Here is a 271081-nt window from a genome sequence, read left to right on the forward strand (position 1 = left end):
GCCGTGAACAGATTTGCGTCCGTCACTTCCGCCAAGTGGTTAACGTAAGTGTTCCATTTGAGACAGCACTTCATCAGCGACGCAGTGCACTGAATTGTAGTGCACTGCATTGCAGTGTACTTCGTGAAGTGTGCGGTAGTAGACACAGCCGCGGAGTGTTCTCTCCGCTCCTGTGAGACTGGCCGCCTGAGAGCTGCTTCAGGACGGCGGAGGGGCTCACGGCTGCACCCGCTGCTCGCTAGGAGACCGCAGAACGAGGCGTGCTTTCACATCACTCCACAAAACACCAGAACAGCCTAAAAAAATCGCTAGATTTGTCGCTAGTCGCTTTTGACAAAAGTCACAAAGAGGATTTGGAAAAGTAGCTAAATTGGCAACACTTCTTCTTCTTCTTCGTTTGCCTTAATGTCAGTCAGTCAATATACAAAACCCTCAAGTCCTACCCTTGCCGGAGTTGTGATGAATTACATATATTGGATTAAAAAAATGTTCACCTCAAATTTATTTGTACATACAAGCAGGCACGTGCACAGATAGAGCCCTAGTGGTGCTCAAGCACCAGCCCCTTTGCCCTGGATTAGAAAAGTGCCCTTTTTCCTGGAGACACATTTTTTTCATTCATCCGTATTTAAGAATAAAAGTTACTCTTTCTGTCATCAAGTCCCCCCAAATGTGTTTTAATATCCGACGGGGCATTTATTTGAGTTATTGTGAGAATTTCGCCCCGACCCGCTCCGCGGCTCTCACGAGTCCCCCCCCCCCCGCCGCGCTCCTCCCTCCTCCTCCTCCACTTCCTCCTCCGCTCAGGTCTCCTCGCGCTACTAAACGGCTGCACCTCCTTCTCCTCTGACCCGCAGCACCAGACAAACAGGTCATGACTGTGTTTGTCCCCTGACGTTGTTTTGTGATAAATCAACCACAACATTAGCGCTGCTGAAAACATGACGTCACAACTGGTCCGACGTTTCCTAAAAAAATAAAGAAACAAAAACTCACGAAATCCGTGATTTCAAAGCCTCGTCCAGCTGTTTACTGACGTTAGTTATGTTTAGAGAATAGAGTGAGGGAGAGAGAGAGGAGAGAGAGAAGAGAGAAGAGAGAGAGAGAGAGAGAGAGAGAGAGAGAGAGAGAGAGAGAGAGAGAGAGAGAGAGAGAGAGAGAGAAAAGAGAGAGAGAGAAGAGAGAGAGAGAGAGGGAGAGAGAGAGAGAGAGAGCGCCATTCAGAGGGGGGCGCAAAAAAATGCGGCCACCGATACTTCATTAAAAGAGCGATCAGAGGCGCTGCTCCGCTCCGTGGCGCACACAGGTGAGCACACACTCTCACCTCTCACTAGCACCCATCCCCCACCCTCGCTAGCGCCACGAATGAAGCTCGCCTAGAGCGCCAAACGTGCTAGGGCCGCCCCTGGCCGGGCCAAATGTGGAGGCGGGCCTTAGTTTGAGGACCACTGCTCTTGGCTGTTGATGTCAATCAATATCGCTCATTTTGAAAATGACCTAAGAGGGCAATACGGATCCGTATCAGACCAGCGAGGAGGGCAATACATGGCTGGCATGACGACCCATTAGCCAATCAGAACGCTTGTACTGTTGTTTCTATATAATAATTCATCTTTATTCATAAAGAAAATGTAAGCTAGTGGTCTGATGCTGCCCAGAGGAAACACAGGTCGAGGACAGCATCATCAATGTATTGCTGCTAATGCTTCAATTCTGTCAGAATTTTTTTGGCATTGGGTGCCCTTTTTTTGGTTTGAGCACCTGCCCCCCAAAATGTCTGTGCACGTGCCTGCATACAAGTGGTGGATTTAGTATTCAAGTACTATACGCAAATAATAATATTGAACAACATTGTAAAACACCTGAAAATAATTAAAATTCATGCTTCCCAAATTAATCAAAGTGTATTATTGTATTGGTTGATTATGAACATGAAAGCAATATTTCAGTGTGGAGCTAATTTAACAGCTATGCTGTTGGGTGTATTCATCTATAACAATGTATGATAGTTTGTAAACTGATATTTTGTATGAACCATCTTCATCCTCAAAGTAACTAAATAAGTACGATATCTATCTTTAAAACGTTTCGGAAAAGCTAAGTAAAAGTAGCATAAAATGGAAATAATTAAGTCAATTACCTAAAGAGACAACACCTCACAATTGTACTTATGTTGGCCGTCAGAAGTTATGTAAGCTATTGTTATCTACACTTGTAAATGCCCTATTAGTTACTCAATTATTAAAATTATATTCCAGAAATCCAAAATATTTTCCCCTATTTGAACAAAACACATATTTCCAATTACAAACGTTTTCAAAATGATTAAAACAAATAAAAAAAGTTTAGCCACATATTATTTGATTTGCATAGCCCACATCAGCCCACATCAAATCCAAAAAAATCTCCATAACCCATATTAAAGTAAAACATATAATAGAAATCGCAGGTCAACGTATGATCTGAAAAGCTACAGACACTAATGTCAGGATGTTATAGAGGAGATACCTCCAAAATAAAAGCCAACAATAAAAGCATAATATTGGATGTGGGTTTTTTTCAGACTGATGTGATTCTTGTGTTCAGTTATACATGATATATTTGAAAACTGATCTTCATTTAACGGGTAAATAATCATCCGCGTTATGTTGTGTGACTAAGCTTATCACGTGTTATACATCTGTGAAGAACAACGTGGTCGTAAATGTGATGTGAATAATTTGGGCATAATAAGTGTCATTCACCTTACATTCCACATCAAATAGTCTTAGTAGCTATTTAAGATAAAATGCCACATTCTGCATTTATTTCTAAAACCTCAGCCCGGAAGTACCTCATGTCATTGTTGTTGTTTTGACACTTGTGGTCCACGCTCGGGTCGGGAGCCAGCTGAGGGGGATATTTGTTAACAACAGCTCGACCACTGAGCAGCTCCGAGTCTCTGCCCGGAACCCTCATCATGCACGGGGGCAAGAGAGGACTGGTGGCTCCGCAGAACACTTTTCTGGAAAATATCGTCCGGCGCTCCAGCGGTGAGTTTCACTGTGAAAAAGAAGAAGAATGAATGGCTGTAGACTGGTCCCTCACGGGACCACACAACGCTGCATGTGATGCTGGAGGAACCCTTCAATGTTATTTATGCATCATGGAAAGCAGCAGCAATTAAGACTTTAGTATTTTCCACTTTTTGTTGTTGTTGCAATTACCTAATAAATATAAATAATGCTCTCGTGTCCGAATTCCCTGGTTAATAATTTAAAGTCTGTATACTAATCTGTACTTATGATACCCATTAAGACATTTATTAATATACTATTATAATCAATAGATACATTGATATAACATTATCAATAGCTATAAAAAGAATGTGTACTGGTCTGTCAAAGTCCATTGTATATGTTGTGTTGCTCATAAGATGATTTAAGACCTACTTTTTTTAATGAGCTTTATCTCTGATGAGTTCTTCTAGATTCAAACACATTTCTAATTTTTAATTTTCTCTGTCCAATTTGCTTACATTATTGTGTAATTTTGCAATTCTAATTGTTCGTATTTGTTGTTTATATTTCAGAAAGGTAATATAATCATTACAAATAATTATGTCTTTCAGGTAGGAAGCTAATAGCTTCCCCATAAGAGTGAGGCTTTGATGCTTCTCATCACAAGATGAAGTGTATACTGTCAAACTGTGGTGTAAAGACAACAAATGCAACTATAGAATTGATCAATTAATTACATTTCTCACCTTTGTAGTACGTTTTAAAAAAGACATATTTGGTTTATTAAAATAATCAGAAATTCAGTCGTCAATGCCTGAATCACTTGGACCCTGAAACACTGCAAACAGCTGCAGAGTGAATGCATTGTTACAACATTAAGAGTTAAGTTCACGATACACAGTCTTTAAGTCTAACAGTTCCAATAGTGACTGTAAACTGGAGAAAATGTCCTAAGTAATTTCTGCAGATTCAGCCGTTTGGACAAACTGCTGTGAAGCTGGAGAACTTTGCAGCTCCTCATCAATATTTAATTTACATTAAGGCTGGAACATAAACATTTTATCAACAGCTATGTCTGCTGAGTGACTCATCCAACTCTCATTGTTTACTGCTGCTTTAAATAGTAATGATATTGTTTCAATTATATATGAGATTTATCTCTAATTGATGACATCGGTCAGCAGCAGGATTTATATAGGACTTTATTTAAAAAATAACACCAAAATATTAAATCTAAAAATCTGATAAGGTTCAACCAGGTTGCAGTTGCATAACAGTTGCATTGCTCTAATGGATGCACCGGCTTTAACTATACAAAAACTAAAAAATACTGCAGGTTTGTTGTTCGTCTTGACTGGTTAGGTTTCAGACTGCTGCTTTGTTGATGTATTTTCTTGCAGAAACCAGTTTCCTGTTGGGAAACGCACAGATCGTGGAGTGGCCAGTCGTTTACAGCAACGATGGATTCTGCAAGCTCTCTGGATACCACCGAGCTGAAGTCATGCACAGAAGCAGCTCGTGCAAGTAAGATGCCTTTTGTTGTAAGATGATCTGACCAATATCTTGCATCTATAAGTGAGAACAGAACAGATTGCAATGCGCTGTGCAAAGGAGTTGTGCTCATTGATCAACAGAGGGAAAGAAAAAAACACTGTAAATAGCCAGATTTTACACACAAAAATAGGTTTTTATCTGTTGTCCCTGTCCAAATGTTCAAAGGCACCATAACATCTGATCTTTATATATATAAAACTCCATTCTATAAAATATCAACTAATTATGGATGTGGTCAAATTGGACAGAGGACCAGAAACCATGCAATGTTCTCGCTGTTGTCAAGATGAAGAATAAGAACAGATGTTCAATCCAAGTTACTGATGTCTGTCTTTAATATTCTGCCTTTCTTTCTAAAAAATACACGCTCTTTCTTGCGTTTTGGAATCGGCTTTCCTTTCTTTGCTTTCCAGTTTCATGTATGGAGACCTGACTGATAAGAAGACTATAGACGACATCAAACAGACCTTCAATAACTACGAGTCCCATTTTGTTGATGTGCTGCTCTATACAAAGAATAGTAAGTTTCACTATACATTTACTATTTTTCACACTAAAAATGATCAACTGCATGGTGCCATTTACTTCTCTTTGTCCAATTAGTTTATCTCCATTGGTGCTCTCTCACAACTCTAGCTTAAACTGTTTCCTACAGGAACAGCGATATGGCTCTACATGCAGGTAGCTCCCATCAGAAATGAGAACAACAAGGTGGTGCTGTTCCTCTGCACCTTCAGAGACATTACGCTTTTCAAACAGCCGATTGAAGATGAAACAACCAAAGGTGAGACGGTTCATATTTTTGTATCCGGTTCAAATGGTTTCAAGTTTACATCAAGTAGATATCTCATTCAGGTCCAGCCAAAGCTCAATGTAATCCAACAAGACCAAGGCGGGTGCAGTGCAGCTCGAGCACACGAGTGGCTGTGACTAAACAGACGTTTGTTTCCTGGTATGTAACATACAACTGTCCAGGTGTTGTGTGTGCGGGTCAGTGAACACGGGTCTCTGAGGGCGCCATGTCCCTGGGGATTAAGTGGGCCACTGAGACTTCGTCAAGCAGAAACAAAAGACACCCAGGCCACATGGTGAATGCCATTCTGATTATAAACACAGGGAATAAAATAATCTGTCCGCAGCCAGCTGATACAATTTGAATGGTTTTACAGGGAATATCATCAACGCCCTACTCAGCATATACTCCATAGCACAAGTGATGTTTCTTCCTTATTGATTCGAAATGCAGTAAAAAAAAAAGATGATTTCACAATGATGCATTTATGGATTGGACAAATGATGTTCTGAAGGTATCTTATCAACCTGCCAGCATGATTGTTAATGCTGAAGAGAAGAAACGTTGGGAATCACTTCATTGAAATCTTAGTTATTTAGCCTAAAAATGTTTTATTCACGAAAAGAATGACCATTGTGTCGCTGTTGGCAATAGTAAAAAAAAGTGGCATTGCAGTATTGTTTGTAAAAATTTAAATGTCTGCATAAAACGGTCTGTCTTTTGGTCTTGGAGCAGGATGGATGAAGTTTGCCAGACTGACGCGGGCACTGAGCAACCGCAACCTGGTGCAGCAGTTAGCGCCGCTGAGCACCGAGGACAGCCACAAGCCGTCCAGACTGGCTGAGGTGAGGCGCTTCGGGTCTGAAAGAAGAGTTTGGTTCCAAATGCATGTACAGTATCTCCTTAAAAAAGAAACTTCCTCAAAAGGTAGAAGATCCTGATTCTGAGAGGAGTATATTTTCCAAAATAAAAGGAAAATCCACCTTAAAACTGTTTTACAGACACATTTTAAGTTGCATAGCTAGAAGGATCTTGCAGATGATATTTTGTACTCAACATTTTAAATGTTCCCTCTCCATAAAGGCTCTACAGTTGGGATCAGACATCCTCCCTCAGTATAAACAAGAGGCCCCAAAGACCCCTCCACACATCATCCTCCACTACTGCACCTTCAAGACCACCTGGGACTGGGTGATCCTCGTCCTCACCTTCTACACGGCCATCATGGTGCCCTACAACGTCTCCTTTAAGACGAAGCAAAACAATCTGGCTTGGCTGGTGCTGGACAGCGTCGTGGACATCATCTTCCTGATTGACATTGTGCTGAACTTCCACACCACCTTCGTGGGTCCTGCTGGGGAAGTCGTTTCAGACGCGAAGGTCATACGGATGAATTACCTGAAGACGTGGTTCGTCATCGACCTGCTGTCCTGTCTGCCCTACGACATCATCAACGCCTTTGAGCACGTAAATGAGGTCAGCGAATTTGCATGAATGTATTGCTAAAAGGGCTTATGTGTTGGTGCTTAACACCGCATGAAAATATCCAAACATTTCTGATTGAATGTTTCCATGAAGGATGTCGTCACGTCTTCATCTCGTGAGCCTTCAATTTTCCACAAGAACACCACGCGGACAGAAGACTCTCTAATCCCAGTAGGAAATCATTTTTATTTTATTTGATCTTTTAAAGCTACTTAGATTTTTAAAAAAAGGTATTGTTAATGGATCAAATGCCTGGATTTATTAGCATTTGGTCAATTAAATGTAAAAAACTGTGTAAATCTTCTAATTAGAATTTCTAAAAAATTAAGTGGACTTATTACAATTGCATAGAGTCTAAAAACAACAGATGTTCAGTTCATAATCATAGAAGAATACAACACCCACACAACAATCACATTTGAACATATTGTAGATTATAAATGGATTATTGTAATTTAAATGATCCTCAAAATACTTGCCAATTAATTTACCCTTGCAGGGTCTCAGCAGTCTGTTCAGCTCCCTCAAGGTGGTCCGCCTGCTCCGATTGGGCCGGGTGGCTCGTAAATTGGACCACTACCTGGAGTATGGAGCAGCCGTCCTGGTCCTGCTGGTGTGTGTCTTCGGTCTGGTGGCCCACTGGTTGGCCTGCATCTGGTACAGTATCGGGGACTATGAGGTCATCGATGAGACCACCAACACCATTAAGACCGACAGCTGGCTCTACCAGTTGGCCCTGAGCATTGGGACTCCTTACCGCTACAACACCAGTGGTACCGGACAGTGGGAGGGGGGTCCCAACAAAGACACCTTGTACATTTCTTCTCTCTACTTCACCATGACGAGTCTCACCACCATCGGATTTGGCAACATCGCTCCGGCCACAGACGGGGAGAAGATTTTCTCTGTGGCGATGATGATGGTGGGCTGTAAGTACTCAATCGCTGTGTTTAACATCCAGTCCAAACATTTCATAAAATATCAGGGAATATTTTAAATATATCTTCTAAATACATTAAAATACTTTCCAGATCACTTATCAGAAAAAAAGCCAACCTCTAATAGATCTGCTCTTACATAACACATACGTAGTTGTATTACTATTCCATGTATGAGTGGTGGTTAATGGAGCAGTTAATGGAGTCACACAGCCTTCCAATACACATACAAGTTATTTTCCATCACATGAACACACACATTTAAACGATAACACAACGCTTCCTATAGTCACTGTGTTCTTCCAAATGGCACAAACCCGAAATGTATCAATTGCTAGTGGACAGTTTGTCAAGAGAGATTCAAGCGACGCTCCTCAGAACAGCTTAAGTCAAAGTGACGGCTGTTTTTCTACTTCAATGGACGCACAGTACAACCTTGACAGTCTAAATAAAGCTGAATAGAGGACAAAGAACAGCAGCTCCACTGTTTCACTGGGCTACAGTAGGAAGGCGACGTCTTCTGAAGCTCACAACGTGGGGAAAAAGGTTGAATCAGTTTTGATCTGCGTTCTCTCCTCACGAGAGAAGTTGTGCGTTTTACCTCAGTGTCATACCGATTTCTACTGGCACTTACAAAATGACCTGTTCCACTGACAGATGCCACTTCCTATAAACATACATCAGTTTAGACTCTGGTATTTCATCTGGAAGGGGCTGGGATGTTTGCATACGTGAGCCAAATATCAACTTTATGAAAATAATTCAAAATAAATTGAACAGAATGCATTCATTTCATGGTTTTGTCTTTGAAACTTTGTCTTAGCAAAGCAACACAGGACTAATCTTAAATTATAACTTTCCAATCTCCCCATCACTCTCCAGCATACGATGCACTCGTCCTTTGATGCCTCTGCCATCCTGTCCATGCGTTCATCCGTTGTTAATACGCCGGTGCAATCTTGCAGGAGCCGAAACAATCTGGATGCATTTACTTGCATGCTAGTCACAGAGATGTGTCATGGCTTGGCTCTCAGCCACAACAAACGCACGATGGAGACGGTGGCGCGAGTAGAAAAAAGAGAAGTTTTATTCCACCGCTACAGGAAAACACAATTCATAGGCCGGAGGTCAGCTGTTCCTGGCTGCTCCTCGTCCTACATCCTCCGGCCAGAGAGAAAGACTGCAGCCCTCCTCAGGTCCTTTATGGAGATCCTGACTGGATTGAGAGCACCTGGGGAGAGGCTGCACCTGGAGACAATCAGGGAGAGAGAAGCACACACACCCCCACCCACACCCCAGCAGAGACAGTGAGGCAGAGGTCGTCACAGATGCTGCTTCACTGTCCGGCTGCCCGTCTGCCAGTGAAGCAGCATATGGTGTCGATGTGCAGATTTCTGCACAGACGCAAAGTCAAACTCAAGTTTAGAATCATTGACTCATAAGTTGGTTCTTACCAATAAACATGTAGTGTAGCAGAAATCAGCAAATTGTGAATTTAGATGATTTTATCTCGACTTGATGTCATCAACAACTCACATCACATACAGACACATGTAGTTTTCTCTGGCACTTTAAATCTTATTCTAATAACAGATCATTTTGTGTACATAAACAATTCTTTACAGTATCCAGTGATTCACAGGCTCTCTTGACTGTGTGATTCACATTAAGCTGCAGCCTCGTTGTTTGCACCACTGAGAGTTGAGGACTCTATCGGAGAGCTTTATCGATAACCCAAATTAAATGTTCAGCGTCCATCACAGCGTGCTCTATGGAGGTCTGTCTGAAGGTTGGTCATCATTACTATTCAATCAGAAAAAACATTGATTTAGAGTTAATACACTTAATACACACAATAATTGAGGCCCATTCTCTGCTTTAAGCAGGTTTGAAACTCAAGGAATAAATGATTCATAATGAAAAATACGAGGGACAGTTTTCGTTTTCATGCAGTCAACTGATGTTAAATACATAATAACTAGAACGGGCACTCGGTAGAGCGCATACCTTCGCCGCAGCCACTTTTTTGGGACTTGGCATGAGAGTGTGGGGAACTGCAAATTCATGTAACTTGATACCGGATATTGTGGTCATTATGACATGTCGTATATCACAAGATTGGGCATTGAATTATGAACATTTTGGCATTAGTTGCATGCCAATTGGATAAAAATTGACCGCGCTATGGTAAAAAGAAGATCTTGACCTTTTCATGACCTTGACCTTTGAGCCGATCGATCCCAAAATCTAATCAAATGGTCCCCGAATAATAAACAATCATCGCAACAAATTTCATGCGATTCGGTTTAATACTTTTTGAGTTATGCGAATAACACACATACAAATAAATAAATAAATAAATACACAGCGATCAAAACATTACCTTCCGCATTCTCGAATGCGAAGGTAATAACTCTAGAGCAACCACAATACAGTATATTTTGTACATTGCATACATGGTTTTGCATCAGATGCAGTGGCGCTACAGTTTTGAATAACACCAAACTATAAATGAGATCTAGGTAAATTAGATTAAGTTCTTGAGTAACAGGGAATCGGGGAAGTGATGCAGCGCTGAAGACCTCAGCATTTCTAACAATAACGTCACCACAACAATAACGTCTATTTACCGCAAAAGGCATTTTTAATTACCGTATTTTCCGCACTATATAAGCGCTTATAAGAATAAGGCGCACTGTCAATGAATGGTCTATTTTTTTTTTTTTATATATATAAGGCGCACGAACTATAAATTAAGCGGAAAAAAAAAAAACATAAGTCAGTATTGAACACTTTATTAAACATTAACAATATTCAAACGTTAATGACAAACTACAATAACTACCAACCTTATTCAACTGTACCTTGGGATCTATTATTTTGTGTAATATTACACACACTGTAATATTATGGTGAAATGAAATGAGTTGTCGGACTGTCGGAATGTTATCCCGGATGTGGTAGCTGTGCTCACGAGCTGGTAGCTGTGAGGCGTGTCTGTGATGTGTGTGTGTGTGATTGTTGTGTGTGTGTGTGTTGTGTTCGCCCGGGCAGGGGCGGAGCTATGACCCGGAGCAGACGTGAAGCTGGTTCTGTTTGGCGTGGCGGTTTTGTGTCGTTTTGGCGCCTGCTACTTGAATATCTACGTTATGTTCCTTGTTCGTCTAAAAGCGTAGCACTGAGCCCCTACCGTCTCAGAGCGATACTCTCCGCGACGTATGCTGCAACGGCCGCCGTTTATGTTCCTGGCTGGTGCGCACGTAGTTGCAAGCGGTGCGGCAAAACGATGTTTACCAAAGTCGTTGTGAAAGCGCCGGCCTGCAAAATGAGCTAGCGTGTACCACACAAAATCGCTTAGAGGTCGGTATACGGCGCCATAAGAGGATAATAACGGGCGTTTATTTGAGAAGCAGAGCAAATTAAAAGAGCTTTTAAATGCGCCAAAAAAAATTATGTGAAGTCATTACATCGAGAACAATAAGTCAAACCAGCCTCATTTAAATCACGTTGAACCGCAATCCGTAAAAATAGAAATCTATATTTATTCTGGTGTCTGTACTATCACCATCACCCACTGCAGTTACAGTAATATCTTCACCTTCAGTGTCACTGGTTCCACTTCCAGCCTTTGCTTACAGTTCCTCCGTCACGACTCGCCTTCCTTCACTGACCTTTGACCCGCTTCTCTAAAACAGCATGCACGGCGCTGCTCTGAAAACGGAGAGGGAAACGCAATCTGACGGCCACGCTTCGAGGCCTGCACTCCCAAAACCAAACACCCATTATTCGTGTGGTGTTTCGATGTCGAAAGATCACTCAGTCACACCGAAGTGTCGGGTTCGATTACGGCCAAAATATCTCCTGCTACGGATACAGTAATTATGCGAGAGGAGAAGAAGAAAGGGGGAGTTTGCCTGCAGGCTCCAGTGTAATAAAAGGACAACGAGCCATCACGTTAGATATGAATCCTAACCTCTAGGATCCTGCTGCGGCGACCGGAGACGACTCTTTCCTCTCGAGTGGGTAAAACCTCACGATGAGAGATACTGACTGACTCTTTGAGGTCACTGCAGCAGCGAGCTCTGACTGAGGAAACGTGCATTATGAATTACATTATCAACGCTCAATCCACGACGGCGGTTATTTGCATGGGAGGAGTAAAAAACCTTTAAAGTTGTTTTCCCAAAACATGATCATTTCTTATTTACACCTTATAAAAAAGGACCTTTATTTTTAAACTAAGGAGGAAATGGTATTTCAGGGGAATAGGAATGGAGAAATTAATGGATTGTTTAATTTTAAAGTGTTATCTTAATGGTATAGTCAACTGATTGAATCTTAAGGGGAAAATAAATTGCTACCCTAATGGGATGTAAGATGTAAGTGTGGTATTTGTAATAGATCGGGTAGGTTTTAATATACATATTTTAAGGTAAACCCTCATTTACATGCATACCCGTTAAGAGACCTTAATATGCTCAATTCTTTCATTTGTGAACTGAAATGTGTAATAATCACCATTAATGTACACAAAAATGAGCAGAGATAATTGTAGGTTAAATACCCGAATACCCGTTTGGAATATAAATCCTAAAGATACATTCAGACCATGTGAACCAAACTCCCGATGCTCCCTCACGGTTTCCCAGAATAAAACGTATCGTTCCTTCTCATGTTGCATAAATCAGCCCTACACGTCCTGCTGCTTTGTGCCTGACTTTGTTTGTCTTTTGTTTAATTAGCGCTGCTCTATGCAACTATCTTTGGAAACGTCACCACCATCTTCCAGCAGATGTACACAAACACAAACCGCTACCATGAGATGCTCAACAACGTGCGTGACTTCCTGAAAGTCTATCAGGTTCCCAAAGGTCTGAGTGAGAGGGTCATGGACTTCATCGTCTCCACCTGGGCCATGTCCAAGGGCATCGACACGGATAAGGTAACAGCATCATTATCGTTGGCAGTGGGAGTTCTAAAAAATCCATAATGAATACTTACTGTAATTCAAATGTTATTAAATGGAAATTGTAGACGAGAACAAACCAAACTGTCTTTAAATGGACATTCGTATTCACGCTTCCGTCAGCTTAACTTCTGATATCTCACCATCTCCCAGGTTCTCTCAATTTGTCCCAAAGACATGCGTGCGGACATCTGCGTGCACCTCAACAGGCAGGTGTTCAACGACCACCCGGCGTTTCGGCTGGCGAGCGACGGCTGCCTGCGCTCCCTGGCCGTGGAGTTTCAGACCACACACTGTGCACCCGGGGACCTCATCTTCCACATCGGAGAGAGTGTGGACACCCTCTGCTTCGTGGTCTCCGGCTCACTAGAGGTCATCCAGGATGATGAGGTCGTCGCAATACTCGGTAATCCGAAGTCAAGTTTTATCTATTGGTGAAGATAAAACCAGTGCAAAGGTGGTCTCAGTGCACAGATGCAGTCGTTGATGTTTAGGTCCAAGTCTGATGTTGCCTTTCACATACAAGAATGATCCCAGTCACCTCCATGCAGAGAGGCATGCCGGTTGTTGATTAACCACCGGAATGGTTTCAGTCCCAAAGCCTAGTTATCACTATGGCGACTGAAAAAGTCTGATCTATTCATCCCTAACTCTCAACACAGCGTGTCTGGCTCCTTCCAGGTAAAGCGGATGTGTTTGGAGACGTGTTCTGGAAAGAGAGCACTGCGGCCCGGGCTTGTGCAAATGTCCGAGCTCTGACTTACTGCGACCTGCACGTCATCAGGAGAGAAGCTCTGATGAGGGTGCTGGAGTTCTACACGGCGTTCGCCAACACGTTCTCCCGCAACCTCATCCTCACCTGCAATCTACGAAAACGGGTAAAAGTCTGATGGACACAAACACTGTCGTTTGTCTATCCTCTGAAGGTTTCATCAGCAGCAGCTTAATTATAAACTCATGATGTGCATCCAAACTTTGCTAAAATATACAGAACTGTATAATGAGAAGCTTATAAAGGACCAGATATTGAAAAGGTTCATCCTCAAACTAATTAATATTTCATAAACTCATCCATGATGCATATATCAATACCATTAAGGCATTGCAATGTATTGCTTTCCAGCCTTGATATTAAGTTGCTTATATATATCGCATGTAATTTTATCCTATGGGATAAAAATTACATTAATTTTTCATGAATATTCTCTTCCAAGTCGATCTGGTAAACGCGAGTCATTGGGCCCTTTGTTCAGGAACAGGTTTTATGAAATACAGATACTTCTGAGGTGCGGTATATATTATCAATCAGAATATGCACTTTTATTAAGAAATTAAACAGATTTACATTAATATATAATCTCTGAGTTGAGAAAATTCAGGAATAGAGTCAAACCACAACAGAAACATGGAGGTTTATGATTATTTTATAATGTTTTAAGTAGCTATGTACTTTAAAGTTCCTCTGACTTTCCCAGTTCCTTGCCGCTCCATTTTAAGAGCTCTTATGTAATAACAGTTACTGAAATCCCACGGTCAGTGAAGCGGCTCTAAATCTGAATTTTATTTTAAGGAAAATTGTGGCTACATGTTGAAAGATTAATGTATTTTTTTTCTCTTTGTATTAATGTTTTTTCCAAATGTATTCAGTGAAAACAAAAACATCTATTATTGATTTGAGCAGCATTAGAAACAGTTTGTGCTGCAGGTTTAAAATCAGTCACTGCCTTCTTTACTCAGCTGAACATGTTATATATACAGTCAGGGCCGAAAGAAACTCCTCCAATGTGTTTTGATTTATTAGCTGTGTCTTATACAGGAACATATTGAACAGTTTCTTTTTCTTTTCAGTGGGATTTTTGCATTTTATTTTTATGTATTTTTTACTGTAAAAGTAACTTAATGTTTGAAACTTCCAGTGACTGACAAAGGGTATGTAGCAGTGCTTTGTATTCAGGGGACTTGGTGTTTTCACTCATGTAAATAATCTGAATTTGGATCTGTTCATGAACGCGATTATATTTATTTATCACCGTTTCTTCAGAACATGTTTAAAAAGTCCAAAGTGAGATTCTAAGAAGTTTCATCAATCTCCTTTCTTTGTCTTCTGAGGGAATCCAAAAATGCCCGTGGGGCTCAATATGGCTCCAATACTTCATTACTGCTCCATCAAAGGTTTCCCTCATGCAATGCTGCTATCAGTTCTTTAATATTTCTCCATGCTTCTCGTGGCTTTAAAGCTGCATTATATATGTATGTATGTGTGCGTTGTTTCATCTAACGAGAGCTCTGATAGAATCTATTAGTGACCTCGGTGTGCATATCCCACCTTGTTGTCTTCATGCACAGTTTCCCCGTCTTGCAGATCATCTTCAGAAAGATTGCTGACGTGAAGAGGGAGCAGGAGCGCCAGAGAAACGAGGTGACTCTCTCTATTCCCGAAGACCACCCGGTGCGCAAGCTGTTCCAGAGGTTCCGACAGCAGAGAGACGCTCAGCCGCCGGCGGAGTCTCACTCCTACTTTGATTTCAACTGTGTTCAGGTGGAGCGTCACTCCGACTCCAACTCGTACTCACAGTGTCAGCCTGTATCTCCTCTGCAGCAGGAGTACAGCTCCCCGGTGCAGAATAATGCACCCTGCTCAGGAGGGGGCAGTGTGGGCGGCACGGCGGCGGCACCTCCACAAGCACTAGTCCACACCGTGACCTCAGAGCAGAGCTGCACACAAGAGGCCGGGGAGTCGGCGGCGAGGCCTGACGCCGAGAGTCAGCTCTGTCAGAGGGTCAGCAGCCCTGGGAGAGGAGAGGGAGCTGTCGGGGGCGTTGCTCGAGGCTGGGCGAAGTTTAAAAACGCCGCTTCGACCGCACCGCCGCCTCCCGCCGTTGAGCCAGAAAAGAAGCCGCGGAAAGCAGAGGAGTGGCCGAAGGGATCCCAGTCCTCAGAACTCTTGGCAGTCGCCAACAAGAACCAGGATTTGGAGGAAAGTGGAGAGATGGGGAGCATGGAGGGGGGCAACGGTGACGAAATAAGCGCCCTGCACAAAACGGACTCCTGCGACAGCGGCATCACGAAGAGCGATCTACGCATGGACCGAGCCGGAGATTCGAGGAGCTCCTTCGAAAGGAGCCCTCTGGAGAGAAGCCCCCTGGAGAGAAGCCCCCTGGAGAGAAGCCCCCTGGAGAGAAGCCCCTTTGAGCACAGTCTGGGGGTCGACTCCGCCCTCAAACACTGGTTTGTTCAGCCAGTGTCTGACCAAGCGCTCCTTCAGGCCACGCTGCACGAGGCCAAGCTGGAGCTGAAGGGAGACATTCAGAAGCTGAGCGGCCGCCTGTCGGTGCTCGAGTCTCAGGTGAGCGAGATCCTCCGGCTGCTGTCGATGAAGAGAAGACTCTCGCTGCCGCCGACCTCTTCCCCGAAGGCCAGAGTGAAATACCAAGACTCAGTCGCCGCCTCCAAGCTCGTCACAGCAAAGGCAGACAATGGGCCTTTTTGAATTCACTGATTTGAACACCCATAACCTGGATCTGTTAACAACTGATTTACATCAGCACCAGTTTGCATGTCCTGCTGGACTCTGCAAAGACATTCTTCACATTAAGCACCACCACTGCATGCAGAAACCCCTTTTTAATGTTACCGTAATACTTAAAAAAAAGAAGAAACCAGGGATTGTGAAGCACTTTTATGGTCCTGTGTATACTAGATTTAAGAATGCCAAAAAAGAAACAGGAACAAATACTGAACAAACACTTACTGCTAGGAAATAAGTGCATTTTAGAGGCATGATAAAACAATTTATCGCTATGCATCTCATGAATGATGCTCTGATGAAGGCTTTCTGAGCCTGATGGGAGCTGAAGTCACATTCTTTTAAACATATCATTTTCATGATCTTCCTTGACTTCTATTTTATTGTTAATTCACAGTTTTGGGGCATCAGTGAGAAGGTTCACCTGCCATAACTGTCATGATTATTTGAACATCTTAAACAGACCGGAGGTCAGCAAACATTTCCACGTGCACCAAGTGTTAAACACACGTCTCCCTCTCGTCACGGTATTAATTGTCAGGTAATTATATGTGCCTTACAATAATAAAGCCTCATTCAGGGTTGTTGTAATGAGACATTATGAACTCTGTTTATTTTTTATTTTTTTTACATATGTTTTATAATAGAAACGTTATGTTTGAGTTTGATCCCTTTTTGGGGGGGTTTTCTCTTCTGAATATGTCACTGCACTATGCATTCATTTGATGAACTGTTTAGAAACTATTTATCTTGAGTCTCAGCTTGATTCCCATGCATGTGAAATAGGAATAGGTGCTTTCATAGAGTTTTATTGTTGAATAGCATTATCTCTATTTTTTGTGAAAGACTTCCTTAAACAAGATGGGAGTATCTCGACTTATAAAACCACTGTACATCCCTTCATGTAACTATGCCTCTTGCTCAGGTATATTTGGTCTAATGTTGAATTTCAGTATTTATTTCAGAGTGAATGATTTTATCTTTGACTACGTGTAAGATTAAATAGTTCTGCAATTTCATAATTTTAGAACATTAAGCACATACCGCGATGCAAACCAAAATGAAGGGACACTGCTCTTATCATGTAAACATTAGTTTATTCTGGTTGTATGACGATGATTACTATAATGTACATGACTGAACAGCATGGTTAGTTTTAGTTAGAGATGTTTTTTTAATTCGATGTGTGACTGAATCATCTCAGTACGAGCCGTGAGGATGAAAGCATGTGGCTGTTGGTTGATTCAGTACATCTATTTCATATTACACGTATAAATGCGGTTGCATGCATCCAGGGAACCTGTACACATTGACATGCATAATGAAAAAGGATGCCTGCTCACCATCTGTTGTTTAGCCTTCTCTGTTATGCAACAAAAGACATTATGTATATTAAAAAAAACATTAAAAACTGCAACACGAATCAAGTTCTTTTCTTATATTTAACATGTTTTATTTATTATTAGCAGTATTTGTGAACATGAACCATTGTTGCAATCAAGTTAATTAGAATTACTTATATTTTACGGGTTATTTTCATTTAATATTTGACAGTAGAAAGGAAGTTTAAGGAGAGGGCTCAGGGAACAACAAAAGGAAATAAATAATAAATAAATATTTTAAAAATAATTTTAGTTAACAAGTTTGTAAACAATGTCTTGTACTAAAATAATGTACACACAGTCATTGAAACGTGTGCGCAGCCCTTCAGAACACAAGGGGGCAGGAACATCTCACTTTCCTGATTTGAAAACTGAAACGCGCATGCGCAGAATACAACACAACGAGGTGACGCGGAAGTTTGAGACAGAAATAGAGAAAGTTCTGTGCAACACAATAATTATTTCTGGAGTTGCACTGTTTTTAAATTGGCACTGGCCCGCATCTTGTTGAGGAATTATTTTCTTCTAAGACAGAATCCATTCCGCCTGCAGAGCTGCGGTCAGAGAGCTCACGGTCATTGTGGGAAAACAACGTGTTGTGAAACGGTTCGTATGACAGTTTAGGAAAACAACTCATAGTTTACGGTTTAAACTTGATTACCATGAACAATGTCTTTAGGTTTATGGATTGTATAACTTTCCATTTGTATCCAAAGCACACAAATCTCTCAATCCGTGTGAGCCCCGTTGGCTTTTAATTCCCTTCCTCACAATAAACTAGTACTTAATGTTGTTACTATAGACCTCCCAGCTCTAATGATGTAACATGTGCCACATTAAGACAGCTAAAGATCACCACGTGCTCTGAAAGACAGAAATTACTAGTTGTAATAAATATGATATGACTCAGATGATGAATGTGTTAAGCAGGATGTGCTCCAACAGGCTTGGAGTAATATCAAACCGCATGCTTTGTGAGGCCATCAAAAAAGGAGAATTCTTGCCCCGAGGCTGGATACAAAATTAAAACCAGCAGGATGTAATAAAACGTGGGATAATATCGAGAGACTCTATTCAATGGAATCAATACACAATAGATGAATGCAATAGACTAAAATCCTGTTTTGATGAGATCTTATTTTCAAACTAAAGCCTGTGTGTGTGAAAAGCACTAAGGAACTATTTGAGAAAGACCACAAGAAAATAAACATCAGGATTGTCCACATTTGTCCAACTCAAAAACATTCTCCCTTAGTGAGAGAGAATAATCCAACACAAACAGGTCCAATGTCCTCCCCTCAAAACGCACAAACACAAACCGGGGGAAAGCAATACTGCAAAAGAAAAGGCCAAAAAGAAACTCACCAGACGTTAATAATCACGTGTGTTGCTCAATCTTTATGGTCCTCAGTACACACTGCAGTCGGTCGAGGTTCCACCATAAAGAGGAGCTGAATGTATGTTTTCTCCATTGCAGGCTGTCCAGCTTCAACCGTACTTCTTCATCGCTCCTCACAAACAAAAAACTAAAATTAATGAACAATCTAAATCAGCCATGCTTCACATTGATTTGGCGTAAACTTGCTGGTGTTCTCGGACCACGTGTCGCGAAGGAGATATGTCCCCAAATCGATCGATACAACATAAGAGCGGTTGGAAGCTGAAGGAGTGATTTTGCCATGTGTGGTAAATCTAGGGAGAATGAAAGTGAAGAAGACTGTGAGAAAGAAGCAACGGGTCTTCTCTACAAAGAGAATCATGCAACAGGGGAACCTAACTGTGCAAAGAGAGTAAAGGAAACATGAATAATCCAGATTAGATTTAAGGAGACATAAGCATGAGGAAGTAGGATAGGGTGTGTGACAAGGAGCTTCTGGAGGAAGGATCAGCTGAAGGTTATGACCTATTGAGCAAAGGTGTTTTACTACTCGGATAAAAGGGACATCTTATTTATAACACTGCTCTTTATAACATCCATGAAAGTAATAGCAGGAAACCTCAAAGAAAACATAATTCATAAATAATCGAGAAGAATAAAAACTATGTGAGAGCAAACTATCTGACCGAGCATTGTTTTTCGAATCGTTTTCATTCAGCGCCGAGATGGAAACGCAGCTCCCGCCTCACGTGGGAGACGCGCTCTCCGTGGTTGACATGCACACGGGTGGGGAGCCTCTACGGATCATCCGCGGCGGCTACCCGGAGGTCAAAGGTGACAGTGTGCTGTCCAAACGGCGTTACGTCCGGGAACATCTGGATCACCTGAGGAAGGTGCTGATGTACGAGCCGCGGGGCCACCACGACATGTACGGGGCCCTGATCGTGGACAGCGAGATACCCGAGGCGGATGTGGGGGTGCTGTTCATGCACAACGAGGGGTACAGCACCATGTGCGGCCACGCCGTGGTCGCGCTGGGGCGCTACACCGTGGACTACAAGCTGGTGAAAGAGCCACAGTCGCCAGAGACTCAAGTGAACATCCACTGTCCCTGTGGCCTGGTGAAGGCCTTTGTCGAGTACTCTGGAGGAAAGACCGGAGGAGTGAGGTTTCACAGCGTGCCGGCGTTTGCGTTCGCAACGGGTAGGAGGCTCACGCAAGAAACCCGACTATTCAGGAGGGTTTTTATGCGCCTTGTTTACCCGAATGACTTTTAACCAGATGTGACGGTGGCGGTGGAGCGGTTTGGTGACGTGACGGTGGACGTCGGCTACGGAGGAGCCTTCTACGCCTTTGTCGACGCCCAGAGGTTCGGCCTCGACGTCGCCAAGTCCAGGACTCGAGATCTGGTCGACGCAGCCACAGCGGTGACCAACGCCGTCAAATCTCAGGTACGAAGTTCACGGGACTCCGAGCATCGGACGAAAAGGAACATGAAAAATACCCCGAGACAAAAGTATCTGTCTGTAAAGAGACTGTCCCCGGAGCCTTTGTTGATTTCACATTGTTTTGGATATTTTGCTGTTATTCCCTCCAAGGTGAAGTTACATCACCCAACCAGTGATGATCTGGCCTTCCTCTATGGCACCATCCTCACTGACGGCAAAGATCAATACTCCTCGGATCCCAGCGCCAATATCTGTGTGTTTGCTGAAGCTCAGGTATGTTACAGACACTGGAGCAGAGAAGAAACACACACTTTGTCATTTGACACTGGGATAGCCTCTAAAACATGGCTCAACTGAGTCTCTTCATCTTCAACCGAAAAAGACAAAAAGTCAAAAATACAAATAAAAAATACCACTTCAGTAGCACTTAAATGACACTTAATAACAACTTTGTAGTGCGGCTATCTTGAGGAAATTGTACTTTCTTGATTCTAGTTGTTCTGGGTTAGTACTCTCATTTAAGGCACTTTCATGTCCGCTGGATGTAATGTCATGTTCTCAGGTGGACCGGAGCCCCACTGGTTCTGGTGTTACAGCCCGAGTGGCTCTTCAGTATCACAAAGGTCTCATCCAGCTGAACCAGACCAGGACGTTTCAGAGCGGAGCCACTGGATCCCAGTTCACGGGGAAAGCTGTTGAGGTACCAGAGTTTCCTTCTGAAAGGTTTACTGTCTCGGTTCAGATGTGCCGTGAGCCAAAGGTCATTATAAAAAGCACTCCAGTGATGTTATGATAGTGAATAAGACTAAAATCAGATCAAGACTTAAATGGACGGGTGCGTCGACTCTTCTACTTCATGGTGGTCTTTATGGCTTCGTACGACCAGCAGAAAAGCTCCTCAACTAGTCACCGGTTCTAAGATGCCGGGATGATTTCGGGAGTTCTTTGTTATTTATTGGGCTTCTGAAACGTTTTGCACACTTCGACAAAATACAACTTACAAACTTCTGTTTGTGTTTTTATGTTCAGGAGACCAAGTGTGGAGACTTCCGGGCCGTCGTGGTGGAAGTTGCCGGCAGAGCGTTTTACACCGGAGTCTCGAGCTTCGTGCAGGAGCCGGACGACGAGCTGACGCACGGGTTTCTACTGAAGTGAGCCTCAAATCACAGGTCGCTATAAAATAGTGTTATACATTAAAAAAAAATTGTTAAAATATTAGATAGTAAGTGCTATGTGACTTAGCAAACAATAGAACATCTCCAAAATAAAAATTGGATCTGTAACAAAGAGACTAGCACAATTTTATATTTGTTTTAAGTATTAAATCGATATGTATTACATGAGTGTTGAATTAATAAATAAGTATTTGTTTATAATTATTATTATTATGATTATGGCTGAAATGATCCGCCTTTCACAAGGACTGGTTTTAAAAAATGTAAAATAAAAATGTACTTGCATCGAGTCTGACACCATGGCGGTAGTCTGGTCAGTAACGCTCACTGACCACTAGATGGCGCCACCATCCTGGAGGCTGTCATCGTCTTATTGACCCGACGTCAACTGCATGTGCTTCGTAGCTAAATACAAAAACTCACAGCTGTTTCTCCTATTTATTTCCATCAGGTCATTGTACAATAGAAAGCAATATTTAAATTATAAAAATCCAATGGAGGCGTTCGACGCTGGATGGATTCACACGGCCGAGCGGACGCATTAAAGCCGAAGCTTTCACGTCCGCGTGCGACGTTTCCAACTTGTGAGTGTTTCTACAATAATGAAAACATCACAGTTTAAAATCAGGCGATTGTGTCCATCTGTTCGCGGTGTGAATCCAGCCAGTGTACACAAGACATATTCCATCAATTCAATGAAAACTTAGAGGAGGGCACTCCCTTCAGAGGGGGAAGCAAGTGTATTGCATCGACTGAGTCTTGTTTTAATAGCATTTAGCATAGTAATTATGAATGTATATGTGCATGTGTAACAAGCACGCAACCTTATATATATATATATATATATATATGTGTAATCTATGACATGTGTCCACACTTGTAGAGATTCGGCCCAGGCCTTGGAGAGTACCCACTCAACGAATAGAACAACAGAGTTAAGGCCAGCTCTTAACAGGAACATGTTCAGATAAAACATACAGTGATCAGATATATAAATGCTGCATGTCAATAATGATGAATAGAAAAGAAACTTCTGAGCCGCGTCCCTTGCCGTCCAAAACCACGTCTGTCAAACAACCCAGTGTCTCAGTCCTGTGACGGTTCTGACTGCAGGGGACAGCGGGGTCCACGGGAAGTTCAGCTTCAGTCTTTTCTCCAAACGGTCTCCCGGGACAACTCGGGCACGAACGCAGCCGCTCTCAATCTATGAAATCAGTCCGTACAAAATGGCCCCTTGTGTTTGTAATGGAATCATCCTCCTGGGGGGGGTGGGGGTGTCGAGCATCAAGCTCTGACGGAGTCCAATAGCTGCACATTTCGCTCTGTGCATAGATTCAGACGTACAAAAACAGCGTGGCCCGGTTCCTATCGAACTAGCGTGAGCATCTCTTACACCTGGAGGGAGACTTGGGGACGTAGAGGACGTCCGGCTCTTGTGCAACAGCTTAAAACATCTCGTTGGACCGAACCGATCATCGGATTTGGTCGTCAACAAGTTTTGGCTTCTTCTCCGTTTCAACAACACAATCCCAGAGAGATGAAAGGTCTGATGTTGGTCACGTTGTGCTGTGTGTGTGTGTGTGTGTGTGTGTGTGGCTCTGCAGCGATGATGCAAGGCCGAGTCGGCTGGGAACGGAGGAGGGTCCAGAGGAATGTGCATGTCAGTCCGACCCAGAGGGAAACTAATGACGAGCAGGGCGGGCGAGCGAGAAAAAAACGAGGAAGATGAGCTCAACCCCCCCTCCCCCCCCCCCCCCACTCCGCTTAGAAGTTGAGCTTCGTGACCGGTCGCTCTCTGCTCGCGTCCGTGCTCTGGTTGTTGATGCGCTTGCGGTTGCGCTTCATCTTGGATAAGTCCTTGTCGAAGACCTCGCCCGACCTCAGCGCCGACACCAAGTCGTCGAACTCGCCGCCGTCGTCGTCCTCCCCGTTGGCCTTCGCCTTCCGGTTCTTTCGCTCCTTCTCCCTCTGCTCCTTCAGCTGAGGACACAGAAATATGAACGATTGGATTCTAAACTAAAGTGAGCGTACGCCTCCGCATGTGGCAGTACATCCAAGATATCCTCATGACATCATATTCAACATGTGTATCAAACGGATTCACTTGTGCTCTCTAGAGGTTTTATCAACGGTTACACAGAAACGCTTTAACGCTTGAATCTGAGTCTGAGTTTCTCCAATATTTCAGATTATGCTCCATAGTTGTATGATGTGGTTGTTTTTGTTATGAATCCCGAGGAACGATCACCCACCTGAGCTTCCATTTTGGCCCTGCGCTCCTCCTCCTCTTTGCGTTTTCTCAAGTTCTCGTTCTCCTGCTGCGCCTCGGCGAACGACTGCAGGAACTGGTCAAAGATGCCAAAGAACTCATCTGGCTGCATCTTGCTGGCATCCTCGCCAAAGTGCTTTACTGCCTTCAGGAACTGTGGGAGCAAAGAGAAAAGGGGCGCCCGTGGGATTAGAGTTACAGCGGGACGCGGCAGCACCGTGTTTTACTCCTCCTCGGACTGTTTTACAGGAAACTCGTTAGCTCTCAGGTCTTTGAAATAGGAGCAGGGTCCCGGTAGTTGGGCTTTGAAGCCCATGTTAACTCAGATGTGACCGGCTACTGATTACTGCCGAGGCCAGAGACTCGGAGTCAGAGCCCAAATTAAGACAACGTGGTTGTTGAGTGTTTTTCACAGCAAGTAAAAAATAAAAAAAATAAAAAGAAGAGGACATCCAGATGTGAGGTCATGCTGAGAACATACACCTTCTAAGATGTAGCGATCTGTCCATGACACGCAAACTCTCATCAGGCGGAGTTGGTTAATGTGTGATGCGTTCATGTGTGAGTCAGATCAGGACACAACTTCTGTGACAAAGAAATGTCTTTTTCTTTGTCTACATCTTGTCATTTATGGCCAGAGACACACGAACCAGATGCCCGGAGCCGCTTAAAGGGTCAGTCGGTTCTCTCGTTCCCAATCGTGAGGACAGAAGAACGCTGTCAACATATTTCACCACGGGACACTGTAAATTATTCACAGAAACTAATAGCTGCCATATGACCAGCAGAGCATTTGGGTCAATGTAACACACACACACACACACACACACACACACACACACACACACACACACACACACACACACACACACACACACACACACACACACACACACACACACACACACACACACACACACACACACACACACACACACACACACACACACACACACACACACACACACACACACACACACACACACACACACACACAGAGAGATTTTTAAGAAGCGTGCACCAATAAATGTGGGCAGATGCATACGTTTCACTTTAGGACGTCGAGCTTTTGCAAGAAAGGTGAAGATACTCAGGTTTCTGGTCGTAAAAAAGACCATTCCTCATAAAATATCTGCAAAATATTTCAAATGAAATGTGCTTTTGAACTTCAAATACGAGGTGAATTGGCATTCTGTTGGCCTCCAGCGGCCACCGGCATCGAGATGTAACAGTTACTTTTGATAAAAACGTTCGTAAAATAACGAGAGGTCGAACATAACACGAGCAAAATAATATCTCCCGTCTCTGGAGCGGCCCACGTGGCGGAGGTGCTGCGGCGGGAAACCGAACCGCTTCACTCCCGCCGTTAGCTTTCCTGGCGAGGTGACAGGCGAGGTCAACAAGCCACGTAGAAACAGCTGCATCCGAGAGGAAAGGGGATGCGTCGCTTTTCGGTTTCTAAGTGACACCGGTGCTCAGACACACTCTGCCCTCTGACCCCCCCCTCCCCCCCCGTGACGTACCAGTTCCTTGGCCTCGCCGAGGGAGTCCTCCACGTCGGAGAAGCTGAAGCTGGCCACGGTGATGAACTGACTCACGACCGACACAAACTTGTCGCCGAGCTCCTGCGGCCGCTTCTTTTGATATTCCAGCTCCTGAGGAGGAAAGTCATCCAGAAGAGGAACAACACATTTTGAAGTCTAACTTCCCAATAATTGGACATGCGTTCTAGTTATGCGGGAGATCGCTGTGACTCACGCTCTCCACGCTTCTTAAGCCGCTGCGCATGTTGCCGATATCCTTCTCCAGCTCCGTCATGCTGCGGAGAAGAAGAGGTGATGGTTTCACACCCAAAGGGAAAGTAAAAAGTAGAAGCAGTTGGAAGTCCGGCAGCGGGTGCTTCGCCGCTCCACCTACTTGACTTTGGCCGCCTCGGAGAGACTCTGCAGGTCCTGCTGGAACATCAGGACTTTGGGGTATTTCTTCTCCAGGATGGTGATCAGATAGTGCAGCAGGGTGATGTTTCTGTAAACAGACACACGGGCGTGAGCCGGACCGACCTTCGAGGCGGCGGACGTGTCAAATGGGCAATATGTTGCTTCGATTATGTGCGTTCACAAATGATCACCCGTATGGAGTTTCATCTAAACATCACGTTCCCTGTTCCAGATGTGGCTTTTGTGTAGATCGTGCCGCCGTTTTGGTTACGGTCCTGCACGTTGGGATGTATTTATGTTCTGGACTGTCTCCGAAAACTCTTCAACGCTCGCCGTGTGTCAGCGGTGGACTGTAACCGTGTCCTTCGGTCACGCAGACGTATCTTTATCTCATTCCTGGAACCCTCTCTCTCTTTTGTGGATGTTGCACACTTACCTTGGGGGAGAGCTACATAGTCACTTTAAAATATGTATTTTAAAAGCAAGGGGTAGTATAAAAATGGAATTACGGACTATTTGAGCATTGCAACAGTTAATTCACTGTTTGATACGATCGTTTTAAGTCGGTTGTTTGTTCTCTTATCCGAACCGTGTAAGACTCAGAATCCAAATGAAAATATTCTGATATAATAAAAGTGAAATTTAATAGAAACAATGGAAAACTGTTCTTACTTGTCGATACTGGATTTGGTATCGGCGATCTTGTTGAGCGAAGACACCTTGAAGCCGTACGCGTTGCCCCTCTGACCTTTGTTCATGAAGTTTCCGAAGGCCAGCACCACCTCCAGCAGCTGCTTCAGGTTCCTGCTGTGCAGAATCTCCTTAGACGCTCTGGTGAGAGCTGAGACAGGAAAACATCAGGGTTTCAGGTAATGAAAAGGTGTGACTGAGTTCATTTTACACTTAGATAGCTTGGCAAATATGACGACAGAGATGCTTCGAAGGAGAACACATTTATTACCATGTATGAGTTAGATCCCCAAAGTTGTAGCTTACCTTCCACTTTGGGTTTGATCTCAGCTATCCTCTCGGCAAACTTCTTCTTGAAGTATAACGACTGCAGCCTCTGCTGGTAGTGGTTTATTCTGGACGGCACGGAAAATGTGTGTCAGAGGAACAGAAACAGTCGAAAATAATAAATTACAAACAGGGAAATGGGTTTCAAAAAAATCCACAAACATTGTGCCCGAGCTAAATAAAGCCAGCCGCCTGTGTGCTAATGAAGCTTATTTTTGGCTGTGTTTTTTTAATTTCAGCTTATAAACCACTGACTTGGCAGCAAATGAATACATCTGGGACTGTTGTTCTCAGAGTGAATGGCAGTAAATAATTAAAAACAAAGCAAAAATCTAACTACTTTTTTTTATACCGTCGCTATAATGCAGAAACGCCAGTTTTTGCTCTTAATGTATTTACGCAGTTAGTGGCCGAGTTGAGACTTTCTTCCTTTGTTCCTTTTATCTTAGAGGTCTTATTACATTCCTGTTGTTGGGTTACAGACTTGATTTATTCACCAACACCTCCTGATTCACACGTTGAGCTTTTGTTCTCGGCTCAGTAGAACCCCGTGTGTCGTTTCACTTATCTTCCCCGACTGGGAGGAAACAATGGCTTTTGTTTGTCAGCAGTTCTAATCTGCAGAGCGCTGCACTGAACTGATGAAGTCAGGTCTGATGATAACACCTGTGTAACACAGAATTAAAAAGGTAGAACATGAGAAAAAATAAATAAATGCACGACTCAAGTACCTGCTCATCTCATAAAAGAAGCGGTCGGGTTTGGCCATGCGGTCGAGCTCATGTTTGTGCTCCTCCAGAAGATCCACATCGCTCTTCTCTGGGACAAACTTCAGCAGCTGATGGAGCAAGAAGAAACACTCTTAGATTCATCTTTCACCTACACTACCAGTCTGTTATTGCATCTCCCCGTCTCCACTAGAGAAAAATCATCAACATATACCGTTGTTACAGTTGTAGCTTTACTGATCAAACAAAGGCTTTGAGGAGAAGTGAACACATGACTGGATACAGAAGGTGGTGCTGACGCACATGAATCCACTCTGCTGCCCTTTCTCGGAGGCAGTCAAAGTGCAACAATCGCTCAATGAAAAGCACATTGGACCCGTGCATCTGCACATGCTGGATGACGTACCTGCTCCAGCATGTCTTTGGGAAGGTCTTCCTGCTCGTCCATGGTCAGGATGGCTCTCTTCATCTCCTCATTAGACAGTTTCAGCCTGCAGAGCAAAACAGATGCATTATTTTTAGCTGACTGAGTTCTATTTAAATCACATCACTAAGACATACTTCACACCTTTGTTGTACATATACTGTGGAAAGAAAGCTGATAAATAAAAAGTGTGGAATAAGTCAGTGAGCCTTTGGTACTATTGACGTCATTTCATCTGATTGGGCAACTTCTAAGTCTTATTTTCTTTTTTAGTTTCCCGTAGAATCTTAAGTTGTACTACAATGTTTATTACAAGCGTCATCTAGTGCAGATGATGCTTGTAATAAACAATGTAGTATAACCGTTGGCTTATATGTGATGTTTTTAGGCTATAGAACTACGAGTTACTTGTTTAGATTTAGTTAATCTAGTTTTCACCTCTTTGAAAAATAAATCCTCAAATTAAAATGATTTTAAATGCATTAAGAGATTATCTATTACATCTGTGTCAGTAATGCTTCATGAGTGTTACGATGCTAACTTACCGCGAGAGGAGGATGTTGCAGTTTTGAGCTCGCCGGCCGTCGATGACGGACAGCTCCTTGACCTTTTTAGAGCTCAGCGTGTCGTCTTCTGCCTCTTTCTGTAAGCAAAGTGACGAAGAGGGTTAGAGGGCAGAAGGCGTTTTTTAAAACGTGCACAAATACATATGAGGAGCAGTCAACCACACACGAACACAAACAACACAGACGCCGCATGCCCTAAAATCACAAACAAAAGCTGAAAATACTGAACAAAGACTTCGTGAGTGGTCACACGGGGAGGTCGTCACGCTCGTTATTAGTACATGCAAACACGACACAAATAAAGACTCACGGGTCATATATTCATTACACACATTTAAGTAAGATCAACGTGAAGTGCAACATATAAACAAAGTCCGATAGAATCCAAGATGAGCGACACAACTTCCAGACGTCTACTGTACGGACACTCACCTGTTTGCTGTTATTGATCATAAAGTCCTAAAATGCAGGCAAGAGGCGGGGAAGATGTAAGCACTCATTAGAATAAGTCAAGCAGTTACGTGATCGCAGCCCATAACAACAAGCAGCTCATGAATCAAAGCTCATTCTGTGAGACAACAACGGTGCAATGAGACGCGAGTGGCTTATGAGTCACATGCCGTGTGCAAGAAATCAGAATCCGTCAGATTTCTGACACCGAGGATCAAAAAGTAGAAAAATGTGTTGCCTTTGTGAACAGAGATGCTTTCAATTCAGTCTTTTTTTTTAAAACGGTGGATCTTATTGTGTTGAAGAAATCCAGCCAGTGTGTTGGATATGCTTCTGTGAAAAGGACATGCTCATTCTCTTCCCCAGCTAACAAAGGCTCTGCTGATTGAGAACACTGAGCAACTACATGAACTGCGAACTGAAGGCACAGCTGATTCTGAGCTCACTCGTGCATTTTCAATCACACACGGCAAACGGATCCAAACCACAAACAAAAATAAATCAGAAACAGCATTCTGATGCAAAGTCGGGAGGCTTTCAAGATGATTCAAGGCTGAAAGCTAAGTAACACTTTCTATTACACCCATGTCTCTGATGCGTTATAAACACACTTATAATGCTTTATATTCTTCTTATAGCATTGTGTAATTATAACGCGTATAACACACATTATAATAACACATAACAACGAATACTTTTGCAAGCATCATAATTGTATTTTAACCCTTATGGTTGTAAAACCTTGTAATCCTTTCAAATGGCATGAAAATCACTTAGAATGCTTTAAAAAAACTGATCACGTATTATAATACTTGACCTTATAAGTCATTATAAAATGCTTTATAATCAGTTCATGTGTATGTGTGCTTATAACATATAAGATTACTCACATTATGAGTATGTTTACAGGTCATTATAGACATGTGTGTCACAGACTGGCTACCGAAAGTTTTGCATCGAATAAACTCCCAAATATATCTGTACATTTCGCCGGACTTCATTAAATTTTCTATTTTATTTTTTTGCTTCATGCCGACTTTAGTTTTGTTGTGCTTGAGAAATCAAAAGTTGCAAAACAAGAGAAATTTGAGAAATAAATAAATAAAATGCAAGCCAGCTGGCCCCGCTGGCCCCCTCCCCCGCACCCGGGCCTCTCTAACAATGGACGGCCACATTTGGAGCGCCGGAGCGAGGATGAGCTGCTCGGTCCTCAGTACCTGCTGTCTCTGATAGGCCGAGAAAGTCTTTTCAATGTCCTCCAGATCCAGGATTTTGAAAACCTTTGCATCGTCCACCTCCATCCAGACGGTGCCCTCCAGTTTATTCTGAGCAGAGGACAACAATACATGCGTATGTCATATTCTAACACAAAGCCTCAGGATATTATTATGCTATATATCACATCTCCACTGTTCTCACCTCAGCTAACTTGACCCAGTTGAAGGACTTGAGTGCGTTGGATGGCTGGGGAATGTTCTTCATCTTCAGGGACGATCCAAGGGGTGCGCCCGGCGGGGGAGGCATTCCTCCAATGGGTGGGCGTCCAGGAGGAGGAGGGGGTCCCCCCGGAGGAGGTGGTGGGGGAGGTGGAGGAGGCATCATGCCCCCAGGGGGCGGCGGGGGAGGTGGGCACATACCTCCAAAAGATGGTATGGGTGGAGGAGGCAGAGGGCCGCCGGGGGGGCCGAGGGGAGGGCCTCCAGGAACAACAGCTGCCCGTCTCTGCAGGGAGAGGATTACACAACCTTAACACTGGACAGGAAGAAACTCTCCAAACATACAGAATATTACCAGACTTATGTCAACATAACAATAATTCAATATTCCACGTTTCCTATAAATCCCTGAGGATGCTCGATGTCCTGGACTAAACCGGAGGGTCAGCAGATGATTAAAGGGATATGAACTGTGAGGGGAATTCCTCTCATCATTCACAATGTAATCACGTGAACTTGAATCCTGGTCAGTGTAACCTTTGCCTGGAGGAGTCTTGGCCTGATTGCCTGAACTGAGTGATTGTTGCCCACTTGGATGTCCTCAGAAGATGATCACCGGGCTCCTGAACCCTTTGTCTCGTGAACAAAGTGGCTGCACCTCTCAACCCAACCCTTTTCCTCTCTACCACGCTCTGAGCATCAATAGTGTGACAATATTGTGAGAGTTTTGTCTCGTCATTTACCACAAAAATGTTGTTACTTTTCTCTTTTCTGGCTTATAAAAATCCTATAAAGGCAATAACTAATGACGAGGAGTCATAAGATAAAAAAGCTGGGAACCATTGTCTTATATTTTAGGTGTCAAAATCGTGTACATTGCACAACAATGTTGATGTATTCTTCCGTTTCATTGATGGGACCGGGTAACTTGTACTCAGGTGACATAAGAAAAATAATTAGGAGCACACAGTGTTGCTATTTCAGCATAAAGTAACAAATCAATATGCAAAGAGATAGAAGTGTTAAATGCTTTCTATTTTTCCGGGATTTGTTCTGCTCCACCTGGATTGTCATTAACACAATGTTCCACCAGGTGTTATTTCCGGGTCATCATGACGTGACCCGGTGAACATAGAGGATGACGTACGGTGTTGAGTTCGTGCAGCTGGGCGCTGAGCTCGGCCACGTGCTGTTTGACGTTCTTGTGCTCGCTGCTCTCCTTCTCCAGCTTCTCTTTCATCTTGTTGAGCGTCTGCATCATGTCCTCTTTCTCCTGAGTCTTGGCGTCACATTCACGCTCCTTCTTATCGAACTTCTGCTGCAGCTCATGGTGCTCTGAAACGGGAGATACGTCATATTGAGATAACTCAGAACAGGATTTTAAAAATAACAAATTTAGGATTCTCTTCCAGGGAAGTCATTGATAGTCGTACAAACCTTTCCTCATTTTCTCTGCCTGCTCTTTCCACTGTTTGACCTCATTTTCATTGACCAGCCTGCAGAGAGGATGACACACATAACCAACTCCAGTGAACAACTGCAGTCCTTGTTATTCTGAACTCAGAAGAGAAGCTATTTTTGAACACTGTTGTGCACGAGGCCTTTTAATTACTCATCAAACACAACTGTGCTCTACATTCTTCAATCTGGCAGCAGAGTAATCTGCTCCATGTCGTCATCCAGTCCGTCTCAGAGGAAGATATGAGGACTCACATCCGGACAACATTCTTCACGTTAAAGTTCTCCAGTGGTGTGACGTCGGGGTCGTGACCTTTGTCGTTCTGCAAGACCATCTGCTGGACTATGCGATCCAACAGCAGCCAGTACTGCACCGTGTTTCCACTCCTCTTGTCTGAGGACAGAGGGAGGAAGAGTTTCCACGTGAGTAATTAGAAACAGTTTCTCTATTAGTGTCAGTAGAGGAACAGTAGTGGATCCAGCAGCGGTTCTATTACGATGAATCAAAGGACCGATTTCCAAAATTAGCTTATAAATACTCAGAAGTGACGAGATAAAGAGAAGCACCATAGTTAGGGCACAAGGTTACAGGGGTATTATTGATCGGTGAGACTGCATCTCTCATGAGGGACAACATATTTACTGTCGTTTGTTATTTAGCTTGAAACCCTTTTAACACACACACACACACACACACACACACACACACACACACACACACACACACACACACACACACACACACACACACACACACACACACACACACACACACACACACACACACACACACACACACACACACACACCTTATTCTTTAAAAAATGTCAAATGCATCACATCATATTCAGGGATATTATTCAGATTCCTCTTTCTACCACTACACGCTTGCATTTTATTAACTCTTGAATATGACCGCAGCATCGCATTTGCAGCTGAAGTGTTAATTACACGATTAAGGCCAGAGGAAAGTAACAGAGGGAGGTGGTCTCATTAAAAAAGCCACTCCGAGGAGAAGGTGAAAGAAAAACCGCAAATGTTTTGTGGCTATTTGATTTCGAGTCAAGTGACAGAAAACTGGCAAAATATTTTTTGGAGAAAAACAGAAACAAAACCTGAATATTTGCCAACAACAGCCTCCAACTTGTGAGTTAAGTATTCAGTTTGGCTAGGAATGTGCTTATCCAATATCTGGAGTGACTAATCTGCACAAAGTCAACATCCTTCTCTTTCTGGCCAGAAACCAGAAGGTACAGATGCTCTGTTTATTTTGTGGGAGTAACTCGGCTACCCTGTTCGGGGCCTCATTACATTTAAGGATTTTTAAAAAATCCCATTTCACAGCACAAAATATTTTCAACCGTATTTTTGTGTGACGGTAGTTGTCCAAACATTTAACAGTCTACAGCCGAGTAAATAATGAGAGGCAACACTCACGTGGCATGAGGAGACAGTGATGCAGGACAGACATAAAGTGCGGGTGTGCATCAGTGTGGTTTATCTTCTTGCGGATGAGATCAAAAACTTGGTTGGCACTCTTGGTGTCTATATGTACCTGGAGGAGAAGAAGTAGAAACAAAAGCCCGGTGAATATCTCCTGCTAAATATTTAACCGTCTCGATATAATGCAAGAATTATGGAAATTTAAGTTTTCCTCTACTTACCGACTCAAAACGTGTTGACAAAGCCAGCTCATCCTCGTTCCGTAGCATCTCAAAGTAGTCTAAATGCCTGAGAGTGTGAACGAAAAAACACGAGATAAGAGAGGCAGCTTGCAATTATGATGCACTTGTTTATTTTTTCTATTTATAAGAATCAGCTGTTTTTATGCACGACTGAAACATGTATTTCGAAGTTCAGAAAAAGTTCCAGAAAACGACACCTTTATTTCTTTGCTTTCACGTTAATCCGTTCCTGATCAATAACATTGATTGGCATCCCTTTTAGAGCAGGTGCATTCCTTCTGTTCCTTCTCACCTGTCTAATGTGGAGTTTTCATGAGAGCGTAGCTTATCGATCACCGGCTGGATCCCCAACATGAGAAACTCGTATCGTAGATGGATACGGAATTCCAAACTTGTCTGTATTAAAAAAAAAAAACAGAATAAATTAGCGGTAGAAAAAGTTTTGAAGAAGCTCTTTAATGATGACCTTCCAGAGTGGAAGGAGGCATAAACGCTGTCTCATGCATATAATTCACCTCTCCAGCGCCTTGACTCAGCACAGCATTTATAAAGGACATGATGGCTGTTTTCAGGTTGACCTCATCTCTGTAGCGCCCTGTACTTCGGTCCAGATCGTTTATAAGTGTCTGCGGGATGACATTACAGTTGTTAAACATCTTCCCACACCGTTGCTTTTAAATGGCTTTATCGGTCTAGGGAAAGATTTAAAGCCTCTGCTGTGTACTCGGCCAGCTCCCGCCCACCTGAAATCGTGTCCTCTCGCAGGCGAAGCGTTGGTAGTGCATCATGGCCTCCAGGATCTTTTTGTGTCCGCCGGGCACGAGACACACGGCGCCCATGATCTCCAACACCGCCACCTTGGTCTTGATGTTCTCCGTGGCCAGGCTCTGAGCGATGATGTTGATGCTCTCGGAGTGAGAGAGGACGTGGGCGCGGCCCTGCGAGTTGTTCATCAGAGCCTTGATGCAGCCGATTAGGGACGTGTGGATCTGCGATTCTGTGGTCTCGTAGTCCATGCTCTTCAGGAAGTTTAGGATACACGTGAGGCCGTCCAGGTCGATGAAACGGGTCACAAACCTGGGAGGAGAGAAGGAAATCAACTTAGTTTGGAAATACAGTTTTAATGTGAAATACTATAGTTGGAAATGTCCTCGAATAAAGCTGTCCTATCACAAGCCAAGCAGCTCAATGTGTGTATCTATCCACTTTGTTCCCTTGTGCTACATCAGCTTCACTAGATGTATGTAACTCATAACATTTTGTTTTAAAGTGCAGTGAAAAGCACATTCACTTTAATGGAAAATCGTTCACCAACACTGCAGTGACCATTATGGCCGTTCACTTCTAAAAAGGACTCACGGACACACTGGTGTGAGGAACCGAAAAGAGTAAAAGACAAGGAGAGAGCAGGCGAAATGAAAGGAGATGATATTATATGTTACGGACAAGGAGGAGATACGAAAGACAGGACGGAGTGACATGAGGGGAAGTGTGTGTCCACCTCATGGGTTGTGTCCTCAGAGCCGTCTTCAAGCTCTCGATGGTTTTGTTCCTCTCTTCCTCGTCTTCCTTCTCCAGAGCGAGCAGCGTCGTTCTCTGTCCAACAAAAGATTAAACATAGTCTGAAGTCTGAGGGACAAATAAAGCTGCACTTACTGAGACGTACAGGTCACATAGTAAATCGACTCCCAGCTGATAAAAAAAGAATATTAGTATAATATTTGAATTAAAATGTATGTTACTTGTTGGCTCACTACGAGGTTCAGTTGGTTGAAGGTGATGAGGTTTTATTCATATAGCAGAGGCACATATTTTAATCCAAAGAGAAGCATACATGAAGTTAATGTGATTACTTACAGCTGCCATTGAATTGAGTTGATCGATGTAGTATTCTGGCCAACTAGTCGCACTTTTGTTTTCTTCTTGTTCCTGAAAAACAGAGAATAATAGAGAATGTATGATGCTGTGCAGTGACCCAAGTAGGCCTCGTTTGTTTTTAGGAATGTCACACAGTTATAAAAAAAGGGAAAGAAAAGGAGATGAGTTGATGAGAAAAATCTGTTTTCGGCTCTAGAATATTAATTGGGAGCGACAAAAACGTGCTCTTGGAGGAAATATTGAAAGTCAAAAGTGGACAAGTAGTTGGTTGATGTGTTAATCAATGTCCAACTGCAAACCAGATGGAGAACTTCATTCCCTCATTTTCAGATCAATTGGCTTTGAATGACGTGAAAGATACAAACACCAACAAACACACGCAGGGAACTGACGGCTCAGGAAGTAAATAGCCAAAAGCCACATATGGAGCAGGAAGTCAAAGTAGGGCGCCACAGATATCCAGCCCATTTCTATCATCAGGAGGCGGTGAGAAGTGCAGAAAAGAGAGCACAGCTTGAGAAAATCTTGAGATTAGCAAATGAAAAACGGTGGATTAAGGACGTGGCCTGATTTAATGCCGCGATTAATCTCCCGACTGGCACGTTTGTATTAGAAGTGAGAACAAATAAATAAAAATAACGGTCAGACATTTCTGAGATTACATTTTCTAACTCGAGGGGAAACCACGGAGAAGAAAACCATGAACTTGCTCGCACATAAAAGGGCCCCCCGGCTTTCATTTGAACTCTGGCTCCATTAAACACCAGCGAGCTGTGACCATCAGAGACTAATTGGGCGTCAGTTAATAAAACGGCGTGCGGAGACTTGGCCGCTCCGACAGAAACTGCAGGCCTTGGCCGGTCTGCGGGGACGGAGCAGTGACGGGAAGGTCTGATCCTGCTGCTCCACTCACGTCCGGTGCCGGCCCGACCAGGCGGCCGCTGGACGGAGTTCAGTCCATTACTGGAGCCGACGCAGGAGGTGGGAGCGCTTCCTCTCTGCATCTTAAAAGAGTTCGTCTTTCAGCTCGGAAGTCAGCACTCTTCAAACGCTGACACGTCTCCAGTTTATTCAGGGTTATGATGAGACAGAAGAGCGGGGGGTTTATTTTTTCCACATTGGAGAAAGTAAAGATCAAAGGCACGTTAGGAAACACAAATCACTCTCAGTTATTTAGAGTCCGCTTGAAAGAGAAGTTTAGTTACAGCTCTGTCCTCTCAGAAATAACACTTTTTTTGTGTGTGCATTTGGGGGGGGGGGGGGGGGAAATGAAATTTAAAACCTAACTGCAAAATCTCTGCTAACACCCAGATCAGTAAATCTGCCTCTTTGGCAGATGACGTAGCCTCCAAGAAGAGCGCTGACGAAGGAGAAGGAGGAAGACGACACGATTTCATCGGCTCAGGTGCCCGGCCAAACCAAACAGCTAAAGCTTTGCTGCTTTGACTGACTTATCTCCTTCAGGCTGGGCCCAACTTCTGAAGCCAAGAAACCACTGGCCAAAAAAGAGCCGCCTTCTGACCCGTGGGCTCACAGCGCCCTGGTTCTGACCCCACCTTCCTCCTTATCATCACCCCACTGCCAGACACACAAAAGCTGCACCTGTGGAAGTGAAGCCTTCCTGTTTGCCTTGGACCAACCGTCCGTATCCTCTGCCTCTTTTCCACACCCACACACACACACACACATCACACACACACACACACACAGAGAGAGAGAGCTTAGATGCGCTTGTATCTGTCTCGGGGCCAGAGCCTGTTGCCGAGTCAGCATTATTGATGTCTTTCTGTAACTCCCTCCTCGCCCCTCTCTGCAGGTCGATGCCGCACATAACGATTTGTTTCCATCTTCACACCGACACTGAAACCACCGTGCGTGATCTCTGGGATGCTGAACAGAGGCAGCGCAGCATTTTGGGTTATATTTTGAAGCGGTCTACTCCTAATGAGGCCACTCATTGGGAGTGGAAATGGGAGCAGACACCAAGCTGCTTTCATTTCCACTACCTTCTCGCCTTATCGCTGCGGGCTAGCGGACGCTTCTCAGGCAAAGTTATAAGAGCATCAATACTCAAACAAAGTCTTCAGCCAAAAATGAATAATTCATGCAGGTCTTAGACCTCTTATCGGAAGCATTGACTCAATATATACCATTTCTGCGTTATGAGTTGTTGACATAAATATACATTATTGGGAAATGCATGTGGATCTTTAAAGGAGCTGCGTAACATTTTGAGAAATGTGTTTTTTGGTTTGGTTCCTGAGAGTTTAATTAATACATACATTATTAATATCACTCTCATGTCAGTGTGGTAGAAATGACGCAAAGCCACTTAGCTTGGTTTAGCATAAAGATTGCAAGCAGGGAGCCTCGAACACCTCATTTATTACTTGAAAAAACACAGAGAGGGATGAACATGCAAAATATGACCATCTCTTATTTGTAACTAGAACGGGCACTCGGTAGAGCGCATACCGTCGCATACCACAAGATTGGGCATTGAATTATCAACATGTTGGCATTAGTTGCATGCCAATTGGATAAAAATTGACCGCGCTATGGTAAAAAGATTTTGACCTTTTCATGACCTTGACCTTTGACCCGATCGATCCCAAAATCTAAGCAAACGGTCCCCGGATAATAAACAATCATCCCACCAAATTTCATGCGATTCCGTTTAATACTTTTTTTGTTACGCGAGTAACACGCATACAAATAAATAAATAAATACACGGCGATCAAAACATATGCGAAGGTAATTAGCATGATGGCGACCAGTGCAATACTTTGCATGTATGATGAGTTTCTGCAGCTGTGTTTTCTGCAGGATCTGCAAACCATCCATTTATCACACTAAATCTCAACTCCCGTCACCTCCAGTTTGTGACCGGATGTAGGAAAAGCATGCCCTGCCTGCACATCAGGCAGGACAGGATATCCTACACACTCATACACACTTATGGCCTTCGGAAACACTGCCTGAAGAATGCGAGGGCACATTCATCAGGGACTTGAAAGCTCAACTCCAGTTAATCTAAACGAGACCCGGCGTCTGCGTTTCCCTGCGTGCAGGACAATATACGGGGAATACAGTCCTTTTATTATGAAGTGAGACATAATAAAACACGAAAGTGTCACCGAGTGGTAGAGTATGTTATGGCTACACAAATGCTTTGATGGGACAGGTGTATAAGGAAATAACCGCATGAATAAAAGTCCTTCCCTTGCATCAGGGCGGACATTCGAATGACAAGACATAAGAGAAAACACAGTATTTGGAGTCACCAGAAACCTGTAATATATGTCAGTACTTTATAACTCCTGATGGAGCCTTTTCAGTTTGTGGATCATCTAATGGAAAAGGCTAGATTTAGCATTTGGGTTACTCCCTCTAGATATTACTATTTTTATATCCACCTTGTGTAACATCCACTTAGGTGAGTTATTCACGGTGGAGCTTCGAGGACGCCGTGCAGACTTATTATATCGTGATGAGGACTGTGATTGAAGAGATACATAACATACTGGGGTTGTTAGAAAGTCCTCTTGGTGGTGGAGGACTGGTGATTTTTAAATGTATTTTATGTTTAATATAGCCCGTCTTACATTACAACACATTAAAGGCAGTTTAGTTTGCCAAACAATGTGTGTATTTTCATCTTAAAAGGCAGTTGTACACGCCTTACTGTAAAGATGAAAACCTGCGTTGGACAGCAACACACTCAGAGGGAAACAGTGATACAAGGTTGTGTGGTCTGTGTTTGAGAGAACTCCACTTCAAATAACAACAAATCAATGAGGGAGGCGACTACATAAACTTGGCAGGATATTTGCAGATAATACTCAGCGAGAGCGGCCAGCCGGCAGCAAGCTGGCGGCTGAATTGCGGAGTTTGACACGGCGTACAGTGAAAGTCTTTTACCTTCTTTTTGCTGCAGTAGATTTGCCATTTCTTCTCTGCGGGCAGAGCGAACATGGCTTCCCTGTGCTTCTCCGAAAGGTCGAGCTCATCCTGCAAAAGTGGAGACAGAAATGCAGATACTGTTAAGAAAAAAATGCGAAATGTTATGTCTTCACAATCCTTTACTGATGCCTGTATGGAGAAGATAATAGTCAATGAAAGATGACATCGTTCACACGACGCAGCTCGCAGAGTACAGACAAATATCCACATTTACAGTCGTATGCAAAAGTTTAGGCACCCCTCTGAGGCTGCATGATAATTTACTCTGTCTTCACCAAAAAAAGATCACAGTTGTGTAATACTCATTTTCTAGTTAACACTGAGTGCTGGGGTGTTTTCCAGACAAAGATATTTAGTGTAGCAGTATTTAGTTGTGTGAAATTAAATCAAATGTGAAAAATAGGCTGTGCAAAAGTTTGGGCACCCTTATCATTTTGTTGATTTGAATACCTGTACCTACTAAATGCTGATTAACTGCAACACATAATTAGTCTGATTAACTCGTTAAGCCTTCAATTCCATAGAAAGGTGCATCCAATCATTAGAAAAGGTATTGAAGGTAGCCAACTGCAAGTTGTGCTTCTCTTTGATTCTCCTCTGAACAGTGGCAAAATGGGGGCATCAAAACAGCTATCGAATGATCTAAAAACAAAGATTGTCCAGCAGTATGGTTTAGGGGAAGGCTACAAAAAGTTATCCCGGAGGTTTCAGCTATCAGTTTCCACTGTGAGGAATGTTATTAAGAAATGGAAGGCAACAGGCACAGTTCTTGTTAAGGCCAGAAGTGGCAGGCCAAGAACAATATCGGAGAGGCAAAGGCGAAGAATGGTCAGAATGGTCAAGGACAACCCTCAGACCACCTCCAAAGACCTGCAAGGTCATCTTGCTGCAGATGGTGTCACTGTGCATTGCTCGACCATTCAGCGCACATTGCTCAGAGAACAGCTGTATGGGAGAGTGATGCGGAAGAAGCCTTTTCTGCACACACGCCACAAACCGGCTCGCTTGAGGTATGCAAAACTACATTTGAACAAGCCAGGCTCATTTTGGAACAAAGTGCTGTGGACTGATGAGACAAAGCTAGAGCTCTTTGGTCACAACAAGAGGCGTTACGCATGGAGGCAAAAGAACACAGCATTCCTAGAAAAACACTTGCTGCCCACAGTAACATTTGGTGGGGGGTCCATCATGCTGTGGGGCTGTGTGGCTCGTGCAGGTACTGGGAATCTAGTTAAAGTTGAGGGTAGCATGGATTCAACTCAGTACCAGCAAATTCTTGACAATAATGTTCTAGAATCTGTAACAAAGCTGAAGTTACGGCGGAGTTGGGTGTTCCAGCAGGACAACGACCCGAAACATCGCTCCAAATCCACTAAGCCATTTATGCAGAGGAACAACTACAATGTTCTGGAATGGCCATCCCAGTCGCCAGACTTGAATATAATTGAAAATCTATGGGGTGACTTGAAGCGGGCTGTCCACGCTAGGCACCCATCAAACCTTACTGAACTGGAGATGTATTGTCAGGAAGAATGGTCCAAAATACCTTCATCCAGAATTCAGACACTCATCAGAGGCTATAAGCAGCGTCTAGAGGCTGTTATTTTTGCAAAAGGAGGCTCTACTAAATATTAATGTGATTTTTCTGTTGGGGTGCCCAAATGTATGCACCTGTCTAATTCTCTTATGATGCATATGGCATATTTTCTGTTTATCAAATACACCTTATTTCACTGCTAAAATATCACTGTGTCCATGAAGTATTATATATATGACAAAGAAGTTCCTGATCCAAATGCCCAACAATTTATAGATGAAAGTAATGGAGATTATCAGGGGTGCCCAAACTTTTACATACGACTGTATCTCTCAACGATCGCTTGGATATCACTCATCGTCAAATCAGATGTCTTGCAGCCCTGTGAGACATGTGAGTAATGGGGAAAGATCAGGCGTGGTCTTCCTGCTCGACATGTGGTAACAAACATCTGGAGACAACATGCGTCACAACGCCTCGCAGCTATTTCACAGAGGCACACAAAGGGTGCTGCAGGCAAGACGAAATGCCAGAGAGCATTTTAACCCTAAACGCACACGTCTCAATGCAATGCAAACATATCAGCAAGTTTTGAGCACTAGGCATACGTTTAAGTTAGGAGTTGGATGTCAGCTGTTGCTGCATTTCATATCAAAGCGTGAGGGGAAACAATTAATGATGGATCGGTCCAGAAAGTTATCTGTTTCTATTAAATGAGTGTTGCTTTTAGTTTAGTTTGTGTCGCAATGGGTTTGTTGTTGATGTTCCGTTGGAGAGTGTAGGATGGAAAAAGAAGCTCGACCTCGACTCGAAGGTTTTCGGAAAGCTTTTATCGATGAATCTGGAGTTCAAAGGTCGGGTTTAACTGATCGTAATAGAGCAGATGGCCCCCAACTTATTCCACAACGCAAGTCTCTTTTTTCCCCCCCAGCAAACTCGTTCAGATTATCCACGCACATGGATGCTCGTACTGGGCAAAGAGAAACACACGTGGTGGCTTTCTTTTGGTAAACAGAGCAACTGAAAGCCTGCTTGTCGTCACACTCAACGTACTCAATTATGTCTTCATAAAGGGTGGCAGACAAAAAGAAGCAATTAGCAGATAGAGGAGGTCGAGACATTAAGAGCTACTGAATGAGGTCTATTGATGTGCAAAAAATGTCACGCTTAGATTACTGTGGCAACTAGTGTGGAGAAGAAAAATGGGGCAGGAGAGAGAGGAGAGCACAACAAATTAGAAATGACAATGAGACAGAGGAAGAATAGCAGCGCAACCCCGTTATTCACCAGCTAGTGTAAACTGGGAGGAAGCGACCGTTTAGTTGGGAATGTCTTCAAATGTACCGGACAGTGTAAACAATGAGGTATGTTTATATGAAACATCTTCTGATATTAATAGAATATGAAAGCGTCTGTTACGCTACATATTAAACATGCACTGGGTAAATCCAAATAATTGAATTCCTCTTGCTTTCTTGCTGGTCTCCAGCTACATCGAAATCTAAACCTTTTAAAATGACTCGCAAATAAAAACATTTTGAAGAAGGCAAACGTAATTTCCTGAAGCAGCTGGGCACTGTAGCTTTTGGCAAATGTACCCAAACAGGAGCAAATAGTGGATTTTTGGGGGACTATTTTGAGCAGCGGATTTATAAACAGTTGGTGCTGTCGTCGGTATTCACAGCAGCACAATGGTTCGTGTGGGATTGACTCAAAATAAAGTATAGTGGTCATGCTCATGGTGATAAAAAAACAAAAGTCACCCTGTGCAGTGGTGTGGCTCATTTATGCGTTTTGGAATATGCTATATCAGACTTGAGCTCCACAGGCAAAAGAGATTTGCTGACAGTAAGAAACATAGAATAACACCAGACTTCTTGAAATAAAAACGTAAAAGGAATAGACTGAAACATTCATTCAATGTTTCTTTTGAAGTCTTCTAACGAATCTGGTCAGAATTTCCTCGAGAAGAAACAGCGGAATGAAGTCTTACCACCAACTCGGAGAACATGCCGTCCAGCTCATCGTATCCGGGCATCGGCAGTGCCGGCTCCATGGTCTGCAGGGCGAAGTCCTCCCTGAGCCTGTAGGTGATCTCCGGGTGATCGTTGCTGTTAAAACAGCAGAAGATAAAAGACAGACCGCCGCCGTCGCCGCCACGTTTCCGCGGAGCCATTGCCGTCCGATGGACCGGCTGGTCAGGCAGGGAGGGTGTGGAGGCTCCTTCAGGGCCTCTTTACAGCCTCCTCCACCTCAGAGTTTGGCCTCCGTCAGAGAGTACTGTGGACAGGGAGAAAGGACACGTTTTAAAACCGGCTTTCACAAAAGTCAGAACAGAAGTCGAGTTGTCAGAGACAGAGGAACATAGAAGATAATACGGCCCATAAGTACCAACACATGGCCATTTCATTGGTACGAAACATAAAGATTAATACTTTATCCTATCTTGAATTAAATTCGAAGCCACTCAAACTGTCTTGGACGCGTTGATACGACTAGCAGCTGACGACACAAAATCTACGAAGGCCTCGAATTTTCCGCAGTTACAACCTAACCCCTGTGGCCCTGGTAGTGGTTACAGATGAGGGGTCACAAGTTGTATAAGAAAAGTACAATGTCTCGTATCAGTGAAGGCCAGCACTGAAAGATTTCATTATATGGTTTACACAAAAGAGCCCCGGGAGAGTGTGACGTTTGAAATGGAGACTATAATTTGCCTGGATTAGTTTATTCAGGCCTTTTCATCTCCCCTTCCTTCCTATTCAGCATCGGCTTTCCTCTGAAGACCTAACGAGGAATGATTAGAGGGGTGTGTTTACAATGACCACGGTCAGAGGTGTGTGAAGCCTTTTGTGGTTTTGAAGACCGGCTTGGTCATCGTGGGCGCAGAGTGAAAACAGGTCCTCTTCTAAACCCTGTGATGATACGGTGTGTGAGCCGGCCTGCGTGTTGTTTAAAGAAGTTAAAGAAGGTTAAAATGAGATTTACAACACGACGGGTCCACGTCAAACTTAAACATACACTGCCTCAATCATCCTGATAACCATCAATGCCAGACTTTCCCTTCCTGGCTCTCCTGACTTCATAGACATGATTACATGCACGGTCTCCAGCAGCTGCCTTTTCACCAGTAATGCAAGACACGTGTGCAATCATGTTGGACTATTGTCCCATCTGCCCTACCTCATCGCAGATACACATATAGAGAGATCAGCTGTCATAAATGAACAGCATTGATGAGGGTTGAGCTCAACACAAACCATGTTGGGGGTATTTTTGGGGCTGGTTTCGGCATGCTAGGCAATGTCGGCCGTTCCACCGCCTTAAGAACTGAATGGATTGACAGATCGTTCATGACCTCTTGCTCACCTGAGGATAATTTCTACTAAGTTAAGTGATCCATTAAATTTCCATTTGGTGCTAGCATCAGATTGGAGTATTAATTTGTCTAGTACTTTGGTTCATAGCCAATGAAAACCCTCTGTGCCTCTAGTGCTAATTATAGCAAATGTTAGAATGCTAAACATCTGCATGGTGGCAGAGCCTCGCGGAGCCACCGGCACGGCTGTTGGCTGGGAGTCTTGCTTAATGTTACAGCCCTCGTGTATTTTCTTAAGACGGCATTCTGACCTGGGATCAGTCGAACTGTACGTGGAGCAGTTGCTTCTCCGGTTACGGCTATTCAAACATTACAAGCGACAGTTTACTCTGTTGCTAAAAAAAAATAAAAAAATTCGGAGACAAGCCAGATGTGGAATCTCACTCCTGAAAACATGAACACGTTTGATTTGTAACAAGCTGCTAATTCAAACACATCGAGCGAGAGAGGAGGCAGCTGCGGCGAGCTCTCCGACCTGCTGGCTCAACTCCGAGCAGGAATAATGGAGTGAAGTGCACGAGGCCTCTCGGCAGCCGGGCAAATAAAGACGCGGCGTGTCCAGATTTCCACGAGGAAACCATCGTCAGCGTGTCACGAAAACAGCTCCACGGTCTCCCTCCCTGCTGGGCCGAGGCGGTGCGACGCCAAGTATCGTGACCACAGAGGCTGCGCTGACCTGCAGGAATTTCTGGATGTCTTTTCTTGGTGACCGGCAGCACCGCTGGATGTTACAGAGTGCACTAGACCTTTGTGTTTTCCTGGAAGTCAGAGGTTTCACCCAGACAGAACGCATCGTGGGTTCAGTCCAAATGTAACCAGGTCCTGTCCTGGACTTCACTGTAAATCGAAGATCGCGCATCACGCGCGCTCCCTGGGTTGGGCCGACGAGGACAGCTAAAGTCGTCTCTTCCAAAAAGGAAAAGTGAAGACATTTCCTGTGGCAACTTTGTGTAAATAGAGTCACTTAAAAGAATACATTCTGTGGTCTACCTAAATAAAGCCTGATGCCATCACTATTTCATTTTAGGCCCTTTTTTTGGTTCATCTGCTATCCAGAAGCTGCGCTTTTTAAATATGGAACAGCCGCTAAAGCCGTCTGAGACTTTCTTTTATACACCCACTGGGAAATCTTAAAATCTGTTGTATTATTTTCACATTTCACCCTGAAATGTGTTTTATACTTCGTCTTATATACGTCTCCTTTAATATGCTGATATAAAAAAAATACAACAAGCAAATCCCACAAAAGAATATGATCACTGATAAGCACAAAGATAAGATAACATTTGACGATGTAATGTTTTATTCCAGGGTAAACTGTGTTAATAATGATTTGTTGCAATGACCACCAAAGATACACAAGCCATTACTCCAACATACTTGTTTTACTTGGTGGCCAACAAACTAGTAAAAACTGGCAAACTGTCAAACAAAACAAACAATGGCCAACTTTCCATCACTAGCATATTCACTCCTTTGTGAATACTGGCAGAAATACCCATCAATAGCTTATAGTGTCCGACACAGACAAGGTGCCTGAAGACAAATGGCCACACATGAGATAAAGTACACAGCAGCTCACCTATACGAACACACTGTGTATTTATTTTGACACATCCTTGACTTTTCCAAATAGACTACCAGAGGCCTCAGCAGCAGCTGCTTGGCTTCACGCTCACCATCTCTTCTAGCATGAAGGGAAGAAGAGATCCAAAGCCCCCTTTGACCATATTAGTCCACAAAACTGCCCATCTTTTCCATTAGCTAAAGCGAGCTATAAACTTTGTATAAACTCCTGAGCCAGAGTGGGACAGCGCTGGTCTCCCTCCAGCTAAAGGATCGTGTGCCATGAGTCTGCCATGTGGGGAGGGTACAAAGTCAAACAGGCAGAGCACAAAAACATGTTTAAGATTTGGACCAGGCCTCGAGGAAGAGCACCGGGCTTTGAAACACATTTTAAATAGCGGCAAAACCGTCACGTGGTGCCATTGGGACTTTTTTCCATTGGCTTAAATTGGAAAGAAGAACATATATCAGTGTATATTGGCTTCTTTTGTAGGTAAATCACATTTCCAGTACGAACACTTGAATAGATTTTGTAAATGTATTATTAAGTCCTCAGTCAGAATAGAGCCAAACCAGAGATCCTTCTTCCGTTCATGAGCATGAGCCTGAGACGGGATGGACCGAGGACTGGGAGGCGGCGTTAGAGGAAAAGCTAATGCTGTTGCTCCGTGGATGTGGACGATTGTTGGAAGATCCAGCTATTTCCATCTGGATGCAACACTCGGAAAGTCTAGCTTATTTTGCCTTCATGCACCAATGAGCAACTTTTCTATGAATGGACGGGGCCCACCTCCAACGCTGTATCCAGTTCTCTTCATACATCCGTGGTTTGAACGTGCCATATTAACTTAAGACTTAGTGCTTGTACTGTAATTGTTAACCTGCGAGACCGGAGCGCTCCGACATTAGCCCGAGGAGGTTGTCTGTCAGGCGGTCAAGGTTCCCAACAAAGCAGAGGCCTGTTGGAACAAGAAGACATTCCATCTTGTAGCCAGGTGAGCTTCGTGACCCTGAACAACAGCCATACAACAACACCTTCCACCAAGAAACACGGATTACCTCAAATCCCAAAACAAGCATGTACAGCTCACGCAGTCAACCTGACCCGGAGGTGTCCGAGGAGTAGAAGTTAGCAGATTTAATGCTTATTTTCGGTAAGTATCCTTGTAGCAGGCGTGGTTGAAATGTGAATAAGTCTCCAAGTTGACGATAATGCCATGGAACAGCTGCCCTTTCCATATTATAGTCAAGAAGAATGATATTTATACTGACATGAATCAACTGGAGAAAACATCGTGACGTTGGTAGGCTGCTTCTTACAGTACGAGGCATTCTTGTTGCACTTCTTCATTCATACACATCCAATAACTGAACCCCGCCCACCCACAGCCACACAAACACTTCTCTCTTTGTCAGCAGGAGACGTCTATCCTCGGACAGCCTCGTTGTTTTCGTGACCATGTGGTTCGGCGGGTGACCTGGCGCCGGTCCAGACTGTAAAGAGAGTCTCAGTGTTTGCAAAGCGAGTGTGACCTCTCTGCTAAACCTGCACAAATGTCATGTCTGCTGGAGACGAGGCAGAAGCGGAGAGGAGCATCTTAAGCCAAACACAGAGAGACGCTCATGTTACGAAACATGTGCGCAAAGGGAACAGAGCAAGAATTTATAGGAGATCGGACACACTTTTCATCCAGCTGGCTTCATTACCTTCGCATTGAAAATGCCGGAAGGTTATGTTTTGATCGCCGTGTATTTATTTATTTATTTATTTGTATGCGTGTTATTCGCAAAACTCAAAAAGTATTGAACCGAATCGCATGCAATTTGGTGGGATGATTGTTTATTATCCGGGGACCAGTTGATTAGATTTTGGGATCGATCGGGTCAAAGGTCAAGGGTCATGAACAGGTCAAATCTTCTTGAATCACATGGAATTTGGTGGGATGATTGGTTATTATCCGGGGACCATTTGATTAGATTTTGGGATCAATCGGGTCAAAGGTCAAGGTCATGGAAAGGTCAAAATCTTTTTTTACCATAGCACGATACATTTTTGTCCAATTGGCATGCAACTAATGCCAAAATGTTCATAATTCAATGCCCAATCTTGTGATATGCGAAGGTATGCGCTCTACCGAGTGCCCGTTCTAGTTCTTCTTCTGTTCTCTTCTTGTTCCGTCTATTTTCTTTCCTTCAGCTTCCTCCACTGTTTAAACTTGTGAGAATGACTGCGTTTCATTTCTTCGGTCCTGCTTGGGTTCCTTTATGCAAAAGCCAATCTAATAGTGCAATAGAACATAAGGTACATAGCCATAATTACCCAAAAATGTACCGTTGTCTCAGTGACGTTTGCGTTATTGGCATGTTGAGGTACTGACTAGAGATGTGCAATCAAACTAATCATTAAAACAGAAAGTGTGTTTCTCAACCAAAACAAATCCAAGTAAAAAAATGGTCCAATAGTAATTAAGTAGTCTGTCATAAAACAGCTGCTGTTCTAAAAATGTGGCTTTGTGTCTATAATCTATAAATACTAACAGGTCCACTTAACGCTGGAGCAGGAACCCAACCTTGGAGAGACCACAGTGGACAGTAGTGTATTGAAAGCAGATGTGTGAAATACCTTCTGCTGCACCAGCTGGCATCTATCAGCAGTTGTTGGCACACTGAGATCTACTTAACATTTTTTGATATCTACAACTGTTATGACTCGATCATTAGCAGCACTAATGTTGGTTGGGACAAGACGCAGCAGGAAGAATCTCCTACATCTCTATTTGACTATGAATATTAGAGCATTAATAATCAATACCCGACGACGAGGTTGCTTCACCTCTATTTGTTTTGAGACGAGATAAAGTATTTCTCTCTTGGAGCTCTTTGAAAAGTCCTCGAGTGAGACTCCCTTCCTGCTCCGGGGACGTTGTTCTGTCCGACCCTGACCTCCGACCTTTCTGTGCAGCGCGCAAATTACTAAAAACATTTAAAATGGAATCAATTAAGGCTCACGTTACTGTTATCATCATCCTGACATTATGCCATCCTTTTAACCCAAGACAGCACAAACAAATTCATGCTTTGAAGCGAACATCAAAATATGAAATAAATCATGTCATGTGTTGTTTTGGGTTTAGCTGGAATGACGGGGAAATAAAAACATGTTATCCGACTGCTTTTGACTATATTTACTATAACACAGTTGCAGCTGTGTTATAGCGGGACCAGAAAGGCATTTGGTGCTCAGAAGTTTAATCTTATTTTCTGATTCAGGATTTAGGATGGATCAGACATGCAATTTGATTATCATCTCACTGCGGGATTTTCAATGCGAGGCAGCTCGACATTGTAGGTGGTGCCGTTTCCTACTATGCGACTACACTGCATTACAGTATGTCCCACACGGACAAAATAATAGTGTACTTATATTGAAAAGGAACTACAGGAGACACGGTTCTTGGTTTGGGGATTTGCAGCGAGCTTTACTTTAGGAAACCCCCCATGACCCTTGTGCACTGCATTTGGTCATGTATTTGGGATCAATTTGGACAGCTGCAAACAAAAGGCTCAGGAGTCACACAGGGGGAGCTGGTGGGAGCCCTTTCAGCCGAAAATCAATCAGCAACCCAGTATTTGGACACGGAGCGTTTGCTTAACCTGTGAAACTCAAAACTGTGTTGACTCAAGTCAACCACAAAATGGTCAATAGTAACAACAGTCAACCGTAATGAAACAGTCGCCATTTCTAAATGCAGCTGCAGAACATGAAAAGAGAAAAACTCAAATCCCTTTGCCTCAAAGCCAACACTGATAACTGCCAACTGAAAGTAAACCTACCTCTGTTGTTCCTACAAAACGGCAGATTATTTGGCGATTATTTTCATGTTTCCCATTGTCTTATTTTCTATGATTTAGCTGCGGTACAAAACGGCACAGTAGTGTCCAATTGTCTCGCACAGCTGGGTGGCATACATGACGCTAGTTCTGCCAATTACTCAATGGCGCCCCAAGTAGGAAAGTTGGACACACATCAGAAAACAACTGGGTCGAGACAGAAATGCTGACTGGCAGGTTGAGAGGAGATTAAAATCGACCAGTCAGACATCAGAGAGCCGTCAGGACTGTGGAAGCAGCCCCAGGAGCACAGCTGTCCATGCCCGGGTGCTCGTGTGCACTTGCGTTACAGGGTGTGTGTGTCTAGATGTGACAAAGGAAGGCATTGCCTCTGGAGCATTAATGTCACATGGCTGAGGGAGCAGTGCTGAAGTGGCTCTCAGATTACCGGATTAACATACAGAGAGAGAGAGCGCAGAGAAATGGATAACGGCACAGGGTCGGACCGCGGAGGCTTTGCTTCCCCCCGCCGACACACGTCACACTCGACGCCTCTCGTCGACGTGGTCGCCGGTGCAACATTGTCCCATCTTGGAGCGCTTTGAAGTGGCGCCAGTTGAATGGCGATACGGTTGCTGTAACCGTCAGGTGCTAGAATGCAAAGCCTTTATTTTCGTGTGGTAGACTTTCCAGTTTGTATTATGACATAACGCCTGCGTGCGCATGGATACACAGATTAAGTCAGTTTGTTTCTACTGAAGGTTTGCTAAACCAAGATTATTATTGCCTGTGGAAACAAACAATAACTAATAAGATCAAAAGCTAAACTTCTTCATTAAAAGTCAAATTAAAAAAGGGTCAAAGTTACTTTATAGTCTTTTTAAGTAGAACTATTCTAAGAGCCGATACATCATTTATCCATCTATATCTGTTTTGTATCATTCTAAATTGAATACCTTTGGGTTTTATACATGTTGGTGCGCAAAACCTCCAAACATAAGTCTATGTACTGTTCTGGGCCAGCTGTATATGACGCGTAATGGTTCCCAGTGAGGCTACACTATATCCTGTGCTCTGGTAGCGACACACAGACACTGCAGTATCTGCTGGAACAGAAAGCAGAGACCTCCATCAGCCATATCACATCAGGGTAATCTAATTATTCTCCACATCCTTCCTCATTAAAACCGACTTTCGGTCTTCACGCGTTTCATCCGGAGACTTTTCAGCACGTAGTCAGTTGGTGATGACCGGCCTCAGTTTCTCTCGCCGGGGTTGTTTTCAACAGTCGAGGTGAATTATCTGATTGGAAATAAGCACCAAACAGGAGCGGGAGATAAAGGGTGTGATCGGTGGAAGCCGACCAACTCTCTGTGTTCATGCTTCACGCTGAGGCCACAGCAGTGTCCGATGAACAGGCGGCTGTGAGAACCCTGTGACGATGAACTAATGTTTGTCAATGAAGTTGTTCTGTTGCCCGGGAGAGATTACATCGCTGCGAGTCAAATGAGTGTTGCCCTGTAGTTCATTACAAGTTAGTCCTTCAGGGGTGCCGCAAAGATGGTCCACTTACTGGTTGACCCACCAGGTGTTTGTTTTGACTCAAACACTTTGATGAGCGGTGCATTACAGGACCACGTTGTGCACAGGACTCGAGCCATGCGTCCGATTCATGGAGATACTGGATGCTTTGAACACATACAGTGTGCGTCTGTATCTCCCAAATACATTTGTCAGGATAATTCATGAGACTGAATGTTATCTAAAACTGTTCTCAGTTCCACGCCATAAAAAGTAATTCAGCAGTATTCCCCTTTAACTCCTACACGCATGAATCATAGCACAAAGCAAGAAAAAAAATGCACGTTTTGGATCAGGGGAGTGTGCGGCTGAAATGTAGGGAGGACAGAGATTAAAAAGCGGGTTAAAGGCTGCGGCTCTTTCTGCAGGCAACGTTGTCAAACTCGTTCTGCAGACAGACTCCTCAACCCCCCCACTCCTAACATGTTAGCATTCTTCCTCGGGTCAACCCTCCAAGTGGAGGTTAGACTCGGGGCAAAGAAGGAGAACTCTCTCAAAAAAAGGCGACAATATGCTTGCCAGGGTTTCGTCTTCGCCCTCTGGGTTCAGTTTGTCAGCTTTGATTCAAAACACGGAAAAAAATAATAGGTTGGTTTAAAAATAGCCCGAGCAGTCGGAATCAAGCTGCTACATTATGGTGAAAACTGATGTTGACATTCTAGAAAACGTGCCTGTTTCACAACAGCAGCTTCCATTTTACGATCTGTATTTTTTTTATAAAGGTTAAGGTTTGGGTGATAAATCACAAGGTGGTTTTTCTCAGCTATATTAATTTCCATTCATCACGTTGTAACAACGACAGCATGCTCTGGTTGTCAGTGTTACTTACACCTCAGTGGATACTTCTTTTCTTGCCAGGTGTTGCATGAAAAGATTGTAGAGCAGCTCGAGCAATTTGATGAATAGCGAACTATTTCATTGAAGATTTTTTGTGTGCATATATAGTCAGTCGTAACCTGAGATACATATACTAGCATTGAGAGTGAGTGAAAACCAGTTAGCAAGCAAGAAGAAGATGAATAGCTAAAAGTAGGACTGTGCAATATGGCCATTTTTATATCTCTATAACAATATAAAGCGAAGAAAAATAATGAATCCAGTTATACACTGACTATGTGTACATGAATCCAAACAAACACGGGGTATTCACAGAAGCAATATTCTCAAAAAAAATGGGAGTAAATTGCTAGTTATTATCAATTTAGACAATGTAATTGTCTATCAAGACATGATTTCATCATGACAAAGTCAATTATCAAAATTGAATTACAAACAATCAGAGATTTTATTTATTTATATATATATATATACATGTATACACATTAGATATGTGTGTGTATGTATATATATATATTTATGTGTGTGTGTGTGTATATATATATATATATATACAAAACAGAAAAGTATGAACCTAAGGTGAGTTCAGATATAAAATGTGGACTTTGAACAACTGAAAACATAAAGAGCAGCAGCAGCCGTCACTGTGGTCTTCCTCCGTCTGTTGTGAGATGGAACAGTAAACATCAGCAGCACACCGTCAACATTAGAGCCACAGACCTAGTTCCGTGGAGTAAAACAGATAACCTTTCAGATCGTCAATAATGGGGCGTGGAGAGGTTATAATCTCGGATACTCTGAGCTGCAGCTCAGCTTGTCCTTTTAAAAATCCCTACCTCTTTCTCAGTTGCTATGGTAACCTGCGCGGAGAGTGACAAGCTGGGTGGCGGAGCCCCTTCCACCGCACATTATCCTCCTTTTTAATCTGCTCTGGCTGTTTATAGGGGAGAAAATAGGATTGTCTCTCTAAATCAGCGGACAAAAAAACAAATAACAAAACCATTAAGGATTACAGGGTAAAACCTAGCTCGCCTTCATTCGGCAGCGCCATGAAATCCTGCAGCGCTACAAAGACTCGGCAGTCAGTCGGCCTGTCATACATCAGACCGGATAGTATTTACATGCGATGCAGAGTATTCATAGCCTCTCGAGAGAAGCTGAGGAAGAGAGAGTGGAACCTGAGGAGGATGGGCAGCGACAGGAAATGAGTGAGGGGATTGAGCAGCAGACCTCCCCCCCCCGCCCCCCTGCTCAAGGTGACTTTCCTTTACATTGACCCGATTATCTGCACTCCGCCCCACCTTCATGGAAGAAAAAAAAGTATGCCATCCTCTCTCTTTCACACACACACACTCATTTGACACTGATCATGGGCTGCATCCGGCAAACCACAGAGAGGAGCCGGTGGGAGGTAGCAGGCTGCGTAGCCTCTGTGCACGAACACATATTTCTACCACCTCCTCACCCTATCTCCAGACCAGCCTTGTCATTACGGGGCATTCCCCGCATAGACAGGACAACTCTCACCAAGAAAATCAGCCCCGAGGCTGATCGGAGCGCCCTGTCATCCTCCCCCCTCCCTCCCCCCCTCCAGTTACTAGGGCAACGCCGTTTTTCCGCACCGACACCTCCTAATAAGACAGCCATGACAATATCACCTACGTCTTGGTGAGAGGAATCCAGTCTGTGTCCTGGGGAGTGATAAAGCAAAGCAGCAGCCCCTTACTCCCCTCATCTCCACACACACACACACACAAAGAGACACTGATAGCCTCAGACTATCTCCCGGTCACATGCAGTCCACACACACACACATTCCAATCAGCAGCCGGCTTCGACTCCTGCACTCCCTTTCTCCTTATCCCTGCACTCATTTGATTACGGGCGAGAATAGGCAGATGCGTTGAGCTCGTCTTACCCGGTCCGGGAGTGAGCTCGCCTCTGTTGCATTCCCTTTTTGATCCTCAACTCACTGCGGTATCCAACGCGCCGCGCTGTCGACAGCAAAGCGCAACACGCGGCTGGGCATTTCCCAAGTCATCCACGCGGGTTCAAAGCTGTCGCTAACAAGCACCTTGAATCCCAGAGGCCGTTAAAAATCAGCCGAGAGGAAAATCCCAGTGAGGCGGAGGCAGTTTTTTTTCCACTGGGGGCTAACGAGGGATGAACGCGCCGTACGGCTTGAGCTGTTGTTTGGGGATCAGCTGGCCGGCGAGAACTTCTCCTCGGATCCACACCCTCCCTCTCCCTCTCTCTGCGAAATGCAGTGGGGGGCAGAGGGGACAGGCACAGATGTTGCTTGCACAAGGCCACACCCCTTTTCAACACTCCCAGTCCTAATAGGATGCAGCTGAGCCGTGGCCGCCGCCCAGCCCCCCCCCCAAATAGACTGGCTGTGGACTTGTTTAGGGTTTGTTTGGAGAGCGTTTGTTTGGAGAGCTGCAGGAGGGAAACAAAGCTAAGGTGTAACACGTGTGTGGCTTAAACGTGGGTGTTGAAGGAAGAGGGAGATGGCTAATGAAGAAATGCTAAAAACAAGAACAAGCAACTGAAAACGTTGCACGTATTCCATCCATACAGGAGAAAATGGACGAAGATTGTAATCCAAACAATCCCAGACACTCTCACAAGATTCACAGCACAAGCTTCACTCCTGCATATCAACTACATTCTCAACATAAAGCATCCAGAAACATCCCGACGTTGCAGTATAGTGTTTTTTTTTTTAACAGTACCAAAGTGATGGAAATGCGTCAGGAATTTTCTACAGAGGATGCTCACCAAAAAGTCGCGGTTTGCTTGGAACAAATGTACATGGCGTTAATAACGTTGATGTCTCGAAGTTAAACTTTCATCCGTGTCATATCAATAATTTGAGCTTACGAATGTTAACGTTTTGATTCAGGTTCTTCAGGATTTGGATCGGTGTTGATATTTGGTGAAATTTAAAAGGCTAGAGCTGTGTCAGACACCTATTTAATAAACATGTCGGTAGATGATGACATTGGAGCTGTTAAATACGCAATGATAAAAGACTCAGGGTCAGGGCATCCCTTCTGTTATGAAGAGCTCCATGATGTTACAGTATTATTGAGACTATGGGAGCGGTGTTGATTACACTCTTGAGGTCATTCTTGAGCTGAGAACAGCCAAACTAACAACTACTCTGTCCTTGTTAATGCAGGAGACACAGAAGTTGTGTACCTGAGTCAGGCACCTCAGGTGTCTAAGTAGGTGTTGACGGAGTAAATCTCACCTATACGTCATTTACTTCCTGTTCTCGACAAGTGAGTCAGTCGTTACTGAAGGTTGACGAGGCGTCGCAGTGCTTTTGTTGTATATTTCTGTGAGGCAACACCGCTTTGTCAAATAAGCATCATCGGGTAAATGTGGCAGAGACACACAGAGTATCACACACGTTGTAACGGAGACCACGGAGTCACACTACTCACCAGCTAAGTCTGGACTCTGCCAAAAGGAAGTCACAAAACAAGCCTGAAAGCAAATTCTGACTTTTTCCCTGAACAGCTGTGAATGAGCCCCAGTATTAGAAATGCTGCCTTGCTTTATCCTTTTATAAAACAGTGCAAACCAACCACTTTCCGTTAAGGATTACAGATCAATAAGGTCATTTTACATGGTTTTTGGGGGTTTTGAAAACTTCAAAGTTTTCAAACAGCTGCCAACGTGTAGAGTTGCCCGCAGCTTCAAGAGTTCTGGACCTATTCCCAGTCACAGGTCATGCTAGTTGATACAAAGCAACATCCGAAAGCGTCGCTTTGATTTTAAACGGCCATAACCGAGACTGCACTGTGGTTGGACCCGAGGAACCCGGGCCCGTGAGAAACAGTTTATCTCTGCGGGTCCGGTGTAGCAGGCGTAAGTGGCGAGCCGAGCCGGTGCAGTCATGAGTGGATAACAGTGGAAGCCGTACGGTTCTGGGTAGCTGCCTCCATGAAGAATGTCATGCAGCTGGAACAACAGACCGGTCCTGTTCTCATGGAGGGCTTCTGTTCTGGTGGGACGTTTCATCCCCGTCCATAGAAGCCAGGACTGATGTTTTGGTGACCTCAAGGGTACCGGGTACATGAGGAAATGTACGGGACTCTGCGGGCGATGACATTTTCACAGATGGGGGCGTCGTCGTGCCTCTCTGTGTTGTGTTGGAGGATTTAAAGTAAGACGTCTGTGCCTCTGTGGTTGAACCATTGGGAGTTTTATCTGCGCCAAGTCGTCAGTAACTAACAATTATCAAAGTCTCTCCTCCAAGTACAGAAGGGTGAGGTTACTCGTGGTGTCTTATATGTATTATCCAACCTCCCTGTTCAAACTTGTAAGATATATATTAATTTAACACAATTACTACTACTACATTTACAGCAGAATTAATCACGCTTTGATGACATAATACATGACAACCTCTTTTTTCCAGGCTTTTGCGTCTTCACTTTTGAAGCAAGAAGAAGCTTCAAAACATCCTCTTCTCCATCGACTCAAACAGAGATGTGTTTGTGTGAACCTTCTCTCTCTTTACCGCATTTTTCTGTTAATAATTAAGCTTGTACGGGCAGATAAAACTCAACTTTACCCTATTCTTTCTGATTTTCAACCGTTTCCTGTTGCTGCATTTTGGATTTTGTGTCAGGCCGGCCATGTAAACAAAAGAAAACATATATTACATACCCATATTACATTACATTACATGTCATTTAGCAGACGCTTTTATCCAAAGCGACTTACAATAAGTGCATTTCAACCTAGAGTACAAACTAAGAACAACAAGAATACAGGAAGTAACATTTCCTCAACATAGTCGAACTACAAAAGTACCATAAGTAAGTGCTATCTAAGTGCCACTGAAGTGCTAATCTGTGTTTTAATCCAGATATAGTCGGAAAAGGTGTGTTTTCAGTCTCCGACGGAAGATGTAGAGACTTTCTGCTGTCCTGATGTCAGTGGGGCTCCACCACTGAGGAGCCAGGACAGCAAACAGTCTGGATTTCAGTGATTAGCTCGAGGCAGGAGGCACAAGTCGTGATTGTTTGTTGCAGAGCGGGCGCACGCGGGGTGGGTGTAGTGTGACCATATCCCGGATGTAGGCGGGGCCCGATCCGTCTAGAGCACGCACGCCAGGACCAGTGTTTTGAAGCGGATGCGAGCAGCCACGGTAACCAGTGGAGAGAGCGGAGGAGTGGGTGGTGTGGTGAATGGGAGGCTGAAGACCAGTCGAGCTGCTGCATTCTGGATGAGCTGCAGGGGTCGGATGGCCTTAGCAGGTAGACCAGCCAGGAGGGAGTTGCAGTAGTCGAGGCGAAATGACCAGAGCCTGGATCAGAACCTGCGCCCGCCTCTGAGTAAGAAGAGAGGGATTCTCCTGATGTTGTGCAGCATGTACCTACAGGAGCGTCGTCGTGAGCGATGTTGGCCGTCAGGAGAGTTGACTGTCGAGTGTCACCCGAGGTTCCTGGCAGTCCGGGTAGGGCCAACACAGAGCTGTTGAAGGTGATAGTCAGGTCATGGGTGGGGGAGCCTTTCCCTGGAAGGAATAGTAGCTCGGTCTTGTCAGGGTTGATTTTCAGATGGTGAGCAGACATCCACTGAGAGATGTCAGTCAGACAGGCAGAGATTCGCGCCGCCACCCGTGTTTCGGACGGTGGAAACGAGAAGATCAGTTGGGTGTCATCAGCATAGCTATGGTAGGAGAAGCCATGCGAACGAATGACAGAGCCGAGAGAATTTGTGTACAGAGAGAAGAGGAGGGGACCCAGGACATAATAGGAGGGGACAAGGCATAATAAATAAACGGAATCAAAATCACTAGCCGTCAACACCAATGACAAATGCAACGACTCAAACCCAAATATTACTTCATTGACAATATTGCATAAGAATTGACCAAAATGTAATTAAGAGTTGAAAGCTGCTGAAGCCTTGAAATCAGTTTGCAACGCACCAAAACATGAAAAGAAGAGAAATTAAGTTTTGAATCTTAAAATAAGGTTTTTTTTAAACTCTCTCTCTGACTGCAGCCAAGGAATGTGTGAAGGGGTAACGCTATATTATGGCTCGTATCATGTGGTGGAGGGGAACAGGGCTCCACCGTACATGTGTTTCATTTAGGGTGGGGTTATATCCATAAATTCCACCCGTGCGGCCCTTCCCTTGCAGGAGACCCTAACGATCACAAATTAAATGCCAGGATTGAAACAGGTCCGAGTGGTCTCTACCCACCCTCCTCCGGAAAGCTTGTAATTAGCCCCTGGAATAGAAAGGTCCATCCCAGAAGGCCACTTTCTGCAAACATGAGGCGGAAGACCAAATATGCAGACAGCACTTTACGATTTCGACAACGAGATGAAAAGCAGACTTTAAAAAAAAAAGATTGACGTTAACCTCATGGTAGGGACGGGCTTTTCAATACTTCATGGCTGGAGTATTCACGTCACCGTTTTTTCTTATCTCACATAATCAGAACTATTTCCTGTAATCAGTGACTTAAATTAACTTTTTGACTCACTACCAAGAGGACTGGTCGATGAAATAAATTGGCCGTGCATATTTTTCACAGGAGCAAATAATAAAATGGCATTGTTGTGCCACATTTACATTTGTTTCAGTACATTGCATCGAGTTAGTAAGGTAGTATGTTGAATACAAACGTAAGAGAAGACGCCACTTTTACGAGCAAGTCTGTTTTGGTGCACAATTTAATCGGCAAACGGGAAATCTGCATGCACAGACCCTGCCTGTAGGACAATAAAAGCATTTACATCATAAAAATCATGAGCTTGCTCTGTTTTCTAGTAGAAAAACAAAAACTTAAGCTCGATCCTCCCTCAAACAGCCAATAATCTCACATTTAGAGTGCATATTATATATATATATATATATATACATATACATATGTACACACACACACATATATATATATGTATATATACATATATATATATATACCTTAAACAAATGTGAGAACACATGTTCTCAGCCGTGGTGGAAGGCACTGCTGCAAACGCGCTGTGGAGTGAGTGTCTGCAGCTGCAGTGAACGTGCTTGTAACGGATTGACAGAATGTGAGGGTTAAAAGGCTGCGGCTCAACGTGTTGATCCCTCCAGATGTAGGCCAAGCTCACCGCGCCGACACATCAGCGGTTAACGATTTTAGCGGTGAGATAAGAGCGAGGCGGCGGCATAATGCACCGGAAACATATAACAAACAAACAAATCAAACAGAGTTACGTTAATCCGACATAAGCAGATCGGTATCCAGTCTGCTCGGCGGCGGGGGAAGACACGGCCGTGAGCTCGTGCCACGCACGGATGCTCTGAGAGTTAGCTCACCGGTCTCAATCCACGTGAAAGGGTCTGAGGCCTTGACCGTGACCGCCCTCCACCCGGGTGTAAAGTATGAAACCAAGCTACAATACGTGCCGGCCATCTTGCATGAGTGTATGTCTGGACTAAAAAGCTGCTTATCTCAGAGTGTGTCATAATCTCAGCGCAGAGAGAGAGGGGGAAAAACAAGCCGAGACCAGACGAGCCAGAGCTCAATATTAAAGGGAAATCTGCTGGGAACCTTAAACCAAGAGCTTGGCAGTGCAATGACAAGTCAAACCAAAACACAAAAAGCAGAAAAAAAGGATGTTTGGGGACGTTAACAAGGACACCTGCTGTTTAACAGGATGGATCTGACAGCCTGTACCCTGTGGCCTCGCAGAGCCGACTACAAAAACAACCCTGCGCTCGGGGTAACGGCACGCCGCCGATGTGGCTCTCGTGCTCCTAAAAGCAGACGGATGGATAGAAAAGTAAAACAACCACCCAGATGACGCTTTACGGTAAGCTCCAACTGACGGAGGAACCAGTTGTTCTCATGGATCGCCTCCAAGTCATGACACTGGGAAAAGTAGAACAAGTTACATAACAAGAAGAAAGAAGTATGGACGTGGACAATGGTTGCCACTAAAAGCTGTAACACAATCACTCCAGAAGAACATTTAGCTGTTGACGCAGCTGGTTTTGTCCGACTGCACGGCTGTTTGGACCGCTTTTTGGACAGCAATGTTATCACACAGATATGTTATACTGTGGGAACCTCGTCGCATAGAACTCTGCCCAAAGAAGCCAGGACACTTTCTGGTCCTGGAGGGGGGAGAGGCGGCTGCCGTGGCTCTCCTTCGGATGAAAAAGAAAATGTTTCCTCCCTGTCGATGTGCCACATCAGTAAAGAATGAGGACGGCGGTGGCTGGGATGCATTACTTTCATGAAAGTTGTTCCTTAAGAAGTCACAAATGTGCCTCGCGACAAAAAAAAAGGGCAGTTTCTTAAACAATACCAACATTCTACAAATTCATTGAGAATGTGCATGACGGACTTTACTGGCAGTAGAGACGCCGTCCCAGTTAACGGGAAACATTAGCGTGGTGAGAATACCAGCAACATGTCAGCTTAGGAGGCCCAGAGACAACACAGACATAGATATACACTAATATACCAAAGGCTGCACATATTTCTATATTTCACTCTGCAAAGTCAGTTAACTCCATCCGTGACTTTTGCCACATCGTAGTCCTCTGCTCGGTGCCGTTGTGAACTCTTGACTTCATAATGTTGCACAAATTCATGACCAACTGAAGATTAAAAAAAGACACAACCTAAATATTTTTTTTTACTGCCGTTGCTCTTCTCTTGATAACTTGTCAGAACTTGAGTCTGAGTGCTTTCTGGAGGGCGGGGCGGCATTTCGAGAGCAGGAGAACGCCCGCCATGCTGCGGCACAATCTGCCGCTGAATCTCATATCTGTCTGCTGCTTCGAGGCTGTTTCAAGGCTGTTTCGAGGCGTGTTAGACATGCTTTGCTTTGCTTCGGAGAGAGAAACATCATCTTGGCATCTCGCATGCTCCAATCAAAGAAAGGAATCAAATAGGATGCACTGCATAGTCCATTTTATGTTTCTAAACTTATTACTAAGCATAAATATATGCCCCTTGAGGCTTGAATTTTTAACACTGATTTGTGAAGTCGTCAGCTTTATTATTGGTCGAGATAAAGCTCAAAATCTGATTTAAAAGAGGCTCATCTTTTCGGTACAACATTGTGACTTCTTGTAATATAGGTTGAAATGCTGTTATACAGGCCGATTACAAAACTGGATTGGTGAGCGTGATAACTTTCTCTAAAATGTGTTGAACACCTGTCAGCTTACCGTGAGTGAGCGCTTATTACAATGACTACAAATAGCAGCCTGACCTGATTTGTGCATAAAATATATTGGCATCCAACCAGCTCGAAACCACTCTCGCACAAAACAACAGCAACAAAAAGCACCAAGCTGGAGAGCTCAGAGACCCACCACCGGTGTAAACTCATAACAAATAAAAACGTCTCATTACCGGCATCTCTGCTTCGGGAATTAACATTGATAATGTGCCCGAGACAAAAGGGGATGGAGGTGAGCGAGGATTGAAATATGAATCCCACTCGGCCCATAAAACCCCCTCCCATCCTCCCAAACCAACATCTCGGTTATAGGACTCCCCCACACACACTCAGAAGACACACATGCTCCCTTTGTTTGAACCGCAGCACGGCTACACTCTTTCCACATCTTGCGGCCGAGCCACACGAGAGATTCATTTTCATGCTCATTGTCATGATAATCTGAGGTTTGCCTCGACTCTCTCAGTCTGGCAAGAGAACAGTCACGTTTCCAACTTTGGTAACTACAAGTGAACGCCACTCTCGAGCGGGAAATGCAAAGCAAGGCCATTAATTACAAAACTGCACAAGCTGAAAAACATTACGCGATTAAAAGCCATCAGTCAGGAACAAAACCAAGCAAGTAAGTAAGTATAGCCTCTGTCATGTGACATGCCGTCACAGCCTGAGGCAATTATGTCAGTCCAAATAACCGGCACTAAAGCTGGAATTAAACCGAAATGTTTATTAGAGTGAATAGTGATTTTATAACCGTGTGGGGATGGGAGAGTACAGCTCAGCATGCACAAAACCATTAAATGTGCTGTCTTCTATTAAAGTATATTTGAAACAGATCTCACGTGTTCTGTACTTCGGTCTTAAATAGAATAAACCTGGTGTAAATAAAGAAAGCTGCTATCAGGGCGAGAACGTGGTTGTATGTTGTCATTTTACAGTCGACATCCATGATTTTCCGAAATGTCATCACTTCATCCGCTGAGATATTTGTGTGAAATTGTCACAATTAGCCGGTTTTGTGAGGTCACAGTGATTGTTGGCCACCAAATTTCAAACTTGGAAGAAAATCGCTCGAGGCGTCCCTGAGATATCGTATTTTCAAAAATGGACCGGACTGCACAGACGGGAGGGAGGAACGTCACATTTAACGACTAGGAAATATGATATTATCCCTCAAAATGCTCTATTTGATGGAGTTGATCGACGAGGTGCTGCTGCATTTTAATATAGATTATTATTATTTCTTTAATAACTCCGATTAGTCTTTACACGGTCTATAAAAAGTATCTCTGCAGACTTTAGAAGTAGCACAGCTTGTCCTGTGCCGTCGAGGGCACGACTGCAACAAGTTCGGATTGTCCCAAAATATACTTTCAAAAGGTCACCCAGTTCTAGTTTTGGAACCCAAAGTGTGCAGCCCGAGGCTCTTCTTTCTGCAGGGAGCCTGCTCGCTGAAGAGGAGTCTGTGCTGCAACAACAGGGATTGGGCCGGACTCTGAAAACACATCGAACAATCACACGACTGTTCAGTGGATGGAGGCTGAGGCAACCTCCAACAAGCTCTTTAGATTCTACAAATGCACCATAACGTATTGATTAACATCTGCAGCCAGTTATTGTTATCGACCGAGTTAACATCCTCTAAAAGTTGTAATGTATTTTTTTAAATCGAGATTTTTTTTTTTTTTTAAGCGATAATTACTTGCCATGAAGGATCAATTACTTACCAAAGGGTCTGAAAGCTGTCAACCTTCAGCCCATTAATTAAAAATCTACCACCACTGGGTGGCTGAGCTAGAAGAAGGGTGGAGTGCCCTTTGACCTCTGAACAATCCCAGAGGTCAGAAGTCAGCGGTCTGGAGAGGGGACAAGCAGAGTGCAGTTGTTGGGTAGCTATCTAAACTCATCTATAACCCTCAACGTGAATGCTGAAGGGTAGGAACAAAATACTGTGCTATAAAATATATAAGAGTTTTGTGTATCCTAGAAGAGTTTTAACATTCTTTAACAAATGTAAGGTTTTAACATAAAGAGCCATGTCTGGGGGTTTCCGTCTGAAAAGCTGCCACCTGCCGAGGCGGTAACCCACCCATGAAGCTCGTCTCACGACCTGACATGTTAGTGAATGACTTCCTAAACAATAGCTACAACAAATATTATGGTGTTCCTTGCTAACGGTTTATTTCTAAAAAGGTGTATATGTATCACGATAGAGAAGAGAGGAGGTGGTCCTATGAAAGGCTGCAGGAGACCCCGCTGACTCTCTTGTGATTAATCTCTCCATTAAATAACATCCGTCCGTCCCCCATCAAGCTCAAGCGTTGGTGATCAGATGAACCGCAGGTTTTTTAATACCCCCGTCAACTTTTTAATGAATGAAAACAGTAAGGATGAGCGGTGGTCCAGCTCGGCCACAAAGCAGCAATCCTCACAATGTGAGGTGGGGTCTCTTGGGTGTGTCCAAAAACGTCTGTCGGGGGCCAGCTGTCCCAACAGAGGGGACAAGTGCAAAGCCAGGCCAGACTGGGGGGGGGGGGGGGGCAGGGTGTGGCATGGCAGGGGTGCCATGGTGACGGAGCAGGCCTCGATAGAGCAGGGATGCTAAATGAAGCTATTGTCCGGCCTAAGTGAAGCACACCGCACAAAGAATGGCACATTCAGACATTATACAGGCCTATTGTTGTGGCGGCACGGCGCTCACAGGGTCCACTCCACATCAGACAGAGAGCTGCGTCGGACAGCAGGAAGCCGACCCGGAGGAGCGGCTCCCCCGACACGACGGTCCATCCCTTCACAAGGGAAACACCACGAGACAGAAAAGGGATCTTTGTAGCTAGTGTATGATACATTAGCTAATGAAATACGTGCCTATATTTGTTAATATGTGTGCAGGCTTTTGCATGTCTACCCGTATTTATATAAATATATATACACACACTTTATTTTATTTTTTGTCTGAGTACCTTTGTATACGTACAATGTGTACATCTTTTCGTTTGCATGTGCATATCTCCAAAACCAATACAAGATTTGATCACAAAACAAAGCTAATGAAATGGACAATTATGGATATTAAGCCAAATATAAGAATTTATAATAAAACACTCCTCTCTTGCATTTCATTACTGTGCCACAGGAACATAACAATAAATAAATCCTTTTTAATTTTTGGCTGCAACAATGGCAAATATTATCTGGTTTCCGCTTGTTAATTATAAGGATTTGGATTTCTTCATTTTGAAACCAAACAATTGATCGAAAGAACAATCAGCAGATTAATTGACAGATGGAGCCCCAATGAGGCATGGTGATGAAATCCACACACACACACACACACACACACACACACACACACACACACACACACACACACACACACACACACACACACACACACACACACACACACACACACACACACACACACACACACACACACACACACACACACACACACACACACACACACACACACACACACACACACACACACACACACACACACACACAGGACTGTTTTTCGCTCGACCACTAAAAGACCTGATAAATAAGGTACATCATCTTCATTTTACACTTATGGAGGAAATCGTCTAAAATTCAAACATTTGCCATAAATTCCTTGTGCACACCTAGAGTGACATTTAAAAGGTAGAGATACCAACGTATTAAATTGTAAAGGCAAACTCACCGGCATGAGACAAATCTATATGGCCTCACAGTAATCAGTACACTATCAGAATGTCCGAGCCCTGGTGTGGAGTGAGCGCAGGAAGGTGTGACGCATGCACCATGAGTCAAGAGCTAATCTGTGTCCAGAAAAAACTATGTACAATCTGCCAACCAATCTCTTACCAGCACTGCCAAGTACACACCATGATAAACATCAACAATTATAGACATGAACAGAGTGAATGCAGGTCAAATAGTTAAACAGGTCTCCACACAGCACGGGTTACAGTTACATCATCAGGACACCAACAACAACAAAGCTGACTTCTTAAATAAGGACTACATGTTCAGGATCCTGAGGTTCCAGGCCGGCCTCTGGGCATCGTCGACATACAGAAGCCACACTGTGGGGGTCTTAAGGCTCAGCACACCTTCATGACATCCGCCATTAAAAGCAAATATTAGTCTATACCTCCCCCCCCCCCCCCCCCCCGGAGCCGTCTTTTACTCTTTTACTCTGTAGTGCTTAATGGGAGCCAACCAGGTAGGCTGGTGCCGCTGGTTTATGCCACTCCTGTGAAACGTAACACTCGGTTCATTGACCCACTTCCCTGAGAGAGCGTCTGCGGTGTTTGTGCGAGCCGACCAACAGAAGAGCAGGTACAACACACACCGTGCGCAGACTGAGACACCTTGGGTGTTGGAGCTTTGTTGTCATGGGGATAACCACGATCCATCACCACCATGTGTTCTGATGTCAGTGGATGGTGGAAGAACAGCAAAAGTAGTCGAGCCCAGATGAGTCTGATTGTATTCACTGTCTTAAACATCATTACAGCTCAGCTGACAGTTCAGAATGGTCCCCGCTGAGGAGCGGCTCATCATCAGATACAACACACCGACGTGACCTTCGTTTATCCACCAGTGCCGACTGAAATCGAGTCACAATACAGCAGTCAGTTTCACCAAGGACATCATTTGTTTTGTTTTGTTATCAAACTCTGTTTCCGTCAGCAGCACAGCGAGTGTTGGTGCCCGTGACAACAAGGTGATGACCTGAAACATCAACAAACTACCGGTGACAACCACACAAAGCTGTCGCTGTCGCCGTGGCCGAAGGCCGTGGAGGAAGCCACGCCGTGATGGGTCACTTTGTGCGCTTGTGATTCCGAGATGACCGGTTTCGCCGCCAACATCAACTAACACGCTGAACACCGGGCACGCGCTTCTCTGAATGTAAACAATGCCTATTGTGTGGGCGGATCGGTCAGGCAAGAAGAGATAATAGGGACTTTAGCTTTGCATCAGATAAACACACAGGCTGCCCAGAGGGGGGCCGGCGTGGGAAGGTTCACCAAACCAGTAAGTACAGTCAATGGTAAGACCCTTGAGGCAAAGTTGTGATTAAAGATATTGGGCTATGACGAATTAACGTATACCGGTACATGTCAGGACAGGATTTGTTACGTTGAACAGCATCGCATTGGGGTTTTACTTGATTGCAAATATGCCAATACACCAATATCTGTGCAGTGTATATCATATTAACCAATAACTCTGCCTGTGCGGCTATAAATCTGTCGGGCTCCAATAGAGAAGATTAAAGCACATACCGCTCGGGGAAAGCATGCGGTTCCAACAAAAAGACGAATCGACTGCAGTCTATTCAGAAAAACAGGACGTGCGGCGATTCAAATGTCAGGGCCCTGTCGGTGCTGATCTGTAACCAGCCACCTCCCTGTCTGAGCATTAACACTATGGACAGAATAATAGCACGGTGAACATCACGTAAGGTTTCTTCCATGTTTACAGTGAAAACACGTCTGCGGATCACACCGCAGCAGTAAGCCCTCACACAAGGCAGCGTCCCATTACAAGCACGTACAGGCCCCTCAATGATTTAGAGCATTTTAATTCTCGGGAATGCAAGACTATTCTGATGAGCGTCTGAATATAAGCCGAGCGCTAGAAGGACTGTGCTCTGGTAATCTCCGTGTTTTCTGACTGACTGACCTGCAACTTTGTGGCTTTCACAAGTGAGTCATTCCACTTCTCAGTTAAGCGATAAAAGTGAATATTAACTCAGAGCAGGTGAAGTATCATATGTCTGCAGCCCCAGAGGCCTTTTATCGCGGGTAGTGTTTCTTTATGAGGGCCAAGCAACTGTATGTGAACTCAATTTATCGATCCCGGATGACAATGTTACCGGGACACGTCAAGAGACGATCAACTCGGAATTTCTAAATGACATGAACACGATTTACAGCTCAAATCAAAACCCAATCCACACAACAAATCGTTAAAATCATATGTTGTCGGCCCTTCTTGGATTTATGAGCATCCAGATTACACACACACTGAGACATCTGCTCTGGCACATTTATCACAACTTTATCTTATTGCAGTCATGTCGATATTGCCATATATTGTATAATAACAAATTGCATAAACAGAAATACCAACAATGCATAGTTTACCCCCTCGAAACCACTATTAACTTTTTAATTGTAAAATGGCAAACATCTTCTTTTAGGACCCCCTCATCAAAATGTTTTTTTCTTTTTCCTTATGTAAATAATCGAGCATCAGTAGATTATATAGAGTTAGACATTATAGAGTTAGATACTGGGTCAAACAATGAATTCAGTTACTATTAATAGCTTTCTTTATTGCATGTCATCCCATCATTACCTCATCAACCTCATTTCTGCTCATGTAGAAGACATCAACAACACTGTCCTGCACACCTTCACTTATTGTTGAGCTAAAAAAGTAAAGGAAATAATATATGATCTGACCCCCTTAGTTACATAAATATATGAGACATTAATGATCAAAGGGATCCAGACACACCGTTCACAACGGAGCGAGTGAATGTTACGACTTCTCAATTTCTACTCTTTGATGGGAGACCCCGGGGGACCCTCTGGAGGACCCTAAAGGTCCCCGGACCACAGTCCGGACAGTCGTTACTGGATAGCTTCAGTGGGCATGTAGCCTGAGTGGGAGCCGTTGGAGGAGCGGCTTCCCCCGCAGACACAACACAAACAGTTTGCAAACGAGATGCAAATGTGCCCCGACTCCTCTCTGTTGGCGAGACCGGGTACAGGTCCCAAGAAGCTCGGGGTGAGCCACAGAAGAGCTCCGTGCACTCGCCTCGGCCCCGGCGTTAGTGATGGCTGTTGTATTGACTGGCCGCACCGGTACACCGGGGTCACCACCACCGACGCGACCATACGGCCCGGTGTGGATATTTACCCGGCTATTGTTTCCGCCGTCGTGATGTGAAGTCGTGTCTTAACGGCTTCGTCCTTACCTCGTCACGTTGAACATTTCTCTTGCTAACCGCGTCCACAAGTTCATCAGGTAGGCAGAAAAGTGAAGCGGCAGAAAAGAAAACACGAGAGGTCCAGGCGGCACGGAGATAATTCAACAGACTGGTTGGTCCGAGCTGCTCGTGATGTCATCGGAATACACGAGGAGCCAATGCGCATGCGCGTTCTTTTGGTCCCAGTGCTTCATGGATATTGTAGTGTAGGATGGAAGTAACGCCATTCACACACACGCATAAAAATACACGCGACTACAAGTCAGACAGTTTGCTACAGCAACATTTATAAAGCAATATTAAATATTAATATTTGTTTTTGTAATATTCCCAAAATGTTTGTCCTAATCATCAGAAGTGCAAACTTTCAGTTTATATTTGTGTTATATAATAAAATAGATTTATTTGGCTAAAGAGCAAATCATCATCTTTTTATATTACAATTTTATGATGCAGGTTTTATTCTTGTCGATTCATAGTGAAAATTAATCATGACTATAATCCATTTTTGTGTGAAAAGTGAAGATTGTAAAAACTAAATGGGGTATGCAATGACTAAAATATACTTTAGTTTCTAAACTACAAAATCACAACACTTATTTCAAGTAAGATTTGTAATAACTAAAATGTAAATGCTGAGTAGTATATATGTTCTGCAAAAGTCAAAGTTATATCAAACACAAACAAACATTTAAGACAAAGCTAGAACTTTTATTTTGAACATTTTCCACAAATTGACATCACAGGAATTTTATTCTGAATGGAGCCAAACTGGCATTTAACACAACAAACATACGAATGTATCCGAACAAAAAAAGAATTATCTGGCTTGTTTAACTAGTGGATGTATGTTCTTTCTAATACTCATCACCCTCTTCTTCACCCTCACCGTCAGCAGTATTACGTCCAACCTCCTCATAATCCTTCTCCAGAGCGGCCATGTCTTCTCTGGCCTCAGTGAACTCTCCCTCTTCCATCCCCTCTCCTACATACCAGTGAACAAAAGCACGCTTAGCGTACATCAGATCGAACTTGTGATCAAGCCGCGCCCAGGCCTCTGCAAGAGCAGTGGTGTTGCTCAGCATGCACACAGCCCTCTGGACCTTTGCCAGGTCTCCACCAGGGACTACAGTGGGCGGCTGGTAGTTGATGCCAACCTTGAAACCAGTGGGGCACCAGTCCACAAACTGGATGGTGCGCTTGGTCTTAATGGTGGCAATGGCAGCATTAACATCTTTAGGCACCACATCACCACGGTACAAAAGATAGCAGGCCATGTATTTACCGTGGCGAGGGTCACATTTGACCATTTGATTGGAGGGCTCAAAGCAGGCGTTGGTAATTTCTGACACCGTTAACTGCTCATGGTAAGCCTTCTCTGCAGAGATGACGGGGACATAGGTGGCCAAAGGAAAGTGGATACGGCACCAAGTTAGTCTGGAACTCTGTAAGATCAACGTTGAGGGCACCATCAAAACGAAGGGATGCAGTGATGGAGGACACAATCTGACTCACCAGCCTGTTCAGGTTGGTGTAAGAAGGACGCTCAATGTCCAGGTTCCTGCGACAAATATCGTAGATGGCCTCGTTATCCACCATGAAGGCACAGTCAGAGTGCTCCAGGGTGGTGTGGGTGGTCAGGATGGCATTGTACGGCTCAACCACAGCTGTGGACACCTGGGGAGCTGGGTAGATGGCGAACTCCAGCTTGGACTTCTTGCCGTAGTCTACAGACAGACGCTCCATCAGCAAGGAGGTAAAACCAGAGCCGGTACCGCCTCCGAAGCTGTGGAAAACCAGGAATCCCTGAAGACCGTTGCACTGGTCCGACTGAAGACAGAATGCAAATATAGTTTAGATTACGGGAATTTGTTAATGGTGGAACAATTCCTATATTAGTAGTTATATTATAGGAGTAAATTATTTGATAGTTATGCACGTTCAAATACACTGTGACTATGCACACATTAACCAGACACTGTATAAAGGAAAAGCCAAAGTACAACCTAAATTTGATATGAAGCTTAAATATATGACTAAGATAGCGTGTGGTGTCATCATGAATTTAGAGTTTCAATGTTACTTTAAAGTAAAAATGTATTTTACATTAATATGGTTTTCATTTTAATATTTGATATATAGGTGATATGCCAAGCACTGTTGGCAGATTTAATTAACTATAAATATGTAAGCAAGCCACGCTACAAAATTAAAGTCTGCTTCTTTAACCATATGTACAAAGTTAAACTGCAACATGTCTTCCTAGACGCATTATCAACATTACTCTGAACAATCCACACACTTTTCTGTAAACTTGTAAATGAGAAAAAGTTCCACTAATATCCGAGACCCTGTGAAATATGATGACTTGTTGCATGATAATAGTAACAAGGGCATCGTTTCAGGAAAGCCTGACATTTTGCACAATTTTATTTTCATTGCTGTGAAACCTAAAGTCTCATTCATCTCCAATGCACTGGGCTATAGGCAACAATCTCAGGGACAGGTCTGAAAAACTATAAAACCTAAAAAGGAAAACGATCTGCATAACAAGACTATACTTAAAAGGAGTAGCGATAGTTATTATTACTTCAAGTAATATGATGTGGTGCCCTCTGGTGGCACAAAGGTAAACTCCCTAATTTGAGTTGTAAATTGATTCACAGCTGTTGACATTTTGCATGTACATTATTTGAACTTCTTTTCAGCATATTGTATCACCGGCTCCCAGTCTTATTAGGAAGGAACCCACCAGTTTGCGCATCCTGTCCAGCACCATGTCAATGATCTCTTTCCCAATGGTGTAGTGTCCTCGGGCATAGTTGTTGGCTGCATCCTCCTTGCCAGTGATCAGTTGTTCAGGATGGAACAGCTGTCGGTAGGTCCCAGTTCGCACCTCATCTGAGGAAGTTTAATCCCAACAACTCAAGGATTTGACTCTCCAAACTCAAGTACCAACGACTGTCTTTCCTTAATTGAGCACTTATCAAGCTCCTCTTTTATGGAACCAGCTTCCAATTTCAGTCCGGGAGGCAGACACAGTCACCTCGTTTAAGAGTAGACTTAAGACGTTCCTCTTTGACAGAGCTTATAGTTAGGGCTGAATCAGGTTTGCCCTGGTCCAGCCCCTTGATATGCTGCTATAGGCTTATAGCTGCCGGGGGACGTTTAGGATGCACTGAGTACCTATCTCCTCTTTTTTCTCTCCTTAAGGATGAATTTTCATCTCTCAATCACACGTTACTCACTCTGCTTTCTCCCCGGAGTCCTTTTGACTTCACGTCTCATGGGGTCATCGGACCCTATGAGACATCCTATCTGCTGATGGATCATCGAGGTCTGGGTCGTGGAATTCCTGCTCCTGACTACGCCACTGTCCTGTTGAGACTCCGCCCACTGTTGAGACTCCGCCCACTCCTCCTCCCCACCGCCATCTGCCTGATGGATCGTGGAGGTCTCCATCGTGGAATATGCCTACTATGAACTATTCATACACTCAATCACATTCATTGAATGTATTTAAACTCTAAATCTGTCCTTCTGTACACATTACATCTATTGCATCTGTCCATCCTGGAGAGGGATCCTCCTCTGTTGCTCTCCTGAAGGTTTCTTCCCTTTTTTCCACCCCTGAAGGGTTATTTGGGAGTTTTTCCTGGTCCGATGTGAGGTTTTGGGGCAGGGATGTCTATGTGTACAGATTGTAAAGCACTCTGAGACAAATTTGTAATTTGTGAAATTGGGCTATACAAATAAACTGAATTGAATTGAATTGAAATAAGTCAAATCCGCTATAAGGCACGTGAGCTGCCACACGGAGCACTTTTCAACCTGGTTCCATATGACAACTACACTCACCTTGTTTATGGAGGTTATACGATATAAAGGTTACGTTAGACTGAGGTTGTGCTCTGCATACGTTTGTTTGTGTTCAAGCGAGGGAAAGATTCACCGAATCCGATTGGTCCAATTTCATATGAAGTCTTTTCCCATTGGTTAAAAACCAACGACAACGTCATCAACACGGTGTCAGGTGCCAGTCAAGGTTCACATTGACTGGAGATTTTACTTACCATATATCGAATTCATAAAATGTTCATTTCCAAAACCAATGCCTTTGCGTGTTATGTTAAAACAATATGTTACACAAGATTAAATAATCCTCATCTAATTTAAAAGCAACTAAAATATCGTTGAACTCGCCTATTTAATTTGGTTAACTTACTATACCTCTTGAGGTAATATAGCCTCTCTATAGCAGTTTTTTGGTCAAATTAGATCACTTGATTTACAAGGCGCACTACAGGATACTTTTTTCTTTTTTCACAAGTCAAATTTCTGAAGACACAGAACTGCTTCTCACTAAATCATTCATGGCTGTTATTATAGAAAAAGAAACATTCACAATATTTTCACAATTCATAGAATGCAACACAGCATTGTTTTGCTGATACAACACTGAAAGACATCAGTCATGCCAGAGCTTCTGTTTTATTATTCACATTTACATAATTCAATCTTTGAGTACAGTGTTTATACAGAAAGCCCACTTGTCCATACAGCAAACATTTAGCACGTCTCCTCACACTATGTACAGGTTAAGCCATGATAGAGCCTGGGCCACGAGCACCCTTGGCACAACACTCAGTCACTCAAGGTTCAGAACAAGTTGATGAACTCTAAATGTTCAATGACATGTAACAGGTGTATGAGTGTAACTGGAATGGTGAATACCTGAAAGAGGGGCAGCTGGAGGAAGAGAACTGGGCGAATTCAGGATTGTCTGAAGCAAATGTACATTTCAGACACAATAACCTTCTCTTCATTTTTGCCCATTGCAGAGATATTTGTTTGTAGAGATATAAAATAGAAAGCTGCTCACTAGTTTAGTGGTGGAACAGTGTCAGCAGCACCATGGTGGTCCTGAGATTAAGTGTTTCAAGTGGGGATTGTCACAGCCACAGAAAAATAATTGCGACAGTAGATGACCAGAGACCAAAACTAGGTTATTGATATAGAGGGTTCACTTTGTCTAATGTGTTAAATAAAGTTTGTAATATGGTTTGGGTGATGAGTTCAGTGTTTCTGAGGCACAGTGTCTGGACCTTTTACAATTTCTCCTTTTCAGGGTCTTCTCTGCCATGTTGTCAGGTTAGAAATTGTAAATCTAATCAGGTACCAGAAGTCAGAAAATCAATCTATTTTTGAAGTGAGTATTGTATACTGTAAATGACTTGAAATTAGCAGAAATGACCCAATAACACCATCAATAACTAGCATTTTTCCGTCTCTGTGGAGTTGATTCTTTTCAACCTCACCACTGGGGAATTTAAAAGTATAAAACGACTTTCTTTCCCCCCCAATTCCTAAATGTTGCAATACCTTAAGTAAGATATATTGTACATGTGTACGTTTATATACACACACTCTACAGCTGTTGTGCATTAACCGCTTCTCAATCAACTTTTGTTGGTAAAGTCAAATACTGTTCGTTGCCTATTTCCATCACAGTATCTTTCGGAAACTGCAGCATTTGTTAATTGCAGTGATCACCAGTGTAGCAAACATACAAACTGTGTTTTCACACAGTTAAATAGATTTTGAAATCAAAAATAACAGAAAAACTGGATTACCGTGCATCCAGTTTCTGAACAGAGGACGCTGAATGAAAAAACAAGTCTTCAAATGATGTTCATGACAATGTGTGAGCTGACAACCTATATTCATCTTTGCTTGAATATGTTGGATTTGATCCGACTGGCCCGTGTAGTTAATACTTAGGATTTACAATATTTCTTTTTGTTCTTTTTAAATCATGACAATATCTAGAAGGATATTAAACCAACTCCCGGGAGCTGTTAATTACTGATTGGAGGGTAGCCGTCAACTCTATATTCATCTTTGGTGGTTAGACGAACACATTTTTTCTGTGCAAGTGAATCAAATTTGCATAAAAACGTACCATAACTCAAAGTAAATTTCACCAATAAAAATCAGCATCGCCTCACCATGAGAGTCACCGTTTAGTGTCGTGCAACCAGGGCCACCACACAACTCATGGCTGAAGAAGAGTGAACACTGCAGGAAATACTGAGACACGGGTTAGTGTTTTCTTCTTCAAGTCGGTGACACTGAATCAGGGTGAATCAAGGTGGGACGATGACGGAGCGAAAGGGTGAAAGGTGGGACGGAGGGAGAGAGAGAGAGAGAGAGGGATCAGGATGGAGTGGTTGGAGAGATTTTCGACTTTGGAGTGGTCGGTGTTTGCTTTTGTAAATATGTGTGTCAGAGTTTGGTGCCCACTGCTTCAGAGAAAAAAGGATTTTGTGAGAAGCACACGGTCGGGGGAGGCTATGGCCACGGGGAGAAGACAGAGCACCAGGCCCCTTTGTTCTCGGCTCTTGGTTGTGTCACTAGTCCAGCTGATGGCCAGAGGTCAGTGGAGTGAGAGACTATGCCAGGGAACGCTGACGAGGCTTGATCCTGGGATAGAGCTGCAAAGAAAACAAACAGAAACATCAGAAATGGTCATTGTTATTCTGACCTCTCTGACTCAAATCAAAATGCTTTTGAATTAAACAGAGAATAGCAACAACCAATGACATATAAGCAGAAATGCAGCCCGTCAATCAGTCAGGCCGATAGATAAATATCTTTAACAAGTAATTTAGGATTGCTTTGATTATTTTCAACATCAGTTAGTCTGCAGATGAATTCCTCAGAGGTCACAGAGGTTAAACGGGCTTAAAAGCTTCAACCTAAGAGTGAAGCACTGCTGTTAAGCCTGCTGTTAGGTTTTGCTAAAAAACTGTTCCAAGCTAAATGTGGTCCTTGCTTGATATGAAACTCAAATCACAAATTACCAAAGATATCTAAATAGTTGGCAATTAATTGGTAATCAACCACCAATGCTTTCAGCTCTTTAGGGATAAACAAATAAACAAATAGGAGCATGACCGTTTAAACTATTCCTCCTGGTGAGCAGATGGAAACTGGCCAAATGTGACAATTAATATATTTAGTCGTTACCCCCAGCAGGTTGCGGGGCACATAGCCCTCGTTGTCCTCCAGTTGCGCCCACCACCATTCTGTTTCACTGTCGTCTTGTCGTCGCAGGATAGTGATGGCGTCCCCCTCGCCGAACGCCAGCTCGTCCTGGCTCTGTGTTTTATAATCCCACAGAGCGTACACCGTCCCCTTGTTCATTACGCCCATCTTCTCCTGAACACCTGCATCAGAGTGTCAACAATATAGACAATATCAGTATCACACCAGTATCTTTATAGACACATTCATCTTAGAATGTTAAACATTAAGATTAGTATTAAGGTCGATTTGCTACGTGTTTTTTGTTTTTTTTACAAATCTCCATGAATCTTGGGCGGACAGCGATGGAAGGACAATGACCCAAAACTAACTTTGAAGTCAACTAGTCCTTTTTAAGACTGACGGGTTGTTTCTCACCGTATAGAAACTGGGAGCACTGGATGAAACCCTCTTCCATTTCCTCGCATTTATCTGCAGCAGTCTCCACATCACTGATGGTGCTGGCAAAGATGGCAGCCCCCGACTCCACCAACACCTTGCAGAGATGAACACTGTTGCAGGAGGCGGCACAGTGAAGCGGAGTCCTGTGCAGGCAAACAGGAAAATAAACAACATAGAAATGGAAATGGATAGAACAGAAAACTCCACCTGAACTCGCTTCTTACTAACGCGTGTCATCACTCACCATCCATCACTGTCTGCGGCGTTGACATTCACACCGAAGTCCAGCAGGAACTTGACTATGTGGTGGTGTCCCGCGCACACGGCGTTGTGCAGGGGTGTGATGCCCTCGTCATTGGCAGTGCTGGCATTTTCCACCTGGAAAACAAGAAAGCCCCAGAGGTAAAGACGAGTGCTGATCCCGAAGTGTGTGCAATTGCAAATAAATCAAAAGCATACTCACACAGTCATGACATACCTCATAGATGATCCTCTGGACGAGGTCAAACTCTCCCTCCAATGAGGCATCCAGCAGGAGCGCCAGAGGGTTGAACTTCACCCTGAAGCCGTGGCCAGTGCGCTCAGAGTTTGGCTTCTTCAGGTTTGTGCGCTTATCCTGTGAAGGTGCACAAAGGAGACATGAGGTACATTATTTATTTGAAATCTCCCTCTAAATGCAATAGTATATTTGTGTTTGCGTATATCTCTCACCAGGGGCTGTGAGACCCCTATTCCGCTCTCTTCTGGAGTGGTCACCTCCGGCACGGGGCTGGGCAGCGACGCCTCAGAGCTGCCCGTGTTGTTATTGTTGTCGTCCTCCGCTTCCGCATAGTCGAGCTCCGGTGGCGAGGGCAGCGACTCGTTGTCATTAGCGCCAGTAGAGGGGGATGGAGCCTCGGAGCCCGGCTGCTCTGCCCCCGGTGGTGGCGGCACCTCAGAGGGGAGGTTACCATTGTCTGTGTCGCCTCCCAGATATGCGGGAGGATTAGCTGGCTGGTAAAATGGCATTCCATGACCCGCACCCTTGCCACTTCCTGATCCGCTGACTCCATTTCCCTCTATGCTTCCTGCTAGCGTGTTGAATCTCTGGTAGAGCAGTTTCTGGATGTTAGGTCCGCTGGGGCCCTCTGGTTCTGTGATGGAGCCGCGCTTCTTGAGCGGTCTCGGCGCGTTGGCCAGCTTTTTACGGAGCGCCTCGAGATCGGCGTCACTTTGGTAGCGCAGCGGGGAATGAACCATGGGTGTGAGCTTAGTGGGGCTGAGTGGTCGTGGGATGTTCTCCACGCTGGGAGGAGGCGCTGAGTGATCATCGAATTCTCCGTCCAAAGTGTCGTCACCACCCGGGTGGCCTTGGAGCAATGGGAAGGCCCCTCCGGCCGGGACGAAAGGCAGAGGCGAGGGGGGAGTCGAGCTGGGGGTGAAGACAGGCTTCCCGTACACTGGAGACAAACAGAGAGTGTGGCATTATTTTAATTTATCGAAAGAAAGTCTGCGGTCTGAAATGTCAAAGTTAAAATTGCCCATTACTATTTCATAAGGTAACGTAACAGTCCAAAACCTAAACGTATTCAGTTTTAAATTACATCAATCAGAGAAGAACAGGAGCTATAATTGAGGCTGAAACAAGTTAATGTATAGCATTTGTTTAAGAAACATGAATAAAAGTCAAAATTGATGGCAATTCTTTTTTTGTTAACCACAAAACTAATTTCAGTTTGTTTACATTTCAGACTACCGATCTGACTAACAGCTACGTTTAAGTAATCTTACTAGGGAGGCATTGATCCGTCTTTTTCAGTCTCAGATACAGATCATTATAATACCAGTTTGTTATTAATAAGCCATATGCCTCATTGCGTGGAAGAGAAAGAGATCCATCTTTTATGTGTAGGGCAACATGAAGCTTGACTGTTTTCTTCACTCTTTCAAACTAAATGTAACAAATACAAAAATATAAATGGTATCTGATAACAGATCAGCCTCATTGTCAGTGCATTGCTATTTGAGTCAGTAATAGACCAATGTCAGTGCATCACTATCTCACAGACTAATTCATTCATTAACCTTTGATTTAATTTCTATCTAAGAAGACAAAACTGGATCTAGCTAGTCGAAGCAATATTAAAAGAGACAACACAGAACATGCATGATCAAACGATTAAATTATGAACACATTTGATTTCTCCCCTCATACGCGAGGCCACCTAAAAGCTCTTACCTGCTTTGAGAGCCGGCTTGAGTGGCTGGCTCTTTGGCGCTGCCTGCTGGAGGTACATGTGATAGATGGAGCTGGAGTTCATGGTCGGGGGGCCCTTTCTGGGCGACTGAGGCCGCGACCCTCTGTCCGGGATAAACGGGCGTACTGCCACAGCGGGCGGGGCATCCAGTCGCTCGCTCAGCCCAGGAGGGAAAAGCGGTGCATGTGGCTGGTAGGTGGGACTTGGCGGCACCGAGATTCGCTGCTGGATCTGCTGGGAGGAGGAGCCTGTGGCGGGGAGCACGCGGGGCCAAGCAGGAGCTGGCGGGTTCGGGAGCGGGCGAGGAGGAGGTACATCCCTGCGCCGATCCAAGGAGCTGGCCGAGTTTGCGGTGATGAGGTGGGAGCCATAGGGAGGGGGCTGTGGCTTGGATATGGCCGGGGAGGACACAGCCATTTTGGAGTCGAGCACCTGGGACGAAGCATCAAATTGCAGATAACCATCAATGGGAAAAAAAGAAATGTGTCCAGTGAAATTTGAATTAATTTAATCAAGACACTTTGACAGTTCATCTCACATCAAACATGTTTCTTATAGAATACATCAGGAGGTTAATAGCTATAAAAGAAGAAAGAGGACGAACCTTTTCGGCACTTGGAGCGACGGGGGAGCCTGAGGGAGGAGTCTTGCCCTTACTATCCGCCACTGAGATTCGTCTCTCAGGAGGCTTGAGAGATGTGTTGGTCTTGCCTAAAGTAGGCCAACCTGTATCATTAGCTGGGGAACAAACAGGACACAGTAAGTGTGTTGCAAAAGACCAACAAGTGACTGAGGTGGTATGAGAAGCACAAGCCCGTTCTACAACTCGGGGTAGTGGAAGAGCATGTCCACCAGATGGAGGTCTAAATGGGAACATTATTCTTTTTTTCCCCCGATTGAAATGTGTCACTTTGTGTAATTAACCACAAGAAGTGGAATACGAGTGATAGTATTTCAAAAACATGAGTAACATTTGAATCACACAGAACACATCTCTGTACCATTTTGACCTAGGGTTGGTATTGAATGGAGGGTTCAGGATTTTGAGAAGCCTATCCTATTACCAGACACCTTTGAGAGATATTTAAACACACTGATAGTTGCCTTTTTGTTGATTTTAGTTTTGCATCATTTATATGCATTTGCAAAGACAATGGGAGAATCAAACCAGGTCTCTAAATATATTTACAAAAATTCTGCAAAAAGCTTGATTACTTATAACGCCACAACGACCATTGCCTTAAGTAAAGGGAACGGATTAATGTACCATTTACTTACGACGCTGGAAATACATACACACTTTGGAAATATGAAATCTTCCACGGACAGAACTCTTCTACTTGGTGAGTTTTCTGGCGAGCACTTTTCAAAGTGAAATTTATCAAAAACTTCACACACTAAGTGTTGCAAGAGGAGCTATTGATCAATAGGATAACAATCCTGAGCCTTCAGTTCACAGCAATGATGGAAATGAATGTACCTGCATTAGTATTTTGCTACTGCGTACTTGTATTTAATCACATTTGGTAAAGGGTAACTAAATAACTAAATTGTGAATTAGTACAAGATTCAAGGACTGCAAATACTGTTTGTCTCCAAGACAAAGGTGATTACCGTATTTTCCGCACTAAAAGGCGCACTTAAAAGCCTTTAATTTTCTCAAAAAACAACAGTTCGCTTTATAATCCGGAGCGCCTTGTATATGGATTAATTCTGTTTGTGCTTACTGACCTCGAAGCGATTTTGTGTGGTTCACGGCGCGCTGTCAACATGTTTTAGTACGACTTTGGTAAACTCCAAAGCCGCACCGCTTGCAGCATCACGGCTACCGCAGTTAGGAGCGTCGCGGAGTAATACTGCAAAAACCAGATCACTGAAAAGAAGATCCGGTCAGAGCACGGCACCAACATGGACACGGTTCCCCTCACCTCTGATACCCCCGTGAACCGCACCGTGGAGGAAACAGGGACCAGAACGATGTCACCCTTCACTGTAGTTCTCGCTTGCGGTTGTGAGTGTATTGTGTTGTATTTTACGTGTTATAACTGAACAATGTTGAGTTATTGTGAACACGTTTCATAAAATTTGACTGGCTGACTGTTTTGTTTCGCTTAATGCGCCTTATAGTCCGGTGCGCTATATACATGAAAAAAGATGGAAAATAGACCATTCATTGACAGTGCGCCTTATAATCCAGTGCGCCCTATAGTGCGGAAAATACGGTACTTGAAAAAGATATAGGGATTTTCAAGGATAAAAAGGATGCAAGAATAGGTTGAAAAGAAAGAAGAAAGATAAAGAAGACACAAAAAAACAACATCCAGAGTTGTGCCACAATTCCACAGGAACGTGATCGTATAATATCACAATAACTCTTTACAGACCCAACAAGTCTCAAAAAGGTCAATTATGGCCATTCAGATTTCAAATGTGCTTTTTAGCATCCACAGGAACTTTAAATGAACAAACAATCCAGTAGATCTACATTAATGGGGCTGATTGGGAAATCTGTTTAAAAAGCAGCTTCCAATCTTTTTAGATCAACACATTAATAATGTAGCAGTTCTACCAACACGACAAGAGTCTAAAAGGAAACAGCTTGAAGTGGGTCCTCACAGATTATCAGGAGTGATGGCTGCGAAGTGAATCCGATGACAATCTAACATGCACAAGTTAATTTCCTTGTGCATGTTAAGTGTTTGACCACTAAATTGATTCTCTCAGCTCGGTGGTCATGAGAATGTGAAGTGATGGCAGGCTGGGGAGGCGACGAAATGAGAACAAAGCCCAAATATCTTGTGTGTAAATGTACGAGGCACTTAACTCATTGAACCTTCTCAGAAGTGTACAAACACAGACGGGGATCAGCAGCGCTTCGTCTGTGACACTTTCTTCATATGAAGTATAATGTCAGCTACAATTCGGAGCGTCACATTTCTGGCAGCAATGTGTTTCAAGATGGCCCCCCCCACTACTTTGACGTCATTAGCCAATCAACGGAGGAAGCACTCCGAATGACATGTCAACATGCGCTCCTGCCAGTTTAGAAGAGAGGGCTGGCAGGAGAGCTAAATGATGACGAACAAGGATGCTTCCATCAGTCAGCCATTGTTCATGTTAACCAGGCACAGATGCTCATCTCCTCCTCAGACTCCCCAGCTGTGCATGTCAGCTTTGAGTTATCTAGTGGGGAAAATCTCTTCTGCTTTTACAGTGAATTTGTTTTGTGGAGTATTAAAACGTTATTGATAAGACTGTAGCGGGGCTCAAGGTGTGATTGGGCAGAGCTTATTTTGAACATCTTTAATTTGTCGCCAATCGAACTGACTATGATCCAAGATAACGATTTTGTTTGGAGTGAAAACCTCCAGGACACGCTGAGGATCCCGTGTTACAATCGAGCGAGAAGGTTCAGTAGGCGCCATCCCTCGTCGTTAACACAGCACTGTGCACTCACGGGACGTGCCGTCAGAGCCAGTGGAGGCTCCAGTGCCCGGGTGTGATGCTGGAAGGGCCACCGGGTCCACAACGATGTCTAAATCAGACACCTTCCAAGGGCCGGGAGGCTTGCGCACACCGTCTGCCCCAGAAAGAGTTGCCCCCCCCACCCCACCACCCAGTGAGACAGATACATGACAAAGAGAGGACGCCACCGACACATGAGAGAGGAGGACAGAAGAGGGAAGGAACCCCAGTATACACAACACGGGCAGAGAGAGGTTAGAGGAAGGAAAATGAAATCACAGAAATAAAATGCAGGCAGAGAAATAACTGAGAAGTCAGGTAGGAAAGAACAGTAACAGTTGGAGCCCGGGAGGAATATAGACATGCAAGATGTGTTAGATGTGTCTTAAGAGGGCCGCTAGAACTACATGTATCCAAGCTATTCTGTAACTGAATCCAGACACGGCTTTCTTCGTTAGGAGAAACAAAATGAAAGGAACTTAAATCTTCAATTAAAACTGCAGACAGTGTATCAGCTGGCTTCCACTACTACAGTTGTGTTTTAAAGTGAGATGCATTTATTTGGGGGGGGGGGGGGGATCTACACTGCTATTAAAATATTATGAGTTTCATCCAACCTGACTTGGTGCGGCCATGGTTAGCTTGGTTATTGACGCCCAGAGTCTGAGGCTTCAGGGGATCAGGTGGTATGGTGTAGCCTCCTTCCTGTCGACCCGGTACAGGAACCTGGATGTACGGCCCAACAGCAGCAACACGGCCCAGAGTACCAGGAGCTGGCTGTGGAGAGGGAGGCCCGTTGGTTCTGTTAAGCTATAAGAGTCAGAAAAGAGTAAAATATTAAGTTGTGCTGACAAGGGAAACATCAAAGATGGAAAGGCGAAACGTAATATATTCAAAACTATTTCACGTTTGAAAGTCACGACAAATTATTATTATTTATATTATTATTTATGTAATTAGTTCTTAAAATGTCCTTATTGCAGATGGCTTAAAGAGCTCCAAAAGGGACATGAGCAAGTTCCCACAAAGACTATAATAAAATAATCATAATTTAGTGTTTCGCTGGTATATTGAAGATCTGCATTGTCTCGACTGAGTTCTTACAGGGACAAGGGACTTCTGTCAGAAGCATTTCCACAAAAAGAGTCTGAATGAAAATAATGTGTTGAGCGCTCTTAGTCTTACAGGAAGGTTTTCTTTTTGACGTGCCTCAGCTTTTTTCTTGAAGAGGCGTTCCCGCAGCTCGCTGATGCGCTTGTCCATGAGCGTGACCTCCATGTTGCGCTTGTTGAGAAGATCCTTTTGTTGCTTCAGCTTGCCGTTTTGCTCCTGGTTCAGCTTGTTCCGGATCTGTGGGCGATACGCGGGGATGCAAACACACGTTCACACTCACGACGCCGGTAGACACGGGGAAGTCAACATGATCCAGTTCACTACATGTTGCGCTTGTTTCTCCTACGCAGTACCTGAAGCTCCTGGTAGAGTTTACGGAGCTCCAGGGCAGCAGCGCCGGTGACTTGGCCCCCCAGGACGGTCTGGATGCCGTTGAGCTTCCCCTTCCGCAGGTCCTCCAGCTGCAGGCTGAGCTGCTCGACCTTCAGCACCGCTGACTGTAACTCGGCCTGTTTCTCCTGGAACAGGCTGCTGACTTGCTCAATCTCCGTCGCTAGGATGTGAGAAATAAAGAAATCGGCTCAATCGCAACCGCCGGCTTCTTCGAAGTTTGCTCAAACGTCCTTCAGTAGCTCTAAATGTGAATATACTCAAATGTGATATCAAAAGAATAACGTCACTTCATACAGAACATGTTTTATATCTGTGGTGGCCTGATCAAACATGTATACAACTCTATGGGACATTAGTAGTTAGTACATGATGTGTATATGAAGAGTATACATACACAGGTTGACATTGATGACCTTGCTGTAGTCCACCTGGCCTCTCATCGTCCGAATCTTCTTGAGCTTGGCCTCCTGGCTCTCCACGCGCTCCTTCAGCTTCTGCAGTTTTTCGCTCTCTGAAACGGTTTGCTGCTGTCGCCGCTCCTGCTGCTTCAGGTAACGCAAACGTTGCTCCTTCAGAGGACCAGACAGAGAGTTAGGCATTTTAAATCGGCAACAGAAAAACACAATGTGCAACAATTATGTCATACTGCATCGTCCTTAATATTAAAACCAGCCAGCACCAACCCAAAGCTTAAAGATATCAAACTAGGCAAAATCCTCCTTGTGTATGCACTAAATGAAATGCTGTGCTGTGTCAAGACTGTCGGAAGTATGGGTCGGATGACTTCTTCTCTCCATCCAACTGAGAACTGCTCCAGTTTAGCTCCTAAAATAGGAAATGACAGGCCCAGGTTTCCAAATGACTGCAGGGCTTCATGTGGGCCTACTTTTCAGACGCCACAACAAAGGCAATAAATAAGTATTTCTATCTGCGGGTCTACAGTGGGCTTCATCTTGCATGACTGATCTTGACTGATCACAACACCACAAGCACGCTGGTCAGACTTAGTTGGTGCACTGAAATCCTGGTAGACTGGTTGTGTGAAGGATCATAATGTACATGCCCGAGTAAACACTGCAATGTTTGTGCACAAGTTTCAATCAGGACGGCAGTATGGATTCTGACAAACTGGACAATACTAGCACAGTGACTCATTCTGCCGCCCATCTCATTTGTTACATAACGGTTTGCCCCAGTTTCAGGTCACGATGGGCCTCTATGGATCAGAGCAGTGCAACCAGGAGGGCATTTTCTCTTTAACAGAACGTTTCGTGGATGTGTACGGAACTCCCTTCAGATAAAGATCTCTGTACGCGACGCAAAATGTGAGAGACGGCACGCTTTGATTGGTCGGGTGTCAAAGGATAGGCGGCCACGTCCCTCAGCCAAGTCACTGCACACATAACTGTCTCGTCTACGTCGTCCAACACAGAAAAGCTCTTGAAAGGCAACAATATTGTGTGGGCCCCCAAAGAACATGACATTTAGGTCCGAGGAATGCCAATTTCTTACTTAATTATGAGATAGTGCTTCAGAATTATATGTATAGTAAGAAGGATACTTTGAATGAAGGACCATTATAATATTCAGGGAAATGATTCATATTAAGATAAAATAATGAAGACAAGACTTTACCTTTGCGACGAGCATCTGCTGCTGAGCCTCGATCTGCTGCTGCTGCCGCGTGGCCATCTCCTGCAGCTCTGACAGCGTGAGCTCCACGCGCTGATTCCCCACCTACACACACATACACAAGAATTGGTCAACAACACACTGAAATCGGAGCGGTGACCGATGATGCAGAAGGGTTTTTAAACATTTTAAACAGAAAGTGCTTCATGGGTGCATCTATATTATTTAACACCGCTGAAAGTTTGTACTCGCGAGGAAAAAAGAAAATTGAAATGACAATTTTGTAAAGGAATCTTAATTTTAGCATCAGTGGTACCTACATCTAAATGGTAGTTTGGATGAGATCCCACGCGGTGTCGTGGATATTTATGGTAGAGATACTCGATTAAATAGCACTTAAGACAATAGGTGCAGAAAAATACATCCAGAAAAAGAAGTTTCAAAAACGTTACATAATATTAAAGAAACAAGTTACGCAAAAGGCCTTTTGCAGACACGGTTTGAAAAGATTTCTGGTTCCAGCAGCCAGAGGCTCCAACAGCAGGAGACTTAACAGCAGAGTCCGTCTCTCTGGCTTTGCTTCTTTTCTGTTGATCAACTAATCCTTTCAGCTGTAACTGTAGCAAGAAGGAAATAAAACGCTACGCAACTAATAAATATTAAAACATTTAGTGGTTTATATAATGTAAACCAAGCTAGTAGACGCAACATTATTATTGTCTCGAAATAAAAAAAGAGATCACCTCCAAAAACATATTTCAATGAGATCCTCTTCTGCAGTCAGAAATTCTACAGACTTCTGAATTTTCCGTCAGAAGAGCTGACTGCTCTTCAATAAAACACACAGAGAGCAGCGAGCACGGTCCAGACCTCAGACTGAAATACTGAAGTGCTCCAAGCCTTTGCCTTTAGACAGCGTGTTCAAAGAGGCCGGAGACGATGAAAGACATTTTTACTTCGAAAAAAGTGAGAATAGTGGTTCATAAAGGGAGCTTCTTGAACATGTGACATCAGTGAGAGGCAAGAAGAGGATGATGGCATGAAAAAAGCAGATAGTATAACGAAGTATACATAAAATAAACAAAAATATTGCATGCACTGTTCTTAGTGAATTAGAACAGGCAGAGCTTTTGTGACTTATCTTGTCTGAATAAAACATGCTTCTTTTTGTGAATAATTCAACTTTAGTAATCCATGTCATTCCTCATCTCATCTCCCCAAAGACACTCTGACACGGACACGTCGATAGCTTTGTCCGAGTGACTCACAGCGGTGTCCTACCTTTAGATGAGGCATTTAGCCGAGTGTGTCGAGGAAGAGGAGGGGGACGAAGTCGAGATGTAGAAAGCGAGGGATGCCACTAGCACGCACACACACACACACACACACATAGCCACGCTCAAATGCACTACGGCAACACTGCATCAGTGACAATACACCCGAGGGAGAAGCAGACACACGCGTCTCAGACAGTGATGAAGAGGGAGATGGAGAAACACCCGACTGAAGGAGAGCAGACACGGCCTCACTGATGGGAGATTACGCTACTCGTTCCGACTACTGTCTGAATTTGTGCATATCTGCCATGGAGCGCAATACACGAGCATGGCTAAAATATCCCTCGTATTAATACAAGAATTATAAGGATGACCTTTCAGAATAAAATAATTTAGGTATTCATGACTATTATTTGTGTAAAAATGTTCTGAAAAGCAAATCATCATTTGATTTGATCAACGGGAAAACATTAGTTTGACTCTTTTGTGAAGAGATTAATCTTGTCATTAATTTGTTAAGAGATTAATCTGGTCATTAATTTTTAAATTTTGAACTAGGGCATTTTGATCTGCCTTTTTAACTATTATCTGACAGTCTATAGACCAAAGGGCATATCAATTAATTAAGAGATAATGCAAATCGTTATTATCTCATTGAGATGATCATATATAGAGCTGGTCCTACAGTTATACATACAATTATACAGTTATTACTGATTAATATGTTGATTATTTTCTTGACTAATCGATTGATGTAGATTAAAATATAAAAAAAAGTCTTCCATTTGCTTGTTTTGTTCGACCAAAAGTCCGAAAGCCAAAAGATAGTCAGTTAACTGTGATAAATATTAACGAAAAGCAGCATGTCCTCACATCTGAGAGGCTGGAATCAGAGAATCTTTGGAATTACTGCTTGAAAATAAAAATCACTAAAATGATGTGATTGATAGCCGCAGATCATTTTTTTGTTGACTTATCATTTCAGCTCTCGGCAAATGAAATGATTCGTCTCAATGCTGCCAATAAGCTGTCAGCATCGAGTCTGGATGCTAAAATTGTGATTTTAAAGAATATTGAAAATGCATGTGATGCGCGTTCCCTTAAGGCCCCTCTGCTCTTCACGAGGCAGCGTGCCTCTCAGAGGATGATCAGCGCTGCGTGGTGGAGAGGAAGCCCCTGGGCTTTGGGCAGCAGCCAGCGGAAAAGCCAAAGCAGTGATCCTCTTAGGGCAGTTACATCATCCAGCAGGCCGACTGATTCAATCCTCTAAATCAGATATTAGGAAGAAACTAGGACACAACTGAGCCTCGGCACTTGGGAGGTTAAGCAGAACCGGCTGACCGAATGACAATGTTGGCGGTAAAATAGAGTTTTCATGTAAGTTTGTGTACGTTTTATAGGTTAGTAACAGGATACGGGCCGTGACTAACTAGAGCTTGTTGCGTGGAGAGTTGAAATATGGCAGATTGTTGGATCTGTAAGCATGTTTATAACCGTATGATACTCCCTCGACACAAACAGAGTCAACACCTGCGGGTTGTCAGGATAATAACAGGAATGGCTTCTGGGTGCTCTTGGACTACAATGTTTTTTTGAAAACAAAAACCTCTCTATTTCCTGCTGAGCCTGATTCTTCCCTTCACCCTTAAGGTTGAATTAGTTACGATTCCTTGACCGCAACACTTTGCTTTTGTGAAATCTGGGACAGAAAGGATGCCACAGGCGGCTCTTATCAGTCTTTCATATCTCCTAGAACACGCATCCTGAAGCGAGAGCTCAACATGCACAACAATGGGTACACCTGACGGGGAAATACTTTGTGGAAATGGACCACGTCACAGGGTCGTGATGTTAGTCTCGAACTCTGGCTTAAAATCAAAATCACAGATACTTCCTAATCACTTACAAGAAGCTGTACGATGGAAACCCAGAAACATAAACACACCGAGTAAACCTGAGTAAACCTACAACATGACAGTGTCGATGTTGATGGAGAGAAATCGGATGAACTCACTGGAAGAAGAGTGATCGTTGCCGTCTTTAACGTAGAGTGTAACAGTTCCCAGAGTCAAACTCATTTAAAAGCTTTTTGGTTGGAAGAAGAAAGCCACTAGCTGAAATATAAACTTAAAATGGGTTCTTTAAGATAACGAATGTCGTACAGAGCTTAAAACTTAGAAAAGTAGACTCTTTCCTAATCCCTCAAACCCATTTAAAAACTATTTTGGGAGAATAACATTTTAAAAAGGTTGCGTTTTGGTCTCGCTGAGGGATTTCATAATGGCCTATGGACCTGGTTCGTTTTGAAAAAGTACATTTATATTTAAACATCATTTAAATAATGAAGTCTCACCCCATTCTCACTGTGCTTCTCTCCAGTGTTTCCACCTCTGCGACTCGTCTGATCCTGAGACTGCTGACTCCCTGCAAAAAGACACAGTGTCCATCACAAACACAGGCAGGGCAGAGACACACTGGCACGCACACACACACACACACACACACACACATATATACACAAGCGTGCACGCACACATGCACCATTGTCAAAAATTGTTCAGAAATTCACTGACATGATTACTCAGAAGCATTTAAGAACTGGGCCAGGCACTGATGACTCAAGCCACCTAACTCAAACTCTTTTTTAAGAACTGATTGATGGAACGATGAGAGTAAAGTATTACGAAGAGATAAACAAAGAAAACACTTCTGCTATACTTTTAAAAATCACCAGATATCTTCATGGCGACTGTGCTGCAAACATACACACATGTTAGTCAGATTACAAATGGAAGTCAAATATGAATTCAGGATCTCATCTAAATTACTTTGTTTCTCCACCAGCTGTTCTTTGTGTGCACTCGCTTGATTTGTCTACACTTGTGCACTGATTTCAATTAAATTCAAACAAAAGTATGAATACGCATCAGTGAGTATCTGATAATGAGCACAGCAGGTCTCACTGGCTGATTTAAGGCGTGGATACATTTTACGCCTGGATTTTTATGCCGCTATACTCCACCCAAACACATGCAAAACACACTCATATCAACACTTTGTGTGTGAGTGGAAAGGTGGCAATGTTAGATTCCTTTGACATGGCCTATAAAGCATCAATTAAGTTTCAGGAAATGGAAACATTGACTGATGTACCAATATTCAAAGCTTCATTCGTAACGTTGACATTTTGTTGGCATGTCTATTGATTTTGTATAAACCTGCATATCTGGTGATAATGATCAGGCAGCCGTTTCCCCAGTCATTCTGCAGCGCTCAGGTTTTACTAAGTGCGTGTCATAGCTTGTTCACTCGCACCCACACATAGTATCTGACTATTTGGGGGCATTCCATTGCAGAGGTGGCTGCATAGGATTCTTTCAAACTCGAGTGAAACAAACGTTTCCATGAACTCCAGAGCATCAACAAATGCAAAAGTCCAAATACTTTGAACAAGTTATAGATGTAATCTTAAAAAATGTATGATGTTATCTAACAAATTATTCTGCTTTAATCCATATGTGTTGGTGTTTAGCCATTCAAAAGAAATATTTTCACTCAACTCACTGTCGTTTGTTGTTTTAGGGTGATGACATCATACATTATTATGACAGACAACTGAAGCATCAATTTAAAACCTTCAATAGAAGCTCAGTTTAAATGTAGACACTCGGTAAAGCCCTAGATACCGGTGTCCAGAGCAGCCAGCCGGAACAGGTGTCAGGTTTTTCCCCGGCAACCCTCGACTCCACCCTCCACCACCCAGGCAGATGCTACGCACAGCAGAAAATACTCCAGACAGAGGAGACGACACACACCTTGATCACTGCTCTCCGTCGGTGAATCTTCATGCCGGAGGAAGAACTTTACTTCTTGTTTCCGAGGCCCCCATTTCTGCAAATGTTCATACATCATGTGTTCGAAGGGGATCGCTCGCTCTACAGACAGAAAAGTGAAGATGAGTTCGACATATATGATGTTTTGGGTGCCATTTAACACGCTATCAAATAAAATGTATTGCGATTACTGCTGTTATCTTTTGTGTTTAAAAAAAAAATTAAATCAACTTCAAATAAAGTGATGATATCCCTACAAAAACGGAGAGCACTGAGACTGATGAATAACTACAATTGTGTGCGCTAACTTTTTTGACATGTCAAGGACAGCACTCTGTGGGCAGAGAGAGACAAAGAGACAAAGACGGAGAGCTTTTCGGAGGTTTCGGAGGCAGACAGCGGCATTGTGAGGCACCAGCCGAACACGACTGCATAACGTGGGTTAATAAAGCCCTCGGCTGGGATGTTGTTTTCAACAGGGGAGTGGCCCCTCAGCAAAAAATGCTGATAACACCGGGTGTCAGCAGGACTGTGGTGATGAGAGCAAATTCTTTGGACAGAGTGGAATCTGTTGTGGCAGTGCTGTTGACTGTACCAACACTGTACATATACTACTGTAGTGTGATAACAGCCAATGTATTTTTGTGAATACATAGCTTTAGGGTGTGAAACTTTTGCTGTATCTATGGCTTCTCCCTAATTTCCCCCCAGGTAGTCATGCATGGCCCTGCTCATCACCTGAACTTTCTTTAATGAAGTTCTTGTTTTTACATTAATGAGGAAGGCTAAAGGCTAGGCTTTTTTTATAATTAAACTCGTGTGCATATAGGTGATGTGTCAAGCTCAGTGATAATGGAGTTTCAGATTAAATGCGTTACTGGTGACAGCCACTTTAACATGGCAGAGCTCCGAGGGCTGCTTCCCACCGGAAAATAAAAAGCTCTCTGCTCTGAACTCTGTAGCAAGCAGCACGACTTCAACCACTTCTCACCGTTGCCTCTCCAGACCTCGGCCAGGTGGCAGCCGCTCTCGCCGGGCTCTTTGCAGAACTCGACGACGTCGCGGCACGTCGTTTCAGGGGTGATGGGCACCTCAGTCAAGGCCTGTTCCCCATCGCTGAGGTACACCGTCAATATCATCTGGAAGAGGGAAATAATTAGGGCTGTCAATCGATTAAAAAAAATTAACTAATTAATCGCACATTTTGAAATTCATTAATCGCAATTAAAAGTTAAAAGTTCATTCTTTTTAAAGACAAAACTTCACACAGAGCTGTGTTTTCAAAGAGGCTCCAACCTATAAAGTGCCAGCGAGGTATTTAATATTGTGGATGATAAATTGTTTCTTCAGTGAAACATCAAATTAGTAAAAAAAAGAAGTATATTTGAGACCCCATTGGTCCTGTCATCTTTAACATTGAACAACAGCAGAACCAGTGGCCTTGGTAAACTGACTGACATTCAAATATGTCACGTTAACCCTCTGGAGGCTGGGCTCATTTTACAAAAAAAATTAAATTCACCTTTTAAAGGCGTTTGCATATTACACATACCCACGTGTGTTCTACATCAAACATTCCAGAACAATCTCAGCTCTATTCAATGAGGCTCAGTTGTCCTGGTGCCTGTTCTCTGCTCTCTGACTGACAGGCTGCTATAGAGCCTCACCTGTGAGGTGGGAGGTCCTTTGTGATTTACTGAGTGTTCATTGGTTGTTTTTTCCCCAAAATGTTGACAGACAAACGGATTGACCAATCACGGTGAAGGTTTCGTGTGACGAGTTATTTCCGCGCCACGTCACCCGACACGTCGCCCCTCCGTTCCTCTGTGTATCAGAGGGGGAGACGGGAGGAAGGAGGAGCAGGAGGAAACCCGACTGATTCATCCACGAGTTTAAACTGATTTCTGCTCCTTATTTTCGCGGAGAAATAATTGTTTTAAAAACGGAAACAGTGTTAAACCGTACTGCCGCGGTTTGACACTCTGTTTGAGTGTAAAAACTTCAACGAACACCGGAAGTAAACAAAGTTGCGTTAAAATATTTTAGTGCGTTAACGCGGCCAAATTAATCGCATAGATTAACGCGTTAACGCTGACAGCCCTAGAAATAATACAAGACGTTCAAACACAGTGGCAGACGTTAACGACAGAATCAAACTTAAAGATGTGATTACATGTGAATGTGCTCTGAATAGATGAGAATATTTGAGATGTACAAGATATTTGAAAATACACCATTGTCCGATGTTGTGGTTAAAGGACAAACACTGAGAGTAAACAAATTAAAACGCCCAGCCAGCTCAATGTGACGTGTTGCTGTCCACCAGCACAAACTGTTAGTTTCAGGGTTCTTACACATTTTGACCAATGGATTTCCATGACTTTTCCATGACTTTAAACCAAATGTCCATGACCAAACTGAAATCTCGGTATAAACATGAAAACTGTAGAACATTTTGCGTATTGAGAGCTGTCGCTGGCTTATATTTTGAGCGTCTTTCTTTAAAAAATATATTAATTATTTCAAACTCGGCATGAATGAACATGTGATTTTAACAAATTTCCATGACTTTTCCAAAACTTTTATGATTTAAGTTTTTTCCATGACTTTTCCAGGCCTGGAAATGACCATTTTAAAATTCCATGACCTTTCCAGGTTTTCCATGACCGTACGAACCCTGTAGTTTGATCTGCTGGTGGACTCGTGTCTGTGCCTGCCACATCTCTGTTCAAGATGATTATGGCCTGCCATCGCGTTGAAGACTGTTTAGCCTAGGCGGCAAGACATAGCAACACAAGCCCCCACATGATTCTGTCTGTCCTCCTATAGCCATAAAAGCAGAAAACTAAAAAGGGAGAGATAACACACTCTTTTCTGAGGATGTCTGAGGAAACGGAATATATATATACAGGACTGTCTCAGAAAATTAGAATATTGTGATAAAGTTCTTTATTTTCTGTAATGCAATTAAAAAAACAAAAATGTCATGCATTCTGGATTCATTACAAATCAACTGAAATATTGCAAGCCTTTTATTCTTTTAATATTGCTGATTATGGCTTACAGCTTAAGAAAACTCAAATATCCTATTTCTAAATATTAGAATATCATGAAAAAGTATACTAGTAGGGTATTAAACAAATCACTTGAATCGTCTAATTAACTCGAAACACCTGGAAACACATTTTCAAATGATTGATTTTGTTTTGCTGTTATAAATCTTTTTTTTAACTTGGTCTGAGGAAATATTCAAATTTTATGAGATAGGCATCTACTGTGTGAACACACAGTAGATGCAGATGATTTGCTTCACTAAATGTGCTGTTCTAAAACATCATAGATTGAATAATGCAATTAATATGTCAGCATATTTGTTCCTGGTGCATCTATCTGGACTGTAGATCATTTATTTAAAAAAACCTGCTTTGATGTTTTCATGTTTTACAACATTGAAGCATATTGGATGTTGTAGGGACTTTATCTAATTCCAGCAATTAGCCCCATCGGCTGGATGCGGGAGATGACCATGTTTTTGTCCACGCTTCAATGAGGAGATTCCAGACTGATACACAGACACAAATACACAGACATAACTAATGGCTCCTACAGATGTAATTACATTTCCCCTTTAAACTAATCAGCAGACAGATGCTTAAAACACACACACACACACACGACATGAATTTAGGATGAAAATATGTCATTTTCTGGGTAAACAACTAAGTGAATCCTATGATTAGGCAACGTCTTGGTTGAATAAAGCCATACTACAAGATGAGAGAAGCAGTGGATAATATCCTCTCAAGTCCTTTTTACACAAAGAAGAGAGAAATATATGCCTGTTATGTTGAAGGATATTTGAGATACGTTTCATAGCTGCCTGGTTTAGGCCGGTCCACTTAAGCTTTGACTTCTTTACTACAATAATTAGATGAGAACCAGACAAACTGATTGATATGAAGCGTGCCAGGTGACAGGCCAATGTTGTCTCATTCACTTCGGATACACAGGACTGCGAAAAGACCACAACATAATGTGCAGAGAGCAAGAATGGAAAACATGTCGACAACAAAGCCAAGAGTTTGGAGGAATGATATAAAAGTTGGAAAAGATCGATTTTTATCTCGGCATCCATGCATGTTCGATGCAAGTTCAGCTGGAATCCCTGTATTTCAGCAGTTTGCTTTTAACTTTCATCTCTCAGTTTTTGCTCCTGCTTCACGAGTTGAAGGGCAAAAAACAAAACAAAAAACAACTGTTCAATTATGAAGCAAAGACAACAGAGTAATTAAGACTTAAAATAAAACTACTCTCCTATACCTAAATACGAGCTTTGTTGACCTACTCTTGCCATATAGACACATAAAAAGCACTTTGTTTTTAAAATGGCTCACAGTGTCAAACCATATTCTACAACGTCAAACATAATCAATGAGCCAAACCCTCCAACTAGGACGACATGTAACCCAAGAAACGGTTCACTTTGTTGAGTGAGTACAACATATTTTATGCATCAGCTGCATTTCAGGTATTTTACACATGAATCATTTAGTAAGTGCTCCAATGCAAAGTGTGTTGAGTGTCATTGGTGCAGAACTGTATTTGTGGCCTCAGGGTGCATTTGGAGTGCGACAATAATTGTCAGTTCTTATCGTATGATAACTGAGTTTAGCCACTGAGCTATGTATACATTATTACTCCGGTAGTTTCTCTGAGACAGCGTGACTCACCCTTTAATAATGCAGCTGTGTGATTCATTGACATTTTCTGCAGCAGCTTAACTGAAACAATTATAATCACTTATTGTGAGTCTAAAAGCTCATATTCTGGCAAACTCAAGCCATGAATGTTGCAAAGGTGCTGGAGCTGTGGCAACGCTGTCCATCCATCGAGGATTTCATGTCGCTTCTTATAGTATTATTAAGACCCACGGCAGACTAGTAATAGATGTGTTTTTGGTATCTAATCTGCAAGAGCATTACCAGAAAGAAATGGGGGAAGAAAGTAAGGAACTAGTTATGCCTACATTTAACTGATAATGACTTTGCTCATCCCCCTGCAGGGATATTGTGGTGCACCCAGCTGGATAATAACAAGACAATATATACTACAGGACAAAAAAATTGTGAACACAAAAGCAGCCCAGTGAGGTCAACAACATCAGTTTGAATACAGATGGGACTGATGCCCCCATTTGAACGAGTTATGGTAGAAATATTGTGCATCCTTACTCACATTTATGTGTTACGATAGTGTTCAACTTTAGAAATACAATAGCTCAGGAAATTTTATAAAAATACCATAAAATAAAAACAGTCCATCAGAATCTGCACTAATCTGTTTTTCTATAAGACAACACAGACCTACATCCTTCAGAGCCAAACAAGCAATTAATCGGGGGACCGATTAGCACAAAATACACACAGAAAGCCCACATCGAATCAATATCCTAAATGTCACGTACATAGAGACTACCAAATGAGGTGAATATGTATTCAGAGAGTGACAGTGTAGAACAGAGAAACTCCAGTGATCCAGCTGACTGACCACTGGAGGAATACCAACCGCCCTCACTAAGTTGCGTCTGCCCATGGTCTTGGCTCTGTTGACCGCCCTCCGTTTCCTCCTGATCTCCTTCATCGGTGGCCGGTGGTGCTCCTTTGCCCAAATGGGGGTTTCCTTGGAGAGGCTAACAAGGCCTCGTAAAACTATAGTCACAAACCTCTTCATCATAGAAGTGTCGCCCATGCTGGCATGCAACTTCATTGTCATGCCATCCCGAGCAAACGTCTCAAACCGACAGTGGTGCGCGCATTTCAAAACTGCTGCAGAGGAGACTTGGGAGGAAAAAAAGCCCTCGCTGTATGTGTAATTCAGGGAGGGAGGGGGGGAGAGAGGTAGAGAAACAAACAGTAAGAGGGAGAGAGAGGGAGTCACAGGGTGGTGGAGGAGGGTGCTGATAAGTCCTTCTATTGGAAAATTGTCCTCTCGATGTGCCAGTAGCTGCAACACCAACGACTCCTTGCTAATGAGAATACTTTAGCTACAGCTGTCACTGCCAAGCAGGTCAGGGCAATACCACGTAGAGGGAAGATGGGGGATCATCCTTCAACTGTATGGTGGCTGCCTGTATTTGACTAGAAACATACAGTTTCCCTCTTGCCTGATCCATAATGCTAGTTAAGACTGGATAACATAACTGATACGAGATATCGTCTTAGACTTTGGATATATGGCATAAGTGTGGTCATCTGTATGGAAATGAATATTTTTAGAAAGTACCAACAGTCAACCCTCCAATATCATTACATTATCAATATCAATGTATTTGGTCAAATATATTGTGATATACATTTGATTTTCTCCATATCACCCAGCCTTAGCTACAGTTGGCATCATCTGGAGTTTGGGGCATTCATCATTTAACTCCTGGGAGGAAGAGAGGGATGCTTTGGCTGGCCAAATCTCCAGTAAGATGATTCAAATGGTAATTTGCGATCACAAATCCTGTCATTCATGTACTCACAAAGAGGTACCCACTATGAAGAAGAAAGATCGAGCAGAATCAATGCCTCCTGAGAGTTAAAACTTTGACTGAGAAGTTCACAACGGCCACCAATTTAAGTTATTACACACACACACATCTAGTAGCTATCGAGCACAAACGTCTTTGATATTTCATATCCTTATCAGGATTTGATTGTTGAAGAATAAAAGAAAATATGAATCTGGACACAAACAACGGAACGTATCAAATTCCTATTTAGTTTGCCTTTAAAAAAAAGGATGTGTCCCTTTGTTTGAAAGTTGAATAATGTGCATGAGAGGAAAAAAGCTATATTAATATTGTAAACTTCTTCAACCAATAAGAAAAGGGATCAAGCTGTTTTAAACCGGTGGGAGTTGATAAAAATATAAATACTTCAGTATTTTCACAGAGAGTTTGAAGAATAAAAGGTCAAACAGCAATAGTAATACATTAGACTTATGGTATGTTACTCTTTTTATAACAAGTGCTAACTGTGACGGCCTGGCTGATGTCAATGTAGACCAGCGTACATCCAAAAATAAGATGCAATGTTTACTTTTCCTGTACAAGTCAAGCTTTGCCCAGCTCCACTGAGAGATTAACGCTACTTGACAATCTACTCAGCTCAAAAGTTCCCCTTAACAACAGAGCGTTAGTCGACGCAGCCACACAGACCTAGATCTGCCACGGGCTCATTGGCTGCCAGTCACGCGAGACCCGAGTGCAGGGCTCCCTCTCTGCTCCACTGGCTCTCTGACTCTGATAGCCTGTTGGGGCCACAGGGTACGAACATCTACAGAGGCTCCCGTCGCAGTCAACCCTGAGAACTTGATGGCTGTACAGAATATGGAGTTACTTCGGTGGTACATTGTACTACCAAAAACCCACAAGCCTCTCTGAAGCTGTGTTGACAATAATCAAAATGTCCCTGTGATCCTGTATTTTCAACAGACACAAAAACGTTCAGAGAAAATAAATGGCCAAGAACCCCTTCCATTTATGACGTCACTTTGCTGATCCTGGTGTAAACGTATCCTGCATCGGAGTTCATGATCCCTTCCCTTCTGGCCAGAATGGCTGCTTTCACTTTTCCCACAATTCACCACTGCGGTCTCAGCACAACCGATAACAAAAGAGGTCCCAACAAAACAGGACTCCTATTGTGTTTCCAATCAGGTATTATGTTCTTTGAAACACAGACAGAGCTTCTTGAACAAAGCACAAGAGAAAAACACTGAATGGAAATATTTCTTTACTTACTTATTATTTATTTTATGTATCTGTACCTACGGTCTTAAATACAGCAATCATTTAGTTTTAACATTATTCAACACAAATGCATTATTATAGTGGGTGTCAAATTCACCTGTCCTAATATACAGCAGGTATTGCACTTGTTCAATACTGCACTACACATATTTGCAGGATGACATACTCTCTATTATATGTGCTCAAAGCAAACATACTTTAGATACCACAATCCTATACCATCAAGTTATGACATGCCATGTTATATTTGCTTCTCCTCATGTCATTGTAACCACCAACAAGAAAAGCATATGCCCTGCAACTATGGAATGAGGCTGCAGAGAGCTATTGTTCATTCCTCCACAGATAAAGTCACACAAGATCAAATTTGGCTTTTCCCTTCTCGGAAGTGATCTCACGTATAGATTATGCAAGTGGTTCGTGGGAAAGCTTGTGGACAGATATTAATCTTGCTTGAATTAGCAATTTGTGAGCATTGATGGTCCGAGTCAAAGCGTGCTCTTCATCTTATTCTGTTGCTTACATATTTATATCCAATGGAACCACATAGATAGATAGATAGATATATACTTTATTAATCCCCAAGGGGAAATTTGTCGTCACAGTAGCAGCACCAATAAACTAAGCACACAAGAATAAAAAATAAAAAACAGGGATGAAAGATATAGGAGTATACAAAGTAAAATATAAAATAAAATATATATGTATATATATAACATATATGCATACACAACACACAATACTAATGACAAATTAAATTAAATATAAACATATTAAATATATTATGACCATCACATTGTGAATGAAGCCCCCCAGCCCCCTGCCCCATCTAAACAAATGTAACAGAGCCAGATTAAAAGATAGTTGTAACACGACTAAAACTACTCCTCTGGGGAGCACGATACCTGATGATTTCCACACGGGTTTGGCTGTTTTGAACAACTGATGTTGAGAATATAAACGCGAGACTTTTTTTTTTTTTTTGTATGACAGGGGAGCGGGGATGGTGTGCACTTACCGGCATCATCTTGGCAGCTCAAAACCGGGGAGCATCGGCAAGTTGACTGACGGCTCGCCCACTTCTTCACCAAGACCCACCTTTGGTAGTTCTGGGCTCTGGTTGCTCTGGTTGCTCCGATGTGACAACCGACTGGGCCTCAGTCCTCTCTGTCAACCGAGACATTATAATGATGTTCAGTGCTATACAACTGAGCGTTATGAAGTCAAATAGCACTATCAGCTATCATGCTATTGGCCTCAAACATGCATTTAAATGGCCCAGGCGTGGCTCCGTGCAGCTGCTGCTACAAACAAGCGACGGTTAGCCAGGTAGCTAGCTCGCGAAAGCAACGCTGGAGCAACTCATAACCAATGTCGTTCATTTATTGGATATTACTAAGTCATAAAACATTGATTACACTCACCAATGTCAGAGGCAATTCATTGTGTCACGGAGGAAATCGGAGCTAACGAGCGCTCCGCTGTTAGCTGCTAGCTGATCTCAGAGGCGGCTAAAGGACGGCGCGCGAGGCAATGTCTCCGCTTTCGTCGGTCCACCGACTGCACATCGGACGAGCTTATCGACGGAGGGCGCTTCCAGCGGACAACGGTGAATAAAACGTCTGTCCGAATTGGCTAGCCCGTTTTTAGGTTTTGCTTTAACGAAATAAATCGGTCCCAGTTAGCAGGCTAGCAGCGCTCGTTGACGAGAGATACAAACAGCTGGAATCCAGTTGTTGACGGCGGGAGGGGCGGGGCTTCACCGCAGCGGCGACGAGGCGTCAAGCCAGCGTAGAATGTCAAGAATCTAACATCACCTGTCGGGTTCGGTACCGATTGTCAACGGCTGGTGTGATCTCAGCTATCTCCAACTGACACGATGTGTCCAAAATCAAACGCACGGCTTCTTAAATTATTCACGATTTAGCATCGATCGATCGATCTATCAATTGACGTAGCGCGTCTGAACGTCACTGTGTGCCGAGGAAAATAAACAGCGACAATGCGGAGAGGCTTCTCTGTAGAACAACGAATGAGCCAATCTGAAAACGTGTGTGTGCATAATGTGGACTGACTGCTTGTGGCCCCGCTAATTTGATTCAGAGTTCCTTTTGAATATTTACACTTAAAGCACAATGTCATTGTACATGATGACTGGTCCAGACTTAAATACACGAGGGCCCTTGTGTTATGATCAAGTCCTTCATGTGTGTGTTTATTTTTTAAATTGTTTTTCTCATAGGTTGCATATTCCTTTTCCTTCTGTCAACAACAATTTAATGAACAACCTGTCAATTCAATATATATTCAAACATGTCGACATGTCCTTAGGCGATGACATGCCAACCAGTTGTGCTTTCGCTGGAGATTTAGTCAGGAAGATAGAAAAAGCATTTGGTCTGAGAGATGATGTAATGGGCTTTGAATGCTGTATGACAGTTTATTCCAGACTCTGACGTCAGACATCTCAGTATACTAATGCACATTAACAACATAACTAAATTGATACTTTACAGAACCCTTTAGGAACAATACAAGTGTATATGTTGATGTCCTACAATATGAAGATACTGAACATAAAGTGCAGTACAGCAGAATGATGCAGGCTGAAATGATAGGGATGATATATATATTTTTATTTTGTTTTAATCGCTCCTGCTTCATCAATTTTAAGAAAGATGGTGTCAGTTTGTGAAGCCCATTGGTGCATGGTTGCTCTCCTAAAACATTAACCAAGGTACACCAGGGACGTCCAATGGCTCACAAACTGATATGGTCATGAAATCCAGCAATGCATCTTGAATCACTGTTAATTTGAAATGATAACAGGAGTACACGATACTTTGAGGACACAACTAAAAATCTGCCAACAAACCCTTCAGATCTATGCAACCAGTGGCACAAATTGCCATCTAGCATGCCATCAAACGCAGGAATGGACTACTGAGCAATATCAACAGTAAATACTGAAACCCAAGGAAAACTTTGAGTCATTATTTTCTGAATTGATGCCCATTAGGACCTCCAGTGTTCTCATGGTAATCTAATATTTGTGTTTGTTTTGTGTTCTCATAATGAATTCTGTGTTTTTCTTCCAAACAATGTTGTTCAGACATTTCTGTCCGTGCCGGCAAAAGAAACAAAGACATGCATTAGGACCCTTTGAACCAACTTATTATTAAAGTAAACATTATTATTGTAACCCTTATGACTTTGACAGAGATGAACCCGGTATTTGGAGTTTCACAAGATCTTTTATTAAAATCCTATATACAATTATATTTATATTTAAGGACAGATTTTACCCCAGAGCAACATACGTAAAGATATATAATAAAAAAGGCACAAGCAGTTTCAATTTACGCACTTCATATTTTAAAAAAATGGAAATGTACAAAGTATTACAAAAATTGTGCATCGCGATAAATACTGAATATACTAAATATTATGGTTTTTAAGGTCGTCTTTAAAGTTTTTATTTCAGTAAATACTAAATATACTTAAAAGCTGTAATTATCTTTTAATTGCACAACATTATATTTAGGACGAGGATCCATTATTGGATACGTTTGACAGTTTCCATTTTTTTTTTTAAACTAGCTTTATTGCCACTTTCCCATTCAAATGAGTCATCGAGCAGCGTGGATGAGTAAACATCAGTATAACTCAATGTCGTAAAATGTCAAGTCAGGTAGTGAACTGATTAAAAATTGCCCTCGGTGAAGCGAGATGACCCGTCACCATAAAAGAAAACTCTTCAGACTCGTAGCTCATCATCTGACCTTGCCGCGAGTCTTCAACTGAGAAAGCACTTTGTCGACCTGCAACAGAGCAAAACAAGGAACGTGAGCAGGATTCTCAATATTAAAAAGTTCTGTGTAATTGTGATTAAAAAGCTTACAAATTACATATACATAAATGCATAACATTTGTAAAGTGCACAGTTATGACTCCAAGATAATGACTGGATTTGTATCGTGGGTCAATTATAACATCATTCATGGACAGTAAATGGAATCACAATAATAATAATTAATCATTTCGGTGGCTGCATGTATATAATTTGAAAAGAGGCACGTTTTTTCCTAGTCTTGCTGATACACAAGGTTCTCAGAATTGCATGCAAAGTTAAATTGTATTCTACTTTTGTTTCCAGAAATGTCACCACAGACACCTAATGTGTCATACAGTGTGTACATATGTTAGAAATTAAAATAAAATTCAAAAAGTACATTCAAAAGTTTAGATATATTCATAATTGAAAAGACAACAAAGACGTTTTAGCATGTTTTACTGAGAATATCACTCACTGTGATGAACCAGTGGCTCAGGGGCCCGTATCGTAGCTGCGACTTGAAGGTCATGTCGCTGGCTGGAGCCAGAGCGTGGAGGTGGAGGTGGGGAACAGATGAGAACGGAGGCACATGAAACCCCATCCTGCACACAGTCAACGTTGGTTTGAATAGGCCAGGAAAAACAAAAGGAAATCATTTAAACCAAAATCTTTCCTGCGACACGAAGATACACAGAACATTATTTCAAAAGTAGATCACAAGTCACAGCTGATGACGTCACCTGGAGATACTGGATGTTTACCTGACGTCATCTAGGTTGCTGACTTTAGTCTTCTTCAGTACACTCCATCCCATTTCTACCATCCGCTCCACTGTCAACACACAAATCACATCAGTATGTTCACATCATACAGCATTAAAAAAAACATTATATTATAGTAGGCTATATATACTGAGAGACGGTACCTCAGGTACACCTTTTGTTTTCCAATAAAGATTAAATGACTCAAGCAAAGTAATAGATTAATAAGTGGATAGTCCCATCCACAGTTTCAGTGTTTAAAAAGTGTACATGTGTTTAAAGAAGAGAAGAGTGAATACACTTAATGTTAATCCGGCTGCTAATGTATGTCATACAGCCTTGATGAGTGGCTTTGTGTTTCCATTATCACACCAACAAAATAAGGACACATTCAAACTTTATTTACAGCTATGAACCAGCTAATAAAGCCCAAACAAGTGATTCCACGTTATCCCCTATAAATAGAGCAGTGACTCTAAATTCTACCAACATCAGAATTGAAATGTTAAGTCTTCAGCTTCTTGCTTTGGCAGAGACCACGTGACCTCAATGTGAGCAGCATTATCAATCAACTGAAGTCTTCTGACTCATCTGAACTGTCAATCAGACCCACGTGTGAGTCACCTAGCGGGATGTCGGCCTCCTGGAGACGTGTGCAGTAGTCGATATGCCTTCTGGGAACGACGAGGTAATGATGTGTGGCGCCAGGCGTTATGTCACGAAAACAGAGCAGCTCCTCATCCTGTACAGAGGAAGAGGAAGAGAGTTTATACGGCTGTTGAACTTCTTCTACGAATGAACAGTCGGTACTTACGCTCAGCAGGATTTCCGTGTCAGTCTGGTTGTCTGCTATTTGGCAGAAGGGACATTCTTCGGCCCCGGAAGCGTCCCGAGTCGCCATTCATGTGTTTTTCAAAGATCGTGTCTGAATCTAAAAGCTCGTCGCCGTGTGGTCGAGTCTACCGGTGGAGTGTGGGCGTGTCTGCGGTCAGGACGACCAGCCGCTCACAGAGCGAATCGAGCTCATAGGAAAACCTGAATTATTTAATAATTAAAGGATTTGTGTTGGGGGTATTTTATTCCATTTCGGGTCTAGATTAGGTGATATTGATACCACGTGGACAGGACAGTTTAGCAGAATAGAAATACAGGGAAAAGGTCCATTATATATTTGCTTGTTTACCAATTAAAAGATGTGTTCTTCTTCTAAAGACTGAATTATAAAATATTAAAAAGCCCCCATTTTCCCTTTAAATTCCTCTTTAATGATAAAACTAATAACACCGTAACATTATATATAATGTCGGACATAATAATGGCCTTACATACATGATTGTTATCTCCTTTTGATGCCCCTCTATCTTACGTGACGCTGTCACGTAAGAGAGGGGCTTTGTGTCTCATCTTTATTATTTCAGGTGTTGAGTTAGCATTTTCTTAAAGAAATGTGTTTAATCAAATGATCACTAACTCAGTGATGCACAACACACATGGAGGCAGGTAATATAGATTGATCGATTGTCAGGACACCGGAGTCGGGAAGAAAACCCGGGTCGCTGGAGTGGTAACCCACGATTTACCCAGTGGGCAATTGAGGACCCAGATGCAGAGAGTAAAGTCAAAAGATTGTTTTATTTCCTCTCCGTCACAACGGAGTTTCAAAAAAATGCAAATGTGTCTTTGAAGCAGCAATAACGCAAACACGAGAGGTAGATCCAAAAAGGGTATAATCCAAACGAAATCGTTAAATCCAAAAAAGGTATTATCCAAACGAAAGTGTTAAATCCAAAAAGGGTATAATCCAAACAAAGAGTCAAATCCAAAAATGGTATAATCCAAACCACAGAAGAATAGGAAATGTTACGAGAGGGTAACGAGGAACACTAAGTTTAATCAAACGTCACGATGATGTGTCTAGCACACTGCCAGGTATTTATACCCTGGTCAAACAAAGTTAATTGAACATTACCAAATGAAAACAGGTGTGGAACAGAAAGACTGAAATAATGTCTTTCGGCCACCAGAGGTCGCCAAATGACCCCAGTGGCGAAAACAGAAGTCCCAAGTGATGACATCGATACAAAAATAAAAAAATACTTTATTCATCCCCAGGGGGACATTTGTTTGAAGCAGCATTAAACAAGATGATAGAGTAAGCTAGTAATTTTAAAGCTGAAGAAATGCACAATATATATACAGTAAATATAGTAGAACAAGACATATTCAATTTAAGAAAAGGAACTGGTGAAGAAAATGCAAAAATGCAAAATATATACTGGCTATATAAGTGTGAATAAAGTAGCTACAGTGCATATTCCAATGTGTATTTTTGTTTCTGTGGGGTTCATAGGGTCACATGCTTTTTGATTAATTTCAGAAACTGAGTGGAAAATGTGTTTGAGTACTTTCCAGGATGTTTGTTGTAGCAATAAACAGAAACTCCTTTTAACCCCAAAGGGACACACGCTGTACACAAAAGTCTGCAAAAAATAATTCCATTTGAAGAAATATCATTAAAAAAACATATACATATAACAGTGACATCTCAATGCTACGGCTCTCCTTTCCAAACGAAATAATGTATCTGCTTCATAATCTCTTTTGTTGAAACAATTTACAGAAGATTTTCTCTTCAGATGACAGAATATAATGTTGTCTCATAATGATGAACCAAAAGCCTTTTTGACAGGTGGAGCTTTACCCTTTAGATGCATCTGCATATGTTTTTCCTGTAAAGAGAAAAACATTCATTTGGATGAGGCAACAAAAGGGAATTACATGGTGCAGAACAAAGGAGAAAGTTAGGGTTGAGTTACAGCGTTTCAAAGTTTCGTAAATCGAATTTACCAAAAAATATCTGACCTGGTGAGTCGACGCAGCTACCCACCCAGAACATGTGTGCCAAGTTTGGGGTCGATCGGACCTTTCCCTGAGGAGTTACAGCGTTTCAAAGTTTCGGCGATTTTGGGCATTCCAACGCCTATAGCGGGACGATTCCTGGGGCTACCGGGACCAAAAGCACATGACTGGAACCGGGTGGTCATGGGCTATCAGGCGAAAAAGAAACCGAAACTCTGGGACCTTTAAATCGAATTTACCAAAAAAGATCTGATGACGCAGCTACCCACCCACAACATGTGTGCCAAGTTTGGGGTCGATCGGACCTTTCCCTGAGGAGTTACAGCGTTTCAAAGTTTCGTGGATTTTGGGCATTCCAACGCCTATAGCGGGACGATTCCTGGGGCTACCGGGACCAAAAGCACATGCCTGGAACCGGGTGGCCATGGGCTATCAGGCGAAAAAGAAACCGAAACTCTGGGACCTTTAAATTGAATTTACCAAAAAATATCTGACCTGGTGAGTCGACGCAGCTACCCACCCAGAACAAGAGTTTTTGTGTGTGTGTGTGTGTGTGTGTGTGTGTGTGTGTGTGTGTGTGTCAGGCACTATTTACAACTGTTATTTGAATATTTATTTGATCACAGTAGTTTATGAAAGCACACAAACAAAGTAATGAGTAAGTAATAAATAAGAATAAGTTAAAATGTCTAAATCATCGTATTAAACAGTAACTTCTAGTCCTCGATACTCACAGTCACAAACCTGTTGGAACATGGATTGAATTTATACTTCTTGTCCAGGTAGATCTGGCTGGCGGGGGCGAGCACATGGAGGTGGAGGTGATCAATTGAAGTGTAGGGAGGCTGGTGGAACCCCAGGCTGTGGAGGAAAACACATCAATGTCACGTGACAAGTCAAAGTACAGTTTTAGAACTCTCCATGGCAGAATACAATGCCTTTAACAACCTTTGATTTTTTACAGTGTGTTCCCACCTATCGCTCCATTTTAAGCTACAACGATATAGTTTTGACCTTAGAAGGTGCATCATACATTTTAAACAATTATACTTTTTCATTACTTATTGCAAACGTTCAACATTTTAGGAAATGCACTTTTTGCTTTCTGGCGGAGGTCTTGTCAATCTATTCCTTTTAACTTTTTGTAAATTAAAAATGTAAAACACACACACACACACACCGTATGTCCTTCATATCAGCCATCCCTTGATCGCATAGTACTGCTTTCCCCATTTCAACCATCCGTTCAACTATTGAATACAAGACTCAGTTATTTCTTTGCAAAGATTTGACTCCATAAAACCTAAAGAGGTATAGCTCATGTATTACTGTAATAAACTGAATCAGTTAACAAAAAAGAATAGGGGTGCTCTTCTATATGTAGATGTTTTATGAGTATATCTCAAAGTAGCAGTTGTTGAGGAAGTAGTTTCAGCAGCAGTGCTATAGATATAGTTCTAGTATCATACCAAAAGTAGTAACACAAGTAGTAGTATATACAAGTATTATCAGCAGTAGTTGTAGCAACTCAGTAGTATCGGTGGTATTTGCAGTACACTTATACTAGTTTTTAGTGGTCCTCTGTAACTGACCCAGGTCGACGTGTCCCCTGTGCAGTAAGAAGCAGCTGTGGATGTGCTGTTTGGGTATAACCAGGTAATGGTGAGGAGCAGCAGGGGAAATGTCTCTAAAACACACCAGCTCCTTGTTCTGTTGGAGGGGGCGGACATGGAGAGATAAAACACACACGTTAACCTGCAGGCCTGTGAATGCAGCATTGTTGATAAGTGTGTATTCAATCTGTAACCATTGTGTGTACACAGTAGGAACTAGTAGGTATAATGCCCATGTTGTGTGAATAAAGGCTTCTACTTTCACTGCGTGGAAACAAAGTGGCCACTGGGATTGTAGCCCACCTGGTCTCTTTCTAATAATAGTTATCATAATAGTGTAATATTTTCGGCTCGTTCGCAGTCTGCCCAAATATGCAACCACTTTTATTACCAGCAAGTATTTTATTTGTATTTAGAGCATGCCTAATCATATATTTATAGCAAGGCGTGTACATTTTCAAAAACGTATCCCCTCCCCTCTCTTTTAAGTACAGTCTCTACCCTACAATCACATAGTGTATTAAGTGTGTACTTATTGACTTGGAAATCAAGTCAATAATATGTAATATGCGTTGTTGTCAAACAGGAATGAGAGTGCTGCGATGTTCTACTTTAATATGTTGTTGTTTGATGGCATTATGACGCAGACATGACATCTTAAGTTCCATCAAATCTTATTTAACCCACAGTGTCTGATACACAAGTGTAACAGCCTTCCGCATATAGGTGCGCTCACCGTGGTGAGCTTTGAAGGCAGCTGGGCTCCTTCTTTAGTTTAAAGGATCTTACCTTTTTGATAACTTCCGTTTCTTTGTCTTTGTCGTCGGCTATCAAACAGAAAATACAAGTTTCAACAGTTTCAGGACCTGAATTGAGTTCCGCCATAGTTATAAGAGAGATTTGTTATTTCCTCCACCAGTCGCTGTATGTAACCAGTTATTTATACGCTGTATACATGCCGAAGATCGTCTATTTTTGCGAAGATCGATTATTGAATTTAGTTTAGTCGTCCAGGAGGTGTCCGCAGTGGTTATGACGTCGAGTACGGCAAGCCCAGGGGCAACATGCGGCGGGTTAATTCCTGGGTTGACCTTGATAGTGCTCTCGGTAGAAAACACTTTAGCTTAATCACTCCCGGGATGACTTTGCGACGCTGTGCTGCCGACAACACTAGCGCAGAGGCACCAATGGTGTGTAGTCTGCCATGGCGCTTTGGCTTGTACGACGCTGCCACAGTAGAGGAGCCAATCCCCTCTTTTCTGTGAGGTCGCTAGTTTAGTGCTCCACAGCTGCCCGTGCGCGAATCTTGAATCAAGTTGTTAGCTTAGTGGACTCAATGACTGAATGTTTCCTCCACCTTAACGTGGTGGAGGAGTTTGAGTGGCTCAGTGATCCAGGGAGCTATGTTGTCTGGGGAACATAGCTCCCTGGTAGGGTCTCCTATGGCAACAGGTCTCCCATGGCAACAGGCCTCGGAGGAGAGATCAGACGAAGAGCGGTTCACAGAATCTAGTCCAAGCGAGGGGGCAAACTACGTCACGTGATTTAAGCCCTTAATCTCAAATGAACTCAACTGTTTGGCATCTCTGTGTTCTTGCCTGGTTGAATTAATTATTTTATAGCTCTGCTTTTCTCGTTGCCTCTAATGCGTTATTGTCCACATTGTGTATTTTTACCTCAAGACAACATCGCAAACATCGGCCTCATTAATTTGCAGCGGTCTTAAAAGGACGTGTTGAGCTGCTTTATCTGGTGATGTGGATTCTGTAGACGGCATTGCCCTGGCATCCAACACCACTGTAAAGAATCTTGGCGTTATCTTTGATCAGGACTTGTCCTTTAACTCCCACGTAAAGCAAATCTCAAGGACTGCATTCTTTCATCTACGTAATATTTCAAAAATCAGGCACATCTTGTCTCAAAAAGATGCAGAAAAATTGGTTCACGCGTTCGTTACTTCGAGACTGGATTACTGCAACTCCTTATTAGCAGGCTGCTCTAATAAATCTCTTAGGTCCCTCCAGTTGATCCAGAATGCTGCAGCTCGTGTTCTCACTAAAACTAAGAAAAGAGATCACATCACTCCTGCACTAGCTGCTCTGCACTGGCTCCCAGTAAAATCAAGAATCACTTTTAAAATTCTTCTCTTAACCTACAAAGCCTTGATTGGTGATGCTCCATCATATCTTAAGGAGCTTGTCGTACCATATTGCCCCACTAGAGAGCTACGCTCACTAAATGCGGGACTACTTGTAGTTCCTAGAGTCTTAAAAGTAGAATGGGAGCCAGAGCCTTTAGTTATCAAGCTCCTCTTCTATGGAACCAGCTTCCAATTTCAGTCCGGGAGGCAGACACAGTCACCACGATTAAGAGTAGACTTAAGACCTTCCTCTTGACAGAGGTTATAGTTAGGGCTGAATCAGGTTTGCCCTGGTCCAGCCCCTTGATATGCTGCTATAGGCTTATAGCTGCCCGGGGACGTTTTAGGATGCACTGAGTACCTATCTCCTCTTTTTTCTCTCCTTAAGGATGAATTTTCATCTCTCAATCACACGTTACTAACTCTGCTTTCTCCCGAAGTCCTTTTGACTTTACGTCTCATGGGGTCATCGGACCCTATGAGACGGCATAGATCCTATCTGCCTGATGGATCGTCTGGGTCGTGGAATTCCTGCTCATGACTACGCCACTGTCCTGTTGAGACTCCGCCCACTCCTCCTCCCCACCGCCATCTGCCTGATGGATCGTGGAGGTCTCCATCGTGGAATATGCCTACTATGAACTATTCATACACTCTGTCATATTCATTGAATGTATTTTAACTCTAAATCTGTCCTTCTGTACACATTACATCTATTGCATCTGTCCATCCTAGGAGAGGGATCCTCCTCTGTTGCTCTCCTCCAGGTTTCTTCCCTTTTTTTTCCCCCTGAAGGGTTATTTGGGAGTTTTTCCTGGTCCGATGTGAGGTTTTGGGGCAGGGATGTTTATGTGTACAGATTGTAAAGCACTCCGAGACAAATTTGTAATTTGTGAAATTGGGCTATACAAATAAACTGAATTGAATTGAATTAATTTGCAGCGGTCTTAAAAGGACGTGTTGAGCTGCTTTATGCTTAAATCCATAACTTTCTAAGGAACTAATGGCAGGACAACTTTAAGATGTTAAGACACTGCACATGGAAGTCAAAGGTCACGGCTCAACACAACTAGACGCAGTTAAACATTTATTCTGTGGCCAAATGTGGAAAATTAAATTATTTATTTAACATGACTATCAGCAAGTCAGCCCACACACAAAGCATCAGACTCCCTATCACTCTTCAGTATTTACAGGCACATTCACTTTAGGCATCAACGCCAGTGGGACCATAAGCTTGTCTATAAGAGCACAATCTTTTATAGCCTTTTCAAAAAGAAATAAGCAATTTAAAAATATATTCTAGAGGAAAACATGTAATCCATTTACCTTTAAATGAATAACAGCTTGCCTTGCAAAGAGTTAAACATTAAAAATGAAGGCTAGCCAAATTCCTTGTATGCATACGTATACACATACTCATTGTTTAAGTTATGTAGCAATAGAGAGAAAAAACTATGATACATGTGTTTTCTTAATAACTTGAGCCTACCAAATGTACCATAGTTCAAACACGGTAGTACATGTACTGTAAAGATACATAAATGTACCTAGTCCGTGGATTACTTCTAATCAGTCAAACATACAATTAGATTTTATATGGATATACATTTAGGTCTCCAGTGCCTGAAAACAGGTGGAGTGAAACCTGCTTGTTAATCTTCACTGCAGCGTGTCAGCTTCATTATTTATTTTCCGTTACATGATGAGGGGGTCTTACTGTAACGTGATCCCAGTAAAGCATAAACCTCCTTCACTTAAACAGCAAGACAGCATCGGGTCACTGGTCACTATGAATATGTTCCAGACATGAAAATCACACTGAAGAAAAATAAATAAATAAAGAATACTAAATAAACATGTGGAGATACAAATTTGACAAACACAATCAATTATTTTATACGTTTAACATTTATTCAGGTTTAAATGCATTTGCTATAACCACACAATAAATAGATCCGTGGTGATATCACAGCAGTTTTGGATTCACAAGAAATAATACTCGGGGAGCATTCACAGTTACAAGACAGAAAAGCTCATTTTCACATGAAGCGATAACTGGTATTACTGAATAGTATGGCAGGTATCATAACAGTGGTGTCACACATGCAGTCTTGCAATATCGCATATTCATGCACTACAAGCCTGTATCAGATACACAAGATATAAATGAACATTTATTTTCCGTGTTAGTAAATCTGAATTCTTAGTTAGTGGCATACCAGAGTGTAAAGAAACCGTCCCCTTTACGCCCATGTTTTTAAGCAGAGGCATGTGGTTGGACAGGAAGCTCCTCCCTTCTGTAGTGGTGATCCAATAACAAATCAGTAACAATTTAAAATTGAATCAATGGACGATTGCGTCGGGCCACAACGCAGCATTGACTGTCGATTAATCCTGTAGTGCAAAGGGATGTCACGTTAAACTTTTCCTGGCTCTCTGAACAATATCGAACACAGATGAAAATAAAGAGATAAAAATCAGCCGACGTGAGATATGAATTCAATACTGACAAACAGTCATCAATAGTGCTTATTGGGTCCAATCAGAAACATTGAACAAAACTTCTATAAAAGTACAACCATTTAAAAAGAAAACAACAACAACTGAGTATTCTTTATAAAAAAAAAAACTAAATGTAAAAATGAAATAACCTAAAATATAATGACCTCACAACAATTGTGAGGTTCTAATACAACATATTTGGTCATTGCAAACCTGACTTTAGCACTTGTTTTAGATTATACGGGGGAAATAAAACACTAAATGTCGTTGTGAGGGAATACAATGGAACGTTCTCATTCAGTCCAATACGAACACAATAAGAGGGCAAGAACAAGACGGCCCTCGGAGGAAGTGCAGGACCTCCATTGTAAACAATTACAAGATTTCCCTCGCTGAAAGCTTCTGTAATGGTGGAGGATCCCAAAGAAAAATTCTTCCTTCAAGTTTGAAATGAATTGGATTGTAAAAATGAAATTAAAAAATATTCCAAACTTCCCTTTACATTCCCAACGATACCAATTACATCATTATTTCTGCCCAAATTAACCAAAATGCATTAATGGGATACCTTGTTCTTTCATATAAACTTAAAATCATTTTGGGACAACCTCAACTGTAACATCAGCAGCCTTCTTCTTCTCCCTTTGCATGCTGGGAAAGCTGGAGGCATCGGCGGGTATCTAAGGCAGCTAATGAACTGAGAGCAACCACATTTTATCACACTTCTTCCTCCTCTGACGGGAGGAGGACCCGGACACGACAGGGTCGGCCTACCAAACCTACCTCAAAGCAGCCAACTGGAGACCGCTCCGTTTCCAGTCAGCGTAACAACCGCACTCTCTTCTCTCACAGAACATTTAGAGTCAACGTGGGGTAGCTGGGTTCGCCTCCATGCGGTGCGTAATAGACCTGGGGTGTGTGTGTGTGTTTGAAGCGGAGGGTGAATGCAGGAGGAGCAGGTGAGGCTACTCAAAGGTCCACACCTCCACACTGTGGATGTTGAAGTCTTGCTGCACAGAGAGAGGCTGGTTGTTGAAGGTGGCACATTTGGTGGTGGTTCCTCGGTACAGCTCGGCGTCCAGCCACAGACCCAGCTGACCACTGCGGAGGAGGGAGGGAAAGGTAGAAAACAGGTGGACATTATCCAACGGCAAACCTTTTGTTGAGAGAAAACGTCTAATTCGTGCATATATACGTGTCAAGTTGTATTAGTAATGAGCCTGCTTTCCACTACACGCTTTTTAAAAACGGGGTTGCAGGCTTGATACAGCCTCTCTCAATTCATGCTCAATGTTGAGCTTTTGTTTTGAAGGGCAAGAGCGGAAAAGCCGATCTCACGGAAATTAGCTTTTGGCAAAACGCCAAGAATCAGCGAGTCTTGCCTGTCACTCAAGCGTAACTCACACAGGTTTAGGCATTTCAACATGTATTTATTAATGACTTAGTTTTATCTTTGAACTTGAGTAATATGTGAAGTTCTCAATAAAGGTCCTTCTGCATCTCCTCCTGTGCCCCACCTGAAGTACCACTCCGCCCCACAAGGCCACAGAAACAAACACGCGCACTAGTGATTTGCAGTGTAGCTGCTAGATGTACTCACCCTCCTCCTCCCATCTGGAGAGAATCCGTGTTGCCCTTCACAAAGTAAGAATTCTCCCCCGTCCAGCGGAACACCTACAAATCGAGAGCAAACATGTCGAACACTTGTGGAGCAGGGACAGGGACCCAGATTGACTAGATGCAAACCTTGATCTCAGGACAGAAGCTGTAGAGGAACGTCTCCCCCGTGCCGTAGCAGTGCTCGCTCACTCTGAAGGGATGAGTCGAGAAAGCCCCGAATATCTGTGACAAGAGTCGGATTCAGTTTCAGGATTTAAAGACACGAAAGGACCGAATTATCGCGAACAAGCTTAAACCGTTTCAACTGGTGGTTAAAAGAAGTTTCATGAATATATTAAATTAACCTGATGGCATAGTCCAAACCATTTTTTTTCTCATTCATACACCCACACACACGACTGTTAGAAAAAAAAGTCAGAATGTGTTCATCCTGTATCCAACACCACCATTTGACGTGACAGAGATGTTGGTGATAAGCAGAACTATTAAACCCGTGAAAAAAAAAACCATCTACTAATGATGAGTATCCATTTCCTCAGACTGCTTTCCCCTTCAGTATCATCAGCCAGCCACTTACTAACAGCACATTCATCTACCTGGTTATCCATATCCTTGATGACCATCAGCACGGGACTGTCCACGTCTGCCAGGCTCCTGTACAGGGTCTTCAGGCTGGTCCCGTGTCTCACCGTGCTGTAGGCCAGCCTCCAGGGGTAAATCTGCACCCGCGCTGGCAAGCGACTGGCAAGCTGGAGGGCGAACACATCATCAGAGTATCACCCTCTCAGTGCTCTTCTCAGTAACAGAAGTGTTCATGTGGTTGGCAGGCAGAGGCAGGCAACTTATTTAGATGTTTAAAGAAATGACCTTCTCGGTGTGCTCGTCCTGCAGCAGATCACTGGCGTCTCGGAGTATGGGCAGAGCGTCCAATGACAATTCTCCGTCACAGCTGCTGAAACTCTGCCGCCGCTTGGCCTCATCAATGGTGATGATCTTGGAGCAAAAACCAAGTATGAAAACAGGTATTTCTAAATGTCAGCGAACACACGGTCACAGTGTTTATTCTGAGATGTAGATAAAGGGGAGGAGAGCGGGCGTGCCGCCGCCTCCTTTTCTGCTGAGCTCCACCTCCCAGCTGCAAGATGCAGGGTCACTGAAGAAGTTGTCAATCATGTCCAGCTCATCCTTCTCCACCACAACAAAGCCCTGCTCTCGAGCCTCCCTCCCGTACACATCTGGGGACCACTGGACGAAAAACCCATACAGGTGGTCCACCCTGCAACACACACACACACACACACACTGGATTGGTAAAAAGTACACAGATAGCTTACACACTTTGTAGTTCAAGAGAATCCATCGTCCACCATCGTCTCACCTTTCTTGTGGCACAGCAAACCAGTACTCCGGCTGTTTGCCCCGCCCCCCAAATGAGTGGGCGGGACTAGAGGTCCTCCCGGTGGCGAAGGACTTCCTCATTGGCTTTCCCACTTTGAAGCACAGGAACATAGGTGGGATTTTACTCTTCTCCTCTGATGAGCAAAGCATGTCTAGAGAGAGAAGGAACATTTACAGATCGAGAAATAGAGTTTGATTCGTTGAATGCTAAACTCCTTAAATGCAATGTTCATGTCGTACACATAGGGGCTTTATGAGAGTCAGTGAAGATCTGGGGATGCTTTTACAGGACAGTTCTGATGTTTACCATGTAAAATGCCCAATAGCTACAATAATTGATTTTCAGTTTTTACATCCTACCTTCTATTGGAGCCTGCATCCTCTCCAGCAGCCATGACTTCACTTCTGCCTTGTAGCTTTTCTTCCGTCTCTCCTCCTCACTCAGTTCAGCTTCCCCTGCTGGTCGGTCTGGGCTACGTTTCTCCGGATTCGAGTCTCCAAGAATCCCAGGAGCCTCGTTGAGACTTAATTTCCTGCTTTGGTCGACTGGTGCGTCGATCATTTCATCACGTGCACCATTTAGCAGCTCGCCGGCCCCTCTAGGTTTCATATCTTTGGTTTCCTCTCGGCTTGTAGGTCCATCACACGAGTCGGACTGTTTTTCAGTCTCTGAAGAGAACCGTATCGTCTCGCCTTCCTCAACGGAGCCGTTTTGAGCGACGCCCTCATCCTCTTCCTCATCAAGTTTACCTTTAGTTTGACTCAGAACCGTCTTGTCTCGAAGGTCTGGTTCTGGTGCTCGGTCCAGTTGGTCCCTGCGGCCGATGCCGGGTGTTTTGGTGGACGTCCCCTCGGCTTCGCCAGTGCTCCCGTTGACAGTTGGCTCCAAATCTGTGAATCCTTCGTCTGACGGAGACTTCTCCGTCTGCTCGCTCTCTGTGCTCGCTGGTGTAAAGAAAAGAAAAACAGTTCTTTGTTGACCATGAAAACATTTAGTCGAGACATTTTCATCATCAAATCAAACTGAACATTTCCCTTTTGATGAATTAAATAATTGGTTTCTAAAAGAATATTCACATCTGAGAAGCGGGGAACAGTGATGGTTGGGCTCGTTGAAGAATAATCCTCAAAAACTGAAAAAAGAGGAACAATTGGATGCTCGAGAGTTCACGATACAGAAATATTTGGTCACTCGGCTGAATTTCTAAATGTACGACATACTTTCATTCATAAAAATAAAAAAACAGGAAAAAAAACAAAAAACATGGAGTGATTTGATTTATTATAGGATTAAGAAGAGGAACAACTGGACTAACGAAGCCGACTAGTCGAGAGAACACATGACGTTACCGGTTTCTGAGAGGGTGGAGTCGATGTCATCCAACACGATTGGTCGCTTTGGATTAAGAGCTTCATAGCGGCTAAAGGGGTTCAGATCGCGCTCTGATGGCAGTTGCTCCCACTCGCCGGGCCTGTACACAGGACATAAATCCTGGGGTAGGTCTCTGTGTGGTCACGGCATCACACAAACCGCGAACCAGGATGGAAATGAAAAGGAGGAAAAGAAAAAAAGTCCACAACAGAACTGATAAATGACCAGAAAATGACACAAAATAAACACATGTGATGTAGAAACAGCAAATAAGACTTGATGAAGAACAAATCCAAAATATTAAAATGAGAACATTACAAAACTAAAAAACAACAACTCGACAAGATCCAGGAGAAAACAAACATGTCATTGAAAAAAAGTAAAATGTGAATCGGAAAGGGCTTTGTACGGTTTCATTCTTGAAAAAACTGGAAAGAGGAACAAGAAAGGAGGAATCTGAGGAAGAGGAAGCGCTACAAAAGAGGGAAATGAGGGAAAGCGAGGTGTCTTCGGAGCTCTTACGATGGCAGGGCGTCTTTGAGCTTCATGCGCGACACGTCGTCGTACAGCGCCACGGAGACGACCTCCTCCATGGGGCAGATCAGGCCGTACTCTTCGCAGCCGTGCTCGATCACCAGGGGGTCGGACTTGTGGGGGTCAAACATGATGTTGTTGGGGGTCACGATCAGCACGCCGCCCACCACTCCCTGCAACCGTGCAATTTGAGATGAGATTCTTCTTACATTTGATTTATTTAACCAAAACATTAATCAGGAGTCTTTTAGGAAGTTCAATGTTTCCGCCTTCATTTTCCAGGCTTCTTACCATGCCGTCAGTGAAATATTTGCAGCTCATCTTGATGAATTTAACTGTTGCCGGGCTCTCGTCCTCCGAGTTCGGGGAGAGTTCACGCCGGAGGGACTTTGTTAACGAGCAGTTTGGCACGCCGCCCTGAAGGAAGTCAAAAGGACCCGATTGTCATGTTAGTTTTGAAGAGTTTCAGCTCTCATCAGCCTTTTAGGCCACCAGATCATGTTATGTTTATTACCGTCTTTTCAAAGTGCCCGAAAGTAGCTTTTTTTTTTTTACTTGACCATCAAATGCTGGATGATTAAATGACCTTCTGTTGCAAAATAATCACTTTACATTCTGACTGTTGGAAACTGCTCACTTATACCACGGATTCAATGTCTTATCCATGATCAGAAATTAAAATACGAGAACAATAAAACATTATATTACAACATTAAAAAAAGAAAAGGTAGCCAGTGTAGGCGGAACATTTTGGACAAATAAAGCATTATCAATCATCTAACTAACAAATGTGTAACTCCTAAGATAATAATAGCTGGAAGACCATTTATACCACTACCTGCGGTTTTGAACAGACCTTGAAGTAAAGCAGAATCAAGTGGAAGTGTTTTAAAACTTGCATTCCCTCTCCTGACCCGTAGTTGCAAAAATAAGTCAGATTGTCTGGAAGTCTATGAGAAAATGACCCAACTTCTCACTTGATTTATTACCTCAGTAAACATTCGAAACATGAGTTTATGGTCTCAATTGCTAGTTTCAAGACATCTTAAATACAGCATTTAGTACATTTTGGCCCATTTAGAGTAAAAAAAGACCACAATGCTGAGTATGCTTGAGGGCGTGTTTCCTGTGATTGACAGGTTTCCGTATATGGCGTCTCAACATCACTCCTTCATATTCCAAATTGGTAACCTCCATTCATTGGTTGCAAGAAAATTAAATAAACAGGGCAACTGCCGTAATTCAAGATGGCGACGGCAAAATCGTCAAACTCAAGGCTTCAAAAACCACAGTCCACAAAACAATAAGGGATGACACAATGACTACGTCCACTTCTTACATCCAGTCTAGTGATATCCATGATTTATTTTTTTTGCTCTGACTTAGACTGAGAGGAACTCCTCTTTCATTTGCCTTTTAACACCTATTTGTCCCTCAATAAATACTGTTAATAATAACGCTGGTTCCTCAAAGCAACACAGTGAAGTATTCTTTACTCACATGCGAGTCTTTCTCCGATACGCCGTTTGTGACTGAGGGATCAGAGGAACCCTGAGACTGGAGGTCAGCTTCTGACCGGCTCACATCGGGGACGAACAGCTTCTGTAACAAAGATGGCGGACAGCTCGGTCAGACAGCCGGAGGAACAAACACGCAGCGACCGTCGTGACCGCCGAGCCGCTCACCTGACCGGGGTAGATGCTGCGAGAGAAGAGCTTGTTCAGCTGGACCAGTTTGTTGGGGGTGACGTTGAACTTGAGCGCGATGCTGCTGAGGGAGTCGTCAGGTCCCACCTGTCACAAGAGGGGAGCGCAATTTAAAAACTACAACCGTCCTGCGAATAACTCTGTATGCTTCATCAAATGTATTCTCACTGCAGATTCACTCACAATGAACTCCGTTGTCCCCGGTGGTCTCTTCTTCTCCCTCTTTGCCTTAATGGCACTGTTACAGCCATCGTCTAGAAGGGAAACAGGAAATGAGAGAACCATTTTGCAGACTGAGGACAACAAACAGAATAATCTTATAGGGCGGAACATTTTTTGTCAGATTGGTCCAGCTCGCACTTTCTAGGTCACAAACAGATATACTTTGCTTAATTGCCTTTTGAGTCAGTACCAGTGACCGTGTTTACATGCATTCGAATAACTGGCTTAGTCGGACTGAAATCGAATGATCCGTTTCATGTAAACACCTTTGTTTGACTGTGTGCGGTCCGACTACGATCCGATTAACACCCCTGGATAACTCGATCCGATCCGGTTGATAATTCGACTCTCGCGGCATGTAACGGTGAATTGGATTAGGAACTGGACTTTACGTCTTTGCGCATGCTTGAGATCCCGCCGCCCTCCTCCCCCCTCCCTCCCATGTCGTGACCCGGAAGTCGAAAGAGACGATAATGTCACTATTAACATCATGCAAAAATAGGAGAGGGATGTAGCTTCGCCTTGCTCTCTGTTCGCCATCTTTCTCGAAATGTTGATGTTGTTGTTGTTGGTAGTGGTGAAGAGGTCAAGCGGAAATGGCTGTATCACCACGAGTTGTAATGAAAACAGCGCCACCTATCGTATCGGATATGACATGCTTTCAAAGGCCAATGATTCGAATTACTCACTGCCATGTATATTGGGATAACAGCAGATCCCCCAAAAGATAGCAGAGTCCGACTAAAGCAAGATTCGAATTATACCATCATGTAAACGCACTGACTGATTGTTGGTCCCGATCATTACCCAGCTTTAAAACACTGCCCCGCACATGCCGAAGCAGTTATCATAAACACAGACACACACTCTGACCCTTGTATTAGACAAGGTCCACAGTCAGCATTTATCTTCTTGCCAAGAACACAGAAGCTATTAGCGTACCACTCCCTGAATGCTAAATTACACCGCTGCCTCCTCCAAGGAAAGAGGGCATGACTAAGCATTAGACAGCCAGACTCTAGCTGCTCCGCGCTGGACCGAGCGTGAGAGACCGGACCGAACTCAGCTGCTTATTCATTATCACCGGGACTGGTCATATAGCAGGAGGCATCGCAGGCTATGGACTTGCAGCTGGAAGCACATAAAACCCAGAAGAGTTATGTTTGGTTTGTCTGTTGCACTGCAGGGAATCGATTGGATGGGCTGCATGTGGTCTTATTGAAACACGTACTGCAGAGTTTACACAGCTGGCGGAGCCACTGCACGCATGATTATAGTCAATAATTACAGTCAATATGGAGGAGTTGGGGATGATTTAAGTATTAAAAAACCCAGAAACACATGATGTATCATTTAGCATAGGTTTATTGTGGTGAAAGTATGAAGCTAGAAATAGCCTAGCTTACTTTTTGCTCATTGATGCATCACAAATAAGTTATTTAAGTAAGTGTATGGATATAAAATAGTTGAAAAGAAATTGTTACGATTGGTCTATTTTGGCAATATTCTCATTTGTCTGACTAAATAAAGAAAAACGAAAAAGATTTTCTTTCACATTTAGGAGTCACAATAATAGCAAAATCAAGGGCTTCATGGCATATTGATTATGATTTAACACCAGCACCAACTCTGGAGAATGCAGCGCCTTAAATGTCATCAACTGTTAAACTGTCTAGAGTAAAAAGTTTATGCAACTTCCTGTTTAAGACTGCCGAGTTTGTTCCCCACACAGGGGACCCTTGTGTAGGCGAATAAAAGAGCAGGGGAATAAATAGACAGTAACACCACCAGTTGACATTTAGACAGAGCAATGAAAATAAAATAAAAAAACACTTTTCTAAGAAACAAAAGCCAGAAATACCTCCGGAGCAGTAATAGATAGTTTGCCCTGCGTAAGATTTTCTTCTTACTAGTTATTAAACCTTGAACCTGCTTCCAATGGAGCAATTACACCAAGCTTGATTGTAATTTCCTTAATATTGTATTATGACTAGAATATTTATGACTAAATAATAATTCCCAGTAATTGTCTCAGTGTTCCTGATTATATCATACTGAGAGGAACAAGTAGTCTTCCTACTCCACGGTGTCTCATCAAATGATGTGTGGCCCGATCCTCGAGGGGTCCATGTATTTCATTTCAGGTCTTACCCGAGGCCGCCGGTGGCTTCGCTGGAATTCTCTGCAGGTCCGTCTTCTTGTCGGGGTCCTGGTCCTTTGGGACGTCTGGACAGGAAATGACAGCCGGGTTCTGCTCAGTCATATTCTTTTCCGATTGGCTCTGCTTGAGCTGTCTCCGCCTCTTCAGCCTGATGGGACGCCAGAGGAGAGACGGTCATATATATTACATGCAAGTCAAATTAAGAAACAATTATACAAAAATGGCAAAACTACAGCAAAAAAACAATTACAAAGAGACTCAAAATGATTACAAAGAAACATAAAACAATTTTAAAAAAGGACAAATTACAAAGTAAAAGGTGGCAGGGCCTTTTGCACGTTTGTCATACAATTTAACACTTTTTAAGATTTAGTTGATGACCATCTCATAATTAAATAACAACTTGTAATTTGTTCACTCTGTTGCGAGTTGAGAGCTGCCATTGTGCTCAAAGTTATTGGATTGAGCTTTAACTTTTCTTTCTTTGCTTTGCTGCGTCAGACTGAACCTTTACCCCGATTAAATCATTGATATGAGGCAATGATGTAATGGCATCTCTGGGCCCTGCTGATGTTCACTGAGGGGGAACTGCAGCGCCAATGAACCTGGAGTTAGCGGTGCACTTAAGGATAGTGCTCGCCCGATGACCCCCGAAGAAACCCGAAGTGTTGATATGTGTGTGTTAAGAAAAGACAAGACCACATTGATTTGTGATAATCTTTGAACGATAGGGACGGCGCTGCCCTGGGCGAAGGAAGAATACAAGAAAAACGTGAGGAGAAGTGTTTTTAGGTGTTCCCGTGCATTAATGGAAAGGCAACAGGAGGTCGATAAGGCTGCGGACGGACACGGTTCAGGCCTCTGCCAAGCGCCTCAGGTCGCCCACGGTAACCGAGCAGCAAAACATCTGGGAGTGATGAACTCAAGAATCTGCACGCACACGTCTCCGCAACACAGCCTGCTTTCAATTAGTGTTCGCTCTCAAGCCTTCATCTGAAGACGTTTCTCTTTCTCTGACCTTCAGTTGGCGAGCAGTGAATCCATTACCAACATAATGACAGGGAACGTGAAGAACGAGACAAACAACAACACAAAGCAACGCACACAACTAATAAATCACGTAAAGACAAAAGGCACATATTGGAGCGAGATATTCTTATTTTGTAATATGATTGTTTCCATGATTTGAGCCGATTAAAGTTGTTCTGGTTTCACCGGTCTTGTCATTGAAATGCGTTAAAAATGGACAGTTTTGTATATACAGGACTGTCTCAGAAAATTAGAATATTGTGATGAAGTTCTTTATTTTCTGTAATGCAATTAAAAAAACAAAAATGTCATGCATTCTGGATTCATTACAAATCAACTGAAATATTGCAAGCCTTTTATTCTGATTTATTGCTGATTATGGCTTACAGCTTAAGAAAACTCAAATATCCTATCTCTAAATATTAGAATATCATGAAAAAGTATACTAGGGTATTAAACAAATCACTTGAATTGTCTAATTAACTCGAAACACCTGCAAGGGTTTCCTGAGCCTTGACAAACACTCAGCTGTTATAAATCTTTTTTTTTACTTGGTCTGAGGAAATATTAAAATTTTATGAGATAGGATTTTAGAGTTTTCTTAAGCTGTAAGCCATAATCAGCAATATTAAAAGAATAAAAGGCTTGCAATATTTCAGTTGATTTGTAATGAATCCAGAATGCATGACATTTTTGTTTTTTTAATTGCATTACAGAAAATAAAGAACTTTATCACAATATTCTAATTTTCTGAGACAGTCCTGTATGTGCAGTTTTGAGACGATCTTATAATTGGATGCAATGTTGAAACTTTATGGTTGTACGAAGAGAAAAAACATTGTTGACCGTATGTATTTTATTTTCCATGGCAACGAGTGTAATGTCCAAAAAAACAATAGACAACACTGGAATATGTTGTTGTTTTTAGGTAAAGTCCTGTTATACTTTTGACAATATGCGAGCGGCTCTTATTGATGGAAAAGAGATCACAGTCTTCCAGCCGAGACTCGTAGGGTTTCCTTAAGCACAGTTCTGTCATGCAGGTCTCATTTCCCTCACAACTTTCTTGCAACGAGGCATCCCAGAACCGCGGAGCCACCGCGCTACTTCACGAGGGGGCTTGTACCGTGCAGCGCTCGGATGACTCCAAAAATAAAGTGTAGAACAACGCGACGCCCGCAGAGCATGACTGTGGTCTCCTCTCATTAGACAAGAGAACCGTTCCCCACGACATTTAAAGTGTCCCACATGCCGCTCCTGCAGAGTCAACATGCGCTCCTTGGTGGCCTCGATCACTCGTGTTTGTGCAGTGTGTCGTCTACCTGATCTGATTCTTACTTACTGTGTGTACAGTGCCTTCACATCCCAAGTCAAACATGCTGCACATTTATTTGGGATTAAATATTATATGGCACATGACAAATAAAAAAAGGTAAGATTTTAGTATACATTTGTTCCACTTTTTAACAGTATATACACCGTAGTTTATATTGTTCGGTGTCAAAAGGGGTTTGACTTTTGTGAAAACAATAATAATTAACAATGTTATGACAGGTTTGTGCTTGTTATTGGCATGCGTGTGCTCCACAGTGACCTTTCCTGCCATTGGTCAGGAAGCGAGGCAGCCGTCGGTGCACCGGGCAGGAGAGCGGCGTGTTCCAGCGGTCGCTGCGTTCACAGATAAGCGGCGGTTCCTTCCTGACGTGTTCTCTCTCTCTGTCTCTTCTGGCTACTGGTCCACTATGGGGTTTGGCTGCAGGGAAACCGCCATTGCAGGGAAACCCCACCGACCAACGGACTAAGCTCAGACCTCGTGCACACCGCTTGTCAAATGCTTAGAGAGCGACTGAGATGCGACGCCGCTCCAAAAAACACGATTAATGTCACATTTCCTCCATTAGCCAATCGAATCAATACAACACAAGACGGACTGCAGGTTCGCAGGAGGCTGTCCGCTTCGCCTGAACAAGTAACCTGAGACATAATCAGAAAGCATGAAGGCCATTAGGATACACTGCATTACCTCACACCATTCATCACAAGCCCAACTCAACTCAACTCTGATATCGACAGATGACTTCTTGCTTATCCATCAAACAACTTGTTTATTCATTTTTAGGTTAACTTTGGCCAATATTTGATTTATGAGCAACTGTGTCAATTTTAGGATTAAAGCAAGACAAACAAGTTCCGTCTATGCCTCTTACAATATTAAATAGTAGAACAGGCAGGAGGGATGAAGTATATTCTTAAGTGCATTTTAAGGATATTTAGATACATTCACGCTATGCTACCGCAAGTACACGCCATTTACATTATTCACTCAGCTGTCGAAAAATAAATATCTGGCAGCAGTTATTAATTAGTGGACCGTTTGATCGTGTGGACGTCACACTGAGATGATCTTTGTTCATAACCCAGCGGTTCCGTCTCATTCTGTGCACCTAGCTGTGACGAGCCTCTTTCACCCACTTCCTGCTATCGGGTTCCACAACGATGCCAAAACCCAATTTTACGGTCAACATCATCCCTGTCGCTCCAGAAGCTCTGACGCATGCAGCTGGGACACAGGTGACTTCACGGCGCCAATACATGATTTAAAAAAAGGGGAAGATTATCATCCATTTAAAATCGATTCACCTTTACGGCAGATTGGCAAAGTACACAAACGCTACAATGTCACTTCCAACAAGCAACGCTCTAAGAGGAGTGACACATTATAATGAAAAAATAAGACTTGCTGTGCACTTGTGCAACTAAATATGGCCATTCTGTGTCTCCACAGTCTCTCCCATTACAGTTTAATTTTCTTTAGTTTTTCTTTTAATCTAATCAAATTTAGGATAGGAATATATAAGCATGTTTTGCTTCAACCTATACCTTTCCAGTTTTTCTGTTTTGTATATTCTATAGAATATTGTATTGCAATGATTGACTGAATAAAACACACAACAACATTAAAGGGTCAACGGACAGATGTTGTATACATATGAAAATGCATCTGAGAGAACTGTGTGATTCTCAAATAAAATGGATGGCATCTTAAAGAGAGAGAAAGTAACCTATTAAGGCTCATTTATTTGCTAATGAAAAATACTTCAAACTAAATGAAAATGACACAAAGCCAAAACCAACAAACAAACATGCACGCGAACACACAGGAGACACGTACCTGGCAAAATACCCCGGCTTCCTGTCTCTCTTCTCCATCAGGCCAGGGTCCTAAATCTGCAGGCAGTCGAGCGCATCAACACATCCACCCGCACACACCCACGCAGCGCGTCCAAGCCAGCAGACTTCGGGAAGATCACCTCTCACGCTTCTTCCTTGTCCTGTGGAGGAAATAAGCGAAGGGGAATTAGCAGGCCCGCCCTCCTCCTCCTCTTACTCCTCCTCCTCCTCCTCCTCCTCATCATCATCACTCAACACAACTCAATTAAATGCAAACAGCCCAATACATGATGGTGAAGGCTAATCAACCTAAACGGGGAGGGCGATGAAAGCATCGTATAAATAAAGCGTGTCGGGCTACCCAGCAGACAATGACTGACCAACGGGATGAAACATGATCACACACGAGCACACACACACACACACACACACACACACAAACATCTGCTAGTTGATGTCACCACAGTAACCTGCGTATTATCCGACCAAGCTCCATTACAATAGTGTGTCTGTAATGAGAAGCATCGTTTTGTTTTGCTAAATCCTGTTGACGTAAACATGCAGACCGCAGCTAGCTGCAGCGAGATTAACGCAAACACAACAAGCAATGCGACGCGCATGTGGCGCACATTTAAGAGCACACATCAGGCCAGTGCAGTTAATCTAAAGGGGTATATCACTGGCCAATGGCCTGTTAACCTCAGGAGGAAAACAGCTACACTTGAAGTAGCCTACGTGTCTAGCTTCATCTTCCAGTCTGCAGCAACTTGCTCAATGAATGTCTCTTTCTGAGGCGCAGCAGTAACGGAGCACAGATAGCTAACAGCTCGTCACAGCGCGTTGTTGGAGCGCGCGAGCACAACTCAAACATCAACAACAAGGTCCAGGACGCACACTGGTTCAACAGCAGTTGCTAACTAGCGAGCCACGTTGTGTACAGGACAGTAGCAACCTGGAGGAGACGGCGGGGCTGGATTGTGCTCGGTCCAGCCGTCCTCCGCCGTTTTAAACTACGCTATGACGTCATCTTCTTCCTGTTCGTGCAGCGCTGAAGCACGATGACGCGTTCAAGGGCTACATCTGACAGAAAGTAAGGTGGCTAACGTTGTCCACTTACCTCGGGTGCATCCTCCAGCAGCTAACGTTGTATCAAAATGAAGCTCGAGCCCCTTCACGACGCCCTCTGGTGTCATGTGGACTGTAAAAACATGAGCTCACCACGAGCTCGACTTTACCTTGGACCGTATAAAAGCTGACGACCGTTAGTTAAAGCTAATATACAGTCAAAGTTAGTTAAAGATTTAGCTGTTGGTCGGTAATACACTTCCAGATGTAGACAAATCATTATAAATATGCAATAGCACACTGTGGGATGAGTAAAGACCTGATTACATGCCGGCGGTATCGGTCCCTGGTGGTCTAGTGGTTAGGATTCGGCGCTCTCACCGCCGCGGCCCGGGTTCGATTCCCGGTCAGGGAACGACTTTTTCCTGCGAAGCAAAGTCTTTTTGTTCCGACAGTAAGCGGCGATAAAGTGACTAAACTGACCCAACAACCCATCGGTTAAATATTAATCCGCTTGATCGATAGTTGTGAAATCCGTTGCCACACACAGATAGTTGTAAGACTCGTCAATCAACTAAGTCAAGAAGGTTTAATGGATACGGTCCAGTAACGCACATCACAAATCAGCGATCTGTGCATTACACAATGTCATCCATACTTACAGTGCAATAACTGACCCGAGGTACGTTAGGTTCATATTTAGTTCCCATTCGCTGCTGCGTGAACGGTCCCAACTCAAAGTAGGATATCTTGACTTTGCCATCACCTGACCGACTTCTCCTTCTACCGCTTGGTGGCGACAGTTCACCATAAATGCTCCTAGAAACAGGGGTCGCGTTATGGGAAAGAAGTCATGTTGTATTAAGTACCACAGCACGTCGTTTACATCAACTATATGGCATATTAAAACGGCCTCCAGCATAATAACCCTGTAACATACAACACGTTAAAAAGAACAAAGAGAACAACAACATTCAAAAGTGTCTGTGTTGTATAAAGATTAATGAAAGAATAAGCATTTCACACTGAAGACTGAGGTGAGGGCAAAGTTATTAAGTGTCTTGAACGTTTGTGTTGTATAATGTCTTCAGTTTGCACAGAGACCAACACACAATATAATCTAATATCTAATATATATATATATATATATATATATATATATATATATATACACTACCGTTCAAAAGTTTGGGATCACCCAGACAATTTTGTGTCTTCCATGAAAAATCACACTTTTATTTATCAAATGAATATAAAATATAGTCAAGACATTGACAAGGTTAGAAATAATGATTAATATTTGAAGTATTAATTTTGTTCTACAAACTTCAAGCTCAAAGGAAGGCCAGTTGTATAGCTTATATCACCAGCATAACTGTTTTCAGCTGTGCTAACATAATTGCACAAGGGTTTTCTAATCAGATATTAGTCTTCTAAGGCGATTAGCAAACACAATGTACCATTAGAACACTGGAGTGATAGTTGATGGAAATGGGCCTCTATACACCTATGGAGATATTTCATTAGAAACCAGACACTTCCACCTAGAATAGTCATTTACCACATTAACAATGTAGAGAGTGTATTTCTGATTAATTTAATGTTATCTTTATTGAAAAAACAGTGCTTTTCTTTGAAAAATAAAGTCATTTCTAAGTGATCCCAAACTTTTGAACGGTAGTGTATATGTATTAGATATTAGATTATATATTATATATATATATATACATACAATTTTATAATATATATGAAATATGATTCGGATATAAATATGATGTTGTGATAATTCCCACTTGCTCCTTTCATCAAAGCTTAGTGAAGTGAACCTGTTTGAGATAAAGACAATGAGATGATGTGTGTTTGTGGAGATTGGGTCCCAGAGAGCCCTCTTAGACAGAGACCCCCGCTGCAGCCCTGTGATTGGACAAGGCAGGAGTTAACCAGTTCCTGGCTGGCTATGTATCTTTGCAGTTATTTTGACAGGCGCTATCATTGTGAGAGAGGAGATAAGTTGTCTTAGGGATCGCCATGGCGCCGGTGTGTCCCTCCTCCGTCCTGCTCAGACTTCTATCGACCCCTGTCAACCCCCTCCTCTCCCCTCCCTGCGTGGACCAAAGGATTGTGGGGAACCATTTGGTAGGGACTAGGGTTTTTGTTGGCAGGGACCCGGGGCTCTGGGTATCATCGTCCCCCTTTAGGACCATCTAATTATCATTTGACTAAGCAACATGTCCACCTCCCAAATGTTAACGTCGACCTTCTTTCTCGCCTCTTTGCTCCCTTTCCTTATTTCAACATGTTTCTTCCAGTTGTCTATTGCAAGGTTGTTCTTCTCCTTCCTGGACACACAGACATGGCTTCGAAAAGCTCAAAGATACAAAAGGAAATCACGCTGAAGCAGAGTAGCAGCTCCACTGAATGTAAAGCACTACAAAAAGCTACGGATGAGCTCTAAACCGTTACCTCTTTACTGTATAATGTTTGCTATACGTGGCTCAGACGGGGCTGTACAAATATTACTCAAAGTCCACATCAAACCAAGAGTGTTCCAGGTCTCTCTGTCATATAAGATCTGAACAGTACTCATTTCAGACACTAATATTATTATTTTGACGGTACTCTCCATGTCAGGGCCCACAAACAGCGTGATAGCATTACACTGTCTGTATTTCTGTGTTAATATTACAGACACACACACACACACACATACACACACTCACGCGCAGAGGAACTGTATGTTGCAGATGATGGGAAGACTAGAAGAAATAAGCAGGGCCCAAAAGAAAATATAAAGCACATTTTCAGGACACACATCTTCATGTTTGTGTGTGTGCCACTGAGATGGCATGTGTGTTATTGTTTACTCCTAATAGTGCCGTAATCAGAGCGTATTTAAGTATTATCACATTTTATTTGTGTCTGCTGTTGCAATAGCAGACTTAAACAGAGTGGCAGCAACTTTGTTTATCGTTTTATCCAGAAAAAAAACTATCTTGCTTGTATCTTTTCGAAGGGTTGCAAGCGATCTGACCCGGCGCAGGCCTTGGAGAGATTTGAAATCATTTTACTCAGACGTCATACACTTCTAGCTTAGACTACAGCCGCTGATAACCTCAAGTACACCGTGGCAGCAGGAAGCCGCAAGACCTAAACATTGAAGAAGGATATGTCACACAAATGATAATTGATAGGAATTATGGGAGCCGTAATTCACTTCTATGACCCAAACCTGCGAAAACAAGGGCAGCTATAAGATCCTCCATCAGAGAGTTTTTATCTGTGTCTTTATGGCGAGACTATTTCTGTGCAGTTAACCAATTAGGAGAAAGAAAATATATATAGAGAGAGAGAAAGAGAGAGAGAGAGCTGTTCCCTTCAAGGGTTGAGAGCCCCACTTCAGGATCTGTGACAGATGTTACACAGCTGATGTTAGCCTGCTCATGGATTCAGGGTGGAGAGTATTAGAAGTCATGGGACACACAGCTGACGTGACACATGATGTGTTTAAAAACAATTTCGAATATGAATACAGAGTGTCAGGTATTTTCAATTACATTTCACATAAACAACACACTATACATCAATTAACAGAGTTGCTAACAGATGTTTCCTGGCAACTGATTTAAGTAGACTGAAGTCTCCGCTAGAAGACGTTCTCTTTATTTTAATTTAATTTTATCTTTAACGTGTCACGGCAGTTTTTGGAATAGTCAACATTTTAATTCATTGATTCATGGAGGCAACACTCGGTTAAACAACATTTTTGTGTCGCTCATCACAACTTCTTAAATAATATTGAAAATATCTTTTATGCTCCATTTTTATTTTCTTCTTTTTTCCCCTGATTACACAATAAAACACAGGTTATGTTTAAGTGAGAAAATCACTTAGTTAGGTTGAAGAAAACCGCCACAAACGCATCACCTAAAAACAATGAAATGAAGCAGAAAATATGTTTAAACAAATTTGAAATTACATGAAATCTGCTTTAAAGTTGATGGTATAAGAAAACTATTTTTACCATTTGTCAGAGACAGGTTAGCTGTTCCTCTGCTTCTACTCTTTATGCTATGCTAAGCTAACTGCATGTTGATTATAGCTTCATATCTAGACATGATTATTCTAGTATCATCTAACTCTTGGCAAGAAAAGGACTCAAACTAAACTGCAATTACTAAGAACTCAGATTAAAAAATGTTATATGACACATCACAAGCTGCGACCGTTTAGAAGTGATGGAGACACATTTATCACTCCTTTGGTGGTCCAGGAGAGTCCAGAGTAAGTGAAAGACCATCTTCTAGGTTACCATGGGGGTTAATGACCCCCCTGCCCAAACACACACACACGCACCCACACACACACACTGGCCATTTAACAAAGACAGAGAGGGGAATTAAAGGGATGGAGACACGGCATGAAACATACTGTACACCATCCAGTGCCACTACACCCACTGTCAATCTGCCAAGTCAGCTGAGGCACTGCAGCCATGACCTTTGACCCAGGAACTACACGGCGGGGGAAAGGTTATCAATGTCGGGGTTTTTGTTCTTGAAGTTAAACGTCCAGACGGTGCAGCAGCCACACCTCGAGGAGGGAGCGAGCGGACGCCGTAGGAAACCAAAAGGAGAGACGGACATTAAGCCCTAAAAATCACCCTCTCAAACACACACTCACACACACACACACACACGCTCATCAGTGTTTTTGATCACATGACCATGGTCGGGGAGCAAACAGTGCATGGCTGTTTACCCTCCTTATCAGTGGTGTTGTAACAAGTAGAGAAACACTCGCTGACCTCAACACACACACACAAGAAACCTCACCAAAGCTCTCAAAATCTACCACTAAAGAGACGTATGTTAATTTTCTGAATTTTATAACCTTACTTGACGTTTACCAGTTTTTCTCTGGGTCTTTATGATATTCTGACACTTGGGGAAGTCATGATGAGTACAGATCATGGCCTATTAGCTAACATTACTAATAAATCTCCCTCTGCACTCCTTAACTCTCCTCTGATCTCATCTGCAGTGAAAAAAGAGAGTCTCATTCTAACCGTCTCTTTTCTGAAGAAAGAAAACACAGCTCGAGTCGTAAATAAAACTTTGAGTCTCAGCAAACATACCTGTATGAATCACGACTGTGCCGGCTCATTTATAATTGTCACATTTTTTCATGTACAGTATAGGTAATATCCCTGTGAGAGGCAAACTATATAAGGGACTATGTTAAAGGTAACTCGAGTGTGTGCTTACTGAGTGTTTACATGTGTATGCCTTTTGATGTGTGTGTGTTCTAGCGTGTGCGCGCTCATACATCCACTCCCACTCTCACACTCAGACTCTCATTAGACCAAGCCAGCGCCACATCAGTCCATCATCACAGATATGGCTGGTGGTCAGATAGCAGGTCTGGCGGCGCACAAGACGTTTTGTCCACTCTGTCATGTTTACTTATAATGATAAGCTTTGATGGATTCCCCCGCAAGCTATAGACGCCACGGTGTGCACACGCACGCGCTCACCGATTCACACGTGCACACGATCACGCACCACCAGAAGAGACGGATCTACACATTTCAAATATCAGCAATGACAACTAATTAAAGAAATACGTTACGTGGGAAAAGAGATGAAGAAAAGGCCTCAGAAGGTTAAAGGTCACACTTAGAGGTTGCTCTGTTTTGGACTCATCTTGGGAAGAAAATGATGGAAGGGTTTATTTAAATGGTCTGCCGCTATGGAGACCAGTCAGAGTGTCAAGTGAAGGGAGTATGTGTGTTGAGAAATGTACTCATTGTGGGATATTTGAAAAAAATCTAACATAGCAGGTTCATGAGAAATGTTTCACGAGATCAAATGTTTCTATAAGTCGGTGTAACTAGTGTGAAACTCAGTAATTAAAGGTTATGCCATGAATCTAAATTGGCAGACTCCATGTTGCACTCTGTGATCTGTTAGTCGGCCTGTTCAGTGTTTCCATCAGGTCGGTTTACTTTAGCCTGGCGTGTGGCCACAGACTGGCTCACTACAACTGATCTGGACCAATTAAAGAGACTAATGAGGCCGAGCTTATCGTGTCCGAGACGGGCAGCGCTGCAGACTGCGAACAGAGCGGAGGAGAGAAAGCCCTGTTGCCTGGAAGCTGATCACATGACAACTACTGTCTCTGATTGATGACTTGATGTGATTAATTCACAGTATCTGTTCTTGAATCAATCCTCTGTACACACACTCATACAGTATACTGGAGGCTATGGGCATAAGATATATACTTTTATTAATCCCCAAGGGGAAATTAGTTATCTGCATTTAACCCATCCTTAGTTATTAAGGAGCAGTGGGCTGCAGTGATGCACCCGGGAAGCAACTGGGGGTTCAGTGCCTTGCTCAAGGACACTTCGACTTGCAACAACTAATGGGGAGAGCCGGGATCGAACCGACAACCTTAGGGTTGCAGGACGGCCCCCTTACCCCACTGAGCAACAGCCGCCCCCAACAAACAAATGTGACTATTGCATCAAGAACAAGGACATATAATTGCAACATGGTACTTTTTCCCAGAATATGCACATCTGGGACACAGAGAGGAGTCGGGGTGAATCGGACTCAACCGTTGTCTCTGAGTGCTGAATGGCGGAGACATCGGTCAGTCAAGCCCCTCATCAAGCTTTAAGATGGAAACGGCCACCGAGAACACGCCAGAAGAAGTGACGCGTGTTATCGGTGTCTGTTTCTTTTTAAATCACGCCTCGTATTTTCATTTATTCGACACACTCTCACACGTACCAGTCAGTTATAATGCAGCGGTTGCTTCTGGCGTTGCTCTCTAGAAGCGAGCACCTTCTTCCTGAAGGATTCTGTTGCCATGACGCATTTAAGTTGCCCGTCGGTCATCTATCTGGTTCTGTTGATATTCTGCAAGTTGCAACACCAAAGATACTTCAAGTGTAGGTTGATTAATGTACTGAAATGATGGTAGTTTGGGTCACTGTATTTCTGCCGAATATTTTTTTCCAAACAGTGTTTACTTGTTCATCATTTGTTGATAGTAGCTTCGGTGCAGACACAGACTCAACAGACCGGTCCCATGATGCTTTGGTCTTCTCTGTCGCTCGAGTTTAGCGACACTGGTGTCGTCGGTTATGTATTTTTATTTCTTAGATTATCGTGTTTATGGATTTTCTTGTTTTGCATATTGTGTGAGCATTGTTGAAGCAATCCTGAGAACATAGAACTTCATTCCCTGGAATTGTTTTGCACTTCTCAGAAGAGCTTTGTTTTCCATACAGTTGAATAGTTCTGCTTCCAGTGCACCGATCAGAAGAACTGCATCTTTAGGCCCTTGTGAATTGCAGCCCCATAATGGAGTTTTCCCCTTTTAGCACCCCCTTCAGTTTTGTAGGTATTTAACGTTTACTTCAGTGTCGTAAATACCCAGTTACGATAGATGCAGCCTCGCATACACTGTATTGATGACCAGACGAAGTCAGAAACCAAGAAATGATGTCAACCGATAAGGTAAGAATATTCAAAGATTTTACATAAATATGACTGCATAGTTTTATTCATTGTGATATCGGAGATGAATGCTAACATAACCAAAAGAATGACAACATTTAGTTTAGATGAAATACCGATCGCGTTTTCAGCCTATATACGTTGTTTTCTAAATGTTTGAATGTGGAGTACGTGTGATCGAATACAATATTGTTGACAACACCAAAAAGCTACATATTCATAATATACATTGGAACGTGTAATTCATTACAAGAGACTTCGCTTGCTTCGCCCTTATACTGTAGCTGCGAGCGTGGACTGGCACTATATGACGTTGCGTAATCACTGCCAGAAAGCAGGTCGAAGTACATCCGCCCCGGAGCGGGCGGCCCCAGAATCCTACATAGCGGAGTTATTTCCCCACAGACCCCCGATGACAATGGCGGAGGCGCAAATCGCCATATTAAAAGTCATTGTAGCGGCACAATTTTTTTCAAGCTCTTATTTTAAGGTACAATTGTTGCATAATGTTACTTTAACTTTAATGTCTTGAACTAACCAAAACAAGTTCAATATCTCCTGTAACATACTTTTCAGCGCATTTATTGACAAAACCATTTAATTATGAATAGATTATTCATGTTCAATTCAAAGAGTCATAAGCAGCTCTCGGATGTTGCATTGTACCAATGCTCCCATGCATAGCATTTCTTTTAGAGTGCACCTCAAGTTCACATTTTGTTTTTCCCTCGTATAGTTTATAGTTATTTATACCCAAGGACACACCAGCCACTGGTGAAAATCAGGGAGTGTGTGTCGGACAAAGAGAGTGAGAGAAGATGAGAGCGAGAGGTGGAGGAGAAGAAATAAGCAACTCAGAAACAACGGTCTGATTCTTATTTTACATCTCACCCCTCCTCTCGCTCTGTCAAGGCCATTCTTTTCTTCCTCCTACTTGTTCAGCTGAGAAGAGGTCAGAGTAAGCGAGAGAGCTATACACACACACACACACACACACACACACATACACACTCAACGTTACAAATCTTCTCCGCCTTATCGAGGAAAACACTCTGATAAGCGTGTCTCCACTCCCCATCCGACAGATCCATCTCCGAAAACATCTGAGACAAACGTAAGGAAGATGTGGAAAATATATTTCTGTGTAACTGCCAGATTGATGTTCAATTCCCTCCCGTCAGCGCAAATGAGTCCAACCAGAGTTGATCAGTGGAACACAGTTGAGTTGAGTTTCACTTGGTACACTGATGCTGAGGGATGATAATTAACAAGGTTTAGATGACGTGTGTCTGTGTGTGAGTGTGTGTGTGAGTGTGTTTGCACATGTTGGGAGTGCTGCACCTGCAGCTAATGATGTGAAAGTTGCCAAACTTATCTGCTGAAGGCCTCCACGCTCCACTCACTCCCCTCAGATCAAACTTGCACCTGTTGACCTGTACGAACTGACACGCACACACACGCACACACACACACACACACACACACACAAGCACACACACAAGCACACCCGCAGACCTTTTACAAATGATAATTTCTGTCTTGACAATAGCCATTCTAGCACTCAGGTCTAAGGGCCTCCAGAAACGACTCTGGAGCAATTCATTCCCTAGATTCCACGTTTCATGGACGATCATCAACCCTGACATCATACACAGTTTGTCAACCGCTCCGACGTATGTGGAGATACGAGCTGACTAATGTCAAAAAGAGAGTAAACTCAGTTTTATCTTCAAACTAAATGGCATAATATCCGTCATATGGAGTTTTATCAGGCTGCGAAGGTGCCTGGGGAATTGATGTGGAAGGAGTGAGGGTTGAAAACGATGCATAAAGTGATTCTATGAACTTATGCACTTTACACGTGGGTTAAGTGGAAGTGAGAGATATTGCAACAAACATGATGGAAGATAACAAAGGACAGTAATATTGCTACCTTGGGACATATTTGATTCAAAATAAGACATGCTGCTCTGCTAGAAGGGGATGAGAAGATGAGACATATTCAGGAATTTTGGGAACAAAACAGAACTATTTATATCTGCTGTGGATGAGACACTTGTGTTTATTTTAGGCTCAAAAGATTACAGAGTAGAAACATGTGAACGTATGCACACGAGCGGTTTAGATATGCGTATGTTCCCCCTTTAGATGGAACAGACACATATATAATAAGATATATGAGTCCATATATATCTCATATTCATTTGATAAACTGTTCATTTATGATTTTTGTAAATATTTTTCCCAACATGAAGGACTAGAATGTGTTTCATAGCAATAATAGCGACATTTTAATTTTGAAGGTCAATTGCCAAAGCCTTTATTTATTGAATATCTATTTCATTCTTTTTCGTCCTTAAAATGTATCAAATGCAACAATTTTGACAATTATACATGATTATATCTATGTGTATGTTTTTTAACTTTGGAAACTCTCCCCAATGTTACAAGAAATGTGTGTGTGCTTTCGTGAATTAGCCGTACATCCTCACCTCTGGGTGTGTTTCGGTGGTGGACGTGCGAGGCCACCGGGTCGAGGTGGGCCGGGCCCGTGGTTCCCACAGCCTGTGTGGAGGCGGCCTCTGCCTCGCTATCAGCCTCCGTCTCCGGCCCCCCAGCACCAGCAGGGCCCCCTGACGTCAGCCCTGGCCCTGATAACGGGGTCCGCGGCAAGCAGCACAGGGGCGGGAGGGGGAGGAAAAGGGGAGGAAGGAGAGGGGGGGATGGAGATGGAGGGATGAGGTGGAAGGAGAGCGACCGGCAGGGAGGCAGGGAGGGAGCAAATGGGGTTACACTAACAGAGCCAGTGGTGGATAAGACCCTCAGACAGATAAGACAGAGCAGAGTGTGGAGCCTCTTTTGTTTTCCACTGCTCCTCCTGTCTGGTGGCTTCTCCCTTCTCCTCCTCTCCGACAGTCTCTCTTTTTCTGTCCACTTCTTTTTCTTTCTTTCAGATGCAACCCAATGTGTTAAACTTTTCTCCTCAGCCAATCCTCTTCTCCTCCTCGCCCCAACAGAAATATCCCCCGTTGTTATCGGGCTTGTGCGCAATAAACGACCGTCCCCGGATTGAGGGACCTTTTCTCCTCTGGCTTCCTCATTGTGTTTTTGTTTTCTCTTCCAGTGTTTTCAGAGCGGGGGAAGTTGGGCCTTTGACTGACAGCAGAAGACAGTTTCTTGACATTGATAAAAATAAAAAATTCTCACACTCGCTTCCAAATCCTCCGTCCTTGTCTCGTTCTTTCTCCATCACGCTCTGCATCTTCGTACACCATTTTTTAGCCACCCCAACGTCTCTTTAGCCCTCTTCGCATGAACTCTGCACGAACCCTTCAACGACACCAGAACCCATTGTTTTGATGATGTCACCTCACCTTTACCTAACCTGAATCTTACCCCTAACTTGCCCCTCCATGTTCAAACAAAAAGCCTTCTCTAGGCCCAGTGTATCAGCATATTAAACACTTGTGTGGTTGTGTGTGTGAGGGTGTGTGTGTGTGTGTGTGAATGTGTGTGTTCCCTATTTGCTCTTTAGGCCTTCGCTAGCCTGCGGACTTTGGCCACTGCTTATCACCGGGAGAGGTCCTGGGATCTCTGAGTTTTCACTGCTAAAAATACACGTGCAATAGCTCACATACACAAAAACATGCGCACACACTTACTCTGGGTACCATGGGGCACCCCGATATAAGGATGTCAGTCAGATATTCAGCTAATATGATTGGTCAGTGGTGCATTTTTCAGATGAGGCCATCTGTGCAAAGCTCCCTTGATTATAATAAGTCACTCAGAGAACTCCCGTAAAAAAAAAAATTTCAATTTGAAAGTTAACATTTGAGGGAAACAACACCCAGGAGTGGAACTTCAAATATTATCATACAAGCATCCGAGAAATATTAAAATGTTACTTAACCAAGGTTAAAAGAAACCCATGTTGTGTTGCTTTACAAACCGGAAAGACCATCGGAACCAAAACTGGGTTTTTGATCATTGAATTCTTATCATCTGTAATTGAGTGTTGTGTGATGTGTTTGCGCCGCTCTTCAAACAGCGTGAAGCCAGACTTCAATTCAGCATTTGAGCTCGACACATATGAGAACCTGCAACGAGGAGTTAATAATTTATTCAAAAAGGAGAGGGAAAAAAAGAAACACTCTCCTGGTGTGTGTGTGTGTGTGTGTGTGTGTGTGTGAGTTGTATTGCTGAATCCAGGTGTCTTGCTGAGCAGACTTGTGTCTCCTCAGGGAATCCCTGACATTACCTGGTCAAACACACTTAATCCACAAGCATAACATACAGATACCTTAGAATAACACAAACATCCACACACTCACACGCACTTTCACACAAAGAGGCATTAAGAGGACAATTATTTGTTTTGATACAACCAGAGTTCATCTGAAAAAAACTTTACCAAATTAATTTTCAACTCTTAAAAAAAACTAGTGCTTGGACATAATTGGATAAAATATGTCACTTTGGGATATATAATACAAACGAGTGGATAGACACAGAGAATACATTTAAAGTGTTTATTTTACAGAAACATGGTGTTTGTGAGACATAAATCAGTTTTGTGACGAGAGTTGAGAGCAGTATGTTTACCGCATTCACATGAAGATTACTGTAAATACAAACAAGTACAGCAATGAATAACAATATTACTGTAAGAGAGACTGTTGTCTATGTTGAGAAGCAGCTAGAAGCCAGAGAGGACAGTCCCCGCTCGTCACTGTTAACGAGCCACATGAGTTTATTTAAAACACAATATTTACAGAATAATCTTTTTGGTGCACATCAAGCCAAGCTAGTAAATGGAATGGATGCACAACAGAAAAGGGACTTTGAGAGTCTTTATGAAGGTCTTTATGAACCCGTTTTACAGACAATGAGTTGTTATTGATTGGCACTGTTTCGTCATTGCTAATATCACATGACTGGATTCTTGGAGATCAATCTGATCAGATATAACTTGGTGATGTCAGCAGGATCAGAAGCAGACAAGAAACACTTTCTGCTTACTTTACAAAACAGTGTGTATGAGTGTCTGTGTGTGTGTGTGTGTGTGTGTGTGTGTGTGTGTGTGTGTGTGTGTGTGTGTGTGTGTGTGTTTCCATGTCCTCTGTTGGCCCACATTGACAGGGTATTCTACCTCCTGGGCTTTCCTGCTTCTCCAGTTGAGGTCTTCTTCCTGGAGCCAGGAGTCTACTCGTCTCAGTTTGTGTGTGTGTGTGTGTGTGTGTGTGTGTGTGTGTGTCCAAACCAGGCACCAGGAAAGCAGTCCCCGTCTTGGCTGGGGCAGAGATTCAATCATTTGGGGTCGGTGACTTACTTTGGCCCTTCGGCCCTTCTTCCTTGCACACACACTCACACACGCACACACATACATGCATACACATCCCCACACACACACACACACATGCGCGCACACACACAAACACACACATCTGCTGCTGTCTGCCACATACCAGCATCTCTATCTAGTCCTTCACCAACACCTCCTCATTCATGCACACTAAAAAGACACACGGTTGCACAGAGTAGTGGTTATAAACACACACACACACACACACACACACACACACACACACACACACACACACACACACACACACACACACACACACACACACACACACACACACACACACACACACACACACACACACACACACACACACAGTTGTCATGGGTTCTGGCCTCTGTCACTGTCAGTGATACAGCCTGGCATGTGCAAACACACAAATGAAAACACTCACTGTACTTTACAATAACAAAAAAAAGGAGGAACTCTGTTTGATTTCTTGGGACTTTTTGTAAACTTCTCACCCTGTACACTCTGATTAGACTGAACTGTTGGGTTTAGTTCTACTACAAGGGGAGCCTTGCTGCTCAGTGGAAATATATCTTCTTGAACAACATGTAGAACTAATGGGAGCAGACTGAAGCTCTATAGATATACATTATACCTGGAACCATAAACGCATGAATCATTTCTGACTGCGGAGCCACTTTAAGCCCTCGGTGGCCCACGCCTTGATATTATTAGCCACCAATTGGTGGTTCTGTTATCAGCCAGCAGTTACACATTGATGACAGTTCCCCATTTCCATTGAGGCAATATTGCTCTATTTGCCTTGAGTATAGAAAGAGGGGGCAGTGAATCAATACTGCTGTATATGGTTATAGGTTATTGTATAAGGTTCATGTACAGATAGATAGATAGTGGCTGTCACCTGACTTCTGTTGTCCTCATCTGTCTCTCGGTGCATTCAGTTTTTGTTTTTTTAACGGCCCGTATATGTGTTCAGTTATATATTTTTAAAAGTGCAATAAAGTGGAGTGATTTAAAAGGCCTGCAGGAACTATATCCACACAGGTGTTTTCAATCATGTCCCATGATTAGAGCTCGGCTTGATTACCAGGTTTTGCTGCACCTGCTGGGGACAATTTACTTAAGGGTCTTTTCTAAAAAGAATTATGATCTATTTGTCGGGGGAAATGTAATATATTATCATGATTTATGCCATTTAATGCATTTTTACTAAAGTAAATCCACATATAGTCCATAAATGAGCGAACTGATTCTGAGATTATTATCGATTATTTCCTCTAGTGCAACATTTTGTTGTTGTTGGTGTTTGTCTTGTCAAGAAACTTTAAGAGAGACACACACACACGCAAGCGCACGCACACACACACACACACACACACACACACACACACACACACACACACACACACACACACACACACACACACACACACACACACACACACACACACACACACACACTGTATTGGCAGCCCGTAGAGCCACATAACTCAATGAGCGCCTGTCTTGTGGGAAGTGGCTGCACAATGAAATGGCCTCGTGTGTTTACGTTCACTGGTGTTGATGACAGGTATAAATCTGTCCTCGTGAGGACAACAACCGCCGGAGACTTCCGAAGAATGACGCGTCAAGCATCCAGCACCATTTTTCATATTTGTCATGAAGAGAAAAAAAGAGTAAAGGGCTTAATATTTCATATTAGACACGAACATGTCAGTCCAGCACATCGGAGTAAAAGGAGTCATGTGATGGCAATTTGAAACAAATCAATGTGTGGTAATTATTTCTTATTATTGCGTATTTATATTATATTCTTCAATCGAATATTGTTTATTCTTTGGGGAAATTGGCTGATGAGACTGCGCACATTGAAGTAACGTGTCGTTCATAACGGACACGTGCACCAAATTTAGAATAATCAAACTGCATTATGTGTTTGTAAAGCAGCTCATATGCTGCAATATATATATATAAATATCCTGTTTTCCAGTAGCTTTACAATAGAAGAAGTGTGTTTACATTTGCACGTTTGCATTAAAAAAAGATACGCATATGATATATAGTGAAACTATAATTTTAGATAATCAGGGGGAAATTACACCACTGCAATATTACCACCACAGAAGCACACGAACATCGTGGCGCTATTCCCGGAAAAAATAAGTTGGAAATTAACAATCAACCAATCACCATTTAGTGAAAGACTGATTAACTGAACTCATTGATCTCGAAACCCTCAGCGATCATCCCACTGATTTCATTTCAGAGGAACGAAAACATATTTTACAAACATTTAAGAGAGTTGGTGTTGGAGGCTTTAAATTAAATGCAAGAAATTTAAATACTTTTACACATTCAAATAAAAGCTGCTTTAATGTTTAACATTATTTTATTCGCGTATATCTTCAAATGTTGACAGATATAGAGATGTATCTGTCTGTAACCGTGAATCCAATAAACCCACTGGAAGGGTTATTATGAAAATTAATTTATGAAAAACAAAAGTTCGTTTTTGGTTTTAAAAATGTCCAAAATCCACAAAGAAGAAAAAACAACAACAACGAATCATTTGGATCGAATTTAGCTGGTGGGTCATAATGGAATGAAAACATTATTCTTATATTTAATTTTGTCTAACATTATAACCAAGGAGCTTCAGCTATCTATAATACATTACACATTAAATTACAATGTTTTTCACATAAGTTTGACTTGAGAGAGAGAAAGAGAAAGAGAGAGAGAGAGAGAGAGAGAGAGAGAGAGAGAGAGAGAGAGAGAGAGAGAGAGAGAGATGCTGGATCTCGATCACAGTCTCTCACTCCGCCTCCTCCCTCTTCGTGTCTCTTCTCTCAGTTTATTATTAATTTCATGATAGTTGCGGTTGCTTGGTTTCACTTCTTGGCTGCAGATCTGATTTTAATAAGGACCACAGAGCCTTGCGGATTGTTCTTCATCGTATGTTTTTGCGTTAACAGTCAGCAGTCCCGTGCGTAACTGCAGCCATATCAATATTCATTCAATCAACACGGATGTCCAGCTTCAAGGAGAGGATATGTATCAGGGCATAATGACAACCAACCACGGATCCCACTCCTATGAGGCCGGATTTCTGCACAACTCCTCGGCGGGCACCTCTCCGGTGTATGTGCCCACCACCCGGGTCGTCACCCCGATGATGCCGTCGCTGCCTTACCTCCAGACGCCCGGTGCGCCGCAGCAGAGCAGCCCCGCGTCGAGCCACTCGGCCTGGGCGCAGCCGTGCAGCGACGCGGTGCCCTCGTACAACCACTCCTCTGTGTCTCCGCGCTTCGCCTTCTCCACCAGCCCGCCGCTGTCCTCCACGGCCCGGGACACGGCAGCGTCTTACAGCGGCCCGCTAAACATCTCTGGCAGCGCCCGGAGCCTCAGCGGGTCGTATCACAGCCCCTACCCGGCCTACATGAGCCCGAACGTGGGTGGAGCATGGTCGGCGTCCCCCTTTGATAGCCCGGTCCTCCACGGTCTCCAAACCGGTGCTCCTCATGGCACAACACGGCACCCAAACATAGGTGAGCATTTCAGTTTGAGCATTTCTATATTTTGTTGAGGTTGAAACGTCATGCTGAAAATTGTTCCCCCATAAATGTGTTTTGACTTTTTGAAATTCTGTCATCCGTGAAATGTAAAGAATGTCAAACTATCTTCATCTTCATCACAATAAATAAGTGCTAATCCACGAAAAAAGATAGAAGCATAACCCTTTTCATTTATTTATATATGTCAACAATGAATGACAATAGGCCCAAAACACATTGAATGAGGTGAAAGGTTGCCAAGCCTGAAGAAAATGTGAAGAAAAATAGAACACCCGTGTTATCATAAAAAGAAAAAGAAATGCAAGTGAAGTCTTTAAAAAGTCTTTAAATAGCAGTTTGTCAGCCTAGAGATAATCTCTTGATTAACACTAATCAAGATTAAGTCATGTATTCGGTGACATAACACACTAAACACACCATGATGTATTTAAATTATGATTTTAAAATTACAAATATATACATACGCTATTATAATGATAGAATACACAACATTATATTTCACACAACCACAGACTCTACAAAGAGTCAATTAGACGTCCTTGAATTATGAGGCCCGTTCAAACCTCCTCCCTTTTTAAAGACCTGACAATGGTTTTATTGTTCATCAAACTTCTGCCCAACGAACATTTCTAGCACGTTATTTTAAATGAAACATGCCGCGCGTGCACGTTGTGTTTTTATTTATTAGATTAAAACGAGACAGAAAATGATGAACGAACATATTAGAGGTTCAGGTTGCCACGTGAGATGCATCTTTACAGTGATGTGGTCATCACGGATTACAGGCTGATTATCACCTTCTGTTTCTTTAACACGGGTTTGAGTTCAGTCGTGTTATTTTAAAACTATTATGACATGGAAAGCACAGCTGTAACTCAAAATGATGTTATGTTTGGCACATTTTATTCCCATAACTTAGTTCAACCTGAGAGCATCGTTTCATTAAACATGCAGTCATTTAAAATAGTTGCTGCTGCTACTTTAATCGATGCAAAGTTGTAATTATCAAAAGTGTTGAAATTTTATTACACATTTATTGTTTCTGATTCCATGTGCCTTGAGGTGACATTTTACACCTACAAATAAGTAAATAAAGTCATTTATTTTAAATGTTGACTTTTAGAAACATATGCTTTTAATTATAATACCAACATGTATGATGTTTTTCTTCATGAATAAATTAAACCATTTTGCCAGATTGAGTATGAATAACAACTGATGATATTTAATTTAATACTCAGGCTATATTTAATAGCCACACAAACCCAAATCAAACTTAAAATAACATAATAAACAAGCTTGGTTTATCTCCATGAATCACATTTTGGAGTGATATAAATGAATAATTAACTGAACCTGAATTGATAACAGTTTATATGGATTATTGTTTATGGGTTGTGATTGTGGCTTGAGGTCACATTTGATTTGAAGTGTGAAGAATCTGATCCGGATCAGCAGCAGCATCAGATTCCTCACGCCCTCGACTGAAGAGTCAATTATTTTAGATAAAGTGACACCATTTTCATTTAAATACCTTTTTATCTCAGCCTTTAACCTTATGTCCCTTTACTGGATGATAATTTGGTTTATAGTTGCAAGTTGCAGTGAACTCTGGACCCAATTCCAACACATCGATTTTGTTTATTTGTCAGTTTTTTAAACAACTTGCACCTTGTGTCTTCACATTAATAATCAGCATTGGGTTTATTTGGCTTGTGTTGCTTCCATTATCTACATGTTCATCCTAATCAGATGGGTTTGGATAATTATTAGACTTATTATCATTTATTATTTTTAGTTATATCTTATTAACCGTTGCCTAATAGCTGATTATATCCTAAATTATATATTTCACTTTCTGCCCGACAACATGCTCTTAAAAATGGTGTGATGATTGTTTAAACGGCCTCCAAGGTCGTCTCTTTGAACTGTTTGATTCAGAAAGAGAAAAGATCAGCTGACAGCGTGACAGATAACAGCATTAGGCCACTCTGACCTCTTCATTTTATTAAAATCACAATCAAGTCACACGTTTAGCTGTTTACTCACTGCTCTTCTTCAGAGATGTTCCTGTTAAAACTCATTGTTATACAATCACATCAAATGAAATGAAATCTCAGTGTTTGATGAAGTGGCGTTGAGAAAGTCTCTATTGTTCTGAAGAGAAGGGAAACTCCCTCAACTGTGACTTTTTAATCTCGGTCAATATATGAAGAAAATAATCCCAAACTGGGTAGATTCTAAATTTAAATTCTTAAAAACATTTGTGAAAATACTTTTTCATGTTTACTTAAATTGAGTTTTTATTGATTGAGAAACATCTCAGTGACTATACACATCTATTTCATTCATTGGATAATCATGATAACTTTAGTTTATGAAATATTATATCTGTATTTCATAAAAGTCTCCCTCACATAAAACTCTTCCTTTTCACCCTGGAATGAAAAATAATATAATTCTTGCAATTATATTAAAATATTTTAAAATAGAGTAATTTCAAATTTAAAAAGCAGGGATGATGAAATGTATGACATATACAAATATTAATTAGATTACGTACAAGTAAATACCAGGATGAAAAATTACCTTTAACATATTATTTACATAAAAGCATGCATTATTCAAAAAAGTATAAAAACTGAAAGTATTCAATATTGAAAAAGGTCACCAGTGAGTGTTACACTAATACATTATTATTACAACAGTATTACTGCTACATTAATGTTTCGGCAAAATATAATCTTGAGCTACTTTAAACAATTTCATAAACTGTGTGGTAGTTCAATGTACAGCAATGAATCATTGACACTCATCTTGTGTTTTTTCTAGTGCTGTGAAAAATAACGCGTTAACTCAGTTAATCCAATTACAGGTTTAACTAGTTTTTTTGTATTTAACGCATTTAACGCATGCGCAGAATGGGCTTCCAATCCGTCTGTTGTTGGTCGTCGGGACGAAAAAAAAGTCACTTGCAAAATGAGCTTCCAATACACCACTTCAATCTGAACTCTGTCCGCTCTCATGCAGACGGTCTGTTCATCGGTAATGATCCTTCCGCAGGTTCACCTACGGAAACCTTGTTACGACTTTTACTTCCTGTAGATCAGGGGTCTCAACACGTCGATCGCGATCTGCCAGTCGATCGCAGCGTAGTGTTGGTAGATCGCATGACATTAAAAAGATTGGCCCGCCCCCTGACATGTTCTCTAGAGCACGTCTTTGTTCTTTTATTAAACTAAACGTCTGTTGTTGATCGTATCTCCACAGCAGCATGTCATCTCTGTCTCTTCGCGTTGTGTTAACACTTATCGATCTCCGTCTGGCGCGCCACAGAGCTCCGTGCGCGCGCATCGGGACCGAGCAAAAACAAAGTCACTTGTCAATCTGTCCACCTGTCCGTGTCCGGGCCGGTGAGGTTTCAGCTTTGCAGCGGTGTCCCCGCCGTCCCTTTCATCACGGCCCAGTTCATGAAGAAAACCCACACAGTCAGTTTGCCTCAGCAGCTGCTAGAGGAAGACTAGAGGCCTTTAGATTGTATCATGGTGGAGTTAATGGTTGACAAACAAGAGACAAATGTTCTGTTTAACCCTCCTGTTACCTTTACATTTACGAACATATTTTACCCTCGGGGTCAATTTGACCCCAGCAATTAAAACCTCCAGAAAATTATTAGAATTAATATTGCTTCCCAAGTTTAAGTGTGAGGTACTTTATGTTTGTTTGTTGACTACCTAAATAGCCCTTTAAATAAATAAAAAAGTTGATATTTCTGATATGTTTGACACAGTGAAAAACAGCCTGGGGTCAAATTGACCCCAAAGAACATCGACATTAAACATTGAATGGGGTCAAATTGACCCGAAAGGTAACAGGAGGGTTAAACATTCTGTTTAGGATGAAGATGTATTAATGTTCCATATGGACGAAAACTGCTAAATAACTGCTGAGTTGTAGCACCATTGTATAGAAGAATGTATAAATGTATATATCCGTCTTTTGTCATAAATCTCTATGTTCTCACAAAATATACCGAGAATATCGGTAATATGTGATTAATCATGATTAATCCACAAAAACCTGTGATTAATCCGATTAAAATTTTTTATCGTTTCACAGCCCTAGTTTTTTCTTGAAAAATATGTAACTGTATCATGCATGATATTCATAATACATCTGTAAAAGTGCAATTTAACATATAAAGTATGAAGTTGCATAAAACGGAAATACTACAAATACCTCAAACTTGAACTAAGACTACAGTTGAGTACATTTACTAAGTTACTTTCCACCCATGAGAAAGATTCCTCCTCTATTACTGTTATTGTTATTATTATATAATGTTATGAATTACAGGTTTTGCATGTAAAGTCTAATGACATTTGATCTCAGCCAAAAAAAGTGCATTGTGTGATGTCTCAGAAACGGGAATCAATATAAATAAAGCTGCTAAAATAAACTTTGTACTTTTAAATGCCAATACCAATGTAATAGCTTATTAACCGTCACCACTGGGACAAATAAAAAACACGATTCAAACCTGTGCAGGACGCGTATAGTCTTCACACAGGTCAAAGCTGTGTTCACCTTTGTGTCAGTGTCCCCTGATAAAGACACACACTGACATTTACACAGTGGAAAAATATAAACCTCCATTGAAATAGACGCACGGCCCCTGCAGTGCTTCTCTTGTGTATTGTCTTGTGTTGCTGCGTTGTGTTGGCTGCACATGTTCCAAGGTTAGCTCGCCCTAGTGTCTGCTCTGCTCTCAGCCTTGGAGGAGGCCTGCTCATGTATCAGTTACACTGCAGCAGGGGGAGGAGCAGATGGAGGCCAGATTCACACTTTTGTTGATTTATATACTACCATTTATAATAAATATGCACGGCGCAGCGTGAACTTAAAATAATCAGATTTAAATGTGAATGTTTTGCACATTTCCTCCGTCTGTTCACAGCAATAGATACACATCGTAACCACTGCTGTCACTTTCAAACTACTGATTGATGCCTCCTTCCCCTGAGAAGCTAAGTGGTTCTTCAGAGATTCAGACATGTCACACTAACTGAGAGAGAGAGAGAGAGAGAGAGCGAGAGAGAGACACAAAGTCTCTATTTGAATATGATGGAGCTCTATTCCGTCTATATTTCCAGCCGACTCTTTATCTGTCGGAGGCGAGAGATAAGGAGGGATTCCAGGCTGCTGTTGTGTGGCCTGTGAGACCGAGGCCTGCTCCTCCTGCTGGTGCTCAGAGGCCCCTGCATTTGATAATCCACGTTTAGCAGTGCAGGAAAGTGTTTATTAAGGTGCAGAGAAATCTTATGTGCATGGCATAAGCCTTGCTGAACGTTATCTTGTGTGGTCTGTAAGATGATACCGGAAGTATTATGTGGCATCGATGTAACGTCTATTTCATTTTCTTTGCAATGCAATTTTCAAGTTGTTTCACTATTTCCTGTAGCACATGTTTTATTGTGTTTTGCAAGCAAGGTCTTTATTTCCAGTGTTATTAGTGACCGTCAGATTGAGTACACAAGTGTAGCATGCAGGAAATAATAACAGAAAGTACTGCAGATGGTATCAAAGATTGTACTACAGATCGTACTTCGATCAAGCTGAGTAAATAAATGTTGTACTTTTAGATGTTGCCACTAACTGTGACAAAGGAAATAAAACTTGAACGGGGCAGTTAGTCTCCACATGTCAAAGTCTAGTTCATTTGCTTTTTACTAATGTGTATATCTATATATCTCTATCTCTCTCTCTGTCTCTGTCAAGCTAATGAGGACAATTCATTATTATATATATATATGTTTATGTATATACACATATATATATATATTTATATACATATATATACATACATATAAATATATATATATATACATATATATAAAAATATATACATATATATAAATATATATATACATATACATATATATAAATATATATACATATATATATACATATATATACATATATATACAGGACTGTCTCAGAAAATTAGAATATTGTGATAAAGTTCTTTATTTTCTGTAATGCAATTAAAAAAACAAAAATGTCATGCATTCTGGATTCATTACAAATCAACTGAAATATTGCAAGCCTTTTATTCTTTTAATATTGCTGATTATTTTTTACAGCTTAAGAAAACTCTAAAATCCTATCTCATAAAATTTTTATATTTCCTCAGACCAAGTAAAAAAAAAGATTTATAACAGCTGAGTGTTTGTCAAGGCTCAGGAAACCCTTGCAGGTGTTTCGAGTTAATTAGACAATTCAAGTGATTTGTTTAATACCCTACTAGTATACTTTTTCATGATATTCTAATATTTAGAGATAGGATATTTGAGTTTTCTTAAGCTGTAAGCCATAATCAGCAATATTAAAAGAATAAAAGGCTTGCAATATTTCAGTTGATTTGTAATGAATCCAGAATGCATGACATTTTTGTTTTTTGAATTGCATTACAGAAAATAAAGAACTTCATCACAATATTCTAATTTTCTGAGACAGTCCTGTATATATATATAAATATATATATATACATATACATATGCTGTCCTGGCTCCTCAGTGGTGGAACGAGCTCCCCACTGACATCAGGACAGCAGAAAGTCTCTACATCTTCCGCCGGAGACTGAAAACACACCTTTTCCGACTATATCTGGATTAAAACACAGATTTGCACTTCAGTGGCTCTTAAATAGCACTTACTTATGGTACTTTTGTAGTTCGACTATGTTGAGGAAATGTTACTTCCTGTATTCTTGTTGTTCTTAGTTGGTACTCTAGGTTGAAATGCACTAATTGTAAGTCGCTTTGGATAAAAGCGTCTGCTAAATGACATGTAATGTCATATATATATAATAATGAATTGTCCTCATTAGCTTTATCAACTTATTGCCAACACACTATATTCAAAAACATAAACTGTTCAGGAAAACAGTTGTGGCTTCAACTTGACCAGGATGTATTTTATTAGTTGATCCAGTGCAGTTATGAGGGTTCAAGAACTTCATCCAGCTCATATTGAAGGTTCCTGGACCTGATAAAGAACTCACAGTCTGACTTGACTTGTGCAGATTGCTGTTCGCTCCAGATCAGGCTGAAGGGAAGGCAACAACAGATGTCTCTTGATTCAACATTTCTCTCTTGTCATCCTCCATCAGACCTGTTCGATGACTTTGCTGAGGGTCGAGAGTGTGTGAACTGCGGGGCGATGTCGACCCCCCTCTGGAGGCGGGATGGGACTGGCCACTATCTGTGCAATGCCTGCGGACTGTACCACAAGATGAATGGCATCAACAGACCTCTCATCAAACCTCAACGACGGCTGGTGGGTGACCGCGGAGCCCTTCGGTGCTCTCACAGTGAAGCAACGCATGTGTGTTAATGGAGTACACCTCAGGAGGAAATGAATGCGTTCTGTTTTAGGGCTCTGACATATTTTATATGCCGCAGTCTGCCTCCAGGAGGGTTGGCCTGTCCTGCACCAACTGTCACACCACCACCACCACCCTGTGGCGACGAAACGCAGAGGGAGAGCCGGTCTGCAACGCCTGTGGCCTCTACATGAAGCTCCATGGGGTGAGCGCATATACTGCTGACATCTTCTGTTTTACCACTCTAAACACATTTATATTTTTAATTCAAACGGATCATTCACAGTTCTTTTGAAAAACTATCTTCAGAAATGAGTGGATCCTCTGAATCTTAATCTTTCGCCATCAGCCTCCATAGATGCTACACTTCTCGGACTTCTGTCTGCTAAGAGGTATTGATTTGTCCTTGTGTCTTGACAGGTTCCACGACCCCTGGCCATGAAGAAGGAGGGGATCCAGACCCGCAAACGCAAACCCAAAAACCTCAACAAGTCCCAAACTGGTGAGCTTCAAAACCACATGTGCTTAGGTTCGTGCAGATATACACTACCGTTCAAAAGTTTGGGATCACTTGGAAATGTCCTTATTTTTCAAAGAAAAGCATTGTTTTTTTCAATGAAGATAACATTAAATCAATCAGAAATACACTCTATACATTGTTAATGTGGTAAATGACTATTCTAGGTGGAAACGTCTGGTTTCTAATGAAATATCTCCATAGGTGTATAGAGGCCCATTTCCAGCAACTATCACTCCAGTGTTCTAATGGTACATTGTGTTTGCTAATCGCCTTAGAAGACTAATGGATGATTAGAAAACCCTTGAAAACCCTTGTGCAATTATGTTAGCACAGCTGAAAACTGTTTTGCTGATGAGAGAAGCTATAAAACTGGCCTTCCTTTGAGCTAGTTGATTATCTGGAGCATCACATTTGTGGGTTCGATAAGACTCTCAAAATGGCCACAAAAAAAGAACTTTAATGTTAAATTCGCCAGTCTATTCTTGTTCTTAGAAATGAAGGCTATTCCATGCGAGAAATTGCAAAGAAACTGAAAATTTCCGACAGCGGTGTGTACTACTCCCTTCAGAGAACAGCACAAACAGGCTCTAACCAAAGCAGAAATAGAAGTGGGAGGCCCCGGTGCACAACTCAGCAAGAAGACAAGTACATTAGAGTCTCTAGTTTGAGAAATAGACGCCTCACAGGTCCTCAACTGGCAGCTTCTTTAAATGGTACCCGCAAAACGCCAGTGTCAACGTCGACAGTGAAGAGGCGACTCCGGGATGCTGGCCTTCTAGGCAGAGTGGCAAAGAAAAAGCCATATCTGAGACTGGCCAATAAAAAGAAAAGATTGGTATGGGCAAAAGAACACAGGCATTGGACAGAGGAAGATTTGAAAAAGGTGTTATGGACAGATGAATCCAAGTTTGAGGTGTTTGGATCACACAGAAGAACATTTGTGAGACGCAGAACAGGTGAAAAGATGCTGGAAGAGTGCCTGACACCATCTGTCAAGCATGGTGGAGGTAATGTGATGGTCTGGGGCTGCTTTGGTGCTGGTAAAGTGGGAGATTTGTACCAGGTCAAAGGGATTTTAAATAAGGAAGGCTATCACTCCATTTTGCAACGCCATGCCATACCCTGTGGGCAGCGCTTGATTGGAGCCAATTTCCTCCTCCAACAGGACAATGACCCAAAGCACACCTCCACATTGTGCAATAACTATTGGGGGAAGAAGCAAGCAGCTGGTATGCTGTCTGTAATGGAGTGGCCAGCACAGTCACCAGATCTCAACCCCATTGAGCTGTTGTGGGAGCAGCTTGACCGTATGGTCTGCAAGAAGTGCCCATCAAGCCAATCCAACTTGTGGCAGGTGCTTCAGGAAGCGTGGGGTGACATTTCAACAGATTACCTCAACAAATTAACAGCTAGAATGCCAAAGGTCTGCAATGCTGGAATTGCTGCAAAAGGAGCATTCTTTGACGAAAGCAAAGTTTGAAGAAAAAAAGTAATACTTCAAATACAAATCATTATTTCTAACCTTGTCAATGTCTGACTATATTTTCTATACATTTTGCAACTCATTTGATAAATAAAAGTGTGAGTTTTCATGGAAAACACGAAATTGTCTGGGTGATCCCAAACTTTTGAACGGTAGTGTATATGTATATATTATATGAACTGGATCATACTGTAGCTGAGACCTACTAAAGAGGCCCATTCACATGTGCTTATACTGTCTGTGATTGTGTAATGACTTCACTTCTGGGATCCTCCACAGGGACCCCAGGAAGTGATGGGACTCCAGTCACGCCCAGCAGCACTCCCAGGGCCTCCACCACCACCGAGGAGCCTCGACAGATAAAGACCGAGCCGGACACTCACAGCTTGTACTCACACCACAGCGCACACGCACAGGTCGGACCTCTTTTCAGTCAGATGCTCAATACATTTTCACATTGGTTATTAGGAGTCTGCACATTAGAGTCTGTGATTGTGATGATGGAAGAGGTGCAGACCCCCAGTGCTCATCACATTCAGCAAGAACCTATAAGCCCAGATGTTATTACCTAAAGGCCTAATGACAAGGCCCAACATGTCCTTTATGATATCTTAGATTATGATACAACAACAGTTAAGACACAATTATGATGAACCAGAATGTACAATATTGATTATTATTTGACATGTGATATATTGATATTCATCACAAATGATATGACAATGAAAGAAAAGATCAAAGTCTATGAAGGACAGATTCCCGTTGGCCATTTTTACACATACATACATTTTCTACTCCATCCCTCTAGATTTCCGCCCTCCCAGCCTACATGTCAGCTCAAGGCGGGGCCATTCCTCTCAAGATGTCCCCCGGGGGCCACGTCATGTCTTCTGGCTCCAAAGCAGAGCCCTGGAACAACCTCATCCTGGCCTAGAAGACCTGCAGCACACAGCCTTTCAAACCATACCGATTGAACTGCCCAGAGAGACAAGCGTCTCCGGGAAGCAGACTGCCGCTCTGGATGCAGATGTCCCCGCAGCCTTCACGGCCGTTCAGTGCCTTTAACGCAACGCTTCGGCACAAATGTTTAGGCGCCACAACAGAAATGGAGATGGTTAACTGAACTGCACAGACGCAGTGCATTCAACCGCAGCAATCGATGGACTGAATGGAGTTTGTTGAAGAGCAGCAGTGGGATGAGACCACTCTCGATGTGAAGAACGTGTTGGTGCTCACTCTGCCGTGCCAGTGACGGGGCATTGAGTGGCAGAGCCTGTAACATAAACCAGTAACAAATAACTGTAATGACCAGTCTTTATCTCTATGAGTTATTTTTTGTATCTCAATATTATTTTTCATTTTGACATTATGACGGACAATTTCGCCAAAACAAATGATGAACACACAAATTGTGAAAATAACCTCAACAGCAGACCTTAATGTCAAAGGTCGCGCGATGGAGGAGTTATAGCAAGTGTACTAAAAGGGTCAGCTCACAATAAGATAAACAACAACTATATTTTAAAAACTCTTTACAGAACAAACAGTGTGCGGTTACTTACTGATCCACAAACCTCCATGTGGCCAGTTTTCTGTATTTCTTTTGTTTTTGATGATTTGAACTGTTCAAACAAGTCTTTAGATTACATCCAGTCATCTGAGCAGCAGTAGGGCGACTCAGACTCAGCAGCAATGTCTCAAAACTTAAGCAAATAAAGCTATCTACAAAACAAAACACCAGTAGGGGTACAAAAATAAAAAATATCCGTGTGATTTGTGATACGGGTGAACTGACCCTTTATACACTTTATACCAAAATTGACATGCTGGTTACAGTCATTTATATGTGATACCAATGCTTGTACAGAACAGGTGTAACTTCATCTATTTGCACAAAGAAAAGCTCATCGGGAGCATTCCTCATAAACGTACTGTAACAGAGAGACAATGGCTCAACACATCCATCACTCCTCTACACCACAGATATGCTTCAGTAAACACAAACTCCCACTCCGTCCAATAGAAAGAGTTCCCTGTCATGTGTTCCCGGAGTAGTCCTGAACTGTGTGCCTTTTTTTTATCTAAAAATGTAAACAAAATATATTAAAAACAACCGATGCAGCGAGCAAGTTGCACGTGATGAATGTGGTGGAAGTAATTGAAGCACATAGCTCCCTCTGCTGACACAAGAGCAGATGTGCATCCATAAGAAAAAAGCACATTTCATCCCGCTAGTATTTATTATTAAATGCACAACCCCAAACCAGACAGTTATCAAACTATCATCTATTGCATTGTATGAAGACTGTAGAGATTGTTTCCAATACTCAATGCATTAATTTGCTCGTGACAATCATAGGGCAACATGTCTAACTGTGGGATACTCACACATGTAATTACCAACAAATATATGAGCATATATGTAAAAAGAAACTCCACTCCAGTATAATTGTAATACACCACTTGTGTTATATTGTAAGTAAAGACACGGTGAGAGATGTACATGTGGACTTTCTCAATGTGCACTAACACGACCTGATGCTCTTCCTCTGTGTGCAACTGTAGCGCTGTCGAGGAAACTAATAAAGACATTTTGACATGAGGCCAATGACATGTATGATATAAAAGTCTGGTGTCATTCACTCCACTTCAAAGGCATACCAACCGTGTGTGATGTGTATAGTTTTGGCTTCTTCAGCATCTTTGCACAGAGGGCAGTCATTGGGCAACTTGTGGAGCGTCTTCCAAAAAATGTATCCTTCCAATTTCCAAGTATTCTTTGGTGAACTTTGCAATATCTTTGATGAAAAGCTGGACAGTACATTGATTGAAGTCTTCAGTCAGCTTCTCCCTGATGAACTCAGCATATTTGCCCCGCACCATCTCCTTCCAGCACTGTTGAAACGTGAGCCTCATTTGATCCCGGATGGTGTCAGATAATTTGGAGCTAAAAGTGTAATCAAGTGCAAACGCACATCCTCTCTCCAGGCATTCCTCCACACGTTCACTTCTCTCTTCTGAAAGCAGAACCTGTGCAGCTTCGAGCACAGCGTTGGCCTCCTGTGTGCAGATTTCTTTCTCCTCTTCTGGTAAGCTTTCGAAAACACTGTTGATTTTTTTAAACCAACTCTTCCAGGAGTGCCCCTGCACAATGTTTATCAAAGAAAAACGTGGAAATCTAAGAGGGGGTTTCACAGCAGCAAACACAATATCACATAAAGGATTTATTTCAGTCTTCTCAGCTGCTTCAGCGTATCTCTTGTGGTCCTCAGTCTGATCCACACAGTCCACTTGGATGTAGTTAATATCCTTAAACAGAGTTTCTTTAGCTCCTTTGAATCCCCAGCATTTCAAATAACCGATACAAGTCTTGACCCCATACATGCTCCACCACTCCTGAGCTTTCTGGACCAGGTTCAGCATGCATGCGTGCGTGTTTCGAGCCAAACACGGGCTGTTCGTGGTGAAAATGTACACCTTCCAGTCTTCTGAGACAGACTGGCACTCCAGAAGTTCCTGTGTTTGTTTGATGATGATGTCCTCGCTGTGTTCTCCGTTGTTGTAATTCGGATAATAAGGTCCATACATGACAATCTCTTCTCGTTTCTCAATAACGGCCCACGAATGCTGCTTATCTTCTGTGCCACATTCTTCGGTGATGTCATGGTGAAACTCCAGAAATCTCTTGTTGACGGACTCGTTGAGTGGGACGTTATCATTGGCTTGTCTGAACCTGAGATGCTGCAATACTTTCTTCACAGAGTATTGTGTGTCAGCCCAGGATGACAGCAGCTCCAAGAAGCTCCCGGTTTCGGTCTCTCCCTTCACACAAGTGTCAGGTGTGCAGCTCGTCCTGACACAAAGATATCCCATTAAAAAGCATTTATGTTTGGGCAAATTACACCAAAACACTGTGAAACTGGTGTCATTTATGAATATTCTTTGAAACATTTAAGCACAAAGTCCAATTAGACAATAGATAACAATTTGGGTTAAATTGGTTAATGTTACAGTTTGAAATTTTGGGAAATACACTTTTTTTCTTGCAGAGAGTTAGATGAGAGGATAGACACCACTCTCATGCGTGTCCATTAAATATGAATCAACAGCGAGCGGTTGGTTAGCTTAGCTTAGCATACAATTAGAAATAGGAATAGCGAGCCTGGCTCTATAAAGGTAGCACAGAGAACAACATATAGAGTATAGAGCTGACATTGCATTTCAACTAAATACCGCCTCCACTCCCCCTATACGTTAGTGTCAGAGAGCTACAGTGGCCTTCAGGTAATGTAAATACGTGAAGCGCTCTGTGAAGAGCACCCCTCCCTATGTAGATAGGAAGGACTCATTCAAAGTTTCAGGTGAGTATACACTAATATAACTTAAGTTAGGATGTATGTGCATATGGTTGAATTATACTTTAATTATAATGTGGGAAATATGGGAAAATACACTTTGGAAGTATATATTATGACATACTGTAATACTGTTACTCTGACACTTTGGCCTGCATGGTTAAGAGCAAGTGAAAACGTGTCATCTGAAATACCCTCTGACCTTAAACAAGCAGCTGCATACGTAAACCCGTTTTTTCCTGTTGGCACTTAAAGAATCCGCCTGTCTCCACCCACATATGAACTTAAAACATACACTGTAGGACTACTTACTTTAATATGGCATGTTCTGTGGCTCCGTCAGTCTCACATCTGGGCTGCAGAGCTTGAAGACCAGCCAAACGTTTCCTTGTGCACAGCGGAGGCTCCTTCTCATATCCATCAGACAGAGGACGCTTACGGCTCAACCTGAACAACAAATATCTGATTATCATGGTGGATCAGAGAACAGTGTATTTTGAAATTAACCAAATACTGTCTGATTTTGTGGGACATTTGAGGACAATGTTATATAGCTGAAAGAATAAAATAGTTTAAGAGCTCCTCTAATGCCTTCAGGAAATTCAGCAAACAAGTCAGACACTACAAGAACGCGAGGAAAATGTTAACATGTTTGCTCCTGCTTCACTAAATTTCCCCCTGGGAAGGAATAAAGTAATATCCTATCATATCCTATCCGAAAAGTCTCATCCCCTCTCTTTCAGGTCACACGGCAGACATTTTGTGTCAAAAGAAAGAACTGAGTTTACTCACATGGGAAGTTCAAACCAGACTCCTTCGCCCCGGTATTTGAAGGAATCCAATTAAATTGAAATGTATCTCGTCTTTTCTCTCGTCGGGCCAGCCATGTACCTGCAGCACAGGAACTCCTGAGGACGAGAGAAACCGCTCGGACGAACAAAGGGTGATAGGAGACAGCTGATGGGTTGCACCCCCAACATGTTTACCTGGAACTGCTTTTGAGCTATGTGACTGAGCTCCTCCTCTTGGTAATGCTCACGGCCATTACGATATTCCCAAACTCATGCACTCTGTGGATTTATTGCCTCTTTCAGCCAAGCGGAAATGATGTGTGTGTGTGTCATCAACTGCAGAAAACACACACACACAACTCACAATGCATGAGATGCACCTTGTTTATTTGTTTGGGCCGAGTGCATTTGTGTAAGCTGTAATGTGATACACTGTTTTGGAAGTTGGCTTCACGACACAACCTCGTGCCCTCAAGCAAAACAACTATTTCTTGAAATTGCACGATTCATCTTCGATTCACATAGCTGAAAGACTACGTCTATTATTCCAAATTATCTGTGTGTTCGAGTTTGTTCTGGGAATGTTCAATGCTGTGAAAGCATCTGTGTTTTTAAAAACACACTTCATTCTTTAAATTAAAATGGTTTTGTTTGTTTTACCTCTGACCTCTGCTATCAACAGGCATGCAGCAAAAGTTATGAGACAAAATGACATGTGGGGATATAGAGCTCGATATATCATACATAGATTAAAGCCTTTTTAAACTCATCAAAACAACAACTGTGGAGTTTTGATGCCTAATGATTCCTAATATATATTGTAACATCACAGCAGCAAACTGTGATCAATCTCCTGCTTCTCTTTGGTCTTATCATCCTTATTGAGGAGAACATGTCCAGACACTGTGGCTTTAAGACCAATTACGTTGCAGGATGCTGTTACAAACAGAGCAATGCGGAGGAACACGCTTGACAGCATCAGGGTGTGTTTTGGGTTTCTGACACAGTAACATAATTACAACTTCCAGGACACTCTTGTAAAGGAGATTTATAATCTCAATGAGGCATTTCCTGGTTAAATAAATAAAAAATAAAATAAAAAACTGAAGTGCTAGAATAACTTGTATTTATTTTACATTGGATCATGGCCTTCAAGGAAACCAGAGAGTGAATCCTACTGATGTGGTATCAATCTGACTTTTCTTTTGCATCACCAAGAGGTTGTTCATAGAGGGAAATTCCTCAACGTTTAATGTGAATTATCAAATGTTAGCATACTAAACTAAGATGGTGAAGTTTGCTGAACATCCTTTTCCCCCCTACCATGGCAAGGTTACGACCCAAACTAACTATTTTTAAACTAACCCTCACCGATCTTAATTATCATGCCTGAACCAACCCAACCAACAAAGGCAACCAATACGAGCAGACTGAGGAAACCTAGGGAACATGGGGCTGAGGGAAGGACCGAGGGATTATAGGGCTGAGGAATGAGTAATGACTGAGGAATGGTTTAAGGGGAGCATGATAGCTCAAAGCACTGACTGCTGTGCAGTCAGTCTCTAAGAGCTGCTGTGTTGGCTGCAGACTCTTTTTTTTGCTGCAGAAAGAAAAACATGGTCAGAAAAGACTATGCAGTTTAAATACAAATGCAAAACCAAAAGAGGAAGAGAGAGAGACAGCGAGAGAGAGAGAGAGCGAGAGAGCGACAGCTAGAGAGAGACATATATAGAGAGTTTCCTGATCCAGTTTTGGTTCTTTCATGCCAATAAACTGATTGGATTGCTGCAGGCTTTCACACACAGAGCTGCAGCTTTCTCTTCGTATCTTAGTATCCCTTTGAGGCCCACAAAAGGATGCTTACACAAATATTTATTTTCTCACTTTACAGTATATTTCTCACAGTAAGTAACTGAATGAAGTTGTGTTCAAGGTCAATTAATTTCACAGTAATTCCGTCTGTCCTCTGTCGATTGTTGTGGACAAAAGCTTTTTTTACAGCAGACTTTTAACGTGTAGAAAAAAAATCTTTGTCCCTCATATTTGTTTTATGTTGTTCTCTCTTAAGCACAGGTGCAACTCATGAACAATGGCTTGGTTCTATTCGAGTGAGTCAGTAACAATTAGCTTTAGCGCGCTGCACCAGGGCTCTAAAGTGTACATGCTGGCCCGCTGTCACACTGTCATGGCTTACTGGGACACTGAGGGCCATCGTTAATGTAATTAGTTGCACCTGCGCTTATCACGGGTCAAAAGTCTGCTCTGAAATAGATCTGTTTCTCAGGGGTCTTTTCCCTGAGCAGAATGTATTTGGCTACTTATTAGTCGTGAACGAGTGTTTGGGTATCTAGAAAAGCATCCTGGTTCTCACTTTGTGTGTCCAATTTCATCAATTGGTTTCAAGTGACCCCAATAAATATTTTGTGCCGGGGATCACATCAGTGAGTTTAATTTTGTTTTGGATGGTAAAGTATACACTGTCCTTTTTATGCGGGTGTTTGCCTGCTACATGCTGTATTATTGTACAATTCCACATCAATATTTTAACTCAATAGAATTTTATTGGTGCGTAAGTGTGTATGTGCGTGTGGAATGGCAAATAAAAGAGAGAAGTTAAAGGGATATTAGGCTGGGTATGCTTTCCATGCTCAGACGGTGGAGTCGGGACATCTTCTTCTGATTGGTTGATCGGCTACTTGACAATGAATTTAACTTGGACTCAGCAGGCTATCATGAGCTAAAACACCTACTGAGGCCTCATTTGAACTCATTAAAATACATTTTACAGGCAATTCATCAACATCAAGTTTCATTTAATCTAAATGTTTTACAAATTATTGCAACTTCTAAAACTATTTGTGAATATTTTATCCTAATATACAATTCATATTTAATATTGTAGAGTATAACCTATAAATAATACTTATGTAATATTTATTTATGTTGTGTATCGTGGATGGTTATGATATATGTAATACTCTAGAGTACATTCTTTTTTTTAAAGTTACTGATACAAACAAAGCATATTCTATTGTATTTCTGCTTCTGAGATATTTAAATATCCCTCCATGGGATGCAAAAAGTGTATCTTATCATAATAATCTTCATTTCTATAGCTTTCTTTTTTCAAACAAGTATACATTGCCTCACAGTCAGACCGAATTGAATTAAATGATAAATATAGTCAAAACTAAACATATATACAAAGAAATAATGAACGTAATAAAATAAAGTTTAGAAAGACAAACTTATTTTAATTGTGTTTGAACCCACTGGTAAATCACAACTAACTGGTCCCATCAGTGCCATTATATAATTTGAATGAGCAGGTATGGTTTCCCTCGTGGTTGAAAAACAGACCAATCAGAAGCCGCGCACACTGACTGTCTGGTTAGGCGGGGCATCACACCAGACGCTTTGGTCGCTCATTGGATACCGAGCACTATGCCCATGGTTCACCAGCCAATCAGAAGCGTGAGTCGATCTGACGACTCGTCTGACTAGAAGCGGCATTCTCTCCATGGTGCTGCCGCTGCTCCATCTCAGCGACGCATTCATCTGATGGGAAACATCTCTCCAGGTTTACACATCAGTTTGTCAAAGTAACAGCTGATAACCTGAAGCAACATGGACATCCTGAAGTCACTGGGCCACCCGGAAGAGATATTCAACCTGTTTAAATTCAAAATGGGGGGTTGCAGAACCGTCATGCCAAAGTTGGACTATGTGAGTAAACCCTCCGTTTTAAAATATGTACCGAGAGTAAACCTGTCGGATGAGTAGGAAGACAACATGCACGATGTACACGTGGTTACATTTCCAGATGAGCTTCTCGGATCACGTAGCACAAAATAAAACCATAGACCATACTCCACTATTCTGTAGCGACACGGACATTAACATATGCCTTTTAAAAGTCAATCTGCACTGTAATAGATTAACCTCCATGGTTCTAACAGAGACAGCTAGTGGACTAATTAGATGTCTCACTCCAGTGTTGGCTGAGATGTACACAATATGATCATTGACTTGGGATTTACGTTACCTAATGAGTTTGGAGGATTCAACGGGGATGGATGATGTGCGCATGTTTCTCGGATAATCCCAATGTAGCCTACCTGAGAGAAGGGCTGCAGAGAATGCATCATAGTTTGACCAGTGAGTCTTTAGTAGGCCTTTATTTTATATTGTATTCTGTATATTATTGCAAAAATAAAGCTGACTCCATAACATGTATCCTATGTGTGGATTCACACCGTTTGATGACAGTAAAGCATTCTACCTGTTGTTATTTAGCCAAAGCATCCATAGTGTTCCACCTTTAACATTAGCGTCCCATAATCTGACAGGTCACATATTTTACCTCACCAACTGTCAGATGAAAGCAGTTTAAAAATGCAGTTATCTTGAGAAACACTGTGCTCTTATTTTGAAATTAAGGCAAAATGAGCCGAGAGTTGAAACCATGATCAGCATTCATATTATTGGCTTAGTGATGATCATGTGATTGCAGTGACGGAGTTAGGAAACAGCCCAGCATGCACTGGGGCAATACGTCACACTTTATTATGTTTTCCTGCATTATTACTGGTGTCATCGTGTGCACACGTACTGTTCAACAGTTAAATATTACCAGTGGTTACATAGCACATGCGATTTTAGGTGTTGTTAATTGCGTTAACACAATTGAGTTATGCAGTTAATATGTGGATTTAGTAATGTAGTGCCCAAAAGGTCGACATATAAGTGGAGGAACATTTCCAAATAACACGAACTTTGTCTGATAGAGTTCACGTGCTGATGAATGTCCAAAGGTTAGTCACCAAGAGGTGACATTTGGTAATGACATACGCAGATACACTACAAACTATTTTAAGAGTATTTTTTAAAACATTAACACATTCTGCTCTGCTATAGTATTGTAGAATTTCTTAAATTTCGCAGCCACATTTTCGAGCTAAAAGTAGATCATGAAATACGCAGCTGGTGTTGTTATGGCTGGAAGTGGGAGGAGCCACGTAATTATAAGAGCAGATCTACAAACGCTGTGTATAGACCCCCGCTAACTACGCAGCCGTGGAGTCGACATGTTCAGGGGCGTATTGTTATTTATATTATTATAGCTGCAGGGTCGGCCGTGCCGTCGGGTTGTTCGTATGGCCGGAGCTTGCTGCAAGTGTCCAGTCTCGCTGTCCGTGTTCAAGCGCTCTCTCGCGGTTGCACCGCGGGGCGGCGGGTCGGCTCCTCGGTCCCACCTGCTGGGCTGGAGGGTAGGGGAGCGGGGCCTGCAGGAGGTCGCCCGGCCCTCCAGCGCCCTCCGACCCGCAGGCTTTTACCGGCACACGGGCTTCCTCTGTCTCTCCTACCAGGAGTCCATGAGCGAGAGTCTGCGGACATGCTATCTGTACCTGAACCAGACTAGCCGGAGTTTTGCAGCTGTGATTCAGGCGCTGGACGGAGAGTTGAGGTGGGTACAACACCGAGCTGCACGGGGGGGGGGTCTGCGTGCATGGATCCATATGTTCTTTGGTGAAGGGCAGCACACGGGACGTTGGCTCTGCTACTTCACTTTTCTGCAAATACTCCAGTCGTCTACTTTGAACAGTTCATTCTTGGATTGGCTCCATTACACTAGAAAACAGTCAACAACAAAACGATGGCATGTCCTGTGGAGAGGCAATAATGTCTGGTAGCAACACATAAAGATAAATGATCAATAGCCATTAGCATGACGGACCTATGCCATTGAAGGGACTTGAGGAATATGCAAGTAACAATTAAAATGCACATCAGTATGGACATCTTCACTATTTTACCTGAACGGTTCTATGTAGTTATTGATGGCATATTATACAGTGATATATGTCACTTAGGGCTGCAATCAATATCTATTGATATCTTTGATCAGAGTAAGAGTAGATGCATGCATATTTAGAGGCCAAGATGTTATCTTCAAATTGCTTTCACCTAATCAACAGTTAAAACAGCCCAAAGTTAATTTGACAGTGATATGAAACAGACTAAAGCAGCAGGTTGGATAATCTGGAACCAACACAAGTTTGGGATTATTGCTTCATCGATGACTTAAATGATGACTTGTAAATGTCACTCATGAAAAATACATTATTTTACTTTAGAAGGAGATTGAATGTGTCAATAGCTTAAAGTAACATTACACAAACGGACATCTTGAGATCAAAGACTCAACAGATCTTTGATGACCTGCTTGACGCGTGTGTTATTTGCGTTTTCCCTTTAATTACTTACAGGGCAGCTTTTCAGTCACAAAGTAAATATGTTTCCCGTCTTTTTGATCCAGACATGCGGTCTGTATTTTCTACCTGGTGCTGCGGGCGCTGGACACGGTGGAGGACGACATGACGATCCCTCTGGACAAGAAGGTTCCCATGCTGAATGACTTCCACACCTTCCTGTACCAGAAGGAGTGGCGCTTCACCGAGAGCCAGGAGAAAGACCGGCAGGTTCTGGCTGATTTCCCCACGGTGAGTAGCGCAGCATGGTGGCACGAAGAAAAGAAATGTAGCCTAATTTACACACTCATTCTCCTTTTTTAAATAACAGATTTACAGACCAAATTACTGCTGACTGATTAATTTTCAGAATGAAATCAATTAGTTACAGTTGCTGTGATGGCATGTGAAGAAATGTCTCAAGCGCAATCTTTGTCTCAGATTAATAGCTGTGATAAATCAGTAACTATGATCTTCATGTGCACTTGCAACCCAGATATCAGTGGAGTTCAGAAACCTCGCTCAGGAATACAGAGACGTCATCTCCGATATCTGCCACCGTATGGGAGTCGGAATGGCCGAATTCCTTGAAAAGAAAGTGGGCTCCATGAAGGAGTGGGACCTGGTAAGTGTTAACCTTGTTTTAAGATAACAGCAACACATGTTCGACACACTCCAGGAGTATAGCAGGGACATACAAGAAGAAGTACACAACTTAACAACACACAGGGTTCTCTCTGTGTTTACGTTGACCTTGAGATGACCAGGCTGGCACTATTGCATGCGATGGGATGTCTTTTTGTTTTGGGAGGACAATATTTTGTTATTGACATCAATCCCTGCAGCCTATTTGTACTTATTAATGTATTTTCAGTAATTCTGAGAACTTAATTTTGATCAAGCATTGCCACACACTATATAAAACTTCCTAAAGACAACAACAAAATCAACCATAACTCTGCCGATGTTGTATAGACGTTTAATTAGCACCTCTGGTTACTACAGTAACCGTGTGTGCGTTCTGTCACCCGTCCATGCCGTGATGGTACAAACTGGCGCCACGTGGCCCGGTCTCATTCTCTCTGTGCAGTATTGCCATTTCGTGGCGGGGCTGGTCGGCATCGGGCTGTCTCAGCTGTTCTCTGCGTCCCAGCTGGAAGACCCCGAGGTGGGGCGCGACACCGAGCTGGCCAACTCCATGGGCATCTTCCTCCAGAAGACGAACATCATCCGAGACTACTTCGAGGACACGCAAGTGGGACGCGCCTTCTGGCCAGAAGAGGTGAGACCGTGTTCCTCTGTGCCGTTAACCCCGGAAGAAAAGGCTTCCGAATATTTGTCTGTGTTTTTAATTTCCATTGTGCTTTATTATAAACCTCCGATGCACTTTAAAAAAAAATATTCTGGGCATATTGAAGCAGCGGGGGTGCACTGGAAAGTGAACTCACACACATGTGTCTCTCGTAAAGCTCAGTAGATAGTGTCTCTTAAGCAAATGAGAATATATAAAAAAACATGACTTCTTTGCTTGGAGGTTTGCTGAATATTGATTAATACGCAGAGAACCTTTATGTACTGTGTTAATCATTGTGTGTTGACCCCGTGCAGGCCTGGAGTCAGTTTGCAGGTCGTCTGGAGGACTTGGCCGAGCCGGAGAAGCTGCAGTTGGCTCTGTCCTGTCTCAACCTGCTGGTCACTGATGCTCTGCGACACGTCCCGGACGTCATCGCCTACCTGTCCCGCCTGCGCAACCAGAGCATCTTCAATTTCTGTGCCATTCCGCAGGTAAACCGATCCGTTACCGGCTTCCGACAACGCAGGGATTTTGATTTGTACGACCGAATAGTTATACGGCATATTAGCGTGCTGTTTTTATCCTCCCAATAGTTCCGTTTTCAGATACAGTGAGTATGGAAAGTATTCAGACCCCTTTACAATGTTCACTCTTTGTTTCATTGCAGCCATTTGCTAAAATCTAAAAAGTTCATTTTATTTCTCATTAATGTACACTTGGCACCCCATCTTGACACAAAAAAACAAATGTAGAATTTTGTGCACATTTATTAAAAAACAAAAACTGAAATATCACATGGTCATAAGTATAACAAGATGAAACTAAGATTAATGCAAATAATAATTGAGGGAAGAGAAGAGGGGAAGGAATACAATTCATGACATAAATATGAATTCATTACTTCAAACATTAATCGGATAAAGAAACAGTTTTGATAGATGCATGCAGTGTCTTGTGTGCTAAACTAGAGGATCTTTAGAAATGTTGTCATATATCTCACCCGTTTCCCCATCTTTCCTCAAAGATATGAATTAATGGTTATTCTTTTCTATTCTATATTTTTCTTTTTCAAAATCCTTTATTTCTGAAGTAATTACATCATCAATTCCTTGTGATTTGTTAGATTTTTTTCTATCCACATTACTAGGAATACGTGGGAATGTTTCTTTATGTCTTCTGTGACTTTCCCCAAGTAGTAAAATTAGTGTTTTTTTATTGAAAGAATTACCACAAATATTTGACAGTTCTCTCTGACAGTCAATTTAGTTACATTTCTTTCCTTCAGTTCTTCCAGTTAACTACATGTTATACCTTTCCTGACCAGGTGATGGCGATAGCTACACTGTCGTCGTGCTACAACAACCCCATGTTGTTCCAGGGGGTGGTGAAGATAAGGAAGGGACAGGCTGTCACGCTCATGATGGAAGCCACCAGCATGAGCGCCGTGCAGACCATCATCTCCCAGTACAGCCAGGAGGTGGGTGTGTTTTTGTTGCTGGTCACCGTCCCATCTCCACCACGTTGGAGCACTTTGACCCAAACGGCGTTGCTCTCCCTCTCTGCAGATCTTCCAGAAGGTCTCTCAGACGGATCCGTCGCGGGATAAGACCCTGCACATCCTGGCTCTAATCAAAGAGAAGTCCACCCTGTCGCAGTCCAGCCTCCCCTCCAGGACCCACCACCTGTCGCTCATGTACCTGTCTGCCGCCATGCTGCTCGCCGCTCTCAGCTGGCAGTACCTCAGCACCACCACAGCACAGCCACAGGGCACGGGCGACATGCAGGGGTAGTGACCCCCGTTGGCCCTCACCTTTCCTGGGGCCCACAGACTCAGAAGGCCTCGTGGCCCACTCTGGAGGTCTGGTTCGCCTCTGACTGAATTTCTTCTTCCACTTTTTCCCTCTTCATTACGGCCGTCACAGAAACATGGACGTATTTATTTGCAGGGCTGCACAATATGAGGGAAATATGTGATAACGTTGTGTATCGTAAAGAAGATATTACTTGCGATAAAACAACAGATATCAAAGTTACTCAGTTTAGCGGCTCCGCTGCTTTCCAAATAAGGGGAAATTATTAATAAATAAAAAAATGTATTTTACAAATTAACACTGAACTGTCGAGTTCTCTCTTTCAACTAGCTCAAAACAATCCAATGATGCAATATCAGTCTTTTTAGATATAATATTGTGCAGCCTTACGAAGGAGGTGTTCTGGGGGCAGCAGGTACATCCTACTAGTCCATCCTGCATCGGCGTAAATAATTTACACAGTGATCTGTGGTTATTTTCACCAGCATAAATAGCACATGGAAACAATTCAGGGCGTTTTGTTTGCTGTTTGCTGTTTATGTTGATTGTGTGTTGTTTTTTTGTTACGTTTTGCCCCTTTTGAGTAAAATTATACATGTTTGACCATTTCAAGACACGTGGGGAAATGGACAGTACATGACCGTTTTAGGATTTATTTTGGGGAACACGATCAGCAAATTTAGATTTTGTTTGAATTGTTTAATGTTTATTCTTTCTGTTTCCTCTCGATGTCCTTTTTGAAATGGGAGAAAAGAACAATGCAATTCCAAAGTAGTTTTGACATGAACTGTTTGAATGAGAGCGAATGTCATTTCGGGTACATTTGATGTCTGAAATAAATGCATATTGAGATGGCTAGTTAAAGTGACCTTAATGAACGCAGCTTTGGTGAGTGGAACGGCTCGCACACGGTAACCTTCTACTGAACCTCAGGAGAGCTACACACATTGCTATGTAATGTGTCATTTTGATTTGTACATATTTTAACAAATAAAGAGGTGAAAGTATCTAAACTGTCTGAATGTGTCATTCTTTGGTTTACAGCTTGTTAAATATTAAATTAAACAAATTCGAATTATTGTTGGGTTAAACTTGGCTAATGATTTTATAGATTCTAGAGTGTAAAATCATATTTTGTTTACATTTTACAGCACGTTTTCAAGGTTTATATATTGCACCGCTCTTCGTTAGTGTTATTTCTACACATGAGGAGCCCCTATGAGAACTCATAGGGGCATCAAAATAAACCTTATAAAAACATTCAAACTTATTTTTATCAAGTTCATGAAAATTCTCAGTTACAAATGTTCTCTTTTAATGTTTAAATTTCAGATCACCTGTCAACCTTTGGAAGGACACTTGTGAGGTCACATGAGACGTTGCCTGACGATGCATTCATTTACCTGACATGTGATTCTATAACTCGCTTCTTATAAAAAGGAAGTAAGGACGTGTATTTTGTTCAGTAAGAGAAAAGATTTGCTCAGAAGAAAGTCCATCGAATCTGCAGGTAAAAGTTAAGACTTAGATTTGGAGATTTTGTTTGTTTTTGTTTTCGGGGGTAATTAAGAATTACATTTATACATTCAATGATATTTGGTTTTAAATGTTTTATATTTGAGATGATTGTCAATAAGAAACAAGTTGATTGTGTTATTAGATGAACACATAGTCTATAGATTCAGCTGTTATTGTGCTGATAGTTTTATAAATAAAGGTATTTGGTCACTTGATTCTTGAACTGATTTTACCTCTAAACATCTGTTGTGATTTAAGTCCAAACAAACACAAATGCACATTAAGCCATCGAAAATATAACAATACCATCATTTTGAATTGGTTTAAAAGTGTAACTAATATGACTTGAAAAAGTATAAAGTTAAACCGTAACAAATAAATACATTACCTACAACTATCTTGTGTCCTCTAGTTGCGTTATACTTGAGTACGTTATACAACTCGGTCCAACTCATAATTACATCACTTCGATGACAAAAGAAATCTCAAACAATTTCCATATTTCGAGAAGAAGAAAAAGAACCCGCTCCAGTGTGACCTAAATGTTTTACGGCCACTGCCTTGTGATGCTCATGCTGCAACGCCTCATAAAACAGAAACCTCTCCCTCCTGAGCAGCAGTGGACATCCAGCTGATGTCAGGATGCGTCCGCTGGCTCTCCTCTGTGTGCTGGTGACGGTCTCCGTCTCCCTGGCTCGGCCTCAACTCACCGATCTGGTCGAGCTCATCAACAAGGCCAACACCACCTGGACGGTGAGTACGTTCGGAGCATTTCTGGTGGCTATATCTGTGCGGCACGTGGCCACCTGAGGACACCTGCTGTCACAGCCTGTGGGCATGAATGCTGTGATCTCTGAGATCTTTCATCTGAACTCCACTGCTCCACCAGGCCGGCCAGAACTTCTACAACATCGATATCAGCTATGTGAAGGGACTGTGTGGGACAATACTGAATGGACCCAAGCTGCCAGAGGTGTAAGTTGAACCATGTGTGTGTGTGTGTGTGTGTACTCTCTCACACGCCCAAACAGGTGACAGTCAGCAGGCTCCTCTTATCGTCCTCTCCTGTTCAAGGGTTCACAGTACAGAGGGCATAAAGCTTCCTGCCAGCTTCGACGCGCGTCAGCAGTGGCCCAACTGTCCCACCATCCAACAGATCCGAGACCAGGGATCATGTGGCTCCTGCTGGGTGAGATGGACCGACAAGAAGACCCAACCGTGGTCGATCAGTTGCTCCTTTGAGGGAAACCAGTAGATGTCTTAAACCGGTGTTTACCTTTGATCGACACACAGGCCTTTGGGGCGGCGGAGGCGATATCCGACAGGTTATGTATCCACACCAGGGGTAAGATCTCTTTGGAGATCTCTGCTGAAGATCTACTGTCCTGCTGTGATGAATGCGGCATGGGGTGAGTATTTGAGTCGCACACAGAGTGCATTCCAGCTCTTTTCAGAGGACGTTGCACAACATGGTGTTTTTAATTGTGGTATTTTGCAGCTGTTTAGGTGGCTATCCCTCTGCTGCTTGGGAGTTCTGGGCAAAGAGAGGGCTGGTGACAGGAGGCCTGTATGCCTCCAAAGTCGGTAGGTGTGAACTGAGATTGGTTTTACACCCATTTCCAGGAAGTATTAAAAGGAAGTAACGTCCGAGCTGAAACGATGGTCGTGTTTGACAGGCTGCCGACCCTACAGCATCGCTGCCTGTGAGCATCACGTGAATGGGACTCGTCCTCCGTGTCAGGGTGAAGGGGACACTCCTAAGTGTGAAGAGCAGTGTATTGATGGATACTCGCCGTCCTATCCGAAGGACAAACACTTTGGTACACACCTCCAAAATGATCCAGTTATTCTTATTCCTCCCCCCCCCCTAATGTAGCTTCTCTGTCACACATCATTCTGTTTCCTGTCTCTCCCTCTTCAGGTAAACGCTCATACAGCGTCCCGTCCAAGCAGGAGCAGATCATGACCGAGCTGTACAAGAACGGGCCTGTGGAGGCCGCGTTCTCTGTGTATGCAGATTTTCTGCTGTACAAGACTGGTGAGGCGGGTTTGACTTTGTCTCCCCAATAGCCACTACTCTGAAACTGTTTACTGTAAAGCACAGAAACCTCCCGTCAAAACATTGCCGCATGCCGGGAGGCAGTAAATTGTTTTACTTTACTACCATTTCAATTCAAGCTTCAAACCTTCATCAACCTGCTTTATTTGTGTATTTTATGCTTTGCATCATTATGCCGTCCATATTTGCTTGTTTATCTTCCAAATTGAATCCTATAGCGGTTCCCAACTGTTTTGGCTCACAAGCCCTTCAAATTAGTATTCTTTATACAGCAAAATAAAATAAGTAAGAAAATGTGTGTTACTGCTAAATATAAAAGTAGTGTGTTTTTGGCAGGTTGATTAGAATTGTAGTATTCCTTAAAGATGTTAAAATGAGGAAAATCACTACTGTTGTCCTTTAAGGCCTGTGTTTTTGCACTCAATGCTACTCTGCTAGGTGTGTACCAGCATCTGAAAGGTGACATGCTGGGCGGTCATGCCATCAAGATCCTCGGTTGGGGGGAGGAGGATGGGACGCCCTACTGGCTGGCTGCAAACTCCTGGAACGGTGACTGGGGAGATAAAGGTGCGATACAACAAGGGGTTGGGATGTCATGTTTCTTAGTCATTTATTCGTTATGTTACACATCACTTTTGCAATGAGGGATGTGGTTAAGACGTTTGTAGTCATGTTTTGTGTATCTTCTCATTTCAGGTTTCTTCAAGATCAAGCGTGGAAATGACGAGTGTGGTATTGAGTCAGAGGTGGTGGCAGGAATCCCACACAACTAGATTAAATCAAGAACGATACAAATGAACTCCTTATTTTGTAAGATACTTGCTTATTGCATTTTAATCAAAATAGGAAGCGATTTCATGTAATCAACAGGGAATAAATTGTGAAACAAGACCTTTGTGCTTGCTTTATTGTTGTAGATACATCACCAGTTTACCTCCAGTTTTAATAAAACCAGGTTAGACTATCTAAAAGGGTATAAATGTGACTTTTTGAATGAGCCAGTATCTGAAGTTAATATTTGCATGGACTTTCGTCATTGAGAGTTTTTTTTCTTTCCTACAAAGCTTGGACATGTAAGGAAGAGCTCTCACTCTATTCGTAAACCGGAATACCATGTTCTGTGAGATAATTAGTTTGCAATAATTGTGTTTGAATGTACATCATGTAAACAGGCATCAGCCTAAATAATACATGTATTAAAACTATACGTTGACACAAGGCCTCTACAAGACATATATTCATTATATTTCCAAACACATTTGTTATTAATGCAATTACTACAAATAAGCTGCCACTTCTGTAGGTTCCCGTAGGATCTGAGCAAAGAGATTTAACAATGAGCTTAGCCCCTCGCATTCATCTAGGACTCTTCAAATCAAACTGATGGGAATTAAATGGTGGTCTAATTTATTTGAATAGACATTGACTAACATTCATTTGGTTATTTAAAAAAAACATGTAACCTCTTTGGTATAATGAGCATGGGCTATAACAATACAACCTATGCATTTAAAATTGTTAAAAGTGAGACCAAATGTGGCCAACCGTTAAATAACGAAGGAGGAGAACTTCCATAAGTCACGTTTGTTTATACCCTAGCTCGGACAACACGAGCGGAGGCGGCCCTTGAGAACCGAGGCGTCGCTTTGAACATACGATCTTCGGTCGAGGTCCTCGAGAACCCGGAAGCGGCAGCTTTCTGGAGGAAACACTGTTGTATAAAATACGCCTGCAGGCGGACACCGGCTATTTTGACGTCACTATCAGAAGCGATGGGACGCCTCGGAGAAAAAGGAGCGACCGTTCCTCACCTTTAACGTGAACTTGTGGTGATGAAGGCAGGTTGTCAGATATTACTGGAACTGACGAGTCACGTCCTTTTGTATCTGGCCCGTTGTGTCGGCTAACGAGTCGCTTGACCGTTAAGTACCGTCAGCTAGCCGGTTAGCTTCCTTCTGGGGCTGACTGACACATAGACAGCAGCAATGTTTTTATCCCATTCGGAGCTCTGGAGAACATACTGGGACTGTGTTTCCAGGCCTTACACGATGGTCATCTGCTCCCTCACGGCCGCACTGTACTATCTGTGGGGCCGCAAGTGTCAGGTCAGTCACTGCGGTAAAGGTGAGCGGTTCCGCTGCATTGACCGCTCTTATGCACCTTATCTCTTCTACTTGCGCTCTATCTTTCCTGATTTTTTTTCTCCTCTTCTCGTTTATTTCATTGATCTTTTTTGTTTCTCTAAAGTTTTATTGTATTTTATTTGTTAAATATATCTGTTTTATATGCTATTTGACATTAGAAATGAGTTCCTGAGTCATTTGTAGGGTTTACAAATAAAGCGTCATCCCGTTAATTAATGCTTAATAACATAATTGAAGATAGTTGCCATCAGATATTAAATATATATTTAGCCTTGAGCACAACTAATTCTTTTGAAGCGTCATGGTTCATGTGCAGGTCATAAACCTCTCACAGGAGGAGGCATAACTGCTGACAGCCACTAAACACACGTCATACACACTTCCACGTGTCAATGGAGATTAAATAAAGTGTTATGTTATTTACCAATATAGATTGACCTGCTTTTAAATTAGTCAAGTGTTTCGGTTGGTCTACAAAATATATATATATATATATATATATTAAACACTTTAGAAAAAAATGATTGCATTTTCAAAAGGCGATGGTTTAAAATAATAGCTGTCTAAAAATCCAATATTGTATAGTATTTACAGTTATATAAAACTGAGAAACAGCATATCAAGTACCTGCAAATGTTTGTTATTGTAATTTTACACATGACTTTAACATGTATTCAACTTCCAGCCTTTAATTATTCCTAACTACTCAATGAGTTTAATATTATATAATACTCATGTTGTATGCTATGGTCCAAAGGTTAAGTTAACCAATACATAATAGGATGAAAGTGTGCGTGATAATTGTGTTTTTATACAATATAGGTGGTTTCATATTGAGTTGTGCTCCTCAGGTTTAGTAGACACTGTCCTGCTCACCACACCACGTGAACACACACACATGCACCGTGCTTTGAAGCCTCATTCCGCTCATACTGTCCATGTTTCACCGTCCGTCACCAGTACAAACGTCTAGAAACCTGTGTGTTTTTTTTGCCCCTTCATTTGGATTCTTGTCCTCTCAGACACCGGCCCTTGTCTCTAGCACGCCTTTCAGCGCATTCCTCCACAAGCACTGTCCTGTGGTGGCTGAGCGCTTCAGTCCCACTCCGTGGTGCTGGGGAGGCCGACTGCAAACACTGGTCTGTGCCGTCCTCAAGTCCAGACCCCCCGTCACTTATCGCAAGTAGGATGAACCTCCTCAACGAGTTCCCTTTGTTCTGTTCCTTTTGCTGATGTGTACGCAGTCATCCTGTTATCTTTCTACAGTCTCTCTATATGTGTTAGAGTAATTAGGTTGATGTGTTTTTAATTATCCTCCCTTCATCCATTAGTGAGCTGATCAGTACGGTTGATGGGGGTCAGATTTCTTTGGACTGGATGGACAATAAAGATAGTGTGACCTACCCAGAGTCCTCTACGCGGCCCACAGTGCTGATCCTCCCAGGCCTGACAGGCAACAGCAGGCAGTCCTATGTGCTCCATGCCCTGAACCAGGCCGCCCGCCGCGGCTACAGGTCTGCTGTGCTCCTCACCCCTCTATAATGATTCAGTTATTTATCTGTGTGACGGTGAAAAGTAAACAACCGAAACCGTATGGGGTCAGATCAGTCTCAATAACTGCAAATGCACACAGAGAGACTCACAAATGCAAACACACAGATTCACAAAATGCGCACGGAAGAATTCACAAATATATTTGATGCACACAGAACAATTTTACAAATATATTCCAATGCACACACACATACATTACGATTTGTTTGTTTTTCGATCGCACTGCATTTGTTTGTGGATCGCTACGCATTTGTGCACGTTTTTTTTTCTCATTTTCAACACAAAGGTTTGATTTTAAAAACAAAAAATGCACTGAATTCAATGTCCAGTTGCTGCTGTGGATGTGATCATAGACCTCCTTTTTCCCCCAGATGTGTAGTTTTCAACAACAGAGGACTTGGAGGGGAAGAGTTGTTGGTGAGTGTAATTATTACCCAATGAACTGCAGCCAAGCCACTTTTAATTCGGCTGCTATATGCAACACTTTTTTGATGAACTAGAAGAGTGCACTCCGAGTGCAGATCTATACCATGTGTGTCTGCAGTGACCACTGCTGTAATATGTGATTGGATATTTACAAACCACAATTTTTACAAAGCAGTTGCTGATCATCTGTGGCTCCACTGGCTGGTTAAGAGTTGTGAGCTGTCAGCAATGACAATAGAAAACAGTTAATAAAATATGTTCTCAATAAAATCTGTTTAAAAAAAAGGGTAAATCACTACAACCATGAGTATTAGGCTAATGAGCCCAGCAGTATGCGAGATTAGCAACAGATGGACAAACAGACAACCTCATACATAATCTCCTGGCGGAAATAATAAACCTGGATATTTCTTCTGGTTCAGAACATCCCAAAAAGACCAAAAGGTAGCTGTAGAGGGCCCGACTCTTCCCACTGTAAGTCTTAAGCCACTAGGGGGCGAACATGTTAGGACGTGTGTGTTCTGCCACAAACAAATGCACTGTCCAATGCGCTTTATCTTTTTCAAAGGTTTTAAATTAATCCTTTCTCCGTGACACCGTAGCATAACATTAGCAACGTCCAATACAATTGCTTTACATGACACGTTTGCGTACAGCACAACAGGATCCTGATGACACGACCACGGTGATGGTCAAAAACTGTTTACTTCAGCAGGCTCTCCCCATAAAGGCCGTTTAATGTTCCCGTGCCACCCTGTGGTCAAATGTAGGAACTGAATGTTCCAGTTCACCCAGTGTTTCCATCACAGATGGCAGAAAGCAACTCGTGTGGGTGTGTGTGTGTGGGTGTGTGTGTGTGTGTGTGTGTGTGTGTGTGTGTGTGTGTGTGTGTGTGTGTGTGTGTGTGTGTGTGTGTGTGTGTGTGTGTGTGTGTGTGTGTGTGTGTGTGTGTGTGTGTGTGTGTGTGTGTGTGTGTGTGTGTGTGTGTGTGTGTGTGATGTATATGGTTCTCTGAAATATTTTTTTTCGGGAAATTATAGGTTAGGGCACTTATAAGCTTGATAGCTTCAGCCTTGACCCTTTCGGTCAGCCACTTTATTCTTTTGCTGAATTTTGATTTTTGTATATTTTGCTGATCAAACTAAACTAAACAACAACAACACACTGATCCAACGCCTCATGTAGGTTCTTCTGTGCCATAGATCTCCATTGATGAAAAGTTTCGAGAGACCAACTAAGGCAATGATGGTTTTGGTAGTTTCACTTGATTCTTTGGAGCCGTTCTCACACAAAATCTGTCACTTGAACGCAGCACCGTATGACGCTCCTCTATCCCTCTGCTCGCTTCAGACGCCTGTCACCTTCTGTGCAGCCAATACCTCCGACCTGGAGCATGTGGTGCAGCACATTAAAGGACTTTACCCATCTGCCCCTGTGCTTGGTGTCGGTATGTCTTTGGGAGGGTGAGTCGCTGCACGGTGTGATTGTTTCCGACGGCTTGCATTTCTCTGATGGAAGTGATTCGATGGTGACATTTAATCTATCTTTGTTTCCTCTCTGCTTTTTGTCAAATTGCAGTCGTCTTTTCCTGTAATTCTCTCTCCTGTCACCCCGTGCAGCATGTTGTTATTAAACTATCTGGGCCGGAAGCGCACAGAGTCCGGGATGGTGGCGGGTTTCACCATCTCAGTCCCTTGGAATGCGCTGAAGTCGGCTGCCGCGATGGAAGAACCACTCAATTGGCTGCTCTTCAACAGATACCTCACCGCCGGCCTGCGTAATGCTGTCAGCAGGTCGGAGAAGTTTCATTTTCATAAATTCCTGTAGTTTACATTTTTTTGTTGTTGACTCGGTTGGCAAAAAAAACCTGGTTCTCACAGGCACAGGAAGGTTCTGGAGAAAGTGGTGGACATCAACTTTGTCTTGAAGGTATGGTCCGTCCTTTACGTTTCCTTTTCTATCGAAGTTTCCTTTTCCCTCTCGTTTAATGTCTTCCCCTCTCTTCCAGGCGCAGACGATCCGCGAGTTCGACGAACGCTTCACCTCATTGATGTTTGGCTATAAATCTTGCTCGGACTATTATTTCGATGCCAGCCCAGACAATAAACTGCATAACACGGCAGTTCCCATCTTGTGTCTCAACGCGGCCGATGACCCCTTCTCCCCCCAACACGGTGAGTGGACAACAGGAGGAGACGCTCACGGCTTCTGATGGAGCGTCTCACGTGTGGCGGTGTTTTGGTTTTATTTCTAGTGATCACTTCTGTGAAGAGAGAGAGAGAGAGAGAGAGAGAGAGAGAGAGAGAGAGAGAGAGAGAGAGAGAGAGAGAGAGAGAGAGAGAGAGAGAGAGAGAGAGAGAGAGAGAGAGAGAGAGAGAGAGAGAGAGAGAGAGAGAGAGAGAGAGAGAGAGAGAGAGAGAGAGAGAGAGACTTTTATTACATTTCTGACAAGCCCAGCTCACTGAATCTTTCCCCCTTCATCCCCTGCTCGACTCCCAGCCTTCCCGCTGACCACGATCCAGAGCCTGCCCAACGTGGCTCTGTTGTCGCCGGCCCACGGCGGACACATCGCCTTCCTGCAGGGTCTGTTTCCCCGGGGCGCGAGCTTCATGGAGAGCCTGTTCGGCCAGTTCGTCCAGGCCGCCTTCGAACACCCTCAGGACATCAGGGAAGCCTGCGGGATTAAGGAGGAGCAAAGGAGCTGATCGTCTTCCTCCCCATCACCGAGAAGAGGATGAAGTCCGTGGCATCACAGCAGTAGGAAAGCTATTCACGAGAAGATCTATCGCTCAGCATGTCAGCGTCACACCGCGGACACGTCGGGTCTCCTCGACGTGCACCGAGAGCGACCGACCGACACGGGCAATCATGTGACCTCACTGCAGCTATGCTATCTACCTCTTTTTAAAAAAGTGCACAACTCAGTCAATCAATGCATAATATTGCATCAACACACACAAAAAATTATGCATATATTCGTTAAAAGAAGGAGAAAAAAAAGTCGATTAAGACTCTAAATTGATTTTATTCCCGTTTTATTTCCCCCACGCCGTCCCAACGTGACTCGGAGCACTTGTAGTGTGTGTTGAAACCAAAACGCACAATTATTTGAAGGAAATGAGTGCTGTAAGTTTAAATACTATTTGAAAATGTGATTTTAAATAGACATGAACTGAATGTGAGAGTAACACAGTTATTCAGACGTGACGTTTGTTTTGGCTCATGAGTCACTTTGTTTTTTAGCGAGACGCGTCTTCCTTGAAGTGTGAAACATTCGTCAACAGATGACCCCCCTGCATGCTTCACATGCGCTCCGTTCCTAAAGGTCCACCGCATCTTGAGGTAATATCTAGCCCAAATCTAGCTATTTTGTAGTTAGAGGTTTTTATTTGTTTTGTAATTGAATCACCAATTTCTTCCCGGTTGGTGTGTGAACTGAATGTCTTTTCGAATTAGTCGAGAGGGTTTTTTAATACACTGATTAAACCGACTCGTCGTTTTATAATGCAAATAGCGGAGGGATTTAGGATTTATGTCATTATTATTACTAGAAGCTACAGTTGTTGTACTCTGAAAATGAAATATGAAGATTATATAGCAGCAAATGTTGCTAGTTGTCGGCATATTGAGATGTTTTGCTCATCAGCACTTTGAAGATATTAACCACTTTTACTTGCCTTTAATTGATGTGTATATTTGTTGTTTTCCCCGTTCTGAGCTGTAACCACAATCACAAAGTGTGTGTGTGTGTGTGTGTGGTATCCCTTATGATTGTCACCCTTCACCAGAAATAACTTTGGGCATTATTAACAATATATTAGTTTTTTTGTGAATTACACTTGAATTAAAGAATGATGATGATAATAGCAATTTCGATCTCAATTTTTCATTTAACACCTGGAAGTGATCGGAAGATGAAGAAGTCTTTAAAACTCGGTCTCACAAATGGCTGTCATGGCAACAGCAGCAACACCTGATCCAAATATGGCGTTCCTCACACAAATGGTCTTATCACGAACATCCACTGCAAGTCACCGAGTTCCCTCATGTTCCACGGCTGAAATCCAAGAAGCTGTTTATCTCTGATCGGTGGAGTCGTCGTTTATTAACTAGTCAGAGTATCAATAATTAACTGTGAACAATAAAGGCAACACCCTCTGTCCCAATGCTAACCCTTCCTCCTCATTTGGGTTAATTTAATGACGCCTGGAAAACATCCAGGAATGAACTGTGGGAAAACCTAATGAAGGAGAATCACTGTGATTATATTTTTAAGAAGAGATTGTCTTTGAAACACCGTGGAACTTTTTTTCTCGGTTAATAAAATATGAAGGTTGAAGAATTCCCATCGCCCCCCTTTCTGTCATCGTTTACTCATTTGCCTTCTTCGTTGGCAGGAAATGATCCAAATGTCACACAAATCAGAAATCATGAGTTCTATTTGATTGAAATCCCGCTTTAAAAAAAATCTGGTTCAATCGTGCTTCTTAGCAGCTGCACATGAGGATTTCTATCACACCCCAAATTCAGCTTTTTTCCAGTCCATCCTCCTCCTCTTCCACTTCCTCCTGCCTGTGTGCCTCTCTCTCTACCTGGTGTGATGGGAGGAGCCTCAGGTTATCGTTAATGATTCAACGCCAGAGCTGCTGAGATTGACAGATAGGCAACTAGGAGGAAAGATTGAGGGTGAGACAAAGAGAGAGAGAGAGAGAGACAAAGATAAGTAAAAATAGTAAAAGCTGAAGAGAAGACATGGCGATGCAAGCTGAGAGCATGTGCAGCGGCAGGAGATGAAGTGGTTCTAGAGCGGTGGCACACAGGTGTGTCAGGTGGTCAAGCAGCTCTCAGGTGTTGGACCAACAGCGAATACTTCTGGACTGGCTCTTGTGAGGCGTTCAGGGTCATTATTTGGCTCCTATGATATATGCGGCCTTTACAGGCTGGACAGACATTCATCTCCTCTCCTGATCCACACTCAGCCTGCAGGTGAGTGCGTCTCCATGTCACTTGGGATTTTGAGAGTCGGACGTCACGGTGCCGAGAGAGGACGTCTCTGTGTGTTTAAAGGCCAACCTTCTCCCTCCGCAGGCTTGTAAACAGCTAAATCAACCCTTCTTTTTATGGCCTTCCCCATCGAGGCGATGCAGTCGTTGCCTAATAAGTAAAAGGGTGATGATGGACACGTTAATATCCAGTGGAGGGGTTTAACTTAAACACACATGCAGATGAGTTCCTGTTCCCTTTTACGGAGCCTCCTCGGAGGACTCAGCTGTAGTTACACTTGGCCGTGCATTCCTCATGAGGCAGTGTGGAGTGTACAGTGTGTTGCTTGTGTCAGTAAAATGATGAGAAGCCAGACATCAAGTTGCTTGCAGCTGACAAGCTGACAGAAATATCCCCCTTTCATTTTTTAAAAAGTTGTCTCTGCCAATTTCCCAGTTGCTGGGCGAATCTCTGCTTCCAATGAAAGATAGTAAAAGAAATATCTCAGCATTATTGTAGCCATTGCATCAACTAAATAAAAGGATAAATGAAAGATAACAGCCAGTACACAACCAGTGGGTCACTGGGGTTCTTTTACTCTCCATCTTGACCTAGGCTCTGAAGGGTTTCATCCCAATCAGCAGTCTTTAAACTGCAGATCAAACTTTCAAATAATCTCAACCACAGAGCATAATGTGACTCGTATGTATTTACACGTTTCTTTTTGGCTGACATTGCGTTCCCTGTAACATTTCACAGCCTCACACATTGTCTGTCCTGCAACGCGGGCCTGTTGACACCCGGCGCCGCAGCGGCGTTGTGTTTCTGTCCCGGAGAACATCGTCACGTGACAGTTGATGGTGAATCATTGGTGTAATGGAAGATATTACATCCTATTTATAGACCACGGCTATAAAGAGGTTTTCTCAAGAACCCAATGTTCCTGTTCAACTCACCTTCTGCACGGACTTCAAAGAAACAATTTCATAGTGTCGATCAGGAGCCATTTTATTTTTCCACCACAGTTTGATGGGCTATGGGCTCGGAGGCTTTATGATTCGCTTTAACGCAATGTAATCTCAGCGCTGTCCAATGTTCAGGGTGAGGCCGCGGGTAATTGATGAGGGGGTCACGTGACGAGCACACTGAGGCAAACAGATCACACACCTCCTGACGCCGATGTGTGTGTTCAGGATTTTGCTGCTAAAACCTGGTTTTTCTATTTGATTGTTAACGCTCATTCATTTGTTTCTAGGTTTCTATTTCACTCTCAAACATGAACACTACGTGACATTATCGCAGAAGGCAGCAAACCGGGAGAGTAGGAAATAGCATTCAGTCTGCAAAGAGTGAGCTAATGATGAAGGTTTTTTTTATTTATTTGAACAGTTTCTGTGAACAGATCTTCGGCACAAGCCGGCCGGGTGTGACGGCGTTCAGAATGGCCCCTGTTGACTGTCCTTCATTAGCCTGCATTATTCAGCGGGGCTCTTGCTGTGTGCATGCAGCGCATTAGAGTTCAGCAAGGCATCAGTATTGTGACATATGCAGCTGAAATATAATAGAGGGGGGTTTATGTGTGTGTGTGAGTCTGCACACAGCATGTTTGGGAGGCTTACCGCGGATCGTGCTGCAGTTTATCTTCCCTCCATCAATTCCTCATCATCTTTATTTTTTTGTATTTCGTTTCCTTTTTTTTCTTCAAATTGTTCTTTTTTACATCCTGTAGTCATGGAGAAGAAACTCGAGGAGCTGAAGCAGCAGCTAGAAAAACAATGCATGATAAACCACGAGCTGCAGAGGCAAAACAAAGATCTGGGTGAGTACAATTCTGACTATATTTCATCAAGAGTAACCAAGCTGGACCACACCCACCCAGCTGTGATGTTGGGTGTGGTCCAGCTTGGCTGTGACCACGTCCAGCTGTGATATACAGTAGCAATCTTTAGTGCGATGTTGCGCCACTGTTGTAGAGTGAGGTGAGCATAAAGAGTATAAAATAACCACTTATGTGCAGGATGGAGGACTCAGTACGGACAGACCATGAACCAGTATCTCTTTAATGCATCTTTATGACTCAACGACTCAAGTCTCAATGTCTGCAACACCTATAAACACCTATAAACACCTCTGAGACCACACTCACCCACATATCTGCCGATATGAGCTCATCCTCTAGCGGTGTGTGTTGGCACCGGAGAGCACTGACAGCTGTAAAATGTACCTTTCAGTACGTATCACATTTACAGTTCTTTAATAACACATTTCTTTTGTCTTATAAATGTGCATGAATATGAATATAAATGCACATGCACAGCTTCCTTGCGATGTTTTGTACATTAAGTGTGTTTTTTATCTGCTTTTATCGCCGTAGAGCATCGGCTGCAGGAGAAAGAAAAACTTTTGCAGGAGTTGCACGGTCAATATGATGGTCTGGGTAAGAGGCCGGGGGCACCGGGGACATGAAGGAGTTGACCTTTGATACGACATTCGGCTGCAGACATTTACAGGTAACCCCTCGCTGTGCGTTTTCACTGTTTGTCTGCCTCAGATTGTCCCTCTCAGAGCGGTCATGAAACTGAACCGGAGGTCAAAAGGAGCCGTGCGGCTGTCATCGCCTCTGAACCGATCCCCAAGACCCTGGAGATCACACGCACCAGGGTCAAGAAAATGGTCAGGTTGGTAACTCGTCCTCCTGATGACAGGAGAGCCCGTTTATGTGAGACCGCACAGGAGCTTCTAATGTCCAGTGTTGGCAAATACTCATGTTCATGTTGCGTGGCGAGCTCCTTGAGATTTCATCGATGCTGAAGACGACTTCTCTCTCCTCCGGTCACCAGCGACACGAATCTGATTGTCAAAGCCATCCAGAAGAATGACTTCCTGAGCCGCCTCGACGATGAGCAGACCGCCATGATGGTGGACCTCCTATCGGAGTCCAGCTTCAAACCGGATCAGGAAGTCATCAAAGAGGGCTCAGAGGGAGACAGCATGTACATAGTGGCAGGTGGGGACACGGCCCAGTGGGACGGGATGTGATGGAGGATTTTATTTAAAGTTCTAATGAGTTGGATTTGCCAAATCCCTTATTAAACAAAAAAATTAATACAATATGACTATTATAAATAATATCAAAAACATATTCCTCCATAAAGCAACTTTCTTTTCCCTCCACCTTTTAGCCGGTGAGCTCGTTGTCACTCAGGCGGGCCGAAGCCTCCGCAGCCTGACCACCGGGGATGTGTTCGGGGAGCTGGCCATCCTGTACAACTGCAAACGGACCGCAACAGTCAAAGGTCAGTCCCCATGACGACGCCTCTGAGGAGGACGTGCAGATTGGTTTATTGTCATTCTATAGGTAGAAGTAGCGTGTGTGCTTTTCAGAACTCAGAACTCAGAATCAGAAACATTTATTTGCTACATGTGTTAGACACACAACGAATTTGACTTGGCGGCTGGTGTGTACATTAGACTGACAAACACAACAACAAGAATCAACAGCCAACATCGTGCAAGAATTTAAACATTCAATTTACAATGGTATAAGATAAAATAAAGTGCACAAACAGATAACAGTGCGATAGACAGGGTACTGTAAGTGTGTGTTAAAGTGATATGTGCAATTAGATGTTAAATATTAAGTAAAAAGAGGTGTGCAGGGGAGTGACCGGAAATACATGTCCTGAGTCAGTCAGTGGGGGAACCAGGCTCTGTTCATGAGGGTCAGTGGGGGAACCGGGCTCTGTTCATGAGGGTCAGTGGGGGAACCAGGCTCTGTTCATGACGGTCAGTGGATGAGGGTCAGTGGGGGAACCGGGCTCTGTTCATGAGGGTCAGTGGGGGAACCGGGCTCTGTTCATGAGGGTCAGTGGGGACCCGGCTCTGGTCATGAGGGTCAGTGGGGGACCCGGCTCTGGTCATGAGGGTCAGTGGGGACCCGGCTCTGTTCATGAGGGTCAGTGGGGGAACCAGGCTCTGTTCATGAGGGTCAGTGGGGGAACCGGGCTCTGTTCATGAGGGTCAGTGGGGGAACCGGGCTCTGTTCATGAGGGTCAGTGGGGGAACCAGGCTCTGTTCATGACGGTCAGTGGATGAGGGTCAGTGGGGGAACCGGGCTCTGTTCATGAGGGTCAGTGGGGGAACCGGGCTCTGTTCATGAGGGTCAGTGGATGGGGAACCGGCTCTGTTCATGAGGGTCAGTGGGGAACGTGGCTCTGTTCATGGGGCACAGTGGGGAACTGGGCTCTGTTCATGAGGGTCAGTGGTCTGTTCATGAGGGTCAGTGGGGATACCAGGCTCTGTTCATGACGGTCAGTGGATGAGGGTAAGTGGGGGAACCGGGCTCTGTTCATGAGGGTAAGTGGGGAACCGGCTCTGTTCATGAGGGTCAGTGGGGAACCGGCTCTGTTCATGACGGTCAGTGGATGAGGGTCAGTGGGGGAACCGGGCTCTGTTCATGAGGGTCAGTGGGGGAACCAGGCTCTGTTCATGAGGGTCAGTGGGGGAACCGGGCTCTGTTCATGAGGGTCAGTGGGGGAACCAGGCTCTGTTCATGACGGTCAGTGGATGAGGGTCAGTGGGGGAACCGGGCTCTGTTCATGAGGGTCAGTGGGGGCACCGGGCTCTGTTCATGAGGGTCAGTGGGGGAACCAGGCTCTGTTCATGAGGGTCAGTGGGGGAACCAGGCTCTGTTCATGAGGGTCAGTGGATGAGGGTCAGTGGGGGAACCAGGCTCTGTTCATGAGGGTCAGTGGGGGAAGCAGACTCTGTTCATGAGGGTCAGTGGGGGAACCAGGCTCTGTTCATGAGGGTCAGTGGATGAGGGTCAGTGGGGGAACCGGGCTCTGTTCATGAGGGTCAGTGGGGGAACCAGGCTCTGTTCATGAGGGTCAGTGGGGGAACCAGGCTCTGTTCATGAGGGTCAGTGGGGGAACCAGGCTCTGTTCATGAGGGTCAGTGGATGAGGGTCAGTGGGGGAACCGGGCTCTGTTCATGAGGGTCAGTGGGGGAACCAGGCTCTGTTCATGAGCCCGACTGCCAACGGGAAGAAGCTGTGTGGCGTGAGCTCTTGATCCTGATGGTTTCAATTGTCTTTCATTGAAGTCCATTACAGCCTTTTCTAATATAGGAACGACACACTGACCAGTCTTACTCATCACTTCCACTTGCTGCAGCAAAGACAGCGGTGCGTCTGTGGTCCATGGAGCGACAGACCTACAGGACCATCATCACCAACAAGTCCAAGAAGAAGCGAGAGCAGCTCATGGGCTTCCTGAAGACGTGCGTTTGTGAAATCTGCAGCGAATAGAAATGAAATATCCTCTTTGATTTCAAACTGCCATAAAGTAACTGCTTTACTGATATAAACATGTCATAACTATTTAAATCTCTGCTGCTTCATTTTCTCTACGCTATCGCAGGTCTCATACTCTGAAGGACCTGAATGATGTCCAGCTGTCCAAAATACTTGACTCCATGGAGGAGGTGTGTATGAGATGTCCCACCTTGCAGCTTGTGTTTTACAAGTGATTGTTGCTCATGTTAAAACAAAGCAGAAATACACTTATGGGGAGCTACTGACACACATTTGATAAAGTGAAATACAAGGATGTTGTTTTAGTTTTTTAGTTGCTGGCATATTTTAAATCTCAGAAGCCTGGAAAGACACTTGGTGGACTATATCTCTGGACACCCTGTTTGTCTTTCCTTCTTTAGGTGAAGTACCAGGACAAAGATGCGATAGTTCGAGAAGGAGCAGAAGGAAACACATTCTACATCATCCTCAAAGGAGAGGTACGGTGTAGTGCCGTGGATAACAACTCACATCTGAGTCTCAGTGTGGATGATACTGGATCCATATGCACTGGTTATCTCTTCCGGCCTCTCACGTGTGTCTCGCCCTCAGGTCCTGGTGACCAAGAACGTGAATGGGCATCAGAAGCAGATTCGTAGGATGGGGAAAGGGGAGCATTTCGGGGAACAGGCACTCATACGGTAACCGTGGCAACACACGCCTTGGGGCATTCATTGCAGACTTGTGCAACATCCACCGCTCTGCACACCTTCTTTTGAATGCGGTCATCTCTGACGTTACTCTCTGACAATTATCTTCTAAATGTGACATTTGTTATTCAATAATGTTAAATCGCGATATATGTATATGTGCTGTTGATATGAAAATCAGTTATAGCAAACTTGTGGCTGGTTGTTGTCAGGAAAAAAACGACATAAAAAACAAGTACATTATATGCAAACTACAGTTTAATAACAGACTCATTAGTTTGATTATACACATATTGGCTTTTTAATGTAAAAAAATGAAATATCATGCAGCGAGCAATTTTTGCCTCTAATCAAGATGTAATTGTTCTATTGGGAGGTTGTTTAGATGTGCAGCATACATATGAATGAATTAATACACGTGTCACTAGGGGATGTGCAGTGAAAAGCCTCACTTGTGCCAGAGTTTATTCACATATAAATGAGTCCTGTTGCAGCAAAAAACACAAAAAAACTAAACGTGATGTCATCAATTTCAAGAATTTCTTAAAATTGCTGACACGCACTAAATTGTATATGAACAGTCGTGACAGACGGTTTCTCTGAGTTCACTGGTGCGATGTTTCTCCTCCTGCAGGGAAGTCTTGAGGACGGCCACCTGCAGCGCCGACGGCCCGGTCACCTGCTTCTCCATCGACAAGGAGTGAGTCCTAGATGCTGCTGTTCGGGTCAGGCGGAAGGATCCGCGACACAATTCCTCCAGCGTATCTGTTCTCTGTCACTGTAGTTTTCTCCCTGCTTTGCCTTTTGTCGTGTAATTTCTGGATCGATGCAGTTTCACTAACAACACAACTTTGCTTTAGGGTGTTTGAAGAGACAATTCCCACAGAACACCTGGAGCTGTTTGACGAGTACGTACAGCAGACCTGTTCTCCTTTCATAACCATGAATCTTCTTCAATCTTGGTGACAACAGTGTGAAGTGTAAATGCCCTCATGGACTGTCCTGATTCATTTGGGTTTCAGCTCCAAAGTGCTACAGGAGGCACAAGCTCCAGAAAATCCCAGGTGAGTGGTTGTGGGAGATAAAACTGAGAAGATGTCAAACGATGATTCCATAAAAACATAAATGAGATCCCTTGAAGTTCAATGGCGTTTATATAAAGTTCTCCGTCTGTGTTGATCAGTCCCGGCTCCAGTCTGAAGTTTAAGGACCTGGTCCCGGTGCTGTACCAGGAGGGTCGCTACCAAGGAGATCCGGTCACGCTTGGAGTCGGAGGGTTTGGGCGCGTTGAGCTGGTGAGTGTGTTTGTCTTGTGTAAGCATTGTTTAATGTACTGCAATGTTTAAATGCATTAGTGCTCTCATACAAAACCACCGTGGGACTGTTGTTTTTCTAGAATAAATCCCTGTGACAGGAAGTGAGACTGGAGCTAGAAAACTGTATGACAATCACTGGGATGGAGAGAGGGGCTGAATCTCATATGTCCTGTTAATAAACAGACCTTCCTTGTGTTATTTATATTTTATATATATACTGTATATACCCACACTAATAGTTGTGATGATCATTGTTTTTTGCTCATTTTAAGATGACCACTGTGACTCATGGGACATTTTACGCGATGAAGCGAGTCAGCAAGAGGCACATTGTTGCCAAGAGACAGGAGGAGCACATGTTGTTTGAGAAAAAGATCCTTAAAGCCGTCCAGTGCGACTTCATCGTCAGGTACCTACGACCAGACACACAGCCGCCATCAGTTAATGACAACAGATCACTTGGAGGTCTGTAATCTCTCTCTCTCTCTCTCTCTGCAGGCTTAATGCTGCTTTTAAAGACACACGATACATCTACATGGTCATGGAGTTCTGTGTGGGAGGAGAGATCTGGACTAAACTCAAAGAAGTGTGAGAAAACACAAACAACTCATTTCCTCATTTAGATGTTTTTTCAAGCAGATTATTATTTGTATTATTATTACCTTCGCATTGAAAATGCGGAAGGTTATGTTTTGATCGCCGTGTATTTATTTATTTATTTGTATGCGTGTTATTCGCAAAACTCAAAAAGTATTGAACCGAATCGCATAACATTTGGTGGGATGATTGGTTATTATCCGGGGACCAGTTGATTAGATTTTGGGATCGATCGGGTCAAAGTTCAAGGTCAAAGGTCATGAACAGGTCAAAATCTTCTTTAATCGCATGACATTTGGTGGGATGATTGGTTATTATCCGGGGACCATTTGATTAGATTTTGGGATCAATCGGGTCAAAGGTCAAGGTCAAGGTCATGGAAAGGTCAACATCTTTTTTTTACCATAGCACGATACATTTTTGTCTAATTGGCATGCAACTAATGCCAAAATGTTCATAATTCAATGCCCAATCTTGTGATATGCGAAGGTATGTGCTCTACCGAGTGCCCATTCTAGTTATTATTATTATTATTACTATTATTATTATTGGGGTGCAATTCCCCTCAGTGTAAACCAGTAACATATTATGAGAGAAATAAAAAAATTCTGCAAAATGGGCAACACAATTTATTGCTATTATTACATCTTGAGATCAACACTCAGAATGAAGACACTCCAGCTGCACACATGAATACGGCTGATGCTTTTATCCACAGCAATACAGTGTATAATGACAACAATGAAACATATATATATCAACAACAGAGAGTGATGGAGGGTCATACGTTAGTTTGAAAGCACATTAAAGCGAGCAGGGGAGGAAGTTGTTGGAGAGTCTTCCGTGTCTGTGATTTTAGGGGGCGTTTTGACGAGCCCATCGCGGTGTTCTGCACGGCCTGCGTGGTGGAGGCCTACGCCTACCTCCATAAGAAGAACATCATGTATAGAGACCTGAAGCCCGAGAACCTGATGCTGGACATAAAGGGCTACGTCAAACTGGTGAGTCCTCATCTGTGTGTGTGGGTCTAGATCTGAACTCTTTAAGATCACTCCTGTTTTCACATGTCGTGTGTGTGCATGTGTGTGCGTGTGTGTGTGTCTCTGCAGGTGGACTTTGGTTTTTCGAAGGAGTTGGTGCGTGGAGAGAAAACCTATTCATTTGTGGGTACTCCCGAGTACATGGCCCCAGAGATCATCAAGAACCAGGGGCATGACTTTGCGGTGGACTTTTGGTCCCTTGGCGTCCTGATTTATGAGCTATTGGTGGGAAGGTAAGACGTATACACCTGCTCGTATTTGGAAGAAAGCATTTATTCTATCATGTAAGGTTTATAACTGACAGGCACTTATTAATAAATGGCCTAAAATTTCGAAGCAAAAGAATGATTTGATATCACCAGAGTCACACTCATGTTCACCAGTAGATGGCAGTAGAGAAATGTGACTGACTTCTGCACTATCCGGTATCTGCAGGTGTCAGTTCAGGTTTGCCAGCAGAAACTAGATGTTTTTTTATTTTATTTTACATGAGATTGTTGAAAAATTGCAAAACATCACACTTCTCTTGTTTTTCTTCTTCAACTTGTCAGCCCTCCATTTTCAAGTTCCGAGCCTCAGAAGATTTATGCCAAAATTTTGGACGGGGTGCTCAAGTACCCACCGTACATGAGTGAGTCAGCCAAGTCTATTATCAGCAAGATGTGCAGGTGAGGAGAATATCTTGATTGCAGTTTTATGTGCTGATAATGCTCGAGTATGACATATTTAAAATGAGCTTAATGTATTGCCTGAATAACATTTTCTTAAAATTGAAGTTGGATCATGTCATATTTATGGTAAAATAATCGGGGTTATAGTAGAAGATACAGTTACTCCCAGAGTAGAGCGTGAATTATAGATCATAACTACATATGAATACACTGACGAATCTCAATATGCACTTGTGTTGTTTGTGACTGTTTTGAATGCAAATGTCTTAAATAGTGGAATGAATAAAATAAGATGTGATTGTCGTCTGCCTGCATGATGTATTGCGTTTCTAATTGCAGACCTCGGCCGGGTCAGAGGTTAGGAAACACCAAGAATGGAATCAAAGATGTCCGGCATCACAGGTAACAGTGTGACGTGTGTGGCTGTTAGACAACAGCATGCATGTAATACACCTTTTGTATATCTTCTTATCTTCTTGTCTGATGATTGGCTTTCTCACTCTCTCTCTGTTCAGGTGGTTCGGCAGTATGAACTGGCACAAGCTGCGGGTGGGTCAGCTCGACGCCCCCACAGTGCGGCTCATACGCAAGGCAAGTCAAACCTAGAGGGGAGTTCGTTTTATTTTTTACTGTTACGTGAACAGTGGCTTATGCCTTTGGCTTAAAGGAAATAGAAAAAAAGAACAAAGAACAAAGAAAAATATCAAATAACAAAGAACAAAGCTGGTTCACTGTGTGGAAGACATTCTATAAGAAATTTTAAATCCCTTTCAAATCTGTTTTCAAATCATCAGTATTCCTTAATAATTTGAAATATATTATTATATTATTCAGGGGATTTGACTTCAGACCTATTTACATAAACATGCAGGGAGGGACACACGACTATTAATAGGTCACGGATCGACAGCAGGACTGTGCACGTGTCTTAAAGGTATCCACAATTTTCAATAAACTATTACTTTTTCCTCCATCAGGGCCCCTGCTACATCAACTTTGATCGTTTCCCTCTTGATCAGACGAAGGCGGAGGAGGAGTTCTCTGGCTGGGATCGTGACTTCTGAGGTTAAAGGATGAAAGGACACGAGATGCTATTTCAGAATCCCCTCAGTTCAAGCCAAAACATCACTTTAACTTCATTCTAATTTGATCATTAAATTAGAGTGGAACTGCAGGGCTTCACCTTTTTCCAAACGTTCATTAAAACGTCTCCGTTGTCATAGCGACACATCCTCTGAGTGACAACGCGCCAAAAAATATATGAACGTGTCGTGACACATTGTTTGGACATTCTGTTTCCAAATTCAGTGCAGGGAGATTTGGTGCATGGTGAAGAAGTGTTATGAACATTGTTCACATCACACCCTTCACTGATTAGAATAAAAAACATCCATGTGCTTGCTGAGTCAAATTGTGCAATCAATACAGCTCTTACCGAGCATTTACTGATGTCTTGTACTCAAATGAGTATTGTTCTTTTGGATCGTAATTGCTTTTAGCAAAGTTAGCAAATGCTTTAATGTTGTTGAAGAAGTTTTTTTTATTGTAAACTGTCACTTTCTCAATTATTTTTTTCCCCTTTGTTTTGGGATAATCTGTCCCCTTTATGAATGAAGATTGTTTTCAAGCGCCATGATTGTATCTTGAAAAGACCATATAGCATATCAACAATTTCTACTTTAGTAAATAAAAGTGCTATTTTATGCTGGAGTTTTTTTTCATATACTTTTCCACCGTTGAATTACAATCAAAGAAAATGTGTAGGACCAACGTGTGTTTCTCAGCTGCAGTGCATGTTACAGCAAATGATAGAAACACGATTAAAGGATCAAGCTGTGTTATTCTACATATTTCTTGCAGTCATCATATTACATTATGAAAAGATAGAAACGGCAAAATATTATAGAACTTCCTCAATTGAGAAAATAATGTTTTTTCTCTCGCTTGAGGTGTTCTTTGCATTTGATGCGCTAAATGGATTAAGGAAACTCCTTTGCCGAATAAATTCTGAAACTGCAAAAATTCAAGTCACATGACCTAACAACTGTTTCTACTTTCGACTTCTTTTCGGATATTCCCATAATGTGCAAAAATCATGAAACATGGCCTATACTTAGCGCATATAGAAGAAACTATTTGCACAAATTTGCACAAATTCCTGAAGATTTCTCCCCATTTTCTTCTCATAACTGGGTTATGATATAGCTGAGCTGCTCTGTTTACTGGCGGATTACGGCCATGCAACCCTTAACCGCCAACTTCTGAAGAAACTAAGCTGTAGCCGGGGTTCTCTCCAAACAGTTGATGGAGACGTGACTAATTTACATTCATTTTTTAAAAACATTTAAAAAGTCGCCTGAAGAATTAATGGAAATGCAGCTATACTGTGTTCATCCTGTTCTCAATATTTTCAGAGTTCTCTACTCTGAGACAATCACCCTAAAAGGATGTTCGTTCCTACAGCTTTAAAAAACGGGTCATAATTCATGTTTGAAAAAAAAAAGTCTAAGTAATTTCCCTAAACAACTGAGCGTTCTAATTTTAAGTGAATATTAATCATGCTGGATTAAATTGTGTATTTGTTGGGGGCTATTTTCATCCTAAGATTACTACACATTTCCTCTTTATGTGCAGCACCAGGCTGGTGTATGGTGGAGTGACACAAATTAAACTAAGGTTCCCAGGTTTGTTAAAATAAAGAAAGGTGTCATCCAGTGTGATAATTTATATTAATTTATAATAACGTCACATTTGTTTTTTTATTGTTACACGAACCTTCCTCTTTAGCCAAGTGTAAAAAGTCTATTTTGAGGTTTGTATTATTATTTATTTTCTGTGTACACTTCTACTCAGTTCTGAAACCAAACATGACATTATATCAAACAGTATCGCAGTATGTGTATGTTTCAACATTTGTTATCATATCTCACATTAGCTGTTATCATAGCTTCTTTCACATATAATCCTTGTTGGTCATTGAACCAGCCAAAAGGGACTCTGGATATACAATAAAACCTTTTCAAAGGGTTGGATGGTTTCTAATTCTGACTTTTTCAAAATCTCCATGTGTGTGTGAGTAAATTGTCTGCTGAGCCCAGTGTGAGAGGATCGACTTGCCCGAGGCTTGGTTTAGACCACCAGGTGAAGCAGAACATTTGTGCCACAGTCGAGCCTGGTCCACTTTCTTTTCCTTTATGTTTTCTCACTAGATGTTTTTTCTGGTTGTCGTCTCTCTGCTGAGCAGCCTTGAGTTAATTAGACTCAGGGTTTACACCTGTGTTGATTAATTATTGGTGGCACCTGTGTTCAGAGTCTGCTGTTTGCTCTTTGCTTTGCTCTGACTCTAATGTCTGAGGGCTCTGAGTGGGCATCTGTGTTGGCCTAATGTAGTTCATTAATGATTAGCTAGCCTGCTGAGCTGCATGGATTTAGTTTCCCACAGTTTCTGATTGGCCTCAGTTTGTAAGAGAGAGCTTAACTAACGTTTCTGTTCTGTCCTCACAACACCTCTTACTCCTACTAAAGTCATCTTTTCTAATGTGGCTTTTTGCTGTTATGCAGAATATCGTCTTTAAAAGTCAGCATCTCAATACTTAGCACCGTATTGCTTTTTTTGCATCCCCCTGTGAATCGACGTGTTCTGGGCTGAGACTGCAGGGAAAGCTGGAATGTTTGTTATGTCAGCTTATGTCAAGTGGCATGTTGCTTTTAATAATAAAGGCTTTGTGTGAGGTGCATGAATATAACTTTTATTCTGAGCCTGTCATCTCAATGTGCTTATGTAACCACATTTATATTCTATAGTACTCAGGCAACATATCTAGTTTCTCATTACATGGACGATTGTAAGTGTGGGAGCAGTGAGGAGCCACGTTAGATAACAACTACACACTTAAACAATGCTCTGCCAGTACCTCTAAGACTTGATGGAGTCGCCTTCTGTCAATATCCCAAAAGCTTATTCCAAACTCTCTGAATTCATCTTAAAAAGCAATATTTGTGATATTTATTTTCTCTGGCTAGTTTAGGGCAATAGAACATGAAATACTAACACGTCATGAATGTGAACGTTTTAGGAGACGATTACATCCAGCAAATCGAGAGCAATAGCATCTCGAGTTATGTTTCTACCCACCTGGCAGAAAACTGTATTACGCACAATTGAGTCATTAAAATCTTTCACCTATGACTTATAAGTCAGAGATATCACGCATTTCTAATATCGGCAATACCTTTAACTTGCTGAAACAACTTTTTAACCGCTCTAGATATACGACACAAAAGTAGATACTTTATTCGAAATATGGGATCAAAAGGCTAGAGCAGTTGTGGTAACCATCTTTTAATAATGTATGAAGATTTAAAAGTTGATATAAAAGGAGGTTTTTTGGTTATTCCAATTCTGTTGCTGTTGCATGAATGGAGCAGAAGTTCAATAATCACTCTACTTTTCATTCTATCTTATCAGTGTCTTTAGCAGCTAAATGTTCACCACCTTGAGTCTCTGACTTTTTCTGTCTGCTGTTTGATGATAGCCAAGTAATCTAGAGTGGGTTTATCAGGGCTTTGTCACAAAATACACCTGCCTGCTGCGGCTGAAATGAGGTTGATTAGTGTGAATTAAAACTTTGTTAAAAACAAAACTACTTGCTAAAAGTTGCTAAAATACTCCAGAGAGCTGAGGTGAACTGGAGAGTCAACTGCCTTTTCAAATTACGTCCATTTGATCATTCAGAGAAAACAGAAAACATTCCAGAGAAAGATTTACACATCATCTTATGTGGGAAACACATTAAAATAAAGAAATAGTACTTGTTGATGCCATCTCTGGATGCTCTCCCTCGCTGGTCACTTCCCTCTCTTTCCTGTTTACAGAGCTGGACTGGCATCTTGAGTCAACTCATGTGTGAGATCTCCTTCCCTCGGTTTAGTCTTCATTTATCTCATATATTTGAGTGGATGTGGCTGAAAGAATCAACAACTATTATTTATGAAACTTGTTTCTGTCTGTTGCAGTCGGCCTGATGATTATATTGTGACTTTACTGTGATGTCGGATTTTAAGTTATCTGCTTCCCATTGGTCGTACACCATTATCCCAATTGGTTATACATTGGTTAGCTATTTGTTAACATTTCACATCACTGAAAGGTTTCCTTCCAAATCAATAAGTAATAGTAATAGTACTGTAGTATATCTGTTTTGCTTCCTATCATTTACAGTCCTGCATGCAGCTGCTTGTGTATGCGCAGCACAATGTATCTGCAGCACATATTGTGTATGCAGGTCATTTACCCTTTCCTGACATAAATCAGTGTGTTGTGTAACAGTTTTCTTTTTATGAAGCATTTTAAGTTAGGATGTCTAGAGTATTTAATGAATTGCAGTTGTGAATGAAACCACAGTTTTGTCAATGGGTTGCTTGTGCATCTATTGAATTAATGGCTCATTAAAGCTCTTCAGACTCTTGTCAATAATTGTCTGGCGGTGTGATTGATCTTCTTCCCTCTTCCATCTTAGGTCTTTATCGCTCATGAGAGCCCTGCTCATTCACAAAAACAACAACAACAACAACATCAACAACACAGATGATCACTAAAAGCTGAGGACCTAAGATCTTATGATGTTGGATATGTTGAATTGAGATGTTTCTGAATAAAAAATACATCACATTCAGCTCCCATCTCCTGCAATGAAAATGCTGTGATCTTTTTGGAAACTTCACATTTAAAACATTGGGTTTGTTGTGCTTTTGTAACATGCTAGCCTTTTGCTTGTTGTTTCCCAAGAGGCCTACATCTATTTCAAATGTCCCAGCAGGCTGAACCTTTTTGCAAACCAATCAAAGTTACAGGAGTTTATTCATGCTTGAATGTTCTGCGTAGGAAGATGGATTTAAAGCCGCTTCCTCATTTGGCCTCAGTGATTGGTTTCTCTTGTGCATGGATGCTCATGAATCCCTCTGGAACAGTTGCTCTTATGAACATGTCTTATTTCTGTTCACCAGTACAAACAAGGTCTGGGGAGGTATGTCCAAGGGATACCTACAATTAACTCTACTGTGAAGTAAGGAAGTGGAAAGAACAGGATACAATAGCCTTTTCAATTATCCAAGGCTGCGTCAACATGGCGGAATGGATGAGGACACTTTTGAACCGTCTTTGTGGTTTTGGGAAAAAACAGAACCCAAACAGCTGTAAATAGACCTACTGCAGAAGCAGAGAAGAACTTGCTTATTTCATGTACTTCACTTTTGGAGGGGAATTTGGAAATATGATGTGCAGCTGCTCTCAGTATACAACATTACAGACAGAATCCCATCAGTAATGTTCAGAACATGCAGGCACTCTCATCATTTAGTATGTTACCTTCCAGACAAAGGACATCTGCTCAACTCCTAGTTGGCAGATGTGGAGGAAGAAATATGAACAGTGACAACTGCTTTGACTGTCGTGACTCAGTGACCTCCCCACCAGCTTTGACGGCTCTCTGCTGAGACTCAACAGTGTCACAGCCCAGCAGTGAGACTGGGGCAAAAGAAACAGGAGACACACGGGTATGCTAACAAATAAAGTGATTAACCAAAAAATAAAGTAATTACTTAACCAAAAAATCTTAAAAGGTCAAACAAATTGATGGTAATTATCTGTATCAACAGTAGTGTAAGGAGTAGAAGAGTGAGGCCTTTATTCGTGGTGTGAAGGCTCAGAGAAATCGACTTTTTTCCGAAAGAAAATGACTGTTTTTTAGCTAAATAATATTAATGCTCTGTAGGAAAGTACTCATAACAAAAACAACAATTTGAAAAATGAATAACATAACAAAAGTGTGTGAAGGCCTTATCTCCAGATGCTAACATGTCTCTGGTACTAGATGCTCCACTGTGTTCATCAACTCAGTGTTTTGGTCCTAAAGCAAGTCGCGGACAGAAGGACAACTTATTGCTTCAAACAGCTGCCAGCAGGGGCTACATACAACGCTGATAAAATAACTATGATGAACCAAAACAGTAACGTTGTGGGTCATGAATCCCAAACAAAGCTGAAAGCCACGACATTTAGTGCAGGGTTAGTTCAACCCTTGAACAGGACATTAATAACTCCAGTACTTTATTGCTTTAATAATACAGTTGCCTGCGACATTATAAATAGTAAGTAAATAGTAAGCTGCCTTTCAGCATCCAACGTTGTTTTTATCGTATTTCAATTGCCTAGAAAAAATAGTCCCTGTGTGTGGGGCTGTTGCTATGCAACAGAGAAACAGCATTGGGAACATCACGTTCGTTAGCCTAGCTCGTTCTCGCACCATCTTTTAATGAAAAAAACAAAAAATGACAATTGGACATTTGCAATACAATAATATTTAATTCAAACATGAACGTGTGTTCATGTTGATTTGGATATCTCCATTAATTATGCATCCGTGCAAAACATTTCTGATATCCCCTTCATCTCTGATGATATCGCTTCCGACCACTCTCGCTCTCTTTGCCGGTGGCTCGGTGTTGGTTGCCTTCTCCAGCGAGGATATTACTCCAACGCTGTCTTTCATTTAGATTCGGTGCCCAGTAGCTTTTAAGGGAGCTTTGGGTTTCATGTCCACTCACTGACAGGATTTCTCTTGCTTCCAACCATGCAGCATTAGAAAGAGTTTGCGCCAAGGGGCTACGCAGGCAGTGATTGGTGTAAATGTTTGTGCCCGCCCCCTTTGTGAAATGACTACGCAAAATATAAAAGTTCACACAAAGCATGTTTAGTAATTATCAAAGTTGAAATGACAACTAACGGCTGCGCAAAATGTACCTGTGCAAAATGTACCTGTTATTTTTGAGTGCACACTGATATGGAACACTCAGGTACTACAGAACATTACGGCTCAATAAAGTACACCCCATTACTCACTCTCATCCAATCGGAATGCTTGATTTCATCTACCTGCTATAATGAGAGATGTTTGATTCTTTATTTTCAGCTTAACTTTTTCCTTGTGACGATTATTGGTAAACTTTCCTTGAACCTATTTCAAAGAGATATTGGTATCGCACCCAAAAGCACGTTCCCAATACATTTCAAGGGCACTGAAGTACCCCGACATCTGTGCCGTGCTGTCAAATCACAAAAGTGTGTTAGGGAGTAGAAATCTATCCAGACCGTGTGTGAAGACAACTTAAATGCATCGGGCAAAGACCCCCTGCTGCGCAGCCTCTCAGAGTAGCTTCAGGTTAATATCTGCTAGATTTTGAGGTGAATATGCTATAAACTCTGATTGGAGTGTATCATAAAGGCAATACTTTATCTTGAGACCGTTTAAGTATAATTTCAGCATACCGAAAATATTCAAGGCATGTTAAGAGTAAAATTGTGTGGTTTCTTTCATGACACTTTTTCTAACTATATGTATTTATGCTCCGCAGAGAGCATTGAAGTATTGAAGGTCAGGATGTCATTCATCCTCTCAGAGTGAAAGGATATCTGCAAAACCCTGGAGCCGCCCGAAAAAGGTTGTTATACTGAGGGAAAGGTTCCAGTTTCAAACCTTCCCCTTTGGGTTGTAGAGTCGGTCCTTCCCATCAGGTTGACTTTCAGACTTGGTTTTGTTGTGTGATGGAAAAGGTCGATTATAATGAGGGGCTTGTTTAATGTATGTATATTTTGTTTTAGAAGAAGCAGAGCTGAATATCCAACTTGTGACATCAACTGATTTGAATCTTGTCTCCTTCTTTACAGTTAAATACAAAATAATATGAGTTTATCTAATCTCTGAAAACAATTTCACTGGTGCTTTTCAAAAATCTCCCACGGGCATAATTAAGGACAATTACATCCTACAATTCTCTGTGGCAGCAGCATTTAAAGCATAGCATGTCAATAATACCCGCCGCCGTAATTATCTAGCCTTGTGTAAGTGCAGTCTGATTCTCTGAGCAACGCGGATGTCTTTTAAGTTTCACCTCCACGTCGATGACCTCATGACCTCAAGAAAACAACATAGGACAACTTTGGGCCTTAGCCAAGAAATAGTTCCAACAATAAAGTGTCATAATCCAGAGTTTTTGTGTCTTATTTTGAAGTCCCTGTCTATCGTGTCATCTGTTTCCCTGCATTTCCTGTCCCTGTGATAGTTTGCCCTGTTCCTGGACCTGGACCTGGACCTGGACCTATTTTGAGCAAAATATTCAATCTTCTGTGGACCCTTGTTGGCATTTGGGTTCTGAGGATTGGAAAATACATTTGTGAACGACAAATACACATCATCCAACACATTTTTAATTTGTGGATTATGAAACTTGTCTTTGTCACCTGTATTAAGTCAGACTTCTTTCTTATCTGTCTGGTCTGTTACTTACTCTTCATGTGCAGACCTCTCTCTGACAAAGTCCTCAAAAGACCACACATTGGGTTTTCTTGTGTATAGATGAAACAAACAATATACCGCAGCTTTTGTCCACACTAAAAATTCTCAATGGGAAAAAATATTGGACAATGTCTTCACGCATTACCATACAGAAGGCTGAACAAGGCCAGTTTCACAGCCCTAAAACTGAAATGAGGATTCAGCCCAAGGAACTCGTAGTTTACAGATCCACTTGCGTGGTCTTGTAACTCTGGATGGAGCCAGGCTCCCGCTGTTTAAGCTCGGCTAAGATAATTGGCATAAGAGTGGCACCACTCTTCCAATCGCACTGTCGGTGAGAAAGTGCAAAAATGCATGTTGTACCATTACTTGTATCGCTTTACGAGACAGCTATTGGTGAGTATTGATTGCATTTCAAAGAGCCCCCCATGCCCTTCATGTTTCTCCAGTCCTATTGAGCTGAGGTCGTTAATACAGATGCTAGGTTCCACTAGCTATAAAGCTAGGAAATGGGTGTAACAATCTGACAAGGTGGACAGTATTTACAAAATCAATACCCTCTTACTAATCAGTGGAGTGTTTTGTGTACACAGCAGCTCGGTGCAGCGCTCCACAATAGGTGCAAAGTAACTATAAAAAAATCAATCTATAAAAAAAAAGAAGAGGCATGATGAGGCTAATTATAAGCTGAATAAGACTGTTGAATCGGACAATCTGCAAAGGGACCTGTCACATTCACAGACAGACACACAACCCACTCACACACAGCTTCCTCTTAAAACGACCGAAACGACACTCTCACTATGTACCATCAAGCCCCAGACGGTATTGGTTGGTGGCTGAGTCACCGTTTTTATCTGATGTCACTGCAGACAGAATTACGAATAAAACCACCAATATCCAACCGGGCTGGTTGTGAGGTCGGCTATCTGCGGGACACAAAATACAAAGCAGTCGTTTGAGTGCATTGAGTGACGACTGCGTGGCTTCACGAATACAGTTATAGATAATATAGTCGCTTTCTTTTATCAGATTGCTTGCATCCAATCAAATGAGTACCTGTATATTTACAATTTACCAAACAACATGAGTCTATAGATTCAGCATGTTTGAAGATTTAGAAATCTCCACTCCTGTCTCAACAAAGAGCTTAAACGTGTTGTTTTTGTGTGTCTATATATAAAACCAGAATCAGCAGCAGTGAATCCTGCCGGCTCCCATCTGAAGGGCGCAGAGTCGTGGGTCATACCCTCTCAGTCAGGCACGTGCACAGATAGAGCCCTAGTGGTGCTCAAGCACCAGCCCTTTTGCCCTGGATGAGTAAAGTGCCCTTTTTGCTGGAGACACGTTTTTTTTATTCATCCGTATTTAAGAATAAAAGTTACTCTTTCTGTCATCAAGTCCCCCCAAATGTGTTTTAATATCCGACGGGGCATTTATTTGAGTTATTGTGAGAATTTCGCCTAGACCCGCCCCGCGCCGCTCACGAGCCCCCCCTCCTCTCCCTCCCCCCGCCGCGCCCCTCCTCCTCCTCCTCCTCCTCCTCCTCCTCCACTTCCTCCTCCGCGCAGTGCTCCTCGCGCCACCGAACGGGTGCACCTCCTTCTCTGACCCGCAGCACCAGACCAACAGGTCATGACGGTGTTTGTCCCCTGACGTTGTTTTGTGATAAATCAACCACAACATTAGCGCTGCTGAAAACATGACGTCACAACTGGTCCGTCGTTTCCTAAAAAAATAAACAAACAAAAACTCTGTGATTTCAAAGCCTCGTCCAGCTGTTTAACTGACGTTAGTTATGTTTAGAGAATAGAGAGAGAGAGAGAGAAGAGAAGAGAGAGGGAGAGAGAGAATTCAAGAGAAAAGAGAGAGAGAGAAGAGAGAAAAGAGAAAGAGAGAGAGAATTCTTATTCCGTTCTATTCAACAGGGGCTAGTCTAGGATTTGCATGGCCAGACTGAAAAAAAAATCATAAGACCTAGGCCGGGCCGTATCCGGCCCGCGGGCCTTAGTTTGAGGACCACTGCTCTTGGCTGTTGATGTCTATCAATATCGCTCATTTTGAAAATGACGTAAGAGGGCAATACGGATCTGTATCAGACCAGCGAGGAGGGCGATACGTGGCTGGCATGACGACCCATTAGCCAATCAGAACGCTTGTACTGTTGTTGCTATATAATAATTCATCTTTATTCATAAAGAAAATGTAAGCTAGCGGTCTGATGCTGCCCAGAGGAAACGCAGGTCGAGGACAGCATCATCAGTGTATTGCTGCTTATGCTTCAACTCTGTCAGAATTTTTTTTGGGCATTGGGTGCCCTTTTTTTTGGTTTGAGCACCTGCCCCCCAAAATGTCTGTGCACGTGCCTGCTCTCAGTGTAATGCCACGTCTGAGGATGTGCTTATGGGCCCGTCTGACTGTTGAGAGGCGGAGAGGTGACGTGCATTGTCACTCTCTATCTTGAGAGTCATCAAGTCCCCCGCCAGTTTGCTTTAAGGAAAACCGTCACGGACGTCAATCAGAGGGAACTCTGTTGCAGATTGCACGTCGTATTTTTCTGTAATTTGTGCACAAGGAAATAGAGGACAATAAAATAAAAGGATCCCTCTGTACAGGAATCTTAAACATGTACGGTATGATGGAAAAGTATAAGTGAGGGTGTCAGTGAGAAGCCGTCTGGGGCCACGTGGTGCTTGTTGTTACCCATGAAGAACATTTTGTGACTCCATCCAGGTCCATTTTCAAGCAGTGACTGTCATCTTGTTCATGGTTTATTTAATAAGGGACAGTGCACATTGATAAAAACATTGCATTATTATTGAGTTGCACGTGGTTTATCTGTGCTTCCAAGTGCTGTATAATTATTTATGAAAAATAAAAGTCTTGTGTGGCAACTCGCCATGACAAATGACTAGAAACACTTTAATGTAGGAATGTAATACGCTCGTGCAAAATATTGTTGAGTTTTGTGTGTTCAGACCAGCTGTTCGGATCGTTTAAAGAAGGACAAAGAGAGCAACTTCTAGGGCTAAAACTCCACTGAAACACCAACACCTACACTGTATTGATCCTACGAACAAATATTGCAGTTGTAGCTAAAGAATTACAAATTACATTTAACTGTTAAAAACATAAACGTCGAGTTAAATGCGCTGTTATTACCAGGAACATGGGGTTTGTAGTTCTGTCAATCATTGATATACACTTTCCTCCCACCATAAATACTATAAATGTGTATTAATCTGCAGCTAAAATTAGTCTCCAAATACTCTCGTTACTACAACTTCAGTAACATTTGCAAAACACTATTGTGACCATGCAGCTGCTCGGAGCTATTAGTTAGCCATTATTACAACGGTAAAGTTCTGAACCATTTAAAAAAAGAAAATTTGGGCTCTAAATGGACTGAAACAGAAATAAGAAAATATTGAGAATAAAATATAAAAAAGTCAAATATAAATTTACGCCATACGTGTTCAAGAGCTGAAAGAAAACTGCTACCGTGGGTGCTTTTTGCATATAAAATATTTTATTTTAAACCTTCTGAAAAGTTAGTCATGATTTGAGGTGATATATAGCAACATTTACATATTAACATATGAACATACCGGGAAACAAATGGTTGCCATACTGTTCTCAAAAGCAAAGCCTGAAATTATAGAAACATCTGATCTATAACACTAGAAGTAACATTTAAAGAGACATGCAACACTTGTTGAAATCATGTTGATTTTTATAAAATATGCAACCTACATGACCGGTTTTACAGATGGGTTTATTGGGAATTTAATTTCAGGCAAAAATGTGAATAAAAAAATATTTGTCATACCAACAAAAGATGATAAATGGATATTGATGCACATCTTTATTATGACCATCTGATGATTATGACTCTGATTGCTACATAATCATATTCTTATGGCATCGTGCTTTTCTTGAACTAAGGGGGCTTCAAAAATCATACTGAGCTAATTGAACTCCTTTGCATACATGAATCACAATGTTAGTGAATGTGTTTACAAAAACAATGAGGCTCATCTCTGCAGACATGAATGAATAGGTACAGTCAACATGCTTGAACTGGGATATGAATGCAGCCACAGACTTAATTAAAATGTCGCTCTAGGCGACTCAAAGAAGAGGATGCCCTGGGAAAATGCTGTGGGTGGAAATTAAATTGGTTTTATCGAACCCCACTGCACACACACACACACACACACACACACACATACCCACACACGGATATTCCTCACACGTGTGAGGCCTGACATATTACATAACGCTGCATCGACAACACTCCTTGACTTTCTCTGCGCTGACATCTCGCCTCTCAGTTGCTGTCAATCACACGGCCGACTGGGAGAAAGCAACAGGACAACGTCTTCCCCCCCCCCCCCCCCCCCGGGAAACCCAGCACTACTTTCTTTCAGTGTGTTGCACGTCAACATACACGGTTTAAATGCTTGATAGACAGCTGATGACCTCACAGTACAGCCAGTGAGTGGACTCTCTCAGGATAACTATTTTAAGGAAACTAGTGTTTTTACAACAGAACCAGAGAGCACACTTGTCATCCTGTCCTGGACTGGGCTGCACCAGCTGTTTGTAAATGCATTGCTAACTTTGTGTATAAAATGAGTCCTGATTTCATAAAACGTGTTTCATAACAAGAGAAACCAATTTATTATCAATTTGTCAAGGCGGATGTTGTTTGCTGGAATATTATCGAAATCGGTTGCTCAAAAACAGTTTATACCTTCTATTAAACTTTACAAAAGTAAACATTGTTTTATTTATACATGCATGTATTGGTAAATGTGTTTTATAATTAGTAGTGGGTAAAGGCAGTTTAAAGTGAAATATCAGATAATGCTATATTAGTTGGCATTATTTGGTTATTTAGTCGAACTGTTTTGGCGTTAAGTTGTTTTCAACCAGATGGTTTGTTACACAGAACAGTCTGAGAAGTCATTATAAACTTTACAAAAATACTTGGCAGGTGATTGAATGAACCATCACTAAAAACCTTTCATGATTTTGTTGCTCTTCTTTCAATAAAGAAATACTCTCCATTTGTAAAATAACTGATGTTATTGTACTTTCTATACTAACCTCTTTTAGTTTTGAACAAACATCTGCCTCATTGTTTTTATTCTCACACACACCTAAACCTCGCCCGTAGCCATGGTAACGACTCACAGGATGCTGTTTGGTCCGCTGTATGTTGAATCATTTGTGAAACGTGATTCCAAACCTTCAGTCGGCAGCGTGTCGGTCAGACGCGTTGACCATGCTACATTAACTATTTAAATTCTTTCATCTAAATCGGTAATTTTGTAACACAAGTGTTAAATCAGTTCATTAGTACACGTGAGTCAATATTGAGTAAAGATGATGATCTTGTGGTGGTTGCCAGTCCGGAGCACATACATTACAGACATGCTGTAGAGCAGGTTGAATGGGGTCAAATTAATCCTAAAGGGAGGTGTATTGATTCGGTCAAAATACCCTAAAACAAACAAGGTTAAAAGCTTGTGCAACTAGTTCCTCTCACACACATTACACACATTATGTATAGCAGGTGTTAGGTTGGTTTGACACATCTCTGTCTTGCACACTGTGTTGTAAATATATGGTATGCTACAAATTATAAAATATCACTATAAATTGTATTGAAAATATTACAACATATCCTGCTGAATAACGCCATAAAACAGATAATCCGAGACATTCCAAGCTGGAAACACCAGAACCTAAATTATCATTATGTGTCCTCATCCTTATTTTTTAAACGAGCGAGGTATTAAAGTAAGATATTAACTGTGATATGACATTCCTACCAATTTAACATTTTAAATCAACACCATACAGCCAAAAAGAGGCATTTATGTCAATCAAATCTTCTATTTCTATATGATGCATACCTCTAGAGTCTCGATAGAATAAAGGATAATGGATCTCAGACAAAATAAAGCCATCTCATCATAACCAGCTATAAATATTCCTGAACTGTGTAGGTAGTGTTGAGAGCTGCAACATAAAAGGCAGATTGGTAAGGATGCAGTATGCTTCACAACCAGGGCTTTCATTGCTACAGGACATACATGCTGGAATTTATTTCCAATTTAAAAAATCATACAGTGTTGACGCATCAAGCTTAATCTTTCAATTTCATGAAGAAAAACAAAAACAGGGGGTTAGATTTCTATAAATGACAGAAAGCACTTGTGTTAACCTTGATCACACCAAAGACCTGATTCCTCTGTGAGAAAAAACAGATCTTACTTTGGTATAAGGGAGAAGGAAGTCTGATCAGTGAGCCTGGCACTGCGTGGTTAATGTAACTCTCAGCACATTAAGACGGGAAAGAAACGGCTAAATCACACTGGCAGATAACAGTGGTATTGACCCAGGTTGTAAGAAACAGTTCATCCATGCACACTGTCGACTCCTCTTAAAAAGAGCTACATGTCCCCTCCATCGATTTGCCTCTTCCTCATACTTTATTACTACTGTGCTCATATTTAACCAGTATGAGTGGACAGACAGCAAAGCTCAGTTCTTCATGCGTCACCATCCTCACATGTTCAGTGTGGTTTTCAGAAAGGCACAAGTGGGTTATTCCTTAGGGTGAAGAGCTGAGCGTCAGTCATGGAGGAACAAAAGTGTCAACATTCATCTCGTTAGCGAAGGACAGACGGACAGGCAAACGCAAGGCATATGAATTCATGCTGGAAGAAGTGTCAATTTAAAAGAAAAAGCCACATTCCGTAGTGTTGGCACAGGACTGCTGCCTCTTTAAGAAGAAGAAGTAGAAGAAGAAGAAGTGTTCATTGAGTGTTTTAGCATTATGGATCCTCTTTATCTGATGCAGATACCAGAGTAGTTCAACAAGAGATGAGCACAGATACATCTATTGCTTTCTAAGTTTGATGAATGCATTCATTAATGTGTGTTTACAGACTTGTTGTGGGTATTTGAGGAAGTTGTCCGGTGAGTGGCCACCTCAATATGGGCTTTCATTCCCTTCCTGCTCAGGAGATCATTGTATATATTTTTTAATTCATGCCTTTGATACAATCATTTGTTCCAGTTTGTAGCGCGCCTCTGACTCGGCTCGATCCCTCACGCTGCTGTGGATCACGTTGGCACACGCACATTGACAGGAAGTCGTCCTCCCATACGGAATGAATTGAACCCGTGAGCGAGCGCATCCTTAGAGTTTCAATCACGCAGCTTGAAGACTGATCTGTGTTTAAGTCACTCTCAAGGTTGTACGTCAACGATTGGAGCACAATCCGCTCAATGAGTGCACGTGGGCACCTTATCACAGAGGCTCAATCAATGAGCACGAAAGTGTGTGTGTGTGTGTGTGTGTTTTAAAGCTCGGTCCGCTACCAGATGTACTTCGCTCAATTCACAGAATTTTTAGGCCGCTCTTCATTTGAAATTTTCGATGATGGCGATCTCCTGCCGGTCAGCGTACTCCGGGCTGAGGCCGTTCAGGTAGAGGCTGCCATTCCTGGCCAGGCCCCCCGTGATGGGACTGAGGGAGAGAGTCAAGTTGGGGTAGGCCTCTCTGTCCTCGCACAGGCTGCAGGACAGCGCCCTCTTGCCAGGGGTCATCTCCTGGTTGAGGGCCGTGTTCATTCCCAGCTCGGACGACAGCTTGCGCTTGATGGATGCGGCGCGTTGGAATTTGTCATAGATGTCAACGCTGAGTCGTCGCCGGGTCTCTTTGAACTCTGCCGACACGTTCGCTGTCCACTCGGCCGCGTGAGCTCGAAACTCCCCAACCTGCAGAGGGAGAGGCTGAATGTTGATGTCTGCAGGTGATCGAGCACCACCGGTCAGTCTCATACTGTAAAATCCACTATAATATCCAAAAATGTTACAATTTGAGCACGCATGCTAAAGAAACATACTGGTGGGAGGCATTAAAAGTTGATTATTCAAGTAATGATTACAAAGCCATATCTGCCTGGAGATAAGAAACATGAGTGGTGTGTTGTAGAAAATAGAGAATGCAGTTCGGGGGCTAAAATACCTATATAGTCTTTTTACATTGTTAACCATCAAGAAACATAGACATCATTGCATTCTTTACTCAACCATAGAAACGTTCTCTCTCAATAAGAGTTCACAGCCTCCGCAGCGGCACCCCAAATTATGCCTGTGCAAGGACTCCATATCGCCCCCGTTTTCTTATGTTATGTGGAATAAAGAAATAAGATGTGCACGTTGCTGGTTTATGCAGGAGTCCTGCATGGATGTGTGGTTCTCTCTATCCTGTTTACAAATAAACAATGAACCTGCCAGAACAGCGAGGTATCTCATTACTCAACTGCAGCCACTGGAAACACAGCAAACAGTCAATCCAACAAGATGACATCTTCTACACCTGTGCCTCCTGGTTTCCTTTGTGTTTCCTCCTACACCTTTGCTTTCCATTCCCCCCGTGTTTCCTTCTACACCCGTGTATGGGGTCAGATCAGTCCCAATAATTGCAAATGCACACAGAGAGACTCTCTGAAAACATGAAGATTCACAATGCACAGAACAATTCACAAATATATTCAATTTGCAAATGCATGCAGAACGATTCACGAATACATTCCAATGCACACAAAAATAAGTTCCAATGTGGATTTCTATGTATTTATGTGTGGATCGCACTGCATTGTTTGTTGATCGCTACACACTTGCGCACAGATTTGTGAGACTCCCCTGGCGTGGCTCAATCTGTAAATACATTTTTTTCAACATGGACCTATCTGTAGCCAATCAGATGTTGTCCCGCCTTAGAGGGGCGGGGCTTATCTCGGTGGCTCGCATTTACAGATTGAGCCACGCCAGGGGAGTCTCATAGATCCGTGCGCAAGTGTGTCGTGATCCACAAGCAAATGCAGTGTGATCCACAAATAAAAACAAATAAATACACAAACAAATAGACAAATCCACATAGAAATGCATAAATATATTTGTGATTTTTCTTTTACATTTATAGAAATTGTAATTTGTAACATGTGCATTTGATGTATTTAATGTCGATTTAATATATTTGTGAATTGTTCTGTGCGCATTTGTGAATCTTCGTGTGCATTTGCAATTATTTAGACTGATCTGACCCCATACCCGCACCTCCTGTTTCCCCTATCTGTGTGAGTGAGTGAGTGTGAGAGAGTGTGTGTGTGTGTGTGGTGTAGCCGTGACTCCTCTGGTCTCCTCCTGATTACGACTCAGTCCAGTCTGCTCAGCTTCCTTCCATCTTCTCCTCCACCCTGCAGTATATCAACCCTATCTCATTTCCAGATCCTCGTTGTAACCACGGTGATCGTCAGAGGTTCTGGTCTGCTCAGTGTTGTGTATTCTGCCTCGCCAGCTCATTCCACACTCCGCCTGCCCTGCTCAGCCATCCACCATCGCCCTCTTGCAATTATCACCACCAATTATCTATGAAAAAAACCTTCTAACTTGATTTACTTCCATATTCATGTCTGCAATTTGTGTCAGAGACAATCCAGCATGTTTCAATAGAGCTTGTTGGTTTTCATATGTTTCACACTGATGTCATAAGGATTTTATACATTAACATCTAAGCACCACAACAAAAAAACATGTTATGCTCATAGGCTTATATTTGAGAAAAGCGTATTCTTATATTTTCTTTCTTGTATCTTAACATAATTGCATTTGGGGCCTTTTCAACCACAACATTAGTAAGCGGGAGACAGTGAGTCCCTTTTAAAGTCACTTTATTTATCTATGTAGTCAATTACGGTGACACATTGTTTCATGTGAAGTAGTTCAACAACTTATTTGTACAATATTTTTTGGTCTTTGGTAAAACATTTGGTTTATCTGAAGAGTTGGATTTTGATTAGTAAAAAACAAATGTAGAAGGCAACCCTCCCAACGTCCTCTCCACCTTTCTGTGAACGACCTCGAGATGAAAGTCAATGTTTCCTCCTCTACAGGAAAGAGGTTTCTTACCTCCCACTTGTGTCCTCTCAGGTGTTACATAACTCACAGCACATTGGCACGTACCTCCTCTTTAGTTTTCTTGGAGATGACCCGGAACCAGTCTCCTATCATGCTGAGCACAGCGGCAAAGTACGCCAGGCCCACCAGAATCCAGAACAAAACCACAGGCTTGTAGTAGTTAAGAAACTCTGGATTCTCCAACCCACCTGCAGAACCAAAGATACAACAAGTCTGTTACACAATCCATCGGTTACATGTGTTACTGAAACAAATCCTCCTGAGGGGAAGAACAAAAACAAGCAGGCTTGTCTGAAGAGCGATGAGGCCTGATGCCATCCGTGAAGTCAGGTGACTACAGCGAGACTTCAACTTTCCACGTGGATCATTTAATGAGCCGTTGTTTTAGAGAGCCGCCATGTTTCTCTGCTGTCGGGTTGCCTTTAATTGCCCCTGTGTTTTGCCTCAATCCTAACTGAGGCCATTATAAAGGAACATATAGACCATAATGAGGGAGGACATGATAATCAGTAAGAAGAAAATGGCATTTATTAAATTAAATATTCAGGAACTGTTGTTTCCTGTATAAATCATTGTTCCTTTAAGCAACATTGTAAAAGCTTGACAAATACATCATAATTACCTCAATGATATAGAAATGAGCTCCATTTAGTGTTTTCTTTTCCTGTATATTATTCTAAATATTTTGTTCAGTGAGACAAAAATAACGCCTCTTTAGAGAGACTGAATGTTAGAGAATGTCTTGATGAGGGAACAAAGTGTATCAGGATGAAAGTTAAAGGTTTTGACCATGAGTCGTAATAAATATATGTGTGACATGAGTCCTTATATCAGCTGCATGGTCTCATTGTGCCTTATCTTCATAATACAAGTCCTATCCACATGTACGCCTTCAGTAGATAACAACCGTTACATCACCAGTTTCACTAACGGGCTTACTCTACGCCACCTGTGCCAACTCCAGTAGCTACAGTAATCTAATCTATAATCATTAGGCCCGCTTTGGGAAGTTTAATCGAGCAGCTAATTATTTGGGATTATCCCGTCCCGTTGTGTTTATAAAGCCGGTCAAATCAAGCAAATAGCATATTTAAAAGGTTTTAGGCGGGTTTAACCTGTTTTAGTTCTTTTTTTGCATGGGATGACTGATAAAAATCACAGCAATTTATGTGTTGAATGTTAAGTATTCTATTAATTGTTACTCTATTAACTGATTTTCCCAGCTGCTCCAGAACGCATCATCTCACTCTTCCGGTAAGCTCTGGTTGCCAGCTCAGCAGCGAGAATGACTTCTTCTTCTCCCCCTCCCGCTCCCTCTTGCTCAGTGTGTCTCATGTATAGTTATCCCTCTGCCTCCCTTAATGATAACGATACATGCAACAAGTGTAGTTTATTTGCTAGGTTGGAGGCAGGTCTAAGTGGGTTAGATGCACGGCTCCGCTATCGAAGCTCAGACAGCTATGCTAGTTAGCCCGCCCTCTCCCGTAGTCGGCGTGGAGCTACAGTCAGCTGATAGCTGTTCCCCGGCGGTAACCGTGCAGCCGGGTGGTTGGGTAACTGTTCGCAGGAGTAGTAAGTCTACACAGAAGCCCGCTGTGCACCAACCACTTCACGTTTCGAACCAGTTTTCCCTGCTCAGCGACACGCTGAGGAACACACCCTGGTTATCGGGAGCTCTATAGTCAGGAACGTGAAAATAGCGAAGCCGCGGACCAGAGTCGTGTGCCTCCCGGGGGCCAGAGCGGGCGACGTGGAGTCTTGTTTGAAGCTGCTGGCTAAGGACAAGCGGAGATACAGTCAGATTGTAATACACGCCGGTGGTAATGACGCCCGAGCCCGTCGGTCGGAAGTCACTAAAATTAATGTGGAATCGGTGTGTGCTTATGCCAAGACGTTGTCGGACACCGTAATTTTCTCTGGCCCTCCCAAATTTGCTGACTGACGAATTGTATAGCCGAATGTCTTCTTTCAACCGCTGGCTGTCGAGGTGGTGCCCAGCGAATAATGTGGGCTACGTAGACAACTGGAAGACTTTCTGGGGAAAGCCTGATCTGATGAGGAGAGACGGCATCCATCCCACGTTGGACGGAGCGCGTCTCATTTCTGCGAATATGACCAAGTTGATCACTGGACTTATTCCATGACAACCCAGGGTTCAGATCAGGAACCGGGAGCAGAGTTGTAGTTTAACACCCTTCTCTGCTCTTCCATTCGAGCAGTTACCCACCCATGACTCTAGAGTAGAGACTGTGTCTGTCCCACGGCCACTTCAATTAAATAAATCAAAAGTAAGCAGAAGAGGAGTCGTACACAATAACCTTATACAAGTTAACACCATTATTTCAGCAGTGCAACAAAACAGGTCTATTAAATGTGGTCTCCTAAATATTCGATCTCTGTCATCTAAAGCTGTGTTACTAAATGATTTAATATCAGATAATCACATTGATTTATGTTGCCTAACTGAAACCTGGCTGAGCCATGAAGAATATGTCTGCCTGAATGAATCGACTCCTCCAAGTCATATTAATACTCACATTCCTCGAGGCACCAGTCGAGGAGGTGGAGTAGCAGCCATCTTTGAATCGAGCCTATTAATTAATCCTCAACCAAAATTACACTACACCTCATTTGAAAGCCTTGTTCTTTGTCTTTCACATCCAACCTGGAAAACACTACAGCCAATTCTATTTGTGATTCTGTACCGGCCACCAGGTCCATATTCAGAGTTTATATCTGAATTCTCAGAATTTATATCAAGTTTGGTTCTTAAAACTGATAAAGTTATTATTGTTGGAGATTTTAATATCCATGTGGATGTTGATAATGATTGCCTTAGTGCTGCATTCATCTCCTTGTTGGACTCGATTGGCTTCTGTCAAAGAGTGCAGAAACCCACTCACAGCTTTGGCCACACGCTTGATCTTGTTCTTACTTATGGCGTTGACATTGAGCATTTGAACGTCTTCCCACAGAATCCTCTTCTGTCAGACCACAACCTCATAACTTTTGAATTTATACTACCGGGTGTACTCCGTTAGTCAAAAGTTTCTACACCAGATGTCTAACTGACAGTGCTGTAGCTAAATTTAAAGAAGCGATTCCTTCTGTATTTGATTCGATACCACGTCTCAATATAACAGAGGACTCCTGGTCTAACTTTAGTCCGTCCCAGATTGATCATCTTGTTGATAGTGCCACAGGCTCTCTGAGAATGACACTGGACTCGATAGCCCCTCTGAAGAAGAAGACAGTGAGGAAGAGGAGGTTTGCTCCCTGGTATAACCCTCAGACCCGCAAACTGAAGCAGACGTCACGAAAGCTTGAACGCATATGGCGTTCAACTAATCTCGAAGAATCCCGCTTAGTTTGGCGAGATAGTCTTAAAACATATAAGAAGGCCCTCCGTAATGCCAGAGCAGCCTATTACTCATCAATAATAGAAAAAAATAAAAACAACCCCAGGTTTCTCTTCAGCACTGTAGCCAGGCTGACAGAGAGTCACAGCTCTGTGGAGCCGAGCATTCCTATAAACCTCAGTGGTAATGACTTTATGAACTTCTTTAATGAAAAGATTTTAACTATTAGGGACAAGATTAATATTCTCTTGCCCATAACCAGTGCCAATCTGTCCTCAAGTGGAATGGCCTCTGAAACCGCTGTATGCCCTGGTGTATATTTGAGGGCTTTTCTCCCATCAACCGTGACCAATTATCTTCAACGGTTTCTACTTCGAACACGTCTACCTGTCTCTTGGACCCCATCCCGACGAGGCTGCTTAAAGACGTTTTGCCTTTAATTGGCGGCTCTCTATTAGATATTATCAATGTGTCTCTGCTAACAGGCCACGTACCACACTCCTTCAAAGTGGCTGTTATTAAACCTCTCCTGAAGAAGCCCACTCTGGATCCAGAGGTGTTGGCTAACTACAGACCGATCTCTAACCTCCCCTTCCTCTCCAAGATCCTTGAGAAAGTGGTCGCAAATCAGTTGTGCGACTTTCTACATCATAATAGTTTATTTGAGAAATTTCAATCAGAATTTAGAAAACACCACAGCACCGAGACAGCACTGGTGAAAATTACAAATGACCTCTTAATGGCAGCAGATAAAGGACTCCTCTCTGTCCTGGTCTTGTTAGATAGACCTTAGTGCTGCATTCGACACCATTGACCATGACATCCTATTACAGAGACTGGAGCAGTCGATTGGCATTTCAGGCACGGCACTAATTTGGTTTAAATCCTATTTATCAGATCGATCTCAGTTTGTATTTGTAAACGATGACGCCTCGATAACCACCAACGTTAATCACGGAGTTCCACAAGGTTCTGTGCTTGGACCAATTTTATTTACTTTATACATGCTTCCTTTGGGCAATATTATCAGGAAACACTCCATAAACTTTCATTGTTATGCAGATGATACTCAACTATATTTATCGATAAAACCAGAGGAGAGCAACCAACTCGGTAAAATTCAAGCATGTCTTAAAGACATAAAACATGGATGACCTGCAACTTCTTGATGTTAAACTCAGACAAAACCAAGTAATTTTAATCGGCCCTGAGCACCTCAGAGATCAATTATCTGGTGATGTGGTTTCTGTAGACGGCATTGCCCTAGCATCCAACACCACTGTAAAGAATCTTGGCGTTATCTTTGATCGACTTGTCCTTTAACTCCCACGTAAAGCAAATCTCAAGGACTGCATTCTTTCATCTACGTAATATTTCAAAAATCAGGCACATCTTGTCTCAAAAAGATGCAGAAAAATTGGTTCAGCGTTCGTTACTTGAGACTGGATTACTGCAACTCCTTATTATCAGGCTGCTCTAATAAATCTCTTAGGTCCCTCCAGTTGATCCAGAATGCTGCAGCTCGTGTTCTCACTAAAACTAAGAAAAGAGATCACATCACTCCTGCACTAGCTGCTCTGCACTGGCTCCCAGTAAAATCAAGAATCACTTTTAAAATTCTTCTCTTAACGTACAAAGCCTTGATTGGTGATGCACCATCATATCTTAAGGAGCTTGTAGTACCATATTGCCCCACTAGAGAGCTACGCTCACTAAATGCGGGACTCCTTGTAGTTCCTAGAGTCTTAAAAAGTAGAATGGGAGCCAGAGCCTTCAGTTATCAAGCTCCTCTTTTATGGAACCAGCTTCCAATTTCAGTCCGGGAGGCAGACACAGTCACCTCGTTTAAGAGTAGACTGAAGACTTTCCTCTTTGACAGAGCTTATAGTTAGGGCTGAATCAGGTTTGTCCTGGTCCAGCCCCTTGATATGCTGCTATAGGCTTATAGCTGCCGGGGGACGTTTTAGGATGCACTGAGTACCTATCTCCTCTTTTTTCTCTCCTTAAGGATGAATTTTCATCTCTCAATCACACATTACTAACTCTGCTTTCTCCCCGGAGTCCTTTTGACTTCACGTCTCATGGGGTCATCGGACCCTATGAGACGGCATAGATCCTATCTGCCTGATGGATCATCGAGGTCTGGGTCGTGGAATTCCTGCTCCTGACTACGCCACTGTCCTGTTGAGACTCCGCCCACTGTTGAGACTCCGCCCACTCCTCCTCCCCACCGCCATCTGCCTGATGGATCGTGGAGGTCTCCATCGTGGAATATGCCTACTATGAACTATTCATACACTCTGTCATATTCATTGAATGTATTTAAACTCTAAATCTGTCCTTCTGTACACATTACATCTATTGCATCTGTCCATCCTGGAGAGGGATCCTCCTCTGTTGCTCTCCTGCAGGTTTCTTCCCTTTTTTTCCCCCTGAAGGGTTATTTGGGAGTTTTTCCTGGTCCGATGTGAGGTTTTGGGGCAGGGATGTCTATGTGTACAGATTGTAAAGCACTCCGAGACAAATTTGTAATTTGTGAAATTGGGCTATACAAATAAACTGAATTGAATTGAATTGAATCATTCTGATTGTTGTTATGACATGTTGATTTAAAGTGCTATTATGAGAGTGTGTAAAAACACGTTTTGATAGTAGTAAGTATGTATTTCAGGTTCAGCAGATGGGAGAAGCAGATAGCAGGTTTAAGGTACATTTAAAAAGAACTGTCACAACACATGTTACATAATGTGAAGGAGAGAATATAGCACATCAGCTGAGTCAGACTGGCGGACTATAAACTATAAAACTATAAATACACTGATTCTAAAACATAAAAGTACAAAAAAGCCCTATAAATTCGAAAGAAAATCGAGCAACCTTTTTCACCGGCGACAAAGTCTCCGAAGCCAATCGTGGTGAGCGTGATGACGACAAAGTAGATGGACTCGAGCGTGCTCCAGCCCTCTATCTGCTTGAAGATGACGACTGGCAGAGCCACGAAGATGAGGCACCCGAACAGGATGAAGATCAGCGTGGAGATGACGCGGATCTTCGTCTGGCTGACTTTCCACTTCTGGTGGGAGATAAAAGAATTGTTGATACGGTGAATGGATGATTCATCCCCACATGAAATGCTCAGCAGGGCGAGTGCAGGTTGATGGTGTTGTGTGTTCATGAATGTAATTAGTGGTGTAATACAGTAGGTATAAGCAATTTCTTGTGGACGTGCGGCCCGTTGCCCAATTCCTAACATCCCAACGGCTTTTTCTTTCTTCCTTCTTTTCTGCTCACTTCCTTCGACCTCCTTCAACGAATACATCCGCTGTATTCTAACATCGGTTTGTCAGTCTGCCAATCTCATGTGACGTCGCTTTTGCTGTCAGAAAAAAAGAGACTTGCGTGCGGAGAGGTGATGAGGGACGTGACATGCCTGCCTCACATGTGCTGTAATATGGACAAACTTAGGAAATATTTCACATGCAGCCATAGTCGCAGCTCGACTGTAATGGATTCATTGCGGCCATCGCCTGTGCTGTCGCTACGACGGCTTACATTCCACAGCCCTTCTTTTGCATCACAGCTGGAACACGAGGTTACATTCGGCATGCTGCTGTTTTCATCTGCTTCCTTTTCACTTGAGGGCCCGGCGTTCAGCTGGTATACCCAGTGCACGGTGCTCTTTTCCCTCCAAGTTATGTAAGCCCCACAGCACAAGGGCCTCGGGGAGGGGGGGGGGGGGGGCATGAAGAGCAGGCGGACCTCATTGCTCAGTCTGTGATGTCTCATGCAGTTCAGTGGCGTACAGTTTGAAGACCTACACTGAGCAAATGAGCTCAAGACAAAGTATTCATCGGAATCTCCTTTCCTGCTCAAATGAACACGCAAATAAATTGACTCCTTTTTTGTGTGCATCTCTCTCTCATTGTACGTACAGGGAAATTGAAATATCACAGACGAACAAGGACATCAAAGATGAAAAAGAATAGACAAGTTAATATATTCCAAAAAGGCTTTGTGGAGAAGAGGGGGTCATTTCAGCCAGCAGCGTAACCACCCAGCATCCTTACCGCCCGGCAACGTTACTACCCAGCTTCCTTACCGCCCAGCATCCTTACCGCCCGGCAACGTTACCGCCCAGCATCCTTACCGCCCAGCATCCTTACCGCCCGGCAACGTTACCGCCCGGCAATGTTACCGCCCAGCATCCTTACCGCCCAGCATCCTTACCGCCCAGGATCCTTACCGCCCAGCATCCTTACCGCCCGGCAACGTTACCGCCAAGCATCCTGACCGCCCAGCATCCTTACCGCCCGGCAACGTTACCGCCCGGCAATGTTACTGCCCAGCATCCTTACCGCCCGGCAACGTTACCGCCCAGCATCCTTACCGCCCGGCAACGCTACCGCCCAGCATCCTTACCGCCCGGCAACGTTACCGCCCAGCATCCTGACCGCCCAGCATCCTTACCGCCCAGCATTCTAACTGCCCGGCAACGTTACCGCCCAGCATCCTTACCGCCCAACATCCTTACCGCCCGGCATCGCTACCGCCCGGCAGCGTTACCGCCCGGCATCGCTACCGCCCGACATCGCTACCGCCCGGCAGAGTTACCGCCCGGCAGCGTTACTGCCCGGCATCCTTACCGCCCAGCATCCTTACCGCCCAGCATCCTTACCGCCCGGCAGCGTTACCGCCCAGCAGCGACTTCAGCAGCTGCTTCAGTCCCTTTGTTTCCAGCAAGCTGACGACCTGATTCCTTCTCCCCATAGGGGGAGGCCACGGTCATAATCAACCGGTTGCTTCAGAGTATCTGGTGTCTTGAAAAAAATGCTGTGGTTGTGCTTTTATACTGACTTTACTGGACAATAATTAGCATTTTATCCAACTTTCATCAGGGCAATATTGGTGTTCCAGCCCTGCACCCAGGGCTGGATAGGCCATCTGGCATACCGGGCAAATGCCCGCTGGGCCGCGGTAGTTTTGGGCCGAGCCGGCCGGTCCAAAAAAAAACAAAAAAAAAATTTTTTTTTGGACCGGCCGGCCCGAAAATATCGCGGCCCGGCCGAAAGCTACCATCGAATGGCCCATAAATCGGGGACAGCGGCCCATTGGTCCATTTTCTATACAGACACAGGGCTGGCCCAATCAACAGAGAGAGAGGTTGGGGGTTTACGACGAGACCTCTGTCTGACTTCGGTGCTGCTGAGCCTGGATACTTGAGAGATGGAGGGGAAAAAAGCACAAAAACGGAAGGGAGGCTGGGAAAAAATTATAGAGAGAAAGAAAAGGAGACTCGAGGCAGATACTGCCAAATGTGTCAACATTAGGGACATGTTTGCTGCTGCTGCTCACAAGTTTAATGTTAACGTTACCACAGCACCAACAGGGTGAAGTGGTGGCTGGCAGAGAGGAGCAGGGGCAGCAGGGTACAGACACAGAGGAAGCAGGCCGAGTCAGCCTCTAACTTTAGTTGATCCGGTAAGGAAAATATAGCTACAGACTATAGCTACAGCTGGCTGACGTTACTACACAGCTAGCTTAGGCGTGCACACTTGGCGTTTTTTTTAAATGAAAAACTCCGGCCGGAGCGCTTTTTCAGGTAGAAAAAGACGCTGGCAACATTTGTTACAAAAAGCAGCCGAGAGCGTCTTTTGTTGTCATAACAATGTTACTACAACATTTTCGCGATAGTACAAAACGTTAAACAGGTGAATAAGCTAACTACCCAAGACAACAACACTGTCAACATGTTTGAATTCATGCACATATCAATAATCAGTTGATGTGTTTGTCGTAATGCACTTGATGACAATATAATTAGCTAGCTAGCCAACCACACAAGCTAGCCAACCTACTTGCTACGCTAGCTACCATTTAGCTTTTCAGCCGGACAGGTCTTGCTTGTGATTGGTCAGCTGTCAAAAAAGTGCTTGACGTAGCGTAGGGCGTTTTTCTCTGAGAAGTTTAACTTTTTTCAACTGGAAAAGACGCTATGAGCTGCAGAAAAAAATGCTACCGATGGTGGAGAAAAAAAGGCTCAGCACGGTCTACTCCATAGGATTATAGTAAAACGGACGCTGGCAGCTTAAAAAAATACCCATAGTGTGCACACACTGTTGTTGGGTGTCACATTTTCATATATGTTGAATGTTGTTTGTTTTAATGTGCGGAACTCAGGAAGAATAGCTGTCACCAAGATGGCAAATAAGTTAATGGGGATCCAATTCAACAAATAATCATTTTAGAGGGCTTATAAAGATGTCGATGTGTGATGCATGATGACTCCAGTGATGTCATTCAGTGACCTACAGTATGGCAACAAGAACAAAAAAGCTGCATTATTATTATTATTGTTATTGCAAAACTAACAAACATACAAAGAGAATAGATAGATAGATAGATAGATATATACTTTATTAATCCCCAAGGGGAAATTTGTCGTGACAGTAGCAGCAACACACAAGAATAAAAAACAAAACACAAAATATAAGAAACAGGGATGAAAGATATAATCAGAATCAGAATCAGAATCAGAAATGATAGATAGAAGTATACAAGTAAAATACAAAACAAAATATATATGTAAATATACAACACACATGCATACACAACACACAACAACACTGACAAATCAAATACAAAAATATTAAATATAGACAGAGTGCAAAAAGCAAAGTGTGTGTATGAGTGCAGAGCAAATGAAATGAAATGTGTGTGTATGTGTGTAGTGCAAACAAATGAGATGTGTGAAGTGCAGATCAACATAGTGTAAGTATTCAGTTATTGTTGTAGTTATTGCACTTTGATCTGGCAAGAGGTGATCTGTTATAGAGCCTCATAGCCGCCGGCAGGAATGTTCTCCTGTATCTGTCCTTGTGGCAGCGGAGCGTGAGGAGACGTCTGGAGAAAGTACTCCTCTGTCCCTGTAGGAGGTGGTGGAGAGGGTGGTCCGGGTTGTCCAATATGGACACAAGTTTCTTCAACGTCCTCCTCTCCACCACCTGTTCCAGGTGCTCCAGCTGGCAGCCGATGATGGAGCCAGCCTTCCTAACCAGTTTGTTGAGACGGCTGGTGTCACCGGCTCCGATGCTGCTCCCCCAGCAGACAATGGCAAAGTGCAGCACACTGGCGACAACCGACTGGTAGAATAACTCCAGCATTCTCTCGGCTCTGTCATTCGTTCGCATGGCTTCTCCTACCATAGCTATGCTGATGACACCCAACTGATCTTCTCGTTTCCACCGTCCGAAACACGGGTGGCGGCACGAATCTCTGCCTGTCTGACTGACATCTCTCAGTGGATGTCTGCTCACCACCTGAAGATCAACCCTGACAAGACTGAGCTACTATTCCTTCCAGGGAAAGGCTCCCCCACCCACGACCTGACTATCACCTTCAACAGCTCTGTGTTGGCCCCTACCCGGACTGCCAGGAACCTCGGGTGACACTCGACAGTCAACTCTCCTGACGGCCAACATCGCTGCGACGACGCGTTCCTGTAGGTACATGCTGCACAACATCAGGAGAATACGTCCTCTTCTTACTCAGAAGGCGGCGCAGGTTCTGATCCAGGCTCTGGTCATTTCACGCCTCGACTACTGCAACTCCCTCCTGGCTGGTCTACCTGCTAAGGCCATCCGACCCCTGCAGCTCATCCAGAATGCAGCAGCTCGACTGGTCTTCAGCCTCCCGAAATTCACCCACACCACTCCTCCGCTCTCTCCACTGGTTACCGGTGGCTGCTCGCATCCGCTTCAAAACACTGGTCCTGGCGTACCGTGCTCTAGACGGATCGGGCCCCGTCTACATCCGGGATATGGTCACACCGTACACCCCGGCACGTTAGCTCCGCTCGGCAACAGCCAATCGACTTGTGCCTCCTGCACCTCGAGCTAATCACTCGAAATCCAGACTGTTTGCTGTCCTGGCTCCTCAGTGGTGGAACGAGCTCCCCACTGACATCAGGACAGCAGAAAGTCTCTACATCTTCCGTCGGAGACTGAAAACACACCTTTTCCGACTATATCTGGATTAAAACACAGATTAGGATTTCAGTGGCACTTAGATAGCACTTACTTATGGTACTTTTGTAGTTCGACTATGTTGAGGAAATGTTACTTCCTGTATTCTTGTTGTTCTTAGTTTGTACTCTAGGTTGAAATGCACTTATTGTAAGTCGCTTTGGATAAAAGCGTCTGCTAAATGACATGTAATGTAATGTAATCTTGCTGCACACGTTGAAGGATCGAAGCTTTCTCAGGAAAAAGAGTCGACTCATCCCCTTCTTGTACACAGCGTTGATGTTGGCCTTCCAGTTCAGTCGGCCGTCGATGGAGACGCCCAGGTACTTGTACTCCTCCACCATGTCCACGTCCACTCCCAGGACACTCAGAGGTGTAGGAGCTGTCGCCTTCCTCCTGAAGTCCACCACCATCTCTCTGGTCTTGGCCACGTTCAGCCGCAGGTGATTCTCATCGGCCCACTTTACAAAGTCACTCACCACTGCCCTGTACTCCTCCTCCCGTCCATCCCTAATACACCCGACCACTGCAGAGTCATCAGAGTACTTCTGCAGATGGCATGACTCCGTGTTGTAGAACATGTATAGCCTACAAAGAGCCAATGTATACAGACAGCCACTATGTCAAATACAGTAGTACAAAGTAGGAGCAGATACTTATAGTTTTAATAGCTTTCTTATTGTTTTGGACCTTGTTAAGTTAAAGTTAGGCCTACTTGTAATCATCTCTCCTTGACTCTGTATGTCCAGGCAAGTCAAGCTGCAGTTGGAGTGGAGGCTAGAGGCGGAGCAGTGGAGGATAAAAACAATGAGGAAGAACAGGGTGTAGATTACTTTGCCCGTCCTGACCCTTCATTGAGGCAGGCTTTTTTAAACTACCATCCCAAACAAGAGGCTAAAAGCCCTGTTGTGAGGAAGGTGTTCACCAGAGATGGAAGTTGCAGGAAGTGGCTGACATACAGTGAGGGACGTCACAGTTTGTTTTGTTTTGTATGTCTGGCCTTCAGCAAGCCAACTGACCATAGCATTTTCACAAGTGGAATGTCCGACTGGCGCCATGTCCACCAGAGAATCGAAGAGCACAAAAAAAGCTCTGCACACAGAAATTGTGCAGAAGCTTATTTTCTAAATTGCTCAAAAGCAGACATTGAGCAACTGCTAGGGGGGCAACAGATGACAGCACACAGGGATCAAGAAGTCAAGAAAAGGCGTCAGGTTTTGGAACGGGTAGTTGAAGTTGTCAAAGTTATAGGGAAGAGAGGCCTAAGCTACAGGCAGGTGGATAATGAGGCTGCATATACCCTGTGTGATGAGAGCATTGATCATGGCAATTTTTTAGAAATGATCATTTTACTGGGGAAATATGATGTGTTCTTGAAAGAGCATCTCAGCAATGTGGTGGAGAAGAGCAAAAAATTGCACACATCAACAGGAGGATCAAGAGGCAGAGGTTCCCTCATCACTCTGCTATCTAAAACTACCATCAACTCAGTGATTGATGCAATCCGGAACCTGATACAAGAAAACATCTCAAGATTCAAGATTCAAGATTCAAGATGCTTTATTTGTCACATACACACACAGGGTGTGCAGTGAAATGAAAGTGGCAATGCTCAGCAGGAATGTGCAAGGGCAACAAGTACACACTATTTACAATAAAAAACAACACAATATTTACAGTAAGTGTGTGTGTGTGTGTGTGTGTGTGTGTGCCTAAGAGGGGCAGTTGTGTGGGTCTATGTGGGGGTCCTGGTGAGGTCGGAGTTCACAATCCTGATGGCCTGAGGAAAGAAACTCCGTCTCAGTCTCTCTGTTCTTGCAGCGTGACTACGGAGGCGCCTGCCTGACCGCAGCAGCTGAAACAGTCTGTTGTTGGGGTGGTGAGGATCCTTCATGATCCTGCCGGCTCTGGTTCTGCACCTCCTGGTGTACAAGTCCTGCAGGGTGGAGAGTGTAGTTCCAATAGTGCGCTCAGCCGACACTACTCTCTGCAGAGCCTTCCTGTCCTGGAGCGGAGCAGTTGCCAAACCAGGCTGTGATGCTTCCTGTCAGGACGCTCTCTACAGCTCCAGAGTAGAAGGACTGAAGGATCCTCTGGGAAACTTTAAATTTCCTCAGCTGCCTGAGGTGGTAGAGGCCTTGCCTTTCTCACCAGAGTGTCTGTGTTTGTTGACCATGTCAGATCCTCGGTGATGTGGACTCCCAGGTATTTATACCCGCTCACCCTCTCCACAGTAGTCCCGTTAATCCCCAGTGGTGAGTACGTCCTCTGTTGTTGTACCTCCTAAAGTCCACAATCAGCTCCTTAGTTTTGGTGACATTCATGATGAGGCTGTTGTCCTGGCACCAGAGTGACAGATCAGCAACTTCCTCCAGGTAGGCCTTCTCGTCGTTGTCGGAGATCAGGCCCACCACCACTGTGTCATCCGCAAACTTGATGATGGTGTTGAGCTGAACCTGGCCACACAGTCATGTGTGTACAGGAGTACAGTAGGGGCTGAGGACGCAACCCTGGGGATCCTGTGTTCAGGGTGAGGGATTTGGAGGTGTGTCTGCCCACCCTGACCACCTGTGGCCTGGCGGTCAGGAAGTCCAGGATCCAAGCACACAGGGGGTTGTTCAGTCCCAGCTCAATCAGCTTGCCGGCCAGTCTGGAGGGACTATGGTGTTGAAAGCTGAACTATAATCAATGAACAGCAGTCTCACATAGCCCCCTCTGGCTGTCCAGATGAGAGAGTGTGGTGTGTACCTGGGAGACCATCCAGGATCAGGCGCAGATCTCCTTTGGGCGATCAAACTGCAGCGGGTCCATGGAGGAAGGGAAGCAGTACTCAGCCAGGGAGAGGTTGTATGTTGTGGTGAAGACTGGGGCTGCCAGGTTAGCAGACGTCTTCAGTACTCACCCAGACATCCAATCTGGACCTCCGGCTTTCCTGGTGTTCACCCTCAACAGAGCCCTCCTCACACTGTGCTCGGTCACAGAGAGTGTGTGTTCATCCCCAGGTAGAACTCACCTCGCACGCTTAATGTTGTTGTTAGCAAGGGCGCGCTAAGCTGTTGTTAGCCTCAAACCGTGCATAAAATGAGTTCAGGTCGTCCGCTAGGGATGCGTCGGCACTCACCATTGCGGGGTCTGCTCTGGTAGTTTGTGATAGTCCGTAGCCCCTGCCATAGGCGCCTGGTGTCGCGCTGCTCCATCTGTGATTCCACTCTGTCTCGGTACCTCCTCTTGGCTTACTTCACCGCCCTCCTCAGTCCATAGACCGCTGCCTTGTACTCGACCATGTTGCCGGATACAAGACCGGAGTTATAGGCAGCAGTACGGCGTTCACAGCTTCACGGATGGATCTATCAACCCACGGCTTTTGGTTAGGAAAGTCCTAACTTTTACCGTGGGGACGATGGTGTCCGTTAAGCGTTGCTATGAGGCTCATTGCTACTTCAAAACTCGCTGACGTCACTGGAACTGGATTCGATCATGTCCCAGTCGTCGATACTCAGAGCGACCTGTAGCTCAGCCTCTGATTGGTCAGACCACCGCATTTCGTTCCTCCTCACTACCGCTTCCGCGATCCTTTGTTTATACTCCGAAGCAGAAAAATGGCGGCATGGTCTGATTTCCTAACGGAGGAGAGAGACAGCCTTGTAGCCTCTCTTGAATGGCGATAGCAGTGGTCCAACGTTCTTTCCTCTGGTAGCACACGTAATGTGCTGGTGAAAGTTCGCATGACTTTTTAGGTTTGCCTTGTTAAAGTCCCCAGCCACCACCACAGCCGTCGGGATACTTGTTCTGATGCCGACATAACACATCATGTAGGTCCGATAGTGCTACGTCGGTGTCCGCTTGTGGTGGAATGTAGACGGCTGTGGTGATGACCGAGCTGAACTCCCGGGAAGGTAGAATGGACGGCATGAGATCGCCAGATGTTCCAGGTTCGGAGCAGGAACGAGAAAGAGTCTTAATGTTCTTGGGGTCGCACCACATGTTGTTCGTCATGAAGCAGACCCTCCACCCTTAGATTTACCAGACTCTTCCGTTCTGTCTGCACGGAAAACAGAGAAGGACTCGGTTGGGCATATGACTCGATCCGGCACCAGCGGGTCAGCCAAGTTTCCGCCAGACAAAAGATGTTACAATCCCGCATGTCCCGTTGGAATCTGATCCTTGCCCTAAAATCATCCATCTTATTTTCCAGAGACTGGACGTTAGCAAGAAGGATGCTGGGCAAAGGTGGACGGTGGCTTGAACTCTCAGTCTGTTCAATTCGCTCCGTTTCCTCGATGTTTTCGCTGCCTCCCGTAGTAGCGGCTCCACTGTTGTTGTTGCGGTTCGCCGCACGATCTCTGCCGCCACGCTGGATCGATGGAAAGTGGACAAAAACCCTTGTTTTGCGCAAAAGTTTATGTCCAAAAGTGTGCTGCGGTCGTATGTTGTTAGTGCCGATGTGTTTGTGGCAAAGAAAATATTAAAAATAAACACAAAAACTAAAAGAGCGCACAATCTCCGCTGACATCCAGAAAGCTGGAATGTTTTCCGTCCAGCTGGATACAACGCAGGACGTATCAACGCAAGACCAGTGCTCAGTGGTTTTGAGGTACGTGACTGATGTAGTCCACGGTCTTGTATCCGGCAACATGGACGAGTACAAGGCAGCGGTCTATGGACTGAGGAGGGCGGTGAAGGAAGCCAAGAGGAAGTACCGAGACAGAGTGGAATCACAGATGGAGCAGCGCGACACCAGGCGCCTATGGCAGGGGCTACGGACTATCACAGACTACCAGAGCAGACCCCGCTATGGTGAGTGCCGACGCATCCCTAGCGGACGACCTGAACTCATTTTATGCACGGTTTGAGGCTAGCAACAACAGCGCTAGCTCGCCGGCTAACAACAACACCGATAGGGTAGCCGAGGTGAGTTCTACCGCTGGAGATGAACACACACTCTCTGTGACCGAGCACAGTGTGAGGAGGGCTCTGTTGAGGGTGAACACCAGGAAAGCTGCAGGTCCAGATGGCATATCTGGGCGAGTACTGAAGACCTGTGCTAACCAGCTAGCTCCAGTGTTCACCACAATATTCAACCTCCCCTGGCTGAGTCCGTGGTGCCCGCCTGCTTCAAGAGATCCACTATTGTCCCTGTGCCCAAGAATGCTTCTCCAGCATGTATGAATGACTACCGACCGGTGGCCCTCACCTCGGTGGTCATGAAATGCTTTGAGAGGCTGATAAAGGACTACATCTGCGCCTTCCTCCCTTCCTCCATGGACCCGCTGCAGTTTGCTTATCGCCCAAACAGATCCACAGATGATGCTGTCTCCCAGGTACTGCACACCACACTCTCTCATCTGGACAGCCAGAGGGGGCTATGTGAGACTGCTGTTCATTGATCATAGTTCAGCTTGCAACATCACAGTCCTCTCCAGACTGGCCGGCAATCTGATTGAGCTGGGACTGAACAACCCCCTGTGTGCTTGGATCCTGGACTTCCTGACCGCCAGGCCACAGGTGGTCAGGGTGGGCAGACACCTCCAAATCCCTCACCCTGAACACAGGATCCCCAGGGATGCGTCCTCAGGCCCCTACTGTACTCCGTCAACACAGATGACTGTGTGGCCAGGTTCAGCTCCAACTCGATCATCAAGTTTGCGTATGACACAGAGGTAGTGGGCCTGAACACAGACAACGACGAAGGCCTACCTGGAGGAAGTTGCTGATCTGTCACTCTGGTGCCAGGACAACAGCCTCATCATGAATGTCACCAAAACTAAGGAGCTGATTGTGGACTTTAGGAGGGTACAACAACAGAGGACGTACTCACCACTGGGGATTAACGGACTACTGTGGAGAGGGTGAGCGGGTATAAATACCTGGGAGTCCACATCACCGAGGATCTGACATGGTCAACAAACACAGACACTCTGGTGAGAAAGGCAAGGCAGCGCCTCTACCACCTCAGGCAGCTGAGGAAATTTAAAGTTTCCCAGAGGATCCTTCAGTCCTTCTACTCTGGAGCTGTAGAGAGCGTCCTGACAGGAAGCATCACAGCCTGGTTTGGCAACTGCTCCGCCAGGACAGGAAGGCTCTGCAGAGAGTAGTGCTCGGCTGAGCGCACTATTGAACTACACTCCCACCCTGCAGGACTTGTACACCAGGAGGTGCAGAACCAGAGCCGGCAGGATCATGAAGGATCCTCACCACCCCAACAACAGACTGTTTCAGCTGCTGCGGTCAGGCAGGCGCCTCCGTAGTCACGCTGCAAGAACAGAGAGACTGAGACGGAGTTTCTTTCCTCAGGCCATCAGGACTGTGAACTCCGACCTCACCAGGACCCCCACATAGACCCACACAACTGCCCCTCTTAGGCACACACACACACACACACACACACACACACACACACTTACTGTAAATATTGTGTTTTTTATTGTAAATAGTGTGTACTTGTTGCCCTTGCACATTCCTGCTGAGCATTGCCACTTTCATTTCACTGCACACCCTGTGTGTGTATGTGACAAATAAAACATCTTGAATCATCTTGAATCTTGAATCTTGAGAGGCTCGTTGCTGTGGTCCAGTGCAGTGCATCCACTGGACAGGCCTTTGTCCAGCTACTAACAGAGGTCCTTCAGCACTTAAAACTTGATGCAAGCATGTGCATCGGAAATGCCACAGATGGAACATCCAACATGCAGGGGCAGTACAAGGGCTTCTCAGCACTGTTGGCAACACAGTCTCCCTGTCATGATTTGGGACTTCTGTTTTTTCCACTGGGGTCATTTGGCGACCTCTGGTGGTCGAAAGACATTATTTCAGTCTTTCTGGTCCACACCTGTTTTCACTTGAATTAACTTTGTTTGACCAGGGTATAAATACCTGGCAGTGTGCTAGACACGTCATCGCGACGTTTGATTATACTTTGTGATCCTCGTTACCCTCTCGTAACGTTTGCTAGTCCTCTGTGTTTTGGATTTTGACTCTTTGTTGGATTATACCATTTTTGGATTATGACTCTTGGTTTGGAGGATACCATTTTTGGATTTGACTCGTTGTTGGGATTATACCCTTTTTGGATTTAACACTTTCGTTGGGATTATACCCTTTTTGGATTTGACACTTTCATTTGGATTATACCTTTTTGTGTTCGCATTATTGCTGTGTCAAAGACACGTTTACATTCTTTGAAACTCCGTTGTGACGGAGAGGAAATAAAACAATCTTTTGACTGTACTCTGCATCTGGGTCCTCAATCGCCCACTGGGTAAATCGTGGGTTACCACTCCAGCGATCTGGGTTTTTTCCCGACTCCGGTTTCCTGACACTCCCACACATGTCCATGTATGGTGCTATGCACACGTCCTGAATCTGCTGCTGGCAGACACTACTCAAATCGTCATTGAGAGTGGATCACTCTTTGGTCTCCTCAATGACACAGCAGTGTTCCTCAGGGAGTCGTACCAGAGAATGAACCTGTGGGAGAAGGAGAGCCAGGACAAGAGGCACAGGCGCATTGCTCCAATAGGAGCGACACGCTGGTGGGCCAAGCACGAGGCCCTCAAGAAAGTGTATGGATCATTTGGAAAGCCTCAAGACAGTCTGTACGTTGATGTGCTGTTCACTCTCACAGCCATACAGGAGCAGAAGACTGCGAAAAGCAACATACGCACCAAAGCCAGAGGGTACAAGGAGGGCCTACTCAGGTATGAGACCATCCTGACGGCTCAAATATTCCTGAGGATATTTGAGCAGACATCTCCCCTGTCGAAGTACCTGCAGACGGAAGGGTTGGACATCCTCTCTGCCCACAGAATGGTCATGTCCACACAAGAGGCCCTCAAACAGATAGCGAGGGATTTCCACGCTGTCAAGGATGCTGCTGACAGCTTTGTGAAGTGGGCCACTGACAAAATTGAGGAGCAGGATGAGGAGACAGACCTGGAAGTGGAGGCTGCACTGCCACAGAAAAGAATCAAGAAAAAGAAAGCCATGCCAGGAGAAATGGCTCAGGATGAGCCAAGGGAGGATGCTGACAGAGTCTACGAGGTCACCGTCCACAACCAGATTGTTGACACAGCTATTGAGGCCATCCACAGAAGATTCCTGACCCATGGCAATCTTTATGCAGACTTGTCCTGTCTGGATCCCAAAAAATTCCATCTCATCCGAACTAGCCCTCTCCCTGAATCTACTCTTGAAGACCTCAGCAAATGCCTGGTTAGATTTGAGAGCATGGCAACGGTTGACAACCTGCAGTCGGAGCTGAAAAGCTTAGCAAGCCAGTGGGACAAGCTGAAAACATCACCACTAGAAGAATATGTGACCAGGACAGTGGAAGAGGGACCCGATGGAGGAAAGGAAGAGGACATGGAGATCATCACCAAAAGCTGTGCCTTCTGCAAAGAGTGCCGACTGTGCTGCTACCAAATTCTGCAGAGATTCAACATGCTCACAGATGCATATCCCCTGCTTGGACTTGCATACAAGTTCTTGCTGACACTGTCAGTAACCCAGGTGGCCTGTGAGCGATCATTCTCAACACTGAAGTACATAAAAAGCAGACTGAGGAGCAGCCTGTCTTCCAGCAAACTGGAAGCCTTCATGTTGATGGCCACTGAGAAAGATGTCCTTGTGGCTTTGGACACAGACACTGTCATTGACAAAGTGGCAGAGAAGAGTGAGCTAATGAGGAAACTGCTGTTGTACTAAGGTGAGAGAATATTCTAATACAAATTAGAATTATTCATAATAATTTAGCAGTTTATTAGACTGAAAATAATTTGATAATATGACTCATTGTTATCCCCAGTTCCCCACCTCTCTAAGAATGCCCTGTATGGTTCATTGTCCATTGTTGATGAGAGTATATGCAGAGGGCCTTGCAGCCTTTTCCACTAAGTGAGTATACAGTACAGTAGCTGTCCGTTTCTTTTTTCATTTTCTGGAAGATGCTCTGATCATCTGAATCTGTCACATGATAATGTACAATTTTGCATTAATCATCTGTTTCTCTCACCCTCTCTCTTTCCCTCTCCATCAGGAGACGGCATTATTGTTAGTTTGTTGAAGTGACTTGTTTTCCAGATATGCTGCTATCTCTTGTTCTACGGAAAGGAAAAGGTACTTATAATGATGCAATTATTAATAGTACTACTACTAAATGATCATGTCTCAGCCTCACCCTTGTCTCTGTCTCTGTTTCTCTCTCTCTCTCTCTCTCAAAGGCTGCCGTCATTTGTTTGAAGAGAAGAAATTTCACTGGAGTGGACTTCACACTTTCTTTTTTGTTTAGCAGTGAGTTTACAGTATGCTGTATTTATTACTAGTACTCAATTATTTGAATTTATTATTTAATATAATAAAACATTTGAAATTATTCTTTGACTTCTGGTGCTTTTTATTTGATAACATTTTACTTCTACTGTACTTGAGTCAAGTATGGAGATTGTGTACCCCATGGCCACCACCGCCAGTCAAGAGTGAGTGAGTACACTGGTCTATTTGCACTGGTACCATTGCTTACTGCATGTAGTCATCTTTGTAGTGGTTTGGGGGAATACTGTATATATATGACTGTACAGCACGGTATATAAGACGAGTATATAAGGCGAGTATTTTTGTGCTGGTGGGTGTGGTCCGACCGATTGGGGTGGGCCTGTCTGGGCCAAAAATGCCAGGGCCTAATTGTTGTCCCAGTCAGCCCTGCCTGCACCTGTGAATGTATCTGCAAACTACACGCGGATACACACCAACATCCTTTGGAAATGAGCTGTGGTAGAAAGATTAATTGATTTGGGGACTCCCTACCTTTGGTGGCTCTCCACATAACGCTGTTTCCTAGAAATTAATGTTTATATAACAGCAGAAAGGGAAACAAAATACCACCCAGGTAATGTATTCATTAACATAATTAGGAAGCAATGTTAATGAACACATCTGGCATGTCACACTATGTTGCTACTCATCAGTAAAATGATCACAAAGTATTTCATATGTTTCCTAAAATATCTGCTCTTGAAAAACATTATCAGCTCACAGCATCAACAGTATTATTTAAAGGGTTTTTAACTTGATTAACGTTCAGAACGTTATGGGTTTGATTAAATATTGAAAAAGTTAGTGCCTTGTTCACTTTATAACCATTATATAGAAAACAGTGGCTTTGTTGCCAAGACATCAGTGACATCTGATGACAGCATGGCATTGTGGGACGCCGTCATCAGGCACGCCAAGACAGCTGATGGAGATGACAACCACCCCCATGTGAAGAACATGAAGAGCATCTGTGCGGTTTCTTCTTCATCAAACAGCACATTTGGTATTTTGACTCATTTGCTTTGGCGAATCTTACTTTAGTGCAACTGCTTCTCACTTCAGGATAAAACTCGAGAACTGATGATGCAATTACATTTTACGCCCACACACGTCGCTTTATCGATGTGCAATACTATACCTTTGAAGAAAGAAGAAAGCACATATTTCCGTGGGATCTTAGTTTATCTATTTATTTTAGTTATTGGTGGATCTTATAGTTTATCTATTCATTTTAGTTATTTGTGGATCTTAGTGTGTCTATTTATTTTAGTTATTTGTTGATCTTATAGTTTAACTATTTATTTTAGTGATTTATTGCTTTTACTTTTCTGAACCACTTTGTATTACATTCATCTGTATGATTAAGTCTATTATTATTTGTTGTTTTATATTTTTTTTTTCAAAAAAACAAACCAACACACATACACATCACCTATATATGGGACATCATCAATGTGATGATTAATGTAAATAATTCGTGTGATTTGTGTGCTGCTAGTTTATTCTGCTGTGGGGAAGAAATATGATGTGAAACTTTTTAAATATTGCTCTAAAAAAATATTATTTACTGTTCTGGAGTTTTCAACACTAAAACAAACGGCCTTCATTTTATATTGGTTTCAAAGAAAGTCTGTTGACATGGCAACCCAACAAACTGTAATCACGTCTTGCACAGTGTTGAGCAGCGACCGCTGAAGTCTGAGAGAGAAACCATCACATTCTGCCCGGCTGACTGTTCTGCTGTATTGTTTCGGGGTGTTTATGTTGCACCTTTAAAACGTGACACTTCGATATTGCACATCTTTACAGTAACTGCTCGGGCAGCTTTGATAATGAGGTCGTCAAACGTTGTCCAGAATAAAATGGCTCACCGCACAACCATAAACATACAAAAGAGTGCACATGATTCAGAAACAAAGAAAAGCCCGTAAAGACGAAAGGAGCTCACCACAATCATCTTCTCTACTTTGGCGATGCCCTTCCCAAAAATGGTTCCCAACTGGTCCCCGACACCAGCCAACAAGAACCCAAACAGAGGAATTCCAAGCAGAGCGTAGATTATGCAGAAGATCCGCCCGCCTTCTGTGTGAGGAGAGATGTTCCCAAATCCTGACAGAGAGGAGACACGGATAGTTCATTAGCGTCTTTCAAAATGTCACTTTAAATTATCCCTCACTGCAAGGTGGTGTTGTGTGTTCCTCTTGGAACAGGACATTGTATATTCCTGGAAGACGTATTTTAAGGTTGGTATGACACTTCTGGGGGTGTCATATTTCCTAACCGTTAAGTGTTGATACTTTTTTATGGGAGTAAATGCATTCTAATGAAGAATTTGTGTAGTTTCTTGTAAAAATAAATATATAAACGTTGTTGTGTGTTTGTTCTATTTCAGAGCTGTATGTGTTGCACCTCTCTGCTTAGATGTTACACTCTTTTTTTCATGTGATATTATAACATTTTGAGAGTTTTCTCTCTCGCATAAATGTGTTGATTAGACTGTTCTGTTGAAATCGTGTTGGCTTGCAGATTATTTACAGGAAAACCTAGGAATGCACCACACACACACACACGCACACACTAATGCGAGTCCGTCACTTAGCTTTCATCTTCTCTCCAAACTCATCATCATGTGCATCTAGAAAAGCAGACGGGGTATTGAGTAGTCGGTATCTTGGGAAATGGAAACCTTTAAGTCTTGTGTCTTATTCAAAGCTACATAAAACAATGTGACTTTCATTATTTAAAGTTTCACAATGGGTCTGCATAATGAACTCAACCTTTTTACGTTACTAATGCAGTCATCTGTCTCGGGATACGAGCTGCAGGGCGCCCTCTAATTACTTTCTGCTCTCACAATGAAGTGGGGTGGAAGGAATCGTCACTCAATTCTCACCAATTTCCCGATTAGCACAAAGGGAGACAAGGTGCCCGATTAGTTTTTAACACCTCCGTGCCCCTGCAGAACAAATGAGACACCGCGGCTCCCTGATTTGAAGATGAACTCGCTTCTTTTTTCCTTTTAACCTGAATTAAACATATTCATTCTTGTTTATATTTTCATCTTATATTTGAATATCTCAAAAGCAGAGTTGAAAATGTGTTCATGCTTCGCAAGCTCAAAGATTAAAGTGTACTAGAAAATACACCCACCATTTATTCAAATGAGATAAAATAGCAATAAGAAGAATAAAGATTTCAGTGGTAAAGCATTGGTAAAATGTTATAATTTCGGAAGAAGGTGTATTTTAATGTCATTTGTATTCAAAAATATAGATTAAAACCAAAACTAACACTTTCTGATCACGTTTCTAATACAGGACTAATACCAATAAGTAGTTCAATTAAATCTACACTTGAATTCAACATGGCCTGCATGAATAATATATGTCACTTAAGATTCACACTTTATTAAGTGCATCCGGTTATGTCATGATCACATGCAGTTAGGCGTCACGCTCTGTCTCTTACAGGAACGAATGCAATTGCAATTAAAGCGTAATGACTTCCTTCTAAGTGATGCGAGGAGTGAAAATGGCAGCTCAACATGTCACTGAGTGACTTCATTAAAGACACACGGTGCTGCTTTGGTGGTTTTGTGGATCATTTAATGACGAAAAAAAGAACATTGCTATAAAACCCCGTCAAGGAGGGTTTTAGTTGGCATTAAAGTGAGTTAATTGGGGAAACTCTGTTGTAATGTTATCACGATAACTATACTCTCATTTCCTGAGTAACAAATAGATCAAATATGAATCACACTTAATCCGAAAGCTTAATATACTTTAGATTACTCAGAACTATGCAGAGTTTCATCCTCCTTTTGCGTTTATACAGAGCTTTCGACTTTAATGGCAATTTATTTTTAATTCCCTCTAAAAAAATTCGGAATACTTTTTAGCAAAGCTATTCATGTCAATAGCAATATCTCTATTAACCCTTGTGTTGCCTTCGGGTCAATTTGACCCGATTCAATGTTTCACCCTCCTGTCGCCTTCGGGTCAATATGACCCGATTCAATGTTTAACCCTCCTGTTACCTTTATATTTACTAACATATTTTACCCTTGAGGTCAATATGACCCCAGCTATTAAAATCTCCAGAAAATTATTAGAATTAATATTGTTTTCCAAGTTTAAGTGTGAGGTACTTTATGTTTGTTTGTTGACTCCCGAAAGAACACCGACATTAAACATTGAATCGGGTCAAATTGACCCAAAGGCGACAGGAGGGTTAAATATTGAATCGGGTCAAAATGACCCGAAGGCAACACAAGGGTTAAGTAAACTTTGCACAACTCCATGATCTAATATTGAACTCAAAGGGATCAGTTACCTCTTCCTCCTCATCACGCAGATTTTAACCAATCATATTAAAACCAGCAATTTGCAATTGCACAACAATACATTGTTATTCGCCAACTATGAGATTGCACCACTTTCTTTTTTAATTGATTCTGCTCAGACATCTTGAGCTCTAGATAAAATACATGTATCCTGTCAGGGCTTCTGCATTCAACTTTAAATGTAAATAAAATGTGAATTATCTGCAATGAAAGGAATTATTTTCAAAGATACAGTGACATGGTAAATACTTTGAAAGGAAAGTTAACCAGTGGCTTTAAAGTCATCTGTATTTGAAAGGTAGAACTTTAATTTAAAAAAGCGAAGAGCATTTGTATCGGCTTAACTATGCTGCTTTACAATGTGATAAGAGAACAATAAATGTATAAACCCAAAAAGCAATAACTGCTCCCAATGGAATGTTTTTTTTAATCACTATATATTTGTTTATTTATGTTGAACCCTGGCATTTGTTATGTTTACTTAATGTATATTTATGTTTTTACCGCCTCCTCCCTTGTGCGCTTCTCTCCTCCCTTGTGTTTCTTGTTGATTATTTGGTTAATCTCTTGCTGCTCCCCCCCCCCCCCCCCCCCCCCCACAGTCAGCCCCTCTGCAACCCCGGCTCAGTTCTTCTCCTGCTCCAACTCCCCAGGACGTCGAAATAGACTCATTGAACTGTTCCTTTGCCTCAGTACTGCCATCCGATCAAAGATCTCCGGATGAATAAATCAATACGTGGAGACGGATTCCTGCTCATCCCCCTCCAGCTGAGATCGAGCCAGAAGAATAGAACAAACTGCATTGTCACTTTTCATTTTATAGAACGTCAAAGGCTGAACACAGACATAAACTAGAATGGGCACTCGGTAGAGCGCATACCTTCGCATATCACAAGATTGGGCATTGAATTATGAACATTTTGGCATTAGTTGCATGCCAATTGGACAAAAATGTATCGTGCTATGGTAAAAAAAGAGTTTGACCTTTCCATGACCTTGACCTTGACCTTTGACCCGATTGATCCCAAAATCTAATCAAATGGTCCCCGGATAATAACCAATCATCCCACCAAATTTCATGCGATTCAAGAACATTTTGACCTGTTCATGACCTTTGACCTTGACCTTTGACCCGATCGATCCCAAAATCTAGTCAACTGGTCCCCGGATAATAAACAATCATCCCACCAAATTTCATGCGATTCGGTTCAATACTTTTTGAGTTCTGCGAAAGATTTTGACCTGTTCATGACCTTTGACCTTTGACCCGATCGATCCCAAAATCGAATCAACTGGTCCCCGGATAATAAACAATCATCCCACCAAATTTCATGCGATTCGGTTCAATACTTTTTGAGTTCTGCGAAAGATTTTGACCTGTTCATGACCTTTGACCCGATCGATCCCAAAATCTAATCAACTGGTCCCGGATAATAAACAATCATCCCACCAAATTTCATGCGATTCGGTTCAATACTTTTTGAGTTCTGCGAAAGATTTTGACCTGTTCATGACCTTTGACCTTTGACCCGATCGATCCCAAAATCTAATCAACTGGTCCCGGATAATAAACAATCATCCCACCAAATTTCATGCGATTCGGTTCAATACTTTTTGAGTTCTGCGAAAGATTTTGACCTGTTCATGACCTTTGACCTTTGACCCGATCGATCCCAAAATCTAATCAACTGGTCCCCGGATAATAAACAATCATCCCACCAAATTTCATGCGATTCGGTTCAATACTTTTTGAGATTTGCGAATAACACGCATACAAATAAATAAATAAATAAATAAATACACGGCGATCAAAACATAACCTTCCGGCATTTTCAATGCGAAGGTAATTACACAGTGGCTTTAAGAATAGCCTTTCTGTGTGGCAACAGACACATTGTGTACTAATCAGGACCAATGAGAAGGATTGCTGACAGACAGCTCAGCGTTTAGGTGTCGTTTACACTAACGCGCATCAAAGGTGAGACATGCAAAACACCACCGGGGAGGGAGGCTTCTGCAGCCAAATCAAAGCTGTGGAAACTAAAGCCCTTAACCTTAACACAACCTTTTCTATATGTTTTAGTTCTTCAAAAAAATAGAGAAAACCTCACACCACGACATCTTCAAGTCAAAGGTCAGTAGATCGGCCTTTTGCAAAGACACTGCAGCATTTAAGTGAAAAGCAGAAAGTCAACATACTCAGTCTAAGCCGAGCAAAGGGGAAACCCACAGTGCAGCTTTGACTTTTCAGATGACACAAAAGGAAACATATTGTCCAACCAGAGGGCAGAAAGCTGCTGCGAAACATTTTTCGAGTGAGGAATGAGCTCTTTGTAAAAGAGAAATAAATAAAGCTCGACAGAAGGCCGAATATGTTGAGGCATCTTTGAACAAGCTAAATAAGACTAGCTGTGTGTATGTGTGTGTGTGTGTATGTGTGTATTAGCTTAACAGATTTTTTTATATAGACCAACTTTTTGTTGTTTTGCATTGCTAGTACAAACACCTTTTTGCTTTGTTGCTGATGTATTTAGTTTTTTGACACCTGAGGTGCAAGCCAGTGTCAGATACATATTTAGCAATTTTGGTGACTAGTAAACCGAAAGGATAGGCGCAAAGATGTACAATCTGAAAGTGTAATTTTGCTATGCAAGTGCAATTTCATGCTAAAATGACATCAAAATTGCTCCGCGCCTCGAACAGCTTGGTGTCAAATACAGTGTTTACCAAGCCGGAAATCATTTTGACATAAAAAAAGTGAATGTCTTTACATATTTGTATCATTTTCAAAAGGTATTGCATGCAAGTAGAGTGAAATAGAAGTTTTCTACAAAGAGAAAATAAAAGGACTGAGTTAATGGACTTACCGATAGTGGTGATAACAGTCCCGGCAAAGAAAAAGGAGGAACTGATGTCCCAGAGGCTCGTCTGATTGGATGCATTTCCTGAAGGGTTCACACTTGCTCGGACTGCAGAAACCACTTGCTGGAGTGGAAAGTAAAAGACAAAATTAGCATATAAGGCAGAATCTCCCAGTGGGAGTGGGGTACGAGGTGAGCAGAGGGACAGAAGAAGATTAGCGGTGTGCATCAAATTTCTTGGGGATTAGATGACGGCCGGATAATTATAAACAAAAATCTAATTAAGAGTTGTGACAAACAATGAGAGGCCTCTGTCACCTTCAAAAATAAATAGTTTAAATGTGAAACAGCTGCTCTCTGAACTAAAGTGCAAAGTCTGTCACAGTTACACTAACACATGATTTACACATTCTTAAAATATTTCTACAAATACGGTTGCTAGTCAGACATCACAGTTGCATCATATTTATCTGCTTTTCATTCACTAAAATCCCTTAATTATACATTGATTGCTGAACTTAATTTCACAATCTCAAAATCTAGACCCATTAGCTATATATATATGGTTTTGAGTTTTTTTTAGATCAGCCCTGTGACTGTGGCTATGATGGGATTCCAGCTGTATTATGGATGTAAATCTGGCCCAGGTGATTGGTTGACTGTGTGTGTGTGAGAGCCTCGAGACAGCAGCCGCTTGTGCAAGAAACAGAACAGTTTTCTCACTTCCTGCTGTGCTTGCGTGACAGGAGGCAAGAGGGGAGCAGCAGCCAGCTGGAGGGAAACACACCACTGCACCACCTCTCACACACACCATCAGCAACACAGACGAGCGTGAGGAGCAGTGAAGTGCAGAGCCACACACTGAACCACGAGCATCCACACTACAGATACAGTGGGCTGGTAACCCAGACTGTACACGGGTAAACAGTGTGTTCATATGCACACACACACACACACTACGTCTGGCTGCATAGCTTACTCCATGCAGTCGTAGCATTACTGCCAAAGCCGAGATCATAAACAACTAACGCAGATTCATGTGTGGCCTTTTATACAACCAGCACATCCACTGTGTCGTATTTCCCCATTTTGAGAAAGCCACTCCTGGAAGCTGTTATCAAGGTTAAGGGGTCATGTTAGACTCCAGCAGCCGACACATTCCCCAAGAGTTACATTCATCAAACCATATTTGGTTTCACGCCTCTTCTCTTGTAATATTAAAAGTGAAAACATGTTTTTTGTCTGAGACATTCATATGTTTTAGCTTCTTCTTCTAGCTATACTGCTCCGGACTTCATCCCCATCAACCTGCTGCCGCCTGGCAAGAGATACAGAAGTATCAGCTGCTGCATCACCAGACTGCAGAGCAGCAGACAGCTGTTTTCCATCCTCCAAAATATATTCTTCTTCTTCTTATGGAGCAAAATAGGACTCGACAATGCATTTTGTTGCTCAACCCTATTGTCCAATGATTATAAATAACATTATAACCTCGTATGTAACCACCAATCCTATTCAAGACCCCTTCCTGGAGCATATCAGAGACGTTTAGCTTCATTAGCTATAGCCAGCTACAGCTGATGAAAGCAGCAGCTGTCTTCACTTATTAATTCCTGCTAATCTGCAGTGAACAGGGACCAATTATTTAAAACTTTACCCATTTTGAAAAGCCCCCCCCCCCCATTATTATTTTAAACTGTATATCTGCTGTGTTAGAATGGAAACTATAACTCGTATGACTCTATAAAAGAGGCTTACCTCCGAAGGATCAAACTCATCTCACGAGGCTTTTAAAAAACAGGATCATTTTATTGCAGTGAGACGAAAAAAAAATGTCTTGGCCCAAGCGGCTTCTCGAGATGCAGAATAATTACTAAGAAGAAAGTAAGAGAAAAGCTTTGAGACCTCCTGGGAATAAGAGACACTGCCACAGAGACGACGCCAATGAATTACAGAAGAACACGTTATGGACGAAAGCTCTTTTCCAGTGTGACTATGTGAGATTTTTGCCAATAAAGATGATTGCATAATTATTGTGTGGCACACGGCGACCGTAATACATGTAGGACTTGTTCTAGAGGGGGGTGTCGCTCTTTTTGATGATCTCCATTATTTTTTATCGAACATCAAACCCTCCTGAAATAGCAGTGATGCTACAATAATACTGAAGCAGCACAGTCAGCTGTTCCTGCACACACACACACACACACACACACTCATACACACAGTGTCGGGTCACTGCATTGTCAAGGTGTTTTGCGATTCATCTTCCTTGGTGAAACTGAGCGAGCTTTCATCAGCCGACGACCGCTGAGTGTAACAAGGCAGTAAAGACGGAGCGGGCGGGCGAGAGCTGAGATGAATGAATAATAGATCGGAGAGGGAGGGAACAACACGGCGCTAATGTAACGACACAAGAGTTAACGCGTGGAAGGAGGAGCGATGGGCTGAAGTTGACGAACACAGCTTCAAGGGTTCGTTTAAATGACAAAAGAGCAGATTCATATTGGATGAGTTGGCACTTGTTAGGTGGCAATGCAGGAAATAGTGTTCCCTTTCATCCGAGAGATGGACAGTAAGGATGTGTAGTTTCTATACAGTCAAACACCTGAATCCATCCTTCATCTTTTTATTAACTAAAACTACAATCCTTCTCAAACCTTTAACCATACGATGCACATGTATTGTAAAATGTCAGAAGTTTTGCAGGTTTGAACACGTATCGAGCAATGTGGAGTTTTATTTGCCCAAAGTCCCCCCCACAGCAATATAATAGAGATTAAAGCACATTTAGTTTGTGTTGGTGAAAACAAATCTAAAGATCTCTTTGCCAATGGTTTTATTTGGGATTCTTTTTTGGATGAATACCAAAATTATCTAATTTTAAAAACAGATCAAAGGACGACGTGTAGCCTACAGCATGAATTCTGCCTCTCTGTTGATACAGGTCAAGTATTTGTGTAACTGTAGGTCTCAACAGCGCATAGATAGACAGTATTGGTTTATTTACTCTTCCACTGCAGTGAGATGGATTTTCTTTCATTTTCTATACAGTTTGTATAAGAAACACACCAAATAACAAACCAAGCACATGTGTCTGAACCACACGCGTGTACATTTGCTTGTGTAGAGATGGGTAAAGCTTAGTTCCACCTTCATGTAAAAGGTAGCATGAGAATAATCATCTGACTCTTCAGCTCAGATTGTTTCAGCTCATTATTTGAGCTGGTAACGGAGCATTTAGCTGCTAAAGAGCCGATATTTCCCTCAGGAGTTGGTTCAACTGCATCGAGTAAGAGGCTGTAAGATATGAAAATTGGGTTCACAGTTTGTTTCTTCGCTCCTTCGTGGGAACGAAAACCCCAAATAAACAAAGAAACGACAAAAAACAATGGATGCATTTTTTTAGCGCACTTGTGTGGCAAAAAGTTAACAGTATAGCGACTAACTTTAAAGAAAAAACATGGATGCAAAAGACAAATTGTGTACAACTGTCCTCGTATTGTATTCACAAATGTATTCACAGACAGATAAACAACCCAATGCACAACGGGGAATTAATCAACAGTTCATTGTTGGGTTTTTTATCCCTTCTATCTCAATATCATTTCTAAATTGAACAAAAGAGATTGTTCAAAGATACGTCTAATGTGCTTCTAAAAACGTAATTTAACCAATCAAACAATCGGATTGGCGTGGCTCAGCCGGCCCCTTTGTTTCACAGCCAAAGCGGGAACATTAATTCACTGTCTCGGCAAACCAACAATGGCCATGGGAAATGATGAGACGGGTTAATGTGAGCTCCACACTGTCCGTCTCCCACCTGAGCCAAACAGCCAGGAGAGATGCACTCGTCCGAGCTTTTTGACATCACTCACTTTTTAAATTACTCCCTCCGAGAGCACATCTCTGGATTTGGATCGGTGGGAGCCTACAAAGGTGTCTGTGTGAGAGTTTGTGTGTGTGAGAGTTTGTGTGACACCAAAGCATGCGAGTGATAAAAATAGCTGATAATAGCAATTAATAATCAGAAGAGGAAGAGTTGTCGAACGGTGATGTATTAAAATCACACAGATAGTCAGACTGGTGTTGTGTGTATATACTGTACAAACTGGCACATAATTAGCCTTATAGCATAAGGAAAATATCAAAGTGGTCTTAAATGCGTCCTACAGGCAAATTACCCCGCCAATAATGAATTCAGTTCATTTTGTTTGTTTTTTATAGGTCCAGCACAAAGTTATCTTTATAATTTTAAATCGGCAATGAGCACAGACTGATTCAGTGGAGAGGTCAGTGACTAATGGAGTCATACTTTGCCTAAAACAAACTTAATAGGCTGAAAAGACATTTGTGTAGACAGAGGATGGTTTACCCTCAAATGAATTTTGGCTTTTCTGAGACAAAAGGCTGAGAGGGATTTTAAACTCTAGAAAGGGGTCACAGAGTAAAGGAGACACCGTTGTTAGAGCAAAGTTACACACCAAGGCTCAAACTAAAGGGCCGACATATTGTTCATCAGTTTACACTCCAGTAGGATTAGGGGGATCCAGAGGCAGACATTTAATATAATATTAAAACATATTTTTTCTTAGCGTACAGTGTAATCACCTGAAAACAAGAATCCTGATCAAAGATTGCGTCATTTATAACTACATACGCATGTTTCTACAACATCTGTAAACAGAGTCAACCACTGGCTCTGGGGAGAGGGGCGGACGGTTGTAATCTGCAGCCTCACCTCAAGATACTACCTAAACACACACTTGACCTTTAAAATTAAATCTGATGGAATATGATGGACAGATATCAATTATAACTCATCACAGCAGTGCTTTGGGCTAAATTCCAGCGTCTGAACATGCTCAACAGGGGTAATGTTTCCCTAGATCAACAGCTTAGTTTGGTTTCATGCTGACTGTGACTCTAATCATAGCTTTTAATTGTATTGTATTCCATTTTCTGTTGTCTCACTTGCATTGATATCAACTTGTCATGTTGTTACATAGTTGAGTCGTTTGTCTTTTGTGTTGTTTTCATGCTCCACACTTATTTCTAACGGCATCTGACAAGTCAAATGTTTTCACCTCCAGCCAAAAGCAACAGTAACAGTTAATGACGACTGTGTTACGCCAATGAAAGGGCAGCCAAGCGGAAAGACAAATAAAAATTAGAATGATGAGCAGCATTAATTATGACACTGTGTTAAAGATAACATAAAATAAAAAGATCATTATCTAACAGTCAAAAAGTATATGATGATCTCAGGACAGAAAGCATCATCTTTGAATATTAATTCAGCATCATAAATTCAAATTAACGCCATCTGTTAACCTTCTTAACTGAGATTAATATAATTTACAGTAGGTATTAAACATTATTCAATAATAAATCCTGTCGGCTCTCGTCAGGTTTAACACGGTAAGAATCTACAACATTAATGTCACTGAAGGCCGACTCGGTGGACAACGACGGCTGAAACAAAGCAAACCCAGAAGATGGAAATATTGATACATAATTTAGAAACAACACATTTTTTTCTCCCAGATAACGGTGACTATGCATGAACTACATCGGTCCTGCTGTCAAGGATGCCGTTCATACTGGAGCCCAGAGATGCAACAGAGTGGAAAGAATATTCACGCAGAGTATCTCGTTGTACCTGCAAGGTGTTTTTATAATTACCAGAGGGCATATGTCATTACATGTTATAGGGATGGCTTTTCTTATGCATATCACAAACTACACTGTTCTGTCATGAGACAAACGTCTTGTAAGTCAATGGGACTAAATCCCACACACAGACTCGCTTAATAAATGAAAATCCCATCCAATGTTAACAGTAATATAATGGTTATTATTTTTATATTTAGTCCTAAGAGAATGTTTTTTAGAAAAGTGGTCGTTCTGTTTTTTACGAGTTGATTCAAATGCTCCCACTCGAACAATGACAACTATGAATCTAGTCTCTAACTCAAGGTGTTCTCGTTGTTTTAAAACAGTATTTTTTCTTTCTCACCTTGAATAATAAGAGGTGTTTTGTTATGATTACGAGATTCCTCTCGTTCTATCTGAGAAACGATGGCAGCTCTGCACTGATGTTCGTATGATGAGAGGAAAAGAGATTTGGATTCTTGTTCATCCCCAAAAACAATCTGACATCCAAGCTGTTGATTTACAGGTACATTGATGTGAGAGTAAAAAGATAACTGACAATTATTAAAATACTTTCTGGTGAATTAATGAAATAGCTTTTGTAGTTTAGGAACATGGATATTTTGTATTTAAATTAACAATATAGGACACACAGAGTCGTAATAACAATATTTGTTGTTCTACCCTAGTCCAATCTGACATGTAGTCGTCTTTTATTTTCCATCTTTCATACAACTACACAGTTCACAGTTCGGCTACAGTAAGGTCCACACTAGAAATAAAAAAAATTCAAATGTGAAGCTTTAAGAGACTTCAGATTTCCTTTAATATCCCATATAAGGGACATTAAATTGAGTATTCTTTGTGAGGGAAACGTAAGTATAGATCTTTTGCAGTAAAACTTAGGAATGAACAAGTCTTCCTATAGGTTATAATTAAAATGTGTTGTTTGGAGCTGACCTTTAGAATAACATCTGATAATTTTTCTGTGCCTTCAAAAACAAAACAAATCTCTGTTGAAAACAAATCAATTTTACGACGTGACAACGCTGTGGTCATGGCTCAGTTACGTTGAAGCACACAAACAACTGCGTGCGGTTGAGGGACACATCACGGGTTGGCTTAAAATGGCTAAGAAGTTTAGCTTCAGGGCTTTCTGCCATCAAGGGTTTATTTTTTAACCTAAAACATGATATTTTCCTCCCAACTAGGTGTGTTGCCTCAGCCTAAGGAGATTTCTGTCAGAAATAAAAACGTCTCCTATGTGCCTCGTCGTCATGGTGACAAAAGTCGGAGCACATGCGCACATTAGGGAAGGATCACTATCATGCTGAACGGTTAAATCAACTGTGATCTTTAAAGAGTCCATTCCTCTTAAATATCCTCAGGTGAAAGCTCTGGCAGTGTTTATTCGAGATGATTGTGTCCACTATTCCAACATTCCCAAGCAAACAACATAAAGCTACCAAATACCAGTAATAGGTACAGCTCTTCTCCCACGATTGCTCAGTTTGGCTGGACGGCCAGGTCGAGGAACGGTTCTGGTCGTCCCAGACTTATTCCATCTGAGGATTATGGAGGCCGCCGTGCTCTGAGAAACTTTGACTGCTGCAGAAATTCTTTATTACCTTGGCCAGATCTGTGCCTTGCCACAATTCTGTCTCTGAGCTCCGTGGGCAGTTCCTTCGACCTCATGATTCTCATTTGCTCTGACATGCACTGTGAGCTGTGATGTCTTATATAGACAGGTGTGTGGCTTTCCTAATTAAGTACAATCAGCATTAAACACAGCCGGACTCCAATGAAGGAGTAGACCCATCTCCAGGAGGATCAGAAGAAATGGACAGCGTGTGAGTTAAATATGAGCGTCACAGCAAAGGGTCTGAATACTTATGACCATGTGATATTTCAGTTTCTTTTTTAATACATTTGCAAAAATGTCTACATTTCAGTTTTTTTCTGTCAAGATGGGGTGCTGAGTGTACATTAATGAGAAATAAAATGAACTTTTTTGATTTTAGCAAATGGCTGCAATGAAACAAAGAGTAAACATTGTAAAAGGGGTCTGAATACTTTACGTACCCACTGTATATATACAAATAAATAATTCTAGTACATATTTGTAAGATATTTTTTCAGTCATCACCTCGTCCTGCAGAAGAGAACATATTTTAAAGATTAATAGATTCCTTCCACCCACCTTCACCAAATCCTCCAGCTCAGAGGAGTTCACGCAGGCGTGCATGGCCAAGAATTCAAGTTTTTGTGCCAGGATTGCGAGCTTCTGGGAGCTCTCCTGAGGCTGCTCCAGTGCTCTGAACACCGCTGCCCCAATAATGAGGTAGAACACCACCAAGAAGAAGATGGCTGACACAGTTTTCCACCTCATGACCATAGTCCGGGTGTCGCACTCGTCCTCTGGAGTGTACAGCACCACTGGACTGACCGAGAATGACAGCCGAGGTTTGGAGTTGTGGGCGGCAGACTTCGGGTCAAGAAGGTCAGGTGCGGCCACTGTGAGGATGGAAGTGATGAATGTGGATCAATTTCTTTCCATTACAAGAGACTCCCTGTGGGCTACTCTGTTTTTCTTTCTATCTATCTATCTATCTATCTATCTCTTAGCTAAAGACATACACAGGTTACAATACAGTATGTGTCATCTGCTTTCTACGACGTTGTGTTTGGCTGCAACAAACAATCATTTCCATCCTTGATTATTTTGTAAGTTATTCTTGAAATGAATTGATTAACAATGTGAAAGGTGTTTGTAATGAAAAGAAAGCAGCACATCCTCACATCGAAGAAGCTGTAACCAGATGAAATTGGACATCAATAAATTATGAGGCAATAACCGTTTGGAGATAATTGAGCACAGTTATTTTAAAGTCCGTCATTGATGGTTATTGCAATATAGTTCTACTGTCAATAAGTCATAGATATTGAACTCAAAGTGTTCCAGGACTGATATATAACACGTACACTATTGTACAATATTATTTTTAATAACCGTTTCCGCCAGTCTAAAAGACTGAACTGTAGTTTTCCAGGTATTAGCTGCAGCAGGTGGAGCACTTTTCATTCAATGCACATTCTGCGCACCTGTAATTCTCCAGCAGCAACATATACAGTTAAATACATACATTTTCATATCTTTCTGTTCTGAGTCAGATCTAGTAAGAGACATCTTCAACTCATCTTCGTAATAATAGTATTCATGTCGTTTGTACATTCACTGTGATCAAATTAAATATATGATCGATAACCACAACTTATAATAGGGTGTAGGGGCCTACGATCTTACGCCAGTGGAACTGGTTTATCTCCTTATAGGAAATAAAAGGATGTTTTTCTTTGCTTTTGGGTCCCAGAATACCAATAAATATTCACCACGACTGAATGGAAGCTCATTAAAAATGAAAATCTCTTTGTCAGAATCCCGTTCCCCCAACAGCTTGCTGCAATTACATAACCAGCCCATGAAGTCTAGCCAGTATTTTACAGTGAACAACTTATGGAGATGACCATTCACTAAACTAAGCTCAAACCATAAACCCATAAATAAAGCTTTTCTTCTTCTTTTGACTATATTTGTGTTGACATAACTGCATGAGCATTTCCCACAGTTTAAGTATCATAAATAAATTAGATCAAATACATAAATGCCAATGTGAGGCAGAAAAAGATGCCACGATTCACTGAACTCACAATTAAACAACACATATTATCCCTTAGCCGTTATGCATCACTCTCAGAAGAAGCACAGCCATGAAGAATATTTGCAATCTGCACACTTACTTCTCTACCATCTCGTCTCTCGTTGTTTCATCATCGACGGATCTGTTTGCTTCAGATGTTGCTCTTCCCGTTATTCTCGCGTTTTGCCTCCGGTGCTCCCGCGAAGGGACGTGGCCGCTCTCCACATGGCTTCTCTTCCATCCACTTTACAATCTCCGCAGAAAAAAATCAGCCGGGACATCGCATACCCACGAGAAGAAGAAGAAGAAGTAGTAGAAGAAGAAGAAGAAGAAGCGCTACGACGCAGCTTCAGAGGAACCGAGGGAACAAATCCGCTTCCATGAAATCCATGCGCGCGTTTGGAGACATAGTTGCGCTGTGAGGCGCTTTAACGGGAAGGACGCAGGCGGTGGGACTACACCGGTTCGAGGAGGTATTCACCAGTCCGACACGCTGGCTGGATGCACTGTGCTGCACTGGGCAGTGTGGGAACAGAGAGACAGGAGCTCTTCAAGAGGCTTCCCATGCTGCACCATGCCTCACACCACGAGGGATGAGCACAACTCGGAGGTGCTACTATATCCCCTTCAGTTGAAATCGTGCACACACGTAGCTGTAGGAGGATGTATCACATAAGTAGGTACAGTACAGTCATGCATTATGAAAGACAACTGCGGTTCTTTCCAGCATCATCCAAGAAGATGCCTGCCCACATCCCCTCTGAGCAGCCATTAAGGTTTACTGGGTTTGGTCCATCTTCAGCCTTCACGTTCTCTCAACTGTAAATGCAGTCGTCACATCTGTTTCATGGGACGGCACAACTCTTTTGCATGTTTGCAAAAGGTAATAACTTACCCAAGACATTCAAATAACACTTTGAAACCTAGTTATGGCTCACTGGCAGATGCTGGAAGAAGAGAGAGAGTTTTCTCTTCTTTCATGAAGCTAAAAATACCTTTGAATGTCATCAATTTGGCTCAACAGAATTTTGTTATGAAGCTGGGGTTTACCTACAACTGCCCTTGTTGTTGTTGTTTTTTCTTCTCTTTCCTTCCCAAGAGCATTTTCATCCTGTTAAAGGAAGAGACGAGAAAAGCTTTTCCTTGTTTTGCCCGGTCGTTAAAACTGGTGAGATTCCAGGAACACATCCAGGCAGCAGCCGTCGTCCCAGTAAGTAGAATCAGACGACAGTCAGTGTTAGTGTGGTAATTCAATTAATCTGAACAAGTGAGGGAGTGTGTGGGCTTTATGTCCCTGATGTAAGTCATTATTCATCATGGCATGCAGTGGTGAACAACACATGGATTTACAAAACCCAGGCTGACAGGGGTTTCGGTGATTTGATTATGGGATGAGGTTCAGCCCTTTTCTGTCCCGGTGAAGGTGTGTGTGATTATAGGAAAGGGTGTGCGTGTGCAAGGATGTGTCCACACGATTGATTTGCATGAGCTCCCACTGCTAATTGAACTGAGATACTTGCACAGCTGTGCAATTTAGTGCTCTATTACATACACACACATACACAAATACACACACACACACTATACATAAACAATCTGTAAGTGCACAATGAGAGCCAACGGTTAGAACAACCCATAATGACCACTTTTGCTGACATTTCAGTTTTCAAGTGGCCAAGTTTGCTGAGGAAAGTATATCTTCTGCAAAAGAAAGTAATACATCGTAGTCTGCAGTATGACAAATCCATAAAACACACATTTTCAGATTTCAAGAAACTGCTTTTTCCATCATCAATCACCAGTGTAAGAGCCACAAGTGTGTTTTTAGTATATTTAAGTTTCAGAATTGTTTATAATTTAATATTTAGAATTATGCTCACGGTGGAGGAATTATAAGTTAAATACATTGAAAGATCTTTATGTTAATGACTGACGCTCGGGCCAGGCTATTTAATGACGTCATGACGGCAACAGGTGTAAGAACAGAGCCGCATTAGACATGAGATATAGTTTTTTTTACCGTAAGACCATGAGATCGTTTTGAACGTTTATTATTTTTTATACTTTGTCAGCGTTTTTTGCTGTTTAAAATAAAATCGAAAGAAAAGGAAATGAACGGTCTCCTGTCATGCGCGTGAGCGGAAACTCACTGTGTCTGCAGCTCTTTAGCGGATTAAGAAAACAACAATGACGGAACGCCGCTACAACCAGCAATACTTGTTTTCTACTTTTTCCTTTCCTGTTTCCTCTCACTCGTTTCCTTCTCGAGTTATATCTTCCTCTCTTCTTTTTCAAATGACTTTGAATCAGCGAAGAATCCAATCTGCACAAGCATGCTCAACGAATGGCAGATTAATTCTGATAGTGGGGCGTTACTGGTTCTCTCAGACGCCTTCATCACTCAAGAGGCGGAGCGTCCTCGGTCCTCCCTCAAATAGTATAACGTTTGGGGCTTTTTGATGCAATAGTTACATAACAATGCTTCATCCCATTAATGCTGTCGTGTTTTACCAGCAGAACGACATCACTCCTGCACTGGATGCTGTCAGTGTGTTGCTTTGGGGCTGTTGTGTCACTCTTAGCATCTAGATATAAGATAAAAGAATCCTTTATCTAGATATCAAGGGTTTTTTAAACCATCTGAACCTATACAGATGCTGCAAAGTCATTAAAAAAAGTATTTTCCTGGAACTTCTTGGCCATGGTCCTCTTCTGAACTTTATATTTCTTCATTTTCTTGCTCTTCTTCGGATTCATTTGCAGTTGGACGAAGCAATTAGAAGGAAAAAGAAAAAAAATCAATCGAACAGTCTCCGCTTCCATGAAAGAAGCTATTACTGCCTGAGTCATATACGTTATATAATCAAACTCCAGGCTTATCTCTAAATTGCCTGCCGGCTCATGTTTGTTTGCTATCTGTTATAATCCTGTGCGGTGACAATGGAGCGCCGTGTCAATTCATACATAACTTATTCGTTAGATGAGCTGCATATCCATTGGCTTTTAAAGTGTCTTATCTATGAAGATGATGTAGCCGTGCAGAATTAAATTAGAGTGAACTCCACCAGACTGCTGTAAAGGAATGAGTGAGCCTTCGTGAGGCGACAGTTAATCACTCAGAAGACACTGTTACATCGGCGTGTCTTCAACCTCACCTCACCAACCTGGATTTAAGGCCGGCCACCCAACTGAGGCTGCCCTCCTTGCTTTCTCTGAGCAACTTCCCACTGCTAGAGCAGCCTCTCTCTCATCTCATCATCCTTATCCTTCAAGACCTTTCTGCAGCAATTGACATGGTGAACCACCACATCCTTATTTCCTCCCTTGAGGACCTGGGTATCTCAGGCACTGCACTCGCTCTTTTCTCTTCCTACCTTAACGACCGCACTTACCGGGTAACTTGGAGAGGGTCTGTGTCTGATCCTTGCCCTTTCACTACTGGGGTTCCTCAAGGCTCCGTCCTAGGTCCCCTCCTTTTCTCTCTGTATACTAATACTCTCGGCTCTGTCATTAGTTCACATCGCTTTTCCTACCATAGCTATGCTGACAACACCCAACTGATCCTCTCGTTTCCGCAATCATTGGTTACCGGCGGCTGCCCAATTCACTTTAAAACATTGTTTTTTTGCGACCGTGCTGCGAACGGATCGGGCCCCGTCTACATCCAGGACATGCTCAAGTCTTACACCCCAGCACGTTCGTTCTGCTCCGCAACAATCAATCGACTAGTGACTCCGTCGTTTCGAGCTAATCACTCGACAAAATCAAGATGTTTGCTGTCCTGGCTCCTCAGTGGTGGAACGAGCTCCCCACTGACATCAGGACAGCAGGAAGTCTCTACATCTCCCACCGAAAACTAAAAACACGTCTTTGCCGACTATCTGGAATAAAAACAGATTAGCACTTCAGTGGCACTTGAATGGCACTTAGTTATGGAATTACTTATGATATTACTCATGGTATTACTTATGGTATTACTTATGGTATTACTTATGGTGTTACTTATGGTATTACTTATGGTATTACTTATGATATTACTTATGGTATTACTTATGGTATTACTTATGGTGTTACTCATGGTATTACTTATGGTATTACTTATGGTGTTACTCATGGTATTACTCATGGTATTACTTATGGTATTACTTATGGTATTACTCATGGTATTACTTATGGTGTTACTCATGGTATTACTTATGGTATTACTCATGGTATTACTTATGGTATTACTTATGGTATTACTCATGGTATTACTTATGGTGTTACTCATGGTATTACTTATGGTATTACTTATGGTGTTACTCATGGTATTACTTATGGTGTTACTCATGGTATTACTTATGGTATTACTCATGGTATTACTCATGGTATTACTTATGGTGTTACTCATGGTATTACTTATGGTATTACTTATGGTATTACTCATGGTATTACTCATGATATTACTTATCGTATTACTTATGGTGTTACTCATGGTATTACTTATGGTATTATTCATGGTATTACTCATGGTATTACTTATGATATTACTTATGGTGTTACTTATGGTATTACTCATGGGTATTATATGGTGTTACTCATGGTATTACTTATGGTGTTACTCATGGTATTACATGGTATTACTTATGGTATTACTTAATTGTTACTCATGTTATTATGGTATTACTTATGGTATTCATGGTATTACTCATGGTATTACTTATGGGTATTACTCATGGTATTATGGTATTACTTATGGTGTTACTCATGGTATTACTTACTTATGGTATTATTATGGTGTTATTACTTATGGTGTTACTTATGGTATTACTTATGGTATTACTTATGGTTACTCATGGTTACTCATGGTGTGCTTATGGTATTACTATGGTATTACTCATGGTGTTACTCATGGTATTACTTATGGTATTACTTATGGTATTACTTATGGTATTACTCATGGTATTACTTATGGTATTACTTATGGTATTACTCATGGTATTACTATGGTATTACTTATGGTGTTACTCATGGTATTACTTATGGTATTACTTATGGTGTTACTCATGGTATTACTTATGGTATTACTTATGGTGTTACTCATGGTATTACTTATGGTATTACTCATGGTATTACTCATGGTATTACTTATGATATGTTTGTAGTTTGGCTTTCTTGAAGAAAAGCTACTTACTTGATTCTTGTTGTTCTGAGTTTGTATTCATGGTTGATGCACTTATTGTAAGGCACTTTGGATAAAAGTGTCTGTTAAATAACATGTCATGTTATGTAACTGCATGTGTCTCAGGTGGAGTGTCATTTAGGTGTTCTTGGTTTTTGGACAGAAAACAGAGTAACACATTTATTTGTCTCCTTGTCATGTCATTAATGATCTCCTCCTGAGATACAACCTCATGCTTCTGCTTCTCTTGACATCATTTGCGGACCGTTTCCCTCAAACAGGACATCACCTGCAGAAGCAACATATGGCCACTGTTACATGACAGTAATCGTATTACTGGTGATATTGTTTTGTTAATGGATTCTATTAGCATAGTAATGTCCCCTAATGTCACAGCACAGTGCCAAACACATTGTGTCGTGAGCGTTTTACAGTTCCCCTGTTTGACATAAATTGCTTATAAAGGCATCTTTCTTACTGAAATCGGATGTTAATTAGGATTTTAGTTATAAGCTTTGTGGTTTTAACTTAATCTATTTCTTATTTATTGTATGTCATAATTAGATCATTGGAGAACATGTTCTAGATGCTTTTATTCTTAATCTAGCGCCTTACTTGTTCATAAATGCAAAGCCACACAAATAGTGATATATGCAACATCAGCCAACAGAAATGCTGAAAGATGAATGCGATTAATATGATTTATATTTTATACGGTTGTCTGCAAGCTTGCATTGTAAAGATTCAGATGTTGAAATGAATTGCATATTGTCAACAAATCCTGCTGAATCTACCTCCATCCTTTCTACCGAGGTTTGCAGTTTCCTCATTATGCAGAGAATCAGCAGCAGTATTTTTAGCACGCAGCAGGGGCTTTTAGACAGTGAATGTAGAATTATACCTTTTAGATTGATCTATAATCCGTAACACATACTGACATACTGTATATGACTGTGATGTACAATCCCACCCAGATTCTGACTTTGTGTTATCAAATATCATGAAATATTCTGACACTGGTGGTGTAATAACTCTATTAACTTCACTAAAAGGGAAGTTATCACCTCGGAAAAAGTGTTGAAAAGATGGTTATAAAGACAATCTAACCTATTGGATGTAAGTCTGTTGAGTGAGACCATAATGATGACAAAGCCATTTGTTTCATGGGGCCAAAGACTCCAGTTCACTCTTTTTTTTCTCACAAAGATCAGTGATTATGATCTAAAGTGAGAGCAGATGGATCATAGTTTGAGATACAGTTAGCGCTCATGTGGAAACGTTTCTATAACTGATGCTGGTCTCGAGCTTCCCTCTCATTAAGCCGTGTTCAACAATGCGTTGCACGTTCACTGTCAGCTGTGATTCTTCCACTCGCTGCTTCACAATAGACGACGGAGCTCAAAAACAATAATTGTGGTTTCACAGTAGACTTTCAAGTCTTCCATCTCCTGCATATTTGACTGAGCCATGTGGAAATCAATCATCGAGAACAACTGAGCGAAATGAACTCATGCGATATGTGAGTTCACGTGGAGCACCTGCAAACACACACACATGCATGTGAACCTGCTCTGGGTCCTGCGGGTATTTAAAGTACAAAAGCCTGGAAAGTAGCGATGGAAAATCAGCCCTTTGTGCTGCAATAATAATGACTTTACAGTTATGATTTGATATTCATCAGGCAGTCAAGGCCACCTTTTGCATGACAAACTATTAGGGAAAAGGTTTAGTATTTCACTCTAACATAAATGTGTCAGTAAATTGCTGCATCATCTCCTGACGAACACACATTAGCTAAAGGTCCAATGCTTTGTCAACTACTTCTCTTTAATAGTAGAGATGCAGTAGCAGGGAGAGTTGTAATATTTAAGGTCAGTTGAACTTGTCTGGAGCTACTGGATGTCCATCCTGATCCATGGGAGTGGAGAGTGATTCTCAGTTCAATAACAGTATACATCAGGAGTCAGTGTTCCGACGAAATAAACGCGTGACGACAATGAGGATGGGATTTAGACTTGCATTCTCTCTACTGGCCAGCAGGGGGCGACTCCTCTGGTTGTGAAAAGAAGTCTGATTGTCAATGAGAAAATGACCCGACTTCTCTCTTGATATATGATCTCAGTAAACATCGTAAACATGGGTTAATGCTCTCAATTGCTATATATGATGTTAATTTCGCAAACTATGGTCAGCTTTGAATAAAATATAAAATAAAGCAGGTTATGCTTCAGGGCGGGGAGACCTTGTGCCACGTCAAACTTGAGGATTCCAAACGATGGAAACCGGTAACACCACGATGACTACGCCCACTTTTTATACACAGTGTTACACCCAGACCTTCTGGGTAGTTCTGTGTTTACCGTCTGTTTCTGTTGGGTTGTCTGTCACTCACCTTGTCTCTCGTTTGAGACTCCTCCCCCCTCGTGTGCCGCCCTCCTGTGTGATTGCAAGCCCCGACCTAATTGTTTCCACCTGTGCCTTGTTCCCTTGTGTAATTAGTCTGTGTCAACGCGTTGTTCTGTGCTAGTTTGCCTCTAAATGTGTGACAGAAGTAAAGATGTTATTTATTTAATCCATCTACCTTGTCTTGAAGTCTGCGTTTGAGTCCTACTCCCCGTGGCTCCCAGGCATTCTTTGACACACAGTCTCTGATCTCTGCTTGAAGAAAACATTAGAAGTTTTTTTTCTTCACTTCTACGGTATAAGATAACAGAACACTCTTTTGCATGACTTGTGTTGTGGCCTTCATCATCATCATCATCCGATGAGAACTGTTGAAAGGGGCTTAATAAAACAAAGTAGATGTGGAGAACCTGCAAGGAGAAGTCATATTAAAGCATAAATAAGAGATTTTGTATGTTCCTTAAACAATGAAAAGACGGCAGTTAAGGAGAAAATAAACAAAATAAACAAACGAAACTTCAGGCATAGAATGTCCCAGTTGGCTGACTCCATCACTGGGTTTAAACATGCCCATGAAGTAAATTGAAAAAAAGAAAAAAAGAACTCTTATGCCAAAAAGGCGACCTCCCAAAGGCCAGAGACAATAACTGCCCAAATGGTGTATTTATTTCTCTACTAGGAATATATAAAGACCCTGTAGGGAGGCTTTCTATTATCTGGAACGGGTTTGAGGTCTTTCTTGGCCGTGGCGCTCAAATTTACTCTCCCCTCCTTTTGTTACATCACACTTTGATGTCCCCGTGATCTTCACCATCCACTCAGATGTCAGTGTCACCAACCCTCCGGTACAGCTCGGCAACGGGGGGTGAATTAAGATGAATGTGGGGGCTGACAACACACACACACACACACACACACATCATACACACACTTTAATATGCAAGCTGGTGAGAGGAGATAAGATGGTCTATTAGTGCATATGTGTCCATTAGAGTGTAATTCAAGCTGGAAAGCGGATGCTCACTGAGCCTCTGAAGTGTTGAAGATCAGATCTTTCATTTAATCGCTAACCACAGAAGGTCCATAAACTGCAGATTTTAACTCAGTATTGTGTCTGTGCAGCTCGTCAATACATCATCCTCATTCCTGAAAGGTCATCCTCATTCCTGAAAGGTCTCTTCAAATAACTTTTTCCATTTTCTTTGGAGGTATGATGTGTTAGCACGACTGTACAGTACCTATAACTATAAGTATAATAATACAACTGTCTGGTTTCCTATATATTTATTTATATGTTTTGTTTACCGCTTGCATTTTCATTTTCTTTCACTAGTATTACTTGGTCGTCACACACACACACATACACACACACACACACACACACACACTCAAACACACACAAATACACACAGCAAAAAACAGCAGCAGGCGCTGAAGCTGTAAGAAAACTGCTTGTTGAGAATTAGTTGTCAACAGTTAGAATTAGGTGGATAGATCGATAGATAGAAGGATATATATATATATATATATATATATATATATATATATATATATATATATATATAAATAGATAGATAGAAAGATGTATATATATAGATAGAGAGAGAGATAGAGAGACAGATAGATAGATAGCATCTCACTATTAATAATACTTACTAATTTTTTAATTTGCTGCTCTATTCATGATGATAATAGACAATGTAGGCTCTTCCGTTGGGTCCAAAAACTCTTTTCAGATCCATGAAAATGTTCTTGTCACAAAAGAAATATGTAACTTTTCCTTGGGGTTTAAATAATATCATTCTGTGTGGTGACGTTATGGGTACTATTCATAACGCTGTCAGAAGGACATCTTTCATTAATACTTCAAAGCACTTCCTTTTGTGGTTTTGATCCGTAACAAAGCAGATGCTGTTGCAGACAAATAAGATAGAGACTCGTGTTTTTAGACATGCCAGTGTGCATGTATGTTTTGCTCCATGCATAAGAACCTCTTGCCCAAAGACATTATTATGTGGTGGCCTTTGATAAGAAAGCCCCCCCTCTCCTCCTATACAGTGACTTTGTAGTTATCCATTTCCCTTTGAAGCTTTCATCCCACAGCATCCCAACGGTTCATTATCTGTTGGATAACACACTCAGTGGCACATACTATACTTGGAAGGCTGCATGTGTGTGTGCAGTTTGCACCATCCAGATCACACAAGCCTGTGATTACGTCATTTCTCCGACACCATCACTGCATCTTAATGTGAATTCAAACGAGACTCGCATGACTTTACGTTTGCAAAACTAAATTAATGAAATAGGTGAAAAGGGAAAAGTTTTAATAAATTGACTCCGGTCCATCAGCTCTCTTTTATTAAAATAAAACATGCTTTACGTCGCTGTTACGTTGCGCTGATGCCACACACACACGTGTATCTCTTCAAACACTCTTTGTGCTCCACATCAGATGAAGAGAATGGGTGTGAGATGGCGGTGCTTCCTCCCGCATACGTCACAGCAAACATGGCTTACTCTGTCGCTCACAGACACAATGAAGAGGAAAGGGGGAAAGGCTTAGCCGTGTTTGTGCTTCATCCCCAGGTGTTTTCTGCTATCTCGCCAGAAAGCAGGTGCCATCTGTGTGGAAATTACACTGACACCTAGATGTTAATCCAATGCCTTCTGTTTACCTGCAAGTGGCAACAAGAGATTAGTCTGCATTTATCTCTCTTTTGACACGTTGTTACAGTGACTTTAAAGGGTAAGTCTGGGGATATTGTACACTTCTCTTATTTGGAAAGACCAAAGCCAACATTGTATTAGTGCTACTACCAAGTACTTTAAGCAAGGCCTGATGAATCTCATATCTCAATGAGTGGTTGCCCACGTTGACATGTCTATTCAATACGATCGACATGGGCACTTTAGGTTTATTTTGAGTAAAAAACAAAGAATGTCAGAAAATAATCCCCGACAAACACACGTTATATCCGGTTGAGTAAGCCCAACTTGTCTATGACATTATCTAGCTTTTATTTAAATCAGAGGTGCATGACCTGTTGGGATTTCTGTTGATGACTGGGCACATTTAAAACAACATTACTGACTCTGCCTATCAATCTAACGCCTTTGTAGAATTCACCATAAAACACCAGAGATTGAAATAACCCTTGCCGTTACCAGACATTTATTTAATATGGAGTGTCTGTTAGCCTCCATTTTTTATATTTATTGTTATAAACAAGTAGTATCGAAATCCCAGTCTATAGTTTTCCCATTAAAACCCATCATTCTTATAAAGTGGATTCTTTTTGAGTGCAATCTGATATAGATAGATAGATAGATAGATATAGATAGATATATACTTTATTAATCCCCAAGGGGAAATTTGTCATGACAGTAGCAGCAACACACAAGAATAAAAACAAAACACAAAATATAAGAAACAGGGATGAAAGATATAGAAGTATACAAGTAAAATAAAAGTAAAATACAAAACAAAATATATATATAAATATACAACACACATGCATACACAACACACAACAACACTGACAAATCAAATACAAAAAATATTAAATATAGACAGAGTGCAAAAAGCAAAGTGTGTGTATGAGTGCAGAGCAAATGAAATTAAATGTGTGTGTATAGTGCAAACAAATGAGATGTGTGAAGTGCAGATCAACATAGTGTAAGTATTCAGTTATTGTTGTAGTTATTGCACTATGATCTGGCAAGAGGTGAACTGTTATAGAGCCTCATAGCCGTCGGCAGGAATGTTGTCCTGTATCTGTGCTTGTGGGAGCGGAGGGTGAGGGAAAGTACTCCTCTGTCCCTGTAGGAGGTGGTGGAGAGGGTGGTCCGGGTTGTCCAATATGGACACAAGTTTCTTCAACGTCCTCCTCTCCACCACCTGTTCCAGGTGCTCCAGCTGGCCGACTGGTAGAATAAACTCATCCCCTTCTTGTACACAGCGTTGATGTTGGCCTTTCAGTTCAGTCCCTCCACCATGTCCACGTCCACTCCCAGGACACTCAGAGGTGTAGGAGCTGTCGCCTTCCTCCTGAAGTCCACCACCATCTCTCTGGTCTTGGCCACGTTCAGCCGCAGGTGGTTCTCATCAAGTCGCTCACCACTGCCTGTACTCCTCCTCCCATCCATCCCTAATACACCCGACCACTGCAGAGTCATCAGAGTACTTCTGCAGATGGCATGACTCCGTGTTGTACTGGAAGTCACTGGTGTACAGGGTGAAGAGGAAGGAGACAGAACAGTTCCTGTACATCACTGACCACCGTTCCAGACAGCACATTCTGACAAACTGTGGTCTGCCTCAGTGATCCAGGAGATGGTCAGCTTCTCACTCAGCAGCAGTGGCTGGATGGTGTTAAATGCACTGGAGAAGTCGTTCCATCCAGGTGCGACTGAGCCATGAGGCTGGTAAGCAAATTGCAGAGGGTAGACCAGCCTCTCCAGCACCTTCATCACATGGGAGGTGGAGGCCAGATGGTGTTGACTTCTTTTGGACAGGGACCAGGTTCCCCAGCCTCAGGCTGAGGTTGAGGACACCAGACAGCTGGGTGACCCTGGGGCTGATGCCATCAGGACCTTCAGCTCTGCGCTGGGGACAGAGGGGAGGTGTTTGGGAGGTGTGACCACCTTGAAGCCAGTTATCTGCTTCATCCCAGACCACACCTCCTTGTGTTGTTCAGCTGGGGATGGTGGTGTGTTCACAGAACTTGATGTATTCCGTGATGCAGTCGGTCATACTGTTGATGTCCTACATCCCAGTCCGCTTCACCAGAGGAACATACCTTTTATTGTTCCTTGTTGTTATGTGTTGTTACCGCTTGCAGCATCTCACAAAAATCTTTCTCATGCTGGTGAACACGAAGTTGAAGGTCGAGACGGTTTAAAGAGACGACTGCTGAGTTCTAGTCGTCATGTCCAAGTGATTTAACCGACCAAATAACAGGTCCTGTTTGTTTGACACTGAAGCTCCGACGGATGAGAGAGCGAATCAAATGAAATAAAAAGAGCTCTTTTGTTAAGCACTGACACACACCTACACACACACACACGGACACACACAGAAGAAGAGGAACATTAAGTGGAAGTGCGATGCTTTTATACGGCGAGGACACAAAAGACTTTTCACATGTTGATAAGAACACTTAGAACTAAGTGCCTAATGATGCACAAAATGTAGAGACGGAATCTTGAGTGAATGAAATGATCTTCTCTGGGATGAAGAGCAGATTATTTAGCTCAAAAGAAAGAACTTTTCACAAATCATGAGCAATATGGCGCCGACGGACAACTCTTCTGCTTAAAGCTACAGCTTCTTTCTCATTGCTGCAGATCAAAGAGTGACGGTGTTGCATGGAGGATGTACATCTCCTCACAGGGCTGTGAAACATAAGCACTGTGGGCTGTTCAGTCGTTGTAAGTGCGTGGCTGCCAACCTGAGCAGCAGTTAGGACCAGATGGCAGCAGGAGCAGATATCTCATGGCCAGAAGAACCTAATTCTCAGAAGGGCTCCTTCGTCATGCCTCGAGTGGTGCATGATGAGGTGTTGACCAAGATATTTTCTCACAGCGAGACTCGGATCATATTTACAGCTCTGCAGCTATAATTTAGCGGGCCTAGGTCAATTTACGGGAAAGCACATGGTTTTGACTGTAATTGCAAGTGTTTCCTCCACAGACACATCGTATCTCAAGCTCCGTTAGCTGAGGAAGAGTATAATGTGAGATTGAACAAACAAACAAACAAGAGGCAGTAAAGGGAGCTGCAGTAAAGGAACTGATCGCTGGAGAATGAGCCCATTATATAAACCAAGAGCAGTCATCTGATACAAGTGAGCTTCATGCATTCTGCTTTAATTAGTTTGTTTATCAAACGACGCCATTGCAGCCAGGACGCTGCTCTTCGTTCCCCCTGTGAAACAAAAAGCTCATGGCTGATTTATTTAGTTTACACACATGACTCAGATGACGACTTGCAAGAACCGAGCCAACGGCAGTTTGTCTTTTGTTGGAGAGCTTCAAAAACTGTCAACAAGTAGATAATCAGGGCTAAAGGTGTAATCAGTGGTTATTTATTTTCTTTTTTTATTAAATTGATTGTAAAAGAGGATGTATGAATCTTGAATCTCAACATGGATACTGTACATGCACACTAAAATAGTCACAACCTTCTCCCTCACACTGTCCTTTCTCCCTACAGCCACCGCAATGTAGGAGAGAGAAAGTCTGTCACACTTATCGTAAAGACAAAGATCTTGATATTAAAAATCCTTCATTAAAATCTGATTGAGAATTTTTTTATCTGTTATCTTATCGTCTATAATGCAGACAAACACATGACAGGAGGTCTGAATCTGCAGAGACTTGCCCTGAATGGAGGCTCCTGTATTTGTGACCATGAATGAGCCTTGAATGGGGAGAAATCAAATTACCGTTCTCATTTATCCAAAATATATTACTTGATTTAATTTTAAAATGCAATTTTCGTTATCTTTGTCTCTTGCCTGTAAGCGGTGGCGCAGTTCTTTCAGACATTGATGGAGACTCCCAGTCCCAGATGAAATGAGCACACATTCAGAATAGACTGACAACACAAATTTTTTGAGTTATTTTCTCCTCAGTGACCTTTGACCTCTCCCATTCTGACCTCGGGCTAGGACTGCTGCTATTGGAAAGGTTACATTTCTCCTACTTTAACCCTTGTGTTGCCTTAGGGTCATTTTGACCCGAATCAATATTACACCCTCCCCCCGCCTTAGGATTAATTTGACCCCATTCAAGGTTTAATGTCGGTGTTCTTTCGGTAGTCAACAAACAAACATAAAGTGCCTCACACTTAAACTTGGAAAACAATATTAATTCTAATAATTTTCTGGAGGTTTTAATTGCTGGCGTCAAATTGAACCCAAAGGGTAAAATATGTTAGTAAATATAAAGGTAACAGGAGGGTGAAACATTGAATCGGGTCAAAATGACCCAAAGGCGGGGGGAGGGTGTAATATTGATTCGGGTCAAAATGACCCTAAGGCAACACAAGGGTTAATGTTCAAGGCCAACCTCAGAAGTTAACATGGCACAAGTTCCCTCAACAAATAGCCAACGGAATTTTTCCTTTGGCCTTTGGATTATTACAGAAAATAATGATAACAACGATTACTAAAAAGAAATCCTTTCACAAAGTGAACTATTCACAAACTAATTAATTTAGCATTACATTCTAGATGTGGGTGATGTTCATCATCCAAATGAATCCAAAGGTTAGAAAGGCTATTCATTGTTAGCCATTAGCGCTAACAGCGTATCTATCTAGAAGTAACGTCCCTCTGTTGTCTGTTGAGTGGAGGTTCATTCACATGTTTTTACTTAATTCATAATAAGCCTCTTATTATTTATTAAATGCATTTAGTCAAATGTGTTCCTGTTATTAAACCACACAGAGGTGTGTTTGCACATGGATCCATGATTTAGTGGATATAACGAGCATAAATGAATGGAGAAACATAACGAATGAGCTAAGTAAATAACTGTAAGAGGAAAAGTCCTTTACACATCACATCATGTATTTTTCTTTCTTGCTGGACTAAAACATTGCCATTGCTCACCTTTAAATGCTTCTATTCCAAGAGCCACATGTCCCTCGAGGTCAATAAGCCCCCATGAACAGGGCTTTAGTTTTTACCCAGCCTGGCGCTCAGCCAAAAGATAAGACATGCGACCACTCAGGCAGGACGGCACTCTCCTCACCTTCATGTTTACGACACGTTCAAAATGTTGTACTATTCGTTTTAATCCCTGATATATGTTTTGTGCATTTATTCTAACGAGATTGAGGACGATCTCAGAATCATATTTGATTTCAAAGATTGCATTTCACATTAGCTCACCAGGAGTCATTTATAGGATTCCCCGCTTTTATACCGTAATTAGTCTCTCGCTGCTCGGAATGTGGATACCCAGTTTAATACTACAAATAGCAATTACATTGCCAGGCTGCTGAATAGCCATACACATGCACACATTCATCTTGTCATTATCATTATGCAAATGAAAAAGAAAGAAGGCCACTTGGAGCACACACACAGTGGGCGGGGGGACCTATACATTCAAAGGTTAGAGTGGGCGGATGGAGCTATGTTTTGACGTAACGTCTGAGGGATTATGGACCTTCATTGCTCACTGTCAGTCCTGAAGGGCACCGACATAACCTGCTGTTTTAAATGCATCTAAACCTGATGCAAATAACCAATGTGTATTTATTCATTATTGTATTTGCTTTTTCACCTACATTTGAACATGAAGGAGACTTCCTCTCTCTCTCCACAAATGACCGCGCGTTGTTGCCATGGCTACCAGGTCACTTGCAGGACAGGCAAACTGTCATTTGTGGGTGGGTGTTCATAAGCTCACAGCATATGAGCGTACAGCTGAGTGTATTACGAATCCCTTTTTTTTGTGTTGCTTGCTCATAGTGGTCTTATTGTCTCTTTGCACTGGGTCCCATTGTGGGCCATGGCTTCGTGTGGTTCAGTAATGACTGAACAGAACTACACTGAAGTGGACTGCTCCACTGGCTCCTCATATGATGCCACAGCCTTCAGCCAAGAGAGAGAAGCACATTCAGATTGACATAAACTCAGTTGCATTAGTTGCTTGTCTGGTATTCTACATAAGTTGCACAAGTCACATGTTTTCTGAAGCTTTTATGACATTCACTGCATAAAACACCGTCATGCTGATCTTTTTTTTCTTTCTGAAAAGCTATCTGAAGACTTATGCTGCCTTATTGCCGTTTTTCATCCATCCACTGGATGTTCTCGGATTGTCCGTCTTTTCTCCATTATTTGACCCGATTGCCCACTTCCCTCCCCCGCTATGCCGTTGCTTGACCCTCCCTCCGTCCACTTGCTCATCTGTTTCCACAGCGCTGTAATATTAAACCGGACTATTTCCGCGTATTCCCGGCCAGTCTGGCAAAGCTTAAACTCTCAATGTCTTGAGTTTCTGATTTAGAGCTTCTCTCCCCTTAATATGAACTTGTATCCACCCAAATAAGCCCAAAGAGGATGTAAGCTGAAGTGTGGACGAACGTCTCTTCCATTGTGCCTGTTTGTGACCAACAAGAATAAAAGGGAAATCCATATTAGCTCCTGATTTATTTAAGAGTCTGTGTAGGCAAACCAGTTCCGTGTGAGAGATACGAGGTCTTCACCTTTCTTCAGTGTCATGCTCATTAGCAGGATGTACAATGCCGTGCTTAGAGCCTGCAGAGAATCTACTCCTGCTAATGCAGATGCTCTAATTCAGTGTGAAGAACCCTGAAGTGAGATTAAGCACATTTTGCTGTACCATGTGATGAAGTGTGTGATTCAGAATTTCCAATCACAGTGCAAATAATTGTTGGAAACTTGGTTACGTTAAATTCCTCAAGTGTGAGTCACGATGACGGCTCTGTGTGGATCGAGAACATAACAAGGAGTGGACCAAGAAGCACCGAGTGTGTTGAAGGGATTTCAGCCGAGTCACCGAACAGAAGCTCCGGTGATATCAGTGTGACACCAGAGAGAGAGAGAGAGAGAGAGAGAGAGAGAGGTCTGCATATGAAGAGTGAGTAACATAGCGGACAGATAAGCAAGAAGTCTGACTTAATACTGGTAATAAATTCATGTTTCATAATCCACAAATTAAAAATGTGTTGGACGATGTGTATTTGTTGTTCACAAATGCATTTTACAATCCTCAAATTTACACCAACAAAAAAAATGCTACAAACTGATTAGTATTCTATACATTTCCGAGTTTACGAATCTATTTGTATTTACATTTGAAAATCCTCTTGTGCATATAAATGTCTAGAAGTTATGATGATTTATTACTTTAATATCATCTGATTGGGCAAGTCTTGCCTATTAACCCCGTTCTGTGTTTGTTGTGTACCTGTGTGTGTTGTGTACTTATTGCACTCCCCTCTGTTGACCTTTGTGTATCAGCAGGTGTAGCGCTGTCCGTGGTGCTGAAATGGAGCCGAGGGGAAAGTTGAACAAACTCAGCATGCTCGTGTTCCTGGTTGTAAATATAACAGAATATATATATATATAAAAAATATAATAGCAATCCACAGACAGAAGGGAATCGAGAGAGAGAGAGAGAGAGAGAGAGAGAGAGACCTAAGCTGCACACGCTGTGTCTACAAGCCTCTTTCTGCAGAATCCTTCATAAATCAAAAGGAAAACATTGTGGTTTGACTTCAAATAACGACATAAACTACTGTAAGTAAAGCGTAAGAAACTTAACATAATTATGGAAACTCATCACATAGATCTTAAAAATGACTTATAAGTCCTGTATTTGTTAGATTTAAAATACAATACAACAGTTTGATTTCCATTTAGAACATATTCATGAATGCAAGGCGTCCAGGTTGAAGTCATGCATTCATTCAGCGAACAAGGTTTACGAGGCGGCCGTCCGTCTTCTCATGTACACCATGAGGAGAAGCAGTGAAAGCAACATATGGATCATACAATTGACAGAGAAACGCTTTATGGCATCAGCAGGCTGAGAGGAGCGAGACAAAGAGGCTCCACATTCATGCAACATTCATTCAGCACTCCATCCTGCTGGAGCGTTCCCACATGCTGTGACTACAGGAAGGATGTGTAACACAGTAAATGTGACTGGGTCATGGTTGGAACATTTCTTTCGTGTTCGGCTTCGAAAATATTCACGCTAATCATACTACTTTGAGTTCACTCGAGGTCAAGCCCATGACTCGACTGCGTTAACGTAGTTTTCCAACAACAGGTCATTTGTCGTGACTCAGTTAAACAGCTGCAGTTAAAACCTCGAGAAACCTGAGGTCAAACATAACCTTTACAATTATGGAATCAACGATATTATCTGTCTCCGTGATCGTAGATATGCATGTGTGTTGTCGTCATCGTCTTGTCGTGAGATCTTTGAGCTGGCCGGAGGGTATGTGGTATGCGGACGCAGAGGGACATTATGTGGGGACTAAAATAACTTCTCATTCAATCAGTCGGAATTCAAGAAGAAGAAAAAAAGCAGCTGTTAAAAAAGAAAACATTTCTAAGAATCCGTGTCTGCTCGGGACTGATTGGGGACAAGTCTGGTCTGTGCAGCACTTCGGTCCAGATTGAAATCTCAACGACTAATTGGATTACGATATTTTATAATTTTAAGTCCACCGAGGACGACACCTCTAGTAAACTTTGACTTGAAGTTTCCACTTATTCAGGGTAATATCCCAACATCGATAGATTGGCACAGACGTGCATGGTCCCCACACCTGACCATTCCTCTAAGCGTCACCATGAGGTTAATGTTGGTATTCTTCAGTGAAATATCTCACCAATTAAAGGTGAGATAGCCTTGAAACTCGCGGTCCAACATTCCCACAGTGAACATTTGGGTTTGCCACATGGACTCACAGAGCTGCTCGGTATGCTCGGCGCTCTTTTGTTATCTGCTGCTTTCCATCGGTGTGTTAAATTGTTTCTCTCCTTCTGTTACTTTTGATTTGCAGTTTTTGCACTTGTTCCAGAGAACTCCCAAGAAAGAACAAAACAAGTTATTGCTATTTTTTCCTCATAGATGCAAGATACTAAACTAAACTATGTGTCTACTTCTATTACTTCATATTGTTATGCTCTGGTGCATGTAGGAACACATTGTAGTTTAGTTTGTGCCGTGACATTACGGCACCACAGACTTTCTGCTGGTAATAAATCTCTGTGTGGCGCGTAGACCTCGATTTTAATATATTCTGTTATTTATATGTTTTCGAAGTTATAGGGAAATCATCTAAACATCCCTCAATCACGTTGTAACAATAATGAGTCAAAGGGAACCTTTGTCACATTTTCAGTCATTAGATATTATTTTGTTCTTGGAAATATTGATTTTATCAGAGGTAAATGAAATAGTTATGGCTTCTTTCATGATCTTTATTTATTATTCAGTATTTTTTCATTTCTTTCTTCTCTGTACTTTTCCATAGAATGTTGACTTTGACTCCTGTGGTGGTTTGACTCTCTTATAATTCTGTCTATTCACGACTCATTCACGGATGGGTTGTGTCTGCACTGATTATCAAACGTGTGTTTCTCTACTTAATCACTTTGTGGGTTGAAAAGAAGAATTCTGTAACAATGATGTTCGGGTGAGTGTTTAATCTCTGAGTGTGGTGGCGACAGGAAGCCAGCCTTTGTTTGTCTCAAGCTATTTTCACTCACTCTCATGATTCCTTTGGTGTCCCCCCCCCCCCACACACACACACACACACACACATACACACTCCCCGTGGTCAGGCGGTTCAGGGTCAGCACTACTGTATGTGTGAAGTGTTGTTTCTGTCTTGTGAAGCGGGGGTCGGGGCAGCTGTGTCCCCTGGAGAGACACACAGCACAACTCAACGAGATGAGGGATGCAGCCAGAGGAGGAAGCTCTGCTGTGTTCGTGATACATCCGTCAGCTTAAAACAAAACAGACCAGCTTTAACCCCCCGATGTCCGGCCGACACACAGTAATGAATTTAGCTCTTTAAAGGGAGTTTTTAACAGTAAAATGAAAGTTAGCTGTATTTATGTTTTTTATTTAAAGCTGCTCTAATTCATATTTTTGGTATTTTAAAGAGGTTGCTTATAGTGACAAATCCACAAAGAAGTATGACCAAACTTTGCAATTCCCTTATTAAGCATCTTTCGAATCATTGTTTTGGTTTTCCAGCCCACAGCTTTACTGTTTCCATTCATTCTCGCTGCTCTCATTAAATCAAATCATGTCTATTAGTCACACATACAATCATATAAATGCAATCAATGTGTGATGGTGAAGAGCTCCATGATATACTGTAAGTGCGGTTTCACGAACAAATACAGGCAACTGTAACACAAATAGAATTTACAGAACATTTTAATTAGCGTTATTTCCAAGGTTTCAGCTAAAAACCTGCCAAAAAATAGATGACACGTAGCAAAGATAGCTGATGAGGACAGTGTTTCAGCAGATAAAGAGACAAATACTTTGGTGGAGATCAAAAAAATGCTGCAAGTGTGAATATTGGACCACTTGGCTAAAATCAGGACTCAAAATTAACGTTGCTCTATAAACTGAATGCGTAAATAAGCAACTATTTTCTGGTCAGATCAACTGCGTGAGGTAATGTGATGTTTTCTTCACGGCTCATTTCCACAGCCTCCAACTGGCCATAAAATAATTAAATCAGGAGAGACTTGTTTAGAGTTTATTACAATTTTCATACAATTGAATGCAAAGTGTTGATTGGACTCCATCCTGAATTAGAATAAGCGAGGGGTAGTGATGCTGATATCTGCACAGGAAGAATCCCCCTGGAGTCCAGACACTGGTGGTGGTGGTGGTGAAGAAGAAGAGTTGCTGTAACCTGATGATGAATGATGAGCGGGACTGATGCTGATTGGACGCGCCTCGGGTGGAGGAGGAGTCACATCTGTTTGAGCTGAAATGACAACTGACAGCAGCAGCGAGGAGAACCTATTTAAAGGTTTGACAACAACGCTGTGATTGGCTTACAGAGACTGCGCATAATCTGATTGGTTCATGTAATGTACACGCCCCCAATCAGTTGATGGAAGAGTCGCTGTGAGACTTCGAGAATGTTCTGAATGAACCAGAGTGTGAGGAGTTCTTCCTACTGAGCTCCGCTTGAGCTTCATTTAGTGCATGTTTACATGAGCAGTCAACTTAAAAATGGAACATGAATGGTTGAAATCGTCGTGAAGCATGTGACCAACAATATAAGTTAATGAATTTGTCATGTAGTCATCCTATTTTACGATTTGCCATCATGTATTTTAAATATTCATTCAGAAGATGTTGGACATTTTTTGATCTTGATATTTTAAAGCCATTCGACGAATCATTGATGCTAACGTACGATGAGTTTGATGCATTGAGCCGCCTGCATAAATTAAAAGACATGATATATATATCTATATATATAGATATATACAGGACTGTCTCAGAAAATTAGAATATTGTGATAAAGTTCTTTATTTTCTGTAATGCAATTAAAAAAACAAAAATGTCATGCATTCTGGATTCATTACAAATCAACTGAAATATTGCAAGCCTTTTATTCTTTTAATATTGCTGATTATGGCTTACAGCTTAAGAAAACTCTAAAATCCTATCTCATAAAATTTTAATATTTCCTCAGACCAAGTAAAAAAAAGATTTATAACAGCTGAGTGTTTGTCAAGGCTCAGGAAACCCTTGCAGGTGTTTCGAGTTAATTAGACAATTCAAGTGATTTGTTTAATACCCTACTAGTATACTTTTTCATGATATTCTAATATTTAGAGATAGGATATTTGAGTTTTCTTAAGCTGTAAGCCATAATCAGCAATAAATCAGAATAAAAGGCTTGCAATATTTCAGTTGATTTGTAATGAATCCAGAATGCATGACATTTTTGTTTTTTTTATTGCATTACAGAAAATAAAGAACTTCATCACAATATTCTAATTTTCTGAGACAGTCCTGTATATGTATGTATGCTCAGTCCTCCATGCTGCAATAAATCTCCTCCCAGGCCAGGCACTGAGACAGGCAGCCACATGCTTGATGAACCTGCCAGCACGCCGCTGACATAGTGAATGAGGGCCGCTGATGTTTCTGAAGTGGGCTGTGATTAGTTCTTGCGGCAGAGGAAGGTGAAGCCTCAGGTTTTTCTTCTAAATCATTATGGGAGGCATATTGCAATGTTTAAATGACCTCTAGTATCTGTAACATTGAAGTGGCATTACATGGTAGAAGCAGATGTTGCATCAAAGGTCGATTAGAGGACACGCGTGTTGTCTTTGACTGTTCGGCTCTGCTGCCAGGAGGAAGCCGCCGCCGCCGCCGCCGCCGCAGGCTGACTCATCCCTGTGCCCTGTGTGACCCCCTTCAGTCTCACAAGATGATATCCAAAGCTGTTATCATCAAAGGCATTATCCGTCCGTGTTTGTCTGAGCCACCTCTTCTGCCTTTTAGTTTGAGTCTATTATGTCCTTGTGGAGCACTCAGGTATGAGGCTCACTTGATGATACACGATACCAAGGGGAGTGTAGTGATGAACAGAGCCGATTTAATCTGGTGTCTTCAAATGCGCTAAAGTCGGAAAGCTTTAAGATATACCTCTGCATCCATGTATGTGTGTGTGTGTGTGTCAGACCGAAAGCAACTGGAATCTGATGGAAACGGTTGCATCGTGATGGGTAACTGGCCGGTGGACTGGTTATGTGCTGCAGATAAATATCCGTCCATAGAATGAAGAAGACAGACGATGCATGCACTGATTAATATTGATTGATCGATTGAGAAAGATACCCAGAGCCTCTCGCGTCACAAATAGAAGACATGAGTAATGATCTGTGTTCAAGAGGAGCTCTAGCAAAACAATTTAGTTGGAAATAAATGCAATACGTGTGCATGTCACAGGGAACCATGACTCCATCTGTAATCATTCATCTGGTTTTCTTTATAATAAAGGAAATATAAAGCATGATCAGAAGGTAGAGATGAGTCTGTTCCATGTATGTTCTGTGCTTTTTAAATCACACACGCGTCTAATAGCCAGATGCACCTTTTCCTCTTTGTACTTATGTTTCTTTCAAGAATGCCATGTCGTGACACTTAGTTCATTTGAATGTCAGCTCTGAACTCTGACTCCATTATTCACAGATGTGAGTGTAAAGTGAACCATATCTGAAAAAACACATGAAAAATTGAAGAAGAAACCAAACATAAAGGTGTCGAGCCACCACAAAAGGCAATAACATATTAAACATAACATTATTCAAGTCTATGGAACACCAAGATGCTCCTGTCCCAGCGTAGACGAGTGAGTATGAAGGCTCGAGCTCTGCTGATTGCAGAAGGCCACAACATCGTTGTGATTCACATATTTCTCTTGCTAATCAAACCGTGAAGTGCCCCGTATGGAAGCATCTGCCCTCATTACGTGTCTCCTCTCGTTTAATTATCATTGTAATGTCTCCCATGTGACGATGTCTGACTGAGAAATTACAGCGATTCTAAACAGCATGAAAAAAGCTTATCTTTCTGTTCCCACATCATTAATATTCCAGGAGCTGTAGATACTGGAGCTGGAGATGTGCGTCGTGGTGAGAGAGACTTGTGTTACTCCTCATTCAGCTCGGAAAGTGGAGAGCAAGCTGTGTGAGATCAATGGAGGAGCATGCTGTGTGTGTGTGTGTGTGTGTGTGTGTGTGTTTAAACTGTGCCATGGCATTGTATTAAGATAAGATAAGATAAGATATATACTTTTATTAATCCGCAAGGGGAAATTAGTTCTCTGCATTTAACCCATCCTTAGTTATTAAGGAGCAGTGGGCTGCAGTGATGCGCCCGGGAAGCAACTGGGGGTTCAGTGCCTTGCTCAAGGACACTTCGACTTGCAACAACTAATGGGGAGAGCTGGGATCGAACCGACAACCTTGGGGTTGCAGGACGACCCCCTTACCCCACTGAGCAACAGCCACCCCAATTATACTTCTCTCTCAACTGCACGCACACACACACACACACACACACACACACACACACACACACACACACACACACACACACACACACACACACACATATGTCAATGTATAAATACATGTAGCTTTGAAGCTGGTTTTTCTGAGTCTCATTGATTGAAATCCAGAGTCTCCCTCCAGGTCAGCGTGGAGCTGCTTTAGTCACGGTTCTTCCAGCCTGCGATTCGGACGTTTCCCGCCTCGCTTACACACGAATGGTACGTATAGGACGCAGGTAGGTGGCCTCTGAGGAAAAGGTCCTGTATCGTTAGTCAGACGCAGAGTTGGGTGAAACGAACGTGTTTCGCCCGTCAACTCCATTCATCGGGCTCTACGTGAGCTCCATTTCCCCACCGCAGCTCCTTCTTTGAGGCATCAGCATCTCTCCTGCATCCTGTCAAGCTGTCACATCACTCAGCCTCGGCTCTCAGCTCCAACAAGCCACACGACATCATTCAATGTTTTTCTGCCTTTTTCGACGTCATGAATAATTCAGCGAGATGAATTTTTTTTTTTAATTCTGAAAAAACGTTAATGACGTGAAGTCATTTCAAAAGGCTCGAATTTCTAATCACCACAGAAAATCAGTGTATTGATGAAAAGCTTGATGATCGTTATTGTTCCCTGACACACACATTATTATAGTATTATTGAAACGTCAACTACATTTCCGCCCTTCAGTCTTTACGACGAATGCTAAGGAGTACAAACACTTCAAAATAAAATAAGAAAATAGCTTTTCATTTATGTAGGCCAACAGTGCACACACTATATGTCCGCCCTTATTTTTATACCAGGTTACCAAGACTCCGCTTCCCATCATTCATTAATCATTCTGCTCTATTCATCACGTTAAGCTTCCTGCTCTTCTGTTAGAAATCAGCAGCGGCCCTGGTTGTCTTGTAATTATGTTTACTTTTGTTGTTGTTGTTGTTTGATAAGATAAGATAAGATAAGATATTCCTTTATTAGTCCCTCAGTGGGGAAATTACAGGATCACAGTAGTATAGCTCACTGATAAACGAATAATAAAATAGAAACAAGTAATATAATAAGCATTAAAAAAGAAAACATCAGTAGAATATAATAAGCATTAAAAACAGTAGAATATATGTACAGACTGAATAAAAAGTATATATATATATATAAACAAAGTATATAAACAAAAAGTACTTCAGCATATTGCACATGTTGTTGCACCAGGTTGTATAGTCTCTCTAGTGCACCTCAACAGAGAAGCTCATTATGCTGTAATCACGGAGAGCAGGAAATAAGTTGTTAGGTGGTGCCACCCTGTGGCCTCACGCACGGCAACGCTACGACAGCAACACTTTGTTATGAGGGACGCTTTACTTTCCTGTGAGCCGCTTACATGTGAAATTAGGCTTTTTATTTCTATTCATACATTTCAATGTGCCATGCATCGGCCCGGTAAAACACTGTCTCCTGCATGAAGTGTGAGCCCTTAAAGCAGGAAGATGGCTGCTCACGCATTCATCCATTCAAGGCCTCTTTGAGTGTGAGAGCGTTCCCTCAGGCAGTGTTGTCAATTGATATGCATTCACAGTGCAGATAGATGGTTTAGTGAATATATTTAGCATTTTATAAGTCTATTACAAAGCTGTTGTATTATAATAACATAATAACAAATCATTGGGCTTTCAATAACACTGGTGTTTGTCTCTTATAACAAGGTAATGCATACTGAGCCATAGTCGAGAGTGTAGAGATGTAGAGAGCAGCTTGGCTCCTGTAATAGGATCAGCACCCCTCATGCTCCCACTCACATCAGCCTTCAGTACGACTCGCTGGGAGCAGGATTATTGAGCCTGCAGGTGATGTTTATTCACTGTAGGTGCTGATGTGTGCTGGCGTTTTGCTGATGCATGTAATTTATGTGTATTAAATTCAAATTGAATGCTCTGCTATTACCTTATTCCTTTTTTATCTGAACCGGACACTCTCTATTTCTATGACCTGTTGGTAAAAAAAACTACAATACATTAAAACCATGAAATACAGTTTATATTGCCACAGCATTTGAT

The 271081-nt window shown here is 42.6% G+C and overlaps 14 protein-coding genes, 1 non-coding gene and 1 pseudogene across 38 annotated transcripts; 8 read left to right on the forward strand and 8 right to left on the reverse strand.

Annotated features, from left to right (window-relative positions):
* Positions 1–2779: 2779 nt before the first annotated feature.
* Positions 2780–17658, forward strand: LOC130202467 (potassium voltage-gated channel subfamily H member 5-like). Of its 6 annotated transcripts, none has more exons than XM_056428027.1 (12): positions 2780–3032; positions 4400–4523; positions 4967–5073; positions 5209–5337; positions 6082–6191; positions 6430–6822; positions 7331–7760; positions 12512–12711; positions 12889–13141; positions 13417–13613; positions 15098–15940; positions 15974–17658. In XM_056428027.1, exons 1-12 carry the CDS (start codon positions 2960–2962, stop codon positions 16223–16225), a joined length of 3111 nt encoding a protein of 1036 aa, XP_056284002.1. In that variant the 5' UTR covers positions 2780–2959; the 3' UTR covers positions 16226–17658. The 6 variants fall into 6 exon arrangements, with proteins under 6 accessions (XP_056284002.1, XP_056284006.1, XP_056284003.1 ...); XM_056428031.1 differs by having other exon boundaries at positions 16001–17658; XM_056428028.1 differs by having other exon boundaries at positions 15098–15932; positions 15978–17658.
* Positions 17659–18058: 400 nt separating this feature from the next.
* Positions 18059–21934, forward strand: LOC130202472 (trans-L-3-hydroxyproline dehydratase). Its single transcript, XM_056428044.1, has 6 exons — positions 18059–18249; positions 19740–20224; positions 20303–20472; positions 20620–20742; positions 21032–21169; positions 21499–21934. Exons 2-6 carry the CDS (start codon positions 19747–19749, stop codon positions 21622–21624), a joined length of 1035 nt encoding a protein of 344 aa, XP_056284019.1. The 5' UTR covers positions 18059–18249; positions 19740–19746; the 3' UTR covers positions 21625–21934.
* A 134-nt stretch (positions 21935–22068) lies between these two features.
* On the reverse strand, positions 22069–68511 carry LOC130202465 (disheveled-associated activator of morphogenesis 1-like). 3 transcript variants are annotated; one of them, XM_056428023.1, is made up of 26 exons: positions 68391–68511; positions 42987–43273; positions 39415–39504; positions 35472–35543; positions 35116–35210; positions 34358–34691; positions 34130–34240; positions 33907–34010; positions 33594–33660; positions 33367–33484; positions 32185–32323; positions 31909–31967; positions 31619–31806; positions 30455–30757; positions 30253–30360; positions 29018–29044; positions 28565–28662; positions 28002–28086; positions 27599–27705; positions 26847–26935; positions 26523–26691; positions 25831–25938; positions 25672–25732; positions 25437–25568; positions 23897–24067; positions 22069–23624 (listed from the first exon to the last, which is right to left on the reverse strand). In XM_056428023.1, the coding sequence occupies exons 2-26, from the start codon at positions 43167–43169 to the stop codon at positions 23409–23411; spliced, it is 3234 nt and encodes a 1077-aa protein (XP_056283998.1). In that variant the 5' UTR covers positions 43170–43273; positions 68391–68511; the 3' UTR covers positions 22069–23408. The 3 variants fall into 3 exon arrangements, with proteins under 3 accessions (XP_056283998.1, XP_056283999.1, XP_056284000.1); XM_056428024.1 differs by lacking the exon at positions 68391–68511 and adding an exon at positions 54106–54395; XM_056428025.1 differs by lacking the exon at positions 29018–29044.
* Positions 68512–69259: 748 nt separating this feature from the next.
* Positions 69260–73545, reverse strand: LOC130203010 (tubulin alpha chain-like; annotated as a pseudogene).
* ppp1r13bb (protein phosphatase 1, regulatory subunit 13Bb) lies at positions 72875–99365 on the reverse strand. 6 transcript variants are annotated; one of them, XM_056428022.1, is made up of 19 exons: positions 99063–99365; positions 98657–98805; positions 90832–90979; positions 89823–89942; positions 88361–88431; positions 84734–84835; positions 83493–83667; positions 83059–83258; positions 82802–82942; positions 82210–82402; positions 81585–81707; positions 78732–78865; positions 78109–78559; positions 76602–77329; positions 76369–76506; positions 76135–76268; positions 75867–76033; positions 75432–75631; positions 72875–74896 (listed from the first exon to the last, which is right to left on the reverse strand). In XM_056428022.1, the coding sequence occupies exons 2-19, from the start codon at positions 98663–98665 to the stop codon at positions 74855–74857; spliced, it is 3276 nt and encodes a 1091-aa protein (XP_056283997.1). In that variant the 5' UTR covers positions 98666–98805; positions 99063–99365; the 3' UTR covers positions 72875–74854. The 6 variants fall into 6 exon arrangements, with proteins under 6 accessions (XP_056283997.1, XP_056283994.1, XP_056283993.1 ...); XM_056428019.1 differs by having other exon boundaries at positions 76354–76506; XM_056428018.1 differs by having other exon boundaries at positions 82778–82942.
* An 892-nt stretch (positions 99366–100257) lies between these two features.
* Positions 100258–103743, reverse strand: LOC130202474 (adenosine 5'-monophosphoramidase HINT3-like). Its single transcript, XM_056428046.1, has 5 exons — positions 103049–103743; positions 102859–102976; positions 102235–102304; positions 101949–102075; positions 100258–101459 (listed from the first exon to the last, which is right to left on the reverse strand). Exons 1-5 carry the CDS (start codon positions 103133–103135, stop codon positions 101412–101414), a joined length of 450 nt encoding a protein of 149 aa, XP_056284021.1. The 5' UTR covers positions 103136–103743; the 3' UTR covers positions 100258–101411.
* A 104-nt stretch (positions 103744–103847) lies between these two features.
* On the reverse strand, positions 103848–108059 carry LOC130202473 (adenosine 5'-monophosphoramidase HINT3-like). The gene is made up of 5 exons (XM_056428045.1): positions 107496–108059; positions 106686–106803; positions 106274–106343; positions 105828–105954; positions 103848–104963 (listed from the first exon to the last, which is right to left on the reverse strand). Exons 1-5 carry the CDS (start codon positions 107589–107591, stop codon positions 104892–104894), a joined length of 483 nt encoding a protein of 160 aa, XP_056284020.1. The 5' UTR covers positions 107592–108059; the 3' UTR covers positions 103848–104891.
* A 2679-nt stretch (positions 108060–110738) lies between these two features.
* LOC130202468 (nuclear receptor coactivator 7) lies at positions 110739–126390 on the reverse strand. Of its 5 annotated transcripts, none has more exons than XM_056428036.1 (17): positions 126292–126390; positions 124566–124725; positions 120355–120512; positions 118165–118235; positions 117961–118068; positions 117776–117877; positions 116567–116692; positions 116264–116448; positions 115720–115874; positions 114730–115314; positions 114350–114521; positions 114100–114247; positions 113839–113964; positions 113568–113720; positions 113098–113193; positions 112952–113025; positions 110739–112452 (listed from the first exon to the last, which is right to left on the reverse strand). In XM_056428036.1, the coding sequence occupies exons 2-17, from the start codon at positions 124601–124603 to the stop codon at positions 112317–112319; spliced, it is 2433 nt and encodes an 810-aa protein (XP_056284011.1). In that variant the 5' UTR covers positions 124604–124725; positions 126292–126390; the 3' UTR covers positions 110739–112316. The 5 variants fall into 5 exon arrangements, with proteins under 5 accessions (XP_056284011.1, XP_056284010.1, XP_056284012.1 ...); XM_056428035.1 differs by lacking the exon at positions 126292–126390 and adding an exon at positions 125949–126092; XM_056428037.1 differs by lacking the exon at positions 126292–126390 and adding an exon at positions 125682–126092 and having other exon boundaries at positions 115720–115841.
* trnae-cuc (transfer RNA glutamic acid (anticodon CUC)) lies at positions 125973–126044 on the forward strand. Its single transcript has one exon. It is a non-coding gene; the product is annotated as a tRNA-Glu (tRNA).
* An 11993-nt stretch (positions 126391–138383) lies between the features above and the next one.
* gata4 (GATA binding protein 4) lies at positions 138384–154057 on the forward strand. 4 transcript variants are annotated; one of them, XM_056428042.1, is made up of 7 exons: positions 138384–138477; positions 141469–142041; positions 149240–149406; positions 149505–149657; positions 149873–149954; positions 151735–151871; positions 152264–154057. In XM_056428042.1, exons 2-7 carry the CDS (start codon positions 141546–141548, stop codon positions 152387–152389), a joined length of 1161 nt encoding a protein of 386 aa, XP_056284017.1. In that variant the 5' UTR covers positions 138384–138477; positions 141469–141545; the 3' UTR covers positions 152390–154057. The 4 variants fall into 4 exon arrangements, 3 of the variants coding, with proteins under 3 accessions (XP_056284017.1, XP_056284015.1, XP_056284016.1); XR_008833369.1 differs by lacking the exons at positions 138384–138477; positions 152264–154057 and adding exons at positions 140245–140269; positions 151138–151326 and having other exon boundaries at positions 151735–151822; XM_056428040.1 differs by lacking the exon at positions 138384–138477 and adding an exon at positions 140245–140269.
* On the reverse strand, positions 153677–157008 carry LOC130202469 (uncharacterized). 2 transcript variants are annotated; one of them, XM_056428039.1, is made up of 3 exons: positions 156603–157008; positions 156123–156257; positions 153677–155308 (listed from the first exon to the last, which is right to left on the reverse strand). In XM_056428039.1, coding segments are annotated over exons 1-3 (1272 nt in total). In that variant the 5' UTR covers positions 156605–157008; the 3' UTR covers positions 153677–154173. The 2 variants fall into 2 exon arrangements, with proteins under 2 accessions (XP_056284014.1, XP_056284013.1); XM_056428038.1 differs by having other exon boundaries at positions 156123–157008.
* Positions 157009–160125: 3117 nt separating this feature from the next.
* fdft1 (farnesyl-diphosphate farnesyltransferase 1) lies at positions 160126–166964 on the forward strand. 2 transcript variants are annotated; one of them, XM_056428700.1, is made up of 8 exons: positions 160126–160327; positions 161971–162068; positions 162921–163104; positions 163349–163477; positions 163943–164134; positions 164461–164637; positions 165471–165623; positions 165712–166964. In XM_056428700.1, exons 1-8 carry the CDS (start codon positions 160229–160231, stop codon positions 165934–165936), a joined length of 1257 nt encoding a protein of 418 aa, XP_056284675.1. In that variant the 5' UTR covers positions 160126–160228; the 3' UTR covers positions 165937–166964. The 2 variants fall into 2 exon arrangements, with proteins under 2 accessions (XP_056284675.1, XP_056284674.1); XM_056428699.1 differs by lacking the exon at positions 160126–160327 and having other exon boundaries at positions 160336–162068.
* Positions 166965–168117: 1153 nt separating this feature from the next.
* On the forward strand, positions 168118–170425 carry LOC130203011 (cathepsin B-like). Its single transcript, XM_056428908.1, has 9 exons — positions 168118–168228; positions 168365–168450; positions 168550–168664; positions 168769–168884; positions 168974–169059; positions 169152–169295; positions 169397–169513; positions 169973–170101; positions 170231–170425. Exons 1-9 carry the CDS (start codon positions 168118–168120, stop codon positions 170305–170307), a joined length of 981 nt encoding a protein of 326 aa, XP_056284883.1. The 3' UTR covers positions 170308–170425.
* An 827-nt stretch (positions 170426–171252) lies between these two features.
* abhd3 (abhydrolase domain containing 3, phospholipase) lies at positions 171253–177528 on the forward strand. Of its 2 annotated transcripts, XM_056428350.1 has the most exons (9): positions 171253–171639; positions 172701–172861; positions 173010–173192; positions 173604–173649; positions 175009–175121; positions 175278–175451; positions 175539–175587; positions 175667–175832; positions 176158–177528. In XM_056428350.1, exons 1-9 carry the CDS (start codon positions 171520–171522, stop codon positions 176361–176363), a joined length of 1218 nt encoding a protein of 405 aa, XP_056284325.1. In that variant the 5' UTR covers positions 171253–171519; the 3' UTR covers positions 176364–177528. The 2 variants fall into 2 exon arrangements, with proteins under 2 accessions (XP_056284325.1, XP_056284326.1); XM_056428351.1 differs by lacking the exon at positions 171253–171639 and having other exon boundaries at positions 171666–172861.
* A 2275-nt stretch (positions 177529–179803) lies between these two features.
* prkg3 (protein kinase cGMP-dependent 3) lies at positions 179804–189959 on the forward strand. 2 transcript variants are annotated; one of them, XM_056428349.1, is made up of 22 exons: positions 179804–179990; positions 180371–180460; positions 181016–181078; positions 181193–181319; positions 181482–181648; positions 181824–181937; positions 183816–183921; positions 184062–184125; positions 184357–184434; positions 184547–184635; positions 185279–185344; positions 185505–185552; positions 185667–185708; positions 185828–185939; positions 186233–186369; positions 186459–186548; positions 187417–187558; positions 187667–187830; positions 188149–188265; positions 188608–188670; positions 188784–188859; positions 189246–189959. In XM_056428349.1, exons 2-22 carry the CDS (start codon positions 180373–180375, stop codon positions 189330–189332), a joined length of 2040 nt encoding a protein of 679 aa, XP_056284324.1. In that variant the 5' UTR covers positions 179804–179990; positions 180371–180372; the 3' UTR covers positions 189333–189959. The 2 variants fall into 2 exon arrangements, with proteins under 2 accessions (XP_056284324.1, XP_056284323.1); XM_056428348.1 differs by lacking the exon at positions 179804–179990 and having other exon boundaries at positions 180172–180460.
* A 15102-nt stretch (positions 189960–205061) lies between these two features.
* kcnk2b (potassium channel, subfamily K, member 2b) lies at positions 205062–243580 on the reverse strand. The gene is made up of 6 exons (XM_056428665.1): positions 243371–243580; positions 235522–235639; positions 230261–230421; positions 213869–214055; positions 207669–207811; positions 205062–205418 (listed from the first exon to the last, which is right to left on the reverse strand). Exons 1-6 carry the CDS (start codon positions 243563–243565, stop codon positions 205062–205064), a joined length of 1161 nt encoding a protein of 386 aa, XP_056284640.1. The 5' UTR covers positions 243566–243580.
* Positions 243581–271081: the final 27501 nt, after the last annotated feature.

The sequence above is a fragment of the Pseudoliparis swirei genome, chromosome 12, assembly GCF_029220125.1.
Source record: "Pseudoliparis swirei isolate HS2019 ecotype Mariana Trench chromosome 12, NWPU_hadal_v1, whole genome shotgun sequence".
Taxonomy (NCBI): Eukaryota; Metazoa; Chordata; class Actinopteri; order Perciformes; family Liparidae; genus Pseudoliparis; species Pseudoliparis swirei.

What these genes read in the sequence shown, in the direction of transcription:
- LOC130202467 (XM_056428026.1), top strand. Translation starts at nt 2,960, where the DNA reads ATGCACGGGGGCAAGAGAGGACTGGTGGCTCCGCAGAACACTTTTCTG. An exon ending in CCTTTGAGCACGTAAATGAG is followed by an intron (nt 6,823 to 7,330) that starts GTCAGCGAATTT and finishes TTACCCTTGCAG; the next exon opens with GGTCTCAGCAGTCTGTTCAG. An exon ending in TGAGGTCGTCGCAATACTCG is followed by an intron (nt 13,142 to 13,416) that starts GTAATCCGAAGT and finishes GGCTCCTTCCAG; the next exon opens with GTAAAGCGGATGTGTTTGGA.
- LOC130202472 (XM_056428044.1), top strand. Translation starts at nt 19,747, where the DNA reads ATGGAAACGCAGCTCCCGCCTCACGTGGGAGACGCGCTCTCCGTGGTT. An exon ending in CCAACGCCGTCAAATCTCAG is followed by an intron (nt 20,473 to 20,619) that starts GTACGAAGTTCA and finishes ATTCCCTCCAAG; the next exon opens with GTGAAGTTACATCACCCAAC. An exon ending in TCACGGGGAAAGCTGTTGAG is followed by an intron (nt 21,170 to 21,498) that starts GTACCAGAGTTT and finishes TTTTATGTTCAG; the next exon opens with GAGACCAAGTGTGGAGACTT.
- LOC130202465 (XM_056428023.1), bottom strand. Translation starts at nt 43,169, where the DNA reads ATGGCTCCGCGGAAACGTGGCGGCGACGGCGGCGGTCTGTCTTTTATC. An exon ending in CCAAAGACATGCTGGAGCAG is followed by an intron (nt 27,706 to 28,001) that starts GTACGTCATCCA and finishes TTGCTCCATCAG; the next exon opens with CTGCTGAAGTTTGTCCCAGA. An exon ending in TTCTTTTATGAGATGAGCAG is followed by an intron (nt 26,936 to 27,598) that starts GTACTTGAGTCG and finishes CGTGCCGTCCAG; the next exon opens with AATAAACCACTACCAGCAGA.
- ppp1r13bb (XM_056428017.1), bottom strand. An exon ending in CCATGGCCGCACCAAGTCAG is followed by an intron (nt 81,708 to 82,209) that starts GTTGGATGAAAC and finishes TTTCTGGGGCAG; the next exon opens with ACGGTGTGCGCAAGCCTCCC. An exon ending in TCGCTCCAAGTGCCGAAAAG is followed by an intron (nt 78,560 to 78,731) that starts GTTCGTCCTCTT and finishes GCTTCGTCCCAG; the next exon opens with GTGCTCGACTCCAAAATGGC.
- LOC130202474 (XM_056428046.1), bottom strand. Translation starts at nt 103,135, where the DNA reads ATGGCGACTCGGGACGCTTCCGGGGCCGAAGAATGTCCCTTCTGCCAA. An exon ending in GGAGGCCGACATCCCGCTAG is followed by an intron (nt 102,305 to 102,858) that starts GTGACTCACACG and finishes GTGTGTTGACAG; the next exon opens with TGGAGCGGATGGTAGAAATG. An exon ending in AGCAACCTAGATGACGTCAG is followed by an intron (nt 102,076 to 102,234) that starts GTAAACATCCAG and finishes GACTGTGTGCAG; the next exon opens with GATGGGGTTTCATGTGCCTC.
- LOC130202473 (XM_056428045.1), bottom strand. Translation starts at nt 107,591, where the DNA reads ATGGCGGAACTCAATTCAGGTCCTGAAACTGTTGAAACTTGTATTTTC. An exon ending in GCTGATATGAAGGACATACG is followed by an intron (nt 105,955 to 106,273) that starts GTGTGTGTGTGT and finishes TTTCCTCCACAG; the next exon opens with CCTGGGGTTCCACCAGCCTC. An exon ending in GTTCCAACAGGTTTGTGACT is followed by an intron (nt 104,964 to 105,827) that starts GTGAGTATCGAG and finishes TTCTCTTTACAG; the next exon opens with GAAAAACATATGCAGATGCA.
- LOC130202468 (XM_056428036.1), bottom strand. Translation starts at nt 124,603, where the DNA reads ATGGAGAAGAGAGACAGGAAGCCGGGGTATTTTGCCAG. An exon ending in AAGCCGGGGTATTTTGCCAG is followed by an intron (nt 120,513 to 124,565) that starts GTACGTGTCTCC and finishes GCGTCCCATCAG; the next exon opens with GCTGAAGAGGCGGAGACAGC. An exon ending in CTCCACCCTCTCAGAAACCG is followed by an intron (nt 115,315 to 115,719) that starts GTAACGTCATGT and finishes TCTTTACACCAG; the next exon opens with CGAGCACAGAGAGCGAGCAG.
- gata4 (XM_056428040.1), top strand. An exon ending in TCTACATGAAGCTCCATGGG is followed by an intron (nt 149,658 to 149,872) that starts GTGAGCGCATAT and finishes GTGTCTTGACAG; the next exon opens with GTTCCACGACCCCTGGCCAT. An exon ending in ACCACAGCGCACACGCACAG is followed by an intron (nt 151,872 to 152,263) that starts GTCGGACCTCTT and finishes CCATCCCTCTAG; the next exon opens with ATTTCCGCCCTCCCAGCCTA.
- LOC130202469 (XM_056428038.1), bottom strand. Translation starts at nt 156,283, where the DNA reads ATGATAATCAGATATTTGTTGTTCAGGTTGAGCCGTAAGCGTCCTCTG. An exon ending in ACAGAACATGCCATATTAAA is followed by an intron (nt 155,309 to 156,122) that starts GTAAGTAGTCCT and finishes TCTTTGTGTCAG; the next exon opens with GACGAGCTGCACACCTGACA.
- fdft1 (XM_056428699.1), top strand. Translation starts at nt 161,758, where the DNA reads ATGGCCGGAGCTTGCTGCAAGTGTCCAGTCTCGCTGTCCGTGTTCAAG. An exon ending in CCATGAAGGAGTGGGACCTG is followed by an intron (nt 163,478 to 163,942) that starts GTAAGTGTTAAC and finishes CTCTCTGTGCAG; the next exon opens with TATTGCCATTTCGTGGCGGG. An exon ending in ATTTCTGTGCCATTCCGCAG is followed by an intron (nt 164,638 to 165,470) that starts GTAAACCGATCC and finishes TTTCCTGACCAG; the next exon opens with GTGATGGCGATAGCTACACT.
- LOC130203011 (XM_056428908.1), top strand. Translation starts at nt 168,118, where the DNA reads ATGCGTCCGCTGGCTCTCCTCTGTGTGCTGGTGACGGTCTCCGTCTCC. An exon ending in GGACCCAAGCTGCCAGAGGT is followed by an intron (nt 168,451 to 168,549) that starts GTAAGTTGAACC and finishes CTCCTGTTCAAG; the next exon opens with GGTTCACAGTACAGAGGGCA. An exon ending in TTTTCTGCTGTACAAGACTG is followed by an intron (nt 169,514 to 169,972) that starts GTGAGGCGGGTT and finishes CTACTCTGCTAG; the next exon opens with GTGTGTACCAGCATCTGAAA.
- abhd3 (XM_056428350.1), top strand. Translation starts at nt 171,520, where the DNA reads ATGTTTTTATCCCATTCGGAGCTCTGGAGAACATACTGGGACTGTGTT. An exon ending in TGTGGGGCCGCAAGTGTCAG is followed by an intron (nt 171,640 to 172,700) that starts GTCAGTCACTGC and finishes TTGTCCTCTCAG; the next exon opens with ACACCGGCCCTTGTCTCTAG. An exon ending in CCCCCCGTCACTTATCGCAA is followed by an intron (nt 172,862 to 173,009) that starts GTAGGATGAACC and finishes TTCATCCATTAG; the next exon opens with TGAGCTGATCAGTACGGTTG.
- prkg3 (XM_056428348.1), top strand. Translation starts at nt 180,187, where the DNA reads ATGCAGCTGAAATATAATAGAGGGGGGTTTATGTGTGTGTGTGAGTCT. An exon ending in CGGTCAATATGATGGTCTGG is followed by an intron (nt 181,079 to 181,192) that starts GTAAGAGGCCGG and finishes TGTCTGCCTCAG; the next exon opens with ATTGTCCCTCTCAGAGCGGT. An exon ending in CAGTGCGGCTCATACGCAAG is followed by an intron (nt 188,860 to 189,245) that starts GCAAGTCAAACC and finishes TTCCTCCATCAG; the next exon opens with GGCCCCTGCTACATCAACTT.
- kcnk2b (XM_056428665.1), bottom strand. Translation starts at nt 243,565, where the DNA reads ATGGTCATGAGGTGGAAAACTGTGTCAGCCATCTTCTTCTTGGTGGTG. An exon ending in AGCTGGAGGATTTGGTGAAG is followed by an intron (nt 235,640 to 243,370) that starts GTGGGTGGAAGG and finishes TTTCCACTCCAG; the next exon opens with CAAGTGGTTTCTGCAGTCCG. An exon ending in GACTGTTATCACCACTATCG is followed by an intron (nt 230,422 to 235,521) that starts GTAAGTCCATTA and finishes CCTCTCTGTCAG; the next exon opens with GATTTGGGAACATCTCTCCT.